This window comes from Callionymus lyra, chromosome 17 (genome assembly GCF_982586985.1).
Source record: "Callionymus lyra chromosome 17, fCalLyr1.hap1.1, whole genome shotgun sequence".
Taxonomy (NCBI): Eukaryota; Metazoa; Chordata; class Actinopteri; order Syngnathiformes; family Callionymidae; genus Callionymus; species Callionymus lyra.
Window position 1 is genome coordinate 4267591 of NC_141834.1, and position 247093 is coordinate 4514683.

At 41.8% G+C, this 247093-nt stretch overlaps 15 protein-coding genes and 1 pseudogene across 25 annotated transcripts; 10 read left to right on the plus strand and 6 right to left on the minus strand.

The window, feature by feature from the left end:
• Positions 1-17346: 17346 nt before the first annotated feature.
• On the plus strand, positions 17347-45693 carry prdm1a (PR domain containing 1a, with ZNF domain). 2 transcript variants are annotated; one of them, XM_087812936.1, is made up of 7 exons: positions 17347-17485; positions 39888-40193; positions 40624-40743; positions 40979-41231; positions 42923-43905; positions 43979-44107; positions 44238-45693. In XM_087812936.1, exons 1-7 carry the CDS (start codon positions 17483-17485, stop codon positions 44793-44795), a joined length of 2352 nt encoding a protein of 783 aa, XP_087669062.1. In that variant the 5' UTR covers positions 17347-17482; the 3' UTR covers positions 44796-45693. The 2 variants fall into 2 exon arrangements, with proteins under 2 accessions (XP_087669062.1, XP_087669061.1); XM_087812935.1 differs by lacking the exon at positions 17347-17485 and adding an exon at positions 37885-38029.
• Positions 45694-48433: 2740 nt separating this feature from the next.
• On the minus strand, positions 48434-62087 carry atg5 (ATG5 autophagy related 5 homolog (S. cerevisiae)). 2 transcript variants are annotated; one of them, XM_087812947.1, is made up of 8 exons: positions 62015-62087; positions 60878-61054; positions 60038-60165; positions 59897-59975; positions 58543-58705; positions 58128-58222; positions 52260-52377; positions 48434-49456 (listed from the first exon to the last, which is right to left on the minus strand). In XM_087812947.1, exons 2-8 carry the CDS (start codon positions 60983-60985, stop codon positions 49320-49322), a joined length of 828 nt encoding a protein of 275 aa, XP_087669073.1. In that variant the 5' UTR covers positions 60986-61054; positions 62015-62087; the 3' UTR covers positions 48434-49319. The 2 variants fall into 2 exon arrangements, with proteins under 2 accessions (XP_087669073.1, XP_087669072.1); XM_087812946.1 differs by having other exon boundaries at positions 58119-58222.
• A 2496-nt stretch (positions 62088-64583) lies between these two features.
• On the plus strand, positions 64584-67492 carry dctn3 (dynactin 3 (p22)). 2 transcript variants are annotated; one of them, XM_087812565.1, is made up of 7 exons: positions 64584-64717; positions 65203-65287; positions 65901-65987; positions 66252-66335; positions 66406-66464; positions 67121-67180; positions 67257-67492. In XM_087812565.1, exons 1-7 carry the CDS (start codon positions 64616-64618, stop codon positions 67344-67346), a joined length of 567 nt encoding a protein of 188 aa, XP_087668691.1. In that variant the 5' UTR covers positions 64584-64615; the 3' UTR covers positions 67347-67492. The 2 variants fall into 2 exon arrangements, with proteins under 2 accessions (XP_087668691.1, XP_087668693.1); XM_087812567.1 differs by having other exon boundaries at positions 67127-67180.
• Positions 67493-70104: 2612 nt separating this feature from the next.
• nt5c3a (5'-nucleotidase, cytosolic IIIA) lies at positions 70105-78639 on the plus strand. Of its 2 annotated transcripts, none has more exons than XM_087813134.1 (8): positions 70105-70280; positions 74409-74507; positions 76068-76137; positions 76209-76341; positions 76399-76488; positions 77213-77375; positions 77436-77636; positions 77704-78639. In XM_087813134.1, the coding sequence occupies exons 1-8, from the start codon at positions 70137-70139 to the stop codon at positions 77803-77805; spliced, it is 1002 nt and encodes a 333-aa protein (XP_087669260.1). In that variant the 5' UTR covers positions 70105-70136; the 3' UTR covers positions 77806-78639. The 2 variants fall into 2 exon arrangements, with proteins under 2 accessions (XP_087669260.1, XP_087669261.1); XM_087813135.1 differs by lacking the exon at positions 70105-70280 and adding an exon at positions 73737-73824.
• Positions 78640-79434: 795 nt separating this feature from the next.
• Positions 79435-96949, minus strand: atp2c1 (ATPase secretory pathway Ca2+ transporting 1). Of its 3 annotated transcripts, none has more exons than XM_087812410.1 (27): positions 96815-96949; positions 89220-89324; positions 89034-89150; positions 85831-85920; positions 85721-85756; positions 85566-85627; positions 85394-85502; positions 84924-85079; positions 84792-84860; positions 83976-84051; positions 83853-83919; positions 83645-83769; positions 83490-83587; positions 82670-82765; positions 82518-82607; positions 82341-82445; positions 82125-82281; positions 81892-82062; positions 81621-81718; positions 81493-81543; positions 81257-81423; positions 81070-81138; positions 80829-80945; positions 80515-80662; positions 80356-80451; positions 80127-80268; positions 79435-79955 (listed from the first exon to the last, which is right to left on the minus strand). In XM_087812410.1, the coding sequence occupies exons 1-27, from the start codon at positions 96836-96838 to the stop codon at positions 79834-79836; spliced, it is 2763 nt and encodes a 920-aa protein (XP_087668536.1). In that variant the 5' UTR covers positions 96839-96949; the 3' UTR covers positions 79435-79833. The 3 variants fall into 3 exon arrangements, with proteins under 3 accessions (XP_087668536.1, XP_087668537.1, XP_087668535.1); XM_087812411.1 differs by lacking the exon at positions 96815-96949 and adding an exon at positions 92345-92482; XM_087812409.1 differs by having other exon boundaries at positions 84792-85079.
• Positions 96950-98050: 1101 nt separating this feature from the next.
• pik3r4 (phosphoinositide-3-kinase, regulatory subunit 4) lies at positions 98051-108240 on the plus strand. 2 transcript variants are annotated; one of them, XM_087778779.1, is made up of 21 exons: positions 98051-98115; positions 98618-99347; positions 99402-99535; positions 99605-99812; positions 100449-100829; positions 100895-101029; positions 101545-101766; positions 101829-102002; positions 102060-102205; positions 102262-102465; positions 102740-102941; positions 103442-103533; positions 104428-104650; positions 105102-105267; positions 105339-105503; positions 105563-105774; positions 105850-105981; positions 106702-106802; positions 106866-106954; positions 107509-107629; positions 107844-108240. In XM_087778779.1, the coding sequence occupies exons 2-21, from the start codon at positions 98630-98632 to the stop codon at positions 108012-108014; spliced, it is 3996 nt and encodes a 1331-aa protein (XP_087634905.1). In that variant the 5' UTR covers positions 98051-98115; positions 98618-98629; the 3' UTR covers positions 108015-108240. The 2 variants fall into 2 exon arrangements, with proteins under 2 accessions (XP_087634905.1, XP_087634904.1); XM_087778778.1 differs by having other exon boundaries at positions 98064-98292.
• A 164-nt stretch (positions 108241-108404) lies between these two features.
• Positions 108405-138396, minus strand: col6a4a (collagen, type VI, alpha 4a). Of its 4 annotated transcripts, XM_087778774.1 has the most exons (43): positions 138308-138345; positions 136599-136657; positions 127581-127679; positions 126363-126971; positions 125357-125944; positions 124616-125227; positions 123396-124016; positions 122765-123325; positions 122134-122691; positions 121427-122005; positions 120572-121144; positions 120126-120472; positions 119969-120047; positions 119758-119903; positions 119455-119547; positions 119289-119342; positions 119122-119193; positions 119017-119043; positions 118893-118937; positions 118700-118753; positions 118378-118440; positions 117557-117622; positions 117255-117308; positions 116963-116998; positions 116814-116876; positions 116683-116745; positions 115968-116030; positions 115401-115463; positions 115203-115253; positions 115097-115132; positions 114655-114717; positions 114528-114590; positions 114422-114457; positions 114326-114362; positions 114245-114256; positions 113590-114083; positions 113430-113520; positions 112503-113153; positions 112355-112442; positions 112180-112295; positions 110792-110962; positions 108763-108810; positions 108405-108693 (listed from the first exon to the last, which is right to left on the minus strand). In XM_087778774.1, the coding sequence occupies exons 3-43, from the start codon at positions 127654-127656 to the stop codon at positions 108518-108520; spliced, it is 8298 nt and encodes a 2765-aa protein (XP_087634900.1). In that variant the 5' UTR covers positions 127657-127679; positions 136599-136657; positions 138308-138345; the 3' UTR covers positions 108405-108517. The 4 variants fall into 4 exon arrangements, with proteins under 4 accessions (XP_087634900.1, XP_087634899.1, XP_087634901.1 ...); XM_087778773.1 differs by lacking the exon at positions 136599-136657 and having other exon boundaries at positions 138308-138393; XM_087778775.1 differs by lacking the exon at positions 136599-136657 and having other exon boundaries at positions 127581-127675; positions 138308-138334.
• Positions 138397-141627: 3231 nt separating this feature from the next.
• On the plus strand, positions 141628-143491 carry rpp25l (ribonuclease P/MRP 25 subunit-like). The gene is made up of 2 exons (XM_087812830.1): positions 141628-141690; positions 142714-143491. Exon 2 carries the CDS (start codon positions 142714-142716, stop codon positions 143359-143361), a length of 648 nt encoding a protein of 215 aa, XP_087668956.1. The 5' UTR covers positions 141628-141690; the 3' UTR covers positions 143362-143491.
• A 2882-nt stretch (positions 143492-146373) lies between these two features.
• On the plus strand, positions 146374-156020 carry LOC148062154 (gamma-aminobutyric acid type B receptor subunit 2-like; annotated as a pseudogene).
• Positions 156021-161218: 5198 nt separating this feature from the next.
• On the minus strand, positions 161219-166518 carry tmem116 (transmembrane protein 116). The gene is made up of 11 exons (XM_087812782.1): positions 166489-166518; positions 166345-166391; positions 166218-166281; positions 166013-166144; positions 164724-164828; positions 164595-164644; positions 163882-163965; positions 163682-163817; positions 163135-163279; positions 162698-162777; positions 161219-162616 (listed from the first exon to the last, which is right to left on the minus strand). Exons 1-11 carry the CDS (start codon positions 166516-166518, stop codon positions 162443-162445), a joined length of 1047 nt encoding a protein of 348 aa, XP_087668908.1. The 3' UTR covers positions 161219-162442.
• Positions 166519-171559: 5041 nt separating this feature from the next.
• Positions 171560-174747, minus strand: mrps12 (mitochondrial ribosomal protein S12). Its single transcript, XM_087812708.1, has 3 exons — positions 174595-174747; positions 174292-174341; positions 171560-172048 (listed from the first exon to the last, which is right to left on the minus strand). Exons 2-3 carry the CDS (start codon positions 174335-174337, stop codon positions 171663-171665), a joined length of 432 nt encoding a protein of 143 aa, XP_087668834.1. The 5' UTR covers positions 174338-174341; positions 174595-174747; the 3' UTR covers positions 171560-171662.
• Positions 174748-177833: 3086 nt separating this feature from the next.
• LOC148062157 (ectonucleotide pyrophosphatase/phosphodiesterase family member 7) lies at positions 177834-181175 on the plus strand. Its single transcript, XM_087812760.1, has 5 exons — positions 177834-178470; positions 178545-178690; positions 179876-180499; positions 180553-180769; positions 180949-181175. Exons 1-5 carry the CDS (start codon positions 178239-178241, stop codon positions 181020-181022), a joined length of 1293 nt encoding a protein of 430 aa, XP_087668886.1. The 5' UTR covers positions 177834-178238; the 3' UTR covers positions 181023-181175.
• A 2345-nt stretch (positions 181176-183520) lies between these two features.
• Positions 183521-185628, plus strand: LOC148062158 (IgGFc-binding protein-like). The gene is made up of 3 exons (XM_087812325.1): positions 183521-183569; positions 183867-184997; positions 185228-185628. The coding sequence occupies exons 1-3, from the start codon at positions 183521-183523 to the stop codon at positions 185626-185628; spliced, it is 1581 nt and encodes a 526-aa protein (XP_087668451.1).
• Positions 185629-187248: 1620 nt separating this feature from the next.
• On the plus strand, positions 187249-189704 carry LOC148062159 (uncharacterized). The gene is made up of 3 exons (XM_087779070.1): positions 187249-187273; positions 187385-188518; positions 189301-189704. The coding sequence occupies exons 1-3, from the start codon at positions 187249-187251 to the stop codon at positions 189702-189704; spliced, it is 1563 nt and encodes a 520-aa protein (XP_087635196.1).
• A 2340-nt stretch (positions 189705-192044) lies between these two features.
• On the minus strand, positions 192045-193760 carry LOC148062160 (sialic acid-binding Ig-like lectin 15). The gene is made up of 3 exons (XM_087813164.1): positions 193648-193760; positions 192651-193040; positions 192045-192469 (listed from the first exon to the last, which is right to left on the minus strand). Exons 1-3 carry the CDS (start codon positions 193739-193741, stop codon positions 192045-192047), a joined length of 909 nt encoding a protein of 302 aa, XP_087669290.1. The 5' UTR covers positions 193742-193760.
• A 15018-nt stretch (positions 193761-208778) lies between these two features.
• cmtm7 (CKLF-like MARVEL transmembrane domain containing 7) lies at positions 208779-213027 on the plus strand. Its single transcript, XM_087812546.1, has 5 exons — positions 208779-209010; positions 210422-210598; positions 211076-211174; positions 211318-211399; positions 211461-213027. The coding sequence occupies exons 1-5, from the start codon at positions 208894-208896 to the stop codon at positions 211472-211474; spliced, it is 489 nt and encodes a 162-aa protein (XP_087668672.1). The 5' UTR covers positions 208779-208893; the 3' UTR covers positions 211475-213027.
• The last annotated feature ends 34066 nt before the right edge of the window (positions 213028-247093 follow it).

Below are 247093 nucleotides of genomic sequence, written 5' to 3' on the forward strand. Positions count from 1 at the left end.
GTCTGTGGTCTGCAGCCTCCCTCGCTGCCGTGGGGGTGCAGAGGGTCCATGTTGGTGCAGTTATTTCCTCCGGCACCCCCAATTTACTCCTCACTTCCTGCCGGCTCTTCATAACGCGCCCACCGACCCTCCGCAATATAAAAGGCTTGAGGGTTAACCACTGACGCCCACGGGCCGCCACACACGCTCACACAGCTCACTTTTGTGTACACAACATTGGTTTCTCTCGGGCGGCACGACAGACAACAAGGCGAACACACACACGTTTGGAAACGTGGACGGCGTCGTTACTCTTCACCTCCTCGCTGTTTTCTGGGAGCCATTTCCACAGCGGCTGCTTGTGTTTAGGGGGGTTTTCCCCTCAGATCTGGCAACACAGGCGGCGAGCAGAGAAAGCAGAGCGAAGTGGACGAGTGGTGGGCACAGCCTGGTCCACTTCCTGCTCTGGTGCTTGAGACACATGTGCGACTTCAGGTGTGAACGTCACGAAAAAATCAGCAGGTGAGTCCAAAAACCATGTCCAACCATATCAAGTGATAGACATCACAAAGATACCGCAAACACTGGGTCACCTTGACCCAGAGACAACACAAGGGATACCGCAAACACCGGGTCACCTTGACCCAGAGACAACACAAGGGATACCGCAAACACTGGGTCACCTTGACCCAGAGACAACACAAGGGATACCGCAAACACCGGGTCACCTTGACCCACAGACAACACAAGGGATACCGCAAACACTGGGTCACCTTGACCCAGAGACAACACAAGGGATACCGCAAACAGCGGGTCACCTTGACCCACAGACAACACAAGGGATACCGCAAACAGTGGGTCATCTTTGACCCAAAGACAACACAAGGGATACCGCAAACAGTGGGTCACCTTGACCCACAGACAACACAAGGGATACCGCAAACACTGGGTCACCTTGACCCACAGACAACACAAGGGATACCGCAAACACTGGGTCACCTTGACCCAGAGACAACACAAGGGATACCGCAAACACCGGGTCACCTTGACCCAGAGACAACACAAGGGATACAGCAAACACCGAGAAACATGTGCAACTTCAGGTGTGAAAGTCAAGAAAAATCAGCAGGTGAATCCAAAAACCATGTCCAACCATATCATGCTAAATTCTCTGAAGCGTTCATGATCATGAGTCTGAGCTGAGGAGAACTTTCACCAGACTCTGGTTTGGTTGCTGTGGTTACCAGCTCTTCAGTAATCTGGTCCACACACGTATGAATTGACACAACAACACGATCACAAGTGAGTCACATCTCGGACCTCCTTCTCCTGCACTTCTGCTTGTGCGGCCGATGAGAAGACGACAAGAGAGAAGCGGTCAGAGCTTCAAGCGAGAGCGTCATGTCACTCCGGGAGCTTCCTCATTCCTCTCACGCTAAAGACAACAACTTCCGGTGAGTTCGGCGCAGAAGCCGGTGAAGCAATTCTCTGCGGGACACTTTCGGCGAGTGTTGGCCAATCCATGGCAGCCTTCCAACTGTGTCGCGTCGCGTTTGACGTCCGCGTTGAACTTTTTCAGACGAACTCTGACGCACGAAACGAAAACCCCCAAAAATGTGTGAATGTTGGTAAATTAGGATTCACATGTATGTGCAAACACTGTTATACCTTGACCTTATCACCTTGACCCTTAAATAACAAGTGTAATCAAATGTATTTGAGGTATCCCTTGTGTTGTCTCTGGGTCCAGGCGAACGACCTCTATGACTGCACATGTATTTCTGGAAGCCAGGGAGGTCGTTCACCTTGACCCAGAAACATCACAAGGGATACCGCAAACACCGGGTCACCTTGACCCAGAGACAACACAAGGTATACGGCAAACACCAGGTCGCCTTGACCCAGAGACAACACAAGGGATACCGCAAACACCGGGTCACCTTGACCCAGAGACAACACAAGGGATACCATAAACACCGGGTCACCTTGACCCAGAGACAACACAAAAGATACCATAAACACCGGGTCACCTTGACCTAGAGACAGCACAAGGGATACTGCAAACACCGGGTCACCTTGACCCAGAGACAACACAAGGGATACCGCAAACACCGGGTCACCTTGACCCAGAGACAACACAAGGGATACTGCAAACACCGGGTCACCTTGACCCAGAGACAACACAAGGGATACCGCAAACACTGGGTCACCTTGACCCACAGACAACACAAGGGATACCGCAAACACCGGGTCACCTTGACCCAGAGACAACACAAGGGATACTGCAAACACCGGGTCACCTTGACCCAGAGACAACACAAGGGATACCGCAAACACTGGGTCACCTTGACCCACAGACAACACAAGGGATACCGCAAACACTGGGTCACCTTGACCCAGAGACAACACAAGGGATACTGCAAACACTGGGTCACCTTGACCCAGAGACAACACAAGGGATACCGCAAACACTGGGTCACCTTGACCCAAAGATGACACAAGATTTACACAAAACATAAAACAAAAAAAATTGCTGAAAATAAATTATGCCAAATGTGTCAAGTAACTTTCCACTTCAATGACCTCTTTTTATATGCCTGAACCAAAAGGAAAATGTACTTAAAAAAAAGCTTTTCTTCATTTCTGAACTGAGCTGGTCATTTGAGCATCAGTCGGAACAATAGACAAATGACAACACAACACAGGATCAAAAACCTAAAAGTTAGAACACACCAAAAATCATATTACTGCCAAGATCAAAGTTTGTAAAGAAGATGTGTGTGACTTATTACAATAGTTACGCAAGTAAACTCGTCGTGAAACTGCTGAAGAGAAGTTGCACTCGCTCAACTCGCGTGACCACGTTAGACGGCCGTAACACAACTGGTCAGACCTGCAGAAGTGCGGCTGCTGAGCTTGCCGATGTTTCTCATGAGGAGGCAGATATTCTGCAGCTCGGCCGCCAAGATGAAGTGAAAGTGATGAAAGCCAAGAAACTTTCACTGCTTTGTTGGGCAAACAGGAAGTTGACCAAAGGACAGAAACAGTCGTTCTTAACACCTTTGCTCAAAACTAACAGATGATGATTTTCATATAAAGATTGTATGCCACAGGAACACAAATGACTGCACACAATCACAGTTAAAAAGTTAGTAAATAAGTAATAGTCATTTGTTAAGCACCTTTCTAGACCAGGGTCACAAGGCGCTTGAACAATCAAAAGCACATTTAAAAATACCTACACATTTAAAAACTCTTAGTGGCAAAGACAACATTCTTATCGTCATCTGAGATCGATTTGTCATCACCTGTCCATACAAAAGCTCAACGCTAGCCGATGTCAAAATCTCCAAATTGGTCAAGACTGACCACAAGTCACATGATGGTAAAGAACGTGAAGGTTTGATTTTTTTTATTTCATATTAATAACTGAGTGGCCATTAAGAACTTTGTGTAAGTTTTAATATGTGTATCAGAAACTGCAAGTCATTTATTTTCTATTGCTTCTATTACAACTTCCTCATAGTGACGCAGAAACAAAATAATAAAAAGACTTCAAGACAAAAACATGCTGTTGTCATCAGACTTGTCTGTTACCACGGTGATGGTCTGATACTCTCTCGCTCTCTCTCTCTGGGTCACAGTTGAAAGACTGCAGGTAACATGAGTATGTAAAGACACACGCACAAACATCAAAGTGCAACAAGCTTCACTCAGCTGGAGGTTGATTTCACAGGAGATACCAGTCGCACTCACAAAGATGCTCTTCAGCAGGTGACAGCCGGGAGACATGAGTGGACAGTAGGGGGCAGCGTGGGCGCAGTGAGAACAACCCGGGGTCAGAGGTCAGGAGTATCTGTCAACCGCTGGGATATGAGCGACTGCATCATAACAGGACCAGACTTTATAGCAGCAAACCTTTGTCTGTGAGGGCCACACAACTTTGTGTTGTTTCCCAGAAAGCCACACATAAGCAAATAACACTTTGTGGGTTCCTAACAGAAAGAAGTCAGGAAATAAATAACAATATTTGTGAAAAAAGGAAAAAAAAACACCCTGTGTTCTCCAAGATATCAAATTTTACATATTTTTAACCAGAGCAAAACAATATATGTAGGCGTATTTAAGCTACTCTGAAACACAATTAAAATGGCTGCTCCTATATTTATGTCACACACAGTATATTACAAAAACAAAATCAAAATTCAAAATGGAATTCTACTCTTCCAACTCTTCCATTACATAAACGTGAGTAGTAGTAGTATCAAACTTTATCTTTTTCTTTAATGACTCTGGAAAACGCCTGCCTGTAGATGCCAGAGATCTTCCTTTTATGCATTATTACTCCCAGAAAACTCCATGAAAATGATTGCGAAACCCAACTGTGAGCTTTCCAACTGAACACATCAAGAACGTTTTTTTCATTTGTACTGGGAATGCCCTGAGCTCATCACATTTCGGAACCAATTTGTTGGACATATTAGTGATTTGATCGAAGAAAAGATGAATTTGTTTCCCAATGTATTGTTGATAGATGATGATCCTGATTTGAACCTGACACATCAACAGGCACCTGATAATGTTAGCCCTAAGATAGAAGCCACCAAACTCATTACCATTGAAACATTGCACCTATGCTCTGCTTGACATTGTGCAAATGGAAAAATCTGTTGCTCGGAAGGATTTAATCTTTCAAAAACTCAAGGAGAAAGAGCAACAAATAAGAAAATAAAAAAAGAACTAGCATGTCGAGTTTAGAAATGTACTTGCTAGTAGTCGAGTTAGCATGTGTTAGCAAAATTATACATTTTATAAATACTGAAAAATTGGTTTACCACTCAATGTTTTCTCAGAAGAATGTATACGCTTAGTGTGTTATTCACTTCTTTAATCATCATTTTGAAAAGCTTTGTCGTGTAGGAGAATAACCCAAATAAACATTGTCACTCAATTCCAAAACACATTCAAAAGTTAATATTTTTACTTGATTTTTATGGAGGAAGATTTTTTCCTTTATTATTAAAAAAAAGTGTTTTCAAAAAAAAGAAAAAAGAAATGTTATTTTAGTCAAAAAATATGTTTTCAATGAGATAAAAGTTGCTTCAATAAAAACAAAGATAGAAAAAAAAATCCTTCAATAAAAAACAATCAATCAAAAAAAAAGTTGCTTTAATAAAAGGTACTTCAATCAACAAAAAAAAAACTATGAAAACAAAAAGATAGAAAACATTTTTTGATTGAAACAAATCTACCTCCATAGATGTGTTCTGACAAAATATTAGATTTGCATTCAAAGAAAATAAACTTCACAAAAAAAAATAGTTTATTTTTGTGTTCGAGTTATATTAGTTTAATTATTCAAACACACAATTAGTAAAATGTCTCTTAGCACTTTAACAACAATTTATTTTAGAAATGGTTTTGTTATAACTATATTGTGTTGGAAAAAATGAAAAAAGGAAGAACAAAAATGGTCGTAAATTATTTTATAGTTAACTGCAGAGGTATTTTATAAGAACATATAAATTCCATCTGTATTAAGAACTTAAAAAAGTTTTTTTTTCAATATTATTAATATCATTTTATTAACAATATATCATTTTATTTATTGTTATTCCAGAACTAATAAGAGTATTGGTCGTTTTTGAATGTTTTCATAAGACCTTAATATATATTTGTCTGCATGAATATTAGATTTTTTCACATGAACGCTTTTAACCAGAGAAAAACTGAGCTATGTTTTTGGTTCAGCATAGTTGATCTTGTTCCATCTCTTGTCACTCAAGCATCGGACATGTCATGATCATGATTATGATCATGTGACCTGAAGAATGCTCTGGTGTTAAATAAGGCCTGATGAATATGTTCACATTTTGAGCGGCATTTGTGTAGTAGTTTCGACTCCAGGTTCGTCTTTTCTGTGTAGACTTTGTTCTCCCTGTGCTTTGTGTTTCATCCAGACACTCTGATTTCCTCCCACAATCCAAAAACATCTAACACATAGGGACAGAAGTCAAAACGGTCTCAGCTGGTGAGGTTTGATCACACGTAGTTAAAAGTGTTGTGTGTGTGTGTGTGTGTGAGGGAGAGACCACTCCATCATGACCGAAGACATTTATGGTTCTTTGTGTTTCCAAAAATGTCTCTGGTGTCGTCGTTCTTCTCCTCTGTGACAGTTTCTCCTCCACCTTCTCTGTGTTCTTCTTCTTCAGCTGTCGGCGTCTCATCACCGTTGCTGGACAATACGGGCTTCAGGTTGCTGTGTGTGTGAGTGTGTGTGTGCGTGTGCTGACATTCCTGCAGTGGCTGCTTGTCGGACCCTCTGCTTATTCAGGCTGCTGTTGGGACCACAAGGGGGATCATATGCTGTGTGTGTGTTTGTGTATCGGTACGTCTCTGACACACGTCTTGTACAAACACAGACGGCAGTTACAGGGTCAAAATGGTTATTTTGAAGTGAGGGTGTGTGTTTCAGGGACCCCAGGTGGGGCGGCGGGAGTGTGTGTGTGTGTGTGTGTGTGTGTGTGAGTGTCAACTCCAAATGTGACGGATCAGTTCCAGTTGTCGACTGGGAGAAGTCGAGTGAGCTGCTGCGGATTTACACGACGATTATCACCAGAATAACTGACCAGGAGAAAGTAGAGCCGCAGAAAAACACGTTAATGTTCACAGACACTACACAACTTTCACTGTCCACGCTCAACAACACCTTAGTGGGGATTTAATTTTATAAATTACAATATTTAGAGTTTTTTGCTTTTTATCCGTTTGATGATTTGACTTTTGATGGAGAACAAACAGATGATTTTAACTCTTACATTTTTATTTTCCACTCATGTACATGTTGGGAACTTTTATTCTTTTGGGAATTTCTATTATTTGACTTTTTTTAATCATTGGAAATTTTGTCAGAGAAATAAAATAAATACTTTTGTGCATTATCCTTATTACCTCTAACCCTTTTTATTAAATAACGAAAACACATTGACATAGATAAAAAACATGAATAGATGTCAGTGACATTTAAGCTTATTAGGTAAAAATAAGAGATACGTTTCCACACACACACAGGTACACACATATAGTTATAATATTAGTACTTAAAATAATAATATGTTTAAAAATATAACAGATGGGAAAATATTATTTTTTGGATCAATATTTTAGGAACATTTTTCATCAATAAAAGTGAATAAAAAACCTTATACGAGCCGATGAAAATGAGGATGAGGATGAGGATGAGGATGAAGGACCACCAGGTCAGTGGCAGCCGGCACCGTTTGTAACCACATGTCAGTGTGTGTGTGTGTGGTTGTGTTGTTGCACTCCTCAGACGTGTCGTGATCGACAGCTCTCCGTCTCCTCTTCTTCTGTGGTCTAACAAACGTTTGCCTTCGCGAGTTATTTACTGCTGCCATGACGACACAAGTGGACACACACTTCAGTCACAAAAAGATACACAATTATAAACACAAACACATTAAAAATGCAGCATCTTAATCAAACAGACACACCAATTTACACAAAGCAATGAAGACACACAAGTATCTCACACTCACAAGATACACATACACACACACACACACACACACACACACACACACACACACACACACACACACACACACACACACACACACACACACACACACACACACACACACAGTTAAACAACATTAATACAACAACACACTTCAACAGGGACACTACTTGAAGATACACACATAAATTCATGGTGAATACACAACAGACACACATGGATACACACGTTTCCTAATGTAAACACACAACAAACACGTATGACACTCAGCAAATAAGGAAAACACCATTTTTATCTACGTTGATGTAATCTGATTACTGTAATCTGATTACTTGGCGAGATAAACTCCACCCGGCTGGCGCGCACACACCCAGACAAACACAAAAGTTTGAAGGTTGTGTTGCTAAACGTGTGTGTCAGGGTGAGTCAGCGTCACGTTTCTCTCACTTCTGCTCTAAACGAACATTTTAAACGGTCTAAATGTCTATTCTGGTCCCCGGAGCCTCTTTTACATCAGCGACTGCAGCAGAAAAAACACATCGACATCAGATCTACTCCACGTCACTGACCGCGGCTTCTTCTCCACCAAAGCAAATGATCTGATCCTCAGACCGGATCGTTTTAGCTGAAAGTCCCGTGATTCTCAGCAGGTGTTTTTATGTCACGTCGACCATCCAACATGTTCACACACATACATCCAACATGTTCACAGACACATGCATGCACCCAACATGTTCTCAGACACACACATACATCCAACATGTTCACAGACACACACATGCACCCAACATGCTCTAGGACACACATACATCCAACATGTTCACAGGCACATACATACATCCAACATGTTCACAGACACACACATGCACCCAACATGCTCTAGGACACACATACATCCAACATGTTCACAGGCACATACATACATCCAACATGTTCACAGACACACACATGCACCCAACATGCTCTAGGACACACATACATCCAACATGTTCACAGGCACATACATACATCCAACATGTTCACATACATCCAACATGTTTACAGACACATACATGCACCCAACATGTTCTCAGACACACACATACATCCAACATGTTCACAGATAACCACAAACATCCAACATGTTCAAAGATAACCACAAACATCCAACATGTTCTCAGACACACACATACATCCAACATGTTCTCAGACACACACATACATCCAACATGTTCTCAGACACACACATACATCCAACATGTTCTCAGACACACACATACATCCACCTTGTTGAAAGATAACCACAAACATCCAACATGTTCTCAGACACACACATACATCCAACATGTTCTCAGACACACACATACATCCAACATGTTCTCAGACACACACATACATCCACCTTGTTGAAAGATAACCACAAACATCCAACATGTTCTCAGACACACACATACATCCACCTTGTTGAAAGATAACCACAAACATCCAACATGTTCACAGACACACACATACATCTACCATGTTCAAAGATAACCACAAACATCCAACACGTTCAAAGACACACACATACATCCAACATGTTCATATCATAGAAATGAAACGAAATACTTTCATAAAAAATTGAATAGAAAGTAATACTAAACTATACTAATAAGTAAACAACAACATTAGTCAAATAAATGAGTATTTATCGTAAAAAAAACAAAAAAAACAATAACCAAACTTTTAAATCAGATTTACTGTTTTTTTATTTATTTATCTTGAAGTAGAAAGTTTAAGAATGATGACACACACACACACACACACACACACACACACACACACACACACACACACACACACTCTTAGCCCGTCCTGCTGGGCCGTGTAGACACAACCCCACTGAGCTGGTCCGCTCTGACAATGGAGCGTCAGCAGGGAGGACACGCCAGTAATCCAAGTTAACATAAGAATGGACCCGACACACACACGCGCGCGCACACACACACACACACACAGGGACGTGCAAACACACACTCACTAATTGAGAGGTTAAGAGCACAAACACGACAAACTTCCGCACATTATCTCCATCACTTCTTCACTCTTGTTTAAATAAACCCTACATCCCTGAGTGAGTGAGTGTGTGTGTGTGTGTTCGAGTGCTTCCGTGGAGGTGATTCATAATCAGCGAGTTGATAAAAGGACTGATCCATTTAGGCTAGACAGGTGTGACCCCAGTCGCCCCCCATTCTAGGCTCTAATGGTCATCATGAGGATCTGAGTTGTAAACTCTTGTTGGAGTCAAAAACAAACGTGAAGGAAGGCAGAGCCTCAAAACCTGTCAATCAAATGTTGGAGCTTTTTGTGAACTTAATGTAAATAAATAAACATAAATGTACATATTAGGAAATTAAAATGATATTTGTGTATTAAAGAAATGTAAATATGCACACAAAACAACTTTAACAACTCATCACACACACACAAACACACACACACACCATTATCAGTTGTGTTAAGTGGGACAAAAGTCTGCCAACACCTGAGGCCAAATATAATACTAGTTTAAATCTGAACTGTGACTCACACACACACACACACACACACACACACACACACACTCTCTCACACACACAGTTCAAAGCGCGGCCCAGGGCCGCTGATGGAGGGCTGGGTAAAGAAAAAAAAATGAATGAATGAAAGGAAGGCAGCATACCTGCAGGGGTCAGGTGAGCTTTAATGGAACCTTTCCCTTTCACAGGACACACACACACGCACACACAACAAGAGATGCTTTGTGCGTTCACTGTTTTTGACTTTAATTGTTTAATTTCCCGCCATGGTCTGGCAGCGGTGACCTTTGACCCTCTGACCGTGGACACTTGTGATCTCGAGTCGACCGCTTTCTGGTTCGGGTCCCGAGGTCTCGGGACGGATCCAGGAGTCTTTCAGGAGAGAGTCCTGTCTGCACCCTCCACTCTGGGCCCCCGGGGGAGGGGCCACAGGTGATGACAAGAACGGGTCACTCCAGGTCACCCGCAGACCCACTCAATGTGGAGGGTCAAATACACACACACAACTGGCACACAAACAAGAAAAAACTTTGAAAACTGAAATCTGAACGACAAAAACATTGTTTGCGCCTCACACAAGGACATTTACACAACTGATTCACAACATGGAACCACAGCACATAAACTCTGACACAGTCATGTCAGTGTACACAACATTTTTCAGATGTAACACAAAAAACATTCACAAATACTGATGTGTACAAACCCACACTGTTCTGTACAAAGCCACACTGAACACACTATTGTGTACAAAAAAACACACTGAAAACACTGTTGTGTACAAACCAAGAATGAACACACTGTTTTTTACAAATACATATTGTTCTACAAACACACACTGAACACATCATTGTGCACAAACACACACTGAACACATCATTGTTTACAAACACACACTGAACACATCATTGTGTACAAACACACACTGAACACATCATTGTGTACAAACACACTGAACACATCATTGTGTGCAAACACACACTAAACACATCATTGTGTACAAACACACTGAACACATCATTGTGTGCAAACACACACTGAACACATCATTGTTTACAAACACACACTCAACACACAGTTGTGTACAAACAGACCCTGAACATATCATTGTGTGCAAACACACACTGAACACATCATTGTGTACAAACACACACTGAACACATCATTGTGTACAAACACACACTGAACACATCATTGTGTACAAACACACACTGAACACCTCATTGTGTACAAACAGACACTGAACACATCATTGTGTACAAACACACTAAACACATCATTGTGTACAAACACACACTAAACACATCATTGTGTACAAACACACACTGAACACATCATTGTGTACAAACACACACTGAACACATCATTGTGTACAAACACACACTGAACACATCATTGTGTGCAAACACACACTGAACACATCATCGTGTACATCAGCATATACGTCGGGGGTCGGTCAGGGGTCACACTGGATGATGATTGACAGTCTTCAGGGGAACCTTTGTTCCAGGTGACGTTCCAGAGGCCACGTCCCTCCACATAACTAAAGAGTCACATGACACCCCCTCCCGCCACAGTAAACACACTGATGAAGACCCCAGCAGAGAGGGAGGGCTTCAGAGTCATCCCCCTCATCAGGTGACTACAAACCTACCTCCTTCCCAGCTCTCCAGGTTCGTAGCCGGATGATACATGTCATGCATGCTGGACGGCGGGAGGCAACCGGAGTGCTCAGAGGTGAAGACACACTCCAGTCACCCTGGTCCTCCTCCTAGACCTCCAAGAACTGAGCACCTCCTGAAATCCTCTCATCCTTCATCTTTCTCCTCCTCAACTTCAGCTGAGGTTATTGTGGGATCATTCATGACAACACACAGCTGAGGTGTCCATCAACTCCACACACACGTACACACTCACACACAGTTTCATCTCCAGATGAGCTCGACCATCAAAAATGTTACGCAGGGGCCAGTACATGATGCTGCCTTTTTGCTGACTCAGCAGACTCCAGATATGATCCCACACGGTCGAGAACATGCTTCAGTGTTTGAGTGTGTGTGTGCATGTGTGTGCTTCAGTGTTTGGTTGTGTGTGCCCGTGTGAGTGTGTGCATGTGTGAGTGTGTGCATGTGTGAGTGTGTGTCTCTGTGTGCATGTGTGTGCTTCAGTGCTTGGGTGTGTGTGCCCTTTTGAGTGTGTGCATGTGAGAGTGTGTGTCTCTGTGTGCATGTGTGTGCTTCAGTATTTGAGTGTGTATGTGTGAGTGTGTATCTGTGTGTGCGTCCGTGTTTGAGTGTGTATATGTTATTGTGTGTGTGTGCATGTGATTGCTTCAGTGTTTTAGTGTGTATTTGTGCATGTGTGAGTGTGTTTCTGTGTGTGCATGAGTCTGTGAGTGTGTCTCTGCATGTGTGTGTGAAATTGTTTTAGTGTGGGTGCACATGTGAGTGTGTAATTATGTGTACATGTGTGTGTGTGTGTGTGCACATATGTTCTGTGTACAGTATGTGTTTGTATATATATATACAGTATATATATATATATATATATATATATATATATATATATATATATATATATATTTGTGTAATTGACATTTTTTTGTGAATATATAAATATGTACTGTATATATTTTTGCGAGTGTTTTAGTGTGTGTACATCAAATATGTGTGAGTGTGTGTATTTCTGTGCGTGTGTCTCTCTGTGATTCCGTGAGTGTGTGTTCAGTATGTGAGTGTGTTTGTGTGTGTGAGTGTGTGTCTTGGACAGGAAAGTCCACTTCCAGACAGGATCAGATTAGCAGCAGGTTTGGGTGTCTGGGGGGGACAGAAAGTTTAGGGGAGACACAGACTTGTCTGGCTAATTGTGTAATCCTGCAGATTAAATCCAGAGTCTGGACCCGAGTCAAAAACAACTGCTGGTTCTGATGCCACTGGGCCTCACAAAGTGACTTCATCATCTTCACCGTCGTCATCATCAGTGAGGATTAGATCATTCAGGGTAAACTAGAAACTCCCACAATAGCAAAATGTGCTTATTGAGGAGAAGAATCGCAGCTAAAGATTATGGGAGAAGTGTGTGTGTGTGTGCGCGTGGGTGTGTGTGTGTGTGGTTTGTTGACGCAGCAGGATTAAGGTGTGGCGCTATTGTGTGAATAAGAATGATGACAGAGAGGAGCTCAGTCATCGGAGACTCGTAGGAGAGCATTCACAGTAGTGTTGTGTCCATGACGACCCGACTGTACAAACACCTTCGTCATCCTCATCCTCACTCAGGTCTCAGGTCAGAGTTAGGATGGAGAAAGGTGGATTCACACACTGACAACACACTCACACACTAAACCGGCCTGCAGCCGTGGCCTCCTCAGGAAAGCAAATCCTTTCAAATCTGGTCCTGCAGCCACGAGTCTGGGGGCTACTGAGTGTGTGTGTGTGTGTTTCATTCAGACAGTAAAACATATGTCACACACAGGGAAGGACTATCTCTCTAATTCAGTCATGGCGCTGCAGCAACTCTCTATGGCCGGGACAATTGAACCTGCTGGTTTACAGCTCGCCAGAGGCGCGGCGGCAATATGGCGGGGAGGAGAAGAGCCGGAGACCCCCGGCAGAGACAGGACCCCTGCGAGCCCACCACCGGCAGGAGGTGCCACCTTGATGCCCTGGAGTCTACTGAGCACTTAAGAGTGTTAGTGAGGAAAGTGTCTGGTTGAGAGAGTTACACACACCTACTAGCACTTAAACACACTCACAAACAAACCTTCTAGCACACAAACGCACGCACAAACCTCAGGGATACACCAACACAACACCTACACACAAACACACAACACACCCACAGATCCACACCGGAAAAAATATACAAACACACATGAATACACACATACAAAAACACTTGAGCATAAACACATTTATACACAAAAACACATACACGCACACACATGATTACACACAAAACACGTGGATACACAGACACACACACGCATGAGTACAAACAAAACAGACAAAAAAACATGTATACACACTCACCTGTGTACACAAAGTGAAACACACAAAATCCCAAACCTATATATACACACAAATGTAGACACAAATAAAACACAAAACACACACAGACACAAATGAATAAAAAAACACACGAACACACACGTAAATACAAACACACACTCATTTATATATACATGCATACACATACACACAAAGAGACAACACACACAAACACATAAAAACACATGTACACAAATACACAGTAACCTCCACAGACACAATGTACCTCTGGAGGTGACTCTGTGTGTGTGTTGAGGTGTGTGTGTGTGCACATGTGTGTGTCTGCTGCACTCAGACATCTATTTAAAGTCTGCAGATCAAAGAGCGGAACAAAAGTGGGCGTGTCTCGCTGGCACCATCTAGTTGCCATGGTAATGACAGAGTGACGGACAGGTAAGTATCACCTGGACTGGTCCGGACGTCCCCTTCCTCCTCCGCATGACTCACTGTCGCCACAAAAACAACAAGATCAGATCAGATGTGTCGACGAGGAAGGCGGGCCGAGCTGTCAATCAACATCCTTTTAAAAATGACCTCCACCCACGTGACTGGTCAACTCAACAAGTCTTATCTACATTATCTATCTGGCGAGATCGTCTGGAACTCAACAAACTTCCTTGTCCAACTTTCTCGCGTCTCCTGCCGACGCCGCCCGTCAATCCCGCTGTGTCGCTCCGATGAAATGGCGGGCGGAGCGGCGTCATAAAAAGTTACAGTCCTGCGAGAAAGTGCAGACGAGCAGAAGGAATGTGAACGAGTTCCTCTCTGCACGAGAATCCACAAATATTTCAGAGATTTGAAACGAAAAATGAAAATCTCACCAAAAACTAACAAGCTAACAAACATTAAACAATATTTCATTGTAAAACTACCTTCAGCACAAGAGTCGAAGTTCTTCATTGACTCATCATTAATGTGGATGCTCATATGACTGGAGGATTGTGGGACATTAAGTGGAACAGGTTCCTGATTTTCAGACAGGAAGTGAGCAGACAGGAAGTGGAGGAAACTGAAGTTGGAATCAAATAGTCAAAAACATGTATGAAATAAGTGTTTACTTACACCAAATTGCTGTAGTTGAGTGTGTATTCGTTTTTTAAATGTAAATTGTGTGAGTGAGTGTGTGTGTGTTTGTGTGTGTATGTTTTTGAATGTGTATGTGCATGTCTGTTTAAATGTATGTTTTTGGGAATATTTATATGAGTGTATTTTTCTGTATATGTGTGCGTATGTTTGTCAATACGTGTGTGTAACTATGTGTATGTTTGCAAATGTGTATGTTTGTGTGTGTGTGTGTGTGTGTATGTATATGTGTGGGTATGTTTCTAAATGCGAATGTGTGGCTATTTGTGTGTGTTATCGTGGTTATGTTTGTCAAAGCAAATATATGTGTGTGTGTTTGTGTGGGAAAGTTTGGGTACGTTTTTCAATGTGAATATGTGTTTAAATGTGTGTGTACTTGTGAGTATGTTTGTGAATATGAATGTGTGTTTGTGTGAATGTGTTTGTACTTTTGTGAAAACATATGTGCGAGTTTGTGTGTTTGTGTGTGTTAGTGTGGGTACGTTTGTGAATGCACATGTGTAAGTGGGTGTAGCTCCGCCCACTCACTGATGGATGTCGTGGCTGCGTCCCTGGCGCGCCAGGCCTGCAGCAGAGGTTCTGTGCGACGAGTGTTTGGACTGGGGCCCCTCGTCCTGTAGCTACAAACACTCTGACAGCTGATTTATGGAAATGAGCCATGAAGGGAACACGGACACGTAAATCAGAGGCACTGGAGACACAAACACTCGTGCGGAGGGAAAGTGCGACGCTCCAGACACGCTTTCATCTTCTGGGACATCCACGTCCTCCAGTCCTGTCCACCACAGTCCAGAACCTGAACTGTAGTTGTAGTTGTTGTGGTGGTGGTGGTAGTGAACTAAATGTTATTAATCCAGTAATGAACTAAAAACGGTCGCGTGTGTCTCATGTTGTAATCGTCAGGTTGAGAAGACTGACCTGGATGACCGGGAGGACCGGGTCCGGAGAACCCAGTGACCCTCAGGATTAGGACTGTGGTAAGCTGGAGAAGATATGAGGACCTTTGACCTTAGGCTGCGAAGCAAACAAGAAGCGGAAATTGTCATGACGGACACTAGTACAGGCGGGGCGTCATTTTTTACACTCACCTATGGGACCTCACCTGAACCACACATGTGATAAAACATTCAGACATTTTTTCTGCATCTTCTAAAATGACTGAATGGTATATTAAATAGGTGTTTCTTCTCAGGTCTTGTTAAAGTCACTGGAAGAGAATGACCCTAAAGAGCCTCTACTGGGCCATCACACACATAAAGGTGTGTCTCGGCAGGTCTAAAGGGTCGAGGGTCCACCTTCATCATTTCCACCTGATGACATTATTGTCCCAGTCCGGAAGGGAGGGAGGGGTCAGGTGGTCGCTGATCAGGGGATGAACTCCGCGACCCCTTCATAACCTTGGATCATCCTTTGGGATTGTCGCACACAACGACTCTCGATTGACGACACACACAGACACACACCAGCTGATTGACAGTTTAAGTGTTTGAATGATGAAGTCGGCAGATTAAAGCTACAGTTGATGTGTGTGTCCTCGGGGAGTGTGTGTGTGTGCGTGTATTCGACTCACAGCAACATAAAAACACAACAACCAGCTTCATACTGGACTAAACCAGTGGTCGTCATTACAGTCCAGGGACTGGTTCCGATCCATTTGTTACTATTTAGAACAATCATTTCTGTTTTAAGGATTAGTGTTGAAAGATGTTTTATTTTCAGCATGTGACTAATGATTCTTGACCAGTGGAAATGAGGAAACACAAACTCCATATAAATAAACACAAACATGCTCTCACATTGGCACAGAGTAAAAGCTAGGAGACACACACATGCAGAACACCATTGTCAGCATATAATAAAAAACATACATAGATGCAAACACACAAATAAGGTAAGGTAAGGTAAGGTAGAACTTTATTGATATAAATAAAACATTTTTTTCCAATAGCCACATCAAATACAGCAATTTTTCACAAAAAATTAATCAAAATAAAATAAGAACAAGAACAAAGAAAAATAAAGAGAAAGAACAAGATGATACAATCTAAGTCTAAAGATAAAGATAAAGAACATAGATCAAAGAAAAATAACAAAGACAAAGGATACAAAGACTAACATAGAACAGAACATCCAGATACTTTCACTCCACTCCTGCCCCCGAAATTGTACAATTTAATAGCCCGAGGAATGAATGAGTCTTTGCACCTGGGAAGGAGCATTCGTGCACTCAATCTGCTTCTCTGCTCACTGTTGAGAGGATGACTGTCATCATCCATGAAACATCTTGCTGATTCAGCGTTATGGTGAGTATGTTTTTATGTACTTAAATGTAGTTTTGGTTATGCAATTGTACTTTATGTTTTTCTTTCTAAACGTGTGTCTGTGAATAGAGTCCTGACATTAAACCGGTCCACGGTACAAAAAGGGTTGGGGTCCCCTGAACTAAACAATATAATCTTCTGGAAGTGCTGACACGTTTCAGAAGAATGATGACGTTCAAAAACATTACTCACAACATTCACGTCAGCAAAGATGACCAAAAGAGTTGATCATTACCAAACGATGACTCATTTGAGACACGCATGTATTTGACAATATTCAATGTTTTATTGTCATAACAACGTCAATAAGTTGGATATTAATCATGACAGATTTAGATGATTGACACTAATGTTAAAAGATACAACGTCTTACGAGGGGCTACATTTCACTGTAGCTAGCAAGTATTGTGTTACATTTTTACTTCCCTTGCTAACAATATCAAACAAAAGACTCGTCAAAAGCGATTTAAAGGTCGAAAAGTGGACGCTAAAGGTCGTCTCGTATGAGCGCTTTGTCAAATCTCTTGTACGGAGGAGATAAAGTGAAGAGAAGTTACAAGCAGGAAGTGTCATCAGCTCCATTAGTTCACAACACAACTGCTGTTTATAACAAGCATGTTGAGTGTGAAGCTATTGCTATTGCTAGCATCATGATGCATCATCATAGTAGTACTATCAGATACTGGAGTACAGAAAAATGTTTGACGTCACGTGTGTGTGTAGGTGTGTGTGTGTGTGTGGTTGCCCTGGTGGTTAACCTTGGTGGGTTTCATTAGTGGTCCAAGGCCAGCAGCTCCACAATGAATTAGGAGGCCACAAATTTATCCTGGACAAGGACTTCTGTGATTAAACCTGTCGGACACACACACAGACACACACACACACACACACCCACACATACGTGATATGTCTCTATTGCGCCGCTCTTCAAACGTGTGCCACTATATAGTTTCAGTCTGATGAACTGTACAGGCTTAATGGTCCTTGAATGCATCGTGTTACATTCACTTCCCTCATTAGTCACGTGATTCTTCACGTCTGGTTTGTGAGGGAAAGAGAGATGGAGAGTGACAAAGGGAAAGTGAGGGAGTGTAAAACAAGCACACAAGGAAAGAGAGATTTCCCCAGAGGACACACACACACACACACACATACACACACACACACATTAATTAGGCTTCATTAGCAACTGTCAGACCAATCAGTGTGTTTAAGATTAAAGTTGGTGTGTGTGTCTTTGCGTGTGATTTACTGACAGGCTCAGCTGAGATTGTGTAGTGATACACACACACACACACACACAAGCACATCTGTCATCCGTTTACAGGCCTGAAGTTATCAGTTTAACAGTAATTTAACAGTGTGTGTGTGTGTGTGCCTATGCAAGACCTTCAATAGGTGACAGCTCCAACACTGATGAGGCGCACAAACACACACATACACACAGTAACACAATCACATACAAGCAGGATATCTTTTTACAAACGCACAAAGGCGGTTCATCCTCAGCACGCTCCGGGATCGATTCCACAGACAGCTGCTGCCTGGACAGGTGTGCGTGTGTGTGCGCGTGTGTGTGTCAAGTCTGCCAGAAGATGGATGAAAATCATGGCTCCAACACTCTCCCAAGGTACACACACACACACACACACCATTATATAGAGCAACTGTGTGTGTGTTGTGATGATACATTTGAGCCGTGAATTGTGTTTTATATCCTGCTCGTACTGATAAGGTTTCGGTGTGTGGTTTTTGTGTGCGCATGTGTGTGCGATTGTTTGAGAGTGAAGGTGCTTTGGTGTTAAGCAGAGATCAGGCATTTGTGTGAAAACTGATCTTCAGTGAGACTCTTTGGAGTTATTGCTTTCACTGTGTGTGTGTGTGAGTGTGTGTAGGTGTGTGTGTGTGTGTGCGTGTGTGTGCGTGTGTGAAGGGTGGAGGGCAGAAGGAGCAGCTATAATAAGCAAAAGCTACTGAACAGTCAAGCGAAAGAATTTCGGAAAAAGAACAACAATAGAACACACGCAGACACACACACACACAGAGACACACAAAAGGGGCTCTTTGACCTCTTCAGCTGCTTCCATGCTCGCTTTGGTCTTCGTGCCGTGGAACAGGTGAGCTAGCTAACGGGCAACCGTCTGAGATAACTGGAACGCCATGAATTTCACAAACGCACACACACACACACACCAACAAAGGGGGTTAAAAGCGTTCATATATACACACTCAGGCACAAGGTCAGGGCCAGGTCGGGGCCAAGCACACACACACCACTCCCTACATTCCTACATATGTCACTTGTGTAATTAAACGACTCACACCTCTTTGTCACTCTCACTGTGACATCACACTCACAAGTATCGCACATATAGGACGCTAGAGTGGTCGCCCCGCTCCGATCATGATTGTGTCGTTGTGTCTCCGTGCAACACACCTAACCCTGATTTATCCCGGTGGTGAGCTGGCGCGTTGCAGCCTACTCCCATCAGTGTGTGTATGTGCGTGATTGGTCGACATTGTACAGTGTAAAGTGCTTCTGCTCCCTTCAGGTGAACTTACACACACAACACTGACATAAACAACTCTGACACAACACACACTGACACACAACACTGATGCACACCACTAACACACAACCCTGACACACACCACTGACACACAACACTAACATAGACCTAAACGAAACAACACTGACACACACAACACTGACACACACCACTGACACACAACCGACAAACATAACATTGACATAAACAACACTGACACAACACACACTGACACACACAACACTGACTTACTCAGCAATGACACAAAACCCTGACACACACCACTGACACACAACACTAACATAGACCTCAACGAAACAACACTGACACACACAACACTGACACCTACCATTCACACACACACCACTGACACACAACCGACAAACATAACACTGACATAAACAACACTGACACACTCAAAACTGACAAACAACACTGACACACGACTAACACACAACACTGACATACAAAAGTTGAGACACACACAACACTGACACACAACCACACACACAACCTCACACACAGCAGGTGGCTGGCACCCATCCAGGCAATACTACAACTGATCTTATCAGAGGAAACTCTGTTGGCTCCAGATCAAAGTGTGTGTGTGTGTGTTTGTGTGTGTGTGTGTGTGTGTGTGTGTGTGTGTGTGTGTGTGTGTGTGTGTGTGTGTGTGTGTGTGTGTGTGTGTGTGTGTGTGTGTGTGTGTGTGTGTGTGTGTGTGTGTGTGTGTGTGTGTGTGTGTGTGTGTGTGTGTGTGTGTGTGCGTGTGTGTGTGCGTGTGTGTGTGTTCTTGTGCTTGGTCCTTGATACATATTATGTTGTGTATTTATTGTTTCATTATGACACAAAACAAACAAAACCTCAGGCCTTGATGGTCACTTGTCTGAGTCCTACGAGTCCGTCTGGTCAGTCTTTTTCGTTGGAGACATGCGTGACTCAAGCCCTGGTCGTTCAGACGTCAATGTTTTGTCGAGCAGAATAGAATTGTTCAAGAGACTTGTTTTATAGACTCATTCAAAAAGTTCGTCCAATTGTCAGTTAATACACTTGTACGACAGAATTGTTCAAGTCTTGTTTAACTGACACATTTAAAAAACAGTCCAAAAGACTTGTTTAAAATAATTTTTCAACAAACTCTTCCAAAAGACGTGTTCAACTGAAACATTCAACCACTTTGTTCAAAAGACTTCTTCAAAAAACTAATCCGAAAGACTTGTTTAACTGACACATTTAACAAACTTGTCCAAAAGACTTGTTCAAAGGAATCTTTCAACAAAATCGTCCCAAATAATTGTTCAAAAACTTGTCCAAAAGACTTGTTCAAAAGACTCTTTCAACAAGCTTTACCAAAAGACTTGTTCAAAAACCTGTCTGAAAGACTTGTTCAAAAGACTCTTTCAACAAACTCTCCCAAAAGACTTGTTCAAAAGACTGTCAACAAACTCTTCCTAAAGACTTGTTCAAAAACTTGTCCGAATTACTTGCTCAACAGACTCGTTCAATAAACTTGTCCAAAAGACTTGTTCAACAAACTCGTTGAAGACACTGTTCCCCCGTTCAGCAGAGTGAATTAACAGATTTAATTAAAATACTTTGTTGGTCGGACTGGTTCAAAAGAGAGAGAACTGTTGTGCTGATGACGATGATTGACAGAATACTGGTGTCATGTGAACACTGGTGGGCGGGGCCAGTGAAGGAATAACAGAATCATAAAGAGGAACCCACTGAGTGTGTGTCTGTGTCCGTGTGTGTGTGTTAGAAGTAAGGGTCAGGGAGGGTCTGTGTGTGTTCCACTTCTCTCTGTGTGTTCCTCTGTGTGTGTGTGAGTCAATTAGAATCAATTTGTATCATCAGCTGTCCCACCGACACAGCCCTGGCCCCCCAACATGTCGTCTGAGAGTGACACCTCGTTTGTGTGTCACTGCTGCTATGTGTGTCATTGTGTGTTCAGAGCTTGATCCAAGAGTGTGTCACAACTATGTGTCTTTACGCATGTGTGTTTTTAAGATTTCCATGCATTAACGTGTGTGTAAATGCATGTTTGTGTGTCATTGTATTCTTTCATCGTAACTTTCTCTGTGTGTCTATGTGTGTGCCAATTTGAAAGTAAGTTCATTATGCAGATCCCTGATTTTGATGTTGTGTTGTGGCTCTAAAAACATTTGTGTGTGTGTCCTGATGCAACCCTCCCACTATCAGTCCCCAGGAAGTCTCACACACACACAAGCACAGCTCTATAAAGTCATCAGTCCTGCCTCCTCACTAAATATTAACCACAGACACACACAATCCAGTGTGTAAGTCTAGTGTGTTTGTGTGTCTTCTATTAATCACCGCTGTGACAAATATGTGTACGTTTTCTGTCACTTTGCTTTGTGCGTTTTTATGCTTTGTCCTCTTTCACGTGAGCTATCGTGAGACATCCAGGAGTGTGTTTCTGTCAGTTTTGTAATTACAGGCTCATTGTGAGGACAAATTACAGGATCACACACACATGCACGCATGCACACACACACACACACATGCACACACAAACACACAGGTCTCTGTGTTTCTCTCCCTTCACCCTTTTAACCTCTCACATTTCTTAGCACACAGATAAAAAAATACACACTTCATTCACACACACAAAACATCAACACTTTCAAAATAAAAGCTGTCTTAATCAATACGAAGACAGAAACATGTGGTTAAAACCCTTGTGAACTTTTTTTTTTTCAGAATAGTGTAAAAAATGTAAAATATTTAGACCTTAAGAAAAGAGAAGATATTAAACCAAAAGAAGAACAACATTTTAAAAATTGAACGGTTTAAAAAAGAAAAATCAAAGTAAGATTTAATGAAAAATCAAAATAAAGTAGATTGGGACATAAACAATCTGATGATAGATCGCGATGGAACAAAGACATAATCTGAGGCTGAGTGTTTCTAGAGCAAGAGACAAGTGGACTGTGTCCTCTCAGAGGTCAGAGGTCAGATAGGAAGTGTCTGTGGGGAGGAGGAGGAGGAGGAAGGAAGCCCTGGAGTTGGTCTGTGCTACTGGTGTTGAGAGGCGAGTTACTGAGTAACTTTAAGTCTGAAGGTCAAAGGGCCACTTCCTCACCAGACCGATCCAAAAGTTCTACCAAACGGACTCGCTGGTTCTGAGTCCTCAAGAGTGAACGGAGAGGTCCCTGTCCGTGGAACAGCTCATTAAGTCAGTTTGAAAGGAGTCTGAGTCGACTTCATGTTCTAATGGCTACATTAAAAACATGAACAATGAGCACGAGGCTCCAGAAGGTCACATGATTGTTTCGAGTTAATAGGTAAATTTAAAGTAAAACTTTATTGATCCCTCAGCAGGTCTCCTTCGGGAAATGTTTTTTTTCCAGTAGCCACAGAAAATACAGCAATTTTTCATAAAAAATAAATCAAAATAAAACAAGAACAAGAACAAAGAGAAATAAAGAGAAGATGATACAATCTAAGTCTAAAGATAAAGATAAAGAACATAGATCAAAGAAAAATTACAACGACAAAGGATACAAAGACTAACATAGAATAGAACATCCAGATACTTTCACTCCACTCCTGCCCCCGAACTCAGAATTGTACAATTTAATAGCCCGAGGAATGAATGAGTCCTTGAGTCTATTTGTTTTGCACCTTGGAAGGAGCATATATCTTTAATACGAGTGATATGATACCAGTGATGCAGCTATTGTTTACGATATCATATCAACCAAAATGTTTATCACATGATGTCAACAACAATACTAGTCAATGTTTACTCCACCACGTCAAACCGCATTAACTAATGATGTCAACAATATTGACCACATGATACAAGCATGTTTACTTTATAGTGTCAACAACAATGTCTACTTGATAGACAGGTCAGCTCCGCTCAGACGTTGCCGCTCTTCGGCGCCTCCTCTGTACTTATGAAGTGGTGGAGTCTGTAAAAGTGCAGCAGCTTTGAAGGTTTGGACTAATAGAAGCAATTACACTCACTCTCCTCCTCCGCCCTTTTACTCACAAACACTCCGACTCCCCCTCTGATCTTCTCCTCCTCTCTCTCTCTCTCCCTCGCTCTCTGTGTTCTTCTCGGCATCTCTAATTAGCAGCATGTTCCACTCTGCAAACAGTGGTCAGGAATGTCCCGACAAGCTCGTAAAAATGACATCAAACCTCTGAGATGCCGTCGAACAGGTTTCCCGAGTCTGCGGGGCGACAGAGGGAGAAAGAGAGAGTTCATGTTCAGTTGAGGGACGCGAGAGTGACTGCACCAAATCTCATTAAATGGTTCCTATTTTTTACCTTCTCCATTTGTTCACCCATTTACACACTGGTGGGAGTAGGTGGAAAGGCAGCTCACCATTAGGAGCTAGCTGGGTTTAGTGACTCGCTCAGGGACAACAACAACACAATAATATCCGGAGTTCAATTTTAAACAAAAGATGACCATTCTAATGTCCGAGTATTTCAATCCCGTCGAACTAACTCTAAACTAATCACCAATGAGACTTTATCCATCACTGTCATTGTTCGGAAAAATTAACTACCCTAACAATACTGCCAAATACCTGTGGAGCCCCTCAACACAGAAACACAATGAGATCTAACTGGTCTACACACCCACAGCTGGCAGAGCCATCAGACCAGGATATTGGGAGAGACCCCTCAAATCACCACATTTCCCCAAATTTATGATAGCTACTTGGCTTACCGAAAAAGTACTGTATGTCTACCATAATCAACCATAGGCCAAGTATCCTAACTAGTTTAGGAATCTGAAATAAAAAAATGTCAGACGCCCCTTAGAGGGAGCCACTTATACTTCCACCTCTACTCTGAATTCCCAGGGGTTACCAGGTCGTGTAACCGTATCCTCTGCCTATCAATTCAACTTCAATTCTAATTAATGTTTTTTCTTCAAAACCTCACAACGTTTTTTCTTCAAACCTCACAACGTTTTTTCTTCAAAACTTCAACCCGGGACACGTTAATGTCATCTACAGTTAATATAACAACAAACAACAGACAATGCAATACCCCAAAAACGATAATCAGCTTATGAAAGCACTATTAAAAAATATATTCTAAATTTGTGACAGAACCAGAGACTTACGTTTATTCGTCCAGGCAACCGAAACTAAAAAATTACTAAGCTTTCCTAACTTACAATATACTTACAAATAATTCCAAAATACAAGCTACCAAAAATCTATGTAAGAAATAAGAAAAAATCTTTCTCACCTGATTCTTGAAGTAAGGTATAGTGGCGCCTGCATTCATTTATTCATCGTCAAGCACGTTTCCCAGTATGTTGGGGTATAAGCAGCTGATTCAAAAATCAAATAATTACATTATTGGTTGGTTTAATGTAAACAATCATGAAGTTTACAGGTTGTTTACTTTAGTGATATGGTCACATGATGCTAATAAACGGTATAAATATAATAATAAACATTGTTTATATGTTGACAACATGTTAATGAAACTGCCAACATGATGTAACAACAGTCAACAACAACAACAACTAGTCAACTAGTCAATCAACTAGTCAACAAAACAAGTCAACTTTAAGAGTCAGAAGAATTTTTGTTCTCCCATAAGCCAGCACACCGCTGGAGGTCGATCTGGGGTCAATATGATGAAGCAGTAAGGGTGTGTGTGTGTGTGTGCATGTGTGTGTTGATAAGCGTCGCTTCATAGGTGAAGGTAAACCAGGAGGACAAACTGCTGAGTCGACAACACATTGGAAGGGTCACATGAGTCACATGAAAGTTCAGGTGGTCACCTGGTGACACGGCCTGTTAAAAAGTGTGTTTACACCGAGATCCTAAAAGGGTTGATGTCCTGTGACCGGTGATCGTCCGGCAGGGGTCAAGGGTCGTCCAGGGGTCTGAGGTAGAAGGGGCTAAGAAGGGGTGGTGGGGGGGGGGGCAATCAACACCTTGTCCAGTATCTGATCCTCACTTTGTGTGTTTGCGTGTGCGCATGTGTGTGCGTGCATGTGTGTGTGCGAGGAGGGGCTGGATGTCATCTGTCTTCTGCTGGGACAGGCGGCACCATAGACCCCTCCACTTCCTCTAAATATTTACAGAGTGCCCACCAATCTGAAAGAGATGTGTGTGTGTGTGTGTGTACGTGTGCGTTTGAGAGTGTGTGAGTCAAAATAATATAAGCTTTAACAGAAGTTTCTACAATTAATAGGAAGTCGACTTTGACCTGTGTGTGTTTTTGAACATCATGCACACACGGACGCACACACACACACACACTCAGTGAAAGTGCTCAGTCTCTTTGAACGGTAAATGAATTAAACGTGTTCGAGCTGCTTAGAGGAAGTGGTTTCCAGACCGCCTCAGCATGTTGGATACAGCTGGGAGTGTGTGTGCGCGTATGTATGCGTGCATGTGTGTGTGTGTGTGTGTGTAAGAGAGTATGGGTGTGTGTGTGTGTTGTGGGGGGCATGTTGACCACTTGAGAGGAAACCACAGCCAGACAGAAGTGTGTGTCATCAGGATGAACATCAACTCATCCAAACATAGTGAAGCTGCTCATGTCGTCTTATTATTGATTGACCATCAGTGATGTCACTTCCTGCCCGTCGCTGACACGCCTCCATGACTAGTCCTCCTCACTAGGCAAATGAGGCAGGAGGGAATATAGACAGAGATGCTACACATAGGCAAAACTGTGCGGCTCACATTAGCTTCACGTGACAATACAAAAACTTGACAAATAAAGTTGTGTCGTGTGAACGCTGCCCCTACTGGAGCTGATTGTCTCTGCAGCTCAATTCACTCTCCATCTGTTCTTCACATTGTGTGGCTTCTACTTCCGCCGTGCTCATGAGCACAGTCTTCAGATCTTTACACGAGACAGATCAGCACGCACACACACACACACTGTGACACACGGTGGCTACACAGGGACACACTCCTTCACCTCATCAAAGTGGTGGAAGTGTGTGTGGGACGATCAGTCTGATGGAAAGGTTGGAGGCTTGGAAGTGTTTAACTGTGTGTGTGTGTGTGTGTGTGCACACTTGAACACACAAACAGCTGGGATAAATCAGTGTTTACTCTCTCTTGTTGGACTAAACTTCAACTTTCTGTCGCACACTGTGAGTGTAGAATTATTTGTTGATCATGTTTTTAAACTACAGTTCTCTTTCCTGCGATTTCATGTCAGTCGGAACACTCACAGACATTCCTGATCCAGATCGATCTGATCTTACTTAAGGTGTGACGGGTGCTGCTTAAATTGTAATCATCCTGTTTTTTTGTTTCCCAGATTGGTTAAGAAGCTCTTGATTGCTATGATCTTCTTTGGAGAGCTCTTCAAAACACTGTGGAAGAAGGATGTATTCCAGAGTCGCTCTTAGTTTAAGGAGATGTTTATTTTTAATAAGGAAATGTAAGATTGAGCTCATTCAGGAAAATACCTGAGTATTCTTCTTAGCCTAACCCTTCTTAAGACTCTTCTTATGCCCTAAAGACATTTAAAAATGTTTAATTCTTCCTCTCCAGGATGCAGTAAGTCTCTCATCATGACCATGTTTTAAAGTTATTACTTTATAAAGTTCTCCCCCGTCTGAAATCTGGAAGAACGAGAGGTTTCAAGAGTGCATCCAATTATGACTTAATAATGACTTATTAAGGTCTTCAATCCTTCTCAGGCCGGCTATAATCAAAGCCCGCTTCGTTTATACAACGAATAATCCCTTGAAGGTGGAGACTTCCGGGATTTAGGATGTGCAGTGACAAACCTCCATGCTTGACCAATCACAGCAGAGTAAGTTTGGTTATGGAAAATAAGATCTTTTTTAAACAACACAGTTGCCATTTAAAACAATAGAATCCTTAAAAACCCAGCCAATGTCATCACTGTCTGTTGTGTTCTAATTGTAATTGTTGTTGACATGACAACATTGTTGTTATTTATTATTATTTATTGACAATTCATGTTGCCATTATCGTCGTCTAGAATTTTTTGTTAGAATTGTTTTTGTCATTTTGCATGATTGTGTTGTTGTTAATTTAACTTTATTATTTAAGCACGTTGTGTAATTCTACTCGCACACAGAAAGGTCTTTTATCGTACTTCCTCTTGTTACCAAACATGGTCTCATGGCCTCAGTGAACCCACAACCGTGTGTAACCAAATGAAACACACACACTCACACATGTGTAATAAAACACAACAATTTTTCAGAAAAAGACTGAAAAGCTGTAAATCTATTTGAGGCAGGTCACCGGGTCACTGATAAGAGTGTGTGTGTGTCTGTGTGTGTGCATCATTTTACAGGTTCATAATCAGAAGGGCCTCATGTCAGATATACACCTTTCAAACACACACACACACTTTCTTGTATCTCACTAGCAGGTCACATGACTTGGTAACGCCCATTAAGGATCAGAACTCGGTGGACTTTCACCTCCCACTCAAGACCCCCGGGGTCTTCTGACCCACATAAACGCTGAGTCATGTCCAATTGAGTCGTTAATGATTAATCTGTTGATTAATCTGCAGGAGTCGCGTCACTTGACTGTTGTGTATTGATTTTTGTGTGTCCACCCGCCAGGACAGTTGAACAGACTGAGGATGAGTTCAGGTTCTGTTCCCGACAAATGTCCTGCTGTCCCCCAAACACACCATTGTATGAACCCGAGATGGTCAAACACCAGGTCCGACCTGGGACCTCCACCGAGTTATGTCACGTGACCACCAGGAATGATGCCCACAGAGATGTTGGCGGCAGCAACAGCTGCAGTTGACGAGGTCAATGAGGGATAATGAGCGGAGTCATCCTCACATCCATCATCTTCATCACCAGATCCTGCAGAAGTAGTCTCTCCGTCTCTGGAGAGGGTTTCACAGCGCCACGATGGCGGTGATGACCTCGGTCATATACGAGTGGTCATGGAGGTCTTGGTTGGACAAGCATGGGGACCTGAGTTTGACACTGAGGGGGTTGAGCTTCGTCACCTCAGATCCATTGTGGGTTTAGTTTTGGTCTAGAGGTGAAACGATGAGGACCTGGTCCAGGATCTAGCTTAGTTCACCCCTGCATAGTCCAGAACCTGGGCACAGTTTCCACCATGATTCAGGTCCGAGTCCAGAAATCAAGTCTAGGTAACAGATCAGGGTTCTTATGAGGGTTTGATGCTCAGGTCCACGTATGGTGGACGTAGTCTTGGTGGTCAGTCCAGGTCTACAGGAAGGGGGTCTCTGGTGGATGAGGGCCTCGGGGCTCGTGTGGCTCTGGGGGTCATTGAGTGATGGATGACACCGTGAATGATAAAGATGATGATGATGGCATGTGACCAGTTCAAGCTAATCAGCAGTCGGACCAGGGACCTCGCTTAACCTTCTAATGACACACACACACACTCACACACTCACACACTCACACACACACACACACACACACACACACACACACACACACACACACACACACACACACACACGCACACACAAACTCTCTCTTACACACAGACACACACAGTCAAGAAACATAATCACACAAACTGAACGTTATGACCTAGATACCGTCTTTGTTTGGCTTCATTCTGCTTCGTTTACCAGTGTGTGTGCGTGTTTGTGCGTCTGTGTGTGTTTGTGTGTCAGCGTGTATTTGTGTCAGGAATTCATAAAAGTTAAAAAGTTGTGATGACAAACTAATCACAACACAACAAAAAAAAAATCTAGCTTTGGTGTTAACATTTTTTTTTTAGTGTTTGTGTTGTTGTAGTGGTAAGTTAGTATTAGCTGAAGAAGGACTTCTGTTGTCATTAGCTAGCATAGCTAATCTAGATATAAGTGTAGCTAGCATTTGGATGTGAAGGTTAGTATGTGGCTGTTGTGTGTTTTAATTCCTTAATGACTCCGTTTTTTCTTGTTGTAAGTTCACTTTGAAGACACACTGACACACAAAACTACACAATCTTCAATTATAGTAAGTAAATCACATGAGTAATTTGCTTTCATCTATTTAACACCTTCAATATACTTTTTTAATTTTTAAAGATAAGAATTTTAAAATGAGTGTTGCTTTTTTTTGTCGTTGAAATTTAGTTTTGTGTGTGTGATATTTGTTGAAAATTACGAAAATCTTTATAAGAAACTCATTATTTTTATCCTGTTGTTGAAAATACAACATTATGTCCCTTAATTCGAATTTTAGAGTAACATTAATAATTATCTTATAACTTATAAATCCTCCCGATCATATTTTAGTTTTAGGACAATCAGAGAATAAGTGTTAACAGGTGTTATATATCGAGATACGTAAGTAATAGTTGGATAAATGTTATGAATCATTTTAAATTGCATGACCTTAACTTAAATTTATTTGTAAAAATTCATGCTTTTTTCCAATTTAGATATTTTATTTTCATACTCCAATAGTATTTACACTTGGGTGTAATTCTTCTTTTATTCTAAAAATGATTTCTGATATATTTGGTTGAGCATTTTTTAACTCAATTCCATTTACATAAAGGGGAGCCGTATATCCAGTTTTGATAGGTCGTCAAAATGACTTTTAAGGAGTTGTTATATTTCTGCAACAACACTACACAATCCTCCCTGAACCCACTGTCTAACAGCATCATCAGGAAGGGGGCGGGGCCAACATATAGAGGCCACTCCACAAAACTGCTGCCGACACAATAGTCAACTTCTTCTAGGTGAAGTCACACTTCCACTAATGGTCACACACGTTAACACACACACACTTCATAGTCGTAAGTGACCATAAATCAGTTCTGCAGAAGTCAGTAACAAATGTTAAATAATTGATGGAAACATTATGATCATTTAAAACAAATATGATTTTATTTTAACTTTTTATTTCCTGAAGTTTATCAGTTACTATTGTTTTACTGTCCACGTTGGATGACTTTCTTTCTTGTTTGTTTTTGTCGTTTTTGCATTATTCATCATTACAGATAACGATATAGAATAATACAAAAAAAAAACTCTTCACCTGGTTACAATTTTTTTTGCGTCCACGAGACATTCAATATAAGCATAAAAACATCAGACATCTAAATTCACATGAGCTGAGCAGACCATTTCATCATCGAGGTTCAAACCAAGTTACTGACCTAAAGTTGGTTTCACAACAGACACACATGTACACACGCTTGAGCAGCAAACATTTAATTGTCGCCCACAGGCCATTTGATGCCGCATCAGTGCGAAGGATCTATTGTCCACTTCCTTTGTGTGACTCACCAAATGACAGTTTGACCATCCACCAGTGTGTGTGTGTGTGCCTGTGTGTGTGTGGATTTGGGAAGTTAATCCCTGAATGGAGTGGCCATTAAGGAGAATTAAGCAGGTTACACTCAACCATGATTCCCCCCTCAAACCCGGGCATGCGTCAGGCTCCTGGAGGTGAGGGAGGGGTGAGGTAGGAGGGGGGGGTGAAGCAACTCCCATAATCCAGCCAATCCCCCCCTACTGTGTGAGCGTGTCCACACACACTCGCCCGTCCACCAACACACTTCTAACAGATGGTTGAAGCGACATGACGACACCCTGCACGTACAAACATACACACACGCAAAACTCTGTTAAGCAGACAGAAGAACATCCCATAATCACCTTTAGTGTCAGAGTTGACAATAGTGACAATCTGGTGTCTTTACAACTCTGTAAAAAAACAAAACACAAACTTTGTTCAGAAACTTTATCTTTGAGTAAAATCTTTACTAGGATCACGTTTTGCATGGTGACATGTTCTGAGAGTATTATTTTGGGGATAAATATATGTGTGAAATCATTTACAGGTGAGTTCAGTTGTGACGGAGTTGCTGTGAGTTTTACACAAGTAAACTCGAGGCTGGACACATCCTAAAACCATGAGAATAAACGAAAGCAATAAATGAAATTAAAAAACAGGTCATAAGTGACACATAGTCTCCTCTTACACTCAGGGTCATGGTTCAGGTTTTCTTCAATGACATCATCAGGTTTTCTTGTGGCTGTCAGCAGTTTCATCAGTGGTTCCTTCTCGGGCAGGAAGAGACAAAGATAGAGAGAGACATATTTTTGTCCTGCGACCATCAGAATCTATCGTCAACGTCAATCACTCACCTCTTATGTGGATGTTATACAACGCGTGGTCACATGATGCTGGTCATCTCCAACATCAAAACTGCTTTTACTGACTCAGCAGCCACGGTGTATTGTGATTTAGACAAAAGCTTCAGTCACTCACCAGGAGGCAAATCACGTCCACCTTTGGTACCTGCGGGGGTCCACGTTTGATGTGCGGCGGGTTCTCCTGGCCCGAGTTGTCGAGCGCCAACTTCCTCAACGCAACACTCACTTCCTGTTTGATGGAACTCTGCGGAGGAGTGACGACGACTTGTTTGAGTCAGGAAATTAAATCAGAGTTTCAATCTTGATTTGGTCAGAGAGTGTGTGTGTGGGGGGAGCGCTTGAAGTCACACACTCATTGAAATGTGTGTCATTGTGTCGGCATGCATGCCTGCAGGAGAGGCAGAGTCATGACAAAGAAGACCCAGAGACCTCCTGGATCTGTTAGTTTAACGGAGGGCCTCTATCATACTATCACACACACACACGTACGCATACACACACACATGAATACAGTACAGTGTGCGTTAATTGTGTTTAATTTTATGCTCTGCCTCTAGTGTAGGTGTGAGGTACTACATCCTGCAATATCCCCAATGTGAGTGTAAAAAGTGTCATCGAGGATCAGACAAAATAAATCTACTTTTAAATACATTTTTACACTATAAGTGTATCGTTCACATCCTACTGCTTTTTTTGAGACACAACATTTGATTATATTAGTCAGGTTTTAAAATCAGATGTTTCTGGGCGATGTATAAGAATCAGGGGACTTTGATTTCATCGTGTGTGTGTGTGTGTGTGTGTGTGTGTGTGTGTGTGTGTGTGTGTGTGTGTTTGCGTGCGTGAGTGTGTGTGTGTGTGTGTGTGTAGACTAACATTCACCTCAGGCAGCTCAGCAGGTGAGCGACCCCTGCAGTGGTCACAGGTTCCAAACCTAGGAGGTACACTTGAGGTTTACTAAAGACAGAAAAAAGGTTGATAGAAAGTGAGGTTGGAGATAAAGTCAAGCTTTGAACTGTTAAATCTTCTAAAATATTAGAAGATGATTATTAATGGATCTGGTTTAATTAACAATACGAACAATTTTTTTTTCTAAAATCATCAAATCAAGCTTCAGACGTGAAAAGAAAAGCAAAAATACATAATTGTTGAAGCGCAACTAATGTGAAAACTCTCCTGACTCACTCACAGGTTTCAAATATTATATAAGTCTTTCTCTCCAAGATGCAGTAAGTCCCTCACCATGATGATGTTTCGATGTTATTACTTAATAACTGGGGAGTGGTTATGATAAACAACATTTAATCTCCAGAAAAAGGAAACATTTTGAATTGGCTGGTGTCACGAACCTTTTGTAATGTAATAATCTAAAGAAAAGAGAGTTTTGTACAAACAGACACACACTGATGATACAACACTTATTTAAGACACACTTAGATGAACACACTAGTTGAATAAATTATGAGACGCATTTTAATCAAACTAAAGAAAAAAAACAACAACATGACTAATAGACAAAAACATGAAATGACATGATTAGCTCAGATCCAGGACAAATGATCTTCAGTCACTGACCACTGCGGTCTCGACGACAAGGTTCGACCGTGGTCATGTGACTCACGGCGACAATCAGGGGGGCAGGAAGAAGAGAAGACCCCAAAAGACACACACACACATATACACTCTGGTGACAGAAGGTCTGACCACATCATTCGCTGCCTACTGCTTCCTGCCAGCAGAAGAAACACACACACACACACACGTACAAACACATGTACACAGAGCAGATGTGGAGCCACAGCTGTCGGTCATTTTCAACTGGTAAAACAACTGGAGAGAGGAAGTGAGAAAGATGATGTGAACCAGGAGAAAAGTGGAGGTGAGGAGAAGTGAGCAAGAAGAGGAGAAGAATTGACTGAAGGCAAAAAAGAACAAGAGGAGAGAGGTAAGGAGAAGTGAACAAGCAGAGGGGAAGGGAAGGGAATAAGAATGAGGAGGATAGAATAATTGAACAATCATGAGAAGGAGATTGAAAAAGGAGGAGGTGAGGAGAAGGTTAGGTTTTCAAGTTCCCTTAAATGACTATTTCAACACTTACTGCACAACAACAACCAAAACAAACACTGTCAAATCAGTAAAAATATTCCAAACAAAGTAGGGGGGAAAAAAGTCATCATTTTGACAAGTTGGGTGCCTAACTCGGGAAAAAACCCCCGGAGGATCCTCAAGCAGTCACTTGGTCTTCCATCTTGTGTTCGTGCAGCCTTAAAGATCTGCAGAATTTAGCTGTAAACGCTTGTTAGTTGGCGTGGTTCACATCCTTATACTGCAGAAGGAAGAGATGTATGTCATATCCCAGCCGTCCTGCTCTCTTCAGCAGCAGTCGGGCCATGTTGAGCCAGGCTGGGCCGCATTCGCCAGTTAATCCGTGCAGGTGAGGCCTTTTCAAAAAATCCTTTTCGATGATCCCTAAGCAGACCTTAAGACTGTTTGACAATGCTCTGAGGAGTATTTTATAGTCCATGCAAAGAAGAGCCACCTGCCTTCTTCTTCAGTAAGGCCAGGTCACCCTTCTTGGGCAGCAGGGCCAGTACTGCTTGTTGACTGGAAACAGGAGGAGATCCAGTTTTAAAACGCTCCATGCAGTTAGGATCCAAGAATATTCCATAGAGTCAATAGAGTGACCATCAATCCCAGGTGCCCGACCTGATGCCAACTTATTTTACAGGAGTCGTCAACTCTTCCAGGGTCACCTCACAGTCCATTACGGCTTTATCCTCTGGCCATAGCTGAGGAAGCCCATTCAGAAGTTCCTGCCGACACTCCACTGCTCCGCCCCCGAAGAGTTTGGCGTAGATATCGACTGCATGGCTCCTTATCTCACCCAGACTGGTGGTCACCCTTCCTCCTGGAAGCTTTAGGCAGGTCATCTGCTTCATCATTTATCTCCAGGTTGGAGTAGAAGGATGTCGAGGCATCCATGTCTTTTAGTTGGGCAGAATCAGAGTCCCTGTGTAGCTCCTCTCCATGTTTTTAATGCTGACTTCAAGCTTGTAGACTGCTGCCTTGATTTTAGCAGTGCAGTGAGAGTTGTGTTATTGGCAAAAGACACAATATTGTGTCTTTACAACATCCCACCACTGCTTTTCTTTCCTTTCCATTGCTCCCAAGGAACCCAAAGCCCTGACAGACGGTGATGTCTTGCAGTAAATTGTTAAAATAAAATTAAACCTTACTCCTGGCGAGCTAACCAAATCTATGGTGACTAGTTAATGATTGGTGAAGACACCTGGGCTGATGCTACTGTGTATTAGTCTGGGAGTGAGATTCTGAGAGATGCAAAACCTGTCAAGTCTGGCTGCACAAGTCCTGTTAGTAGTAGCCCTCGCCAATGTGTATGGCACAAGCACTTAATACTCTGCCCAATACTATTTTATTGTTCTGTTCTGTATTGTATTTTGTTGGTATTTTATTTGTGTCTCCCGTATGTGTTTTGTGTAACAGGTCTCTCTTGAAAATGAGACCCTGGTTCTCATTGAGAAATGTTACCTGTAAAAATAAAGGTTAGTTAAAAAAAAAAATAGCTTGGATTGTGGATGCTTGAAGTGTCTATCATGCCTAGATGTGACAGTGTAAAGGATCTGAGATAACTGTGGATGGGGATCCTCCCTTGTCCTGTCCATGGTAAAGTTCAAAAGTACAGTTAAAATTCTCACCAATAACTAATTGGTCCTGATGGTAATTGGCCAACTCATTATTTAACACAGACAAGAAGCCTATTCTTCCTGGTCCCTAATTCGAGGCATAAACATTAATGAAACAAAACACAAAACCTTCAATTTCCGCTTTAACAATTAATATACGACCCTTTACCACTTTGGTAGAAGACAGAACTGTTTATGGCTGGGCAGCTACTCCTGCACTGAAATATGTGCTATGGCTAAGGGTATATATCTTTCAGCCTTGCATCCTAAACCAACCGATTCAAAACCACAGGCAAACTTCAAGAACCTTCGGAGCTTGGCCTCTAGAGATTCATTAGGGATGAAAGCCGAAACACCGGACACAGTGATCCGCAAGGAGGAGGAGTGGAGAAGTGAACAAGTTAGACAGAGAAGTTAACAAGGAGGAGGAGGAGGAGAGGAGAAGTGAACAAGGAGAGCAAATGAGATGTGAACAAGGAGGAGGACGAGAAGTGTCAAGATGATGAGTAGAGAAGAAGTAAACAAGAAGAGGAGAAGTAAAGAGATATGAACAAGAAGAGAAGTAAACAAGAAGAGGAGAAGTGAACAAAAAGAATAGAAGTAAACATTAAGAGGAGAAATAAACAAGAAAAGGAGAAGTGAACAAAAAGAGGAGAAGTAAACAAGAAGAGGAGGAGAAAACAAGAAAAGAAGTGTACAAGAGGAGAAGTGAGCAAAAAGAGGAGCAGTTAACAAAAAGAGGAGTAAACAAGAAGAGGAGAAGTGAACAAGAAGAGGATCACTGAACAAAAAGAGTAGAAGTAAACAAGAAGAGAAGCGAACCAGAAGAGAAGTAAAGAGACGTGAACAAGAAGAGGAAAAGTGAACAAGAGAAGTGAACAAGAAGAGAAGAAGTAAACAAAAGGAGGAGAAGTGAACAGGAAGAGGAGAAGTAAACAAAAAGAGGAGAAGTAAACAAAAGGAGAAGAAGTGAACAGGAAGAGGAGAAGTGAACAAAAAGAGGAGAAGTAAACAAGAAGATAAGTAAACAAGAGCAGTGAACAAGAAGAGGAGAAGTTAACAAGAAAAAAGAAGTGAACAAGAAGAGAAGAGAAGTAAACAACAAGAGGAGAAGTAAACAAGAAGAGAAGAAGTAAACAAGAAGAGGAGTGAAGAAATAGAGGAGAAGTAAACAAGATGAGCAGAAGTGAACAAGAAGAGGAGAAATAAACAAGAAGAGGAGAAGTGAAGAAAAAGAGCAGAAGTAAACAAAAAGAGGAGAAGTAAATCAGAAGAGATGTGTAGAAAAAGAGAAGTAAACAAAAAGAGAAGTAAATAAGAAGAGGAGAGGTGGACAAGAAGAGGATAAATATACAAGAAGAGAAGTGAATGAGAAGAAAACAAGAAGAGAAGTGGAGACATACTTTATGCAAGAAGAGGAGAAGTGAAGGAGAAGTGAACAAGAAGAAAAGAGGAGAAGTAAACCAGAAGAAGAGAAGTGGAGAAGAAGTGAACAAGAGAGCGACTTGGATGTGAATTGCTATGCAGGCAGAAACTAACGATATAAAAATAGCAGAACAGATGAATGAAAGCACTTTTGATAATTGGATGATGAAAGACTGAACAGAACCAATAATTGGATAAATAAAAGTGAACCAACAAGGACAGATTTGTGTTTGCGCGCGCGCGTGTGTGTGCGTGAGCGAGAGAAGAGTTAGAGTTAAAGAGTGAAGTCAGTTAACAAGAGAAAGTAAGAGCACAGACCAGTGCTGCCCCCTATAGGCTGCGCTTATGTACGTGTTTTCCCTCAGCTATAGAGAAACATCCTGTGACAATGACTCAATACTTCCCCCCAAACACACACACACACACACACACACACTCACGTTATCGCTCCGCTTGAGAGTGTGTTGCCTCAGGTGAAAGCTGCTTCCTTCCGAACTCAGAGCGGGGGGCGGGGCTTGTCTCAGAGGGGCGGGGTCTGAGTGCAGAGTAGTGAGACAGATGCTGGTTCAGTCAGTCAGTTGAGGCAGGGACGCTCACACACTCCGCTGCTTTTTCTCTCTCTCTCTCTCTCACACACACACACACACCTACGCTCGCGCCGTGCGGAGTACCGGACTGCACCTGTCGGACGGTTCGGACCAGACGACCCTATGTGCGGATGGGAGCAGAGCTACACGGTGAGAATAAACTTTTGATCCAATAACTATTTAAAAGTGTATCTCTTCAGAGATCATCATTTAAAGTGAAGTGTGGCCCTTCTGCGCTGAGGTTCAACTTTTCTCTCGGATCTTATTTCTCGTCCACGAGTTGTGGTGCGCGCACTAACATGTCTCTCGGAAAAAAAAGTAATTTATTGTGGATCTATTTTTCTGAAAAGTGAAAATAAAGATTGACTAAAATTTAATTATCGAAAAAATAATAATTTCGTTTCGTTTTCATTTTTGCGCTTCATGCGAACACAAATAAATACACTTTAAGTAAAAATGTTTAACGCTTTATTGACTTATAATTTGAAGATTTTAACGAACAAAATGATTCAATAATATAAAAGGATCATTTTCATCGTTAAATCAAGAGTTATTCGATTTAATAAAAACAAATTTCGTTTGTTTAAAAGCAATAAACCGCAAAACATTTCTTTAATTTGTCGCACATTTTTAAATATCGAATGATTCGGTTATAGTGTTAGAAATACTATATTAATGAGTTGAATAAATTATTCAACTTGAAGGGAAATGTTAATTTATTTATTTTAATAGAATGAATATCCAAGTATGTCGCCAGGAACATGTTCAAACAACACAAGGATCGCGAGCGTTCGGAAACAGATAATTACAAATAACTGTAAATAAATACCAAGAAGACTAGAAAATAAAAGAATCACGATGACTTATCGGTTGTTATTTTTCTAGCGTAAATCATTAATCCGTTAAAAAGAATTTAGATTAAAAGGTGTCATTTTTAACTTTCGAAAAATTGTTAACGAAAAAAACACAAATGATAACTTTTTAATTTTAACCGATTTTCTATTGAAATAAAAACATTTAAGTGAAATCTTCCAACTTCTGATTTGTTTTTTTTCGAATCTCAAGTTACTTGCTTTAGTGTGAGTGTGTGTGTGTGGGATTGTCTTGGGTGGGATTGCGTTTGAAGTTTTGTTTGTGCTGCTGTGGCCCCCAAATGGAAAAGATTTGGCGCTCCCTTCTTCCTTCCTAACTGCCCCCCCTTATACACACGCGCGCACACACACACATACACACGCAATTCCGTTGCTTCTAATTTTAGCTTGATTCTCAGACAAGTTTCCTTCCTGTGACTGAAGTAAACAACAAATATCACATCTTCATCATCTTTTTTGGGGGGTTCATGATAAGGATTTAAATAAAACATCAGCCCGATTTATGAACACAAAGGCTTTCTGCGTGTGTGTCTGTGTGTTATTTTTGACCCTGTGTGTCAGCATTGATATTAGTGTCCTTGTGTGTTGGTTTTCTTTTTGTAGAATTTTGTGAATAGTTTTTTTTTCACGTGTGTATCTGTGCTAGTGTGTGTGGTTAAACTTGTGTGTATGTAAGGTAAGGTAAGGTAAAACTTTATTGATCCCTCAGGAGGTCTCCTTCGGGAAAATTGTTTTTTTTTCCAATAGCCAGCAATTTTTCATAAACAATAAAAAATAATAAATAAAAAATAAAATAATAAGAAGAACATAAAGAGAAAGAACAAGATGACACAATCTAATTCTAAAGATAAAGACAAAGAACATAGCTCAAAGAAAAACGACAAAGACAAAGGATACAAAGACTAACATAGAACAGAACATCCAGATACTCTCACTCCACTCCTGCCCCCGAACTCAGAATTGTACAATTTAATGTGTGTGTGCTCTCACCTGTGCTGGACACGTCCTGCTCCTGACGATGACCTGGTGTTACACACATCAGTGTGTGATCATGTGTTAAGTGCGTTAGACAAGCAGAGAAAGCGCTACATAAGTAATAACTATTTACCATCTACCAATTTGTTGTGTGTTGCCAGGCGACCTCTCATACTTCGGCCATGTTGACCAGTGAGGGGGCTCACGCCATGGAGCAAGACCACCCCCACGCCAAGATGGCATCATCTGCAGCCAGTGGGCCCGGCTCCCCGGGGGCCACCGCCGCAGAGTCCGACGTGGACGTCGCCAACATGAGCGTCTGGTCGGAGACGGAATTCGAGGAGAAGTGCACGTACATCGTCAAGGACACGCCGTGCGACGCAGACATGGCGGCGCCCGGAACCACGAGAGCCGAGGCTTCGCTGCCACGGAACCTTCAGTTCAAGCCATCCGCGGACGGCAAAGAGGTGAGACCGGTGCAGGTGGCGTCACTCGCTGACCCTTACACAATCTAAGAGTTACACAAAGGAAAGCAGGACTCACAAACATTCAGATCATTTCCTGCCAAATGTTGTGAGCGACAACTTTTTCCCACACCTGTTAACACTTGACACAATTGATCCGTTTGTTTGTTATCAAACGACTGATGCACTCAGCTTCCCCTCTCATGTAGCAACAACACACACACACACACACACACACACACACACACACACACACACACACACTCAACTGTTAAGGATTTACTTCCTATAGAAACTCTGGTTTCCTCCTACTGTTTAATATTACTTGTCCGACACTTGAAATAATAAAACTGAACCTGGACAACCCCCTGGCTAGCTGGGAGAAAAGTAATGAGGGAATGTGAGTTTTAAACATGTGTGTTGTTGTGTGTAGGTCGTGGGCGTGTGCAGCAGAGAGTACATCCCCAAAGGAACTCGCTTTGGCCCCCTGGTCGGAGAAATCTACACTGCAGAAAGTGTTCCAAAGGACGCCAACCGAAAGTACTTCTGGAGGGTGAGTGGTAACACACACACACAAACACACACACACACACACACTCAGTCACACACAAAGACACTCACGCACCCTCAGAAGTTGGGATCGTTTCCTGTGATGTCACGCTCGCTTGGTGGAAGCAGGAAACTTAGGCTCAGCGTGTATGTGGGAAAGAGAGAACAGGATATGACATCACAACTATTATTAGCGTGCACATTATTATTGGCTGGCACTGACGTGAGCTCTCTTACAGATCTACGCCGACAGCGAGTTCCACCACTTTGTGGACGGCCTGGACGAAAGTCGCTCCAACTGGATGCGCTACGTGAACCCGGCGCACTCGGCGGCCAAGCAGAACCTGGCGGCGTGCCAGAACGGGATGGACATCTACTTCTACACCATCAAGGCGGTCCCGGCCGGCGCCGAGCTGCTGGTCTGGTACTGCCAGGACTTTGCCCAGCGGCTCCACTACCCGCCGTCCGGCGAGATGATGATGCAGAAACTCAGTAAGTCATGTGATGACATCATCGCTGGATGTAAATGCTAAGCCACAATAGAGGTTTAAATCCAGCCACAGGTGCACTCATCAAACACACCTCGACTTGCGCTCACGCCCTGTGACTTCCACCAGCTACACCTACTCTCTAGAAGTCCATCTTGCCTCAAACATTTTAAATTTCATTTCGACGTTAAAGGTCACTGTAGACACGTGTGTGCACTTTAGGTGTGTGACTGTGGCATTAGGGGCCTGAGCCCCCGTCAGTCTAATTACACTGTCATGTCCACACAAACAGGACGATAGCGCTGTGGAGATGAAAGCGTGTGTGCGTGTGTGTGTGTGTGTGTGTGAGAGATAATGACAGGCTGAGGTGCACAGAGGAAGGAGCTTCACTCGGAACGCTGTGAGACTTTTACCAGCAGCGACAGGACGCTCTCCGTCCCGCCAGCTCCACATCTGCAACGCATTCTCACTAATGAAGCTGCTCGGGGTCTAAGACCCGGGCCAGAGTGGACCGGAGCCGACTGCTGCGATGTCCAGCCAGAGCTGATGCTAAGGACACACTTGTTCGCACGTGACGACTTAAATGCACTTGTCTGCAGCTTCATAGCCAAACACAAATTGGGTTTTAGTCCTCAGGGACCGGTTCATCCCTGCAGGCACAGGTGGAGAAAACAAAGATCCTCCAAGACAAATGTGAATTCAGGTTGAAAGAGCAATCAGCCTCAGCGACTCCACTTGGCAGGAAGCATGCGCATGACCTGGGGCAGCCAGCTCCCCCTGCCCCCCCCCCAAATCATGCCCCCTGTTGTTTGTGTTGCTTTTAATAAGTTGTGCGCCCTGCAGGCTGCTGACCTGCCGCTGACTCGCCTGACTGCGTTCACCTGCAACACCTAAAAAAAAAAAAAAATCACATCCAGCTGGGGGCGCTGTGGAGTCTTCCATTATCTTTTATGTGTGTTGTAGTTGACTACTTGAACTTCCTGGCAGAAGGACAGCGTTGACAGATTGATATCTCCAAGATGGCTGCCGTGTTTGTTTAGAGGAGGGAGGAAGAGGACAAGGGGGGATGAGGGGGAGTAAGGGGTGACTGATAACCTCACTGTTTACTGTTCCACTGAGTCCAGACGCTGAGTGTGTGTTTGAACCGTGTGGATTAGTTTTGGTGACCACCACTGCACCCCACAACCCCCACGAAAAAACCTGGCCGTAAAAAGGTCCAGATAATAGAGAGCAGCGCTTTAACAGCTCGACTGCGCAGCTTTCATCATCCTGACACAAACGTGGGTGCCAGTGACTGAAGGGGAAGTGCTCTGGTTTAACCTTTGACCCCTTCAGTGACAGACGGTTCCGACAGTACAGGCCAGAAAGAAAGCAGAAACTTCAGGGAAAGTGTGTGTGTGTGTGTGTAGTGGGGGGTGGCAGGTAGAGGCCAACCTCTCCATCAGGAAACTCTCCGTCAGCTCTGTTGAAATAGATTTTATCTTGATTTAGTAGCACACACATACACACACACACACAGGCCCCATCACGCCTCACTTCCTGTCTGCTGTTTTAACCCCCCCCCCCCTCCTCCCGGGCCACCGTTGAATCCATCAAACCTGTTAACTTAATTGTGCCATTGTTAAAGACGCATGCAATTGAGACCATCTTTTTGTGTTTGAATGTGTTGGTCCTGACTCTGAACTCTCCCAACAGAACAATCCTTCCTGGAAGTCAAGCAGCAGCAGGTCAACGGAGACAAATCCACTGTGGACTGCATACCTCCGGCAAACCCACCCAGGAGGGAGCACAGTGTTCTCTCAATTCTTCAAGGAACCACTAAGAAGGAGCCCGCCCGCCCACACTGTGCAGACAGCCCAGATCGCCCGCTGTACCCACGTGCCCTCTACCCGGCACTAAGAAGCCAAATGCCTGAAGACTTTTTAAGCTCACATAAAACAAGCTACCCGTGCTCCCCAGGGAACCAGTCTTCAGCAACACCAAGTCCTTCTGCTCGAAGCAGCCCAGACTGCACCCCACAGGGAAGCCCCTCTGGTCCAGTGTCTTTCTACCAAACCGGACTGTCCTACCCCAGTTACTCTCCGCCTTCAGCCCCCATTTCTCCCTTCTACCCTTCCAGCAGCCCTTACTCCCGATACTTTCTGCCTCATCACTACCCCCTTCCTGGTGGGGGTGTGCCTACAGTGGGCGGGATCTTTCCCAGAATGTACCCCGTTTACAGCAGCCTTCTGCCCACTCACATGCCTCTTCTACCGAACGAAGCAGGAGGAAGGCGCTTCTTAGTACCTGAGCCCATTCACCCATCACCCTCCCACAGAGACTTCCTGTTGCCTGGACCCACCAGTGCTTTCTCAGCTGCAGCCGCTCTGAAAGAGAAGGCAGGGTCCCACCCCTCGTACCCAAGTCACCCACACAGACCAGGACACAGCACCGGGTCTCCTACTGCCGGAACAGCTCCATCTAAGGAGCGTGTTCCGACAAAGCCCACCTCAGCGATGCTGGGCAACGCCAGCGAGCATCACCATGACGAGGAGGCCATGAACCTCAGTAAAGGAAAGCGTGAACTTGGATCGGCGGGCTACAAGGCGCTTCCGTACCCACTGAAAAAGCAGAACGGCAAAATCAAATATGAGTGCAACGTCTGCAGCAAGACGTTCGGACAGCTGTCCAACCTGAAGGTGAGTTACCATGACAACAATTGGTGTCTAATGTTACAACATCCATCATGACAACCATTTTTCCTCCACACAGGTTCACCTCAGAGTCCACAGTGGTGAGAGGCCCTTTAAGTGTCAGACCTGCAACAAGGGTTTCACACAACTTGCACACCTGCAAAAACACTACCTGGTCCACACAGGCGAGAAGCCGCACGAGTGCCAGGTGAGTCCACAATGACCCCCCAGTACCTCGATCACACTAAACAGTCCAGTTTAAGACCAGGCCTCCCGGACCTGGTCTTAAACACACGCTAAAGTCTTTCCGAAGACTAACGCTATCGTGTCTTTTCCAGGTTTGCCACAAGCGCTTCAGCAGCACCAGCAACCTCAAGACTCACCTGCGCCTGCACTCTGGCGAGAAGCCTTACCACTGCAAACTCTGTCCTGCCAGGTTCACGCAGTTCGTCCACCTGAAGCTGCACAAGCGCCTTCACTCACGCGAGCGCCCCCACAAGTGTCCGCACTGCCACCGACACTACATCCACCTGTGCAGCCTGCGGCTCCACCTGAAGGGTTACTGCCTGGCCGCCGGTAAGGGCCCTGTGTCGGTCCCGGCAAAGGGGGCTCTGGACGAGGTGCAGCGCATCAACGAGGAGATCGAGCGATTCGATGTGAGCGAGCATGCTGAGCAGCTGGAGCAGCTTCAGGGCGGCGTGGAGATGGACGCCATGCTGGAGAAGCAGGTGTTGGGGATGCTGTGGCACGAGTCCGACGTCATGTCCACACATTTCCACCAGAGCAGCTACAGCTCGTTTGAGTCAGCGAACGAAGCCTCTGTGATCAAACTCCGACGCAGCCCCGCCTCACCCCTACCCACAAACATCACTGTCAAACAGGAAGTAGACGCTTGACCACTAAGACTGCGTTGCCGGGAGCAACAAGTGTAAATAATCCTCTCAACGGTCCTCTGGTGTTAAATCTTGACCGTGGAGGTCCTCGCCTATCAGGGACTGGCGTACTCAGGAAGACTTTGTCCAATAACTATTTATGGACCCTCCAGACAATCACCTGAACAATAATTTATATATAATTATTCTGTCTCCGAATGTCTTTGATCCACGAGTTGGCGACGTAATCTTAATTTATTACTGCTGAAGCAATAAGAGACGTGGTCGTGTCAAAGCGGCCACGTTTGTGTAGCGAGTGTCCGTCCCGTGACGTCTTCGGCGTCCTCTGATTCCTCCTTAAGTTAAAAAAGGGCATTTTGTTTGTGTATAGTGACAACGGTTACCTCAGCAAGTGTGTGTGCGGACGAGTGTGTGTTTACAGGCTGAAGCTTCTATTTATTTTTGCTACTTGAAGAAAAACCAAACTGAGCTGGTCAGCAGATCTTTCTGTGGCCCAAAGATTCTGCATTTTTGGTAGCACCATTAATGACACATGTAGCATGCGGGTGACCCTGGGGGTCACCTTGCAGCGGCTTATGCCAGCAACGCTAGCAACCAAAGTTCCCTCAGCTTTACCTTCGAAACTCAAGGAAGGATGTTTGTGGCAACGAGTGCATTTGGAATTCTTATTTTTGTTACTCTTGTGGTTGAGGAACCTCTAATGCCCCCTACCAGGTATTCACAAAAAACACACCAAAGCACATCAGCCGTTCTTAATGCACTGCCCCCACATCCCCCATGGTCTTCGAACTCTTCGACCAAAGCGTCTCTGTTTACATTTCTGGTTTACGAAATTTATTTATGTGCAAAAATGTCAAAATGTAAATTATGATCTTTAAAAACGTTCACTGCTTCATCTAAACTGTGGTTTCGTGTCCTTCTTTCTGCACAACTACACACACACACCTCCAAGCACTTGACTAACCTAATGTATTGCCAGTAAAGCCAAGTTTCTACATGGACTGGAGGGAATTCAAGAAACTTTAGAATCAATTTTTTGCTTTTTACTATTCTTTTTTCAGTTAATACTATTAAAGGCTTTTTCCATTTTTCTTTTTAAAATGAACACTTTGATTTTGTTTCCATGGACTCACCACCTGAGGGAAAGGAGTGATGTGAGCCGGGCAAAAGCTGACGGTGGGGAACTTGGTGATGTGATCTGAATAAAAAAACACGAACATGAACATTAGAACACATTTGACTTATGACTTATGACTAATGTTTGAAATTGTTTGACTTTCATACAATTTTTATTATAATGTTTTTAACTAATGAAACATAATTTTGCATCTCACAAACACACAAACACATAAACTTTATAAATTTGCACGGGTATAAGTCAAACAGAATTTAAATGAAACATTAAACTATAACAAATTAACTGTTTCTTTAAACTCACTTTAACCATTTAAAAAAAAAATATGCAAACTAATTACAAAATTTACCATGCATTTGCAAAATTATTCAAAATCATATTTTAACATAATTGTGTTTCAATAAATGTTTTTAATTATACATTTTATTGCTTAAAATACATTTTGAATGTAATTTGATTGGTTTGACTCAACATTTTATTGATGTTTCTTAAACAGTTTCTAAGGTTAGCTTGTTTATTTAGTGTTTGCGCGTTAAAATCATCATTTGGTGTAGGAATAAAACAGTTACAACTGTGAAAAGACATTAGTCAAGCCAAGTAGCCTGATATCAGTGAGAATGCAGGACACAGTCATGTAAGAAAGTCTTCATGTTGTTTCTAAAAATAATCCTCAGAAGACACAAAGGTGTCAGACGAATCAGGCGACGATAAAAGTTGAAGTTTTCTCTTCCGTAACACAACCCAACCAAACACACACGTCATGTCTCGACAACAAGGAGACAGTGTTATTAATAATAGTGTGTGTGAGGGAGATCAAAGCTCTCCTTCGTCTACTTCCTCCGTCCATCACCTATTAGAGGGCAAGAGACTTAATAACATGTTGTATGCGGCCTTTGTGTATCCGAGTGTGTGACTGGAGATGAGTGAACATCTCATTTCCAGTTAAGCTCTTCGCTGTAAATACCCCCCGCCTCTCAGAGTGTGTGTTTTTGTCATGTGTACAACTTTGTGTAAGTGCTTTTTCTATATGTGTGGGAGTGTTTGTGTGATGACTCGTCTTCATCACTAATCGTTCTCGTCTGTTGATTTTCTTGATCTTCGCTTTACTGTCTGATACACAACAGGAGGATGTGACCCCCAGACACACACACACACACACACACACACACACACACACACACACACACACACACATAAAAGCACAAACTCTCTCTCAGACCACAGACTTGCTCCTCCAACTCTCAAACTGGCCTGTCTGGATTTTGTCTCTGTGTGTGTGTGAGATTTCTGGGAATTCGTTAAGAATTTGCTGTCCAGTAAAATTGTCTGTTTGTGGTTGCAACGGCGACACAAACAATTAACTGGCTCATAAAAATCTTTTGATCAACAGTGTTGACCACTGAGCTCATCAGCGCTTATAAAAGTTGAACATGAATGAAAATATAATCCATCAGTCAATGAAATGCATTTTAATGTAATTTAATTCTGTGATTATTGTGTATCAAATGAAAAAGTAAATGATTTTTATTTATTGAATTATAGTCCACTGTCAATCAGTCTAGAATAGCTGACAGGTTGTTGGATAAGAAGTTGGAGGTTCAATCCTAGCTCCAAATTTGATTGTGTTGTGTCCATGAGCAAGAACGAGATTTCTCCTGATGCTGAGCTGAGCTCAAGAAAGTGCTATACAAGTAAGAACCATTTACAATTTAGCTTTACTTCTGTAAAAGTATAAGCTGCACTTAGTCTGGGTCTGGACTGATCTCAGACAGCATGTATGGGAAATCCTTCAAGATGTTGTGCGTCAGGAATGCATCATCAACACACATTCACAACCCCACATCGAGCCCTGAATCAACATCGTAAAACAGCCATCCCAGCATCGTAATGGAATGATAGTGACATCATTGTCGACATGCACTTTCAATTGTGTATGTGTGTGTGTGTCACCTGAAAGCACATGTCCACGTTAGTCTTCTCAGGGAAGTTTACAGGGTTGCTGAAGCTCTCTCAAAAGTCTTAATTGTTTCCAGGGTTTCAAAAAGTCATAAACTGAAGCAGTTTCATCCATGAATGATCATGAATCGTCTTAGAATCAAGTAGATCTACAAAGTCTTGCCTCCCAGATGCTCTTTCAGAAGTCTTGCTCTCAGATTGGAATGTGTTTGGGGTCATTCAGTTCCATCAGTATTCAGTGGACCCACAGGATCTCACCGGTGTTTTACTGGATCTTGTTAGTAGGAGGTTCTCTGACCTGTATTATGTCTCCCCAGTCATTTAAAGATCTTCGGGGCTCCAAATAATGTTTTTAGAGCCTCTTAAAAATGATATACTTGATCTCATCAGTAGTCTGTCAACAATGCTACACTGGAGCTACCAGGGAATGGTTGGTGGGATTCTCAGCTACCTCTGCAGCTCCCGAGGTCTCTCCGGGGGTCAAAAGTTGCCACCAGCACCTGAGGAAAAACCTTGATGTCTCTTGTATTATTAAGGAAGAAGTAGAATATTCAGAACTTAATCAAACAAGTTTATTTCAGTGTCAGAAAAAAATATAAAAACATGACAACCATCAAGTTTGTGTCCCTTTAAATGACCCAACACCAAACTCTGTTTGGACCAGAGTCGAACCTTGGAGTCACGCTATGGGTCAATGAACTCAGACACCTCCAGCCAATCAATCAGGTGATCAATAAAAGAGTAGAGGTATAAATTATCGTCATTTTAGGGTAGTTCACCTGGTCGGTGCTGACACATGTAAAACAACAAGTCCTTAAAAGTTGAACAAATTAAAATGACCCAATTAAACTTTAATTCATATTGGTCAAGGACAGCGGAACACACGGTTGAATCACATTTGAAACATAATTGATAAAACATTTTCATTTTACCAATGAAAGATTTTCAGATTCTTAATGGACAAACGGAAAGTTTCCCTTCAGAAAAATTGCGGTGATTTATCAAATGTTTCCTTGATTAGGTCTGTTTTGGTGCGATAGGCGAGCATTACTGCCAGAGGAACGTTCAGGTCAGCAACCTCCGATCACACAAAGTTTTAGTGGGAAACATCCAAGTCTCTGTTGGTGAACATCCCCCCCGTCCAGAGGAGTTTTTAGGATCTTTTTGTCATCAGCTTGATTAAGTTTTGTTACATTGGACATCAGCACATTTCTCGAAGTTGAACTAAAGAGTTGTCGAGAGAAACAGATGTTGTGTTCCAGACTCTCAAGTCCTGCCCACCTTCACCACGTCCACTCTAAGGCCCCGCCCATCATCCCAGACCTCAAGTTTCAGATTTCACGTTGAAAGGCAACTAGTACCTGTATCAGAGCGATGCCATTATTTCCTCAAAAACCTCCTTGTTAAGAGCCGTCCGCAAGGGAATGGGCCAAGGTTCAGTCAGTGGGCATGGGTACCACGCAGATGTGCAGGAAGTTGTCAGGATGGCTAAGGTGCTCGCTCAGCCACTGCAGGGGCGTCTCCAGCAGCGGCTCAATACCGTGGATCAGCACCTGGTTGTTCTTCGGTTCACCTGCAGCAACACAAACGTCAGTGATTATGTCCATTGGTATCATCTGAGGCTGAGCATGACCGAACTGACAGAAGGTCAGAACCAAGTTGATTTATGACTTTACTAAAAGTTAAGCAGGACGACGTTAGAGAGTTGAAAAGTGCTGACAGGAGTCTCTGACCGTAGAAACATTCGGGGACTCGCCCACAACACGTCATATCAGGAGCAGAGTTTGGGCGGAACCAACCGCCGAAACCAGCGTCTCTTCTGCATACCAGAGAAAAGTTGAACCTGATAATATTAGCGAAACACCGACGACAGATTTAAACCGCTCAACTGACAATGACTCAGAGGTAAACATTATTTATTTATTGTCCGAGTATATATTTACAGTGCACCAGACATGACCTGATAAAAAAGAAAACTAAAATTTGTATAATTTCAATTCTTGAATGTACAGACTTGTGACGGAGCCCACGACTCTAGACCCACTACTTTTGTTAAGGCATTATGTATATTCTCACATCGTAGACACCAGGTCTTTATTTAATTATTTATACATAACTATTACAGGGCATATTGTTGTTGGAAATGTTATGTTGTTGATAATTTAGACATTTTTTGATAATTGGTTGAAAATTACATTTTGGCCACTAATTGTCATATCTTTCTTGCCATGTGATGTCTATGGAACTGTGTATTTTAATTGTGTAGTATTAGTTCCCTCCCTGTGATCACCTGTGCCTCCTTATTTTCTACTCAACCTCATGTCGACTAAGGGTTAGGAATTATTTTCAGAGTAATCTGTTACATTTAGAGTTATAGGCAAAAGTGTTTGTTCATTTTAATGTAGCAACTGGAGCTCAGTTGTCTTCGTCTTTAAAGTCCACCAGTCGCTACATTTAAATGGAAATGGAAAATGATTTTGTCTAGAACTCTATAAAGAAAAGGTTTCTGTCCCAAACCCTTAGTTGACATGAAGGTGAGTAGAAAATGAGTTTTGAATTTTGGGTGAACTATCACTTTAACCAAGTCAGAACACTTTGTGTAAATGATATTCCGATTTTGCTAAGAAAAAAGCTTCTTCTTGGATGAAGTGAAACATCATCCCCGAACTCTAGTCACTCGCTTAGTTTGGAAAGCCATGATCTGGATGAATGAGAACCTACACAGACATATGCTAGTAAAAGTCTTTGTTAAGAAACATCTGCTGCACACAGCAGTGGAGATGAAGGCAGCCCTAGGAAATGGGGAGAGGAAGAGACCGGACTGTTCATCAGACATAAAACATTAGGTTTCCACATCATCACGGTGGACCAAAGTGCTTACACACACACACTGGTCTCTGACAAAATAGACTGAATCACATGTGAGGCAGACCCCTGATCAACTGCAGGTGTCGCCAGCGAGCATCAACGCCTCGGTAGCGACTACAGACAAAAACAGGCCCATGGCTCCAGATGTGCCGGAGGTGGGTGATGGTTCTCCACTATTGTGTGGGGATTTTCCTGAATTTCAGATAAACATCAGATTCTCAAAATGTTTCGTCATCGGAGTGTCTGGACCTGCCATTTTGGACAAAGACAGTCCCAGGTTCAGACCTGAACTTGAAGGGTTCCATAGTATCATAAAGATGAATGAAGATTAAGACAACACAGAGACATATAGAGCTTCAGGACCCGTTGTTATGATCAGTTGAAGATGAAGGACACAAAAAGATGTGTGAGGATCGACTGACACTGTTGAAGATTCTTGGTGATGGAGACATGAAGAACCATCAGCTCTGACTCAGAGGTGCAAATTCACTGCAGATGCCACTAACATTTTATAGACGTCTGACTCCTGGAGTCTCGGGCATCAGGGTATCACTTAGATACAGGTTTCTAAACAATACTTTTTTCGACACCAATTTTACAAGATCAATTCTAATTAAAAGAAAATAAAAATAGACAGTATAATGAGTTGAAGTTTTCAGCCTCTGTGTAATGAATACCCCAAGACTTTTTCATAAAAATGAATAATTCATAGTGCAGAAGAACAAGTGACAAATCAATCCAAGGTTCACTGCCATTGTCATCAATCACTTTTTCTTCAGAAAAATCCAGACAATCAAGTTTTGATCATGCTTTGGAACTGGGACTTGGCACCAAAAGTTGGGACCAAATTGGCATCCGGGAGCCCACCACCTTTCGCCCGTGTCAACCACCATCGTCGTTGACACTCCCCACCAGACACAACACCGGCGTTTGAAGTCCAGGATCACAGAACCTGAGCGTTTCCTCTTTCTGATACTGGAGTCCTGCCAGCCGAGTACCACGCCCCGTCCCCCCAACACACGACCCGGAGCGTCTAATCCAAACACGCCGCCATAATCCCAGCTATCACAGCACTCATCTCCCAGACGAGGAAGAGCCAGAAACCAAACAAGACGGCAGACAAAAGAGAGACTTTCTCTTGAAGAGCGAGACCAGACTTAACAACGCACATGAAAGAGACCACCGAGTCTCATCACAGGCCCCCGAGTCGCCACGTAGACCATCAAGTGTCATCTCAAACCACCAACAAACAACAGGAGGCAGCAGTGGACTTTTAGAATAAAGACAGTGCCGTAAAGAAGGAAGATGAAGGAGAGAAAAAAGAGGAGGAGAAGGGAGGGGGCAGTCTAAACACTTGGCGTCAGGGGGGGCAGGAAGTAGATAAGAGGACTCACCTGCACACCCCCCTTTTCTAAACACTCACTTTCATTGCACCTGAAGAGACACACTTGAGCAGCATTAATCTGTGCGTGTGTGTAGGTGTGTGTGAGTGGGTGTGTGTTGCCCACCATCTTTGGCTATGGCAGCAGGGTAGTTCTCCCTCAGCAGGTCTCCCAGTGTGTGTGTGTTGCCTTCAGACGAAACAGGGCGAAACAACTTCTGGATGAAGGGTGGGTCCCCAAGAGTCTGAAACACACAGCAAAAATTACAAAAACAATCAAACTCATTTTTTCAACCTGTCCAACACAAAAACATCACAGAAGTGTGTTGATGGTGCAGATGGGGGGGTGTGTGAGAGGAAAATATTGATGCAATGAAATATTTTCCTCACACACACACTAGCAATATTGTGTTCTGGGCAGATAGTAAGCTGTAGTCATTATGTCCTTCGCAGCTGAAGGAACAATTAAATCCCACGAAATCCAGGAGAGGACTGAGGATGAGAGGATACAGTTGACTTGAGTAGCTTTTAAAGTTTGTTTGTGCATATTCTAGGTTTAAATTCTATTTATCCAACCAAAAGAGTGTGGTAAAAATCAGAAGATGTACGTTATTGTTTTTACACTCCCTCTTTTTGTATTTTATTATTTCATAATCACAGCCAACATTCTTTTTATTAAAATATTTCAAAAATAGTAAGATATTATTTTGAATAGCTGTATGTTCTTTGCATAACTATAAGGCAAAAAGCAAAATCAATTTTAATATTGCTTTAGAAAAAATACTTGATATTGATGGATATGAATATCTTTATATAAAACAATTTAAATATGTTATTTCTTGTGAATTACTTTGTATAAATAACAATAATAGAGAATTACAATTTAAATCAATGAGATAATTGTTGTCTGATACACAACACAGGTGTGCGTGTGTGGATTTCCAAAGGTGTCAGAACTGGACTCCCCTTCAGTGAGAATGTCAAACTTAAATATTCAGTGGTTCTGGTTACCAAGTGACCCGAGAAGTCACAAAGACAGTGAAGGTGCAAAAGCTGGACTTGGTCCAGCTGTGTCGTCGTGGTGACAGTGACTTCGCCTCAGCACCAGGTTCTAGCCCCTTTTTAAACATCAGTGAGAAGAATTATATGTATATTATAGAGACCAAATAAACATAAAAATATTTAGTTGTACTAGTACTATACTATAACTTAGTTATAGTAGTACTATAAATCAACTGTACAAAAAGGATGATTAAAAAAAAGTTAAAACGATTAAAAACAAACAAAAAAAGGTATTTTTTGAAAAGGGAAAATGATTTAAAAGCAACTAGACTTGGCAGGAGGATGACCAAGGATGAAGTGGTAAAAAAATGTTTTATTCCCTTTTTCCAAAAACTGAAAAAGTATGGCAGGCGAGAGGATCGAGTGGTACAAACCCAACTCTCCTGACTCACTCGCATGTTTCAAATATTGAAGTCTTCCTCTCCAAAACATGGTCATGATGAGAGGCTCACTGCATCTTGAACTTATTACTTTATAAAGTTCTCCCCCGTCTGAGATATTGCAGAACGAGAGGTTACGAGAGCGGAGTCCATTATGATGTAAAAATGGCTTCTCTCCTCCAGCCAGCTGTAATCACGCCCCGCTTTGTTTATACAATGAGTCCTTTGGAGGTGGAGACTTCCTGGATTAATGACATGCACTGACTGACCTCGCTGCTGAACCAATCACAGCATTGAGGTAAAATAGATTTTATCCCAGGAAAAAGTGTTTTTAATGGGTGGCACTTGAGCAAATTTTGGTATTTTTGTATGTATTTATTTGTATTAAAAGACAGTTTGGTACAAACAGATACAAACTGATGAGTACAATATAGGTCAAGATTTAAGAGACACATTAGTCAGACTTTAATGAAGGGGAAATTTGGTCTGAATGATGGCGGGCTGGTGAGTGAGCGATGGGCAGTGGCAGAACTGCATCGACACCCAACCCGAGGTGTCAAACACCACGACACCTAATCAGCATCTAATAAAGAAGCTTTGAAAAGGAAACCGGGCAGGATTGTGTGTCCGAGCGGTAACTACACACCGCACGGCCAAGTGCCACAGGAAGGTGGCAGCGCAGGCGTGAAGGCCGCGCTCGGGTTACACAGAAATACTGAGTCATGGCAGTGAGTAGTGTAGAGAGAGTGTGCTAAGTGACAGCGACACACTGAATTATTGAAGGAACCTTCAGAACAAAGAGCAGCTCGCTGGACGCCGACGAGGAGAGCGTGACACCGCAGAGGCCGGGAAACTTTCTTTTCAGCCGCCTGACACCTGAGGTGCTGCACTGTCATTGAGGGGCCGCTCGCTCTCGGTGAGAGAAAAGAGCAGAGCAACTTAAGACGTGAGCTAATTGACGGAGGAGATTCAATCAGCTCGAGTGATAATTGACTAAAGAACGTCACTGTCACTCAGTTTCCATGAGGCTGGAGGACAGCAGCGGACGATAGGCCTTCCATTCCCAAATTAAAACACCTGAGATGGTGTGTCGTGGAAAAAACAACCACCAATAGAGACAATCTCTTACAAAAAGTCTGTTACGAAAACTGTTTATTTTCCTTTTGACAAGGTCTGCAAAATTCACTTTTTATAATTGCCGACTGTGTAGGCATTTTGTTAAACACTAGATTAGATATTGTGCTGATAAAACAATCATGAATAATTATGAATACAGGTTTTATAACAAGGTCAAACTAAATAGAAAGGAAGGAAAACACTTTGAATTCAGGTAGATTAATACAAAATAAATAAATAAATAGAAAACATTCAAAAAAATATATTATATGGTAAAGCATGATTTTAAAGAAGAAAAAAACTGGAAACAGAAAATGCAAAATATATTCACATTTGTTTAACTGAAGGTTATTATGGCAACAGAAAATAAGCGGAACAACTTTTATTTTCTGTGCTTCGGTGACGACCCAGGATGCATCACTGTCAGCCGTGGGTGCTGTGACTCTCTGTAACATTCCTGAGTTTTGTAATTGAGTGTCGTCACGCCCCCCTACTCGTCTCGCTCGGCCATTACTACATATCTGCTGGATAATAAAGTGCAACAACACCAGAGGCGAGCGTGGGCGGAGCCACCACACGGCGAGGGTAGGTGAGTCAGCAGCTAGTCACTCGCTGGGAAACGCAGCAAAGCCTGAAGAGCCTGATCTCACAAAACGGTCACAACCACGCTGAAGAAGCTTATCATTGACCAGAAACTCACAGAAACTACACACAAGGTTTTTGGCTCACACATACACACGCTGACACCACACACACACACACACACACACACACTGTAGTGTAAATAACATGTGTTTCAGCCAGACAGTATTAATAACAGCCAGCCAAATAACAGGACACGCTTCTGTCTGGCCGCCACATTTATGTCTCCGTGTGTGCATGCGTGCGTGTGTGCGTGTGCGTGTGCGTGTGTGTGTGACACTAATCAGGATCGCTTTATACATTTGTGTGAATGTTGACGTGTGTCTGTATGAGTGTGTGGCATATTTGTGTGCCAGAGTAAGTATGTATTTTTTTTAATTAGTCTGTGTGTTGGTATCTGTGCACCTGAAGATTGTGTATTCGATATTGTGTAGCAGGGATCCCCAACCTTTTTGTACAGTGGATGGGTATAATGTCAGAATTAAATTCCCGGAAAACAAATCTGACCACAATGCTGAATCAGCAAGAGCTCTTGACTGGTTATAAACAGAGGTTTGTGTATTTCATCTTTGTATATCCGATTGAATTCTGACGATGGTGTCCTGTATGTGTGTCTGAGATTTTATAGACTTTGTGCCAATGTGTGAACATGTTTTTTTTTTTGTTTTTTTTTTAAGCGTCATTTACAGTGTATGGAATAAGGACTGAAATATTTCAAAGAAATTATTTTTCCTTTTTCTAAATGAAGGACCGTTCACACAGTAATAATAAATAGAACATCATTTTAATTCTGTGCAGCCCAGTAATAAATGTCTCACAAACTGGTACCGGTCCCCGACCTGGGGGTTGGGGGCCACTGCTTTAGGGCTTCTGAATCGATCTGTGTGCGTGTGCATACTGAATATGAAGAGCAACATGAGCATCACAAAGCTTCAGACTCTCTCGTCCAACAGCAGCATACACAAGCAACAAAATACCTGCTAGATAGATATCCCATAATTCCCTATTTGAATGACCACATCACCTTCTCAAGGGGAACTTTTGAAAGCTACTAACCACTGCGGGCCAGTGGGCCCAGAAGAGCAGACATTTTGGCAACAGAAGTTAAGAAAGTTGGTCATAAATTTCCTTTTTTTTAACCGATGTTCAGGTCCCACGTCTCCATCCTGGCTAACATGGAAATGACAGCCACACTGTCTTTCTGTTACATGTGTATGTATCTATGTGGGTTAATAAAGATGTGTTGTCTGCTTCCTGGTTGCGACACGTAGGCAGAGAGAAGAGTCCGGACTCGTCCCTTAGACTCATCATGATCTGATTAAGTTCCAGTCGCTGCAAAATTTCCAGACTTTCTTTTGTTGTAAATATTTAACAGTTTGTAGTTGAAAACCGCACCGTTTCCAAAACACTGGAAAGTCTGAACGTGACAAACAAGCAGCAGCGACAAGTGCATGCCGTCTGAGCGGGCGAGTCGCTCCCGTCGCCACATTAAAGACTCCCTTTTATTGGCCAACACAAGAATGCCTTTGTTCCGGCGCCATTTGTTTACTGGCCGGGATGCAAGCGTGGAGTGAGTGACAGCTGCTGGTCACCGAGACACATCCAAGAGGTTGCATCCTCGCGGTTTTCCTGCCATAACCATCCATGGCGAGCAGTTGAACCACCAGAGAAAGTTTCCTATAATAAGATCCGTCTGATATGGAGCTGCACATTCACCAGTATGGGCGATGAGACCTTGGATACACTGACACAATACATAGACAAAAATCTAACATCAAAACACGAAGGCTCAGAGAATCAGCCAAGCCCACAACAGCAGCTCAGTATCACATGATGAAGACATCAATGACGATGACTGACTTGGGAAAACATTTATCGCCAGTAATCAGGCGTCACTGGAGGAAACAAGAGGAAGATTTGCGGATGTTTGGTTGTCAAATTCCCACCAGAAACCCCCAAACCCGAACTAGCACAGACTTGGCCTGTCTCCAGCAGCGTCTGGCTGGTGGTGTTCATGTTTTCCAGTCTAAGTTGTGCGGATTAATCATCAGCGTGTGTTTGTTTTCTTCCTCTTTGCTTGCAGCCAGAAGGGAGTTTCACCTGAGTCAGACTGAACAACCTGAAGACACTTGTCTTCCCCTGCCCCCGGACTCGCTCTTACGCCAGTCACTCAGAAGAACTGTACAACTACGGAAATACAGTTGCAATTCATTTCAATCATTTGATTAAATTAGAGTCCAAAATATTTTGTAAACATTCAAAGTTTGAAGGTGAAATCAAAGCGATCATTTTCTACTCGACTAAGGATTGGTATCATTTTCAGTGTTAAATTAAATTTTTTTTTTTTTTTAAGAATTGAGGTGAGCTAAGACACTGCAAGATATACACAAAGAGCTTCTGCTACAAAAAACAATATATACTGTATATATATATATACATACATACATACATACATACATACATACAGTATTTATTGATTAATTTTTTTAGAAGATATTGGGCCTCGATTATACTCAGCATGTGTTGCGCTTTATGAAGTTATCTCTTGAAAACATGGACATGGGGAAGACTTCAACATTTGAAACATGTGAGTAAGTCAGGAGCGTTGAGTTTTCACCTCAGTAGCCCTTTAAGAAACACTAGGGTCAAATAAGCAGCCATTTGGCGCCATCTGCTGACTAAAGCCTTTATGTCTCCCAAGATATGCTGGACAAGTTCAGTCTTCAGTCACACAATCGTTTGATTTCTACAGACCGCGGTGAATACACAACATAAAGTGAACACACCTGTGTTACATGGTATATCCTGAAGGGGATGAACCTGAAGCCACCCTCCTCAGCAGGAAACTCCATCAGCTTCCTGTTCATTGCCCAGAACTGGTCGAATTTGTCTGCACAAACACAACCACGTCAGAAAAGATTGCGTGTCTGTGGTGATCTGGACTAGAATGTTGCACTTCAGCATGAGTGAGTTTGAAGGAACCAATTTACTTTCATCATGTTAATGTGAGGAGGACAATCAGCAGAGGAGAATGTCAATGTCAACATTTCATGTGTATCATATTGAGTTTGTTGTGACATGATTCAAGGAGTGGACATTTCAATGTTTTGACATAGTGTAGATTAATTTCAAGTTGTTTTTTTTACCCAGTTTTAAATCCTTTTCCTTTGTTTTGTTTATGTGCGTGCAGGCATCACATAAGGGTCTCACCATTCTGCAGCCCCATCCAAAGCTGCTTGTGGTCTTTCTTCTGCATGTCATTGACCACCTGGCTCTTGTGTTTGAGTGCATCAGCCTCCTTGATGCTGGACATAAAGTGAGCCTCGATCACAGCATTGGAGGGACAGTGTAGTAAGTCGCGGTCGGGGAAGTTCTAAAACAATCGTGGAAACAACGGGTGAGCATAGTTGTGTTCAAAGTCAGCTTCCAGCTCTGAATCATAGTTTCCTTTAACCAACCACTGATGAGGCTGCTTTTTTAGTAAGAACGCGTGAAAAAAGGGATTTTATTTAAGTTACAAGGCTAGTCGTTCATTGTCAAAAACATGTTTGAGTTCAACTGAAAACCATAGTTAAGAATTTTTTGTTTAGTTTCAATTTAGGAATGTTTCAAGTCTTATGAAAAGAACTAATGTGTGTTCTCTCAAGTCCCGAAAACAAATATAATTGTGGTATCCCTCATGTTGCCTCTGTGTCAAAGTAAACAACCTCCCTGGCTTCCAAACAATACATAGACAGTGGTGGAGGTCATTCACCTTGACCCACAGACAACATAAGACACAATGTTTTTTCTACATGAAAACGAGTGTACACTCAAATCCAGAAAATGGTGCAAGGCACAAGAATATTCATCAGTATGAATCTGTGCATGACACAAATGCAAAGTTGTAAATTATAAACATTTCTGAAATGGATCACATTTTTTAGTGCAGGTGTAATAACATAACAATAACAGGAATAGTTACTTATGAAGACAATCAGGAACTTGCTAGAAACGTCTAACAAGAATAAAACTGCAAATCAGATACTTATAGTAGTGATGATGATGGGATATAATTTAGGGCCAATATGAGCAACAGACAAGTTAGCTTATGACATTTATAGAATAAAAGTGTTTTTTGTTAACATAAACATTCATTGTATGATGGTGCCTTTATAGAAATTGTTGTTTAGGAAGATCCAATCACATGAGGAAAACCAGCTTTTACTGCAGCTTGAACCTTTAATTTTAACTTTCTCATCTTAAATTTGATATGCCTGGCTGACGTGTTGCTGATTCCATCTCACACGATGGACTTTGATTGGCTTTTGAAGAGTAAAGTAAAAGCGTTCAGATGCTAATTATTTTGCTCATAAGATCATGAATGAAACCGATAATTCCTCCAATGTTCTCTAAATTGCGTGAAACAGCTGATAAAAACATGCAGTATAAAAAAAACAGGTTCTCAAATTCAATAAGGCTCAGATTGAGAAACCTTAATAGGTCTGTGAGTACTTGGATATCCTCGCATTGCACCTTTTTTGTGCGCACATACTCTTGGTACAAAAGACACCTGAAAACTCACCTTAAAGTGCACTGTGATGCTCCAGGGCAGGACAGTGTTAGAGGTGTGCAGGTCGAACAGAACTCCGATGGGGTAATGCCTGGAAGAAGAGGCAGTGTGTCGTAACACATCGACTCTTTCAATCATCGAACAGTGTCTCACCATTTCAGCGGCGTCCCCTCGTACTCGAACCACATCTCTCCCGCGTCTTCCGCCTTCATCACCTTCAGGAAGTGCTTCTTCACCTTGTCGGTAACCAGAGTCAGGTAGCTGACGCGGGGAAGCAGCAGCTGCAGGTAAACACAGCAGGTCAACTAAGAAGTGTGTTTAGAAAAAGACCCACAGAAGATTCTGTAACAATCATATCTTAAAAACTAAATTTCAGTGTTCATGGTTAATCATCAAATAAATAGACATCCAGAGATTACCACACAACAAGAAAACCAAAACTCAACTTGCAGGAGTGGATAAAGATTAAGATCATTCAAGTAAAAGCAGGAACAAAGACAATAAAGCAACCAGTGGATAAGAAAGAATAAATGAGAGAAGCAACATAAGAACTCCTGTGTTGTTCTCAGTATTATCTTGATATTTAAAGTATATACTTTTTTATTTATTTATTATTTATTTAAGTATTGTTTTGATTGTTAAAGCGCTTTGTGACCCTGGTCTGGAAAAGCACTATATATATATAAATATTACTTACTTACTTACTTACTTACATAAAACAAGTGAACGAGAAAATGGATGATGTGAAAAGAGTTAAGAGAAAGAAAGAAGAAGAGGAAAGAGCTAGAAAAAAAATTAAAATAAAACAGAGATACTGGAGAGTGAATGACAAGAGAAACGTAAACTTGTGACAGAATGATAAATGAATCACCGTCCACCGACCGCCTGTATTTGGACATGACAATAAAAAAAAGTATGTTTGTGTGACAGTGACTTGTGTGAGGTTGGGAGTCACTTGTTGATCCAAATCTATCCAGGAGTCACATCACTTACATAGTAGGGCTCCGCCTCCCTCTCCGTGGCTTCATCTTGGTTCATAGTAAAACATGCTGGTATGCGTCCGAACCAAACGTCCCGCAGCACGTCCTTGTCATCTGCCATGTTCCTGCTGCTGGCGGGACATTCAGAGGGAACCAGCGGAAATCTTACCGTCCAGAGTCGGACTGCCTCCTGTCAATCATGTAACGTGTCAGATATACAGTATTCAGTCACAAAAGATTTTACATTTTGACATGCGTTTATTGAACAATAACCCTATGACAATCAATTGCTTCGCAGTTCGAAATTACTTTTTGTGAAATGTTCTTTCACTTTTGTTTCTTTTTTTGTAAAAAGAAAATATAAAAAAAAAAGAAGAGAATAGTCATCTTTCAGAATTAGAATTACTGATTATTTAATATTTGTCAATATAATCAGCAACGTGTCACCTTGTCTACCTGACAGGAGACTTAAAACAGGTGTGACCAACCTGGGCAGACATCGAAGGAGTAGCCCTTTGGGCCAGTTATTATACAATAACCATCTTATTATGTTTGATTTTGTGTTTCCTTTCCTTCTGTCCCATTGGTATTCATTGGAGAATCAAAAATGCGATTAGTGTATTAGAGGAGTAAAAAGCATCACCCATAATACTGCATATTAAGTTATGTCAGAAGTGTGTACCAAAATGATGGTGGCCAATCGGGTCACATGATGCCCTTGTAGCAGCTCCTCTAGAGAAAAGGTTGGTGACCCTTTTTTAAGTTTTAAAGTTTAAGAGATGCCTCAGAGCTGAGCTGACATGCTTCCAGGAAGTCTCCAGTGAGAGGTTTCAAGAATGACACACCTGGGTCCCAAAACGTTATCAGCTCTACCCCGCCACCGAAATAAACGTACACACATAAATAGACATATATTGTTACGTCGTTTTCGATGAATAAGTTACAAATTAAAAATGAAATATAAATTGCTGACAAACTGCGCAGAAGTGACGTAAGCTTTAATGCTAAGCTAACCCTGTCAGATGTCATCGTACACCAAAACGTGGGAAATAAAACCAATATTTGTATTTTTCTCTGGCGTGTGTAATTTCAGAAGTTTAACTTTGAGTTTATAAGAGACAATATTCATAATTGAAGCAGAAAATCTTACTTATAAAGGAGGTTTCAGCTTCAGCTGGAGTGAGACGAGCTGTCTCAGGAAGCCAGTCCTTCTAGTCACAGTGCCCCCCCTAGGCGAGGCTGGAACTGCAATAACACACTTTGTCCATTCAAAACGTTTTTTGGTACCAATTCAAAATAAAAATACAAAAACCAACGAAGATATTATTCTAAAATATTTTGGAAATTAAAAATATTAAATAGAAAAAAATGTTGGATGGAATTAACTTAAAAAGCTAACCGTCTTCTATCTTTGCTGGCAGCAGCATTTTAAACTATACAAAAGTTTATTCTAAAACAGGACGTTGTCCTGCCAGAGTGCAGTCACTCCACATTGGCCAACGGGGTCGCCTTATAATTAAGAGTAGTTGACATCTAGTCTAAATGTAAATATAAATCAGTATTAGGTGATTGCTCAGTTAAAAAAAAAACCTTGTATAATAATAAAAAATAGATATATGTAGTATCTGTCATTGTAATTAATATATTAATTTAAAACATGTTGGAAATGTATAGAGACATTACCTGTCTCTGCTTTCCTCATCTTCCCACAATATCACGACAAGGATGGTATACAACTGAGCTGCACAAAGAAAGATAAACTGTCTGGCAATTTCACGAAGAGCCTTTTTTAAATGGGAAGCGAAGGCGTATGACAATGTCGAACACAATTAGAAGTCATCACAGACTCTGGTCTGGAAAAGCGCTATACAAATAAAAATTACTTACTTACTTACTTACTTACATTCAGTCCCCATCTTCAAATCTCTACTCAAAACCCACCTGTTCCCCACCGCATACCTCTCATAAATCTTCCATCTGATGCCTCCACCTTTTTTGATTATTTTGTTTTTTATCCTTCACCATCTGGTTCTTATTGTATTGTGTGTTTTTAATGTGAAGCGACATTGAGTCTCTTGAAAGGCGCTTTTAAATAAAAATCATTATTATTATTATTATTATATTATTGTTATTATTATTATTATAGGTGCTGGACAATTTTTGGTGGCAAATTAAATTGCTGAGGCTGCAAGAAAGCGGGCAATTTCTATAAGCTTGGAGGGCAGTGGGAAATACAGTTCGATGAGAAACTATTAAGTACGGAAAAACCTGGTGACAAGACATATGAAAAGTTGAATGATTATCTTCAGAGTAATCCGTTTCATTTTAAGGAAAAATTACAGAACCATATTTCACTGTTAACACACACAAAGGTCTGAAACATGGACAATGAAAATCTATTGAAACGGCATGTGGTACTTAAGACAGGGTTGAGTGTTCAGGATGGTTGTTTGCTGTGGGTTTTAATTGGGTAGTGGTTCAAAGAGATTCTGAGAAAGAACGGTATTGAACACATTGCTTAGGCTCCTTGCCATGCTTGATCAAACTTATGTGGTGAACAAGCAGTTCAGACTTTCAAGTCTATGATTAAGAAAGCAAGTGAGGGCAGTATACAAGCCTAAGTGTAAAGGATGTTTTTGAGTTACCACATAACTCTCCAGTACAATACAGGTCTTTCTTCAGCACTATATGTTGCAAGGAAGGAAACTGAGATCCATGTTGGATTGAATTCATCCTGACCTTAAAGCAAAGATGGATAAGTAAGTAAGTAAGTAAGTAATATTTATTTATATAGCGCTTTTCCAGACCAGGGTCACAAAGCGCTTAAACAAACAAAACAATACTCAAAAAAGTATATACACTTTAAAGATCAAGATAATACTGAGAACAACACAGTGGCAAGCATCTTATTGGAAGGAGTTTCCAGGAAGGAGATTGTGTAATGACAATGAACTTCAGTCGTGCTATTGTAGAATTAGTACCAGAAAATGCAAACGCTGTGACAATGACCTTCGACCTCAGATCACGACATAGTCGCCAGAGTTAATTGATCCTGTTAAAAAACGACATAAAAAACAATGTTATTATTTGAAAGATTATACATGTTAAATTGAAAGGAAAGGAAATTGGCCATTGTTTTGATATGAAAGTTTCATGTTATCTTTTGTAAGAAAACGGCTTAATGGGGGAGGAATTTTAGTAGAGTGGTTGTTCTGCGTTTGGTCAGTAGGTGGCAGTACTACCTAAATTGAATTAATTGAGTGTTAATTGTGGGTAAGGAAAGACGAAACATGTTGTTTATAGTTAATTTGAGAAAGACTATCCCGATTTCAGCTGTCTCTGAATAGTTCTTTATAAAATATAAATATATCACAATTTAGAGCTGCATACCACACCCACAATGCACTGCATTGGCGCATTAAACAAGTCCGCGTGGCAGTGATGGACCAATGTTCTGCTGTCTGTTCTCAACCAAAAATGAAACATGAATGATTTATGTAATTGTTATTATTTATTTCACTATACTTCACTATAAGTTAATAAAAAATATGTCTCTAAAGTGAGCTGTAGTGAGCCCCAAGTGCGTTATTAAACTCAACGATCTCTTCACACGTTATTTTCTGTCAATCTGTACCTGTTTTGTTAAAATTTCAAAAACCGAAAAAAATATAAAATAATGTCTTACGTTCACTGACGCAGTGCGTAACGCTGACGTCACGTCTCCACTGTTGTCTGCAGACAAGCTAGCAGGATGGAGAATAAAATGAGCTCCGATGACTTGGATATGCGTCTTCAGGCGCTGGAGAGTCGGATTTACGGGGATCGAAGAAACCACAGTGGAAAACCAGTCAAGGTTGTTTGTCGAATTTTGTTTTTTTAACGTGTATACTGTATACAGCTAGCTTCTAGCATAGTCAAGCTAACAATGCTAGCTGTCAACGCCCTTCCAAGTCGCTCAAAAATATACTTGAATGTGATCAAATTATACAACATGGGTAAAAATGTCTTTTTTACAATGTATTTTATGAACAAAATATCTTAATTTGACTTCAGTACCAGTAATCCTTATGTCGGCACTAGTCAGTAAGTAGAAAAGACAACAATGTTAAAATACAGTTTTGCCTATTGTAAATCTGCTTTTCCTGTTTTACTTTTGTCGAAAACACACTTTAAAAATTAAATTAAAACCCAAGAACAAACATCTAATTGTTCTCTGGTCAGGACTGAAGCACATGAGAAGGGAACAGAAGAGCTTCACATACGATTAGAAAGTGATACAAATATTTTTGGATTATGGGTGTGTATCTGTAGTTACTGTGTCATTTCATTCCCCGCCAGTGTGCAGAGTCACTCGCCAGAATCCAGGCTGGTCTGACCAACACGGCCAACAAGAGGGAGCGAGTCAAGATCCTGCACAAGAAAAGTCAGTCAACATAAATACATCAACAACATTAATGGCTGCTGATCACATCTTGTGTTAAAAGAACTGGACTGCAGTGTCAGACTTTCCTTTCATTGTCTTTTACTCTCAGCTAATTGGACAAACTTTGTCTCATTTATGTGTAATGTACATGTGTCAACTGATAAATGTATTGTCCTGTAACACAACTCAAAATACAAGAGAAACACCGTTTTTTCTCCTCATCTGCTTTTCGATCTTTCCCTGAATTAATTTCATATGTGTAGACTTTGTGTTTTTATAAGTGATCAGATTATATTTGAGGTATCAACTTGCTAGATAAATGAATGTGAACACTGTCATTTCAATGTGTCACGATATCAACAACATCATGTATCTGTATTTTTGATTAAATGTACTGTACTGTATTTGGCCACGATACCTTGAATTTGACACGTCTTCTCCAGTGTCGTCACACAATGAAATTTTAAAATATTATTTCATGTCAGTTCCAGGATAAAGTCTTCCCTTTAAATTTTGTGTTAAGATTTTTTCATAGTTCTGAATGAGATGTTCATAGGTGTTGAGCTTCATCTGTGTTTGGAAAAGTTCTGTTAAAGTTTTGTTCATTTTACAGTTGAGGATCTGATAAAGTACCTGGACCCACAGTTCACTGATCACATTAGCGTCCCAGACGCCATGAAGCTGGAGTTCATCCTGGCAGGTGAGATTAAGACGTTTCTATTTGTTCAGGCTTTTCCTTGATTTTCTGGAACTCCTGTTGTGTTATCAGTTTTATCTTGATCTTTAAAATATATACTTTATTGAATATTGTTTTGATTGTTTAAGCTTTGTGACCCTGGTCTGGAAAAGCGCTATACAAATAAAAATGACTTACTTACTTACTTACTGTCGTGAGTTTACCAAAAATGGTCAAACTGTTGTTGGTAAACCAAACCTCAAAGATCGAATGGTTTGTTTATGACAGAGGAGGACTTCCTGCTATCTCAAGCGACTATGCTGGAGCAGGTCAGTAACCTGCAGCCTCTCCTGGACAGCAGCTATGTCAGAGGTAAGTCCTCAAGGTCACATCAGAAAGATGAAGGAACCTTTTCAACATGTAAATCTTGCTGTCTTCTAAGATGTCCCCGAACACACCACCAAACTACAGCGACTCTCACAGATCCACATCAAGCAGCAGGTACGTTCTACTGTTTATCCTCCACCAGACTCGCTCTCCTGATGATTTAGGGTTGGGATTATTTTCACAGTCATTTCTTTTAGCAAAATTGTACTTTGTTTAATGTAGCAACTGGCGCTTACTTGTTGTTGTCCGAACAGATAACGCTCTGTGTCTTCCCAGTCCACCGTCAGACAATGGCAGCTCTAGGAGATGTAGCACGAGTAGCCTTGTAGCTTCTACTACAAACAAGCTTAACATATTGGCGTATTTAATTTTCTTCGGGACTATTTCCCAGGGCGAGACTTCAATACAAGAGGGACATTATATACAAGCAGAATGGAAGTATTTGGAGAGTTTTGGTGCGTCTGTTTGGACCACTCCATGTAAAATAATCCCAGTCCTTGCTCAACAGTATTAGTATTCATGCTAGCACATACATTTCAGATGTTCATTATAAGGAGAATAACAGCACTTTTTGAACTACTTCATACTTTTGTATTTTGACACAAAGAGTCACATGTTGACAAGAGTCAAATGATTTAGTAAAAAATTGCGGTAGAACTAGTGATATCAAAATAATGACTGGAGTTGTCTGAAGGCAGTAGAAAGGTGCAGCTAGAATCAAACATCAACTCCACGAAAGGTTCATGACTTTCTATTCTCCGTCCGTTCAGGATCAGTCGGAGTGTCAGTCTCTGCAGGTGAAGAAGGTGTTTGACGAGTACAACAAGATGGTAACTACAAGATGGTCGACTGTCTTCTATTGGAAGTGCCCTCCATGAGAGCTGCTCTGATGCGTGTTCTCCACAGATGTTCCTGCTCTCCAAGCAGTTCACTCAGTGGGAGGAGACGCTGCACAAGCTGGAGGAGGCTCAAGGCCTTAGACCCCTGGAGCAGTGACAGTCCCCATCGTCACTGAAATAAGATCTAGAGCGAATCATGAGCGAGACTACAAAGTTGACGCCTCCAGATTCAACACTTTATTTAAATATTGTCTTCTAAGTTGATGATTATACTGAAAAATTAAAGTTTTCATTTTCATCAGGGTACAGAGCCATGTTGTCATTTTACTGCCTCAGAAGGGACATTCCAGTCAGACGGCAGCACAATAAAATAAATATTTATTTTCTGTCTGCATTTAATAAGTATATCAAATTTAAATCCCTTAATGTGCTAAATCAGAGTATGCATGACTGCTCATGTGACCAATATTCTGTGAACCGTAGCCGTGTGATGTTCTGCTTTGGCAGCTTATTATGTGTAGTGTAACATCTAAATGCAAACAAACAAACAAGCAATTGTTTAAGGACAGTTTCACATGGACACAGAAACTGAATGAAATTACTGACTTCACAGGCTAGTTGCACACGTGATGATAAAGGATTAAACCTGGACATCTTGGGGCCATTTGGTTGGAAGGTAATCGGCTCAAATCTTGAACATCTGTTGTTCAAAGTAGACAGAAGGGCTCCGAAAATATTGGATGACGTTCCAATCCTAGTTTTAATCTGGATCAAACCCTGGTGTTGTTAAAAAGCTTTTCAGTAAGATCTGGATCACTTGGATTCTCTACAAGACAGGATTATCTTGATACTAACAGGGGGTAGTGTAGCATCCCCTTGAATCATGGGTGAACTATCAAACTTGTTCACAGTTCTTTATTCCTTTAACACAGTTACCTTCTTTTTAGGGCATCTAAAGTGTGTCTTAAATTGATCTTGGTCCTCTATGAGTGTGTGTCTGTTTGTACAAAACTCTCTTTTAAGTGAACTTTCCACATTAGAAAATTTGCTTAAACCCCGCCCACTGGAAAAACCTAATTTTAATGGAGACTGAATCTTGTTTACCATAATCACACCCACTCTGCTGGGATTGGTTAAACATAATGGTTTGTCAAGCAACGTCATCTATCCCAGAAGTCTCCACCTCAAAGGGACCGGTTGTATAAACATTGGGAGCGTGATTACAGCTGGCTTGAGGAGGAGTGAAGCCATTTTTACGTCATAATGGACTCTGCTCTCGTAACCTCTCGTTCGCCCACATTTCAGATGGAAGAGAACTTTATAAAGTAATAACTCGTGGTCATGATGAGGGACTTACTGCATCTTGAAAAGGAAGACAACTTTGTGAGTAGGTCAAGGAAAGTTGGGTTTTAACGTTCGTTGTCCTTTAAATTAAAATTATTTTAATTGATTTTAAACCCTAACAAAATCATCTTAGTTTACTCAATATTATCAAAAAACAATCTCCAATGGAGTGCAGCATTAATATAATATAAACATTTTTAACCATATGTTTTAATCCAACTAAACCATTTAAACCTTAACAGACCCGAACATTTAACACCTTGTTGCATTAATAAATGAATCAACTATTTAGCTAAGGCCCATCTCAATTCATTACAGGTGAACAAAACATTTGGTTAATAATAATAGGACACTAACCACAGCGCGTTTCATACATGCATATATCTAGGACAACCAAAATCGAACTGGATAATAAATATAGCTTGAAAAGATAACAAAAAGCAATATTTTTTATCTAGGTGCTAGATGTTTCCTTCTTCAGAGAAGCATCCAGCTGCAGACTGTCATTACTGATCAGAAGTACTTGAATATTCAGGTGCTAGGATAAGTGCAAAGCCTCTTTCTGAGAAAGCCTTATAAACTTGCCACAAACAGAGTGCAGTCAACCTACCCATAAAATGTGGGGAATACCAACCACACTTCCTCCGACTGAGACTTGTATAAGAAGAGTGGGCAGATGTGCAACGTGATTAGAGGGTTAAGCGCCGATCGTAGAACTTGAAGTTATGACCAGATAACACAGGGGTTCTACTTTATGATGTACTGCCCTCTAACTGAGTTTGCAAATGAACCCTGGCTGTCCATAACACAAGGTTGAAAGTGTCACTGATGACCAGCAACTCTCCGTTAGTTGTCAAGAACTTTATGTTCACTCTAGCGCAGGGACATCTCCATTAAACAGCTATAATCACGCCTCGCTTTGTTTATACAACAAGTTCCTTGGAGGTGGAGACTTCAGGTATTGATGACGCGCAGTTACAACTTCCTGCAACTACAATAAACATCCTGCAAAATAGATGGTGGAACAGGAAGTGGAGTAACATTGACTCCAGCTGTCAGTCTGGTTTCCTTCCAAATGAAGATTTGAGACTGGCTTCAATTATTACAAAAAATAAAACGCTTTATATTGTTTAGTCAAATTAGAAGACGATTAAAACTTCAATATGGAAATATATCACTTCCATCAGTATATAGAATGGTTGAATTTAGCATTTCAGATGGTGAACCATTTGCTTTTTTTATTGAAATGTTTTGTGTCATCTTGTGTTTTGAAAACAATTGAATCTAATAATGTAACAATTACAGTTACAAGTATTGTCCGACACGATAGTTAGGTTACGAATATTAACAGCAAAAAATATCCAAAATGATTTCGATCTCCGCTTTAGAGAAGACAAGTTCTTGAAGAATATATCGGAAAATTAATTTTAATACATTTTATTTTCCACAAAAAGACACAATTGGGAAATGATCGTATAGTGAGTATGAAGCAGTGACGATAGTAAGTGGTCAGAGGAGGAAGTCCTCTTCATCACAAACGATCTTTGGTCGTTCGGAGCGACTCGCGACTCTCCGGCGGGTGGAGCAGCAGCAGCAGCGGCGGATGTTCATGGACAGGGCGGCTGTGGTGAAGGTCGGAGCGGCGGCCAGTGCCGGCGTCTGTGCGATGCTGGGCGGCGCGGTTCTGGCCCAGTACGTCATCAACAAGAAGAAGCGAGCTGGGAGGAAAACCAAAATCATTGAAATGGTGAGTGACAGCGTTAAGTGTTAGCTTCTGTCAAGCTAGTGAGCGAGAGGGCAGGGCCGAAACAGGAAAGAACCACCTTACCTTCACAATAAAAGCATTCGCAACGATGAACACATTTTTTGTTTATCACCGGCGGGCAAATTATTATTGAAAGGCTAAATTCACTACACATTCATAAACGGTTATTAATTTGAAGGACAATTGAAAAAAAACGAAAAAATACCTTAAAATCTGTGTATTAGTAGACCTTTACTTTGATGTTTGTTTGTTTACTTCCGCCTGAACGGACGCGGTCGGATGACGTCAGTCTGTGAAACATGGGCGCTTGAGCTAATTCAAGCTTATATCTAAAACTATATGTTCTTATTCAAGTATAACATACGCTTCTGCACATCATGGTAACATAGCTACTGAAAAAAAAATCTACATCGTAGAGTTTGTGTAAAATCAAGAATGCACCAATATTTAATTTCTCAATATTGTAAATGCAGTAGAATGGCTGCCTTGGTGCTTATTTTGTGTGTCATCTTATTTTATTTTATTCTGTTCTGACACAAAAACACATTTCTATGTTGTGTTTAAAAAAACACTGGCAATGACAGTTAATGATTGTGAGTTATCTGACACGTTTATCGATTTTTAATTCGTAAATGCGCCACTAGAGGGCGTGATCAGAGGGCGAATCGTCACCCATGAGTCACCAGCATCGTGCTGCTGATAAATGTCAGGACACACGTTCACTAAAATGATTTTGTCTAATGTTACGTCTCACTTAAGCTTCATTATTCATTTGTCGTATTTGATCGAACCTTCCGTTCAATTCTCCAGGCCGCAAAGTTTCAGAAAATGACAAAGAGTGCGATTTGAGTGTCGATTTATACGATTTATAAGATTTCCTCACGCCCATGCTAGCTATAGCATAATAAACCTGTTGTATGACAAAGATGAGTAAAATATAACGATTCAATTATTAATTATCTAAAATTGATATGTATATTGTTATATTTTGTGGGATATTAGCCTATATCTAGAATAGATCTGATAATATGGCTATAGCAGGAAATGTTTGCAGATCTGACATATGTTTAAATATATTGACAATCATTTTCTCTAAATTTCGAGTTTCAAATGTTGTTATCATAAACCAGTCACCTTTGACATATACAGCTACAGGGGAGAACTTTAGATAGATGGATAGATAGAACTTTATTGATCCCTCAGGTTGGTTTTTCAATTAGACACAGCAATACAGCCGATTATTCATGCAAATAAAAATAAGAACAAGAACAAAGAAAAATAAAAAGAACAAGATGACACAATCTAAGTCTAAAGATAAAGAACATAGCTCAAAGACAAATAACAAAGACAAAGGATAACAAGATTAACATGGAAAAGAATGTCAAGATACTTTCCACTCCTGCCCCCAAATCGAGAAATGGATGAGTCCCTGAGTCTATTAGTTTTGCATCTGGGAAGGAGCATTCGTGCTCCATCTGCTTCTCTGCTCACTGATGACAGTGTTGAGAGGATGACTGTCATCGTCCATGATGGACAGTAGTTTGTTCAGTTATCTCCTCTCAGTAACTGTCACCAGTGAGTCCATCTTCATTCCAACCACAGAGCCAGCCTTTCTGATCAGTCTGTCGACACTCCTCTTGGACACATTCCCACCCCAACACACCACAGCATAGAACAGGACACTGGCCATCATCATAGAACTATACTGTTTAATAGTATAGTATTCGTTTTAATGGTTTAGTATTAGTATTAACTAATTAATAGTATTAACTTCAAAACATTATCATGATGAGGGACTTGCTGCATCTTCAACATTTCAAACAAGTGAGTCAGGAGTGTTGGGTTTTCACATTAGTTGCACTTTAAATTGCCTTAAAATGTCAAAAATCAGATCAAATCATGTCAAAAATCAGAATTAAACTCTTGATGACTAGACTGTAACAGTCATTACGTCCTCCTCAGCTAAAAGAAGAAAGAAATCCCGCGAGATCCCAGCAATGACTGAGGATGCTGATATTTTGACAGATTTTGGTTTCAAAACCAAGTAAAGCACAATATCACAATAAATCAAACTGTTGACCCTGTATCGTGATACGTATCATGTCAAAATCAGTAACATTTTTGTTGCCACTAATGTAAGTCAAACACAAAGGCAGCCATTTCCACAATACAAAACTTGGATGGAAAAAATGGGCATCCTTGCTCTGCTCCTGAAGGGGGCGCAGTGCATGGATACAAACAAAACACACCCGCACATAAAAAGCACATATACAGACGTTTACAACATGATGAAACACATAGGAGGGAAGGGAGGGGGGTACAGTCTCCCAGCACCACAAGTCAAGACTACAGTGTGTTGGGAAGAAGAAGGAACGACGTACACAGTCTGTGAAATTTTTCTGGGAAGGAATCCCTCGCTGATCAAATAGAACGTTGATTGAGCTTTAGGCGCAAAATGGACGTCTTTTGTCAACAGATTCTTGACAATACACACCCATGAGGACTGTCAAGAGGAACGACCTGCGGTCTTGTACTGAGAGTGGGGAAATATGTTGCAAATCCTGGGTTTGAAAAAAGTCTCCAATGCTGGTACAACTGGAGAGACAACATTTCAAGCCGATGTTGAGGAACACAAGCTGGAAGCTTCACAGGCAGAACCAGAACAACTGTTCTTGGTGAGACTAAAATATGAAATGTCTGGAGTCGACTGCATCCTCTTGTCCTCAGTCCTCACGGGATTTCATTCTTCCTTTAGCTGCGGAGGATATAAAAACTGCTGCCATCTAGTGTCCGGAAGTTTAATTGGAAAAACAAAAATGAACAAACACCATAAATATTTGTTTATTGTGAATAAAACCAAAACAAACTATTTTCTTTTACACACACTTTATTAAAATGTAAACCATAAAGGAAATATGATTAAAAATAAAATATGAAAAATAAAAAAACACCTTAACAAAACTATTCGTTGTTGTTGAATACTGATACAATTTCACGAATAAAAACATTGTAGTATTTAAGTATATAAATATTTTATTACATGCCTAGTACGACACACACATGTGGAAGAATATTAAAGTGAACGGAAAACAATTAAAACATTTCCAGAAAAACCTTGAGGACACTATGACATGGGTCATAATATTAACTGATACATAAATGATCTGTGTGCGTGTGTGTGTGTGTGTGTGTGTGTGTGTTACTCAGCTGTTGTAAAACTGTTTACTATGTGTGTATGTTGTGTGTGTGTATGTCATGTGTTTATGTGCATGTGTTTAGTCAGCACTGGTTGTGTTGGAGGTGAAAGGTCACATGAATGGACAGATTTAAATGTCAGTGACCGCATTCCATCTATTTTTGTTCTTGTTGACATGTGTCAGAGTTTACAAGTATGTGTGTGTGACTGTGGGGGGCGTGGCCTGTGTCGAGTGTTTGGGGCGACGCCTTTGTGAGAGAATAAAAGTCTTCGACTGAGAGCAAAACGCTTCCTTGCTTTTTTTTTTGTTGTTGAGCCCACGAACCGGAGGTGAGTGTGTGTGCACCTGTGTGTGTGTGTGTGTGTGTACTTCAAATGTGTGCATGCGTGTGTGTTTGTGTTAGCATATAAGTGTTGGTATGCAAGTGTATGTGGTGTGTCTTTGTGTGTGTTCTCATTTTCTCTGTGCATGTGTGTATGTGTTTGTGTGTGTGTGCATATGTCTGTTTGTGTACATGTGTGGTTGTGCCTATATGTGTGTGACTATTTTTCTGTACTAAATGATCAGTCTATTGACGGGTTTGACAGCAGCTGAGACCAACCCAGAGTTCAGGTCTTTAAAGTGTGTCAACAGGTGTCAGGTTTCTTCGTGGTCGAGCCTGTTATGCAACAGATTCTAAACCCTCAGGAGAACATGATGTTCGCACACGTCTAGATCTGCACACACACACACACACACACACACACACACACACACATACACACTCAGATACACATATGCACGCACAGTTAGGCGGTGGATCAGAATGTTCTGGGGTCACTTGTCGGCTTTGGCTGGAAAAATGTTTATGAAAACATACAGAAACTGTAGAAAGTCTCTGACTCGCCCCATCTCTGACTCTTCTCTGATCCAGATGCCACAGTTTGAGAAGTCGACGGTCCATATGAAAGACCCGGAGCGGGTGGAGCAGATCATCTGTGGCCTCATCAAAGGAGGAGCCTCCAAACTTCAGGTACCAGGTCCACGAGTTCCATGGTGGAGTCCCACACAATCTCACGCATGCGTGTCTTGGTCATTGACAGATAATCATTTTGAAATATCATTGTTACACATTTTGATTGTCTTTAAAAAAAATAGAAATCAGTGATTTAAGTGTTTTTTACCATTTAACATAGTTTAACATCATTTCATCACCACGACCTTTCTTTAAATGAAAACCATGATTTCATAATTTTAGTCTATAAAGTCTTTTTTGTTATGCAGTTATAACACACACATTAACCTGAAAACCATAAAACTGAATTGACTTATAAATATATAAATTGGTAGTAAATATCTTAACTTTTTATATTGGTTGGTTACCCCTCATGACAGTTGGTCGCCCCAAATTTCAGCAAAACTGCATCTCATTTAAAATCAGAAACCTTTATGGCCAGTTTAGTAAACACTGGGTTTTTCAGTGGTGTCGGTACAGAATAAAATAAATAAGATAACGAATAAAATAAGCAATAGGAAAACTGAAACAAGCCCCAGGGCAGCCATTCTGTTCCCAATATGACGACGAAGAAGAACATAAACAATAGTTTAAGTTCAACACATTCATTTGATTTCTTGCAGAATCCTAATAAAGGCCGAGTTATCTGTGAAGAGCAAACTTGAGCGTTTTGAACCACACTCAAGTGACACAAGTGATCATCCGTTGTCATCAATGTTGTAAAGCACATTGAGCTCCGTGAGTGGCTTTGTAAGAATTATTTTTTGATCTTTTATTTTGTTTTGGTGATGATGACGTACAAGTGACCAAATAAAAAAATTAGAGTTTCTTGTAAAATACAGTCTAAACTATGTTTTTGATTGACACAGAATTCTTATTCTGTACTGGGTCTGATTGTACAATAATATAAAACAAAGAATTGAAAATGGCTGGATTTAGGAAAAATATGGTAAAATATACTACTAAGTTATTATACTTGAACAATAACTTAGAATATATAATTAATGTTTAAAATATAGTGAATAATAACTACAAATACAGTACATTTATCTATCGCTCTTGGTCGTCCTACATGTGGGTTCACCCTGGGTAACCCAATATGACATTTTCAAGTTAAAAAAGAGAAGAAGAAAATATATATATATATATATATATATATATATATGTGTATATTCCAAGTTTCATGGAACGGAATATACTACTGACTTTCTAACGTGTCTGACTGATACAAAATCCCAAACTTGAGATGGTTTCAAAATAAAAGTACCAAAATTCTGTTTTCTTGATGGTCGCCCCTGATGATATTGATAAAATAAAACATGTCCGGACAACATCGTTTGAATTTCGTGATCGAAATATATTTCCAAAAGCTTTTGGATTTTGTCAATCAATGTAAAACATGTTATAAATTATGCCAAATAGGAGAAGGGACCAATTTTTTTTGTTTTTGTTTTTTTTAAACTAGTTGAAAAAGTCACCAAAAGTCAAGGTTGGACGTTTCATATGATGTTTTGGCACCTCAGAGGGCAGAAAATCTGAGTGTGTGTGTGTGTGTGTGTGTGTGTGTGTGACCCACAGATCATCACAGACTTCGACATGACCTTGAGCAGATTCTCCGTCAACGGCAAACGTTGTCCGACGTGTCACAGTGAGTCCTTCAGCCCAGTGCTGGTTCCGGTCCTGCCGTGGTTCTGACCCTCTTCTGGTTCTGATCCTCAGACATCATCGACAACTGCAGCCTGGTGACGGAGGAGTGTCGGCAGAAGCTGCTGCAGCTGAAGAACAAGTATTACCCCATCGAGATCGACCCGCAACTCAGCATGGAGGAGAAGTTCCCCTTCATCGTGGAATGGTGAGGCATCCGTGACCCCGCCCTGACCCGTCCTGACCTCTGTGACCCCGTGTGCAGGTACTTCAAGTCTCACTCTCTGCTGGTGGATCAGAGGCTCCAGAAGGAAAAACTCCCCCAAGTGGTGAGAGACTCTGATGCTGCACTTAGGTGAGGAGGATGATGACGATGATAAGGTGGTGATGATGATGATGATGATGATGATGGTTCGGTGATAAGGTGATGATGATGATGGGGGTGTAGGTGATGATGATAGTGATGATGATGATGATGGTTCATTGATAAGGTGATGATGATGGGGGTGTAGGTGATGATGATAGTGATGATGATGATGGTTTAAAGATGATGATGATGATGATGGTTCGTTGATAAGGTGATGATGATGATGGTTTAAAGATGATGATGATGATGGTTCGATGATAAGGTGATGATGATGATGGTTCGTTGATAAGGTGACGATGATTACAATGACAAGGTGATGATGGGGGTGTAGGTGATGATGATAGTGATGATGATGATGGGGTGTAGGTGATGATGATAGTGATGATGGTTCGTTGATAAGGTGATGATGATGATGGTTCGTTGATAAGGTGATGATGATGATGATGGTTCGTTGATAAGGTGATGATGATGATGGTTCGTTGATAAGGTGATGATGATGATGGGGGTGTAGGTAATGATGATAAGGATGATGGTTTGATGATAAGTTAATGATGATTACAATGTCAAGGTGATGATGATGATGATGATAACAATGATAGGGTGACGATGGTGATGTAGATGATTATGAAATGGCGATGAAGATAATGAAGATAATGAAGAAGAGGGTGATTCACTAATAATGAAGATGATGATGATGAAGGTCATTGTGCAGGGAGGGGTACGAGCACTTCTTTGACCGGCTGCATCAGCACAACGTTCCAGTCTTCATCTTCTCGGCCGGTCTCGGCGACGTCCTGGAGGAGATCATCAGGCAGGCGGGCGTCTACCACAGCAACGTCAAGGTCGTCTCCAACTTCATGGACTTCGACGAGAACGTAAGTCTCTTCCCCCCGGCAGCATGTGTGGCGTCTGACTGTGTGGTCCTGGTCGTCCAGGGCGTGCTGCGCGGCTTTAAGGGCGAGTTGATCCACGTGTACAACAAGCACGACGGCGCCCTGAAGAACACCGACTACTTCAGGCAGCAGAAGGAGAACTGCAACATTGTGCTGATGGGCGACTCGCTGGGCGACCTGACTATGGCGGACGGCGTCCCCAACGTGGAGAACATCCTGAAGATCGGCTTCCTCAATGACAAGGTGGGTCGCCACTGCCGCCCGCCGGCGTCATGGAGTGCACGAAGGTCTCATCTCTGATGTCCTGCAGGTGGACGAGCGGCTGGACAAGTTCCTGGAGTCGTACGACATTGTGCTGGTGAAGGACGAGACGCTCGAGGTGCCCAATGCCATCCTGCAGAAGGTCCTTTAACTCGGCCCCGGACCCGTACTTTTCTAATGACTCAACCGTTTTGTGTTCTGAGAGTGGCGAGACAATCATGTGACTCCTCACGATCTAGCCACGTTGATTGTCGACCTGCAGGTGGCGCTCAAGTTTATTCCAGTCCTGAACCTGTATGGAGAAGGCCCGCCTCCTCACCGCAGCTCAGAGACTCATCTTGCGTTTGTTACTTTCTGACCGACGACTTGCTGACTCGTCTGAAATCCTGCTGAGAATTGCTGAACGCATGCAGGTCGTTGTAACTCGACACTTTTAACACGTCACTGACGTTGATTGAGTTTTAAATGTTTCAGCTCCGTCACTCCTCAACTCTTTTAACAGGTCAAACACCCTTTTCACGACTTGTTCACTTGACTTTTGACGGCAAAATCCACCTCATGAATGGACAAGCTCTACCTCATGAACTCATGACTCCAACACTCACATGGGATGGAAACAAGTTCTTTACTTCTGGACCACTTGACAAGTCGGTGACTCGAAGTCATTAAGTTCCACCTCAATAAATTGGTGACTTGTTGTTTGACTCATTAACTAGCGTATGGTGTAGGTTTCATCTTTCACTGGTTCGTGAATCAGACTGACTTTAAATTGGCTATAAAACCTAAGACTTGTTCATCAAAAGACTAACTCAGTCAACATTTCAGCCACAACTTCTGAACAAGTTGTTGAAACTCCCATGACTTACTTGACTGGAGCTCTAACCTGTCGAATTACGAACTTGCATGTGGTTCCGCTGACTACCAGTTGATACTGTGTGATTGGAGCAAATGCTCCTTTATTTTCATAAACTTTATTTGAGTCGTTTTTTCTTTTCTTTTTTGGATTCAAGGTAAATGTTTTGATTGAAGTCAGGTGAAGCGAGCCAAGGTGTTTAACAGGAACATTTGACAAATTACTCTGAGAGTGCTGTTCTCTGCCAAAGATCTCATTTACACTCACATGATTTTATTTCTTCTATGGGACAGCCGTGCTTGCACAGCCACGTCCATCAAGTAAACCATCTGAATGTTGTCATTTTGACAGACGTTTACCCTCCTATGGCCTCCACGAGTGTCATAATGCATCGTATATAGAAATGTATGTTCTAGATTTCGTTAGTGCTACAAAAAAAATGCATTTATTACGCGATTAGTTGAACAAAAATGCGTTCATTATGAGGTTAGTCGTAAAAAATGCATTTATTACGAGGTTAGTCGTACAAAATGCATTTATTATGAGGTAAGTTGTACAAAAATGCATTTATTGCGAGATTAGTTGAACAAAAACACATTTATTATGAGGTTAGTTGTACAAAAAAGCATTTATTACGAGATTAAGATCGAAAGAAATGCATTTGAGAGATTAGTCGTACAAAAATGCATTTATTACAAAGTTAGTTGTACAAATATTAGTTTATGATGAGAAAATATGTATGTCCAACACATGATTACCTAAACAAATATATATATTTCTGATGAGAAAATAAGAATGAATTAATAGTATAGTATTGTGTCAAATCTTAGTGTGTAGAATGTATTTTGTCATTACTTTAGGTGATGATTTAATAATGTTTCTCACAGAAGTTCAAAGTAATAAAAACAAAGGTTCAGTGACAGCAGAAAAAATAATCAACGCTCTTTAATGAGACAAACAAATAATTAAAAAACAAAATATAAAACATTTAAATTAACTGATTCAACAGGAAGTTCAGTGTGTCGCCCATGTCATTTAAAACCCTGAAGAGAAATCTTCGTACGTAAAAATAGTTTATATGAAGTCAAGGTCGCTGTGGTGGTGACAGGAAACGGAGTCAGAGTCAAAACAATGACCCGGAACAACCCGGACTGGATCAGGGAACGACGAGGAGAACTTTTGCTGACGGAGGGGGCAGAGCTAGGCTGCCAGGCTCAGCAGGATACCCGGAAGCGGGTCGGTTTGCCCGGCTAGCGCCACAGTTTATAGGTCCCCTGGCTCCACCCCTTTTTTCCTACCGATTAGCCGCAGCAGTCTTGCGCTACGTCATACTTCGTGGAAACTGTCTGGCGGCGGGCTGCGGTCCTTGCCCCTCGCACGCTCCACCCACTTGATGGCCTCCGACACCACACACACCGATGACGTGAGCGCCACCAGGAACATCAGGTCTGTTGAGGAAGCACGCGTCATGAGTCCTTCATAACTGATACACAACCCTATTTATAAACAAGTCATTCAGCATATCTGAGCTACAGTGTCATGAACATTGCGTCACGTCACCAGGTGAGCATGACTGGTGGTCATGTGATTTAAGGAGATCATGTGATGTAAATTGGTACCGAAGATGCTGAGGCTCTCGGTCTGGAAAACTCTCTGCAGCGGCGGGAAGTAGATGACCAGCAGTTGACCCATAATGGACGCCAGCACGGCAAAGCAGAAGGTTCTGTTGCTGCACAGACCCATTTCATGGACCAGCCGGGTCTGAGACCAACCAGAGAGGAACACAGTTTTACTGAAAGGAACTTCAAAGCGGTCTTCTAAAATATGTTGATCTTCTCGTGGTCTTACCTGCGAGCGAGAGCTGAGAGCGTTGAACATGTCGAAGAAGACGAAGCAAGTAAAGGTCATGGTCGTGTCTCGAGGAGTTATGACGTTGTCCTGCAACTGAGGAGCAACAAATCTGTCAGTTCTAGTCCTTATCATCTTCATCATCATCATCATACTAACCTCCCTCCAGAACACAAACAGTGTTCCACAGACTATAATAAACGCCGACATCAGCACCTTGACCAGCAGACTGCGGGTGATGATGCTGTCCCTCAGGTTTCGCGGCGGCTTCCTGATCACATCCTGGTCAACAGGTTCAACTCCCAAACTGAGGACCAGAGGAAAGAAGGTCATGTTCTGAGAAACTAGTGGAGGGGTGGGGGCCCGGACCACAACACATTCCCAAGTGACATTTAGAGTCAACGACCCCGAGGTTACCCCGGACTTGCGATTGGTCGATGAGGTCACTGGAGTTTAAAGGTCACACGACATACCTCTGGGCAGGAGGTCCATCCATGATGATGTTGATCCACAGGATCTGCATGGCATTCAGAGGGTTCGGGAAGTTCATCAGCGTGGCTAGTGAGATGAGCGCGAGGGCAGCGATGCTCCTGCGAGTCAGAAGGACACTCAAGGTCAGAGACAAGCTCAAATGCTTTTAAATAAAATCGGTTCCATCCCATCAGTACAGTGGTCATAATGCCATGGCAAAATTGTTATCGTCTACAGACTCACGTGCTGAGCTGGAAGCGCACAAAGTTCTTGATGTTGTTGTAGATTCCCTTTCCCTCTTCTATGGCAGACCTGGAGACAACAAAAAATAAATCAAATCAAATTCAAATCCTTCAATGATGACTCAGCAGAGTCAGCTCATTTTTGATGACTCGGTATTTCTGTGGCGTGTGCAGGTGAGGCGACTCACATGATAGTCTGGAAGTCATCGTCCACCAAGATCATGTCGGCAGCCTCCTTACAGACGTCTGTGCCCGTCCGGCCCATGGCCACGCCGATGTCTGCGGCTTTAAGGGCGACAGCGTCGTTCACCCCGTCGCCCGTCATGGCCACCACAGCACCGATGTTCTGCAGCGCCTGCACAAACGGTCAAAGGTCAGTTTGGAATCAGACATAGGAAGTGAGTGTCTGGGGGTCATGCGACACCTTGACGATCTTGAGTTTATGTCGAGGACTCGCCCGGTAGAACACGGAGACCTGCAGAGACAAGAGTTTACTCACTCAAGGTGACGTTTCATGTGTGCGTTTGTGTTCATGCGTGTGCACACACTCACTCGAGGCACCATGCCTGACAGCTGCTGCAGGTCCATTTGATCGACTTCGTCTCCTGACAGAGATTGAGATCCTTTCGAGTAGAGTCCAAGTCGACTGGCTGCAGAGAAGGTTGTGTTACATTCGTGCTACAATGTGCCACATCTGAGCTCATTGTGTACCACATTTGTGTTACATTGGTTCCGAATTCAGCGACACAGATGTAGGCGTCTATGTTACAATAGGCCACATTCGTGCTACATCCGTGCCACAGGGTGTCATGCGTGTCCTCACCAATTGACACGGCCGTCTCTTTTGAGTCTCCCGTGATCATCTTGATTGCTACGCCTGAACCAATGAGCGTCGCCACTGCCTCCTTGACCCCAGATCTCGGCGGGTCGATGATGCCCACCAAACCAAGGAAAGTCAAATTCCCCAACTCGGCCCCCGAAGCAAAGGCCAGAACTGCAGAAGAGAGATGAACGTTGGTGATCAGGGTCGGTGGACCTGTGGGGTTCAGGTCTCACCTCGGAGTCCTGCTGTGCCCATGTAGCTGAGCTGCTGTTGGTACAGCTCCATCTGCTGGTTGTTGAGGGGAAGTGCTGCTCCTCTGCTGTTGTAGAAGCTGCAGAAGCGGATCACCTGCTCATATGCCCCTTTCATGAAGATCACGCCCTCCTTGTCCTGCACACACACAGTTTGTCCAAACCTCCACTAGAGCGAGCTGCGAGTTGTGTGTGTACCTTTTGTGTTCGGTGCACACAGCGCACAGACATCCACTTCTTCTCAGAGCTGAAAGGATTCTCCTCTGTACGCACAAACTCCTGCTGCAGACCCTCCAGACCCATCTATAAAGTACCAGGACACCGTCACTCGCACTCCGACATTTCAGTAACAACACAGCTCAGTTGTGTTTGTACCTTCATTGCGAGCGCGATAAGAGCGCCTTCTGTAGGTCGGCCCAGGAGTGTCCCGTTTCTGATGAGTGAGTCGTTGCACACACAGCCAGCCTGAACACACACACTTGTTGGTATCCACTAGTGTTTGACCTCTGACCCAGCCGTTTACTGACCTCCACGATCTTGCTGACAGAAGGGCAGGAGATGCCGTGAACTCCCTCGCCGTCAACTAGAACCTCCCCTGTCCCATTGTAGCCAACACCGGTCACCTGCGGGTCACCACAGTTGTCAGTTCACAAGTAGGGATTGGCAATGTTACTCAGTGCCAGAACAGCCCTAGTTCTTGCATAGCAATGTAATAATCAGACTCAATATACACATTGATTTGGTGACACATTTTAGTTACATTTTTCTACATGAAAAACATTGATAAACATCAAGAAAACACATACATTCAGAATGTACAGTATATATAAACTTGAGTCATAGAGTTTAAAAATATCGCCTTGGAAAAATATTTATACACAGCTCTCTTTTCTGAGTTTAAATGTACAGTACACGTCCCTCTGCTGCATTGATGTGAACATTAGCATCATTATAAAAAAATACTTAAAGGAATTTGGCAAAAACCTGGCTGCCTTCACCATCAAAGACGCAGAATCAGCAAAAGGTTTTTGAAGGTGATATTGTGCAAGGTAGTAAACACTTAAAATTTGATTTAACTGATGATGATAGGCGCCGTTGTTCATTGTTGGAGTACCTAAATGTTGTTTATGTGTAACTTACTTCAAATATGCTACTGAACAGTAGGTTTTACAGTGTTGGAAAAGTTCACTTTCTATGTGAACAAGTTTAAAGATCAGTTGATCTCAGTTGAATTATAAAATGAACTAATAAAATATGTGAACTACACACTGCCTCTTCAGGTGCTACACTATTAAATCAACTGACAAATAAATGCCTTACTATTAAGAGAATATTAAAGGATTTCACCTCAGCATGGAGTCCGTCCGACGTAAACAATTGCGTGACTGTCATCTCATTTTTGGTCAGAGTTCCGGTTTTATCCGAGCAGATGACGTTGCAGCAGCCTGAGAGAGGAAACCATAGTCAGACGCGAACGCGGAGAACGAAATACCACGACTCACTCAGAGTCTCCACAATGGGAAGCTTCTTGACGATCGCCCTCTTCTTCACCATGCGCATCACCCCGAGCGCAAGAGTTACTGTCACCACGATGGGTAGACCTTCCGGGATGGCAGCCACGGCCAAACTACCGCGAGAAATGTCAATGACACACTGAGGACTGAAACTTAACCGATGCAAAGCTGAAACACACTGAGGTTCTTCTAGTACCTGACTCCGATGGTGAACATGTCCAGGATCTTTTTCCCCTGCAGCCAGCCCACCAACATAATCACACCTGTTACAGACACACATTAGTACGTCGCCATGACGACAGTTTCACCACAAACTAACCAATGATGCCGAAAGAGTAGAGCGACAGCTGCTTCCCCAGCAGGTCCATGCTCTTCTGCAGCGGTGTCTTTGGAGCCTGGACCACAGAAGAAGTCACCTCTTCCATCAGAACATCTGACGCAGGTCTAGACACGTTCTAACTGGCCCCCAATGACTAATAGGGCTGGTTAGCGACTAAAAATGTTTGATGCTAATTTCATAAATTATTCATACTCGTCATGTGAACATTGAGTAGATTGTCCGGTCACAACTCCACTCTTAACAAAATGAAATGTATAATTTATATAATTTTTACTCCACTTTTAACTAAAGAAAATAAAACATGTTTCTAAACTTTACGTCATCAGAAATGATGCTAAATAAAACTTTTTCCTTTCATGAATCCCCAGTATATTTTTTCGTAGTAGAGACTTTTGCGTGAATATCTGCGTCTGGTTTTACATGCTCTTCATGAATGAGACCCATTAAGTTTAAGTGTTTAGCTTTGCTAAATTAAAACATCAAGTCTTATTCTTACAGAAAGAAATTATAATTCCAGTGCAAAAGAACAGTTCCAAGTGCCAGATCAATCTGATGTTAATTGTCTTTACACATTCTTTCTTTCCGAAAGATTTGAACATTATCGAGTTTTATCATGTGTAGGTACAGAAAGATCAAGCATGTATCAATACTCTGCTAACGTAGCATTTTGTTCTGTGCCACAAAAAAAACTAAATTTGATACCCAGCCCTTCTGACCAACTTAAACAGATTTCTAGACAATAGACATTAAAGACTAAAATAGTTTTATCAAGCTTAATCAAAAAAGAAAGTTCACCTCCTCTGCCTGCATCATCTTGAAGACCTCCCCAAACTCTGAGCTCTCCCCGGTTCCAATGACCATGCCCTGCAGACAGAACCAGAGACCAGTGAGTCGGATTAGACTCCACAAACTTGCGTGGCTGCGCACCTTTGCTTTGCCACAGCGGACAAGCGTCCCCATGAAGGCGACGTTACAGCGAGAGGCCATGTCTCCATTCCTGGTGGCGGGCTGGGGCAATGTGGACTTGACACTAGGCGTGGTCTCCCCGGTCAGACTGGACTCGTCCACGGTCAAGTCAGTCGCCTGTCAGGGAAAGAAAAACAGGATCAGTCATCAGCCTCATAATGAGACAGTTGCATTTTCAATTCCAATGCAAGGGTCCTCTTAGAACTGTGGCCTATGTAGAGTTTTTACTTTGCGTTTCCTTTGGGCACTTCAGTTTCCTCCAACCTTTTATACACAACATGCAGGAAATAAAGTGAGTAAATAGTGCCTACCCTTCAGTAGCTGGGAAATTGGATAAAGTTAATCATTTCTGAACTATGTCACTATGGTACCAGGAAATCTTGTGTGCGTGCATGCGTGCGTGCATGCGTGCGTGTGTGTGCGTGCGTTACCTCAAAAAGACGCAGGTCTGCAGGAACGCGCTCTCCCACTGACAAACACACAGTGTCTCCAGGAACCAGCTCTCTGGCAAACATGTTGGTCAGAACGCCATCTCTGATGCTATGAGAAGAACAGAGTCAGTTCAGTTTGTGTGTGGTGTGTGCATGTGCGTTCGTATCCCACCAATGACATTCTGGAGGTACCAGCTTCCCAAGTTCCTCCAGAGACTTCTCAGATCGGTATTCCTGCAGGTCAACAAAATCAACTCTTAATAAAACGCACAGGAATATTCACAACTACTAGAAACTTAATTGTGTTTCCATGGCAACTGAGCTCACCTGGACAAACGCAACAGTCACCACTATGATGATGGCCTGCAGGGGTGGGGGAGACAGAGAAAGTCTTTGAGAAAAGGCTGAGCGTGAATGAGTGTGTATATGTGACTGACCACAGTGATGCTGATGGCGTCATCAAACTGCTGCATGACCACACTGATGACGGCGGACGCCAGCAGTAGCAGGATAAGAGGATCTTTGAACTATGAAAGAAAAAAAAAATGGTGATCATGAGAACATCTGTGGGCGAGGAACTTCACATCATGCATCTGCGTGGACACCTGCTGTCATCCAGGGCAGAGGATCCAGAATCTTCATGACCTTTGCATTTAGAGCTGCTGGGTCAGTCCAGAATTTTGACTCCAGAAGGTCTGACTAAAATGTGTTTGTGAGATTTGGCCTCCACATACATAGCCTCCGGATTACAGTTACGATTGTGACGTTTCTGGCCGTAATGGAACCAGCGTGAGGACGGTGATCCAGCCTCAGGCACAGAGGAGTGAACACGAACATGGTTTGTTCTCTTGAAACTTGAAACTGTTGCTCGTGAGTCCGTGTCTCCCTGAAGGCCACTTCTATTATTCATCGGCTCAAATCTGGCGACAGCCTGCGAGCTCACACTTCAAAACAGTCACATGCACACTGTCACGCCAAAATGAGCTTACAAAGCTAAAACTTTACATTTGTTGATGAACATATCCCACCTGCCCTGGAGCATTACGACCTTGAGGTTCTTCTCACAACTAAACCTCATGTCTATATTTTTGTTGCCGCCTGCTTTCTCTCTATGTAATTAACTTTTCAAGCTCATCCACCTTCTCTTCATCAGATTTCTCTTCCCTCATTCATGCCATGTCAAGGGATCTTATGTACTAAGATTGTGTGGATTTCCTACTAAAAACAGGCATACCTGTACACTCAAATCAAGAAAATATCGAGATGTATTAATCTGTGCATGAAACAAATCCTTTGTACTTTTCCATTGTACATCCCAATGTTTAAAACGTTTAATTCAGCGCAGACATGCTCTGCAGAAAATGTTCATTTTTACATCAGTTTTATTCACACAAATAGTGACTTACAAAGAGAATCAGGGGTTTGTATTAACATCTTTTGATAAGGAGTTAAGAGTAAATCTGCAAATCCGATTGCGTAGTGATGATGTGACGATCGTCTGATTGTCTCTGAGCTTAGACACACATCCTATCTCCATTTATAGAATGACATTGTTTCCCATTTATATAGTCACCATGTGATGTTGCCTTTATAGAAATGTGTTTTTCAATGAGATACTCCTGATCAGGTGATGAAAACCGGCTTTTGCTGTGCTGTAATTTTAACCGTATATTGAATTTGAACTGCATGACGTGATGGCGATTCCACCGGTTATTGGTCGGCTGTGACTCTTGTATATTGACTTGAAGCATAAGACAGATTCTTTTTTGTTAGTTATATTTTAAAAACAAAAATAATAATTTGGGCAATTTCTTAAATTTTTCTAAATTGTGGTAAATCAGACCTACATTTAAACTCATGTATCTCTGTATTATAATTGCATTTATATTCATAGTCTGTATAAGTTTTTTCTAATTTATAACCATATAACTTGCCGATAGCTTGTGTATTCAGGTTTATATCTCCTTCTAATTGCACATTTAATATCTATATTCTACTTTAGTACTTCTGGATGGAGGCGAACTGCATTTCAATGGTACTTGTCACAGATCACAGTACCTGGCATCGAAATGACAATAAAGTTTAATTCTAATCTACGCTCTTCTATTCTAAATAGCTTTTAAACAAGCACTATAAAATTATCATGGACCTAATCAATCATTAGTGTGTTTTGCCTGAGAAACAAGTTTGTGTTTAATCAAAAATACTCACTCATGTACCTGAAAACAATTTTCATTATACATTTCTTAATTTTTATCAATGTTGACCGTTAGCATGTCTATGATGTGCACTTCTCAACATGACAAGTTACTGACCACATGGTACGGAGGAGCAAACACAGTATTTATGTACGACACCTTCAAACCTGGCGGGGAGTCTGCATGTTTTTCATGCTCCTTTTCATAGTTGATACATACGACCTTCGCCTTGGAAAAGTACAGTACGTGTGCACCCACACTCTTACTACACGAGTCTCCTGGTGTTTGTAGCTGCACTGGTAACTGTTTAAATATTCCTAAGCGGAAACTAAAATAATATTTTTTTTATCCGTGATGATTTTGACTGAGACAACACTCAATCCATGTTTATTTTACATCACTCCCTCTCAGTGAATATATCACTGCTGCTATGTGTGTTTTTTTGCGGTCACAAGTTTGATTTGTTTAAAATAGTTTTTTTCCTAAAGTTGTACTGCAGTCAACACACGCTATCTAACTCAAACACTAGACACTCTTTGTCTCAATCCTCCTGAAACACTCTGATGCAGCTGGTCGTTTGCGCCATCACGTCACATCAGAAGAAAGCTCTTGATTGAATCAATAGCTCAGGATATTGGGTTGAGAGGCTGGTGTGTCTCGTAACTTCTGTGCAGGAGGGTCAGGTCTGTGTGAGGTTCTACTGCAGAAGCTGTAGGTGCTGATGTTAAGACTCAGTTGGAGTAGTCCAGACCCACAAACGTTGACGTTGCTACGATGATCTAAAACATCAGATCTGTGGGCAGCAGGACGGTCAATAAGCGTGAGAGCAGCAGGGCCAACGGTGACATAACCAGCATCAGTCGATGACCCGTCCTCCTGGTGACCGTGGTGAACATTAGTCAATTCCAATCGGCAGACGCTCGGCTCAGATCACATTTGGTTTCGGGTCTTTTGACAAAAGTGTCGCAGCATACTTATCAGACACGAGATAAAAATAGTAGATTCAACCCTGGGCAGGGGGGGGGGCGGAGCATCACATCGACCCAGATGAGCAAACGAGGATAGAGATGAACTAGTTGCACGACAGAAACATTGTCACATGAAGCTTCCACTTCAAGTGGACACTGAGAGAGTGCCATGAGTAGAAGTGGCTCTTGTCATGATGTCTCTTGGATGTCTACAAAGTGACATGGAAAACTGATGGGTGTTCCCGGGGCAGAGAAATTAGCACCACTGAGACTAGTTATCAGGATCAGATCGAGGCATTCCTAATTAAAAGTTATTTTGAAATTTGAAATAAACTAAAATTGTGAGAACACAACAGGGTATGTTCTGCTGAGGGCCACATGTGGCCCCTGAGCTGCGCTTGTTTTGGTACACAGAACATGGAACGGCACATCAACTTTGTCTACAGAGGTTAGACATCAGTCAAACTGGGTCACCTGCAGGATGTACTTCTTCCAGAGCGGCTCATCTTCGCTGATGTCAAACTCATTCCAACCGTGATAGACTCTTCGCTGGACAACCTCCTCAAGGGTCAGACCCCGCTGCAGGTCAGCCTGCAGCAGCAATGAGTAGAGGGTTAAATGATGGGTAAACACCACAGAGGTGAGTGAGTAGACCAGTACCTGCAGGAGACATGCTGCTTCGTTGACGGAGAGCTCACTCGCCTTCTTAGATGTTAGTACCGGGACCATGGTATCGTCATCACTGGACGCTTTTCTCTCGGAAAGCTGCGGGGAGAACAAACACAAGGTAAGATGACCTGCTGAAGCACAGAAATTACCAGGATCGTGTTGGATTAACACTTCTGCACAAAATCCAGCAGTCTGCTGAAGGAAGAACGGCTTCCTTTTTTGGTTCACACACACAGGACCTGCAGCCAGTCACCTGACCCAATTCCTGGCATTTATCATGTCCGTTCAACATTTCCACATGTAGACTTCCTGAGAAACGGAACATGCTGGTGCAGAACACTTTACCACTGGAGCACCCGACTATCTGATAGGGTCACCTCGTGCTCAGCACTGACGCAGGTTCAGTTCTCCTGCTGAGTCAACCTTGAGCCGAGACCAGTCAGAAAGTATCTTACAAAAAGAACAGTAAGCCAAATGAAGGAAAAAAATAAAAATAAATAAATGTCGATTCTAGGTTAAGTGATAGTTCACCCAAAATCCATCTGTTATATCCCTCTTTCATGAAGCCCCGACATGAGAAATTTCAGGAAAAAAAAGGATATTTTAAGCTTGTTTGTATAGGATTCTCCTAGTGTCTCAGTTCAAGTCTTGCGCAAGCTTATTGTTTCAGTTCACAGCAATACTGGTGTCACAAGCTAAAACTAAACACTTTTAAATTAAAAGAACAGTTTCTCATGTCGGGGCTTAAATCAAAGCAGGACAATACAGACGAGCAGTAAAGAGGCACTTGATTATTTTTAATTGTTTCCTTCTGGATGAGGAGGATCGAGAAGTTCCTGGTCAAGACCGTCGTATGGATATATTCTGCCTGTGACTCCAAATAGAGATGGATTAATCTCAACATTTCTACCAACTCTTAGTCGACATGAGTGTGAGTGCGAATAGAAAATCTGTGACATTGAGTTCTGGATGAATTATCAATTGTCTTTACAGCTGCACAACGTTGTTGCCGTGTCATCAAGTCTGAAGTTCTGAACCAAGGCTCCTTTTCCCGTGACTCCACAGAACACCTACAGCTAATGTTCACTTCTGGTTGGAGTTAAAAGTTTTGTTCACAACAAGAACACAAACTGAAAGAGTCCGACGCATCTATCTAGTGTAGAACACTAGTGTTGGCTTTAAGTTTGTTCATGCCACAAATGTGTCAATTTTATCTGCACACTCACACAAGTCGCTGCTCCAGTGTTGATGCGTCTTGTCGTTCATCCTCTTTTGGTCCACACAAAGATAATCACACAGTTAGCCAAGATTAGCGTCAGAGAGGTGTCCACGTCCTACAAAACACTTTATGTCTAAAGGTTTCAAGAGTTCTGATTGGAACCCTAAACTGCTCAGAGAGCTGCAGGTGGGCAAGTTGTAGGGTCTAAGGTTAAACCCTGAGAGTATCTTGGCACTGCTGAGAGGTGATTATAGAGGATCAGTTAGAGGACCTACACCCTCTACAGGACAGGAGGGTGACTGCCGTTTTATCCAAGAAGAGAAGAAATTTCATTTCATATAATCATTTGTATCAATAGTGACGCCAACAAGACGGGACAATTAGTGTTCAATGACTTGAGAAGTTTATTTTAATCTAATGCTTCTAACATTTACAAAAGTAAATTGGATAAATAGTTATTAACAGACTTGACTTCTTACCTCTAAGACAAACCAGCTCTGGTTATACAACATTTGACAGTGAAAACAAGACAAAAAGCTTTGAGGCTCCAACAGCCTTTTGTGTAATTCTGAAGTGCTTAGTATGCTAATAATGCATTGTATTTAAACTTGCAGCTATTGTCATTTCTAAATGTCACACCCAAGGTGGATCCTGTTCGTCAGTGACTTAAACTGACATAGGAGCGACTTATGATCTAAAAATAATATCATGAATGTTGTAGCATAATGATTATAAAATACCGACACAACAGATGGATTAAGCATACGTGCCTTTGCAAACCCAACACAAGCACATCTGATCTCATGACTCATACTCTGGTTGCTACATATTTAAAAAAACATTTAAATAGAGTGGGTTGACAATGGGTTGAGCTGAACTGTAACCTCTCTACTTCTATAAAACTTTTTTTTTTTTTTTTAAATCAACCAATTCATTGGGTTTTTCATCACTCAGTTTAAGAATCTTATAAATGAGCAGATGGTCAATCATGCCAACCGTTTCTGGAACCGTTCAAAATGTGGACTTTCCAGGTAAATACTGTATAAAATGGGGAACAAAATTAAAGCAACAAACATGAGACAAGTGAGGTGCAAGTTTCATGTCTTGGGGGTGTATAACCTTATCCACCGACTAAAGAATGTGTGACTGTGTTTGCAGACCGGTTTTATTCACACCATTAACAAACACGATAATACCTACGGACAATTTCCCCATAGTTACCATAAACCTGTGTATGTTTTTGGGCTGTGGGGGGAAACCGGAGTGCCCAGGAAAAACCCATGCAACACAGGCTTCAAACTTATACACAACAAAATTCATACTCGAACAACTTATTTTCTACGACTCTTGCCAGGAAATATAAGTGAACAGAATCCTACAGTTTGTTTTTATTTATACAAATTTTAGCACAACTCCTCTGGGTGGTTATTTTTTAAACATACACTGTCTCGCTTCTCCACCAACTTACCTCAGAACTTCCTTTATTTTTTATAACTATGAACATGAAACAGCCATGATGATCCTTTGTTTATGTTTTAGACGAGTACTGAATTTCGGCCCAATAGATATTTTTTAGTTTTATTTTAAAACTAAAATATATTGAACAAATAAAAAACCTGCTGAGCTGCTGACTCATTTAAACGTGAACCACAAAAATTGACACAAAAAACACCAAATTAACTTTTGTTGTAAAATGGTTCAAAGGCAACAAAATAATTTTTTCAATATCATTTACGTGAAAAGGAGAAATAAAAAAAGTTTACATTGTCGTGAACTTCCTCGTTTCTTTATTAGTATCTAAACAACATAGTCTCACCTACTGGCAAGGCAGGTTAGTCCAGTCGTAATTAAAAACAATTTTACAGAAGTCTGTGAAAGAGCAGAAGCAAAACACTACCTCAATCTCAGCCATGTTCTCAGTCGGCAGAGCATCAACCTCCAGTTGACTCTTGATTCCTTTCCAGCCCCTTCGACACCGTCACTTAAGGGCTTGTCTACCTCAACCGCGTCGGCTATAGTGTGCAGATGTGCTAGATGTTTGTCATTTTTAGAATTTAGGCAAACAGGAGGAGCCGCAGCAGAACAGGTGTCAAACAGGCCCAACAACACAATACCAGAGGTGTGGCACAGGAGACCGGAGCAATGAACACATCTGATGCTTCACCAAGTCCATCATAGCAACAGACCACAACCAAGTACACAGGCCTTTTTCTTCACTGTTTGACCCGTTAAATCATCTGTTGTCTGGTCTAACTTCACATAGGAATAGGATAAAAGTTTACTGGCTTATAGAATAAAAGTTTATTGGGTTATTGATGACTGACCCCAAACTCATGCCAAGTCCAGTAGCACTGTGCACCCCTTCCGATTTATAACAAATCAATTTTGGTCATGTCGGCCACCATAGTTATTTGATCGCCTAACAGTTTGCTGCTCCTCTGTTTCCATTCAACTATGTAAATGTATTTTGTTCATTTGCATCAAAACTTCTGTTTTATGGTTGTTCCATTTGCACATCTATAAGAGAACAAATGTTGCCATCATCACTCATACTGTAAGTAAAACTATTTGTTGTTGGTTTGGTTAATTAATAAAGTTCTTTACAAAGGGTTGTTTCCTTAATTATGGTGTTTAAAGGTATTGAAGTGAGTATTGAAAACATTTAATGGATTTGGTATCGACAACTGAAATTTTGGCAACAGACAACTCCAGTACCAACACAAAAAACATGCGTGTGTCCATGCTGAGAGCGCCGAAGAAGAACCTCTATACATCTTTTAAAACAAAATGAAAATAAAACTCTTTTATATTTTTCCTTTACAGAATCAGTCAGATTTCACTAACCAGAAGCAAAAGAGTAACCGAAATCATTTTTTTTCCCCCCTTTGTTTTATCTTTTCTCATTACCACTGTTTAAATGCATAATAGCGATGGGTTTAACACATTTATAAAAGGAAAATGTACTTTAAGGCTGCTTATTTAAGTCTTGCTTATAAGTCTCTGGAAAAAAAAACGTTTGTATACAAAAACAAAATCTTGAATCTTAAATATTAAGTTGTGTATTTATAAGTGAAGAGCTCCGATTTTTGAAAGTGTTGGCAAAAATGTACCGCTTTTGCTAAAGAATACTGAAATGTAGGTTTCGAAAACCCTATGTGGAACGACTACACACAGTCGACAACACAATTTTTTCTATCATTCAGTAATATTGTCGCTTAATTCAGGTTTAAAGACAATAAAGCCTGAATATGAAACTTCTTCAAGGTTTGCAGCTCATTAAAGTTGATGTTTTTCATGGCAATTGTTGCTGAAGAGCTTTCTAATTCATCTACTCTGACCAGGGGGACAGAAAACACTTTTATTCCATGAATATTATATCTAAACATTTGTGTGTAGACACACACAGCATCTGTACTAGATAAAGTTACTTCAATTATTAATCCAGGCCTAAAATATAAACCGTTTCCCTGGTAACACATCTACACTAATTTACAACAGTGCGTGATCCATACAAGTAATGTTTCAAATTTAAAAAAAATTAATTAATCTTTTTACCGTAACATCTGCCCTTAAATCTACTTTGTAATGTAATGAAATGTGTTCATGCGCACAGATTCATACATCCGAATATTTCATATTTAAAGATTTTGTAGCTCTGAAGGACACAAACATTTGTGCTTCAACAAGACACCCAGATGTCGCACAATGTCATTTAGGTGTGGTGCCGTTTAGAATCAAAGATCATGCGAACACAAACCAAGTGATGACGCAACAATATGCTCCTTTATGAGACACATCAGGTTTTTCGGGATCCATTGAGTCATTTTAACTGTGATTGACAGTTCTGCTCTTGACAGCACATTTTAATATCTATACCTAAGCTGTATTTAATGAAAGATGGAACCACCTCAAAGTTCCACACTCTTCCACTATAATCTGTTAGTATGAAAGACAACAACTGGGTTGTCCAAACATTTTTCAAGAAGGCCGAAGACATGACAGGGGATGGCCGAGCATATGTGAACAGTGACAAAAAAAAGGTGGATGTCATTTAGAATTTAAAGAATGATTAAAAGGGTTTTAACACCCCAACATGCGTGAGTTTCTAAACTCCAAGTTGAAGACGGTTCAACATTCATTAGTGTCAGGGAGCCCGTGGGCGATGCTAGTCAGCACTCAAAGCAACAAAGATTAATGAAAGATATAGTTCAGTTAGTCTGGACATGGATCAGCACAGGGCCTGTAGCAGGTACACGAGAAGAGCAAACACACCAGACAGTGACCGCCACTCACACGATGGACGGATCCTTTCATTTTAATGTAGTTCACATCCTGGTTCAGCATTTTATTGCTCATCACACGACACACACTTCTCTCTGTTGTTGGATTATTTCACAGTCAGGTTGACTTGACCGGACTTTAGCCAAAACCATGACAGCAGCAAGCGGTCAGAGTAAACACACGGCTAATAAAACTATGAGCCCAGGATAGACACAGGTATTCTCTGGCTATTCTACCAACAGACACCTAAAAGACTCCTCAAATGTGTGCCAGGACCCTGGACTATATCCCCAAGTTGTTGGACAGACACCTCCAGCTTTAACAACCATCTAGTCTCCACAAGTCTTGAAGTGATAGTTCAGCCAAAACTGTACCAAATGCATCCAATTATTAGACACCCTTATGTTGACTAAGGGTTGGGAGAGTTTTAGTGATCCATGTCTTTTTAGAGAAATAAGTGGAAATTAATTTCCATAAGGCTGCCTGAAACGGAGCGCTCTATTCGTCGTCCAAAAAGACAAACCTAAAACCTCCAAATAGCTTGTCTGTAATGTCCCTCTTGAAATAAAGCACCCACACAAGAATGTTCCTAAAATATTCTATAGTCTGGATTTTAAACTTGTTTGAAGATCTCAGGCTATCAGCACAAATCAAATGCCGTGAACTGAGACACACTGCCACAAACAAGTTTGGAATATTGATTCATTTAACTTTTCCAGAACCGTTTCACAGGCTTCAAGGGAGACATTACAGAATATCAATATATTTGGATATGATTTATTGTCTCTTTGGACAAGGAAGACGAATAAAAGTGAGCACCATCATATGGAGATAAATTTCTGAATTTAACTCCAAAAAGACACAGATTGCTCCTGTAATCCCAATCCTTAGTTTACATGAAGGTGAGACGAAAACGAGGGAAATAAGAAATATTAGGTTAAATATCCCTTTGACTTAAAGTGATAGTTCAAACAAAATGCAAATTTCACTCATTTTCTTCTCATGCGTGTCTCGCTGTTTTTTTCTTTTCTTTTTTTAAGTCATCAGCTCCTTTTTGGATTCATAAGCAATCATTGATTCATTCATTCATTCATTCATTCATTCATTCATTCATTCACTTATTCATTGTCTACCGCTTTATCCCGGGTCAGGGTCGCGGGGAGACTGGAGCCTATGCCAGTATCCTAGGGCGATAGCAGGAATGTATGTCGATATTACCGTTGCGACCATCATACGGACATACATTTTACCTTTAACTAATAAACAAAAAAACACTGATTATTCTGGAAATGATCTCATCACTTAGATAACATAAGGGTGAGTGGAAAAGTTGGTTTATCACATGAGTGGCCCTTTAAGAAGGTAGATCAGCCCTGATAGTTTCCACCTGGCTGCTGGCGAATCACAAAACCAATTAGTCATCATCTCTGCAGTGGGTAGAAACAACTAGACCGGCCTGGCGACTGTTAACATGTAACAAGTTACAAATGATTTGTCATTGACAGTCACTACCTGGTCTGACGGGCCAGGGAGCTCGTCTACTGTGCTAGACCTCCATCTGTTCCGTGTTTTTTGCCTGACAAAACCTGGCTCACTGACTTTGAATAGTCAAATGATCACAGTCCATGCAAAAACCGAATCAGGTAATTGACATGACGTGGACATCAGCCATTCGCGCGTGGACGGAAGAAGATGTGGATAAAACAGCCGATGAGTTGGATCAGAAAGTTTAGTGGAAACATCTTCTCCAGCGGCTAATGTTGCCGGTTAGCCAGCTAGCTGCCTCCAAGTTCCAGAGCTTCAGTTTTTCGTCAAAGTAACCCCAGTATGGAGACTTAACAACACGGTGCTACTTCGCTAACAATTTAAAGTGAGTTGTTCCCGAACCACCGCCGGAGTCGCTGGAACAGTATCAGCTAAACCGTAACTCCGACGTCAACGGAGGCAACAACAACACGCTGCCGCCTAGCGAGCACCGCGGTCGCCTTCACGACCGTGGAAGGGTCGGGGTATTTGACCAGAACTAAAATGACATTTGGCCTTTAAATCAATAACAACGTAAAGCGCTTGTTACTAGGCGTCTCACCAGAAGCTTCCGGGGCTTTAGCATCTTCCGTGTGGTCCCACCGGAGTGTTCGAATCTGACAGTACAGAGTCCACCATGACAGCCGCCTCCGTTGCCCGGAAATAGCAGCCAACCCCTTTTCACATTAAGAGGGTGGCTGTAAATCGCTTCCGTTGTAGGTAAATTTGCTGTCCCCCCTCAATTTCTGTCCCCCCACTTCCTACGTGATGACGTCACACACGGCATATGCGCAAAAATATTTGTAATGGGTTACAAAAACGTCAACAGATCGTTTGAATTATACTTTTTATCACATACAAAACATTTATGTTGACTAAAAGCTTAATCACTTTCCGTTCTTTTTAAATAAAAAAAAGGTAGAATATTCCCCTTTCTATAACTCATTCTACCTGTCTGTAGTTCGGATCATATACACTTCAATAAATATTTAGTTTACATTTCGATTTTTTCCTGATTTAAATAATTTGTTAATGTATATAAGCCCACGTTATTGAAAAGTAATTTTATTTTTATTTAATGTGTTCCATTTTTATTATGTATGCACTACAAAAATAATCTGTGTTTTTCTAACACTTAATACACAACAATAAACATTTTCTAATTTTCATAATATTATTGTGATTTGTTCTCTTAACAAAATACGGTTGTAATATATGAGGGCTTTATGTTCTTAATTGTAACATTGAAGTGTTTTTTTGTTTTATTGTGCGTACATTATAAAAATGGAACACATTAAATAGAAATAAAATTACTCGTTCAATAAAGTGGACACATATACATTAAATTAGGAAAAAATCTAAATGAAAACTAAATAATTACTGAAGTGTTTATGATCCGAACTACAGACAGGTAGAATGAGTAATGGAAAGGGGAATATTCTAACTTTTTTTTTATTCTAAAAGCAAATTATTTCGGAAATCGAATGTTTGTATTTCATTGTACAGTTGTGTGTTATTATTAGTAAAACAGCTTCAGCCAAACAGCGGCTTCGTCACCACAGTTGTGTAGTCCGCAAACTTGATGAAGAGATTGAAGCTGGATCATGGAGTGCAGTTATGGGTCAGCTAAGTGAAGAGGAGGGGGCTCAGCACACATCCTAGCCGCTTGAAGCACGTCATGAGGATGTTTTAGAGAATCCTGATTTTTATGATTCCAAATATTCAAGTATACACAGAATAAAAAAGTAACTTGGTCGGTAGTAACACATTTGACCGATAGAGGCTCTAGTGTGACCCGGAACCATAACAACAGTGGGGTCATGCTAATCGATTAGATGTGACATGGACGTCTAGATTTTCAAGGTTCGGCGCTCATTCTCAGTTTTATTTGTAAATGTCAGTTTTTCAGAATGTGGTCACGTTCGTGCCATAGCGACGGGATGTGACAGTGTTGACGTCATTTAGCATCGTTAGCTCGGAATCAGGGCGACGTCGATTGCTGCTAGCTAACTAAAGCTAACACAACAACAGGAACAGCTGGTAAACTCTTCACATAAACCAGACACGTTTTGTTTACTGTTGTTAATCTACTGCTGTTATCTATTAATCGTAAGTTCTCTGCTATTTCGGTGTTTATCAGTCATGTAATAACTTAGTTCTTAAGAAAAGTTATATTAAAAGTTATTGATCTGGACCATTATGCTTCTGAGACACCGCCATGTTTCTATAATTTATGCTACCTTGTTTAACTTAATATTTTAATAACATTCAATATCTATGAAAATAATTACATTTAATTTGTATTTCCTATCTTAAATCCCTTCGTGACATGGATCCTAAAATTGTGTCCATGCTTGTGTTCAAGTGAGAAGAAGGGATGGGGAACCAGCTTGCCGGCATCGCCCCGGCCCAGATCCTGTCTGTAGACAGTTACTTCTCGGACATCCATGACCACGAGTACGACAAGAGTCTGGGAAGCACTCGCTTCTTCAAAGTGGCGCGGGCAAAACACAGAGAAGGTCTGGTAGTGGTTAAAGTGTTTGCCATCCAGGACCCATCACTTTCACTCACAAGCTACAAGCAGGAACTAGAGGAGTTAAAGATCCGCCTGCACTCCTGTCAAAACTGCCTCCCCTTCCAGAAAGCCTCTTTGACCGAGAAGGCTGCCATTTTGTTTCGCCAGTATGTCCGCGACAACTTGTATGACCGAATTAGCACACGGCCATTTCTAAACAATGTGGAGAAGCGTTGGCTGGCTTTTCAGATCCTTAACGCCGTGGATCAGGCACACAAGGTTGGAGTTCGTCATGGAGATATAAAGACGGAGAATGTAATGGTGACCAGTTGGAACTGGGTGCTGCTCACAGACTTCGCCAGCTTCAAACCCACGTATCTGCCCGAGGACAACCCCGCAGACTTCAACTACTTCTTTGACACGTCGAGGAGAAGGACGTGCTACATCGCCCCGGAGAGGTTCGTGGATGGCAGCATGTTTGCAACTGAGAGTGACCAGACGACTCCGCTGGTGGACCTCTCCAACAACAACCAGAGAAGCCACGGGGAGCTGAAGCAGGCCATGGACATCTTCTCTGCAGGTGAGGCAGCAGATGGAGTGTTAAGAGGAGCAGCAACTTAATTATTGTCTTCAGGCTGTGTGATAGCGGAGCTCTTCATGGAGGGAGTCCCACTCTTCGATCTATCGCAGCTATTGGCGTATCGAAAGGGTCATTTCCATACTGACCAGCTTCTCCAGAAGATTGAGGATTGCAGCATCAGGGAGCTGGTAAGTTTTATTTTTTTTTCTCTTCACATCATGCTCGGCCTGAGCATCTTTAAACATTTGTCTCCTCAGGTGGCTCAGATGGTTCAGCGTGAGCCAGAGAAGCGCCTGTCTGCAGAGGAATACTTAAAGCAGCAGCGAGGAAAATCTTTCCCAGACATCTTCTACACGTTCCTACAGCCCTACATGGCTCAGTTTGCTAAGGAAACCTTTCAGTCTGCTGATGAGCGAGTCCTCGTCATCCGCAAAGACCTGGACAACATCTTGCACAACCTGCGGGGTGAGACCTCAGAGACTCAGAAAATCTTTATCACTTTATCTTTATGCTTGTGTTGTCATAGAAAACAGTCTCAAAAGACATGTCTGTGTTTGGGTGCAAGTAAAACTGGTGGTTAAGTGCGTTAATGCACTGTCTACAACAATACTTAGGTGTTCAATTTATTTCTGCAGAAGTAGTGATATCAACAAATGAGGAAACCTTGTTCGAATTAGTTCCATGAAAAATTAGAGCTAGCTCACTGAGGGAAAATATCCAAATATAAGGAAATGTGCTACATGTTTGACTGCACTATTGGGCTTTACTTATTAATGCAAGTCATCCTTTTCCCACATTAAGATTATTAAATCTTTGACCAAGATTGATGATGATCTATTCTGTCCATTCAGTGCAAGTTGTTAGAGTAAGTAATAATAATGTACTTACCTATGCTAAGCATTTGGAGGAAGGTATTTCTTTTGGACTTGAGCATTTTGAAGTTTGCCTGTGAACAGAATTTTTTTGTCAGTTTATGGTATAACCCATAGTAAACTGTCTGTGGTTAACTGAGATGCAGGTAAAGACAATAGAATTGTTCTTTTCCAGAAAGCTGAAAAACTTTTACTGAATGATTGTTGAGCTGTCAGAGATCCTCTGCAGGTTCCTCACAGGACGTGAGCGACGGCGTCATGAACTACAGGGAGGAGCAGGGTCTGATCGTGCTGGTGTCGGTCATCACTTCCTGCCTGCAGACTCTTCACTCTTGCGACTCCAAGTTGGCAGCGCTGGAGCTTATCCTTCACCTGGCACCTCGACTTGGGGTGGACATCCTGCTGGATCGTATCTCACCATACCTGCTGCACTTTTGCAACGACTCCATGCCACGTGTGCGAGCTCAGGCTGTGCGCACGCTGGCCAAAGTGCTGGCGCTGGTAAAAGAGGTGCCACGTAATGATGTGAACATCTACCCAGAGTACATACTGCCTGGCATTGCACACCTGGCACAGGACGACGCCACCATTGTCCGTCTGGCGTACGCAGGTTAGTGGACGTCTGCTCACCTGTTTGAACCATCTTGGAGTAAGTGTTATTTCTTGGTTTACCAGAAAACATCGCACACCTGGCTGAGAGCGCACTGCGTTTCCTGGAGCTGGTTCAAGAGAATAACGTGAACACGGAGCCGGATATGAGTGGAGAGGACTCGGAGGAAACTCTGCACTCCAATGAGAACTACGACTCAGGTACACACCAATTATCTGTAAGATGAATGAAACTGATGTTATAAATGATCTGTGAATGTGTAACTGGAGCAGCACGCTGGTGTATTCCCACAGAACTATTCAAATACATTTCCAGTACAAGACAGTAACATCTTTGATGATTTCAGGTGCAAGAGATAACGGGGAAACTTAAAGGGTTTTGTACAAAACTCTCTTTTAATTGAAATATTTACACTAGCGGATGTGTTTAAGCCCCGCCCACTTAAATGTCTTATTTAATATAACCACACCCACTCTGCTGTGATTGGTCAATCATCACAGTTTGTCACCTCACGTAATCTATCCCAGAAGTCTCCACTTCCAGTGGACTTGTGTAAACAAAGTGGGGCTTGATTAGAGCTGGATGGAGGAATACTGAAGGCATTTCTTACGTCATATTCACTTGTCCCTTTTTTATTCCCCAAGATTTCAGACTGTGGAGAACTTTATAAAGTATAACTTTAAAACATTGTCATGATGAAAGTCTTACCGTGCAGAGCTTCAGGCACTGCATGAGATGGTGCAGCAGAAGGTGGTGACGCTGCTCAGTGACTCGGAGAACATCGTCAAACAGTCTCTGATGGAGAACGGCATCACCAGACTCTGCGTCTTTTTTGGCCGCCAGAAGGCCAACGACGTGTTGTTGTCTCACATGATCACCTTCCTCAACGACAAGAACGACTGGCACCTGCGAGGAGCGTTCTTCGACAGTATTGTCGGTGAGTGACGGCCGGACCGAGTGTGTAGTTGCCGTGGTCATGAACAATGTTGGTGTGAGCAGGGGTGGCGGCGTACGTGGGCTGGCAGAGCTCGTCCATCCTGAAGCCGCTGCTGCAGCAGGGACTCAGCGACACTGAGGAGTTTGTGATCTACAAGGCTCTCAATTCTCTCACCTGCATGTGTCAACTGGGCCTCCTTCAGAAGCCTCACGTCTACGAGTTTGTCTGCGACATCGGTGAGAGCTCACTTGGTTTTCTGTGTCCTTGTGTCTGACACGTGCGTCTCGCTGCAGCTCCCTTCCTCTGCCACCCCAACCTGTGGGTGCGATATGGTGCTGTGGGCTTCATCACTGTGGTGGCACAGCACCTGAACGTGGCTGATGTCTATTGCAAGCTGATGCCACACCTGAAAGGGTTTGTCATGCAGCCCGTCATCCAGGTGAGTTTCCTGTGGGGTTGGCGCCCTCTTGTGGTTGAACTTATTGGTGTCTGCAGATCGACCAGGAGCTGGTGCTGCTGAGTGTGCTCAAGGACCCGGTCAGTCGGCCCATCTTTGACTACACCCTCCGCTCAAAAGACATTAGCAGCCTTTTCCGCCACCTGCTGCTGCGGCAGAAGAAGCGCACCGCCTCTATCCCTGAGTGCCCCGCCCCAGAGGACGCCGCCATCGCTCAGCTGCTCAAGAAGCTCCTCTCCCAGGTCAGCCAGAGAGGAGCTCTTCAGACTTTATTTGGGTTCTTCTTTACCTGAACCCACCACTGACACTGTCTTACTTTCTTTTCCTTTACCTGGACTCACCACATACACTTTCCTACTGTCTTTACCTGCACCTGAACTTAACACAGTAGCTCAACAGAAGTTTTGTAAAGAGGTTGAAAACCAAACTTGTCACCTGTCTCTGGAAATATCTCCCGGCAGAACAAAATGACTCTTAAGTTTCTCCGTGTGATCCATGTGTTCATGTGTTGTCCAGGGGATGAAGGAAGACGAGGAGGACCAACTGCTGGCACTCAAAGACTTTATGCTCAAGTCCAACAAGGCTAAAGCCAACATGGGCGAGCAGATTCACCTGAGTGAGGCTGCGCAGAACGGTGTGATTGACCTTGCCACGCTCGGCATCACTGGGCGTCAGGTGGACCTTGTCAAGCCCAAGACGGAGGTGGAGGACAAGAGAGGTGCGAGTCTGAGGAGTCAACGGTTCATTCATTCATGAACCTGCTGTGCTTCAGTCTAAAACGCTATCAGTTGAAAACAGAATTGAGTTTTGTTGATGTTGAACTTCGATAATCAAATAGTTGCTGTGTTTAATAATGGTGTTGGCCCAGCTAGCCGGGGACTAGAGGGATCAGTTAGGGCAGAGAAAGACTTGCATATGTTTAACCAACACTCTAAACACATCTGAGGAGCCAACACAATCCAGATGTTATTTACTAGTTTTGGATCTATGAAATAAATCTATGATCTTCATCAACTTCATCATCAGAGGGAAGATGAAGCAGAAGTTAATTTTGGTTTGCTGAGCAGCATATGTAGGATGAAGTTCAAAGCGTGTGCTCTGCAGTTCCACAGAACTCCTCATCATTTTTGCTAAATCTGACTGATGGTGTTCCAGACGCATCTGCTTGCTCACAGGCTCGTTTCCGAGGGTTCATTTGTCTTCTTGTTTGTGTCACAGCTCGAAAACACACCAAGCAGGACTCCTCCATGAACGAGGAGTGGAAAAGCATGTTTGGATCACAGGAGCCCTCCAGTGCCCCAGTGCCCCAGGTGAGTGGTAACCAGGTCTGTGGTCGGTTAGAAACGGTGCGTCATATTCATGAAACATGAAGAAAAATATGTTTGTGTGTAAAATATGAACAGCAGGAAATTGGGATTTTGGCATTCATCAATATTTTAGCTCCATTTTATTCCAATTTTATTTGAACTGTCTGTTCCATCTTGACTATATAATCAAAGCTACATAAATTAGAACATTTTTATGGTATTAACTTGTCCCTTAAACATTTTAAGTTGAACAAAAATGCCACTTCTCTGCCTGCACTCATAAAAACTTGGACAACAAATGGAGGGCTGTGGAATATCATGTCACAGGCCGCAAATGGCCCACGGGGCCGCAAGTTTGAGACCCTTTCGCCACAATTTTCAATTTAATTAATTAACTTGGCTGAGCATCGGAAAGTCATGCGAAAGATTCTAGGTTCTAGACCGGCCTCTCTGAATTTATTTAGATATTTAGGATTACTTGATGCCTTTTATATTCATGCACGATACTAGATGGTTAGAATTTTATGTTATTAATCCTTTAACATAAATTAAATTATGTATATGTGGACAAATTGGTCTGGAACATACACTTACTTTCACTGCACATCATCTCACATATGAATGATGCATTCAATAACAATGGGATTGCTATAGTTGGCAAGAAGACATGATATTTTACTACTAAACGCGAAACACTGTGTAACTGAACCATGTGGCACCTCAATGAAAAAGGAATACACTGAGAATACATGGACTTTCTATTGCTATTTGCAAGTTGCACACATTTAATTAATTGTTCTTATATTGTCTGAATTGTTTAATCACAATATCCAACCTGACCCTCTGATTGGAGCTTTTTTCAACAAACTGAAATCCTCTCAATGCTTTGTTCCGCAGGCCGGCGATGTCGCCACGACTCATTCAAAGAAGAGCATGGCGGCGCTGGCGGGCCCACTGCCGCAGTCCGTGTCCAGCGGGCCAGCCTACCAGCGGCGCCTGAACACATGCAAAGCCGAGCTGCAGCAGCTGGTGCAGCAGAAGCGCGAGCAGTGCAGTGCAGAGCGCATGGCCAAGCAGATGATGGAAAGCGCAGAGTGGGAGAGTCGCCCGCCTCCACCTGGTAACTACCCATTCTCTATATCCACTCCTAACTAGCATGCTACGCGAATTACCTCTTGTTTATTATTAAATGGTTGAATTTAAATGTTTTGTTTAGTAATTGAATTCAATAATTAACTTTTTTTTTAATTATAATTTTTTTATTCTCAATTAAATTATATATATATATATAAATCCAAATTCAATATTTATTCATTTAAAGACTTTTTAAATTCAATATTAATGCTGGAATATGCTATAAAAGTGCCAACAGACAATACCCAATACCAAAAGAGCTACATAGAAGCTATTGATAATGCTTGTTTTGATGTCTGGGTTCTTAAAACGCTTACGTCTCGCATTCGCAATTAACATCCTCTGAAATAATGTTATACTTGTTGTGTACTTTATGTTGTATTCAAACATTGAATATTCTGGTGGCACTGATCTGCTTCCTCCTGTGTGTGTTTCAGGTTGGCACCCCAAAGGTCTGCTGGTCGCGCACCTGCATGAGCACAAAGCTGCCGTCAACAGAATCCGAGTGTCCGACGAACACGCAATCTTTGCCACCGCCTCTAACGACGGCAGCGTGAAGGTCTGGGACAGTCAGAAGATGGAGGGCAAGACCACGACCACACGGTGAGAGCGAGAAACGGACCAGGAACGTGTGCAAGTCTTTGAGGGCTGACGTGTGTTTGAGTGTCCCGCAGGTCCGTGCTGACGTACTCTCGTATAGGCGGACATGTGAAGACGCTGACCTTCTGTCAGGGCTCGCACTATCTTGCCGTCGCCTCCGACAACGGCTCCATCCAACTCCTCGCCGTTGAGGCCAACAAACCGCCCAAGTCGCCAAAAGTCCAGCCCTTCCAGTCAAGGTATTCCCCGCCCCCCCCAATCCTCCCTACATACTTACAGTCGTACTCACTCTCTTCAGGTCTCTGGACCTCCAGCAGGATGGTTCTGCTGTGGACATCCACCACTTCAACTCGGGCGCTCAGTCAGTTCTGGCCTACGCCACGGTGAATGGGTCCCTGGTCGGCTGGGACCTTAGATCCAACAGCAACGCCTGGACGCTGCAGCACGACCTTAAACTGGGGCTCATCACCTCCTTCAGCGTGGACATGCACCAGTGCTGGCTGTGTCTGGGTGAGACTGGATACCCCACTCAACACCCTCCCCCCCAGCCCTCTGACCTGTGTGTGTGTGTGTTTGTGTGTTTAGGAACCAGCAGCGGCACCATGGCCTGCTGGGACATGCGCTTTCAGCTGCCCATCTCCAACCACACACACCCCACCAGGGCGCGAGTACGACGCCTGCTCATGCACCCGCTGTACCAGTCGTCTGTCATCGCAGGTGAGTCACACACACATACCGTTTGGTTCTTTCGATGCTGAAACTGTGTTTACTTACCCAAAAAATGGGGGACATTTTTTTAGAAACAGATTGGAGCCAATTTGGGAAAACATTTCTAAAGAGTTAGAAATACATTGTACTCTCTCCAATCTAAATATCAATTAGATATGGTGAATAATTGTACCTGAGCCAACATGAGGGTCTATCAAAAAAAAATCAATTGAATATCATGATAAAACATGAAAATGAAAGTGTCTGAATGTTGTATAACATCAGGTGTGCCGAAGGTCAAGGTAAAATTGGCTAAATGAAGCTTTAATTCAATAAAATATATGATTTTTGAAATCGGCCATTTTTTTCTTTTACATGATATTAATAATAACACATTGTATTCTCTACCACCTGGACTGAGAAACATGGACTCATTTCCCTATTTTAAGTCACACCTCAAAACGTATTTATTTAAATGTGTTTATTGCACCTTATCACTGTGTTTTAATAATGTTTTAATGTGTCTTTCATTCTGTTTTTATGCTTGACTGTTTTAATTTCATGCAATTGAGTGCCGAGAAAGGCAACTCTAAATAAAATCAATTATTGTTATTATTATTATTATTATTATTATATAGCATCTTGTGAACTCTTACCCAATAGAAAACTAAACATGGGGTGTTGTGTCAGATTTCCTTAAAAGTAGCCTGTGTATGTGCACCCTCTCAGCCGTCCAGGGGAACAACGAGGTGTCAATGTGGGACATGGAGACTGGAGATCGTAAATTCACTCTGTGGGCGAGTTCTTCTCCACCTCTGTCCGAGCTACAGGTAATTTCATCCACTCCCAATGCACCACTGCCATCACTGACCTGTGTGTGTGTGTGTGTGTAGCCATCTTCTCACAGTGTCCACGGGATCTACTGCAGTCCTGCCGACGGGAATCCTCTGCTGCTGACAGCTGGATCTGACATGAGGATCAGGTGTGTTCAAATGTGTTCTTGAGCGACACCTGGTGATCGACTCATACGGGTTATTCCATCAGTAACATTGTGACTTTAATATTAAATTTTCACTCACTCATGTGGTTTTAAGGGTTAGGATACTCTTCAATAAAATGTGTGTATCTTTGAAGTTACAGGCTTATATATTTCTATATAAAGGTTGCAACCAGAGCCCACTTTTCTTCATGCAAAAAGACACACTTAAATTCAAACACATATACTGCCTGTTTTTAATGTGCACTTGTACACTTTAACAAGAGGAAGTCTTTGGAAAAAAACTGCTATAGTGTTGACTAGTTTATTTATTTTTTACAATACATTTCTCTTCTTGAGGCGTCATTACAAGAGCACATTATATGTGAGCAGTATGGAGGTATTTGGATGTTTTTGTGTGTCCCATCCCATAGTCGACATGAGGGCGAGTAGAAAATGAGTGGATTGTGGGTTAACCAACTTTCTAAAGCAGCTTTCGTGACAAACCTCGGACGTGTTAATCCGTACTAACATTAACATGTAACAAAATGATGGTTCAGGTTCTGGGACTTGGCGTACCCGGAGAGGTCGTACATTGTCGCAGGAGGCGCCAACGACTCCCTGCACTGCCCATCGGTTCTCTACAGCAGGAAAATCATTGAGGGAACAGAAGTGGTGCAGGTGAGCATGAAGGAATGGGAAGTTGTGTGTTTGGTGGTCAAGATGTTCAGAGCTAGCAGTTCTGAGTGGTACAAAACAAATGAACCGATTCACAAAACAACAATTCCAAATTCACAGAACAAGCAAACAATAAAACAAATTACAAATTCAAAACATGTACAGATGTTTACCTGACATCGTCCACACATGTCTGTAACAAACGCTGTCACTGCAGGAAATCCACAGTAAACAGAAGAGCGGCGTCGTCGAGGACTCGCCCAGACGTGGTCCCGAGTCCCTCCCTGTCGGACACCACGACATCATCACCGACATCGCCACCTTCCAGACCACACAGGGATTCATCGTGACCTCGTCCAGAGACGGAATCGTCAAAGTCTGGAAGTGAAGACGGAGCACAGCGCCTGGCCAGATGCCAACTCTTTTTAGACTAAAGCTCAGTGATTTGTATTCCATGCGCTGGACTTGAAGTAAACAATTAACGTCTCCCTGAACCTAATGTTTTATGTTTTCTGAAAAATGAAACACGACAACAATGACATCATCAATCACATGCCCGACCAAGCCCACATTTCTCTGCATGTACATATCAGAATAATAAATGATTGATCATGGTGTGTTTAGAAGTCTCAATCAACAGAATCCTGACTTGACTTCAGTCAATGACGATTGGCTTTGACGTGCTGCACTTTCGTCTCAGATTGAGCCTGAAGACTCTTATCATCCGCATGGATTGAGTGTAGAGCGGCTGTTCTGGTGAACCGGGTCAGACAAACAATGCAATTAAGAAAAACACTTTAATGGTTTTACATTCATTTCTTCAGAATTTGTGGTTTTTGTGAGTGGAAACAGCTGTGTTGAATTGTTTTTTTTCTTCTGGAGTAAACAAGTTTAGTGGCTCTTAACAAGACAAATACTTTCACACTCGTCCTGCGTGCTGAAGCGGTTGTTGTTGCCGCCGCAGCCTCCAAACCAGAAGCGAGCACACTCGCTCTGTTCCGTATCGAAGTGCCACATCATGGTGTAGTTCTGGCAGCTTCCGACGTCCTGGGGCAGGAAGCAGGCGTCTGCAAGAACAGGAAGTGTCATAGTTTGCAACACTGTGGTGGGAAAGGAGACTTGAGTTCTGTTTTTACCTTTTGTGAGCACCTTGGTAGACTCTGGCCTGAGACGGTGTTCAGAGTCTGGAAGTGTAAAGTAGTTTGGTGACGATAGCGAAGAAGATTGTATCACTAAGATCTTCTGTCGCTGAGTCAAGAGGTTCAATTCTACTTGAGTGTAGGAGGGTGTGGAGGGGAGATGCTACTGTCTCGCCTATCAAGAGATTCAAATCAGATAATTCCTTTGAATTTGTCTTTCACCAGCTTTGAGACAATTGTAGTGATTTGTCCAATATGTGTTCTACCATGATTCTGACATTCATCTTCACCCTTGCTTGCATCAACACACTTGACTTCCACGGTAGTACAGAATGATCCCAGGCTGCTGCCACCTGATTGAAAATACATTTTCCTCCATAAAACTTGAAATAAACAGGAGGGTGAACTTTTGTTCTGATTTAGGTTTCTTAAAGAAAGTTATTCTCACCTCCTATTCTATTCTATTTATACTTGAAGTTACTCTGTTATGATTTGATACTTTAAATAAAAACGAATTGCACTGCAACTAAATGCAAGAACACAATCGATTTTTAAAATAAATAATAAAACTTTTAAAAAATGCCACTCACCTACAGGATTATTTTAATAAAATATATGTGTAAATGCACAGAGGGTGATCAGCAAATATTTAATGGTTGCACATGTGTTGTGATATCCACAAATGTAGATTCAATATTCTTTCATTGCAATTTATTAACAAACTAAAATACATTGGTAAAACATAACATTCTGTGTGTTGAATTACATTTACATGTTGATCAGCAATTACAAGTCCGGCGTATATTTGAGACAATATTAGCCCAAAAGCTGAGATTTGCAAATCTCCTTGCTTGCGATCGCAGCCACTAGATGACAGGGTTGTAATAGATGTTGACGCTAAACAGCCAGCCGTGAAAACGTAGACCTGTCTGGTCAATGTATATTACAACCCTGTCATCTAGTGGCTGTTGTGTGAATCGCAAGGACATTTGTAAATCTCATTTTCTGCAGATTTTGAGCTAAGAATGTCTCAAAAAATATGCTAGACTTTAAATGGAGAATGCGTGTACTTGCTGATCCAAATGTCAAATGTGAGTTTTACTAATTTATTTTTTGTTTTGCAAATTTAAAGGTTATATTTACGAATACAAATGTATTTGTAAATACCAAAGTACAATTAACAAATTTACATTTCCTCCGTGCACATACAAATAATTATGATACAAAAATAAGCCCATAAATAAGTCCCAAACTTTCCAGGTTTTTTGTCCCATTGACGGAACCAGAGTATCTATATATACGATATCTAGTCTATGAAGCTTCTGCACATGCACAGCCTAGATACTGTAGGTTGCTTGGATCCAGTACTGACTTCCTGCACTGACAAATACGGTAATTTTGTGAATCCTGTATTGACAAGTACCATTTCGGGCCTCAAAACTATTTCAGTCCAGGCACTTCTTACTCAATGACGAACACTGCAAACGCAAACGTATTTTGAAAAGCTGAAAGTAAGCCATAGGTCCCCTTTTCCGTTTACAGGAGAGTGGTTATGGACCTGTTCATAACAAATTGTCTATTATTAAAAAAATATTATTTGTCATAAAATATTATTTATAGATTATTGATCTATAATAAGGAAAAATAATGTGGCCTGCTGTGTTCCATAGCACCAACTGCCAAGGCACTGCCCCACCTGCCCCTAATGTAGAGGAGCCAGTGTCATGATGTCTTTGTCTGGAGTTGATTGAAAACTAGTGTGTGAGGGTGAAGAGAGGGAAGTGGAGAGTAGTCAAGCAGGGATAGGAGAGGTTGAGGAGGAGGCTAGAGGTGAAGTCCTCCAACACATATTCTTCTTCTGGCTATTCCTCAACAAACTTCTACAAGACTGAGGATGTTCTCTTCCCACAGGCTCACTCAACACCCCCTGCTGTCCTTAAGGACTAGACATGCACTAGGAGGTCCTGTCTACTGGTGTAGGAAGAGTAAGTGTTGAAGTGAGTGAGCTGGGGTGTTTCAGACTTACTAGTAGCGCCACACGTCTGCAAACATTCACTTTCTGCTTCAAAGCGGTTGGCGTTGCCGCCACAGCCTCCATACCAGAAAGGAGAACATGCAGCAATGTCTTTGTCAAAGAACCACAGCTGAGTGTGGTCGCTACAGTGGACGCCAGTATCGGCGGGCAGCAGACACTGGGCTGCAAGCAGAACATCGACACACTTTTAGACAGAAGCATGACACCACCCGCAGCAACGGCTGACGCAGCTCGACGAGACTCGATACAGTGGTCACATGCTAACATGCTCCGAGGTTCATTCACGATGTTAGAGATGCAGGAGACGGACATGTGCAGAGAGAGATGAACGAAATGTGAAGCCTATTGTCGTATGATGCCGGCTTCATCCGTTGTGCTTGTCGTTCGACTGGGTATCGAACTTCAGTTCTTTGGATGCACATACATAAATGCTTCTGTAGTATCGAGTATCGAAACATGCTTTGTCTTTCGGTGCCAAGTTTCAGTACCTGGAAGTAAATAAAATGATCAAGACTTGGTAATACTGCCGGTTGTTCACTTGCAAAAAATCTATATATCATAGGGATGATTCAAGCACTAGTTATGTTCGTCTCTCACCATCCCCATGAGATATACATCGACTTAATATTCACTCGCGTCTGTGTGGTGATTCTGAGCGGGCTAAAATGCTACATTGTGCGATACAACCTGTGCAAAAACATTACAAAAACGTGGACAGATCAATTTAAGAGCAGACTGTAGCTTCGTGTTTAACTGCATGAAGACAGTCTGCAGCCGTCCTTCCATAATTCATGTCCGCCCATGATCTAAAGTATCCACCACAGAACTTCCCTTGACTAAGAGCACCAACTTTGGCACTACATCTGGATATAGGTAGATGTATTTAATGCTAATGCAACTTTATACATGCACAGTGTGCTGAATTAAACAAAAAGGCTAACTTATTAATATTTGGCTTTATTTTATCTTTATTGATCTTTATTTAATCCAGTGCAGTTCTATCAAACTTAGAAAGAGGCTGTCCCAAGAAAACAGAGACCTTTTTAATTTAAAAGCAATGAATATTATATTGTTTTTTTTGCTTTTTTTCATTTATTTTTTGACCTTGAACCTTTATTTTTTGTAAGCTTGGAATTGGAATGAGTTGGAATTTACTAGAAAAATGTTGCCAAAAAATAAGATAATAATAATAATAATAATAATAATAACAAATTATTTTTTTGGCAACATTTGTGTTATTTCTTTTTTCTTTTTGTTAGAATTCATCTTGTAAAATTGGAATCGAAAAAAGTATCGTCAGGAACCAATATCAAGGTGAGAGTATCTGTATCGAAATTGTTTAACAGATAACTAGCCCTAGCTGTATGTGTCATTCCCACCTTTCTGCTCCGTCAGTGTGTCGACGACGTTCATCTGTTCCATCTTCATTTCGGTCCTCAGCTGTTCCTGGAAGTTGTCACGAACCTGATCGGCGAACTCCACAAAACCTTCCTGCCTGGAATCACAACACTTCATTAGCTCCAGGTCATGTGGGGTTGCTGGTGAACAGTTTACCCGGTGATGAAAATTTGTCCTCCATCTTTTCCTTCCAGCCTTTCACATGACCTCTTCAGAGTGGCAGGGGGGTACGCGTTGATGCCCTCTGAAACAAATACACCAGCATGTGACTCTGTTGAGGATTTCTTGGGTGAAACAGTCTTACTGTTGAGGGTAGAAAGGAAGACCCTGAAGAAGCGCTGGGCGTAGCCCTGCTCCTCGGATTTCAGCCGACGCATGTGGATCAGATGCTGCTGCACGGGTCGACTGGCGAGCTCTTCTACCTGCGTGCGGTTGTAGCGGTCGCCAACAGTCACCACGAACATGGCCACCCCATCACACTTGGCCTTCTGGGATATGTAGTGCAGCTTTGCCTGGTCCTGGTAGGTGGTCTCAGTTCCCACCACAGTGAACAACACTCTCCTCTTACGGGGCTGAGACGCCTTGAGAAGAACCTCCTTCAGGCTGAACTCTAGGGTCTGGCCCAGTGCAGAAGAGCTGCGTAGCTGCTGCATGTTGTTGATGAGGTGTTCGCTCATCGCTACCTGGTTTCCGTGGACCTGAAAACCAAACTCTAGTTTTGTGTTTTGGCCGCCCTGCTGTACCAGTGCCACTCGAGCCTGGGGCCCAGGCTGACGAGGCTGTGGGCTCACTGCCACCTGCTCCACCACGCTGCCCAGCAGCTGCTGGACACCAGCATACTCGTCTGACTGCACCTCCCTGGAGCTGTCCACCACCAGGACTATGTCCACATCAGCCTCCTGGGGCTTAGGCGGGTCCTGGATGAAGGAACACTCCTCAGAACGTCCGCACGGGTCTGAAAGAAAATAAGCACCTCATCTGAGCTCACCACTGCTCTAAGTCATCCCAAGTGATGCAAAGGCATATTTATGCAAATACAAATGACCACCTGTTTAAACCAAGTTTACACTGACTCTTATTGTGGCATAAAGGGAATTATGTCAAGAAATCACTGGTCTCGATATTACTTACTTACTTACTTACAAACAAAGGATGAGTGTTAAACTTTGAACTTATTGACACAAGAAATTTGACTTGTAAGTATCTTTACTATCAGTAATCTGCTGCTTACCGTAACAAATGGCGCAGTTCTTCACTTTACTCAGGTCGGTTTTGACATCCTTCCCCAGCACCACGAAAATGGAGTTTCCTGTGTCATCCACCTGAGTGTGTCATCCACCTAAGTAAGTAACCACCAAACAACTGCTCGACCATTTAGGAACTGAACAAACCTCCAGTGAACGGCTGACAGCAGGCGCATTCTTCAGCGAGATGACGGCGGGGACAATGTTGAGTCCGCGGTACTCCATGGTGGCTGTGACAATGTCACTAAGGTCCTGTGCCGGACCTCCAGAGAAGAAGACGGCCACCTTCCGCATGACCATCCCTGACCGGGTGCGCTTGAAGACATTCTGGCCGACAAAGCGCATGGCTGCCCCAAGCTGGCGTTTGTTGGTGCTGCGCTCGAGAGCGATGTTCTTTACCGCCTCAATCAGCTGAGACTTGCGGCGATAATCCTGGAAGCGAATCAGGTACTTGCTGAAGGTGCTGTAAGCCACCACGGCCACACGGGCACCGGTGGGACAATTGCTCTCTGCAATGCCCACATCATCGAGCAGGGTCAGCAGAGCAGAACGTTGTCTCTCGAAGGCAGGCGGGGTCACATCCGCTGACATATCAAGGCCAAACACCAGCTCGGTGGGGAAGGACGGGCAGATGGAGCGGTCTGGAGCACAGAGGAAAAATTACGGAACAAGTGACTTGAGATGATTTAAAGAGACTGACACATAAAATGTATTGACACTATATTGGCGAAAGCACGATCTCCTCGATATGTATGGTACGGCTTGCTGAACTGTAACCTTCTCACATCTGGCGGTTACGTACCGATGGAACAGGCTGAGGAGGAGAAGAGGAGGTTAGAGGACACAAGCGGACAGGTTAATGGACAAGGCTGTGTTTGCTCACCACAGTTGTCTCTGATATAGGTGATCAGCTGACACTCCTGTGGAAACAAAAGACATTAGAAACAAGGCTGTAGAACAATGAAATGCTGAGACTGACCGTCAAGCTTTTCTTCCCTGGTGGACCTCGAGGGCCCTGACAAAGAGACAGAGGGACACTCATCAATATAGCTGCCACACAAACCCTACTGCTGTGTAGCACTCACTCTGTGTCCAGAATATCCTGGCTCTCCGATGATTCCTGACTCCCCTGTAAACCCAGAGTTGCCCTGCACAGAACAAAACCAGAGATCAGATTTGTGCCGATTATGCTGTGCCTGTCTTGAGACTCACCCCACGTCCGATGTTTCCTTTACGCCCCGGGTGACCTTTAGTACCCTGCAGCCCGCTTTCTCCCTACATGCCGGGACAATCACAAATAAATGCTTGTGTAAACTTAAATGTTATTTCAAAAGTCAAACCGTTGAAGACATCGGGAAGTTTTGATGTCAGAGTTGACCATTAGGGTGTAGGTCTTATTTTTGGGAGGCGATAAAGAATTCAAGGAAATAGAAATATATGTCATGTGACTTATCTGTTATCTGGCACCTACGTCTGAAGACAAAATGAAAATCACATGAGGAGTCATTAATCGAGAAATAGTTAGATCCTCCCAATAATATTGGCAGGTCGAATTTTGCTGAAGCTGCAGATACCATTAGCTGGGTGACAACTTCTAAACTTATCCTGTTTTGGTTTGGAAACATTTGGTCATGTTTTGCGAGCAAGAACTCACCACAAGTCCAGGGTAGCCAGGGATCCCAGGATCACCCTGAAACACAAGGAGATGTTTCTAGAGGCGACACAAGGGTTCCTGAAACTATTAAGGGAGTCTGTCTTACCTTCACACCTTTTGGTCCTTGGGGTCCATATCCGTCTTTACCATCCTGGCCCTGTAACACACACAATTCATTTACTGACCTGAAGACCACAACCAGACCTCACACAACACTTGTTTATTGGAATTAATTCTCAAGTTTATTAGAGTGAATTAGGGATATAAACAACTTCGGAACATTGCCAAGAGAAAAGTAACTCACCGGCACTCCTCGGGGACCCATTGAACCAGGAACCCCACCTTCTCCCGGCTCTCCTGGTTGACCCTGAAAGAAAAGTCGACATGAGCCAGATTAGGCCATGAATCCCTCTGATTATCGGCAGATGAGAAGAGAATCTAAATTGGGTCCTAATGAAGAAAGAGCTGAGCCTGGTCTATGGTCCAGCACTAAACGGAGTTCTTGACCAAGAGAACCTCTGCAGGGTCTCACAATAGCTTGAAGCTGGATTATCAAGAATGTTTTCAGAAAAGTGAATAATTTGATTTTGAACCAAAGATCATTCAGCAGCTTTTTCTCAGGATAGTCAGAGGTCTTATCACATAATGTATGTTGATGACACATAGTTAAAATGTTATTTACTTTAGTGTTGAGATAAACCTGAAAGAATGCTTCCAGTTTTTGTCTTGTTTTATGTTGTTTGGTTTGGACAGGAACTTTGATAGAATTATCATGACACTGGAGGTTCTGCTGAGGCTTTAGTATGTTTATGTAGTTTGTTTGTCAGATTCGAGGAACTACATGTCTTCCCTGGGCTGTAGCACATCTCACCTTCTGTCCGTTGACACCATGACGTCCTGGCAGACCTTGCTTCCCATTTACACCCGGACCACCCTGCAGAACAACCAGAGATGCTTTATATCTGCTGAGCCATGAGCCTGAGACATCAACTGTCTAGGTTGGCGTTTACGTCACTTAGGGAGATGAAAAATGTTCACAACTTTTTCACCAAGGCTTTACTTGAACATTTAACCATCCATGTCCCCTCTGTTGAACAGTTCTCCAGAGAGACGTATCAAGCAACAGCAGCCTTCAAAGATCAGGATCCATACAGATTTAAGGGGAGATTCCAGAAAGAGCATGAATATTTACATCCTGACACTGTGCAGCAGAGATAAGTTTAATCATCCTGGGAGTCAATTATTAATCACATCTGCTCAGCATCTACAGGTCTGTAGAGAAACAATTCTGAGTCTTAGGACTGACTCCTCCCTGCATCTCGTCTTGGAACAGAACAAGCAACTCTGCTGGTTTTTAATTTTCAGAGAGAAAAAATAATATTAAAGCTTGAGTCATGAACTTGTTGGACATGTTTATTTAAATAAATGTTCAATGGAGTGAGCTAGAAAACATTCAAATGTGAATTACAGATGTTAAGAACCACCTTCGACAATACCTAGGGATCTACTCTTTTGTGTTTTTTGGCTAAGAATGCTAGAAATATTATACACACATAATGGCTGAACTTTATCATTAGTGAACAAACCTGACGTCCAGGGAGACCGGCAGGGCCTCTTGGCCCGGGCGTACCTCTGGCTCCTCTATTACCCTGCACAGGTACAGAGAGCCGTCGTCAAGTACTGTGCCATGTTTCAAATTCAATTTTTAGCTGCTCACCTGTGGACCTGAAGCACCAGGAGTACCTTGGGGTCCCTGCCCGCCTGGCTTTCCTGGTAGACCCTGCATGAACACACAGAAAATAAACAATCTTTGCAGCACAAACAACCACAATTTGTGGCAGGGAAAAGCTGAATTTGTGCCAGTACTGTGTCTCCAAGCGGTCCTCGTCTTCCGTTGAGCCCCTGAAAAAAAAGTGCAACACAACAGTGAGGACACTATAGTTAATATACACAGTATACATTAGTGAAACTGTTGGTCTGATGAAAGGAACAGGATTTCAAAGTTTCTGTGTTTGAAACGACCACCCTAACAATGTGAACAAACATTGAGATTCTTCTCGATTGAGATTCTTCTCGACATTCACCCAGCATGTTGTCTTTTGTCGAATGTACTTTTTCTTGATAATCAAATTTCAAAACTCCAGGACATTTTTCTCACCGGGGCTCCTACTGTGCCGCTCTCCCCCGCCCTTCCATCACTTCCTGGTTCGCCCTGAGGAGGAAGATTACTTTGATAAATGACTTTCCACAACAGTTTGCACTGGAGTCGTCTCCCTTTCAAGATGATTATCTTATCTAGCTCAATAAATAGAAGAGCAGCAGCTAAATCATTATTCTCGTCTCCCCAACGTTGTTCTGGTCCACTCAGAGATTCTAAAGTACCAGGTCCCACCTGAAGTTTCATCATTTGATCATCATCAACATCTCAACTGATCAAGTCCAGAAAGTCTGAGCTCTTACCGGTAGACCTGGATTCCCCACCTCTCCTTTGGCTCCTGGCACAGTGTTGCCTACACCTGGTTCACCCTGTCACAGGAAAATATGATTAAAAGTTATGAAAAGTGAACCAGAACAAGAGAAGCTTCACATCATCGTCAGTCATAATCCAGTGCGTTTTGGATTCATGGTATGTAACATCATATGTAAATAGGATGTAGAAGGATCTATATTGTTCACTGATTTTTGAGAGTTTCCTTTTCTCTATGTATATTTTCTTATGAACATTTTCCCTGTTTTTTCTTCTTGAGTTTTTGTTCTTGACCCGATTTGTTGTGTGATCCTGGACGCTTGTTCATTTGAATTGCATTTTTTTGGGAACTCTTTATTGTAAATATTTATACTAGTGTATTTTACATTTTGTCTGTTGTTTAGTTTTTGCGTTCGCATTTAGGTCTGGTTCTAATCAGAACCTCACAATTTCCTCTGAAACAACATCACACCTGTCGATTTCCTGCTGGTGTTAGTTTCAGTTGAAACAGTTAACGCAAAACATCATCAGGATCAGATGTTTGTATATATTATTAAAAACATAATAACAAGTGACTGCTGGACCTCTTCTGGTGGACCTTGTGTTCACTGGACTGAAAGCCTGATAGACTGAAGAAACAAACAATGTTGTGTAATACATTTTATCTATGTAGTAACATTGACATTCACCAGAGGGTTCCCTAAAAAGGAAATAACTGAAATATCTATGATGTTGACATGTGGAGTATTTCATATTTCCATGCGAACCATGTGACTTGAGAGTTAAGTTCTGCTTATTGGTCAAAAACACTCACCGGATCACCTCTCAGTCCTCGCTGTCCTTTAAGACCGGCCTCTCCACTGATACCTGGGATTCCCTTTGAATGAGTCGCACCAGTCAATCATGCAACTATGTTTCAAAGGTCAACATTGAACAGCTGCAGTGAAATTCGAAGGGCAAGATCAACACGCACTCCAGGTCTGGACACATGAGTGTGTCATGAAACAAGAATGACAAGGCTGAGAGACAGATAGGATGGAATGCTTAAACCATCAACAGACCACTCTAGAGGCAGAGAGACAAGCAAGGATTGACACATTTAACTTGAACAGACAACAAGGAGTAAAATATTTTACAGGGTTGCCAGAATGTCCTCTCTCTCCACGACCACCGTCCTTGCCCGCTAGTCCCTTTAAACAGAGGAAATGAATCAGAACCTCAGAGCTTTACAGTAACCAAACAAAGTGTAGACCCTCGAGTCTACCCTCTTTGACCTAACTGAGGAGGTCACAAGATGGCTGTTCAAGAGGGCAACCTATTCTGTTCTACCTGCTCTCCGTTGACTCCGTCCAGCCCGTCCTCTCCGTCTTCACCCTGCAACATGAGAACATTCTCTCTGTCCTCAATCGAACCTCTCTTCTACAGCTCAACTTCATCCGTAAGGGTGACTTACCCTGTTACCTCTGAGTCCCCTGTTGCCCTGCACACAAACCACAACCCTGTTAGTCAACACCTTAAACTGTACCAGGAACACACTGTATGAGCAACTTGACTCTACCTTCATTCCTCTGACACCAGGACAACCTTGGACTCCCTGAGGTCCACTGGGTCCTGGATGCCCCCGGTCACCCTGAAAGAGAGCAGTTGATTAAAGGCAAATTCTTTGATACCAGCTGTTAATATGACCCGGTTTGTATCGTTTCCTCCAAAAGTAACAGAACTTACTGCCACGCCCTCTTCTCCTGGAAACCCTGGATGACCCTTCTGTCCTGAAGATCCCTGAAACAAAAGAACAATGATCTTGTAAAGAAAAGGTTGCTCTAGAAATCTGAGTGATGATTTTATGTTCAATTTGGAGCACTGATCTTGCCTCCACTGGTTTGTGAGTTACCTTTACGCCTGGGGGGCCACGGGACCCTCGTACACCTTCATGACCAGAACATTTGCACATGACATTGCAACACTCGCGGTCGGCCACAGAATCCTGTAAGACAAAAAACGAAATGATGGAGACGTGGCCTGGGCATGGATGCATGAATCAAGAGTACAACTGTGTCGTTTCTCCATTTGGGTCCACAATATACCATAATAACATAACTATAACAGACAAAAAAAAAAAAAATCACACAGATGAAGCACCTACATACGTTATTACTTATTTTTAATTCCTTTAATAATTTAATCTTTGACTCACAATCTGTTTGAGGATGTGGCTGCCCACACTTGGCATGTCGATGCTGAGCGGAACTTTGTATCCAAAACCACGGCCAAACTCCACCATCTGAAGCTGAGATGGGTTCTGGGCACCCTCCAAAGCAATCACAAGCAAAGCATCGACCCCTGCAACCGACAGACTGATGAATCCCTGCTGTAAGAAAACTTTGACAACATGTGTCCAACTCTACCGGCTTGTCTAAGCAGATCAGACTCGTACTCCAGTTTCATCACATCTTCGTCCAGTCCATCAGAGAAGACAACAAGAACCTGCAAGACATAGTTGAACCAACAGTCACTGCTTGATACACATTTGTCAATTTAGATGTTGGAAAAATGTTTTAGTACCTTGACCCCAGCACGTGACTGGGCCTTGAACTTCTCCCCGAAGGATTTAAGCATCGCCGTGTTGAAGTAAGTCGGCTCTCCCGGAGTGAGTCTCATGACCTTGTTCACAACAGCTTGACTATAGCCTTCGAAGTTGAAATCATCCAGCAGCTTGCCCTGGCGATCCACTACCCTGAAGGCAACGTTCGGCTTGATGGGTACTGATCCAGTGCAGCACAGGCCCGGGATCAAGGAGATATAGTGCATGATTTGTGGCAGGAAAGACCGCAGCTTCACCTGGTCGCCAAGCAAATCCCGTGAGGATCTCCTGGTGACATCAAAGCCCATAGCGATGTCAATGCTGCAGCCTACAAAGCGAAAAACCAGAGATGAAATAAAATGAAAAAATGCAACATGATCATTAAAATTTAATTTCTGTACATATTCTTAATGTTTACAAAACCAACCAGGATCTGGTGGATCTTTCTGGCAGATGGTATCGACCACTTTTTGCTTAATCTCTTTCAGAGCGTCAAAATCTTTCACAGTGAAGAGCCGTTCTGCAGATCCAGCGATCTGTTTCAGCTCCAGGGCATGAACATTGCCGATCCCGATCGAAAAGATCTCGATGCCCATTGCCTGAAGTTGTGCTGCAGCGTCCATAACATCATCCTGTGAGTCTCCATCAGTGATCAGCACCAGGTTCTGAGAGACTCCGGAGGACTGACGGCTGCCACGAGAAGCCTCAAAGTATTCCTTAATACGCCTCAGAGCATGACCGATTTTTGTGTCCCCGCCCTGCTGCGTCATGCCCTTAATGTAGGTGGAAATTTCCCCAAAACTGTGAAACTGGTTGAGATAAAACTCATGCTTGAAGAGGTTGCTGAACTGGGCAAGACCCACTCGAACAGAATCTTTGCTGAATTTGAAACTTGACACCAGCGCCTCTGTGAAGTTCTTCATGATAAGGTAGTCATCCGCGACTATGCTGGTCGACTGATCCACAAGCAGGACCAGATCTGCCTGTTGCTTCTCACAAACTGCAAAAGATATTCAAAGTTTATATTAGTTTGGTTACAATTTCACTATCTGCCAAAGAAATGGATACAGTTAATAATAAAATAGTATATTGAAAACAAAAGAAATGTGAAAAAAGAAAAAACATAACTAGATTGTCTATTCATAATTAACTGTTCTCGTAGCTCAGATGTGATTCACGATCGTTTATCTCACGTTAAGTTTTTCTTAATATAATATTTATTTAACTGTAAAGGTTCAAACCGAGTAATTGCTGACATGGGTTACCTAAGGGTGAGTCTCACCTGGCTTAGTGTTGTTGCAGAGGACCTTTGTGATATTCTTGAATAAGGTGTTCAGGCCGTCATAATTGTTAACGTAGAAAACTTTGGATGGATCCTGCCCGGACATGGTCATCAGCTGTGCTCGGTTGGCCTTATCCACACCAATACTTAAGACATTGATACTTGCATTGAGCAAGGCTTTGGCTGGCTCTTCGAGGTCGTAAGGGTCTGTAGCATCACCGTCTGTGATCACCATAAGGATCTGTGGGACACTGAAGGCCGCCCGTCCACCGTTCACCTCTTCAAATTCTTTAAGAGAGAAGGCCAGGGCCTTGCCAGTGTGTGTGTCTTTGGAGGGAGGCTTTAAATTGGAGATTGCTTTGAGAACGTCGTGTCTGGAATCGTACTTGTTGAGTGTAAAGATGGACTCGACATCGGTAGAGAAAAGGATTACGCCAAAGCGTGTGTAGGCTTGGCCCACTGTGGTCTGGTTCACAATGGAGGTCATAAAGGTCAGCATGCTCTGGAACTCTGTTTCGTCAATGGTGCCGGATCCATCCACAAGAAAGATTATGTCTGCTTTTTCAGTCTTCTTGCAGTCTGGGGACAGAAGATAACGCGATCACGTTATAATCATTCCTGAACCAGTTCACAGACATTTTAGATATTAGATATATTTGCCTAACTACAGTCTTCCACCAAATTTGGTAATTGGGGAAATTCCTCACCTCTTTCTGGTTCACAGATTTCAAGTGCAACCTGACTCTCCAGCTCCTTCAGGGCATCAAAATCTCTCTTTACGAAAACCCTTTTTGAATCACCGCTGATCTCCAGGAGTTGGGTGACATTAGCGTCCACCACACCAATGGCGTAGATGGTCACTCCCTTTGCCCTTAGAGCAGCAGCAGTGCCTTTGACCTCATCTTGTGCCTCTCCGTCAGTGATTACCACCATGCGCTGCTTCACACTCGGGCGTCCCCCTTGAGCGCCATCAAAATACTGCGAAATCACCCCTATGGCTTTACCAGTGTCTGTACCACCACCAATCTGCCTCATATTTTCGATGACTGCTGTCATTTTGTCTTTTGTGTAATGTCGATTCAGCGGGAACTCCATCTGTTGAATAGTGCTGAACTGCATAACACCCACATGGACTTTGTCCTTCCCAATGTTGGACTTGCTAACCACTGCCTTCATGAAGTTCTTCATCTTCTGGTAGTCTGGTGGATCAATACTTCCAGAGCTATCAATCAAGAAGAGCAGGTCTCCTGGCACGTCTTCGCACACTGTGAAAGGAATCAGAATAACGTTGACGTCGATCTCAGATCCCACAAGTGGTGACAGTTTTACTGGACTTACCATCTTTGGAGCAGATATCTGTAATAATTTCATCTTTAATAGGTCTCAGAGCATCAAAATTGTTGACGAAAAAGGTCCTCTTTTTGTCTCCAGAAATCTCCAGAAGCTCATCTACAACTGCATTTTTAATTCCAATTGAGTAGACAACAACCCCCTGTGACCTCAGCTTTTTAGCAGGCAGCTTCACGTCATCTGAAGATTTTCCATCAGTGATGACAATCAGGTACTCTTTCACCTGGTGTCCACGTGTTTTGGCAGCTCGGTCAAAATGTGGAGTCATAAAACCCAGGGCTTTTCCTGTATTGGTTCCACCTCCAAGTTGATGGATATCATCAATGGCCTTGGCGAGGGACTTGTGGTCTGTGTACTGAGTCAGATCGAATTCTAGGTTTGGTGAATCTGCGTATTTAGCCACACCAATTCTGACATGCTTTGGGCCTACACGAAAGATGCGCATGAACTCATTCATGAATTTTTTCATGTCTTTGAAGTCATTCGGATATATGCTTCCTGAGTGGTCGATGAGGAAGAAGATGTCAGCTTCATCAGTTTGTTCACATCCTGAAAGAGAAAAGAAATGCTTTTCACCTCTCTGCATTTAAAATAAATTCAAGAAAAGCACAACTCACACCTTTTTTTAATCCAGTTCGTCTTGTGGTGACAGATACAGCCTGTCGAACAATGTTGGTGCAGAGAGACCTCTGGAGAAGTTGCTGCAGTGACCTCAGCTTGGTGAAACTGTCCACATTAAACACGTACTCGCTTGCTGGATGGGACGCAATCTCGATCAGCTGTTCCTCGTTAGCCTCTTTGACTCCAATAGCATAGACGGTCACACCTGAACGGCGCAGACTGATGGCCTCTTTGCTAACATTGTACTGTGACTCTCCGTCTGTGATCACCATGGCAACCTGCTGCACACCCATGTACTTCCTACTTCCTCTTGCCTTGATGAAAACCTTCTCCTCGGCATACTCCAGAGCGGCTGCCGTGTTTGTGCCGCCCTCACGGTACGGCAGGATTTTTATAAACTTCAGCAGCTCACTTTTGTCTTTGAAGGTATCAAGGTAGACTGGTGCAGACGCCCTATCACTGAACATTACGATACCAACTCTGACACGGGTTGGCTTGACCTCGAGCTCACTCACAATGGAGTGCAGGAAAGAGCGGATGAGTTGAAAGTTCTGTGTCCCGATACTTCCAGACTCATCAACAATGAAGACAATATCTGCCACTTTTGCGGTTTTGCAATCTGTAGGAGAAGCAAGTAAACCAATTTAAGTCAACAATCGTCTTACCTTGTTGTGTAAAAAGGTTAGAAAGGAAAAAATATATTTAGTCTAAACACAGCTGCTAAAACCTGGACACTGACTTGACTAAGTCAGGTGAATACTTAATTAATAATAAATTAAGTCTAGTGAATGTTTGTGATTGTAAATTTCAAATAGTTTAAATATTAAATTAAACTTGTTTTTTTCCTTTTAACAGTTGACACAATCAAAAACTGTTAGTGATGTTGGATTACTGCAGGGTATTGAAAGTTCCATAGCCATGAAATCTGAGAAAACCCAAGGCCATCATCTACATACATGAGTGATAACTAGGAGATAATTCTGTGCACGCTCAAATTTTACCAAAAGATGTCTGATAATTGAGACTTTTTTTGCACAATGAGCACAACAAACAATTTCCTCAGAGTCGTGCAGGTAGTTTACTTTCAACGTGGGCCTACTCCAGGGTGAAAGTAATATCTAAACTTAAGAACAGAGGCAGGTATGGACTTCTATGTATACCTTTTAAAGCCTTAGAGCATGTTGAAATGATTTTAGAACTTTTCAGATGTTGTCTTACCTCCGGTGACCTCCAACATTTCTTCCTGTCTCTCGAACACAGCCTTTAGGCTAGGAACAGCACTGCTTACTGTCCTGTGAAACATCCGGGGCGAAGCTACAACCTTCAGCTGCTTTGTGGTGCGATCACTTACAGCTTGTTCAAGTGACACACCAGTCAAAGAAGCTGCATTTAACGATATCACGGTTACTCCCGCTGCTTTGATCAAGCGCGCCTGTTGGTAAACAGTTGTGTCATTGGAGTCCTGTCCGCTCAGAACTACCAGAAACTGTCGATAGCCCTGATCGGCCCGGCTTCCTGCTTCACTGGTGAAAAGGTTCTCATTAACATACTTAATGGCATCTCCCAGGTTTCGTGGCTCATTTGGCTGAATTTTACGTAGCCGAAACTTCTTGAATCCACCCAGTGTCTCCTCTTTGGTTTGAAATTCATTTAGTCGGAATTCTAATTTGGCATCTCTCCCGTACTGGGCCAAACCGATGCGGTGAGCAGTAATTCCCACCTTAAGTTGGCTGATCAGATGACTGATTGAAGCGTGCATCTTCTGGAAATCTCTTTGACTAATTCCACTGTCTATCAAGAAGACAATGTCTGAAAATTTCTCGGCCAAGGCTGAAAAAAAAATAAACAAAAAATATCTGTCAAATTGAGAAAAGGCAGAACGACAAGCCAACTTGAGCATGGCAATAGTAAAAACTTCTGTTTTCAACTTATTATTATGGTGAGATCTGGTGGGCTTACCTTGTCTCTGGTCCTCCATGGATACACAAATGGTTTGGAGGAGAGCATCAGTCAGCCTCTGCAGAGTCTGGAAACTGTCGATGAAGAAGCTGAAGCGACTGGACGGCTGGTTGGCAATGTCACTCAGCTGCTTCTGGTTTGCATGACCCACTCCAATGCTGAAAACAATGATGTTCTGATCTCTCATCAACTTTGACGGTACTACCACATCGTCAATGGACTCTCCGTCAGTAATGACGACAGCGATCTGAGGAACACGCTGGTTGGCTCGGCTCCCGGCTTCTTCGTTGAAGTAATTTGTCAAGGTAAAGTTGATGGCCTTGCCTGTTTCTGTTCCCCCCATGCGATATTGAAAGCTATTGATGGCATTTAGCAAAGCTGTTTTGTCCATGTGTTCCTTCAGTAGAAACTCCTGGTATGGTTCATCGCTGTACTGTGCCAAACCTACTCTGACTTTGTTTGGGCCAATGTCAAGGCCATTCACCAAGCTTCTAAGGAACCCACGGACTTCCTGAAAGTTGTTGGTTCCGATGCTGGAGGATCCGTCCACCACAAAGACAATGTCAGCCTCTGTAGCTTTGGCACAATCTGGAGGAAAGGAAACAGAAAGTCAAAACTTGGCGCTTGAAAAAGGGAAGACTGTACTTAATATGCATTACTGGTTTTAAACAGGTTGTATGAAGCAGCAAAGAAGATAAACAACGCAGGTTTTGGTGTTCTTTTGGGCAATACATAGTGATCTTTTATAACATTAGCTTGGCTTCTGACAATGATGATCACTTGAGGCAATACGACCTAAGGTCACACAAGGACGCTGTATGATGTTAGCAGATTCCGACTTACGACCTTTAGACCTGACCTCATGAGCTGCATGAAACTCTTCAGTAATCTCGGATCGGGAAAAAAAAGCTGTGACATCAACTGTACGAATTTGCTCAGAACTAAATTGAGCATTTTCAGGAGATACCAGACCGTACATTTAGACTAGTCGATTATCTTTTATTACCTTTAGTCAACTGCAGGAGTTGTCGTTTGGCTTCTTCTACAGATGTGCAGAGAGTCTGAACAACACTCTGAGAAATTCCGTGTAATGCTCCGAAGTCAGACACACTGTAGACGTGCTGACTGTATGGCTTGTTTGCGATCTCTCGTAGCTGCTCCTCATCAGCATCTTTGATGCCGATGGCATACAAGACAATTCCCTGTTGTTTAAGGGCTTGAGCTTGGGCCTCCACGTCGTCTTGAGATTTTCCATCTGTGATCACCACGGCAATCTGTGGTATGTTCTGGCTGCTACGACTCCCTGCTGATTCTACAAAGTGTGTATTGAGCATGAAGTCCAAACCCTGGCCCGTCTGGGTGCCACCGCCCATGTAAGGCAGCTTGCTGATGTACTGCAGGATGTCGGTCTTTTTACTGTAGGTGTTGAGCAGGAACTCTGTGCGTGGTGTTGTGCTGTACTGGACCAGACCAATGCGGACCTGTTCAGATCCTACGTCAAAACTGTTCACCAGCGTGTACAGGAATCTTCGGATTTGTTCGAAGTTCTCCATGCCGATACTCCAGGAGCCATCCACCATAAAGACAATGTCCGCAACCGCCTCTTGAGTACAGACTGAGAGGAAGGTGTTTAAGTCACAGGTGGTCTTTGAGACAGGAAGTTATGTTTGAGCCTAGCAGCGAGCTCAGCCATGGAGCCAGCAGAAATGGAAAGTGACTAAAAGGCAGAACGTGGAGATTGTGGTGCTCAAGCCAAAAAAACGTTCAGCAGCAGTTGGCAGCAGTGGCGAAGTGTTGCTGCACAAATGTGGTGGAAGCATGGCCTTACCTGCATAACCTCAACAGTGTTGCAAGACAGAATGCCGTGTACAGCTGGTGCAACGTTACAGTCACACAGAGCTGTGTCACACTTAAACATCAACACATTTGCCCAAAAACATATATGTGCAACAATACATGTGTGCTCGGTAACACAAGTTTTCATGCTAGTGCTGGTGTATAAGCTCAAAAACGTTTGTACTTTGTGTTTTCACAAGTTTTGTTGTGTTTGTAAACGTGTAGCTAGTATTCAGAACCATGCATTCTAGTGACTTTGTTCAATGTGTGATTTTGTTGGTTTTAACACCGTTTTAAGATACTTTTATTACCATGCTTTCAAGTGTGCGTGTGATGTTATACATGCTGGTATGCAGGAAATGAAATCACAAGGTCTAATCACACCCACCTGTCCTCTGTGCAACATTGCCATGGAAACAGGCAGCGAGGAAGAACGCAAGGAGAAGACTCCGCCTGCCCTCCATGATACTCTCGGGTTTCTGTCTTCCTGAGAACAAAGACACAGATGCAATAACCACATGTGAGTTTAGAGCCTACAGTCTCATTTTCCCACGAGGACAGAGGGACAGGCCCAATTGTTAGGGGACAACATCAAAGAGGGAACCAAAGTTTAGAAACATTTATTGAAGAAAAGTCTCAAATTTATAGACAGGCACAAGATAATCTGGCCCAAACTGAGTTTGAGGACGAATGTTAGTCCGTGATTGTTCATCATTACATTGAGAATCAATCAAAATATTCTATCAATCTGCTCAATATTTTACCCAAGAAGCCTTTTGGGAAGGGGATGACTAGCACCAAATTTGAGTACCTAGTGCATTGTTTCATCGCATCTGGCTCCACTCAGTGATTAAACTCTTTGTATCCTGTCTGGGACCTTTCCTTTTGAGTTTACCAGTGAGAGAAGTCGAGTCACAGCCCAAATCATCTTCACCTTTTTGGCCGGAGACTATTAGGTTTTCAGGTTGTGCTTCCTGAATAGTTGAAAGGTGGATGTGACGCTGCAAGTTGACTCATGGATAGGTCACCTCTCAGATCCCACCTGAATGTTGGTGGCCACCTACCAGTCACAACCGCCATAACCAGCGGCTAACCACAGGTCCTATAAGTGGTCCTATGCATGCTATCATCTCTTAATCAAGCTGCAGAGAAATAAAATGTATAATAAAGAAGGTGATTGAGTTATAATAACTTATAAAATGAAGTTGTAAATAGCAGACTGGAACGAATGTGTTTGGCTGCTAAGTTCAGCTTTACTGCTGGTCTTTCATGCCATGTAAACAACGGCATACACCCCCCGTCCAACATGTTTAAGCCTGGTTCTAATCACCTGCCACATGGCAGAGGCCCTTGGACGAGGAAATGAGGCCGAGTCTAATGTGAAGCATGTGAAGGTATTCACGGCCAAAAAGCTCCAGTGACAGGGCGGCCAGGAGGATCAACGAGTCGCTATCCTGTCGCATTTACAACGACCTCTGACTATGCTGCAGTGTTTGTTTAGTGAAAGGTTGACTTTTTCTGCTCGACTATGTTGGGCATAGTTTGAACGAGGAGACCCGAGCGTGGAGCCTCGTTGTTTGGATCTTTCTGATGAGGATATTGTCCAGGGGTCGGCTGAAGTCCAACACCCCTAAAAGTCCTTAAGTGATGAAGAAAGCTAGCGTAGGGAAATCACCCAAGAGGGGCGAGAATTAATAGTAATCTACCAGATGTTGTTAAAAGAAAGCGAAGGAGGTAATTAGACAGTCTTCATTCAGACACTGCCAAAGAGAGGCAGATGTGTATGTGTGTGTGTGTGTGTGTGTGTGTGTGTGTGTAAGAAGTCTGTTTCTAAGCTCTGGTTCTGGATAACACCTTTATAGGCAGAAAGTAAAAAATAAAAGACCATGGAGTACAAGTCACGACAATACAATGCACACGTTCATCATCATTTTGGTTGACACACAGACCAGTTCACATGTCAGGTGTGTTCAAGGACAAGCTTTAATCCAAGTCGTGTTGCTCTTCTCCAACAATAGTGTCTGATGTTTATGTTGTATGTTGGATTTTACTCTGTGCATTACATGACTGTAGTCAAGTATTCGTTCAAGTACATTTATTTTCTTGGTCATTTGCCAGCTTTGTCATCCTGAAGTATTTAGTGAAGAATCTCAATAAGCATGAGAACCCTACGCCAGGTCGTTAGGCTGGTATTTCTCAATAAAATCTTCAACGATTCAAGGAAAAACGAATGAAGCAGCTGCAGCAGATGGAACTGGAAATCAGTTGTTGAAGTAAATGTTTGCTCCTGGCCAAAACAAAGTGTTTCTTGCTCATAATAACTGTGAGAATACTGCAGGTCTGTTTAACCTTGATAAGCTTCCCATGAATTTTTCCAGTGAATTATGAAATGTTGTCGTTTGTATTAACAAGTTGATGACAAGACGTTCCAAGTCTTCCAGCTAAGTCTCAACACTTGTTTTGATGCCAGCAGAGCTGTATATACCTCAGATCAGTCCCAAAGGTAGACCAGTTTGACAAGCAGGCTTATTTAAAGTGAACTGCAGACAGAACCATCAGAACAACAGAACTTGACTATAGACCTCACTGTAGGTGTTGTTTGCCAACATATCTTCCTCCTTTAACAACCATGTGCTGAGGAGACAGACCCGCTCCAAGCAAGTTCTGCCCCCTGCCTGCTCTTGCCACAATGATCGACTGTGATGCAATTGAGCCATCTTGAGAACAGATGTTTCCCATGCTCTGATTATTAGGCTGATTGCACATGTGTGTGAACCTTCATGTTCGCCTCATCAGTCCACACTTGATCGTCTACTTGTTTAATGGATGTAAATAATGTTTCTGGACGTTGTTGAGTTCTCTTGCTTTCTGAGGCTCATGTTCAAGACAGGACATAATAAAAACCTGATTATTTATTACCACACTTTTTCATGCCAGTGGTGGGCATTTTGATGCAGCACTTTCCTCACACGAAGAAAAAGGAGAAACAAACTAAAGAAGAAACTCTCTGGATGGAGGACAATGTCTTTAGAAGCTCTCATTAAACAACTTCATTTGTGGATAGTTGAGAACACAGATTCCACTTCTGTTTGCTTTGGGGATGATATTTGAAGTTGACCATCAGGCCCTCAACTGTTTTGGCCTCAAAATCAACATTTCCAAACACTAACATAGAACTCAAACCTTCTCTCCATCCATCTCCACCAGCAGTTGCTCCTCTGACACCATATATAGACAAGGACAAATTCCTGATGTAAACCACCTGATCTCAGGCCTTGACACCAGAACACACATGCAGCACTTTGTAACGACTGCTGTTGTTTTTAAAACGCTTTATAAATAAAGTTGAGTTGAGTAATGATGGCCCTATCGCTTCTGAAAAGGTTAACTTGTGTCAGGCTCTTGTGTGACCGTTACTTGGACCGGCGATTGAACTTTCGCCGTGTGGCTGTTCCGATTTTATTTCGCAGATGTCGGGTAAATTATTTAATGATTGGATGTTTTTAAGTGTGTCTTTTTGGTGGAAGATGAGGATCACAACAACTGAGCTCCACTCGCAACATTAAAATGAACATACATTTTGCCTTTAACTCTAAAAAAGAACGGATTACTCTGAAAATAATCCCAACCTTTATTCGTTACTATCCCTTTAAGCACTTTCTTGCACAACAGCACCTTCAAATCGTTATCTATTACTTCTTTACAACTCATCTGGATTACTGTAACGCACTTTATTTTATTTCTTTTAATTTAATTATAATTTTTACTAGACTCTATTAGTTGGCCAGTCATCCCTGGCACGTCTGCATTAGTAAAAAATGCTGCTGCTTTGGGACACATAAGATCATAACTCCCACCCCAGCCTCCCTCCACTGACCGCATGTACATTTTAGAGTTCATAACATTCTTGGAAACGTTTTTTAAAATCATTACATGACAAAGCTGAAGCTCGGTGGGGGACACAGCTTTTTCGGTTACTCCCCCCCCCCGTCACTGTCCATTTTAAAAACACGTCTTAAAACCCACTTTTATTCCCTGGCTTTAAACTCAGCAAGATACTCTGCAGCTGTTTAGTGCTTTATACTTGTTTTATTGGATTGTAATCTATTGTTTTAATTTTGTGGAATAGTGTTTAAGATCTTATACAGCCCTTTGAGTCAACAAGTGCACTATAAATAAAATAGTTGAGTGAAGGCTGGCCACTCATCCCTGACCTTTATATTTGTCGTAGTCTCATTCCTAACCCGTTACTAATCATCAAAACCTTCAAATCAAAGTAGGTTCATGTTCAAGTTGATATTGTGAACTATAAAGATTTCAGTGTTTCAGATAAGATAGTGAACATAGACTATTGACTTCAACAACTATACAGAGAACTCAAATAAAAGAATAACTGAGTTGATAAAGTGCGTCTAATATAGAATCACAATCATTCTTATATTTCCTGTGATCATAAACTCAAATTTGGTTTTGCCTGCGAGCCAGACTGCTCAAAGATTGTAACGACTTATCAATCCCTTTCCTGTGAAGGTTAAGCTCTCGACCTCACATCAACAGGATCGTTATACACATCTGCTTTCTCAAGGTTCTCTAACGACCACACACTGAGGTCTGAAGTCAAACAATTACCTCAGAATGTGTCAAGTTTGTTGCTAAACTAAAAAAAAAATCTGTTTATCCAACGCACAACACTCATTGAAAGGTCAAATGACAAATCAAAGAGCTATACCGTGTGGGTCAGTAGGTGTTCCATGATATCCCTGCAGAGTAAATCCAAACTGATGAAACACTAACACATGTCACTTGTACGCAATATGTAGAGTGAACACACAAACTTTTTAGGAGTCGATCCAAACACCAAGGACGGCGGGCCCCAGAACCCCGCCTGGAGCCCCTCGATGCTTTACATTAGAAAACTCGAGTGCAGCGGGTATTCCAGCCACGCTGGTGATTTAGCACCAGTGTTTGAAATGCAGATGTTGAGCACGTCACATCTAAAGGAATTCAGTTTTTTTTACATTATAGATCATTGCTGGATCGTGGGCTGATGGAAAAAAAATGCTTCATTATATTCTCTGTTACACTAGGGCACTGAAGGGACCAACTCTGAGACTATAAAGTCATGTTTTAAGACGCGTTCCATTCCAGCTATGACGCCAACTTGAGGACATATCATTTGCCAAATCTACTGCTTCAACTGAGAAAAAACAACAGTCGTCTCACTCTGCATATGCTCTTTGAGAAACCAAGCCTGGCTTGTGTGTGTGCTGAAAGCCCACAGAGACAGTGGATTATCAACTTAAGAAAGGAATGACTGTGAGAAATAGTTTCATGGTAAATATGCCTGGACATGTCAGCCTTGTGCAGAGTGATCCACAAATAAAATCAAATTAGGTATTGCTGAAGTGCTTTTGAACAGGGAGGACATATTTACAATAACGAAGCAGTGTAGACTGTGTGGAGAACATCACTATAACTGAGCTCATCCATGGCTCGATTCTTTATTCTTGTGGTTTGGATCCTACTGCGAGAGAAAACAGTGGGAGTTCTGAAGATGGACTGTAAATGTAGCTGATGGAAATGGACCAACAACTGCATACATAGTAACAAGCTCTCACTGCCAGTGTTCTGTTGCTGTTTTTAAAACACAGACTGGATTCAGAACCGTCGGCCTGCTCTCTGTGGACCAGTCTGGTTCTGATTCCATAAAGGAAATGATTTAAGGCAACTGTTCAAAGCTGAGTCTGCAGAGAAGACCCTTTGATTCCTCCAAAGTGGGGGTGACATTGACATTGCAGACACGCCCATGACATTATCTTGAGCTTACCCAGGTCGATTTGAACACAAAAAAACAAAAAACAGAGAAAAAGCAGTAGAATATCATGTTACGTTAAACTTCTCTTGAATCATTTGTTAGATTCAAATTATTATATACGTATACGCCATACTTAAATTAATGCTAAAAGATAATCAAAATATAAAGTATAAATTACTCGCTTGATCTAAGCACGGGAACATTTGACTACACATTCACAATCAACATTCCACTCAGACTGATTCACACGGGTTCGAGGCAAGCTTGGATCAGAATTAGAGATACGACACTGGTGATTAAAAACATCGGTTTATCTGCAAATCACTCCTTAAATTGTAGATCAAAGAACGAAGCAAGACACACCTGAATGATTAGATTACAAGAAAACAAATTAGGATGTCTCTCTGCGGGTGATCGTGACACAGGGTACTTGAAAGAACGATTTGGATGGAAAGAGACAACCTCCCGGACGAGAAATTTGCCTTATATATAGCAATGTTTCTACAGCTGCTGTAGAAAATATAGCAATGTTTTTACAGCAGAATTTCCAACACATCTGGGCCAACTTAAACTTCTTTTGTGGAACAGTACTACAGAAGGATCATTAGCCAAAATGGCATCAACTACAGCGTTTTAAAAGCCTCAGTGTACCAGGGAGATTCAGTTTTGCTGACTTCAGGTCACAGAGGGACATTATTAAAGGGATAGTTCACCCAAAAATTCTACCTAGCGTGGGAATTAGTTGAGTAATCCATTCCTTTTAAGAGTGATAGGCAAACATGTAAATCCATTTTAACGTAGCGTATTGTGCTCAGTGATCATCGTCCAAAAAGACTCTTAAAGACACACAGAAGTTTAAGATTAAGAAGGTAGACTGGGACCGCGCACGATATTTACCCGGAGTGCTTCCTGTCTTTGTAGCTTGTTTGTAGCTTTAGTTTCTGCTACAAATGATCTTAAAATATAGGCTTTAAGTTTTTCTGAAAAAAAAGGCTCTTGTCGAGGCTTCAATACAAAAAGGGACATTACAGCAGTATAAAGGTATTTGGATGCTTTTTAAACAGGTTTTTTTGGACGACGCTCACTGAGCATAACTTGTTTACATTCAATGATTTGCTACATTAAAATGGACATTTTTTTCCTTTAACCCTAAAAAGGAACAGATGACCCTAAAAATAATCCAAACCCTTAGTCGACATAGTAAGTGGGTTTGTCATGTTTGATTTTTGAGTGAACTAATCCTTTAAGTTGGAAGTGACATGTGTGCCAACGTTGTATAGTTTCTAAAGCATAATTTAATTTGACAATGGAGTCCAGTGTTCTTGTAGAACAACTTGGCATGTTCAGACACGTTATTATAGTCTAGTAAGTGTTGTTAGGGACATTAGGGGGTCAATCGGAGTGTTCTGGGCTGCCGACCAAATCCTAAAAGATGACGTTTGTCGTATTCTTGAAACCTTCATTGAGAAGTCGCCTTTCATCTCTACACCTTTTACTCTTTACACTGACCGTAAGGATGCTGTAAGGGGTCTTGAGGGGTACAGCTCAGAGAGAAACATGTAAATTCCACTTTAAATCCAGATCCAGGCAATAAAATAAATTCTGGCTCGATTGTTTTCTCACAGCTGGACACCATCTCCTTAGGAACTCATTAAAATCCCCTGAACCTCTTTTAATTTTTGTTTCCATTTAGTTTTCTAAATCCCTTTTACTTTTGTCTGTCAAGCAACCATGGAACATCAGTCCAATACCAACACCTGGACTAGGTGCTTTTATCTCCGTCTATTAACATGGAACACATCTGGACCTGAAGTTTCCTTTCAGAAATCTCTTCCTTATTCATACGTGGACAGACTTTCTTTATAATTGTTCTGCTGAGATTTTAAATTATCAACACAAATCCCAGTAAAGATCCACATCAACTAATGCACATGAAAATAGACATTTTACACCAAGACAAAGACATCTATGTCTGTGATGTCACTTAAAGAAACCATGTCTTTATAATAGACAGACACGGAGTGATGTTTAAATCTGCAGAACAGATGTAATTCCACATACTTTTGTTATTAGAAACACATAGATAAGATTACCCTCAGAACCAAACGGATGTTGGATCTGGCGAGGCACAGTTTGAGTATTTTCTGCCATTCTAAGGTTTTCACAGTCTGTTCTGGTGATGTTTGGATCATCTTTGTCCAATCAGTGAGTCAGTTGTGGTTGGGAGACCAAACTTGTTGATTCAGATTAGTCAAATTTTACAATTTCCAGAAAAAGCAGGAAACTAAGTTTTGTTATTTAGTCTGCTTCTGTTCGGTAGCTAGAAAAGTGACCGAATTTTAATTTAATTATCATTTTTATTAGACTCTATTAGTATATATATATATATATATATATACTGTATAATACGAAATAAATGTGGAAATAAATATCATAATATCAAAATAAATTAAAAATTATTTTATTTTTGTTGAAGAACGGTCATATTTTACTTAAAGGCATATATTTATTATTACATTTTGACATTATTTTAGAAGTATTATATTAATGAATGTATTTATACATTTTGTCCTTTATTTATTTCAATATTTCATGCATGTTATACACGTTCCATCTTCCCAGGATTATCCGAAATAACCTATGACAAACGTACGATACTCCTCAAGGCAGGAGTAGTTCCAATGACATCATTGTTACTAATCACTGCGTCAGACTGACGTTCGACCTACAACATTTGCATAATACCAGAGAAATGTGGAAATATATATATTAAAAAAACAATGAAAGACATGAATAAATACATGTTAAAAAGGGAAACACATAAATAATTGAATGTACAAATAGATAAATGCCAAAATGTGTACATGAATAAATGTATATATACACAACCATAATAAGTTATTTATTTATCGACATCTTAATGTTTATTTACACATTTATTTATATAGTTCTTATTATCTAACTTTCCTTCATAGAAGAAAACCCTGGGAAACTTTACTAACTCTCACCATTATCAGATTTAAAACAAATAACAGACTGTCTGGCTGGAGGAAATACCTCATCACTGACCAATTAGCTACTGATGGGAGAAGGAAGTCGGACCCACAACACTGGACAGTCCACGAGTACAGACCGTTTGGACCATAGCATCGTCATGAGAGAAAGGCAGTGTTGCAGGGACTTCTTCAACAACACAACATCAATTTATGTTTCAACACTACACAATCAAACTTCAACACAACTAGTGGTTAACATCCCATGTCCAGGTCATGTCATCTGACATCAGCTTTCCCTGGAACCCACTTCAAGGTGTCTGGGGACTGACTGCTGAGGTCGTGCAAAAGCATGTGGTATTATGTCTGAACCGCAGGATCACACATCACTCCGGGACTCATGCGCTGGTTATTACAAAGACATGGTTTCTTTAATTGTCATCACAGACACAGACATCTTCATGAGGTGTGATGGGTCTGGGTTGATTGCGATGGATATCTTTACCGTGATTCGTCACAAAAAGCATGAAATAAGTCTGAACCAAACCAGTCTCAGGCGTATTCATATCATCATAGGCTCCAACCCAAAGTAAAATACCTGGCAGACACTTCACGTCCGGCTCCGAGCCACTTCAGCAGAACACTCTCCTGACAAACCTACAGTAAAAGAAGTGTTTTAAGTTAACATGAAATTGAAGGTTCATGGCATTTTGTCAAGCTGTTCATTTGATTGATGACTCAGAGAAGGTGCTTTATGGGAGGACCAGACCCTGAACTAAAACATCAGTCGAAACATGAGTCGCTGAGGCAAGATACGGCCAGTATTCCCACTGATAATGATTAATGAGTGAATTTTTTCCTGCTAGTTTAGACGACCTGCTGAAGTAAATGCGCTGATAGCGTTTATGTCAACACTGGAGAAGACACACGCACAGACTACTTCCTGTTTGGAGTGAGGAAGTGGCTGTTGTTTACCTTCACTGACTCGCTGATGAACCTGACCAAACTGCCCCGGAAACCTTGATCAGGACAACAACAAACAGTCATCATCATCAAAAGGTTGTAGGGTTGATTCCACCATTGCAGAAATAAATAAACTCGTCCGTCGAAAAATGTTTGATCCCCTAATTTGCGGCGCCATCTTGTAACAATCAGAGACATCAGATAAAAGAGACGGTTTTGGCTGCAACATTTGACCTTAATTTAAAACAAAACTTGAGACAGAGAGAAGAAATATAAACTTTCTTAAAATCTGTTAACACTTAACCAGATATCTTAACCACCACAACATTAAAACTGAGTGACTTTGATGTCATCGGTGCCAAAAAAACCTTAAAGGTTGTTTTTAATTGACATTTCGTTGAGTAGTAAGTGAAAACTCATTTCTGAATATATCCCCTACTAGAACAAAACTTGAAGTGTCGGAAGTTTTACATGACATGTTGATGTCAACTTTCATGGAGTGTGTGTATTCAAATTGTGCTTCAAAACGGAGGTTGTCACTAAGTGGAACATTCAGAACTGAACATTGCGATTTTTAAAAATAAATGTCTGTTTCTAGTTATAATGATGGTAAAAAGTGACTCTCGGTGGTCCGTGTGGACCTGAACGCACCAGGTCACTTCCAAACATATGGGCTTTTATGAGACCGTCAAAGTTGAACTAACGATATAAAGTCAGCCAGAAAACAGATGAAAGAGGCTTTCCTTAAGCAGATGTGTATATAAATACCACCAGGCTTGGGGGCCACATTTGGTCCCTTGACTGTATTTCTGTGGCCCTCATGATGTCAGTAGAGTAGATGTACAAAACTCATCATGAAGACATTTAGACAAGTTAAACCCTGTGACGTGTTAAAGTAAGTATCGAAACTATTATGAAATCTAAAAATCTAAAAATCTGAACGCATAAAATTTGAATAAAAAATACAGTAATTAAATATAATTACACTTGGTACATACATATATATGCAGTTTTCAATTGACTTGAAGAGCCACAAAGGTACCATTGCAAGGGCTGCAAATTACCTCTGGACCACACCTAACCTGCCTCAGCTGCAGACCTTGGCCACACATTCCTGCTTCCCCGCTGACCATCACCTTCAGCAGCCTCGTCACAGAGGTGAGCTTCGAAAGCACAAATGAGCCGAGCAGCATCATCTTCTCTGACAGCTTCACTGAGTGTTTGCAGCTGCTCAGGTGAGTCCCCCCCCCCCCCACACACACATACACACTCACATGCACACACACTGCAGTGCACCGGTCCAGTCAAGTCATTCAGGTGTGAATAAGATGTATAATGTCTCACCGGTGAGCAGCTCCGCGTCCTCACCCTTTGCTGCTCCGCTCTGCAGTCCTTGACCATTTAGGGAGCTGCACAGTTCTTCTTCAAGAAACTCCCCCAGAAATACCCCCACCCACTTATCCTGCTCAGACCTGCAAAGGGACCAGGGGCTCGGCTGCAGAGCTGTAAGGACAGTTCAAACCCTCATGGGAAGGACAGCGCACCGGGCTGTCTAAGGATGATAACAGATATTTTTTTCATATTTATTCATTTAGTTTATTAACATGTTAACAATCTAGAGGGAGAAAGACAGTAACAGGGTACAATAGTATTGTATTCTTCCTGTGGGGAGGTATTCATTGTGCAACAACTGGTTTTCCTCACTTTCAGGGTTAATGTGAATTATTATTGTTGTGTTACATTATATTTTTGACCTGGTTGAACCAGAGCTGCACAGCCTTCATTGTGGATTATTTGACAGAGGTTGAATGTGAGGATTTCTTGTTTCTTTATTTCGATTTTAAGTTTGAACCTGCTCTATACTACCAGTGCAGCTCTAGTAACAGATCTTAACTTATGATCTCTGTTGACCGACAGAACCAGGCCCCTCACCGCAGATACCTCCAGGCAGGTTTGAGCTTGAGTTGAGGGTTTTTTGGGGGTGGAGGTGATAAAAAGAAAGAACATTTGCTAAGAAATAACAACATGAACTATTTATATTGTTAATAAGGTGACAAGGATGTGATAAAGGCTAACTGTTTGAAGAAACAGACTTGTCTATGACACCGTGGGACCAGTCATTTCAGACTCTTTTTTCCTTATCTGATCTGTAAAGATAGAGATTTTTCTGTCGTCCATGTGAAACCACAAAGCATTTTTCAGTGTTGAAAATATCAAGTATCAAAGTAGAGTTAATCCAACAACAATAGATGTTAAATCCCCCCCCCCCCAAGTGTGAGTGTCATCTTTTCTGAGTTTAAATCCAGATGTTAAATATAGTGTTAAAATGTATGAACACTGTCCAGAGTCAATATTTGAGTATCTGCCACCCACACATCCGGAATGGACAGGCGCCATCTTCTTGATGGTTACGATAGGGTTAAGTTTCTGTTTACTCACGTTTGAAACTTTACCACTGTATAGTCGGACCATATGGTCACTTGGATAGTTTTAATATTAACTCTTAAAGTCTTAAGTTAATACTCCCTGTGCAAAAGAACTCTTGCAGTGCACATGCCAGGCCCGTGTGTGGCGCCATAATGTTCTCTCAGCAAACAGATGTTTTTTCTTTTCTAATATGGAGGTGAACGAGGAATTGTTGTTTCTTGTTTGCGTTTAATTAGTTTAGTTAACTTTTCCTGAAAATAATACTGAAGAAACAGACCTCCAGACACTCTCCTGTACAGACGCACCTCAGGGTACAGTCCAGGCTCCGTTGTTGTTCAACTTCGACATGGTGGACTTCACCCAAAACACACCAAGTTGTCACCTTCAGACGTTCTTGGATGAATTTGCGATTGTTGTCTCATCATGGACTTCTGAAGGAATCAATGTTCTTCACCGGCCTCATGAACATCCCGGGTACGAACATTGAGAGAGTGATGTCATAAAATGCCTGATTGTTCACCTGAACAAAAGACTGGACTCATTTAGGAAGCAGAGCAGACTGTTCCTGCTCAGAGAGTTAAGGTCCTTTGAGATCCAGGGAACGCTCCTGAGGTCCCTCTATGAATATTTGGTGGCATCAGCATTTTCTATGGAATAGTCTGCTGGTCAAAGAGCATCACAGCCAGGGACAGGAAAAGCGCTGTCGTCCATTATTGCAAACCTGTCTCACCCCCTCAAGACCACTTTTGTGGCACTTAATAGCACCTTCAGTTCCAAACTGATACAACTGGTTCCAACACTCCTTCCTGCCCACTGCGGGCAGGTCTTTAATGAAAGAAATGTTTTTTTGACAATTGTTTTTAATTCATTATTATTTCCCCTTTTCTGTACCTCTGTAGTGTGCCTTGGAAGTAGTAGTAGTTATTGCCTCATTAAAATGTTTATTGTTGTTGGGATATTCACAATGATTATAATGTTTTATTTATTTTCTAACCTTATTATTATTTATTGTTTTATTATTATTATCATTAATTTATTGTTTTTTATTATGAAACAAATTACATTATCTCAATGTGGGAAGAATAAAAGTATAACAATCATTCAAGAAATCACTTTGGAAATCTCGGAGCCTGTACACTCCTCTCCATCATCCCCCATTACTCCCTCTTGCTCTTTTATGTCTTGGACTCAGAATCAAATTCCTCATTTTATAAATAATGGTTGTTTTTACAGAGAATAATCTCAGAGCTTTCTTATCGCATGACCTTTATGTGAGACACACACAGAGGCACAAACAATCAGATGGAGACGACCATCTCCCCCCACATCTCCTTTATCCAATTTATATCCGATGAGGAAACATGAATCAGATTCACAGACCAGTCATCATAAGTGTGTGTTTCTAAACATGACCATGGGTGTCCACTTGGACTGCGCTGTTAGTTTGGTTCATTCAATATGAGGTTTCTAACACGTTTGCCAGGGTCTGGTTACCAGGTCTCCCTGAGCACCCACTGGCCCACTCAAACAGCTTCTGAGCTGGCCTCAGAAGGTAGCTCCTTTAGAGGCGCTCCAGTCAATGTCCAAGGATCAGATAGAAGAATGCCTTCCAGCTGGATCTCATCAGTCAGCTTCTGAGTAATATCAGTCTTCAGTTCCATAGAATCCTGACACATACTCCCAGTGGGTTATTCATGTTCCCAGAACAAGATAACCCAGGCATTCAATTCCTGAGGAAAATGCTTTCTAATAAATCAATATTTAAAGCATTTAATAACTTTTTTCCTCACCAATTGCTGATACCATTTTAGCAACTTGTCATTATAATACATTATAATAAAAATAAATATTGATCATCTAGCACAAATAAAAAAATGTAACATTCTTATTTGTTGTTGTTGTTAAAACAAAAAATGAAGATGTGAACTTGCGTTCAGGCAAACACTGTACTGTCATAAAAACACAGCATAAAGAGTTGTATTCTTCTATATAACATATTAATACGAAAAACTAATGTTACATGTGTTTTGTTGTGAATTACAACAGGATTAATTTAGAATTGTTGAGACAAAAAAGGCATTTTACAATTTAGTTACTGTCTGTCAATCAATGTTTATTTCAAGGTCTATACGTTTATAAAAAAAACATTAAGGAAAGTAGGATTTTTTCGTTGCTAATATGATCACAACAAGAACTACAAATATGTTGGACTTTTTTCGACACTTTGCGGCGGAATACGGCGACGTAAAGTGTGACGGGTAAACATGTGGAGTGATTAGAAACTACAGAAAAAAAAGACGGTAAGAGAACGAATCTTGCATTTCTAAAGTTATTTTAAACGATTAGTAGTCAAATGAATACGTCTAACTAAAATTCGACAGCGTAGATGTTGACTTGTTAGCAGCGATATTTAAACAACGAAGACCTCTTTTAAAACACACGTTTTAAAAGGGACGTTTTGAAAGCATTTATAGTAAATACAAAGCATATAAAGACTATGTATGCATTAAAATGAAAAACTATGTCAAAGTATTTTAAATTCTAATAATCAGTTTCTGTGTGAAGCTGATAGTTCTTTATTACATCTAATTTTGCAGAAAGTGTGTTTTTGGTAATAATTCGTGTATCTTTGATGCTTGGTGAAGTGTTTTAATGTAACAGGGATTTGAAGAAATACGAGATTTCTATTCTAAAGCATTAGCTTTATCTATTGGTCGTGTGGCGCCTCGTAGAGGTGGAGAGAATTCTCAGAATGTTTTTACCTCCTCTTGTAACTGGAATAACTGCGAGTTATTTAAACCAAAAATATTATTATCATTATAATATCGGTATTGTTGCAACATACTCAAAATGTAATTGAATCATTAAATGTTGTGTTGTTCGGCAAAATTAAACAATATGCTTGTATCAAGAACAACTCAAATAAAAAATCAAATAAAAACACATTCATAGACAATCCCTGCTAAAAATAAATGAGGGTTTAGCTATTAAATAAAAAAACAGATCAATCAAAAATAACTTATCAAATAAAGAACACTACTCTTTATCCTGACTCATAAAATATTGTACTGCTGAGTTTATTCATGTGAGGACGACAGAAAAAGTCTGGAGGACTTTTGTTCATGATTTTGTACATGGAACACTTATTAGTAATAACATTAGTAGTGACAGAGACTAAGTCATGCTGGGTTTATTGAATGCTGAGGAGAGGAAAGCCTGTTGTTATCCAAGAAAAAAAGGATTTTTCATTGAAGAACTAACTTCACTCGACAGACTGGAACAGAAATGAGAATTAATCTGTGTTAATGTGTTGGTTTGTGTAGATGGAGAACTATGTGAAGTCCCGGGTGGAGGAGCAGCCGTTTGTCTGTCCACTTCCTGGTGTCGTTCCAGACACTCCAGAGATCCGAGTCAAGGATGGCAGCAAGATCCGAAACCTGATGCGCTTTGCTCTAAGTCGCATGGAGAGTAAACCCAAAGCTGCTTCAGAAATTACCACCTCAGAAGGAGGCGTGGCTGAAGAGGACTCATCTGAGCACCCTCTCTGCCGGCAGGTGGTCTTCCGGGCGAGTGGAAAGGGTGTGTCCAAGGCCATAACGTGTGCCGAGATCATGAAGCGACGGATCAAAGGGCTCCACCAGGTGACCCGGCTGGAGTTCAGCACCTCGAAGGAGGTGTGGGAGCCGTTGGAGCCCGGCGCCGGCCTGGACAGCCTTACTGTCAGCAGGGACCTGCCCACAATCTGGATCCTGCTCTCAAGAGATCCTCTGGACCACAATCAGCCAGGGTACCAGGCACCGGGCGTCAACGATACCCTCTGGGCTCAGTCTGCCAACGAGGGCCCAGCAGACAAGACTGGAAGACCACGGAGGAAACGAGTCGGTGGAGCTCCAGGTGGAGGGTTGCCTGGCAGAGGGAAGGGCCCGGGGCGACCACCCGGGAGACCTCAAACCATCAAACCCTCCAGCTGATCCTGCTTTCAAAAGACTGTAAATATGTTCATGAGGTGACACTTGGAAATTTGTGTCAGGACTTTCAGCCATCGAAGCTTCGATTTACATTCACACACTTTTGATGAATAAACACTTCTGTTCTGCACGACTTAAATAGTTCTTTTGTTGATAGACATGATCTTATGGAGGTGACATGAATGTTATTTTAAATCTCAATATATTAGTATGTCATGATACTCTTATCTCACATCATTCACACCTCCTGATACTCTCAAAAATATTTGTATCTAATGGTCATGCACATTCTCTAAGTACCAGCTGCCCCATTTATGCAAGCAGACGGTCAATGGGAGTGTAATATCAGCATTAGATTTAATTCAGGAACAACTCAAGAAGGGCCTATTTCCAGCTGAACCAGGAATTGTATTTTTTAAAAGTAGAAACTTAAGCAGGATCCTTAAAGCAAAGCAACTTTGCTGTTGACGTTATTCGGAAAAGTGAAGTGATAAGCTTTATTGACGAGCCGTTAACCGGTGGTTCAGGTGGATGCATGGAAAATGTTTCACAGCTTGATCCTGGGGTTTTCTTGTGTGACGGAGGCAGTACTTCTCTACAGTTATTCTCAATCATCATTAATTCTTGCAGCTTGATCTTTTGGGGATTCTGGACACTCAATCAATAATTTGGTCATTCATTTATTATATATTAATAAACCTTTTAAATGGCAATCACGCGCACACAAGTGTAGGCAGTCAAGGAGCAGATGATGTGATAATAAAAAAAAGTTTTGTTTTTTTCTGTGCTTTTATTATTTATCTACAACTTCTGCAATGAACTTCTGGCTAGTCTCGAAGGACGACCCATTGCCAACGCAAACATTCACAAACGATAAACGACATCAACCTCTTGGCTGAACTAAACTAAGTTAATGAACATGAATTACATTTCTCGGGGGGAAAAGAAACACTCATTCTGTTGAAAACTGAGTCACTGAAGAACTTTTTGGCCACCACTACTGGAGAACATCGCTGGTCCTTTCAAGCTTATGTGTGTACTGACTCGTCGAACTAACGTGAGATGGGAAAATAATGAGAAACTAATATCACAAAATTAAAAAAAATGGGGTTGTTTACAATTTGACTTGATATTAGAAAATATATTTAGTTGTTTCATTGTGGATTCATAATTGACAATCTAATCTTCAATATATACAATTCTGATTCTGTTAAAGATATAAAAGTGTAACAGGGTGATACATTTCACCTCACTGCAGCTGGCACTGTTAGCAAGTATGATATTGATTTAAAATGTTCTTCAGATAACGCCACAGTTAAAAACACACTTCATTGTGATCTGTTAGATCTCTGAAAAAAGTTTGTACGACAAACTGACAACTACACAAGAGACTAGCAGAACAACACAACAGACTGATGAAAACACAACAGACAGCTTAATGATATAAAATAAACCTTTATAGGAAAATAATGTTATTTTTGTTGTAAAGTAAAAGTGAACGAGACTAAAGTCCCAAAAAGCCCAGATGTCATTTTGGAGTTTATTTCTGGGTCACCTTTCTGAAAATGTTTTTGTGGTATCCCTTGTGTTGTCTCTGGGTCATCGTGAAAGATGTGTTTGGTTATACAAGGGTTAAAAATATCTGACATTTTTACTGAAGGTCAAAATTTAAATTGATGTTGCACACATTTCTATACTTTACTGTATACTCTCTTTACTCTATACTGTTTACAGTAAATATGAAGTAGACATCTACGCATTCTATCCATTTCCGAAAAAGGAACTTTTTTGTAGGACAAATATGCTTGTCCTGATATATGTATCATTGAAAGAGGAATGATGACGATGACGAAGATGATGGGAGGTGTTGGGACCAGTTGCTTGATGTTTGATGGACAGTGAAATAAGATGCTCTTTCTCCTCTTACAGTGAGTGCCTCACCTGCCATTAACAGCTTGTTGTCGACAGGCATGTAAAAAAATGAAATATACATATTCAAATTTGAAACCTGACAGTGGATAATAAACTGGCATCAAAGTGAGTCGGATGAGAGCAGCCATTAGTGTTTTTTCTTTTTTTTAATCAAAGATTGAGACATATACTACTTTTGTAAGTAAGTAAGTGATAGTTATTTGTAAAGCGCCTTTGTAGACCAGGGTCACGAAGCGCTTGTCTATTATAATCGTTATATATTTTTTGTATTGTCTTTAATCATTAGGTCATTTGTTTAATATCTCGCTCATATCTATCTTGTACAGGACCAATTTATATATGTGTCAAATGTAAGTTCTCTTAGAAATAACAAAAGTTCAACAACTGAAAAAAAAACATTAAAAACTGATTTTTAAGTTCTTATACAATTCTTAGAGTAAATCACATGAATAATTTGCGTTTTTACTTTTTTTAATATTTTGTATTCTAACCCATTCTTTTAATCTTAATGTTGATAATACAACAATATTTTTTTTAATTTGAATTTTGTAGTAAGATTTAGGTTAATTTAAAAAAGATTAATATTAGTTGGATACATGTTATGAATAATTTTAAATTGCATGTCCTTAATTTTATTCAAGATGACAAATTTATTAGCCATGTTTTCTTTTAGATTTATGTATTTTATTTTCGTACTCCAATTGTATTTAAACTTGGTTGTAGTATTTATTTTATTATACAATTGATTTCTGATGTGTTTGAGCATTGTTATCTCTTATATATATTCCATTTACATAGAGGGGATCCCCCTGTTGTGTTAGGTGGACCATAAATACTTCTCCTGATCTATAATATTTTTTCAGGTATTGATTTGATAACTGTTTGAGATGCTTTGTACTTTATTGGAAATCCATTAGTCGTATAGGAATCAGTGGACGATCATAAGGTCACGTGACCCGGAGCAGTCTGCTTTGGTTCTGGTGACATGTTGAGCTGGCGCTGATCCTTTGATCCACTCTGACTCTTAACAGGATTACGTTTCTCTGCCGGAGAGCAGTGTGGAAGAGTGGACTCGCTCCCGCCATGGAGCAGAGTGGACCGCTTAGTGCTTTGTTACTGCTGCTGGTTCTGGTCAGGCCCGGGGAAGCCCACTTCAGACATCCTCTGCCGGTCCTGTGGATGATGGAGCAGAACTCCAGTGAAGACCGGGCCGCCAGACTGGCTCTAAAGGACCTGCAGGAACAACAGGCGCCGCTCGGGAACTACGAGGTCCAGATGCACCTGGTGGAGACTAAGGTCAGTGGGTCGGTTCTGTCCAGGTGCTGGACAGGCCCCATGTCAGGGAGGTGTCATTTCAGAGCTCGTTTAGCTAAACCTAACCTTAATGTCAATGTTAAAGTAAATAAAGGTAAAGTTGACAAGTGTGGAGGCTAAGTTTAATTCTGTGATTAATCAATTCAGACAAAGATTGAGGACAATACATGAAATAAACAAAACCTTAATAAATTAGGGTTGCATTGATCCAAACAGATATTGATCACACAAACCTATCAAATAAAAACAATCAAATTTAACAACACTGTATTAAACAGACAAACCTTTTAAAGGAAAAAAACAAACAATACAAAACCCAAAGGTTTAAATAAAATAAACAACTTGTAAAAAAAACAACAACAAGACAACTAATCAGACAACGTAAACTTCTTTTTGGCAGACAGACGGAAAGTTCTGTGTTTTCTGTGTGTTATTTTTTTCATTGAAGTTAAACAGTGTTCATAGTTATAGTGTTTCACTTTCAGTTTTTAAATATAAAACGTTCTTGAATGCACCAAAGCCATCACATTTTCATTGAATGCATCATTGACTGTGACAAAGAGGAGCAAAGAAAGTTAGCAGTCTTTACCTTAGAAAGTCTTATTTTGTTGCTGAACGATGCATGTGAAGTACCGAATAACAAGGCTATTAAAACATAGTAACGTTTTAAGTAGTTACAGCACTCGTTGCTGCAAAAACTAACTTAGTTACTATAAGCTGTTACTTAATAACATTACTCCTAACACTGGTGTTGATGAATAAGTGTCTGTCCTCAGTGTGACTCCGTACTCAAGTCTTTGTTCGACACCATGTGGGCGGGGCCTAAATACCTGCTGGTTCTGGGGGGCACGTGTCCAGTTGTGTCCCGCTCTCTGTCGGCTCTTCACCTGCTGCAGGTAAAATACAATGATTTTTTTTTATTTTTGTTCACAACTTCTCATGGGCTCACCACTTATAAGTTGGGCAAAATGGGTTCGGTGCTGTGTGAGTCACCTCTCTATTGAGGAAGGAGCCTGAGCTTTTGCGAGAGGTCGAGATATAGTTGGACTCACCTCTTCACACAGCGTTGGCTCTGGAACCAGTTCTCTTGAGAAGGGTTGGACACTTTTTCACTCTGGAGTTGCTACTGGGTAGAGGTGCCTAGCAGGGGTAGCGATACTGATTGCTCCAGTACCTCAGTACCTGTCTGTTGGGGTTTCCCCCGTTGCTTCAAGCGTCAGCTCAGAGTATCCACCTTTTTTGGAGGCCTTGGAAGGGGTGCTACAAAGTGCACTTCCAGGGAATTCCCTCGTCTTGCTTGGAGACTTTAAAGCCCATGTTGGCAACGACATTGAGACCTGGTTTTTCGTGGCCATAATCCTACAATTTCTCGGTGGACCCCAACGGTGAAGGATGCTTTCAAGCTGAAGAAAGAGGTCTATCGGGCCTTTTTGCCCATTGGATCTCTTGAAGCACCTGTGGATCTGGAGAAGGCATTCGACTGTGACCCTCGGGGAGTCCTGGGGGAGTGCAAGAATATGGGTTATCAGATACCCTGTTAAGAACTATCTGATCTCTGAACGAACAGAGTAAGAGCTGGGTCCGTACAGCAGTATTAAGTCTGATTCAATTCAGATGAGGGTTGGACTCCATTAGGGCAGCCTCTTGTCGATTCTGTTCATAACTTTAATGGACAGAATTTCTAGGCACTGCCAGATAGTTGAGTAGCCCTGGTTTGGTGAGCTTGGGAGTGGGTCACTGCTTTTTGCAGATGATTTGGTCCTGTTGGCCTCAACAGACTATGACCTTCAACTCTCACTGAAAAGGTTAGTAACCGAGTGTGAAGCGGCAGGGATGAGTCAAGGGTTCTCAGTCGTAAAAAGGTGGGGAGCCTTCTCCAGGTTGGGGATGAGATCCTGCCCTTAGCATGAGTTAATTTATGTTGGGGTATTTTTCATTAATAAGGGAAGAATGGGGGCTTGAGATTGACAGGCAGATGGGGGCGGCGTCAGCAGAGACTATGTCTCTAGGCTGGTGTGGGAACGCCTTGGGGTCCCCTGGGAGGGGCTAGATTATGTAGCTGGGGCGTGGAAAGTCTGGTCCCCTCTGCTGAAGCTGCTGTCCCCATGACTGGAATCCAGACAAGCGGAGGAAAACGAAACAAAACCAATTTATACACATTTAATTTCAGACTGAATATTCATGCATCCTAAGTACGGTATATAACAGTTACTATCATAACGAGCGCAGCTAAAGCATCTTGTCCCCTTAGGTCTCATTCACTCCTGGCGCCGCCTACAGGAATTCTTTCAGCACTGCACCGTCGCCTGGAGCTATCAATCTAGCAGCTGTCCAGCTGCTGCAGCACCACAACTGGACCAGAGTCGGAGTTGTGAGTCTGGGCGGAGCTGGATCAGACCAGGTGATGATGGCTGTCTGAATTTTTGGAATTTAACCATTGTGTAATCTCAGGGTCCAAGGTTACACAAGGGTTGAAGAAAGGTTTCACTGAAAAAAAAAACTTACTGACCTCAACAATTTCTACAGATTAGGAGGGACCTCATTGGACAGTTTATGGCAGTCAAAGTGGAAGTTGTTGCTCAGGAGATTTTCTCTGACGATGTCTGCAGCAGCCTCAGAAAGATGAAGGTGAGTCAGGAGTCACACTGAGTTGCCAATAATGACAATGATGACGATGATTGATTGACGATAATCATCCTTATCTTCGGCTCCGCAGGCCGCAGACGTGCGGATCTTCATTGGACTGTTGGACGAAGATTCTGCCTCTGAAGTTTTCTGCTGTGTAAGTCCCAAAACTGAACAACACACTGACAACACAACACACTGAAGACAACTCAATAAAATGATGACAATTCAACAAACTGATGACAACAGAAAAAAAAAAACACAACAAAAAGACAACTCAACAAACTGGCAACAACACAAGTAAAATGATGGCAACTCAAAAAACTGATGACAACACAACAAACTTACAACAACACCACAAACTGACGGCAAGCGAAAGCTTCAACGGTGTTCAACACTCCTTGTCTGCTTCAGGCCTACAAACTCAACCTGTTCGGGTCTCGGTACCAGTGGGTCGTAGCTGCACCTGTAGCTGGACCAGAAGCTGGTCGGCCCTCGAGGTCTCCAGGTTCTGGCTGCAGGTCTGATGATATCCAGACAGCAGCTGATGGATCCATCATACTTCGGGTCCAAGTGAACAAACCTACCACACCAAGCGAATCTGGACGGGTCAGAAATATTCTTCTGTGATTATTTCATCTCTGAGCTTCTTACCTTCTCACTTCTTGTTGTTCCTTTGTTGCCCTCAGACTCTTTACAACTTGCACACTGCCTTCAGCCAGGAGGGCTCAGACGTCAACCCTGTCTATGGCTACAGCTACGATGGCGTGTGGGTTGCTGCCAAAGCCCTGATTCAGGTGAGGGAGGCGGTGAAGCGGCGGGAGAGACAGAGCATGAAGGAGAGCGAGGACGACGTGGAGAAGCTGTTGCTGGAGGCTGTGAGGCGGACACAGTTCCAGGGGGTGACGGTGGGTCAGGCGCCTTCCACCCAAGACGCCGTGGTGACCTCAGCCTTTTCTCCTTCACAGGGTCCGGTGATGTTCAGACAAGGTCAGAGGGCCACTTCCGTCCAGCTCGTCCAGTTTCAAGGTTGGTGTTGATCAATCCGCTGTATGGTGATCAAGAACCACCAGACGCTTTTGGTCGACAGGCAGCAGGGAAGTGACAGTGGGATGGTTTAACACCGATGACCAGCTACTGCAGTTCCTTCCTCACAAACTTAGGTTTAAAGGTCAGCAGTTCTCCCTTACTCTCTCCAGTCTCTCTCCATACTTCCCATCTTCCCTTTACCTTTTCTGACTTCCCTTAATATTTTATGTCTTCCCTTCCTCTCCCTTGTATTCCCTTCATCTCTCCCTTCTTCCCTTTGTATCCTTTGCATTCCCTTCATCCCTCCTGTCTCCCTTTCATATCCTCTGTATTCCCTTCATCTCTCCCGAATTCCCGTCCTCTTCCTTGTATTCCCTTCATCTCTCCCGAATTCCCGTCCTCTTCCTTGTATTCCCTTCATCTCTCCCGTCTTTCCTTTGTATCCCTTGCATTCCCTTCATCTCTCCTGTCTTACCTTCCTCTCTCCTGTTTTATCTTCATCTCTCCCGCCTTCCGTACCTCTCCTTGTATCCCCTTCATCTCTCCCATCTTTCCTTTGTATCCCTTGCATTCCCTTCATCCCTTCTGTCTCCATTTCGTATCCTCTGTATTCCCTTCATACCTTCCGCCTTCCCTACCTCTCCCTTGTATTCCCTTCATCTCTCCCTTCTTCCCTTTGTATCCTTTGCATTCTCTTCATCCCTCCTGTCTCCATTTCATATCCTCTGTATTCCCTTCATCTCTCCCAAATTCCCATCCTCTCCCTTGTATTCCCTTCATCTCTCCCATCTTTCCTTTGTATCCCTTGCATTCCCTTCATCTCTGCCGTCTTTCCTTACTCTCTGTGTATTACCTTCATATCTCCCGTCTTCCCTTCCTATCTCCTGTGTTCCCTTCCTTTCTCCTGTGAGTCCTTAATCTCTCCCATCTTTCCTATGTATCCCCTTTATTACCATCATCTCTCCAGTCTTCCCTTCCTCTCTCCTGTGTTACCTTCCTTTCTCCCGTGTTTCTTTCATCTCTCCCATCTTTTTCTTCATCTTACCTTCATCTCATCTGTCTTCCCTTCTATCTCCTGTCTTCCCTTCATTCTTATTGTCTTTACTTAATTTCTCCCATCTTCCCTTCAACACTCCTGTCTTCATTTTTTCTTCCCTGTCCTTCTATTGTCTCTCGTGTTTTTCCTTCAACTATCCTGTCTTTCCTTCATCTCTCCTGTCTTCAATTCACCTCTTCTGTCTTTCCTTCCTCCCTCCTGTCTTCTTTTCATCTCTCCTGTCCTTCCATTGTCTCTCCTATCTTCCCTTCCTCTCTCTCTTGTTCCCTTAACCTCTCCTGTATAACTTTTGTCTCTCTCGTCTTCCTTTCATCTTTCCTGTCTCCCCTAAATCTTGCCTGCTTTTTTATATCCTCCTCACACCCGGGTTCATTGTCACCTTGAAGGTCCGGGACCGGCCAAAGACCGCACTGTGGTCCGACTGGAGAAACGAGGCGTCAGCCTGCTCCTCTACATCATTGTGTCGTCAGTTGCTGCCATCACCATGTCCATCACCCTAACCATCCTCCTCTTCATTAGCGTCAAGCACAAACTCTGGTACACACACATGCGCACACACTGACATGCAAAGGTGACAAATGCTGTGATTTTATCAGGCTAAGCAGGTGGAGCTCGAGCTGTCAGGACTGGCTGCTGCTGCTCGGCCTCCTGCTCTCCTCCTCCTCTGTTCTAGTCTCCAGACTGGACCAGGTGCCCTTGCCAGACCAGTTCTCAGACATTCTGTGTTCAGTGAGTCCACAATCCTTTTTTCTCCCACCAGACTTAAAGAGCATTTTGTTGACATCATCGCTGCGATGCTTTCAGGTGCGTCAGTGGATCCTCTCAGTGGGTCACACTGTGAGTTTCTCTGTGTTGCTGAGCAGGAGCTGGAGGTTTTCTTCTCAGACCAGTGTCACACAGCAGGCAAGTTCTGCACACTGGGCCTCATTTAGGAAATATGAGCAGAACAAATGTGTGTGTAAAAATGTGATCAGTGTGAAATTCACTGCATTTTGGCATTCGTCAAAGTTTTAGTGGCCACTACCAAAATCGACACCTGCTCCCGAACATGTGTAGATGTGTATATTCAAGCTAGTAAGAATCAAGCTTGTTACTATTGGAAATGTACATTTTAAGTCACATTACTGCTCTCTAATGTGAGCAATACGCAGGTGACCTCTTAAAACTGTGATATTTAGATAACAAAAATATAAATAAATCACACATTTAGTTAAATTAGTTGGCAATTAGCAGGTTTAAAGTGTAGATAATGTTCATAAGTGTGAATACTCTATTTAAATGGACTCAATAGATTACACTTTGTTACATTATAATTGTTGATGAATGTAGGTTAGGTAAGATTAGGTAGAACTTCATTGCTTTTCCAATTAGACACAGCAATACAGACGATTATTCATAAAAATCAGAACAAGAACAAAGAGAAAGAAAAAGAAAGTATACTTAGTATAATAAAGGAATAAAGGCTAACAATATGGTAAAATAACAAAACATGTAAACAACTGTCAAGTTTATTTACTGACAGGGAGGTATCCACAATAATGTGAGTGATGTGTGGGTGATATTTTTTATGAGATCACTCCTAATGTGGCTGATTTATTTTCTGTGCTTATGCAAATTGTTTTTATTTGCCTCCAGTTTCATGTCAAACCATTTCAGGGATATGTTTCCATGTTTGCAGAGGCCAGATTGACAAATACCAGAAAAGTTAGTCCCGTAAAAATCCTGTAAATGTTCTGTGGTTCACACACACAAGTTCCTTCTGCTCACGCTTTATGAAGGAGACCTATCGTGTGCCAGTATTATTATTAGCTTTATTACTGAGGACACCCATTATATTAAACAATACAATGCACTTGGTAAAACTCAAATGTTTCTAAACCATAAAACATAACATTGCTTTGTTTGTTGCAAGATTTACGCTAATGGCCTACCAGCTTCCACTAAAAATAAGTTTAAAATATAGGATTTTTGAGCGAGTATTGACGTTTTATCTTATGTTTCTCATTCAGGAGGGTTTAGGTGGCAGACTTTCTTATTTTTACCATGTCTCTGGGAACTGTACACAGTAGGTCTCATTTATGAAGCGTGAACAGATCTAATTTGTGCTGAACAGCTGGTGGAAATGTACAGGATTTTGGCATTAATCGATATTTTTTAGCTCTACATCTGCTCCTTGGGCATGTTTAGAGTTGGCAAATATTCAAGAATGCAACAAAATAATGTTTATCACTATTGGAAATGTCCATTTTAATTCATATTGTTCTATTGTTCTTAGTAATTCGAGTGTGAAAGACTTTTTAAAATGTTTTACTTTTCAGAGTTAGTTGAATCTTTTTTCAGAACCATTTTGCCTGAGGAGAAGAAGCTGCTTAATAATTACGCATATCTTGATATAGAATGTTGGTCACCAAAGTCCACAAACTACGCACCACCTGATATGCTTGGTTTCAAAATCATTTACGTTTATATACTTTGAAGTTGGAACATATGCATAGAAACTATAGTATGTTCAAAATAACCACTTGGATAATAATTGTACTGACCGGTGTACTGACCACTGCCTGGGTTCAAGGGCTATGTTCTGGTCCTCATGCGCTGGTTCTGGTGTGTTCTCTGGTCTTCAGCAACAGAACCTCCTGGTCCTTTTCCTGGTCCTGCTTGACGTTTTTATTTTGGCCACTTGGCTCACCCTGGACCCTCTGAAGAAGGTGGAGATGCAGCATGACGCCGAGGTTCCAACTCACACCCTTCAACCAGAACTTTATGACCACTCAACTGTTCTTTACATGAATAACTCTTTTGGAACTTTTTCAAATCCACACATGTTGGACCTCCAGGTTGACCTGGTGGATCCCGGCGTTCTGGTGCAACCAGTGACAGAACTGTGCAACTGCAACAATCTCCCAGTGTGGACCTCTGTGGTCTATTTCAGCCGAGGCCCCCTGCTGGTGAGAGCGTTACTGCGACTTTTCTCCTTGTTAAATCTGCTTTTAAGTCGACAAATCTCTGCAGGGTCTAGGCTGCTTCCTGGCCTTGAACCGCAGACCCTCATCAAAGGACCAGACCTCACTGGAGCAGACTCATGTGCACTACTGTGTGCTTGTGATGGTGGTGTTCGGTGTGATTGGCGCGTCAACGTCACTGTTCACGACACACAATCCTTCTCTTAACTTCTGCCTCTCAAGCATTCTGGTTCTCTGCTGCAACTCCATTGTCCTCGCCGGCATGTTCGGAGCCAAGGTCAGTGTGAAGGCGTGAGATATCAGGGCTGCCAACTTTCAGAAATCGAAATCAAATTGCAACACTCAACAAGAAAAATAAGCTGACTTGATTTCATCTATTTTAGTTGTAAAGTAAAAGTGATGTATTGGCCAATCAGATTTTAAATGATGTCTCAGCCCCCTGCATTCCAGAGCCAAGCTTGAGTGGTTTATATAACCGTTCCTTCGAACTATTCCACAATAATTTCTGTAATTGAAACACACACATTGGATATAGCCCTGGTAGAACCGGGCCAAAGGAACATTGGCACCAAGTCTCTCAAGGCTCGGAGACACACACCATAGTCGTCATACAATCAAATATACATCGATACAAATACATTGTTGTAACCAGTCCAAAGCTCTTGCTGATTCAGCACTTAATTGTTTTTTTGGGTAGTTCATACAATTGTACTTTTATATTTTTCTATCTTATTTTTATCTTTAATCCTGAAATTCAACAGGTCCGTGGTACACAAGAGATTGGCAACCCTATTAACTGGGTGAAATCAAATCTAAATCTATCTTCGTTCAACAACAATCAATAGATATGGCACAAAATAAAACAGTACCAAGTCTGGCCATGATAATAATACGGAAGTTGTCTACAAGCTTTTGTCTCAGTGTTGTGTGAGTAGTTGTGCTGTGATGAAAGATACGACAAGACCAGCCTTGTGTCGCTACCCATTGGCTTATATTGCTTGGCGCCTTCTGTTAATGACTAGATGTAGGTAGAGATGACCAAAGTTCATTATCATGAAAAATAAATATAGAGTTGCAAGATCACACTCAAAGCGTTTAGAGGCAATGATTATCTGAAGTCTGTGTCTCTCCTGGTTCAGCTGGTGGCTCTGTGGTGGAGCGATTGGGAGCAGCAGAAAGAGGACAAGGACGATAATCTGAACATCTTTAACTGGCAGCTGAAGAGTCGAGTGGCAACGGTGAGAGTCCTAGTTAAGGGCTGCAGACCTCCAACGTTCATGTTCCTCCCGGTTTTGTTTCAGCTGGACCTGGAGATTCAAAGCATTGTGCTGCAACTTAGCGAAGAGCAGTGGAGCTTCTCTGGAGGAGTGGACGGTAAGACTCTCTTTCTCCTCATTGTGGCGTTCCACTCTTCACTCTATTGTCCTGCAGGGGGCGTTTTCTGTGTCACTCACGTCGCTCAGATCTATGATGGGAACACCAGTCAAAGAAACATCAACTCGCCCGAACTGTGAGTGAAAAACATCTCCATAAACAACGACGTGCTGTTGCTCAAATGAAGGGCTAGCTGTGTAATGGTGTCACATCCTCTCCCAGCGTCCACCGCCGTCTCTCTGTGCAGTTACCAATCCTGCACCACTCCTACTTGCCAGGTGGCGTCAGCGCGAGCAGTTCTATCAGTTCGACAGCAGACAGGCCTTCGTTTACGACCATTTCCTGTACAGATGACAAGCTTTCTGTGATGTGACTAAAACTTCCTCTGTTTACACTGGCGATCGCCTGTCATGTGACTGCTCAACACCTTTACTCGCTCCAGGTGCTTATTTGTGCTTTGATTCATGATACTTGTCTTTTACCTGTTGGTTTTTTTAACCCAATAAACTTCTTCTCAAAGTTTTTTTCACGTTTCCCCATTTGATACTTTAGTTAAAAAATAAATTAGTATCATCATATACCTTTTATCATCAATTCAATATTTATTGGCCCCTAAAGACATATATTTGATCAAATATCATATAAATAATAAAACAATGGCCCACCTTGGCCATTGCAATAAAATGTGTCTATAGTTGCCAGTGATGGAAGGAAGCATTAAATGTATAGTTTCATAAATTCATTCATTTTCTACAGCTTATTACCTTATGTGGGTCTCGATAACACATGTTTAAAACTTTTTGTGCGGTTCTTCGGGCGAGAGGCTGAGAACACCCTAAACAGTCTGATCATAGTACATTTTCTTTCTCTTGTGAGCCTCCCTGGTATTAAATTTCGTTGGGCTGAACGCCGACATAAGTCTCGCTAAAATGCTTAGTCATACTCTGGCAGAGAACCACCACCATTACCGGAACCGAACCACTAACCCGCCAACTACTTGCACCCAAGCTTCTCAACTATGCATCAAATAAAATGGTGCTGAATGTGTGCTGGCATTATTTAAAGTGTTAAATGCAAAAGCAGGCCTACTTCACATGATTTTCCCCTGCACCATTATTATTATTATATTGGGACAGCAATATCTTAGCCAGTTGGCCAATCAAGTTCCTGTTATTTCTCTCCACCATCTCTTCGGACTTTGTATTATAGGAAATAAATGACAGAGGGTGGATTACATCTGCCTTAGACTGCCATTCTTGATCGGTGCTTAACATTGGTTGGGTAGGGCATACAGATTAACAAACTTTTCCTTGATTCTCTGAGACTCCTGTGTGGTTCTCGGTGTTATCTTGACCTTTAAAGTAAGTCAGTTTTGAATGTTTAAGGGCTTTGTGTCCTTGGTCTAGAAAAGTGCTCTTTAAATACTAAATACTTACTTACTTACTTAGTGAAATAGTCTCCTACCAAAAAGATGTACCTGTTACCCTGTGAGGTCATCAGCAGTTCAAGAATATATGCTGCCAACCGCTGCATAGGATGATCAATTTCAGAACCCCCCATGGGAGCTTTTTGTTTTGGGACAGGAGACCTGCAGATTTTAAATTCTCTAGTCTGATATATAGAGGGAATCACCACATTGACTAGTTTCTCACCTGTAGAAGACTGCCTGTTCCAGACCCGTTTAAACAACACCTTGGCCCTTGCTGACACCACGGCTGGCCTTCAGAGTCGCATTATTACGCCACAGGCATCTACCTCTCTCTCTCTGTGGCTGGGCAGCACATCTGCAGCCTAGTCATACCGGTCACTAATGGAGGAGACGTTGCATCAGCCTTAGCATGACATGAACCCTCTTTATGAACAATGGCCCTGTTATACACTGGGTCTAGCTCTAGAACCCACCTGCCCTTCCTGCTGTGTGCCAGCACAGCCGGCAACGCATCTTTGGAAACATCCATAAAGATCTTAAACTGGAAGGCAAAGTTAGGCATAGTTATCGCCAGTGAACTTGTAAAAATGTTGCTAATGGCATGCAAGAAAATCATTACCAAGAAGTGGTAGGCGAGGAAATGCCCACAATAAAAGACTGGAGGAACATTATTTTGGGAATTTACCGAATGGAATTACATACCCACAGGATAAAATCAGAGGAAGAAGGATTCCATAACAAATGGTGGAAATGGACCAGTATTTACATTTTTACGAAAAAGAAGGACTGAATGACTATTTTGAATCTGTTTGACTGTGTCGAATATTTTTTTTTTGTAGGAGATTAATCTAACCCATTCCATGTTCTGTTTATATTTTGCTTGTAGTATTTTTTTTAGTTATTTATTTATTATTATTATTATTATTTATTTATATATATATTTTTTTATCACTTCTATTTACGTTTATTGTCTTTCATTATTAATGTTTAAATTGACTGTTTCTTTGTGTTGTTTGAATATGAAAAATGAATGATAATCTAAGTTTAAAAAAATTAATAGTCACCGCTGAAGAAGTCAGGAATAAGGAAACCAAAAACAGCTGCACAGTCTGCTGTCCACTCAAATGTCCTATTTTCATATGCCAAGCGGTTCAAAGACGCTACAAACTGGGAGTTTTTCACAAACTGCCTGTGTAATGAGCAAAGGCTCACAATGCCCGGACCTCAGAGTAGTCTTTGCCAATTTCTCACGATTTCTGTGTTTTCGTGGGTCAGGGTGGAGCTAATTTTGAGAAACAACATGATCCAACAACACAACATGTGCCATGGCAAAGTGAAACTTGTTTGAATTAAGGTCCGCAGATCCGGTTTAAAACCCATCAAATGAATCATGTGATCATCGAATGTTGGGCTGTAAATCAATGTGTCGCCTAAATAGACAAGTCAAATGTGCCGAGGCGAGCCCCTGAGGACAAGCTCCATCATTATCTGAAATGTTGCAGGAGCATTCATCAAACCCAATAGTTTACCATTGATACAGACCAATAGGCCCAATAGGCTAATACACTTTTGAACTGTTTCAATGCCATTTTCTCTCCGGAGATGTACTGTAAGCAAGTTGTTTGATTGGTGGGTGTTCTGCTGTCCTTATGTGATATCTGACAAGGGGACAGTTTCTATTCTTTGCTCTAGGATTGCTAAACACATCACAGGATTTCTGAAGCAACTGTGACGGAAGTAACAGGGGACTCATTCAGGTTAACAGGGAGGTCAACAATAGACACATTTTCTGCAGCTACCTGACAGTTGAAATCTGTATGTGACACGACAGCTCCCTCTGCTGGGTAAGACGGACCTAGGCGCAGTCCAGGTCTAAGCTCCACCGGATTCCCCGTGATTTAGTACTCAAGCCACAATCACACCTTCTCCAGTCTACACATTGAAATCTATTGAAATGTATATTGAATTATTGATGATAAAAATAAAGTAAAATTAATAAGATTACCAACAACTGCTGGAAGTTTTCAGCTGAAAACATATTCAGAGGATCTGCTTTTGGTCTAATTAGACAAAATATATATATAAATAAAAAATAAATAAAAAAGGTTTTTTTTTTTTTTTATGGATCGGAGAGAAGCGTTTGCAGCAGGTAGAAACAGAAGAACAGCCAGAAAAGAAAGGTAAAGAAGACCAAAAGCTTTGGTATCTAAAGAAACCACAGTAAATGACCATATTGTAATTCATGGCCTCTCCGGTTTGAGGTTCCAGCCAAACTTTCAGTGTTCAACAGTCGGAGCAATTATGATATTTTTCCTGCAAACTAACAGGTGAAACATGCATCCACAACTAATGTATTGAGCCAGATTTTTTACAAATTTTACGATTTTTTACGAGTGATCCATGTTTTAGATCAGCTGTTAGTTGGGAAATATATTGATGACTTTAATTGGATTTTATATTGCTATACTCTATGGAGGATGCATAAGTTGGTACCTGCAGGAAGAAGAGGCCAAACTTTCACACATGTTCAAAAAAGTGCTGTCGTTAATATGGCCATAGCTAAACATAAAGTTGCCATTAGGTTGAAAAAGGTGAAAGTGGAAATTCGAGACAGACTCCTTGAAAGTAATGTCAGTACAATAATAATTGGCCGAGTGCTTGAGAGGAATAAAGTCCGGATGAAGCAACTCTACAAAGACCCTTCAGAAAATATGTGTCAAACAACTTGATTATCAAAGTATGTATATGTTCAGGTGAGACGCTTGATCAACGAGTAACCAAGTCAACATGTGTTTGTGTTTAACACCTCCAATTAACTTTGTTTCAGACGGTTATGGGGATAGAGACTCAAACAAATTCACATAACTTGGTATACAAGTATGAAGCAGGATTCAACCTAGTGAAACCACAAGAATGAAATTTCATCAGGTTACAGCAATCCTTTTGAAAAAAGAAAAATCATCAAGGAGCTAGAAGGATTTCAATCACTTTCAACAGAACCAGCTCTCATTGCTGGAATAAAATGAATGGTGGTTGCAGAGATATTTCTCCCGAAGCCTGCCAGGGATGGATTAGACACTTCCCAGAGAAGACAAAATATGTGACGCTGATGAAAACATGAGGCCAAATGCAGATGAGAGGATCTGAATATTACAGTATTCATGAGTTTTTTGTGTTTTCTTTTATCTCTTTTCTTTTATAACTATAATTTGAATTCTACCCGTGGAATTCTGAGATTCTTTATTATTCTGTTTACATAATCTTTGTTTTTTCAACGGTCTGACTCAACGGCCCCTGAATGAACCAAAATTGGAACCTCAGCCCCTTCTACCAAACTCTGATATAGAATGTACGATGATCATGTCCATGTTTAAGTCAGGTTCAATAATGCCCAGAGGAGAAACTGTAGCTGATGTCTAGGCGTCAACATCAGCTACTGACCCATCACTCGTCACAACCCTGTTAATGCGTTTGAACCTAGGACATCAAGACACTGTGCCGGATGGATACAGCAAATCCAGACGGACAACATAGAACGTTACATTTATATTGTTTTTCTATGCTAACTATTACCAAATGAATCATGGAATACAGCGCTACTCAATCAACGTGTGGATGATCCATGATCTTCTGGTCTGTGATAATTATCTATTATAATCTCCTTCACTCCCTTCCCCTCTACTCTAACTAAGTGACGTCAAAGCGTTGGTTTAGGGCAAGTGAGCGGGGGCAAATCAAACGAGTATGGATACCAGCCAAAGTGAGTGTGAACAATGGGGCGCTTGAGTGTCGGGAGAGATTATGTCATCATGTTTCAGGACACACAACTACTTACGCAATTGATGTCAAGTGAGTCTCCACGTGGCTCGAGCCAGACAGAGGAGTTTCTGCTGATACGTTAACAACTGTGATGGTGCCGGAGGTTACGCAAGTCTTGTTGTGATGAACTTTCTGCCTGTCATTGAGATAGTCACCTGCTCAGGACAGGTGACTCAGATCACGATTACAACGAAGTTGGCAACAGCTCTCTGAAGGGACAGGAAACATGAGCGTTTTCAGTGTCACGTGAAAATCATACAAACATGTTTCTTCATCATTTAAACTGATGCGTTTGAAGTCTTTTTTTTTTTTAAAACATGAGACATTTACTCCAAAGCTGTGAAGTTCAGCTGCTCGCCTTTTTTATAATTGTAAATATATAAGATTCTCAGTCATAGTCCTTTTTTTTTTTCAAACATTTTATTTACAAAAAATGCAATCTAATAAATAAATCAAGATTAGTGTACATTTTTTCTTCACATAATGTGGATAAACTGACTCCGGATGAAGTAAGTCATCAACATTTTTACTTTCTTAAACATGTGACACAGATTACGGACTCAAACCAGGTCCAAAAATAGCACAAAATCATTTTAACATTCCATGTTTACCACAATTCGTTCATATTTTGTTATATCGGCCAACATTAGGTATCCATTTTAAAGGTCAACTAATGTGTTAATTTAAGTGTGTCTTAAACTGATCTTGGACCTCTATCGTATCATCAGTATGTGTCTGTATGTACACAACTTTTTATTGAAATATTTACATTATAAAATGTGATTAAGCCCTGCCCACTACAAATGCTTTGTTTCTCTGGAGATTAAATCTTGTTAACCATAACCACACCCACTCTGCTGTGATTGGTCAAGCATCAAGATTTGTTGGCTGCAACACTCTTGTAACCTCTTTTTGGCCAAGATTACAGAAGTTATAAAGTAACGTCTTCGAAACATGGTCATGATGAGGGACTTACTGCATCTTGGAGATGAAGACTTCAACATTTGTAACATGTGAGTGAGTAAGGAAAGTTGGATTTTCACATTAGTTGACCTTTGAACAGAGTTTCAGCACCAGGCTCTTCAGCGGCTCCTTGCTGTCCACCTCCTTCTAACACTTCAGTGGTCATGTGACCGTGTTAATGATCTGATTCAGTGAGCAAACAATGGTGCACATCATTAACAAGGTCGTTGATTGACAGCTATGGGCGCAAAGGCTGTTGGGAGGCCACTCGTCTGCGTCACGCTCGTTGTTACGAATGTTTCTGTGCCATCGACCCTCTGGACCAGAGCGAGTCCCTTGAGTTCAGACACGTGAGCTGTGACCGCTCAGGAACTCCTCTCAGGGAGCCATCTGGGGTCATGTGACCTGAGGTCCACTCTGGAAAATAATGTTTTTTGTCGCTCTTGCGACTACAGGTCCGTTGTTCAGAATCAATGTGATCGATAACTAATGCAGCGACATATTTGTCATCTCCGTGACAACCATCTTCTGTGATGTTGTTTTGAAGGTCGTTTTCCTCTCAGTCCAAATGTATCTCTGTCAGCAGCTTACGCATGTCGTCCCGTAGCTCTTCCTCATCTTCTGAGCACGCAGCAGAGGTGTCTGCGTGTCACAGTCTCGGGTCAGAACCATCATGCCGACCTGTCGCAGGCGCGCATGCGTCCAGCCGTAAGCCAGACAGTTCAGGAAGCCCTGGGAGGACGCGGCCACGGCCTGCAACACAGGTCGAGTCAGAAAAACCTTTTTGAGGTCCAATCTTCTGGTTTCCTGTAATGAGGTGATGACCCCACTTACCTGCCACATGTAGAGAATTATCCCAACGTCACTCTGACCAGTAGAGGGCAGCACCTCTCGTATGACAGCCAGTGTGACAGCTGAGAGGAAACATTTTTGTTAAAATGAAAGTCACCCTAAATTCTAATTCATTTTCTACTCAACCTCATGTCGACTAAGGGTTGTCCATTTATATTTGGCAGAAATGTATGGTTTTAGTGGTAGATCCCTTGAGCACTGGAAATTGGAAATTCTGCTACAGATGTTTGTTGGGCAAAGAAAAGCTCCAGTCACTGCCGTCATATGGACTTACATTTTGGCCTACAACTCCAAAAAGAGACTGATTACTCTAAAATTTCTCTCAAACGTTAGTCGACACGAGGTTGAGTTAAAAATGAGTGAAATCTGAAATTTTGTTGCTGTCCAATCACATAGCTCAACGGGGTCAGCTGACTCACCCGGACCCCAGCAGAAGACGAAGATCGACGGGTACAGAATCATCCGCAGGTTCAAAACCCGGAGGGAGGCTCTCTGGCGGTTGCCAAGGAAACCGTTGGAGGCTAAGACTCGGCGGTAAGTGTGGCGGTTTTTTCCCATCAGCACCTGTAGCAGAGAGCAGACCCTGGTCTGTAAAAAGTGCTTTACAAATACAAATTACTTACTAACTTATATATATTATACGAAATAAATGTTAATAAACTGTATTTTGGGGGAATTTGGTCTTTTGAGAATAATAAAAAACACTCAATTTTACTGTCACTCACATATAAATGCCTATGGTTTTGTAAAAGCATCACTTATCAGTTAAATCCCCTTTTGAACATAATTCATTAAAATACCTTAAGGTATTAAGGTCAGCATATAAAGAATTTGGGAAATAGATTATTTGTTATCTAATTGCTTTTGCATTGTCTTGTGTTCTGACAGTAACGTCTGAGGACAGGATGAAAAGCGAGGAGAAGATCTACCCAAGGCTGCCCCTAGTGTCCGTGATGAGTCACGCACCATGATGCCCAGCAGCGTGACGAAGAAGGCGGCGAGTAATACGACCACACGATAGCTCAGCAACTGGTCGCACACGGTGGCGGCGTGAAGGCGCTCCGTGGTCAAGAAGACGGCACCGGTGTGCAGCAGCAGACATCTGGGGTCAGAGAGCCAGGTCACAGTCACCAGAGATCCAACCGAGGGTCACACCTGTGTCTCACCTGTACGGCTCGCTTAGGTTGCTCTGGCACTGGTGGGCGTGTCCGGTGAAGACCACTGGTGACATCATCATCACAGGAAGTATACTGGAACAGAGAGACACATTTAAACAGAAAAAAATAGAGAGTGGGGAAAAAACTAAACAAAAAAAACCTAAATATAAATAAATATGGTTGACCTTATAATAAACTTTTTTTTTAATCATTTTAAAAATACTTGCAGGGGCAATAAATAACAAAAGTGGTTAAAAGTCCTAAAAATTACTATGGCCATATTGAGAGTTGAACAAGAACTGAATAATAAATATAAATACAAATCCTTCAAGAAACATCTTAAGACGTTTCTATTTGTTCAGGCTTTTCCTTGATTTTCTGGAACTCCTGTGTTGTTCTCAGTATTATCTTGTTCTTTAAGTGTATATACTTTTTTGAGTATTGTTTTGTTTGTTTAAGCGCTTTGTGACCCTGGTCTGGAAAAGCGCTATATAAATAAATATTACTTACTTACTTACTTACTTACTTTTTACATGACCTTTGACCTCATGAGGGCCACATAAATATAGTCAAAGGGGTGTGTGTGGGCCTTTGGCCATACTTTGCTCTATGACCTCAGATTTTCTCATTTTAAGTGTTGACTTCAAATTAAAAAATGTTCTACTTTTAATAAAGTCCATCTATCTATCTATCTACATTGACGACCTCCTGCTGTGACTCACCACGACAGCAGCGCTGTGACTCGCCCGGCTGCCGACCCTCTGGTCGAGGACTGCAGCGAAAGAAAAGAAAGTCAAACAATAGAATAAACCTCAGTCAAGTCTGGGTGAAGCCGCAACAGCATGTGTCACCTGTGGGGGCGCTGTCAGAAGGCCGCAGCCCAACCTGCGATGTATCCCTCTGTAGATGTTCCACACACAGTTGAGAGTTAGGAAGAAGCAGCTCATGTAGAGGACCTGTCAGAAACAATCACAACACATAGCCATGACAATTTTGTTGTCTTTTATCCAGACCCGCAGGAGGTCCGGCCTACTAACGTCCCCACAAAAGAACTAGGTTAGGAATTTGAGTTGCTACGTCAAGCATGTATCTGCCGACCCAGTGAGCCGGGGATGGGCTTGAACCTCTGCACCGACTCAATTGGACTCCATCCGCACTCGAGCATGTGATAAATCCATCGCTTCAAAACAAGCTTCAAAGCGTGTTCAAACCGGCAACTGTCGATAGATCCTGACACATCGGCAGAGCGAGCCAGACCAGCCGAAGATCATTCAGACCTGGAGGAGCTGATCCTCATCAGTAACAACTCATCTCCATCACACTCCCACATGTGTGTGAGTCTGTAACTTCTCCAGTGTTTGTGTCTGAACCTGCTTTAGTGTGTGTGTGTACCTGCTCCAGTGTGTGTGAGTGTGTACCTGCTTCAGTGTTTGTGTGTGTGAGTGTTTACCTGCTCCAGTGTGAGTGTGTACCTGTTCCAGTGTGTGTGTGTAAGTGTGTGTACCTGCTTCAGTCTTTGTGTGTGTGAGTGTGTATCTGCTTCAGTGTTTGTGTGTGTGAGTGTTTACCTGCTCCAGTGTGAGTGTGTACCTGGTCCAGTGTGTGTGTGTGTAAGTTTGTGTACCTGCTTCAGTGTTCGTGTGTGTGAGTGTGTATCTGCTTCAGTGTTTGTGTGTGTGAGTGTTTACCTGCTCCAGTGTGAGTGTGTACCTGTTCCAGTGTGTGTGTGTAAGTGTGTGTACTTGCTTCAGTGTTTGTGTGTGTGAGTGTTTACCTGCTCCAGTGTTTGTGTGTGTGAGTGTTTACCTGCTCCAGTGTGAGTGTGTACCTGGTCCAGTGTGTGTGTGTAAGTGTGTACCTGCTTCAGTGTTTGTGTGTGTGAGTGTTTACCTGGTCCAGTGTGAGTGTGTACCTGGTCCAGTGTGTATGTGTAAGTGTGTACCTGCTTCAGTGTTTGTGTGTGTGAGTGTTTACCTGCTCCAGTGTGAGTGTGTGTGTACGTTACCCAGTGTGTGAGTGTTAACCTGCTTCAGTGTGTTTTTAAGTGTGTACCTGCTCCAGTGTGTGTGTGAGTGTGTACCTGCTGCAGTGTGTGTGTGAGTGTGTACCTGCTCCAGTGTGTGTGTGTGTGTGTGTGTACCTGCTCCAGTGTGTGCAGCTGCTGACAGTGTGTGTTGTAGCCGCTGCAGTGTGTGATCAGCAGCAGTCCTCCCAGCAGCCAGCAGAGGGAGAGCAGCATGTCGGACACACTGAGCAGCAGCAGCGGCTGCAGCTGCAGAGAAGAACCACGTTAGAAAAAGCCATAATAACGGAGGTGAGTGAAGCTTCTGCAGGTGATGACTGACCTGAGGTGACCTGCCAAGTCTATGTGACGTCACACACACGATTATGGAGGAGGAGCCTAGGAAGCTGCAGGAGAGACAACTGTTGAGGCACAAACTCACATGTGCAGGACAGAAGAAGGTGACTGACCTAAGCAGAACCATGATCAGCTGGACCGACCGGACCCCCTCGTACACCTGGAAACACTCGTGTTATTGTGTTATATTGTGTCAGAATGAATCATACACACAGTTACACAACACTAAAATGAAGAAGAAAAACTGTGTGTCTGACCTGGCTCCACTGGTCTGTGGTGTTGTTCATCTTGTCTTCTCTGACTCCAGCGCTTTAGAAGCAGACCTTATCCTCCTCTGAGACCCCGCCCCCTCTAGGGTTTCCCCTGCCCCTAGGAGGGTCCACCGGGCTCTGCAGCGCCTCTCTTTGTTGAACCGTTGAGCTGCAGTTTCACTATGAGGGAAGGAATGTCGGGTTGTGACTGAAGTCGCTTTTTAAGTGAGTGAGCGAGTATAAACAAACAAATAATCTCTTGTGGTTCTTGTAGATGGTTCAACAAGCCACTGAAGAACAAGAACCATTTTATTAAAGTCTTTGATGAAAGGATCTCTAGTCCTAAATCCACTATAGGACTAAGTGTGAGTGTGGTTTGCGCATGTATGGAGTTATTATTGTCTAATATGTACTGTACAGAGGGTGATCTGCAAATATTCAATGGTTGCACGTGTGTTGTGATATCCACAAATGTAAAATTCATATTTTTAACTTGGATTTTTGTATTTTCAAAATCATTTGTAGTAAAAATAAAAAAATAATAAAAAAAATTAATTTGCAAATTTTGAAATTCTGTGTGGGAAATTCAGTGGCAGGCCGTGCATTTCACTTGCATTTCTTTATGCACCACAGGGATCTGAACTTGTGCTGTTATAGGTCAATAAGACGTTTAGATCATCATCAAATTAACATCAGTACATTATATCAAATTTCACTCACACTACAATCTGTGTGGTTTCCATGGCCATGACACACGCTCTGCATCCCCCCCCCCCACACACACACACACTATACGCTTCAGCGTCAAACACACACACAAGCACCACTATTGATCTCATAAAGTGCAACATTATTTAGAAAAATGCATTTACTCATGTAGTTTATGGAGGAAATAAATAGATCCCGTGAAGCTCGTGAAAACTTCCTTAACAGCGTCCAGCTTTTCTTGAAATATCCTTCTTGAAAATTGCTTTGCAAGTATATCCGTGTCCAGATCAAGCTCTTCTCCCATTGTGTGTTAAAAAACTAAATTTTAATTAACCCAAATCAATGTTTCAGCTCCATGTGACTAGTCTCAGTGCTATCCAATCAGAGGACATGAACATGTCACGTGTCACATTTTCAACGAGCTCAACGCGTTCAGATTCTTCCTTTGAAGAAAGGTTGTGTACCACTACTCATTAGGAAACTCATTGTCTTGGAAATTGATGCAAGTACATGGTTGTGGCATTATACTGCCTGCTTCAGATCAGCAAAGACTTTGTTCCTCTTCCGTGAATTATCTGCTGCTGCCAGATGAGATGGTGTTATTGTGGGAAGGCTGCTAGAAGTCTGACTTGAGGCCACCAGCCAGGAGCGTACAGGCATTGGTATGTTAAGAAAGATTGTTGCTGAAACAAGGCTGACCAGGTGTTGCTCGATACTTCTGGCCAGTTTGAATCCATGGAGTCAAGGAAGATGGAGTCACGATGTATGACCACAAGTTTGTAGGCGGCATCCAGGTTTTGGTTCTGTTCATCTAAAGCATCGATCGATCTGTTTAAGATACAGGGGTCACATATACAGTGTGTGTGTTTTCATCATATGATTAACCATAATGTTTGGTCTACCTGTGAATATCACAGCGGATGACTTGACTTCTACTCATGGACAAACTCATGGTAGGTTCTAGGTGATCTCCCCTAAAGGTTTAAATCATTTGAGTTCTTATAGTTCTCCACCACCTTTGGGAGTTTTGGTGCCTCGTTGTCTGGCGATCTCAGCCTCAACAGGACATTAAGATGATGTTTTTTTTTCCGGAGGCAGACACACCCTGAAACACCTGGCCGAATCGACAGTTTGTGGAGCAGAAATGTAGCTCTCCATAACCAACCTGCTGGTCAGCTACAAGGTGTCAAAACACGTTGCCAGCTTGACTGTTACATGTGCATGTACTGGTTCATTCAGACATTTCATCGCTGTCTATAAACCGACAAGACAGTGTCTCGCGGCTCCTGCAAGCCACAAGCATGGCCAGGCAGTTGTGCACCTGGGCAAACATTCATGTCTTGTCACTCCTCACACGTCACTCTCCAAGGGAGAGCGTCAAACAAAGTTGTCAACCATGGTGATGACCCTGACGTGGGGCAGGTAGATGTGATCTGTTGCAGATTTGTTTGCAAGCAGCGGTATTGTTCCGTGTCCACAGTGTCTCTCCCTGCGTCAAACAGACTAGCGCTCACCTTCCTTTGAAAATGAGTTGTTGAAGCAGACAGACTGTCCAATTTTAGTTCTCAAAGCAGCTCACTTCTACGGTGGAGCCTCCTTTTGAGGTATTGAGTTGTGACCCAGAGCTTGGTTTTTGAGATCTTGCGCCTCTGGATGTGACCTTTATGATGTGTCTGCAGTGCTGAGTGCAGATACGGTATGGAGGTATTTGGGTATTTGGATATTTGTCTTTTTGGACGAAAAGGAAGAAGAAAATTGAGCGGAAGAATTTATGTTGCTTATAGTCTTATCAAAATAAACATGTAGTCATGCTTGCTGCGGCTCACAATGAGCTGGAAATAATGTGCCCAGTTAGAGTTTTGTTTCTCAAGAAATGACAGTTTGTGCATTAAGATACAGTACCTCACCAAGATATGGGAGCTGGTCTCCCCGCGCAGGCTATTATGCCGCGCTCACTGACTCATATAGAAAACCGTTTTTTGCTGGCTGCGTCCAGCAACAATTGAACAAACTGTTTGTATTCAAGTATGTCATCATCTGAGCTATGTAATAAAAAGCCAGCAAGGAGAGAGGAACATCAGTGGTTTGGGACGAGCTGTGAGAAGCACCTCCACTCCTTGCTGGTGGTAATTCTGGATTCTGTCTCTCTTCGCATTCCGATTGTCCAGGAGAAAATCCCTGACAGATTGTCAACTCCAAAAATAAATGGATAAATATTCTAGAAAACCCTTTGTTGACATAAGGGAGAGTACAAAATTGAAATGAGTGAAATTCCAATTTTGAGTGAACCATAACTTCAAAGTCATTTTAGCTGCTGTTATTGTGTTGAGGAGCTGAAAGGTCCGACTCATCTCCTCCTGCTTTGAAACAAAAAAAAACACTTGTGCGATTCCAGAAACTTCCCTGAGGGGATTTCAGCAGGAACGTGTGTAACCATCGGCTTCCTCTTTATTCTCGCTGACATCCCCCTGCAGCAAACACAGGATGTGACATCAAGGCAGAGCAGAAGGTGATCCATGGTCAATAGTATTTTTTGTCCCTCTACTATTTCGGTTTGGCGCTCAATGATGATGTCACATGCTGCAAACATGCTTTTTTTAGGTAGTTTTTGAGGCAGTTTTTTAGTTATCACAATTTTTTAATTAGAACACCAATTAATTGAAAATTGAATTGAGAAAGATGGTTTTATGTTAATATAATTGTTTTATGATGTACAAAGTGTGCTCAAATAGTTCAGTTAAAGCTTTGTTTACTCGTAAAAAAAAAAGCGTTTAGAAAGATGTTTGGTTCTGCAGCTTGTGGTGTCAGGAAGTGCGCAGGCCAAAATGGGACTAACCCCGACTGAAGCTTCTTGTCCACTCACAGGGTTTAGGTGTGACCTTAAGTGACATCCTCACCCTTGTAAGACCAGATAGCGTGTCTCTGACATTACATTGTAAAATCATCACCATAGCTTTGTTTTGTGTTTAAAATTATTTAAATGTCATCTTTATCCTCTGCCTTTGGTGGCTTTCCAGAAATGTTGGTGAGTTTCTGGAACTTCTCAATTTTCTCTTCTGACGGCCGGCTGTGACTCAGAAACAGGAATTGAATTGAAAATAGTCACACAGTTTTCTTATTTTCCATTTTTTCAAAGATGCCAAAAGAGCAGCTATTGGGCAACGTCTTTTGTCTGTTTTGATTTGACCCTGCTGTTGGGAAACAGGAACAGTCAAATAAAATTACATTCTTATGGCTGCGTCAGTGCTTGGTTCTGTTTCTACTCTGCAATGTCAACACACCCAAAAGAAATCAGCGATTATGTTATAACTCTTAACTGGCTAATATTATAATATATTGATGAATCAGTGGTTAATATATATTTCCCAATCTAAAGTGTTATATTTTACATTTATTTTTTAACACTTGTGTCATCTTAGGGTCAACAAATTAGATTAGATAGACTTTTTTACTCTCTCTGGAGATCTCCTGTGCAAGGGATGAGAAAGTACAAATATTAAGATGAATAACTTTGCCACTGCATATGTATTAATTGTCAATTTATTAACACATTTACAAGTATTCATACTGAAAACATCCCATTTCAATGTACGTTTCTTTACTGCGTGTTTTATTCAGACTTTTGATCTTTTTTCTTTCATTATTATTACACTTTTGTTAATGAACACTTAAAATAATTATCTTGAGGTAAATATATATTTAATTTTGCGGCCAGTTATAATTCTTGTAATAGTAGTAGTTACCAGTTTTGGGAGTAACATGTTTCTTAACATTATTTATTATTAATCACAAGAGTGACTATGTATCTTTTTGTAGTAATGAGTACTATAACTTATTTCTTTTATTTCTATATTTCACTATTTAATCCAATTGGCTAACTTGGCTGATCATTGCAATGTCATGCGAAAAGTTGTCTTTAGACAGATTTTTTTTTTTCTGCACGCTTAATTAATTTTAAGCGGATTATTTAATGTATTGCTCTTACCTTTTTCTGAATTCCTTCTGAATCACAGCATATAACCTTACACTGGCCCATACACTTTTTTGCCTTAATCCCTCACTTACAAAAAAATAGTTTTCCTAGTAACTAACTTACTATTTTTAAGTTACTCAACCAACACTGGTACAACTCTTAACAGATACAATACTTTGAATAAAAGTAGCAGCAATGGGACAAAGGGCTAATGGGTCAAGGGTCATAGGTCAGGCGAATTCCATGTTCATAAGTGACGTCAGATGAGTAAACGGTTGCTAAACAAAACCCTGCAGCTCAAGATTCTCCATCTCTTGCTTTAGCGGCGTCACGGAGGATTAAAAAAGGGACGAACATTACACAAATTTTATGTAAAACCACACTTGTGAAAATAAGTTGCAGGTGTCAAAATCTTTAATAGGTTTACACTGGTCACATGTTTCAATAACGTTTCACACTGGGCTACATGTTTACAAGTCCTCTGATGAAAACAGCAGCGTCACTGCTGCTTCTTTTTTACCACGTGTGCACAGTCGTACTTCCCTCGCACCACAGTGAGCTTGATCCCGGGCAGGTCCTTAGTCCGGCCTCCCTCGACAAGAACCACGTTATGCTCCTGCAGGTTGTGGCCCTCCCCAGGGATAAAAGCAATTGCCTCCTTCCCATTGGACAGTCGCACGCGAGCGCACTTCCTGTTAGCCGAGTTTGGCTTCTTGGGCTTCCTAATCATGGTTTTCAGGACGATGGCCTTCATCTGCGGCCTGCCAAACGTGGCCCCCAAAGTCTTTGGTGGGTATTTGGGTTTGCCCATGCGGTGCATCTGGTTGATGGTGGCCATTGTTCTGGAGAAGATGGGTCCGGTCCAGGTGTGGATGTGCTGGGAGGCTGAAGAGAAAAAACAACAATGTCTGTGGTGGTTAAGACACACAAGTAGGGATTTCTACATCTACACATGTCAAGAGTTACAGGGATATCAAATCACAAAGGTTTGGAAAAATAAATGAAGATTTACACGTTTTTTTCTTTTCTGCCCTACCAATGACTAGGGCTGGGTATCGTACTTCGGTTCTTTGGAGGCACCGATCGCAAAACTATACTTGATAGTATCGAGACATGCTTTGTCTTTCTGTGCCAAGTTCCCATACCCAGAAGCAAATAAAATGATCAGAATCAGAAACTTTTATTGCCAGTGTTGCAAAGAAAAACCTAGGCTTTACTGTGTTGTCAGTACATAACAAAAGAATGAAATAAGATAACTTTAAAAATAAGCAATAAAAAAACAGAACCAAGCAACAATCAAGTATTGTTGTGTAAATTTATTTTATGGATTCATTGTGCCAGCTACTTAACAGCCAACTTGATGTGGATCTTCTCCTCAAAGTGGCCTCTGATCCTGATGTGAGGGGATAGTGCTAGCCAGTGTCAATCCAGTGTGATACTATCAAACTTAGCAACCAGGTATCTCTTTGTTCTAACATCCACTGCCTCAAATACATTTGCCACTGTTAGTGACACTATCAGCCAGGAGCAGGCTTGTCAGTGTCCCGAAAAAAAATAACGACAGGTTCATTTTTCTAAAGAAAAACTGCACAGTTAAAAGCAGTGAATATGACATTTTCCCACACTGGTTTGAATGTATTTTTTGACCCAAAATATTCTGTAAGCTTGGAGTGAAAATATAATGGAAATTAGCTAAAATAAATATAAGAGATTTGTATTATGTGGGATGTAATTTTTTCTCTTGGTATTTCTTTTCTTATCGAAAAAAATATCATCAAGAACCAATATCGAATTGAGGTCATCGGTACAGGCAAAGTAATACTATGGGGACTCACCGAGTAATACTATAAGTAAGTAAGTAAGTAATATTTATTTATATAGCGCTAGTGACTGTATGGGTAATATCATGGGGTCTTACAAAATCATACTTGCAGAGTAATACTACAGAGACACGTGGGGTAATACTACAGTGACTCGCTGAGTAATCCTACAGTGACTTGCAGAGTAATCCTACAGTGACTCGCGGAGTAATCCTACAGTGACTCGCGGAGTAATCCTACAGTGACTCGCGGAGTAACCCTACAGTGACTTGCGGAGTAATCCTACAGTGACTCGGGGAGTAATACTACAGTGACTCCCAGAGTAATACTACAGTGACTCCCAGAGTAATCCTTCTGTGACTTGCGGAGTAATCCTACAGTGACTCGCGGAGTAATACTACAGTGACTCGTGGAGTAATACTACAGTGACTCGCACAGTAATACTACAGTGACTCGCGGAGTAATCCTACAGTGACTTGCGGAGTAATCCTACAGTGACTCGGGGAGTAATCCTACAGTGACTCGGGGAGTAATCCTACAGTGACTAGGGGTGTAATCCTACAGTGACTCGGGGAGTAATACTACAGTGACTGGCAGAGTAATCCTTCAGTGACTTGCGGAGTAATACTACAGTGACTCGCACAGTAATACTACAGTGACTCGCGGAGTAATACTACAGTGACTCGCAGAGCAATACTACAGTGACTCACATAGCAATACTACAGTGACTCACAGAGCAATACTACAGTGACTCACAGAGCAATACTACAGTGACTCACAGAGCAATACTACAGAGACTCACGGAGTAATACTACAATGACTCGCGGAGTAATGCTACAGTGACTTGCGGAGTAATATTACTATGGCTCGCAGAGTAATACTACAGTGACCGCTGAGTACTTACTATGGAGCCTTGCGGAGTAATACTAATATACAAAACATTTTACCAGTTTGAGGTCAGTAAGCAAAACTAGTATTAACACGTAAGGCCTGTAAGTAAAAACTGTTGGATTTTGAGAAAACAATATTATTTTAAGTGTACCTTATGGTCAGAAAAAAACGGTTAATAAAGTACATCTGTAATATTCATCTCTTTTGTTGGCTTTAATTATGAACCTATTTGATGTGGGACTATAAAAAAAATGCATCGAAAACTACTGGTATTTTGAAGACCTTTGGGATTGGATTGTTTGACAGCAGCCCCTAGTGGTTATATTGTGCAACTGCGTAACTCTGTTACACGAAGGTCACAACTCTAGAAGAAATAGTAAGAAACACATCTGCACACGAGAGCTTCATCCATAGTACCTGATACCAGCGACGTCAGCACCGGCCTCAGCGTCCACAGAGACATGTTTCTGAAACATAATGACGAGCACATGAAGTCAAGCAGGTTTTTTTTTTTATCATTTATACAACAATCTGCATCAACACATTCACATCAGTTCAAGCAACAACATCAAGACAAGCTGATGCCACAGTTTATGAAGAATGGAATTATACGAACATAACAATGAATTCATAGTTTGAACTTCACATTTCAAGTCTGACTGACTGGCTAACAGCTAAGCTAAAAGGACAACAGAGGTTATTTTGCAAACTTCTGCGTACCTGCTCACAACTCTGGCTCCAGCGCCTCAGTGTAGCCAACTAAAATATTTCTCGGTGAATTGTAAACAAATGTTGATCTATTTAGAAAAAAAACAACATTCTAACGATGAGTGAAGCATAAGCTGCATGGACAGAAGAACTACTTCTTCTTCTTCTTCTATTGCGTTTGCAAAACAACATGATGGTTCATTACCGCCACCAACTGGTATTGACAGAGTGATCTCCATTTTCTTTTTTTTTACCTTAACCCTTTTTAATCCAGCCCTGGGGGTTTCATGGATTTATTTATTTTTAATCTCAAGATATTTGTATATCGTTTGAGCCAGAAATAGTTTGGAGCCAGAAAAACATAATCAGGATTAAAGTAACACGAGATAGTTTTGAGATCAGGTGGAGTTGGTGGGTTTTGGCGACACTAGTGGACTAAAGCGGTAGTGTTCTTTTCTGACGGGAAACCACATTTCCCACAAGGGTTAGCGCGCAGTGTACTAAAAGCCTTGCGTGCGTGAAAGACGATAAGAGATGATATGATGAATATGTTTGTGGATGACCAATATTATATGACGATGTTGAAAATAAGAAAAGATAAGCTAACGTTTAGAGCCTTAACAATAAGAAATAAATCTTTATCTTTGATAATTTCACAATAAACACGTGTCCAAATCACAGACATATGTGGAGAATTACACATACACTAGCTACTAAAATCAAGATTAGACTGTCAATAAAAAGGAAGATAAATTCCAATATGTTTTTATTTGTTCAGGCTTTTCCTTGATTTTCTGGAACTCCTGTTGTGTTATCAGTTTTATCTTGATCTTTAAAATATATACTTTATTGAATATTGTTTTGATTGTTTAAGCGCTTTGTGACCCTGGTCTGGAAAAGCACTATACAAATAAAAATTACTTACTTACTTACTTCACAATAAAAGTTAATACATAATTTGATTATTAAACATCATTTTTTTTGTAACATAACATGTCTGTCTTTTGTTTTATGAGGAATGGACTGTCTACTTTGGTTTGTTCGGCTAGTAAATAAATACATTTGGGCAATAGGACAAACTTTTATTTATACACCCTTTTTTCACCACATTTTTCAAAGTCAGTTTGTTTCGGGGTTTGTTGTTATTTTTATTTAACTAATTGATGACCAAGTGATTTATTGAGTGACCAGAAGCTTAAGAAGATCAAGCCAGAAGAATTATTGTACCATGAACAAGAATAACTTGAAGTACTGCCTCTGTCACACAGGATACCCGCAGGATCAAGCTGTGAAACTAACATTTTCCATAAAACCTGTAGCCATGGCCTGTTAACTGTTCGTCAATAAAGTTAATCGATTCCCCGTTTTCAGAATGTCATGGACTGCAAAGTTGCTGTGCTTTAAGGATCCTAAATAGGTTTCTCAAGCTCAAAATAATAAAATTCCTAAACTGGAAATAATCTCTTCATGACTCTACTAAGTTAAAATAAATACTGATAAGACGCTACCGGTCCATAAAATTGACCTTGCATATATGAGGCAAGTGGTACTTTCACATGATTATCTTACGAATTACACAAGATAATAATAAAATACATTCAGTGTGACGTGTACTACTGAGTTGAAACGTGATTTCAAGGTTGCTTTTCTTGTTGCTTCTTTTGCAAACTTGTCAGCAGTTTAATTTCCCTTTAACTCGGAAATAGCTGGTTTTCGTAAGAATTATATGCCTAGGCCTGACATTTGAATCCTAAAGAATGTTTGTTTTATTTCTATCAAGATGTATTTTCTAATATCTGAATTAAAATTCCTTTATCTTAAAAGTGAAGAGATATAATCTGAGCATATCAAATATTTTCCAACTGGACCGCCATATATTTTCCTGTGTAAATCGTCATTTATAATTTTATAATATAGAAGTTGTGGAACTACAAATTAAATCGCAAATCTATTGTCTAAGCATTTTTAAAAACGCCTTTTGTCTACGGATACAGGAAATTGATCGAGGCGACACAAATGCTGCAGCAGGCGCTGTTTTCCCTGATGAACATCAACAAACACGATACAAATACCATTATTTTTGGTTAAATTGTGTTCAAATTTAAAAAGTGACACTGTCACTAAATCTTTAGAGGTAAATCTGGGACTCTGATGGCAATAGGATTTGAACTTCAGAAAGCAGTCTGCCGGTGTTCTGGAGATTTTCGATGGTGACAGAGAGAAAGATAACAGAGCACTTCATCTTCCTGGTAATCTTGGAGTCTGTTATCTTGGTGAGATTATACTAATATTCTGCTGATCGAGTTAAAGTCCTGACAGCAGCCTTGAACCTTGAAGCGTCCAATTGGTTTCACTTAAATAAACATGTTACATCAACGATGTCCAGCTTGATTTTGTAGACAAATCTCTGCAGGTCAGGTTGAGCTCAGAACAGTTTCCCTGCGGCTACAGGTTCCTCTTTACCAAACAATTCACCTCTTCTCGAGAATTTGAAGGAAACATACACATGGATGAAACCATGATGACCAGATTTTTGTCTTTACTGACCAAAGTTGGTTTCTCTCGGATTAGGAATCTGATTTAAAGCTGTAAACTTAGAAAAGAAGAGACATCAGATTTGATTTAGAGTCACAACGGTTTACTCAGATATTAGGAGAGTTACAAATACAGAACCTTCGCGTATGAATGGGTCACAGTTATTACATGTGTGGAGCTTGTCTGTGAAGGTCGCTGCCTGCTTTCTGCTGCAGCAAATCTGAGACTAGAGTGATTGAACCGTGTGAGAAAAAATGGTTAAATTTAAATCCAACCAAAGACAGGAGGAGAGCTCTGACAGTGAGTCAAAATGGGAATTATTGAACAAAACGGGAAAAATCAACAAAGTAATTGTGACTGGACTCAAAATCCGGGCTCCAAGTTATGTGAGAGCTGCAGCCGCATCCACCAAGCCAAGTATGTTTCCTCTTACCTAGAAACCTGATGAGAACCTGACCAAGAAAAACGCAAAAACAAGAGCAAAGGTTAACATTTAGTTTCCTGTGGTTCAACAAATTTGATAATACTCAACACACTAATTTAGAATTTTCCAATTAGTTTCTTAAAATGTGTGTTCATAAACTCCGATCATGTGACTCACAGTGGCTCCAAGTGACACCCAGATCAGAGCTCAGCAGATCACTATCAGAGTTTACTTATTAATCCTGTTGCTCTGATTAGTCAGACTCACTCTGGAGCTGACCGACGCACACTCAAGTTGACGGACCCACACCGAAAGTGACGGAGTTACACTGGAGCTGATGGATGTTCTTCGACGTTGACAAACTCCCACTGGACCAATTGGACACACACCCATGTTGACAGACTAACACTGGAGCTGACGGACGCTCATCGGAACTGAAGAACGCATATCGAGGTGGACAGACTAACACTTAGGGAGCGTAGAGACACACACAAAACTTGTCATGTACACTGGAGTTGACGGTCGAAAAGCCAAGTTGATACACTGGAGTTGCCAGACTTACACCTAAGTAAGCGGACTTACACTGGTGCTGAGGGACGCACACTAAAATTTAAAGACTTGGACCAGAGCTGACAATCTTCACAGAAAGGTCCTCACTCTCGCTGGTCTTACCTGTGACGTCCTGTTCTTTGCAGCAATGGAGCTGCTGTTGCTCTGCACTCTGCTGGTCTGCACGTCCGGTCTCCCCACTAGGAACGACCAGAGGAAAAAGCTGCTCCTTATCTCCTTTGATGGCTTTAGGTGGGACTACGACCAGGACGTAGACACGCCAAACTTTGACAAGTTAGTTCTGGATGGGGTCAAGGCCAAGTACATCACACCACCAATGCTGACCATGACTTCGCCGTCCCACTTCACCACCATAACAGGTATCTGGTCATCAAACTCCATTGAACCGTACACAAATTTGTGTGAAAACAGGCCTTCCTTTACTTTCTGCCAGGTCGGTGGGTGGAGGACCACGAGGTCGTCCACAACATGATGTTTGATGCCAAAACCAACCTAAAGCTTCCACACAAACTGACACTGAAGAAATCAAAGTGGTGGGATAACGGCCCTCTGCCGCTCTGGATCACAGCCCAGAACCAGGTGAGGATGTCGATGGGTTTAGACAGAAACCTGAGCACAGATCTTTGTATAATGATCCTGAACATAGTAGACCTTACGTATTTTTCAGACCAGAAGGTATACTGGATTATTTCAAAAGGGTATATATTTATATAGAGTGTGCAGTGGTTGAGCCAATTAACCACGGTCTGTCTTCATAGACTATGTTGACCATGGAATAGTTTGTGTCGTTTAACATCGTTATTAGAGAGTATATAGTTGAGAAGTGAAAGGTTTTTTAAGTGCAGAAAGAAAGTGTGGGAGTGAATTAGCCTCCTCTTAAGCAAAAAAAATAATTCTATTTTGAGTACTACTATCTGTTGCAGACTCCACGGTGAGGAAAATTAATTAACGTAATTAGCTGTCCTAAAAGTCGCTAGTTTGTTTGAAGTTCTGACATAGGCGGATATTTGCACAGACAACTAAATGATGACATTTTTAATTTGCAAATGGACAAAGCTGTCCTCTCCCGCAGTTTATCAAAAATAAAGAGGCGATGCCGCAGTTATGACATTGTAAATAAAATGTCAAGATGTAGTAATTAAACTTAAAGCCCTTGACTTTCAAAGCAGATTATTTATAGATATAGTTTTATTCTTTTGATACAGCATTGGTTTAGTAATGTGCTTTCATATCACTATAAAATCAACAAATCTTAGAGTTCAGTTTGATGAGGAAGATTTATTTAGACATCGGCTCTCAAGCTATCTTGTCAATTGTGTTTTTGGAGTTTTCCATTATTTTCGTAAATAACATATTCTTTTTTCTCCTTGGCAATTGGAAGGAAAAGGACAGCTGTACTCTCAGGCAACTGTCTGCGGCTGTACTGGCCAACTCCCTGAAAAGTCGCTAAATTTGGTCAACAACACTTGAATACTACGTCACATATAACATAGTAGCTGGGAGATTAGCCGCAAAAGTAGACTGGAGGAGAATTGTAGGCGCTGAGTTGTAACAGCGCCTTCAGAGTCATATAATGGCACTGTGCATATTTTTGACCGCAATGTACTACAAAAAAAACGTTTAAAGTCAATGAGAGTGTTCATTCATAAGGCACACCGGATTATAAGGGTGGCATTCTTTAAAAAATGACAGATTTTAAGTGCGCCTTAAAGTCCGAAATACATGGTAAATAAATCTAGTAACTACAGTGTCTCTTTGAACCAGGGTCTGAAGACCGCATCCTTCCATTTCCCGGGCGGAGCCGTCAACTACAGCGGGCAGGCAGTCAACCGGGCAGTGGCGGAGTCGTATGGTCAGCCGGATGACAACGAGACCGAGTGGAAGCAGAACGTGGATACGGTGATGGGCTGGTTTTCACAGGAGGACTTCGACCTGGTGACCCTCTACTATGGTGAGCCCGACAGCGTGGGCCACAGCAGTGGCCCTGACACCGACAAAAGGAAGATGATCATCCAGCAGATCGACCGTCTGATTGGCTACTTGCGGGAATCCATCACCCGCCACAGCCTGACGGACAACCTCAACGTGATCATTACATCGGATCATGGCATGACCACCGTCAAGAAGCGCCCTCTGGTGGAGGAGATCATCCTCAACAAGTACCTAGACCTCCTGAAGTTTGCCAGCTTTGAGATCCTGGATTACGGAGGGTTTGGCATCCTGACACCACGCCCAGGGATGGAGCAGCAGGTGTACGAGTCTCTCTCTCGTGCTCCAAATCTGACAGTGTACAGGAAGCATGAACTCCCAGAGAGCTTCCACCTTGCCAAGAGCCAGCGGCTGCCACCCATTGTTGTTGTGGCGGACTTGGGTTTCAACCTGAACTCAGTAAGTATTTCATCTGTCTGGTCAAGCATCATTCTGACTCTCGTCATCCACAGAGGTTCATCGTTTACGTCAACAAGGGCGACCACGGCTACCACAGCGGTGAGATGGACATGAAGACCATCTTCAGAGCCTTCGGACCCGACTTCAGGCAGAACTTTATTTCGGAGCCATTCGACAGCATCCACATTTACCCTCTCATGTGTAGACTGCTTAACATCCAGGCGGCGCCAAACAACGGGTCACTGGCGGTGACCGAGAATCTGCTTCGAGGTAGGTGACTTGTGGTGGCTCGTCAAACCAGAGGACTCATACAGAGTCAGTCAAAGATCCTGGACATGGTTAGCTGCCAGCATGTCATCAGGAGTTAGTGCAACAGTTGCTGGAGTTGACCGCTCTCTCCAGCAGGTGGTGCTATTGTAAGCAGTAATGACTTGAAATTTGTGTTGCAGGAGGATCTCAGACACATGGAGTGTCACTCTTGCTCCTGCTGTCAATGCTGCTGTACACAGTCGCCTCATTGTAACTTGACCAGAACCAGGAACCTGAGATCGAAACAACTGACTAACTGAACAGATGACCATCAATCATGATGAAAAAAATGTTTAAGAAAATTAAATACAAATGTTTGTACAAATGCATTGTAATTTCTGAACAACATTAAATTCCTAAGATCGCAGGTATGTTGACTCTTCACTCCACACAGTGGTCACAGTTTATGTTGAGCCTTGGTGGCCAGTAAGTCTGCAGCTTTACCTCCTTCTTCTCTTTGCGGTCGTCCTTCTTCTTCTTCTTGATCTCTGGGATGAGGTCATTTTCATATAGGAGTTAATAGTACAACGACAAAACTGAAAATTAAAAAATCGTGTGACTCTTAAAAATCCTTTAAACAACATCAAACTAATTATTTTGCATTAAAACACTATATCCACATAAATGCATGAGACTGGAAGAAACACATTTCAAATTTTGCTGCACTGATTGTCATACACTTTTTTGTTTTAATAAACTAAATAATAAAACACACTATAGATTAACAGTTTTCACTACAATTGATAAAGTAACACATACAACTTATAAGACACTATTAATAACCTATGGTGAGTTCAGGTGCATGTAGAGCCACTATGAAGAGTCTGTGGGGAGTTCAGGGGCATGTATTGACAGCATTAAGAACCTGTGGTGAGATCAACTACATCATATGTATAGACAGGCAGTATCTACAGTATCCAGTACAAATTATTCCTAGTGTCACAAGCTCTTCATACTGTCTATACATTTACCTGAACTCAACACAGACCTTATCTAAGATTAGAAGCTGTAACCTGAAATGTTATCCATACATAATTGCCCATAATAAGAAACAAATAGATTTTTTTTAAAAAAGAGAGAGAGGTCCTGAGAGGTCCTGGGACGTGTGGGTTACTGTGGAGCTCAGGAAGCCTGAGGAGCAAAATACAAACATCCACATGCGGGCCTGCTACGCTCTTTGAATACAAATTTATCTGTGTCTCTCCTACAAGAGTGTTCTTTCCTGGTGGCAGCAGCAGACTGGTCCACAGTTAATACAGGTAGCACATGTAGCTGTCAGTTATCAAAGTATCCAGGCTCACCCGTACATATATACACCAGCGACGCAAACACTATGACAGCCGCGTAAGGAATAAACCCATTCTCACGACACAGATTAAGCACTCAATCTCCCAACCACATTCACAAATTAATATTCCAGACAACCTATAACCTGAGTCACGTTTTGTACTCAACAAGAGTATTTGTGTTCTTTCCCTCAATTCTATAACTGAGTAGAATAACTACAAAAGTCCATCAGCATCTATCATTCACCTAAACATGCTTGTTTTACATAAACACTTTCAAGATTTATCACACTGACGGCAAAAGAAAAGAAGGACGTCGCTATCCAGCTGCTGGATGGCCACAGAGATATGTGCCAGTGTATATTTGTGTTATTTTTGTGGGTCTGTTCAAAGTAACACTCAACTTTCTCTGTTTCAAAATAATAATTGCATATATCCACATTTAAATCTCCATTCTGACTGACCAACATTGAGTGAAGCCCCGCCCCTAAGAAGTGATTTAAATATGAAAATTCAGGATTCAGGTTTCCTTAAACAGATTTTACAGTCAAAGAGACTCCAACTCAGACACCAACGACACACGTAACCATGAACGCACCGATTGTTGCCTCCAGTTTCTGGTTTTCTCTGTGGGACCAGACATGGTCTACATAAAACATGGAATCTAAATGGAAAAAGTGCTCTATAAATATTACTTACTTATTTGCTTACTTAACTGGAGCAAAAAGCACAAAGAAACATACTTATTACTAATTTAACTATTAACAGGAGTAAATTGAACTTCACTCATTTTCTACTCGACCTTATGTCAACTAAGGGTTGGGATTATTTCTTTTTTATTATATATTAAATATTAATTTATAACTTATTATTAAAATTTGAAGAAAAAAGAATCTCTTGATGCAATCTCCACATCTTCAAGCTTAATGCTTGCTGGCGTTGTTGAATGTTGAAAACATCCTACATAACAGCACTGTAACAACACTCCGCTTGTGATGCAAAAGTGGAACTTTGACTGACAAATGGCAAACCTTTTACTGATTTAGAAAAGAGAAGAAGAATCAGAGAGACAAGAAGCAGCAGACAGGTGAGATCCGGACTTACTTCTTGTTGACAATGTGCTTAGTCAACATAGGTTCGATAGTCTTGATCTACATTCATTCAACATGACTATGACTGTTGACTGTGTAAAAACAAAGACTATATATTGGTAGGTGGAGGCAGGTATGATGTGAGGGACAGACAGGTATCATGATTGTTTTTGTGTATTTCTTTTTTTTTAAACTTTTATTTGGAATATTTGACCTCTTTTGGAGATCGGTTCAAACCTGTACCGTGTTCTTTCCAACACAAAGTACTCGCAGGTTTTAGATGCTTCCTTAACCTTACGCTGTATTTGTGACACGCAGGTCTGCCACTGAGCATCATGGTTCACGTGGAGCTGCTGTTTCTGCTGGTGGCTGTGGTGGTTTCAGGTAAGAACTCAGAGTTCTGCTCTAGCCATTGCTGGATCAGACTTTTGTCAACACATTTCTGATTTTATTGTGTTACAAATAATAATTTCATTGGCCATTTAAGCATGACTGCCCTAATTATTGTGTAGAACATTTAACTTCCTTAAAAGACTGGGAACGTAATAAATGAGTAATATTTAATGTTAGTGTGTTTTTATTATCATTTTGAGAATCACTGTGGATCCAGACAATGCTCACTATCTGTAAGAACAAACCTCAGTTCTGTTCTTGTCAACTGAACTAATTTATCTCTCCCAGATTCAACAAGAAGCACAGGGCAAGACTTCCTGATTGTTTTCCCAGAAAATATCGCCTACTATTACATCGAGGACCCTGTTCTTTTCACGTACGTGACTGCTTTGCATGATGACACCAAAGTCACAGTCACACACCCCTACCAAAGTGACCAGGAGAAGACCCTGCAGTCTGGAGAGACTCAAAGATTTAATCTCGATAAGAGACTAGAGCTCCGGGAAACAATAGTCTCTGACAATGTGGTGCACGTTTCTAGCACGAAAGACATTGTCGTCCAAGCCATCAGCGGCAAGGCCCACAGCGCTCAAAGTGTTTTGGTACTTCCAACGGAGCGATTGGGAAAACGCTATGTAGTTCCACTGCTGAGTATATTCACTGGCACCAAACACCCGCTTGACAGCACCATCACAACCGAGAGAAACCCTTACCGCATCATTGTCGTTAACACTGACGAGGAAAACAATGTCACGCTTGAAGGTACTGGGCAGTTTTCTGTCCTCGCACCACACCAGAGCCTTCAGGTCCCTCTTGACCCAGAGAAAGAATTGCGGGCTGTGATAGCAGAGAAGCCTGTAGCGGTTCTGTTTATCAACACGTGTGCCATTAAGCTAGAGTGCACCTGTGGCCTGCTCTACACTGTCTTGCCGCCCGAAACAACCGACCAACAGATCTTCCTAGTACCTCCAAATTTGGCTTCAGGTGCAGAGAATGACTCCCTCCTTATTGTGACTGATGGAGAAACCACCAATATTGAAGCATACAACCCTGATTCACCTGTCATAGATGTCACTGGTGGCGCCATCTTCTACCGTCCCGGCATGCTTCTTCCTCTCATCCCTGAGAGCGAGTTTGCATCCTGCTATGTCATCCATGCTTATTCGGCGCCAAACAACTTTGCCGTTATTGTTGTACGCAACAGTCAGACTGACGGGATCCGACTCCAAAATGATATTCTTGAGAGTCCTGACTGGCAGCCCATCAATGGAACGGAGTACGTTTCCGCGAAGATTTCCTTGCAGGACACAAAGACTGTCCTTTGGCACGTCTCCTCCTCAATGGGAGTCTACCATCTGGCTGATATACTGGACACAACTCTTTTTGGAAATCAGGCTCCCGATCTGAGTAGAACTCCAGGTGAGATGATTGTTGGAAGCAGGTTTTGTCAATCTTTTGCTGTCTCGATCTTTCGAGCAGTTGTACATACATTGTAGTTCGTTATGGTCAGATGATATAATTTCATGCCAGCTCCACAGGTGAGTTGTTAAAAACCCACCACACTGACAGCCAGACAAGTTCTGGTGGACTCTTTTCAAAGTGCATTAAGGGAAACATCATGTTCTGATGTTTCCTATTCTGCTTTTCAGATTACCGCGGGTGTGCTGTGACTCCAGAGGTTTTGGAAATTGGTTCGGAGCCTGACGGCTGGAGAGAGTCTGTTGCTCACTGCAGAGAGAAAGAAATGGAGCTGGTCAGCCTCACTGATGCAGAGTTTAAGCAACACCTCCAGCAAAGAATCACTAAGGAGAAGGAAGATGGGCTGGAGCAGTTGTGGATCGGGATGAGACTCAGCTTGAGCAGCAGTATATGGTACTGGCTCAACAAGAAGCCACTCACTGAAATGGACTGGATGGACGGAGAACCAGACACTGAAGAAGGTCATTGTGTTATCATGAACGTGGAGAAAGATTTTGGCTGGAAGACAGGACATTGTTGCATGGAAGCCAACCCAGTCTGCTACAAAGATCCGGTCCTGCTGCCCATTTAGCCTCTCCGCAGCAACATCACTTTTTCCTCTGATCTGAGTAATTAAGGGATTCTATTAAGGATGTTTGAACTTTACATCATCATAACCAACTTATATTATGTTATTGAGTCTCTCTGACAGTCATGTGTGTCTTGAGACTCAGCTTTGATGTAACTGATGAACTGTTGTACTTGTATTGAAGCATAGCAAGTCATTTATAATGTTGCTGTTATTTATTATCTCTCTCTCACACACCCACACACACACACATACACACACACCTACACACACACACAATTGAACCAATAAATGTAATCCCTCGTTGGTATAAGCAATGAAAGGCAACCATTTTTAAGAATAAACAACAAGACAATTAGCTATAGAAACAAAATAAACAACTGCAATAACAAGAGAAACACAGCAAAAGCAAAAAAAAATCCAAACACCAGAAATAACCATATAAAAACAGCAAAAAGATAAACACAGAAACAACATGAACTACAGCTAGAAAAATAGCAACAAAAGTAAATAAAACAGCAGACAAACAACAGCAAAAACTTGACTATAATGGTAACTAGATCATCAAAGGCTATTGCTATGATAAAAACAAGACAAAAAACTGCAACAACATAAACAACAACAGATACAACAAAAGTAAAACAGCAATAAAAACAAAGAACTAAACAAGAGCAATAACAAGATAAAAAGGCAACAAGGCAAAAACAGAAACAACTTAAATTACTGCAGCTTGATCAACAAATACATAGCTATGAAAAAAAAAAAATCAAAAACAAAAAAACACCAAATAGTCGGTGACACTAAAAGACACTTTGACTGACAAATTTGAATTTACATATTTAAAGGAGAGTAAATGAGGACACAGGCAACTTAATGGTGAGACACAACACCACATCAACAATTGATCTACAGCGCTTACGCAAACATTGCTTCTCCTTTTTATTAGGTAATCACAGAAACTCACAGCAGGTAAGATTCTCCAATAAAAATTTCTAGTACTGTTTGTTTTAGCACTGATCAGCAACTTTATAAAAGATTCTAAAGAGACAACCATCACGCTAAACACCCAGACATAATTTCTGTCTTACTCTTATCCGAGCATGGCTACATTACAATACGGATGTCAAAACTCTGCAAGACGAATGCACACCTGAAGTCTTCCTCTACAGTAAAAAGAATACTGTTACATGCTCAAATATGTTGAGGAGGTTTTCTGTTACTTCTTCTATTATTCCTCCCAGAAACAGGAAAATTAAAGATTGGTGCCTATTTTCCAAGTAGCATAGTTCTAGTTTTCATCAATGTTATACAAAAATATAATACTGTATACTAAAAATATTGCTTGTATCATTTCAACGTTATTCCTTCTTGTTGCGTTACGGTTACATATTGAATGTGAATATTTATTTTTATGTTCAAGGATAATATATATATATATATAATATTTCACATCTGTGTTGAATCTTTCAAAAAAAAAAAAATACTGAACAAAAATGATGAAATGAAATAAAAAACTACAAGGCTACAACACAAGGGTTCTCCAGTCAATCAAACTGTCAAACTGCAGGTTCGGGACAACATCTGATCATCATGATACTAGACCTGGAATTTTTGTTGCTGGTAATGCTGTGGACCATTTCCAAGTCAAGTAAGCACACTTATTTACTTATTTGACAGAATCTTTTTGTTTACACAAAAACTTTTTTTTTTACAATGTCTTGTTGAATATTTTTCTTGATTCGTTGTTTCTCTCAATCAGGTCCTGAGACCAGCACAGGATTGGAGTTCCTTGTCGTCTTCCCAGAAGATATTGCCTACTACTATCCAGCTGTACCTCACTTTATGCTGTTCTTCACTTCCCTGCATGACGACACCGACGTTTCCCTGACAAAGGAAGGTAATCACGAAAGAACGTGGACGATGCAAAGTGGAGGAGTTGCACAATATCAGATTTATTCCCACATGGAGATTGGGAAGAGGGAGTTCTCCAACAAAGTCATCCAGATTTATAGTAATAAGCTAATTGCAGTGGAGGCATTTAGCACTAAGCAGAACCAGACGCAGAGTGCCCTGGTCCTTTCCACCAACCAGCTGGGAACAATCTACACCATTCCGTCCTTTCAAAGTCTAATAGATGATGAATTTCCGCTGCTCCTCTCTGACTCCCTCAAGAGTGAGAGAAGTCCTTTCCGCGTCATAGTTGTTAACACTGGGCAGCAAAACGAAGTCATACTTGAAGGACTCTGGAAAAGTCACACTCTGAATGCACACCAGACCCTTCAGATCTATCTGAATGCCATCGATATTCTGGTGGCAGTGAAAGCTCAACACCCGGTAGCTGTTCTGGTGGGTCACATCTGTGCCCCACTGCAATCCTGCAAGTGTGGGATGCTCTACACTGCCCTCCCACCAGATACCAACCAACTTCAGACCTTCTTCATACCCCCTGAGCTGACTCGGACACATGACATTAAGTCTACTGTCCTTCTTTCCAACAATCAATCAAGTACAATCCAGACCTACGACCCCAACTCACCTGTCTTCAAGGTCACTGGAAATGCTCTCTTCTATCATCGCAACTTCCTTCTCCCTCTTATCCCTGAAAGCAATTTTGCATCCTGTTATGCCATAAATGGTTACCCAGGTATAAAAAACTTTGCAGTCATTGTAGTTCACAAAGATCAGATTGATGGAGTGCGGCTAGGAAATGATACTCTAAAAGACCCAGCGTGGCAACCAATAAGTGGGACTGATAACTTCTCTGTTAAGATTTCTCTGGAGCAGGGAAAGAACATCCTTTGGCACATGTCTTCAAAAATGGGAGTCTATCACATGGGAGGGACTAACAATCCGCAGTTTGGTAAACCAGCACCAAAACTTAGTAGATTCCCAGGTAAGATTAATATGCATTCTGCTATCTACTCTTCTATACACTAAGACTGTGTCATTGTAGGTTTACCATGTCCACTATGTAGCCAGCCTCTCCTATAGTGAATTCACACCATACATGACGACACCTGAGTGATCGCTGTTTGTGACAAAAGAAAAAAACTGTAGATAAAATAATGCATGTTTGATTCACATTATTATAACTGCTATTACGACTGCTGTATGTGATTCTAAATTGTGTGATATAAAGTGACCATAGTTCCTTCCTGTCTGAGGTAAATGTATTAATCTTTAAATGTCCAGGGCTTTAGGTTTGTTTACCATGTACCTTTTCTTTGCATCACAGACCACTGTACTTACTATAATTTAACCTTTTTTTTCCCATACAACTGCTAGTCATAGGTAACATACATACTGTAGCTCAAATGGTAGACCAAGTCTTACAATGATTGCAGCCTTCACTGATAGGACTGCCGCTCGGTGGGTCTTATGTTAGTCTAGAGTAAATAAATTAGTTAAAGTGTATCCGTATCCAATGTGAAAGAAAAAAAAAAGAGAATTGAATTTTCTCTCTCACCTTAAAAGCTGGAATCTGGTTTTACAATTTCAATAGCTGCGATTTCCTCCAGTTCAATTATTTATTTTGTGAAGTTTCTACATTCAGAAACGACGAGCTAAACATATTTAGTCATTGAGAAATTCTCTTCTCACCTGCAGAATGATTCTTTCATCATTGATCCTTAAATGACAGAACCCTAAATAAAAATTTCTGGTTATGCTTTTCAGATTTCCGCGGGTGTGTTGTGATTCCGGAGGTTTTGGAAATTGGTTCGGTGGCTGACGGCTGGAGAGAATCTGTTGCTCAATGCAGAGGAAAAAACCTGGAGCTGGTCAGTTTCCCCAATAAAAAGTTGAAGCAACATCTCCACCAAAAAATTGCTGAGGTAAAGGACAGTGGCCTGGAGCGGGTGTGGATCGGGATGAGACTCAGCTTGAGCAGCAGTAAATGGTATTGGCTCAACAAGAAACCACTCACTGAGATGGACTGGATGGAAGGAGAACCTGGCCTAACATACGAGCATCACTGCGTTGCCATGAACGTGGAGGGAGGTTTTGGCTGGTTCACTGAACATTGCTGCATGGAAATGAAGCCAGTCTGCTATAGAGGCCCGCGTCTGCTTCCCCTGTAGACTGTCAGGGAGTGTGAATCCTCAATCATCTGTTCTCTTTTATTCTTCATGGTAACATTTCCTTCTGTACTCTTATGTCTCTCTGATATGGTTTCAAGTCTTTCGATGTTTAGAGATTGTTATCCTTAAGTCTCATCCTGCTGTCATGTCTTTGATCAGTTTGACCGCAGATACTTATAACCATTAAATGTATTTGTTTTGTAAAACAGGCCAGTGCAGACACACTTTACTGATCCTCTCAGGTGAGAAAAGAAAAAAGCAGGAGCATGTATTAAACCAGAACGCCGCACTGAATAATGAACTCAAGCCTTTTATTAGATGTTAACTTCTAAGAGTTCTTGAGAAAACTAATTTCAATCTACATACAAACAATATACAGACATCTCCATCTAAGAGCGCTGCATGGGAAGCTTTGAAAGCTTTTTTTGGAGGTCACATTATACAACATGCATCTTTTCAAAAGAAACAAAGTGCAATTAGCTTGGTGGACTTGGAAAAACAAATAAAGACAGAGGAATAAAATTGCATAACAAATATCTCAACTAAGTTCATCTGAAATATTCAGTTAAGTTTAGTTTATTTTTAGAAGGACAGTGTGCAGTTCCATTAAAAAGATGGCTGCACCAGATTTAGCCATCTGTAGTCCTCAACAAAGATGCAGACGGTTTACATAATACATCACATATGAATTCTACTCTATCCTCACCCAGAAAGCCAATACTTGAAGAGGGCGGGAAAGCAGGGAGAATGCTGGCTCGATATATAAAACAGATGGATTCAATGAGTATGATACCTGCAGTGAACAGTGAGGGGGGGCAATTACTACCAACAAAAAAAGTTGAGTTCAAAATCTTCTATTACCAATTATATAAATCTGAGCTTCTTGCAAATTGTAATGAAATAACATAATTTCTCAATAGCCTTAATATGCCCACCTTGAGAAAATCACATTGTGACTTACTAGATGTTGAAGTTATCAAAAGCTTTCCATCTGGTAAAGCCCCTGGCCTTGATGGATTTACACCAGAATTGTATAAATGCTATGCATAGGTCCTGAAGCTTTACCATTAACCTGTTGTTGCCCTAGGTCCTAGTCACAGGGTAACGTGACTTGGCCGAGTTATGGAATCAGATAACTTGGAATAAGTAACCCAAAATTAACAAACTTGCAAAGGTGAACATGGAACCCTTACTAACTCAATTTGAAGGTGATATTCCAGTGTTCTAAAAGTGAGTTGCATACCCAATTGAATGATTCTTCAAGTCCTTCTGATTAGAATCCATAATAGAAACTTTCAATTTACAATATACATTTCTCTGGAATGGTATCGACCAAGACTAAATCGAAGAAAATTACAAAGACATGTGAATCCAGGCAGACAGGGTTTACCAAATCTAGGATTGTTTTACTACAAGTTTGACCTCAAACATCTAGTCACCTCCAACCCCTTAATTACAACAATCCTACCAAAGGAGTTGACATGGAAAATGGTTTCATAACATTTCACCTTCGAACCATATTTAAACTCTTACTCATGCATCTGGATGAACCCTAAACTGTAAGTAGATTTTTTTAACTTTCTTTTAAATAGTGTAGTTAAATATAATAGGCAGAAAAGAAAATAAACAAGTTAGTGGACATGTATGAAGGGGAAACGCTTAAATCATTCAGATCCTTAGTACAACAATTTAACCTCCCACAGTAGCAGAATACGACATCTTCTCTGCTAGACCTTTGGTTCCACATCAACAATAGCGCTTCTGTCAAATCTTCTCTCCATGGTTCTGAAAGTATTCAGCTCTGGTCCTAAGGCTTTGAAATACTACTCCATTCTGCTGAAGAACTTGGTGCAAAAAAGACTCGTTGGCCTGGAAGAAAGAGTCGGATCTTAAAATGTCTGAGGCGGAGTGGAACAGTATTTTAAAGAACCTTAAATAAGTATCAATAGAGCTTAAAACAAGGCTGTTGCAATTTAAAATGATCATGATTTACTGGTCACCGTCAAGGCTATACAGAGTGGGTCTAAGAGACAGTCCCAACTGTTGGAGATTTGGAAATATCCCTGGCACAGTGGTACATATGTTGTGGTGCTGTCCTGTTGCTCAGAACATTTTGGTCATCCATTAATAATGAATATTTTGTCCACGTGTATTTATATCAGATGATCCACGTCCACTACGGGATCATACTACTACGTACAAGGATTTATTTAACTCCTATACATGCACTCAAAAAGTCTTATTAGAGGGAAAGCTTTTAAAATTGAAGTGAAACTTTAAAGGGAAAACATTTTTATTAATATGTTACCATTACCAAGAGTGTGCTTGAGGGACATAAAATCACTTCCTGAAGCACCAGACTGCCTTCAGGGCTCCAGCCTGCACCATCAAAACACTTGCACCGATCAAGAGAACAAGCTTGGAACCCAGACAAAGCGCCATCATCAGCAGGAGGGGGGTGGAGACTCCCGCTGGGGTCTGTAGGGCCTCCGGCGGCAGCACGTACAGAGTGGCCTGCTCTTTTCCCAGCGGGTTGGAGGCAGAGCAGGTGTACTGCTGACCTGGGTCAACATCTCTGAGCTCGCTGACTGTGTGATAGTGGGCCGTGGAGCCCTGAGCAAGAGGGACCACCTGGGAGCCCTCCAGGCGATCTTCTGGGCTGAGCCACTGGACGTCAGGCAGCGGCGAACCCTGGACTCGGCACAAGGCTCTGTAGCCGGTAAACTGGCTTCCCTCCACGGACAAGGCCAGAATCTTGGGAGGAGCTGCAGAACCCCAAATAGTTTTTCTCAACATTCAACTTAAAAAAAACACATTCACTAAATATTATTAACAATTTTAACCTGAAACTAAAATGAAACCACAGAAACTAAACTCAAGAGGATCAAATGAATCATTAGAGTTAAATAAAGTTTAAAAAAAAGAATCCAGCAAGTGGCTTCATACCCTCAACTCTCAGCCGGGTGCCCATCTTGTCCTCGAAGCTGACGTGGTCTCGGCCCTGCACCTCTACACGGCAGTAATAGCGTCCGTTGTCCTGCAGGTTGGTGCTGGTGATGCGCAGGGACAGGTCGTGCTCCCGCGGGTTCCCTTCCAGGCGGTACCTCTGGTCCTGCTGTGGGCTTGGCTCGCAGGCCGATGTCCCCGGGTGGCTGGTGCAGCGGTAGAGGACCATGGCATCCTGGCCGTGACCAAGACGCCACAAGACCTGCAGCGAGGAATGCTGGGAGTGCTGAGGGTGACTGAAAGTGCAGGGTAGGACCACGGGATACCCCTCGATCGCCCTCACTTCCGGCTGCACATTCATGGACCAGCCATCATCCTCTGAGCTCAGTCCTGCACACACAAAAGAGGTCTTAAGACTAGGTTGGTACACCTATAATATGTGAATCAAAATAACATTTTAACATTGAAACTCTTGTTAAAGTTAGACGGAAACAAAAGATTGGGATGAATAGAAAGAGTAAGATGAGGACACTGGGTGAGATAATGTCACAGAGGGAGGAAAAGTAAGAAAAATGCAAGACTGAAACGAGGAAACAAAGGGAGATGATGACACAGTGGGAGACAAAAACAAAGTGAGAAGAGGACATGGAGTGAAACAAAGATACTGAGTGAGCCAAAGACACAAAGCGCTCTATAAATACTAATTACTTACTTACTTACAAGTACACAGACTAAGACAAGGGCAACGTGAGACAAGAAACAGTTAAACAAGTTAAACTAGGACACAGAGACGAGGACACTGGGGGGTATGAGTACACAGGGGAAGGTAAAGACAATGTAAGATTATGTCACAGGGAGAGAAAAATTGAGATGAAAGCACAGAATTAAACAAGAACACAGGGTGAGACAAGGACGTGCAGTAAGAGGGTAAGACACAGGGATAAAGTCATGTCAAAAGAGAAGGAATGTGTGCGTTTACTGGTTTGTGTGAACTCACCAAAGCTTGTTGCCAGCAGGGTCAGGATACTCTGGACACACACAACTTTCATGGCTGCATTCTTGAGACACAGTTGTGAACAATGTGTGTTCATGAGAATGTGAATCCGATGACCTCTTTTTCCATCTGTTTGTTCCTTATTTTGTAGTTGTTTTTAAACCAGAGTGAGGCATAGGACGTCAAACATCTTCTCTGAGGTCACATGTCCGCCTTGGTAAAAAAAATTCAAAAAGGGAACTCTGTTATTTTATCTGACATGTGATCACATGTGCGTTAGTATTTCCTGTATGTGCCATTGAGGGCTGATTAAGATCTCTGAAAAAGGATGAAGCAATCTCATACTTTTTGCAGCTGCTGCTCCTCATTTCAGTCACAGGTGAGATCACAGATGTGAAGCCTCAGCAGGGAGTGTCTTCTGTCCAAGACATGTTGCTTGAGTCTGAATGTGAGCTGATCATCCTCCTCTCAGCCCAAGACCTGGACCACATTTTTATCCTAGTTTAAGATGAGATCTATCTCAGGCCAAGACTCAAGTGTCTCTGTTCACAAGTGAGAAATTGACAGAAAGATGATTAGAGTAGAGAGTTCTGATGTTCTTCTCCAGTTACTGTGTGCCCGAGCAGGTCCCGACACCAGAGAAGACGAGCTCCTCTTCTGTCAAGTGATTCACCAGAGCTGAGGGTTGTCGTCCTTCACATGGTCCACCAACTCCTAATCTGCAAGAACGGTGAAGGTTACTTAAAATGCACAAAATAAGAGTGTTTTTGCACCTGATGGGTGTCTTCTGTCACACGTTTTTAAACCTGAACATGACGATTTAATCCTCATTGAAGTCTGTTTGTACAAATCCTTGATTCTGTTGAAATTTGCTTTTCACCACCAGAAGGCTATCTCAATACTTCAGCCTTGTTTGAAATTACTGCACCGCACACCATGTTGGTGTGTCTAGACGCCAGGAGGTGCTGTTGTCCACCTTCAGTATGATGTTCTGCTGCTACTTCACTAGACTCCTCCCCTTCTACCAGTAACGGGCAGGTGAGTATATTCCTGTTTCTTTACTGCCATCCATCATTGCTTCTTTTAGAACTTCTTTACTGCTCTTAATCATCAAATGGTTTAGCAAACTTCTCAATTCTGTTCTTCAATATCAGAATGATTTTTTTATGGTGATGACACTACAAATAAAAGAAAGAATGATAAATAAGTAAAATTAAGAATTATATAAGTCTAAATGAAATAAGAGAATAATTAAATTAAATTAAGTTAAATTATGATTTAGTTAAAATTAAATTAAATTAATAGTGGAATGTTATTTATGATCCGGACAGGAGATGGGTACACAGAGTTATTGAATCTGGATGTTCTGGTCCCTATTGATCTTAGTCTAATGCCTCAGGGTAGTAGTTGGAACAGGGGGTGTCCAGGGTGAGAAGGAGCTACGATCCTGCCTTGATATCCTGGTGATGTATAATTCATGGGTCTTGGACTATCTCACTGATGTGAACAGAGAAGCAGTGAGCGGGGAGTGGGACCACTACAAGAAGGCCAGGAACACACTGAACAGAGAGATCAGAGCAGCCAAGAGGCGCTACTCTGAGCAGTTGGAGAACAAATTTGCATGCAACGACCTTGCTTCAGTGTTTAAAGGCCTCAGAGACCTGACCAACTACAGGAAGCCCAGCCCCCCGCACTAAGGCCAACAAAGACCTGGCCAACGACCTCAACAACTTCTACTGACGGTTTGGAAAGGACAATAGCACACCTCAAACAGCCCACACTACCCCACAACCATTCCCCGTCACACCTCAGACTCACCCCCATCCCAGCCCCCACCCCACTGAAACTGAAAGTAGAGGAAGTGACTAGATGGTTTCATAGACAGAAGACCAGAAAAGCACCAGTACCGGATGGTTGTCAGTCCCCTGCCTCAAAACCTGTGCTTCTGAGCTGGCTCCAGTCGTCACCAGTATCTTCAACAGCTCCCTGGAGAAGTGTGAAGTCCCCTCCACATTCAAGCTCTCCACCATATATCCTGATCCCAAGAAACCCTCCATCACTGGACTTAATGACTAAAGACTGGTGGCCAGTCTGTGACTTGTGTTGAATGACCTGAGGACAGCAACAGGACCACTGCTGGACCCCCTGCAGTTGACGCAGTCAACCTCGCACTGCACCACGTCCTGCAGCTCCCAGACAGCACAGGGAACTATGCCAGGATCCTGTTTCTGGACTTTAGCTCGGCGTTCAACACATCCTCTCTCGCAAACTCTCCCAGCTGAATGTGACCGACTTCATCTGTCAGTGGGAGAGGTCTCCTCCACCAAACTGACAATCAGCACCGGCACCCCTCTAAACACCCTGCCGTCAAACTCCTGAAGTTTGGAGACGACACAACCGTCATCGGCCTGATCCAGGACGGCAACGAGTCTGCATATTGCTCAAGACTGTGGAGGTGACATTGGACTTCAGGAGGCACCCCTCAACCCTATGTCCCCTCACCATCAACAGCAGCCCTGGATTCCTCCACTTGGCATCAAGTGGGGGGCTAAAATCACCTACATCCTGAAGAAGGCCTAGCCAAGGATGTACTTCCTGCGTCAGCTGAGGAGGCACGGCCTGTCGAAGCATCTGTTGCCTAACTTTTACAGTGCAGTCATAAAGTCGGTGCTTTCCTCCTCCATCACTGTGTGGTTTGCAGCGGCCATACAGCAAGACAGGAGGAAACTTCAGCGGACAGTGAAGACTGCAGAGCGGATCATTGGTGCCCCCCTGCCCTCCATCCAGGAACTGTACAGGTCCAGGACCAGGAAGAGAGCAGGGAACATCATCAAAGACCCGACTCACCCCTGATCCTCCCTCTTCCGCCCCCTCCCCTCAGGCAGGCGCTACAAGAACACTCCCTTCCCCTCTGCCAGCTCACTCTTGAACAGTAAATTCCCACCGTGCAATTTATACTCCATTCATTGCAATGTTTGACGTTTTGCACTTTTGCATGTTTATTACTATTATTATTATATTTTTTACATATTGTTTATCCCTATTCTAATTTTATTACCAATTCCAGGGTCGTCCACAACCACGGAAAATTCCATGTATGTATACCAATATGTACTGGCATATAAAGCAGCTCTTGAGTGTTGAATCTTACTCTCACATATATAGAGGGTGTCTGTGTGGTGCAACACAAATAGTGCAGCCAAGTTTCACAAAATTACAAGAGTGAGATTTGAGTGTCGTCATGCAGGGGACAGGAACGATCCATCCAATTTTGACCTCACCTCCGACATAAACCAGTCATGACTATACCATATGACTAAAATGGTTAAAACCTGATGATTTAAATATAAATGTCTCCAAAAGTCTAGATTCAAAAGTTTTATCTTATGTTTTTAAACCTACCATTTATATACAAATATATGAACCCTATTAATTGGGTCATAATATAGTTCTAAAATAGCATCTAATAAAAGGGATCTTCTAAAGGTATTGAGTGCAACAGGCGGAACCTTTAGCACTATCGCAGTTCTACGTCATTGGTGCTCCGCCCTCCAACGGCTTCGCTATGGGTTTACCCCGAGGCACCGCCTCGTCTCTGAGAAAGCTTAATGAACTCGCCACCCAGCAGGGGGCAGTACCTTCCTATAAAGGCAGGCAGCACCCGCCGCACTTTCTCCATTTTCAACTCAGCGAGAAAGCTCCTGGATACAGCATGGCGGACGTGAGCATGAACGTGGACGTAGATGTGTCTTTGTGTTTAACGTGTGACACCCCCCTGGGGAGGGGGGACACACACGCTCTCTGCTTCGTCTGTCTAGGCCCAGATCACGCGTTTGCGGATTGTGGGGCCTGCCGTATGCTTCCCGAGGAGGTCCGGAAGAGTAGGGGAGCATACGAGGCCCGTCGGCGCACGCCGCGTCCTCCAGCCAGGTCGTGGGCCGACTACGACGAGGAGGACGACCGGCGGTGTTATGAGGCGGATCCGAGCACCCTGTTCGGTTCCGAGCCGGGGGACGTCGAAGCGGTCGGGGGAGCCGGGCCGGTTCCTCGCTACCCGCTTGACGTCCTGCCGCGCATATTCACCGCCGCGGCGAACCGCATGGAGGTCGAGCTCCCCCCCGTACCTCCACTCGCGCCACCACCGTTTACATGCGGAGTGAAGGTCGGGCGGAACGAAGCGCGCAGGCCTGCTGTTCCGGGGGTTATTTGTCCTAAACTGGACGAAATCTGGGGCTACGCGCGGCGAGGGTCTGCCTCTCCCATGGCTTCAGGGCCTCCCGTAGGATCCTACGGACCCTATTGCCGTGTGGACGGGGTGGACTGGCGGCGCGGTGTCCCGGAGCCCTCGGATACGGTACGTGCCGCCCTCGACCCGGGGGCTCGACTGTGGCCAGGCCGCCCTGTAGCTCTGCCTAGAGCTGAAGACAGGTTGACGGCAATGTTGTTCAACCGATCCTACAAGGGGGGGACGCAGGTGGTCTCCCTCGCGAACAACATGGCTCTCCTGTGCGGTGCGCTCGACAGGCTCACCGTGGACCGAGACGACCTTGGACCTTCGGAGTTGGAGGAAGTCAAGGACTCGGTGGCTGCGCTCCTCCGGATGTCGCAGGCGTACGCGATCCTGGACAGCTGGGCCACCGGCACCTGTGGCTAGACCTGGCCACAGCGCTGCCGGAGAGAGACCGGAGGCTCCTCCTGGACGGACCAATAACGGAGGACTCCCTGTTCGGTCCGGAGCTCCGAACGTCGTGGCCCGGCAGGAGGCAGCGCAGCAGGAGTCGGCGCAGCTCCGCCATCACCTGCATGGGCGTGAGGACGAGGCGCGACGGGGGTCCGGCGCTCGGAGACGGAGAGCCCGTTCGTCGGCCCCATCAGCTGGTGCGGGGGGAAAGCGTCACCAGAGCCAGCCGCCCCAGCAGCACCAGCAGCAACGGCAACAGCCGCGGCGGGCGACGAGCGAGCGTCGCCGGGTTCCGCAGCAGGAGCCGGGGAGCCAGCAGCGGAGCCAGCAGCCGCAGCGGAGCCAGCGGAGGAGGGACCCGCAGCGGCGAGGACGCAGGGGCGTCGAGGCTTCGTCTCGGGGGAGCCCTCCTCCCCCCTACTCTTTCAAAGGGCTCTATGTAAATAAAAACAAAAGAACGTATGACGTTTCTGTGGTTCGTTCTGAGAGAGATGTTGGTAGCGTGCATGTGTTTCCGCCTGTGAGTGTGACGTATTCACAGGCGTCATTAGAAACTTTCGCCGCTAATGCTAAGCTAACATGCTCCGCCGGTCATAGACGGCGTGATTTTCCTCTCATAACACAGTCCGAAGGAGGTTTTAAACCCCTTTGTCCGGGTCATACCGAGACTGCAATAACGGAGTCTGTCCACACGAATGAGGGGCAGACTCCAACCACATGTGTTTTGTTTACAGACGAGCAGAGGTCCGCGAGACCGGCTGAATCAGCTGTGTTTACTTCCGCGTCGACCAGCGCTCGTGCCCGACAGAGCGTGACAGCTGATGAGGTGAGTGGAACTTGTCCGGACTTGTCTATGTTAACCGGAGGTTGTTCCTTCCCCCACAGCGCTGTCTACAAACACTGGCACCGTGGAGGACGTCACGTTTGGCGGCGGAGAAGCGCCATGGAACTGACGCAACCTGGTGCTTTTACGCGCGAGTTTTTTCGCCGTTCTGAGACCAGGCGAGGGCGAGGGACTTCCGTCCCGTCTGGTCGATCAACTGGAGAGGTGCGTGGCGGTCGGATCTCACGAGTGACGAACAGGTCGGGACCGCCAGCGGGGCTGGAGAATGTACGGGACCGGGTGAGTGATGCGGTGCCGACGCGCGCGACCTAACTCACTTCAGCTCCGGGTTAATTCTCCAGCGCTTTCCTCCACATCGCGGGTTTTGTCAGCTCCGGTGACACTAAGAAGTGCTCAGGGAGTTGGGAAGACTTCCGGGGGGGGAAGGGAACACGCACGACGCGCATCTGAGGTGTCTCACGCGCACTTGCGCGCTTCTCCCACAGAGCCGGCTTTTATGTATGAGAGTGGGGGTTCTAGTGAATCCAACTCGAGTACATGCTCTGTGGATTCAAGAGATAGAGACGCGGCTTGTGTGATGCCCTTTCGTCTACGGCCCGTCCTTGGGGGGCGGGCCGGAGGACTACCCAAGGTTCGCCAGGGCTGCGGTTCTGACAGAACATTATTCGGCTTGGAGTCGCCTGGTTTTACTTCTAGGACCCACTTGGCTGGGGGGAGTAATCAGGCGGGGCTATGCGCTACAGTTTCCCCGCAAACCCCCGCGTTTTTCAGGGATTCTCTGGACGCGTATGGCGGAGCAGGAGAAACTATCCTGTTTGAGAAACGAGGTGTCTACTCTGCTGCAGAAGGAGGTCGTAGAACTGGTCCCTGCAGCCGAGATGATGACAGGGTTTTACTCCCGGTACTTCCTCGTGGCGAAGAAGACCGGGGGTTGGAGGCCCATTTTGGACCTCAGCTATTTGAACAAGTTCATAGCTACCCGCCCGTTTCGCATGTTGACGGTCAAGAAACTGCTTTCAGGTGTATGTCCAGGAGATTGGATGACATCTATCGACCTGACCGACGCGTACTTTCACATACCGATAGTCAAGAGACATCGAAAGTACTTGCGTTTCGCCCTCGAGGGTCGGGTGTTTCAGTACACTCGACTTCCGTTCGGCTACTCTCTGGCACCCAGGACCTTCACCAAGTGTGTGGAAGCGGCAGTGGAGCCTTTGAGAGTGAGTGGGGTAAGGATCTTGACCTATCTGGACGACTGGTTGATCCTTGCCAGGTCAGAGGCAGAAAGTTACGCTCACACACAGAAGGTGTTGAGCCATATTGCCACCCTGGGGTTCACAGTGAACCTCAGCAAGAGCGCTCTGACTCCAGTTCAACAGTTAGTTTACCTGGGGGTACTGTTGAACTCAGAGGAAGGATACGCGCGCCTCCCGGACGTGCGTATCCAGCCCATTCAGAGATGGTTTGGTCGTCTCAAGCTAGACCTCAAGCGGGAAAGAGGTCGGAAAGTGCGCCTTCCCGCTCGGGTTTTGCAGGACATCCAGTTTTGGAACTCTCACGCCAACCTCAGGCGGAGAGTTCCATTGGGTTGCGTCCTTCGTTACACTCAAGTGTTCACAGACGCTTCCCTGACAGGTTGGGGAGGCACCTCGGGTCAGGCCTACGCCAGTGGGGTCTGGAGCAGTCCGGTGCTCAGACACATAAACTGGCTAGAGCTGAAGGCGATTCACAATGTCCTGCTTCACCTCTCTCCCCAACTGTCACAGTCCAACGTCCTAGTATTTTCAGACAGCTCCACCGCCGTGGCGTACGTAAATCGCCAAGGTGGAGTCAGATCCCCAGCCCTTCTGTGTGTGGCAAGGAAGATTTGGCTGTGGGCGGACTGTCACCTGCTTTCGCTCAGAGCCCAGCACGTCCCGGGCGAGCTGAATGCAGTAGCGGACAGACTGTCGAGGGGGGCCGTCCAGGACGAATGGGGTCTGTCCGAGGCAGTGGCAAGCGAGATCTGGTCTCGATTCGGTCACCCGGTTGCAGACCTCCTCGCCAGCAAGGAGAACTTCAAATGCCCTCTTTGGTTCTCCCTCAGGGCTTCAGACCGCCCCCCACTAGGCGTGGACGCTTTAGCCCATTCGAGGTGGCCGGTCGGTCTGCTGTTCGCTTTCCCTCCTCCACGGCTCCTTCTCCCCTTGATTCGGAGGACGAGGCGGGGGGGGCTGAGGTTAATTCTAGTGGCACCAGACTCCCCGGGGGCGCTCTGGTTCCCAGAGCTGGTGCGCATGGCAGTCGGGGCCCCGTGGGCCATCCCTTGGGGCCCCGCTGCCCTGTGTCAGGCGGGGGGGACACTGACAGCGCCCCCGGTGCTGGGCCGGCCTCTCAAGGTGTGGCTCCTGCACGGGACGAGCTGATCGGGACCTTGGACCGGGCGTTCTCCAGCATGTGGAGAACGTCCGGGCCCCATCAACACGTAGGCTTTATGCCTCAAAGTGGGGGATATTCTCCCGCTGGTGTTCAGACAGGTCCTTGGACCCCAGCTCTTGTTTGGTCTCCGCTATCCTGTCTTTCCTGCAACATTTGCTGGATAACGGACTGTGGCGACACTGAGAGTGTTCGCATCAGCCATAGCGACGAGGCATGTCGGTTTTGAGGGTGCTTCGGTTCGCGCCCACCCCTTGGTGGCGCGTTTCCTGCGGGGTGCCTGCAGGCTTCGACCTCCTGCAAGGCCTTCCAGCCCTCAGTGGGATCTCCAGTTGGTACTGGACTCTCTCACAGGCCCGACCTTCGAGCCTCTTGACCAAGTCCCACTGGATATCTTGTCTTTCAAGGTATCGCTCCTTCTGGCACTAACAACCACGAAGAGAGCAAGTGAGCTTTGTGCCCTCTCCATTAGCCCTGAGTGTCTTTCCTTTGGCGTCGAGGAGTCTTCGGTGTCTTTGCGTCCTAACCCAGCGTTCCGCCCGAAGATTCTGAGTTCCTTGTTCCGGGCGACGACCTTCACGCTGCGGGCCTTTCACCCGCCGCCTCACTCGGACCCGGGTCAGGAACGTCTCCACCTGTTGTGTCCAGTGAGGGCGTTGGCCTGTTACTTGCGGCGGGTGGCCGAGTTTAGGCGCTCTGATGCCCTTTTTGTCTGCCACGGTAGATGCCGGCGGGGAGAGGCGGTCTCCCCCCAGAGGTTCTCTCATTGGGTGAGATCGGCCATTATCCGGGCCTACCGAGCAGCGGGTGGATCCGCTCCTAGCGGTCTGAGGGCACATTCCACCCGTGGCGTGGCAGCCTCAGTGGCTCTTTTGCGGGGTGTGGCAGCAGAGGATATCTCCTCTGCTGCCTCTTGGGCGTCCACGTCTACCTTCGCTAAGGCCTATCTCCTCGACGTAACGGCGGGATCAGTAGCTCATACTGTTTTGAGCGCTGTTGTGCCCCCCTCAGGGCCCACGGCTCAAGTGGGTTTGGACCCTGGGCCGGCGGGGCCCTAGTGATGCTGCTCCAGGAGCGGCGTCCAGCTGGGGGTACATTTATCCCGTCAGGCTTCGCCTTTTGGGTAAACCCATAGCGAAGCCGTTGGAGGGCGGAGCACCAATGACGTAGAACCCCTGAGTTATCTATCATAACCTCAGGTTCTACGAGTTGGTGCGAAGCCCTCCAACCTCGTCGCCCAGCGGCCGCCCTTCTCGCTGAGTTTTCAGTTGGAGAAAGTGCGGCGGGTGCTGCCCGCCTTTATAGGAAGGTACTGCCCCCTGCTGGGTGGCGAGTTCATTTAGCTTTCTCAGAGACGAGGCGGTGCCTCGGGGTAAACCCATAGCGAAGCCGTTGGAGGGCTTCGCACCAACTCGTAGAACCTGAGGTTATGATAGATAACTCAGGGGTTTCCAGTGAAGTCGCTATTAGACGACACACTTCCGTGTTTTTGTTTTTACCTGAACACAATACACTGGTTCGTCTCTTCTTGCTGACATTGTCTTCATTTTTACTGGTTAGTAACTGTACACTTTCGCCAAAATGGAAGCCTTGTTTTTCATTTCTGTTCACAGCGTTTTTATATTCAGGATAATGCTTGTTTTTGTAACTTTTGGCGGTGGATGTAAAAGTTAAGACGCTGACTGCCCTGAGGGGTTCGCTAACGGTCTCGGTTTTTGTTTTTTTTTGACTCGATTTCCTTAATTCTAATTTTGCAAAGATAGCTCCGGTGACATCAGAAAGTTGTGTGATTATTATAACAAACGTGACGAAAGTTAGAAGGTGAACATTTTTAAGTAACCCTTGTACATTACAAAGTATTATCCATTTTCAAGTTATTTATATACTATTTAGAGATATATGAAGTTTCACAGATTGAAAATAACTACAGTACCGGTGTTACAATTTAAAGCTGAACGAAATTGCACATATTGCACTTATGAATAGAAATAATTATTTACTTTTGTATTAAGGAAATTTATACTGTGTATTTGTTTGATATGAAAAATAAAAGTTGGCTGAAACAATAAACGAGTGCATTGCTTCTTGCTCACACTTATGTTCACTTTTACAGTAGATTCTCTAGTTAACTTGTTCGCCATAACTGGACCAGTAACAAACTTTGGTTGCTTGTCCTGGATCTCTCCTCTTCAATCGTTGACATAATCATAATAATAATCATTAATATAAGTGTGAGAGTGTCCTTTACATTGAAGCCACTTCATTATTGTTATTCATTTGTTACAAATATGTTGTTAGAAAAAAAATAGATTTGAAAATAAATAAATCTCTCATACTCTTTGGAGGTTTCTGGGCGAGTTTACACATTAAATGAGTTTACTCTTTGAAATATGTATGTAATTAAGATTATAACTATTGTGTTGGGGTTTTATTGCATTAAGTCGCCCTGGAAATAGTGTTCTACAAGGACTGTTCTTGGGGGCTTCCATTTCTGCACTACATTTCTGACTGGAGACAGACGGTCCAAACCTTCTTGATTATTTCTTGCCTTCCCCTAATTCATGATAATGATTTATCTTCGTTTTTAGGTCAGTGGAGCACAGCCATCAAATACCTCTGTCAGCCTTTTTCATGATTGGTTCATCAAAGCAATTTTGTGCTGCAACGTGTCAGCTATAAATCCCTACTGATCTTGAAATTAATGTGATTAAAAGGGTGCCCAAACCTTTGCACATACCCTTTTTTTTACATTTTATTTTATCATAATAAAACTATGTGATGCTACTGTAAGAATTTTGGTCTGGAAAACACTCAAATGTCTACATCTCTGTAGGAAATCAAATCTTGTTGCTGTGATCTTCTCTTCTATAGTTAGAACAGATTATCATGAAATCTCAGAGCGGTGCCCAAACTTTTGCATACAACTGTATGTCATCAGAGAGTTTCTTTTAACCCTTTTATAAGAGGGGTTTGAGGTGGTGTTGTTTTCTCTAAATAATAATAAAATATATATATATATATATATTTAATTAAAAGTATTTTAAATTACAAAATAAAGAGGTAAACAAGATGGGAACTACCCTAAAATGATAGCTGTAAAATGGATAGCTTATCTCTGACTACATGATCAGGTATACCTGATCATGTAGTCAGAGTTATTACTGCCGAAATCAAGTCCCTGGTAGCCTGTGAAGCATACACTTGTTAATTTCTGTTACAGCTGGACGCAGGAAAACCAAGAATCCACCTGCTGCAGAACACAATCAGACAGAGGTAGTCTTTGCTCCTCAGGCTGTCGGTACGTACTTGTATACTTTGTACTAACTGAATATGCAAGTCCCATTTTAGCATTTCGACTCTCAACTATGACACATTGAAACTAAAAACGTTTAACAAAAAATATTTAACAGAGCCATTTCTACAAGAGCAAACTTTGAATGATGAAAACGGAGACAACATGGAAGACACTCTTTCCGAACCATCTGATCGGGCTTCTTCAAACTGTAGCAGAAGCTCTTCAGAGAGCTGGCGGACAACAAGAACGCATCCGGTCAATACAGCTATGGCCCAAGAAAATGCAGAAACTTGTGTCTGCTAACAGTGCTCCAAAAATCCATCTGTCGTCCGTTGCCGTGACTGTCTTCCCAGTCCCTTCCTTTGTGCCGAGTGTGGTGTCAGCAGGCACACCAGACAGGTCCTCCACAACCGAGATGCCATGATTTCTGGATTCTATCAACCAATGGCACCAACTAAGTGTGTTTATGAGAATGACATTCGTCCATGTGGTAAGTTTAATGTGTGTCATATTTATCCACATGCACATTGACCTTATTTCCTCATATGGAAAAAAAACCTACAATTTCAGTGCGATATGTACCTGTGGAGACCCCTCACCAAATCTGTCATTGTCCAACGGAGTCATTGAAGCGTACACCTGGACCACTGGTCATTCTGGTCACTATGAATGGTAAATCATTTTTAATAACTATCAATTCTCTACAAATTTCAACTACCAGCTATGACTTCATTTCCGTGTCTAAAAGAGAAGGAGCTGTCTCGTCTGCAGTTAATACAAAACTCTGCAGCGAGAATTCTGACCCGCTCTAGTAGAAGAACTCACATTTCTCCGATCCTTACAACTCTTCACTGGCTGCCAGTTTCTTTCAGGATCAACTTTAAAATTCTGGTTCTTACTTTCAGATCTATTCATGGTCAGGCTCCTCCTTACTACAGTGATCTGATCCAGCCTTGCACACAAGCTCGGGCTCTGAGGTCTGTGGATCAGAATCTACTGATGCTTCCTGAACACGGTTCCGGTGCAGAGGAGAGAAATCCTTCCAGGCTGTTGCTCCTAAGCTTTGGAACGATCTTCCTCTCTTTGTGTTTGATGGATCTACTGACTCCTTCAAGAAAACATCTTAAGACCTTTTGATTTGTGCAGGCTTTTCCCTGATTTTCTGGGACTACTTAGTTCGTCTTATGGTCCATGGTCTAGAAAGGCGCTTTACAAATAACCTTTACTTACTTTACTTTACAAATGGTACACCTGTATTACTTTGTACAAAAAAGATTTGCCAGATGGCTCTACAAAATGGATGTTTCTAATATGTGTTTTGTGTTGTTCAAGGTCGACATGAGCTCAGCATACCCGAGTTGGCATGTGATGTGTGTAAAGCCACATGGACTATGAAAGTTGAAGACCTTCTTAGGAGTGACTTCTGGCCAGCTACCCTTAACATCGCCACATTTTATTCCACTGATGTTTTTTTCTCATTTGCGGAATTGAAACTGGCTTCACCTGGACTGTCTTGTCAGGCATTTGTAAACATGCTTGATCAGCGAACTGTTTGTCTTGTTTGGCCGTGTGAGTATAACTATTATTCTTAAGACTTTTGTTGTACATGGGTGTCTTTGAGTTTCTTACATGTTTGTTTCTTTTCTTGAAAGACGGGGAAGATCACAGCTGATACCTTCCTCAAAAGTTATTTTGAATGGGAGGCTGTGCACTAATAGGGGGAAGATGTGATGTATGGAGGAGCCATTGGTTTCAAGAATGCAGCTACGTATTAATCTGGATTTTATTGTGAATTTAATTTTTTTTTTTTAAAAGATCCGATGAACATGATATTTTTTAAGATGTTTAAGGGTTTATAGCAAAGGAAAGTTACTGGTTCCGTGAACTACGTCCACAGCAAAATTAAACATGTTGTGAAAAGAAGAAAAAAAAAAATATTTTAGATATTCAACTGCATTTGATGGAGTCTACTGACCCCTTTAAGAAACATCTTAAAATCTATTTATTTGTGCAGACTTTTTCTCATTTATCTCAGGGCTGCTGTGTTTGTCACTATGTTGTCTTGACCTTCTAATGTTATTAAATTTGTATGTATTTTTAACAGTGTAATGTTTTTTTGAGTGCTTTGTGACCCTGGTCTGCGAAAGGCGTTTTACAAATAAAAATTACTTACTATTTGGGTATTTCCCACAGCAGAAGTTTCCCATAAGTCTACAGTCTTACAGTCTACGTCACAATAATAATCTGCCGCTCTTTTTTGCTTTCATTTTTTTTATTCTGTCAGTTATCTTTTTCTCTGCATGTTTAGAACAAGATATAAAATGATTGTGTGCCCTTAACAGCTAGTGAGTAAAATTATTAACAAATATAGTAGCAAATCCACTGATTCATCCTCTCTTTTATTACCTTCTACATGCCGAAATATGACACGCTTCTTTTTTCTACTTTTATTTTAATCTCCTTTTGTTTTCCAGAAACTTGTCACGTTGTTTTTATTGAATATTCCAGTTAATCCAAATTCTTTCTCATTTTACAAGACATTTTTCTGTTTCTGGTTTACTGAATTCCATTAATATAACATATCCCTTTAAACGACCGCGTTTGCTTTTTAATTCAATTTTTGGACATTTCTTGATTTTATTAACTCTCATTTTAGACATCCACTTACTGCTAGTTATGTTTGTAAGGATCGTCCAGCACTTTATACTTATTCTGCGTAACCAATTACAATTACTCTACTTAGTCAGTCATGTGCCGTCAGACTTCCTAGAGTAGTGAATAACTTAATACTACTAAACCAAAAATGATTGAATTACTTTAAAATGTGTCGTTTTGCATGCCGGTCAGTTGAAATGATCTAATTACTAAATGATTGTGTTATGACGATGGGCCTATTTTTAACCTTTTCCACATTCCATCAGCCTCAACAACTGTCACACACAGACTACATATTGTCTTCTCCTCTGTACAATAATGTGGTTTGTATCCTTTAAGCCTAAGAATGTTAACAGTCTGTAAATCATATTTTGTTCTTGAGGCTCCATAACCTGGGACTGTCTACACCTTTATAACTATGGATTAAGGACTTCCTCACAACGGAAAATAAGGAGGTAGTGATATGGACTGTGGTGTTCCAGCAACAACTTGGACGACCAAGGAGGTTATCCTGGACTACAGGAGGTGCAGTATGACTCAGCACTCCTCTCTACATACAGAGAAAAGGATATCGTCTCGATATCATGCATTTTCACAAGCTGTTTCTGACCAAAAAAGACTCTTGAATCTTGAACCTCAAAGACTCTCTGACTCTCACATGATCAACATCAGCAGCCAGAGTGAGAAAGAAGCAGCTGCTGCAGTGACAGGAGGTAGATGATGCTCACTGGTCTCACTCACTCGTCCTTCAAAATAAAGCCGCGAGAAGACTTTTAAAAATGAACACCGATAGAAAATACCCACAGCGTTCATACAAACTTCTGTTTAACTACCAAATAACTTACCAGTCATTACCAGCATTCACGGAAAATATTTTAAAAAATAAAGTTCAAATAAATTCGACTCGCAAATAAAGGAATGAAAGGATTTACACATTACAAGGATAATTTAGATAAACGAAAAAGTAGCCATCATTAAATTAAAATAAATGTCATATGTTAGACCGGGAGAAACAATTAGACTTTAAGTATTGAAAATATGACATTTAGAAGGTGTGGAGAGAAAGTCGAGTGTAAACCGCAGGACTCTTATTTTGTTGTTGTGCTCGATAACGCCGGTAAGATAAACCAAATGTACTAAATTCGCCTCACTTTGGTGAAGGAATGCGAAATCACGAATGAATCGACTCAATCTCAAGGCGACCTTTACTGTGAAAAGACAAACCTCCAGTTGTTGCGTTGATCCGGGTGACTTGACTGAAGCATCCGACCTGAGGCGACCACAAATATATCTTTCAGTTTTTAACTTTCTCAACATCTCTCGTCCTGCAGTAGTGCCAACTTTCCCCCCAGTAACGTAATGTCTCACACGGTCATCACGACCTCGACGACCACAACTAGGACATCCGGTTCGGGCGACTGCCTCAACATGGGCTACACCCGAACCATCCCGGGACTGCTCAAAATCGGACAGATGGTGAGCTCACATGTGACGCGGTTCTAGCCAGGATCGCTACGAGGTCCAAACCCAGTTGATGATCAGATTATTTATTTATTATTTTTTGGTATTTTATTTGTATTTTTTTTATAATGAGCTGAACGCCCTGCTGATGGAACAACCATAATATGTTGCTGTCTCTTTAAGCGACTGTTGTTGCTCCAGCGGGGAGGTGGTCAGTTCAGAAGCTGCAGCAGCGTGTGTGCCCCTGGTAGTTGAAAAATGGTCTGATGAAAAACTCATTTCTCACTCCTAGTGAAAGTCGTTCACTGTGGTCACTCCAAATCTCCAATATCTAGTGCTCCTGAATACATAAAGTATTATTTTCTTTTCAAAGACGATTGACGTTTAAGCCAGGGGTCCCTAAACTTTTTTCCTGTGAGGGCCACATAACTTTTCTGATGGGGGGGTGGGGGTGGGATCAGTTTGTAAACGAAAAAGTGTGACGATCGAAGGGGTTCCTGAACGTGAAAATGTATTGTTTTCCAGGAACCACACATAACCATGATTACCATCTTCGGATTATTTACATAAGAAAAGTCAGGAAATAATGAACACTATTTATTAAATAAATAATAACCAAATAACACTCTCTGAGTTCTTCACAGAAAAAAGTCCATGGAACATCAACTTTATTTTTGTGCACAATCTGAAAAAGTAAAAGTTCATCTTAGTTGTCGGAGCAGAATCTGAATTTTAGGCCCAAAAATGATGATCTATTTTAAGCCAGAACTTGTTAGAGAGCAAATAGGTGAAGGTAGGCGTATAATTTAACCACAAATACATAGTCTTGATTTTTATTGAGCTACTCTAATAATTATTTGCTCCCTAAAAATGTGTGGCTACTATATTTTTGACACTCACTGTATATGAAAATTTGAAGGGGGGGCATATCCTCGTCGTTATTTCAAAAACCCCAGATGATCCCTTGGTTGAGTAAGAGTACAGAGTGTGTTTAATTTAAGACTGAAGATCAGTGGGTTATTGATTTGACCCACCAAAACAACAAACAAGTAAGAATAGTGCCACAAACATAAACTCATATACAGTATGCACATGCTTCACATAAATATCAAAATCTATTCCCATTTTTATCTTCAGGACAGGATGTTTGGGCAGTAATGAAGATGATGATGTCCTGCTCACGCGTGACATTTTTAATATCACGCCCACATAACCGAAATACAAACATGAAACCAACGAAAAACCAGAACTCAATCAGGACATTAACTTTGCAATATGTTTACATGTTATACTCTCTTTAACATCTTTACTTTAATCGTACTTTTATAGCCTCATGAAGATTACTCAGGTGTGAATGTGTCACAATATTACGACTTAAAATGAGTTGCACACTGGTACAACTAACCTGCTATTTCTCACCCCTCAGGTGGCCCTACTCATCACCTTTCTGTGCGTTCACTGTGCACTCGGCTGGCCCAGCTGGTCGGCGTTCCAGTACCTGGAGGTCGTGGCCCTGTGGTTCTTCGTGGTGCTGCTCGTCTTCTTCCTCATGCATTTGTTCCGACTGCAGAGCAAGATGCCATGTATCAACTGGCCACTTACGGTGAGTAGTGCGCTGAGGCTTATAATTATTATATTATATAACATACAGCCAACCATGTTAAATATTTATTATTGAAAATTGTTTACATTTCTAACCAATACGAAGTCCAGGAATTGAGTGACAACCAATTGTTTCTTTAATCAAAAGTCTCACACCATTGGATGATAAGCAGCTTTGCATTTAAAGCAGCACTGGGTAGTTTTGGGTACCTTAATATTTTGGTACTTAAATAACTTGTGATGACACATCAACTTAAAACTAGTTGAATGACTCGTATACCGTGACTTGAGGTTTTTTGTGTGTTTTTTATTTTCACTGTAAAAGTTCTTGGAGATGGTGTGAACATGCTATATATCGCGCTTGTTGTGGTGACACTAACATGAAGGTAGTTGAAAGTGGAGACAGAAGATGTAACCATTTCTGAAGGTTAAGTCAAATTGTGAAGTGGATACTAATATGTGTGTCTGTGTGTGTCAGGAGTTCTTCCACTACTCTCTCGGCACCATCCTGGTCCTCATCGCATCCATCGTTGGTGCTGTGAAGGCGGCTGGCGTGTCGGCGCTGGTCGCTGCTTCGGTAAACATACTCAAAAATCAACACATATGCAAAAAAGTTGTTTTGCTTCTTTGTTTAAATTCTGCCGGTAGTTTCTGATGGAGAGACAGGAAACGTGTCTGTTGAAATGTTGATATCTTTTCGTTTTCTGGACTTTTGTTTAGGTGTTCGGGTTCATCGCCACCTTCCTAATGGCTGTCAGTCTGTGGACCACCTACAGCGTGTCCTGCGGCTCTCATCCCACCGGTCAGTCAGGTGGTCGATCACTGTCACTGTGTTCCACTGACATGGTGTTTGTGTCCTCCAGGTGCAGCCGTGTAGTCGTGACAGCTACCGATCAGAGCAGATGTCCTCTGCCGTCGCAGTGTTACTCTGTTAATTCACTCAACTCCAAAGTCTGCATGCTGTTTCTCTTACACACACACACACACACACACACTTGTTCACCTCAGTTATGACAACACCAACCAAGTAGCGTCACACTCCGTCTCCATGCTGCCGGAGGTGGAGGAGTTACTGAGCTTTTGCTTCTAATGTTCTTGTTGTCGACTGGCCATTACTCCCCCTTCAGCTTCCCATCGCTCAACATCACCCCTTACTGGGTGTGCGTTATCATCCGCTCCACACCTCCGCTGAATGATTTGCAGTCACACCGACAGACACTAGGTGGTGTGATTCTCCACCCGCTAGGCCAATGAGCCTTTATTTGAATGTTTGCACTGACAGAACCACGCCCTCTTCCTGTTTGTTGCGTCGAATGTTTACAGATCGTATGAAAACAATTTTTAACATTGAGGTGTCACAGGAGCCTAAACAATCGATTATAAAAGCACGGTTAGTCTTGCGACTGCGTCACCGTTGACATGCAACGTATTAAGCATCTGCAGAACATTCTAATGCTAATCAGATTGTTAGCATGCTAATTGGCGACTCAGGGGCTAATTGTGCAAACAAACATTGCGTCTCATACGTGTGAAAGCGTTGTTGACTTCTGTCAGGATTTTCTATTACATTTCTAAATGTACACATTACGTAAAATTATGACCACCTGCCCAATAATATCATGCATTTAGCTTCTGTAACTTGGTGGTTGTAACAGCAGTGGTTCGTAGCAGAGGACACCAGAGGGTTGCACACTGAGTTTGTCTATGCTTAGCAGTGGACTGGCAACTGCAGGCAGGTGGTCATAATGCTGTGATTGACTCCTGTTTACTCTGCTCTCGTGGTTGTTTACAATCGAGGATGTCATGCACACATGACTGTTACAACATGTACGCCAGTGATGGTGCGGATGTGTCCTCGCAGAAGACGTCCTTTGAGACACAAACCACTGTCCGCCCACACAAAGATGACCCTGCCTTGCCAGGTGCAGTCTAGTTTTTGGTGACTCCAACGTGGACCTGGACTGGTCGACGCCCAGTTCTGACGTCACCTCGAACATGAAAAGACAGGGATGCGTCTGTTTGGTGACGAGTGCCCATCATCGTGCATCCCATCAAGTCATGCATAACAAATTATTATTTTGTTGGTGTACAAAGTCTTTAACCGACAGAACCCAGGTGTTCACTCATTAGAGCTTTGAGTTGGTGCTGACTTTTGTTTAAGAGAATATTCCGGAACCGGAACATTTGATCCGACCAAAATAGCAACACGTTTCAAAAGAAAACCAGAAAAAGGTATTATATAAATTTTTTTTTCTTTGATTGAGTTCTGGTCAAACAAATGTTATTATTAATGTTCATTATAGAGTTTGTAAAAATGTTTCAGAAGAGTTTTAATATCAAAGTGTTTGTTGGCACAAGATATGTTATTTTACTTATTTAAATAAGTTATCATTTAAACTTGAAGTAAAGCTAGAGAAACTTGGTGCATATTGCAGCTTTAACTTTTTTTCCTCCAAAGTGCCTTGACGCCATACGTTAGCCATTAGCTAACTATAGCTGACGAAGGTTAAACGTCAATCTGAAGTGTTTTTGTTACAAATGTGTTCATCACCAAGTTTCACTCATGTTTGTCGGAACTTTAGTTCACATGTGATTTGGTGTAGGTCGTCAATAAAAGCGTGTAGCACAAAAGCTAGCTGTCCTTGTGTTTGTAAACATCACCAACATCAAACTAGTGAAGTGAAGTCCTAAACTGATTTTTATCACGTCAGCGATCGTTTTGTGTGGGAGTTCAGTCTAATAAAAAAAAACAGTGAGCTCTTCTGTAAGTTAAAGCTGAAGAGTTCAAGATTGTCTTTGAAACTGTCGCTACTCTTCTTTAAAATCATCTCAGTGACGTCTACATGGTGTTACATTATTCAGGAGAAGACGTCAAACAGAAGGAGGCATTTAAAGAACACTAAATACACTAAATAAAGAACTTTTAGACACATACACGTTGAAGTACAGAGAGTGTGACTGCGTTTGATGGAGTCTACTGACTCTTTCTAGAAGCATCTTAAGACCTTTTTATTTGTGCAGGCTTTTTGGGGGCTGCTGTGTTCATCTCTATGTTGCCTTGACCTTTTAAAGTATGTATTTTACCTGTGTATTGTTTAGATTTTTTAAGCGCTTTGTGACCCTGGTCTAAGAAAGGCACTTTACAAATATTACTTTCTTACTTACATACATCAGCTACACAAAGGCCCAATCCCATTAATCTCCAACTTCCTCACTCCTCAAGATCAATCCTCAAAGACAAAATTAGGATCATTTTCTGACTTAGAAATGGGACACACCTTAAAAGCAGATACGTCATCATAAAGAGTCCATTACTGTGACATAAAATGTCGGTTTGCAACAACAGAACTGACTAGAACAGAGTTGTTCTTCTAAGCGTGGTCTTTAGGCATGTTTTTTTGATTATTAGCTGCAAGATGCAGAAATGTTTATCCCTAAAGTTTTTTGACTGATGGCCATACTGGATCAAATGCTGATAGTAGAATATACACAAACAACTAAATGTCCTCAGATACTTGCAAACTCACACTCACAGACACTCCACCACCTCTCTTCCTCTTTTCTCCTCTCTGCAACGTTCCTACTATGTTTAATCACTCTTTTTTACCGTTTCCCTTTCTCTTTTCTCCTCCACTCTACCACTTGCCTCATCCCTTCTATTCTACATTCTTCATAGTTTTCACTTCCTCTTGTCTTCACTTCTCCTTTTCACCACCAGCAGCCACTGACCAATAGAGGGCGCTGTGGCCCCGCTTTCCGCCCATCTTGCCGTGTTTTTTGTAATTTCGTTACTTTATTTAATTTAATTTTTTATTCTGGTTTTAGTTTTAAAAATAATGAACATTAATGATTTCGTATGTTTGTAGAACTCTTCACAGTGAATTATATTTGCATTGATGCATTCACCTTCTGATTATAATCTTGGTTTGTGTCGTCATTCGTCATATACCTGTGGCCACTTCTTCCAGTCCATCCGTGACGTCACGTTTCTATAACTCAACCAATCACACTCAGTTGCAAAAGTAACAGACAAGTAAGTAAGTAAGTAATTTATATTTATAGAGCGCTTTTCTAGACCAGGGTCACAAGGCGCTTAAACAATAAAAACAAAAATAATCAAAAAATATATACTTAAAAGATCAAGATAACACCGAGAAAAACACAGGTGTCCCAGAAAATCAAGGAATCAGTAGATTCCATCAAGCGCAAAGAGAGAGGAAGATCATTCCAAAGCTTAGGAGCAACAGCCTGGAAGGATTTCTCTCCTCTGGTCCTGAACCGTGTGCGTGGAGCCAAGTAGATTCTGAACCACAGACCTCAGAGCCCGAGCTGGAGTGTAAGGTTGGATCAGATCAGTGATGTAAGGAGGAGCCTGACCACGAATAGATCTGAAAGTAAGAACCAGAATTTTAAAGTCGATCCTGAAAGAAACTGGCAACCAGTGAAGAGTTTTAAGTATTGGAGAAATGTTAGTTCTTCTACTTGAGCTGGTCAGAGTTTTTTATTACCTGCAGGTGAGACAGATCCTTCTTGTTAAGATATGAAAACAGAATGTTGCAATAGTCCAGAGGAGAAGACACAAACGCATGGATTACAAGCTTCAGATCATGTTCCGACAACATTTTCCTAAGTTTAGAGATTTTTCTCAGTTTAAGGAAACAGTTTCTGGTCAGTTTTCTGCAGTGTTGAACTAGAGACATATCTTTATCAAATACAACACTCAGGTTTCTCAGGCTCAGTTTGACAGACTGACCTAAGTCACCCAAGTACTGACTCAACCCTGGAACCTAACATCAAGAGCAATAACCAGAGTTTCAGTTTTGTCCACATTAAGCTGCAAAGTGTTTTCACTCAGCCATTGTTTGATTTCTCTGAATATGATGACGGGACGCCGTAAAAAACGACCCTGATAGTTGCAATGCATAACAGTGCACGTTCATTTGATATTTTCTCGTTAAACTCACTTGCTATTTTTGAACTTCCAGGACGTGGGGTTTTGCCATTTCGATACTCACCCTCTACATTTAACATTTTCAAGTTTTTTTATTATTGTATTTGCAGTGTCTTGGTGTCTCTTTGTGATAAGTAGGTAGAAAGTGTCTCTGTTGTTCTGGTGCAGAGGACAGGTTGTAAATAGCTTTCCGATTTTAAATAATTTGTTGTTTATTCATTTTATTTTTTAAGATGTATGTCAGTTGAATTAAAGCGTATCTGTACTTTATATCGGAAAAAGGAGCATATTAAACGTTCATTATTATTCGTCATACTATCTAGACCACTTTTCTTGTATAGGTAGATACATTACTTGCACAAAGAGCCCCACCAAGAATGTTTTTTCACCAGTCGTCACTGCACTCTTCTTCCTCACTTCTACTATTCATTCTTTCTATTTTTCACTTTTTCTTCTTCTCTTTGCTCTTCCTGTTCTCCTCACTCTTTCCCCCCCTTAACTAGTTTTCCTTTTCACTCCTATCCTCTCTCTTTAACACTCTTGATCTTTTTTTTCATTCCTCCTATTGAAATGGATTATTTTAAAAAACTGGACCTTTGATCTGACACTGTTAATGTGAGCATCAGATCTCTCTGGATTGTGGAGTAACCAGAGGTGGAAAGATGAAATTCCTTCACACTAATAACGAGTGGATCTGGAGTTCTCCAGTTACTGCCTGTTCATTTGCTCCACGTTGTGATTTGATCGTTTCTTTGTCATCTTCAGTGGTTGCCTAGCAACAAGAAAGAAGCTCTTTTGAAGTTGTGATGAGTCCTTCACTTCTCTCGCTTCTTCCTCACACACTCCCCCTGGTGGACAAGGTGGGATCTGTCACATGATGGCGTTAGCCTGGCTACTAACATGTTACTAACATAATGTAACATTCTCAGGGGCAGCAAGGGGACTTGAGCGACAACCACCATGCCTGGGAGTTTAATTCACATAACTTCTGCCTTCCTTTACTTCTGTTTCTCTGACCTTCAGGCAGAAACTGTTTGGAACACATGGTGTGCAAGCAAGCGGCCGCCATGGGAGCTTGGTGAAGGATCACTAGTCAAGCAACGGGAGGTTGTTACGAGGATACAGCAAAACATTTGAAATCCTGAAAATGAAACAGTTTAGAATGATGATAATAATGACTGATTCATTTCCAACTGACGATGATGATGATGAGGATGATAAATGATTCGCTTCCATCTGATGATGATCATGATGATGAATTGTTCGTCTCCATCTGATGATGATGATGATGACGATGATGATGAATGATTCGCCTCCATTTGATGATGATGATGATGATGATGAATGATGACGATTATGATGATGAATGATTCGCCTCCAGATGATGACGATGATGAATGATGATGATAATAATGACTGATTCACTTCCAACTGATGATGATAAGGATGATAAATGATTTGCCTCCATCTGATGATGATGACAATGAAGATGATGATTATGATGAATGATTTACCTCCATCTGATGATGATCATGATGATGAATGATGATGATGATGAATGATGATGATGATGATTATGATGATGATGATGATGGTGATGATCATGTTGATGATGATGATCATTGTTAAGATATCTTTGTATCTTTGTATCTACGTATCAATGTATATGTATGTATGTAATCCATGTATATCTATGCTTCTCCCGCTTTCCATTTCGGGACATGCATGTAATATGTGAACTATGATGATATGTGATGTTGATGATCTAAGCCACAGGTGTCAAACTGGTCCAGAAAAGGGCCGAGACGGTGCAGGTTTTGGATCCAACCAGTCAAGCACATATAGTTGAAGCAATCAGGCGTCTGAAGACAGTAATCAATTAATTGTCAGTCAGGTGTTGCTTGTTTAAGCTGACACCTGATTGGTTAACTCATGTGTGCTTGACTGGTTGGAACAAAAACCTACACCAGCCTGGCCCTTTTCTGGACCAGTTTGAAACCCCTGAAAACTGTCAAACCTTCCAAAATAAAAAATTCATTCATTCATTCATGCGGATGATGATGATGAGGAATGAATGAGTCCCTGAGTCTATTAGTGTTGCATCTGGGAAGGAGCATTCGGGCACTCATTCTGCTTCTCTGCTCACTGATGACAGTCAGTGATCTCCTCTCAGCAACTGTCACCAGTGAGTCCAGCTTCATTCCAACCACAGAGCCAGCCTTTCTGATCAACCTGTCCAATCTGTTGACACTCCTCTTGGACACATTCCCACCCCAACACACCACAGCATAGAACACTGGCCACCACAGACTGGTAGAACATGCAGAGGAGCCACACACCGAGGTATATAAGATAAGATAAGATAAACGTTATTGATCCCTCCTGAGATCTCCTTCGGGAGATTGTTTTGTACTAGTTGTTGATGGATGATTCACTACTATCTGATGATGATGATGATAATGAATGATTCACCTCCATCTGATGATGATGATGTTGATGAATGATTCACTTCTATCTGATGATGATGATGATGATGATGATGAATGATTCACTTCTATCTGATGATGATGATGATGATGAATGATTCACTTCTATCTGATGATGATGATGATGAATGATTCACTTCTATCTGATGATGAATGATTCACTTCTATCTGATGATGATGATGATGATGATGATGATGAATGATTCATTTCTATCTGATGATGATGATGATGATGATGATGAATGATTCACTTCTATCTGATGATGATGATGATGATGATGATGAATGATTCACTTCTATCTGATGATGATGATGATAATGAATGATTCACCTCCATCTGATGATGATGATGTTGATGAATGATTCACTTCTATCTGATGATGATGATGATGATGATGATGAATGATTCACTTCTATCTGATGATGATGATGATGATGAATGATTCACTTCTATCTGATGATGATGATGATGAATGATTCACTTCTATCTGATGATGAATGATTCACTTCTATCTGATGATGATGATGATGATGATGATGATGAATGATTCATTTCTATCTGATGATGATGATGATGATGATGATGAATGATTCACTTCTATCTGATGATGATGATGATGATGATGATGAATGATTCACTTCTATTTGATGATGATGATGATGATGATGATGATGATGATGAATGATTCACTTATATCTGATGATGAATGATTCACCTCCGTCTGATGATGATGATGATGATGATGATGATGATGATGATGATGATGATGATGATGATAAATGATTCACCTCAGTTGAAGATGTTTAAAAAAACAAAAAAAAAAGCCAAAACAAACAACTAATAATGAAACAGAATCCAAACAAAATAACTGGAAATCAAACACACACAGATACATACACAGACACACATAGAATGTTCTCGTGTCAAAGAGCTGCATGACTGTTACTCAAGTCTGGAGTAAGACAGCCAAAGCACTCAAGTGAGGTTGTGTGTTAAATTCCTGTATGTTTGTGTGTGTGTAGGTCAGTCTGTGTATTATGTGCGTATTTGTCAATGTATGCTTGTCCCGGTGTGAGTTTGGGTCTGTGTGTGTGTGTCTGAGTGTGAATGAGAGAGAGGGAACCACATGAAAGTTCTGTTGGTTGCCATGGTTACTGCTGAAATATCATTATGCTGATGAGTCTATGTGGGCTCTGAGGGACTGTGTGGAGCTGCAGGTTCTGACTGACGGTGAGCAGATATAATTGTGTTATCTTGGATCACAGAGTCGGAGCCATGAGTTGCAGCGATTCAAATGATGCGCCGGTGCTGCTCATCAGACTGGATGTTCTATGTTCATCGATCGCAGCACTGTTTGTTGGATCATGGATCATCAGCTGGATGTGGAGAGATGAACAACTCACTTTACAGTTTCTACTTTATGAAAGCTTCAGTTTCACATCACATGATCTCAATCGTCATTGTTGTTCACCATCATGTCTGTGACTTTGTTCTTTTATTGTGTAGTGTGGTGTAGTATCGTGTTGTCTTCTATAGTGTTTTGTTGAGCTACTGTTTGTAGTGTTGTGTAGCCTTGTGTAGCGTTTTGTTGCGTTGTATTTTTTTTGTGTGTTCTGTAGTGGTTTGTTATAAAGTTTTGTGTTGTAGTATATGTGTTGTTTTGTATGGTGTTGAGCTATGTAGTGTTGTGTTGGGTAGTGTTTTGTTGCGTTGTATTTTTTTGTGTTTTGTGTAGTGGTTTGTTATAAAGTTTTGTGTTGTAGCATATGTGTTGTTTTGTATGGTGTTGAGCTATGTAGGGTTGTGTAGTGTTGTGTTGTGTAGTGTTTTGTTGCGTTGTATTTTTTTGTGTGTTGTGTAGTGGTTTGTTATAAAGTTTTGTGTTGTAGCATATGTGTTGTTTTGTATGTTGTTTAGCTACGTGGTGTTGTTTAGTGTTGTGTTGTGTAGTGTTTTGTCGTGAGGTGTTGTGTAGAGGTATGTGTGCCTACACAGTAAAGTGGTGTGATCAGGAGAACTGGAGGGAGCGAACAAAGAAAATATAGATTCACAAAAAAAAACATTGAATTTAAAGTCGGAGAGGAAACTGGGCCAATTCTTTCCCCAAGGCAACCACAATTTTTTTTTCTACTCTGAGTGTTTCCACCGTTTGAAGAACTAAAAGCACAACACACACAAACAGGTCGACTAACTGCTGCAGCTCCACAAATCCTTGAGTGTTAAGTTAATTCAGCATGCAGTTGTACTTGTAACACCTGGTGATGCAACACAACCACAGTTGATGCAGCACAACACCTCATTATGTAACGCAACAACAGCTGATGTAACACAACATATGGTGAGGTAACACAACCACAGTTGATGCAGTACAACACCTCATTACGTAACGCAACCACAGCTGATGTAACACAACACCTCATGTAACGCAACAACAGCTGATGTAACACAACATATGGTAAGGTAACACCATATACAGGTAACCTGGTAATGTTGCACAACATCCCACAATGTAACACAACAGCTGGTGCTTGTTTGTTGTGGTGTGGAGGTTACTGCGGTCAAGTGTTTTATGCTCACATTTAACTCAGATAAGTAAATATACCGAATTCCCAAAAGACAATTAAGGCCTCTTTGAAAAATACAATTATTGTACAATAATTTTCTTATTATGACTTGTGCCAAACAAGCCTTAACACTTAAGAAAAAGAAAACGAGAGGTACTGTATTGTTTTATATTTTATTTTTACTCATTCTTTGCAGAAAAGTTCTCACCTTCACAGCTGCTCTGTGCTTGAAAGTGGCGATAAGGACTCTCAGAGAGTGTTTCGAAATGAACCATCGAACGTGTGGGAAATATAATGGTCTGTGATAGGAAAGCACATGCTGCACAAAAGGAGAAGAAAAGAAAACCACCCGGACAGGTTAAAAAAAAAAAAAAGGACTTTTGTTTACGCTATTAAAGTATTACAAGTCTTGTGGACTTCAACAACATCAAACACATTTTAAAAGTTATTTTTGTCTCAAATTAATGTGATGGGAATGGTGTTAGCATTAGCATTGATTAGCATGAGTTTCATCTTGTGGATTTAATGTTCACATGTATGAGTTTATATTTGCTCTCTAATGAGCTTACTTTCATTCTCACACAGAGCAGGAGCGTCTCATTAGTGCACACACACACACACACACACACTGAGACGAACACACACACACTTAGGCTTATTAGAGACTTAAAGCTCATTAGCAGTCATGCATTTCCCTTACATCTCAGTGTTGTTCCCGGACACATTGTTTGAACAAAGTCTTTAGATGTGTTTTCAAATCAACAAGGACAACATCAACACACAAATAATCTGAGCTAATAGAGAAATAGCGCGTTGACGTCCTGTCAGAGTCGGACAACTGCTGGACGTGACTCTTCTGTCCTACGCTCTTCCACTCACAGAATCTTCTGACCGTCATCTTACAGTGTCCACTCTCAACACATGGACGGGCAAAGACAGGCCGCTCACAATAAGCAGAAACTGAAGAATGATGTTTTTCTGGCAGTTCTAGCTGCAGATTGATGCCACCAGACCAGAAGAGAGGCATAATAGAGCACACAGGCGTTTTGTTTATGCAGCAACACCAGATGACTTTACTGTTAATCCTGCTGGCTATTTCCAAAACACCCGAGAGGAGGAAACTTTGCAGTATTTAGTGGGAAAAGAAAAAATGCAGCATAATAATTGAAAGGGTTTGGGAAAAATGACCAAGCCAGTGCTACAGACACCATCTTGTGCTGCAGTGAGACTCCAACACTCACTTGTTAAGTCCCGTTTGTGGTCAACTCTAACTGACACAGCTCTGCATTGGCAAGCACCTGGCACTGTCCTGCAATTCAACATCCCTACAACACATACCATACGCCAACATGTTCTTTAACATCATGAACCAAGGCATACGAGTTCCAGCTTTCACTCGGTGAGGAACCCTAACACAAGCTAGTGTACTCTTCACGACTATACAGTTTTGTACATGATAACGATGGTATTAAAATGGTGATAAAATTATTTTAACATAGTCTTTTCATCACAAGACATTTTATCTACGATATCACCTGAGGAGGCCAAAAGTAATTGTTCACATTAAATGCTCTCATTATTTATATTTATTTAGTACATCTGTCTTCCAAATTGCAGAAATTCTGAAAAGTCAGTGTTCAGCAGCCCTCCTTTTTTATAAACTGAAAGTTAAGACTCCGTCCTCGGTATCCTGTTCTTCAATATGGCCTCGGCACAATCCATCTGCTGCAACAGCTCAGGAGACAACAAACCACCACCAGGGTCATCATGGCATCCTCTGTCTGTGGATCTTTCCTGCTCCTGCAGGAGTGTTGTCAACCTAAAGCACAGCCAACATACAGTATCAACCTCCAAAAATATTATATATATATATATATATATATATATACTTAAATTTATATGCAATTTTTTTTTTCTGGCTGCTTCCACAGTATTTATTTTTCAAAAAATGTCTGGTACAAGTTTGTGCAAGGAGAGATTTGCATAAACTTGGGCTCTGTCCTCATGTTGTCAACTTCCATAAGGATCCTCTCATTTCTCCATGCAGATGCCATCATTCAGAGGTCTCGTTTTAGCGTTTGTCAACGTCCACGTCTTGGTGAAAAAGCGCTGCATGAAAAATAACGTTGATTATATGACCTGAATAATATTGAGGACATAAAAGCGATTTTATGAATAAATACATACTTAAAAATGTAATAATAGCATTACATTTTTATTCACAAGGCCAAATCCTGTGTACTTGGAGTCAGATGGGGAGTCAGAACCCAGTACTGCAAAGAGATGATTTGCCACAAGCTATTCATTTTCCAGGTACAGTGGTGACACTGTCAGTAGTGACCTTAACTTCTACACTTACTTTGAAGTATTAACCCATATTTTTCTACCTACTTTCTCCTACCTACTTACCTCCGTTCCAACCCCTGAGAACATGTAAACAATTACTATAATTTAAAAGCATTCACAGTTTTTATGTCTTTTTTAGCCTCGAGAAACTGCTCAGCACTTTGGCCAGCATTATAATGGTTAGTGAACCACTTCACTTCCTACGTGAATTGCTGTAGTTAAAACATTTCGTTCTTGCATTTTAGACTTAAGTGGAAGCTGCTTGGCCGAGACAGTCCAACTGAGTAATGATGGTAGAAAGACAAACTTTGTGACATTTGGAGATGTCTTGTCTAGAGTTGTTGTGGTTATAAAGGTTCATTATATTTTGTTATTTTTCAATAAATGATTTAAGTCTTATAAAAAAAATGGTAATAATGTATTCCAAGAGTTTACTTGTAATTTCTTCCTGTGTTTTTAAGGTTCAGCTCGTGAAACATTGCAGTACAGGGACACAGTCTGGCTCTGCTGTGCACCTGATAGGAGATTGCTAGTCTAAGAAAGGAAAAGAGCTAAGAGGGCAAATTATTGTGAAAAACATTAAGATTTTAGAATGTGTTAATATAGTAATTTAAAATTATTTGTCCAAATACTTAATAAATAACTAAACGAATAATGGACTTTTCATTTTGTCATTATACCATGCAGTAAAACAGATGTTATGTTTGTGTGTATTTTGGTGTAATATGTTAGGATTGCTCCAAACTTGTCTGTTAGGCAGAAGGTAGAGAGATCACTTAGTCATTGACTAACTGGCTTGCTGCTCCTGTAACTATAACTTGAATAGTGTAAAAAATATTTTTTAATAAGGAATATTAAAAGCATACAGAGGATGGATCAAAATGTTTAAATGGCCTTTACATGTTGTGTTAGAATTGGTTATGAATCCAATGTTGTTTCAATGTTGATAATAACATAGTTAAAAAAAACATTGATTCAATGTCAGAATTGATTGAAAATCTAACATTGTTTCAATATTGATCACAGCGAGCACTTTCAATGTACGTTTCAATATCAGATATCAATGTTGAAAGTAACCATTGGCCCGACAATATATCAACTTTGATTCAATGTAATTTTGCTATCTGGGTAATAACCTGTGTGATTTTCAACATTTGGAATTGAATGATTGTGAAAGTCACAACTCTGGGAAGTTTTAACTTCTTATGATTCAACATCATTCGTAACTCGTTTGCGAGTTCAGGAACTTCGTCAGATGCCTCAAGAGCTCCACCTGGAGTCCAGCAGGGAAGTGAGAATCACGTGTGTTCGAAATCGTTCTGGGACAAATATTTCAATTTGAAGTTCTGCAGCCTTGGTTGCCATGGTGATAAACCTGCAGCTGAAGAGCAATAATCCAGCGTCGGTGAAGAGAAGTAGTCGAGAATCACTGATTATTCTCTTTCATCTGCGAGAGATTCTCATCTACAGCAGCCATTGATCTTCCAAAAGGACGACGAGCTTCTTCTTCTTCTGTGAGACAACATGTGTGTGTAGAGAACCACAATGAACTATGTGAATGTCAGTTTCATTCTTGATCAGCTCACACTACTGACTCCTTCAAGAAACGTCTTAAGACCTTTTCATTTCTGCAGGCTTTCCCTTGATTTTCTGGAGCTCCTGTGTTGTTCTCAGTGTTATCTTGACCTTTAAAGTATATATTTTATTGAGTATTGTTTTGATTGTTTAAGCGCTTTGTGAGCCTGGTCTGGAAAACCGCTCTATAAATATAAATTACTTACTTACTTACACTGGGGAGCATCCCTAGAACAATGCTAATTCCAGAGCAAACATGGAAAAAGCGAAATGCTCTACCTGTGTTTTGGCGTCAGAGTGATCAGTGATCAAAACTGTTTAAAATAAATATATTTACAAAGTGATCAAATTTACAGACATTATAATAAAGGAAAACATATCACAAAGACAAAAACACATGTGTGTGTCCACCAAACCAGGAAATAAAACAAAGGAAAGAACAGGAAACTAAAATAAAAACACAGGTTGTATAACACAGTTAGAGCTATGAATGTACTGTAGAAAGATACAGGTAAAGCAATAATAGGAGAATGATACAGGCAGAGCATTAAAGTGGGAATGATACAGGCAGAGCATTAAAGTGGGAATGATACAGGTAGAGCATTACAGTGGGAATGATACAGGTAGAGCATTAAAGAGAGAATGATACAGGTAGAGCATTAAAGTGGGAATGATACAGGTAGAGAAATAAAGTGGGAATGATACAGGTAGAGCGATAATGGGAGAATGATACAGGTAGAGCATTACAGTGGGAATGATACAGGTAGAGCATTAAAGAGAGAATGATACAGGTAGAGAAATAAAGTGGAAATGATACAGGTAGAGCAATAATGGGAGAATGATACAGGTAGAGCATTACAGTGGGAATAATACAGGTAGAGCATTAAAGAGAGAATGATACAGGTATAGCATTACAGTGGGAATGATACAGGTAGAGAAATAAAGTGGGAATGATACAGGTAGAGCATTAAAGAGAGAATGATACAGGTAGAGAAATAAAGTGGGAATGATACAGGTAGAGCGATAATGGGAGAATGATACAGGTAGAGCATTACAGTGGGAATGATACAGGTAGAGCATTAAAGAGAGAATGATACAGGTAGAGCATTAAAGTGGGAATGATACAGGTAGAGCAATAATGGGAGAATGATACAGGTAGAGCATTAAAGTGGGAATGATACAGGTAGAGAAATAAAGTGGGAATGATACAGGTAGAGCGATAATGGGAGAATGATACAGGTAGAGCATTAAAGAGAGAATGATACAGGTAGAGAAATAAAGTGGGAATGATACAGGTAGAGCGATAATGGGAGAATGATACAGGTAGAGCATTAAAGTGGGAATGATACAGGTAGAGAAATAAAGTGGGAATGATACAGGTAGAGCGATAATGGGAGAATGATACAGGTAGAGCATTAAAGAGAGAATGATACAGGTAGAGAAATAAAGTGGGAATGATACAGGTAGAGCATTACAGTGGGAATGATACAGGTAGAGCATTAAAGAGAGAATGATACAGGTAGAGCATTAAAGAGAGAATGATACAGGTAGAGCATTAAAGTGGGAATGATACAGGTAGAGAAATAAAGTGGGAATGATACAGGTAGAGCGATAATGGGAGAATGATACAGGTAGAGCATTACAGTGGGAATGATACAGGTAGATCATTAAAGAGAGAATGATACAGGTAGAGAAATAAAGTGGAAATGATACAGGTAGAGCAATAATGGGAGAATGATACAGGTAGAGCATTACAGTGGGAATAATACAGGTAGAGCATTAAAGAGAGAATTATACAGGTAGAGAAATAAAGTGGAAATGATACAGGTAGAGCGAGAATGGGAGAATGATACAGGTAGAGCATTACAGTGGGAATGATACAGGTAGAGAAATAAAGTGGGAATGATACAGGTAGAGCATTAAAGAGAGAATGATACAGGTAGAGAAATAAAGTGGGAATGATACAGGTAGAGCGATAATGGGAGAATGATACAGGTAGAGCATTACAGTGGGAATGATACAGGTAGAGCATTAAAGAGAGAATGATACAGGTAGAGCATTAAAGTGGGAATGATACAGGTAGAGAAATAAAGTGGGAATGATACAGATAGAGCAATAATGGGAGAATGATACAGGTAGAGCATTAAAGTGGGAATGATACAGGTAGAGAAATAAAGTGGGAATGATACAGGTAGAGCGATAATGGGAGAATGATACAGGTAGAGCATTAAAGAGAGAATGATACAGGTAGAGAAATAAAGTGGGAATGATACAGGTAGAGCGATAATGGGAGAATGATACAGGTAGAGCATTAAAGTGGGAATGATACAGGTAGAGAAATAAAGTGGGAATGATACAGGTAGAGCGATAATGGGAGAATGATATAGGCAGAGCATTAAAGAGAGAATGATACAGGTAGAGAAATAAAGTGGGAATGATACAGGTAGAGCATTAAAGAGAGAATGATACAGGTAGAAAAATAAAGTGGGACTGATACAGGTAGAGCGATAATGGGAGAATGATACAGGTATAGCAATAATGGGAGAATGATACAGGTAGAGAAATAAAGTGGGAATGATACAGGTAGATCAATAATGGGAGAATGATACAGGTAGAGCAATACAGGGGGAATAATACAGGTAGAGTAATAATGGTTGAATGATACAGGTAGAGCAATACTGGGAGAATGATACAGTTAGAGCAATAAAGGGGGAATAATACAGGTAGAGTAATAATGGTTGAATGATACAGGTAGAGCAATAATGGGAGAATGATACAGTTAGAGCAATAATGGGAGAATGATACAGGTAGAGCAATAAAGGGGGAATAATACAGGTAGAGTAATAATGGTTGAATGATACAGGTAGAGCAATAATGGGAGAATGATACAGGTAGAGCAATAAAGTGGGAATGATACAGGTAGAGCAATAATGGGAGAATGATACAGGTAGAGCAATAAAGGGAGAATGATACAGGTAGAGCAATAAAGTGGGAATGATACAGGTAGAGCAATAAAGTGGGAAAGATACAGGTAGAGCCATAATGGGAGAATGATACAGGTAGAGCAATAATAGGGGAATGATACAGGTAGAGCAATAATGGGAGAATGATACAGGTAGAGCAATAAAGGGGGAATGATACAGGTAGAGCAATAATAGGGGAATGATACAGGTAGAGCAATAATAGGGGAATGATACAGGTAGAGCAATAATAGGGGAATGATACAGGTAGAGCAATAATAGGGGAATGATACAGGTAGAGCAATAATGGGAGAATGATACAGGTAGAGCAATAAAGGGGGAATAATACAGGTAGAGTAATAATGGTGGAATGATACAGGTAGAGCAATAATAGGGGAATGATACAGGTAGAGCAATAATGGGAGAATGATACAGGTAGAGCAATAATGGGAGAATGATACAGGTAGAGCATTAACTTGGGAATGATACAGGTAGAGAAATAAAGTGGGAATGATATATGTAGAGCATTAAAGTGGGAATGATACAGGTAGAGCATTAAAGAGAGAATGATACAGGTAGAGAAATAAAGTGGGAATGATACAGGTAGAGTAATAATGGTGGAATGATACAGGTAGAGAAATAAAGTGGGAATGATACAGGTAGAGCATTAAAGTGGGAATGATACAGGTAGATCAATAATGGGAGAATGATACAGGTAGAGTAATAATGGTGGAATGATACAGGTAGAGCAATAATGGGAGAATGATACAGGTAGAGTAATAATGGTGGAATGATACAGGTAGAGCAATAATGGGAGAATGATACAGGTAGAGTAATAATGGTGGAATGATACAGGTAGAGCAATAATGGGAGAATGATACAGGTAGAGAAATAAAGTGGGAATGATACATGTAGAGCAATAAAGTGGGAATGATACAGGTAGAGCAATAATAGGGGAATGATACAGGTAGAGCATTAAAGTGGGAATGATACAGGTAGAGCATTAATGAGAGAATGATACAGATAGAGAAATAAAGTGGGAATGATACAGGTAGAGCGATAATGGGAGAATGATACAGGTAGAGCAATAATGGGAGAATGATACAGGTAGAGCAATAATGGGGGAATGATACAGGTAGAGCAATAATGGGGGAATGATACAGGTAGAGTAATAATGGTGGAATGATACAGGTAGAGCAATAATGGGAGAATGATACAGGTAGAGTAATAATGGTGGAATGATACAGGTAGAGCAATAAAGGGGGAATGATACAGGTAGAGCAATAATAGGGGAATGATACAGGTAGAGCAATAATAGGGGAATGATACAGGTAGAGCAATAATGGGAGAATGATACAGGTAGAGCATTAAAGTGGGAATGATACAGGTAGAGCATTAAAGAGAGAATGATACAGATAGAGAAATAAAGTGGGAATGATGCAGGTAGAGCATTAAAGTGGAAATGATACAGGTAGATCAATAATGGGAGAATGATACGGGTAGAGTAATAATGGTGGAATGATACAGGTAAAGCAATAATGGGAGAATGATACAGGTAGAGAAATAAAGTGGGAATGATACAGGTAGAGCAATAAAGGGAGAATGATACAGGTAGAGCAATAAAGGGGGAATGATACAGGTAGAGCAATAATAGGGGAATCATACAGGTAGAGCAATAATGGGAGACTGATACAGGTAGAGCAATAAAGGGGGAATGATACAGGTAGAGCAATAATAGGGGAATGATACAGGTAGAGCAATAATGGGAGAATGATACAGGTAGAGCAATAATAGGGGAATGATACAGGTAGAGCAATAATAGGGGAATGATACAGGTAGAGCAATAATGGGAGAATGATACAGGTAGAGCAATAAAGGGGGAATGATACAGGTAGAGTATTAAAGTGGGAATGATACAGGTAGAGCATTAAAGTGGGAATGATACAGGTAGAGAAATAAAGTGGGAATGACACAGGTAGAGCATTAAAGTGGGAATGATACAGGTAGATCAATAATGGGAGAATGATACAGGTAGAGCAATAAAGGGGGAATGATACAGGTAGAGCATTAAAGTGGGAATGATACAGGTAGAGCATTAAAGAGAGAATGATACAGATAGAGAAATAAAGTGGGAATGATACAGGTAGAGCATTAAAGTGGGAATGATACAGGTAGATCAATAATGGGAGAATGATACAGGTAGAGCAATAACGGGGGAATAATACAGGTAGAGCATTAAAGAGAGAATGATACAGATAGAGAAATATAGTGGGAATGATACAGGTAGAGCATTAAAGTGGGAATGATACAGGTAGATCAATAATGGGAGAATGATACAGGTAGAGCAATAAAGGGGGAATAATACAGGTAGAGTAATAATGGTGGAATGATACAGGTAGAGCAATAATGGGAGAATGATACAGGTAGAGCAATAAAGGGGGAATGATACAGGTAGAAAAATAAAGTGGGAATGATACAGGTAGAGCAATGAAGGGAGAATGATACAGGTAGAGCGATAATGGGGGAATTATACAGGTAGAGAAATAAAGGGCGAATGATACAGGTAGAGAAATAAAGGGAGAATGATACAGGTAGAGCAATAAAGGGAGAATGATACAGGTAGAAAAATAAAGTGGGAATGATACAGGTAGAGCAATGAAGGGAGAATGATACAGGTAGAGCGATAATGGGGGAATTATACAGGTAGAGAAATAAAGGGCGAATGATACAGGTAGAGCAATAATGGGGGAATGATACAGGTAGAGAAATAATGGGGGAATGATACAGGTAGAGCAATAAAGGGGGAATGATACACGTAGAGCAATAATGGGGGAATGATACAGGTAGAGCATTAAAGTGGGAATGATACAGGTAGAGAAATAATGGGGGAATTATACAGGTAGAGAAATAAAGGGCGAAGGATACAGGTAGAGCAATAAAGGGGGAATGATACAGGTAGAGCAATAATGGGGGAATGATACAGGTAGAGAAATAATGGGGGAATGATACAGGTAGAGAAATAAAGGGCGAAGGATACAGGTAGAGCAATAAAGGGGGAATGATACAGGTAGAGCGATAATGGGGGAATTATACAGGTCGAGAAATAAAGGGCGAATGATACAGGTAGAGCAATAATGGGGGAATGATACAGGTAGAGCAATAATGGGGGATGATACAGGTAGAGAAATAATGGGGGAATGATACAGGTAGAGAAATAAAGGGCGAAGGATACAGGTAGAGCAATAAAGGGGGAATGATACAGGTAGAGCAATAATGGGGGATGATACAGGTAGAGCAATAATGGGGGATGATACAGGTAGAGGGACAAAGGTAGAATGATACAGGTAGAGCAACACAGGGAGAATAATGCACGTTAAGTGATACAGATAGAGTAAACAGTTAGAATGATACAGGTAGAGTAACACAGCTCTACCTCTGTCACTCTTCCTACTTTGCTCTACTTTGTCACTGTTTGTGATTCTGATGTGTCACAAAATTATGTCACTCTAGAACAAGGGTCACCAACGTGGTCCCTGCGGGCAGCTCACAGTTGCAAAACCATGTTCTAAAACAACTTTTTGTAGTAATTGTGTATTTGTGTATTAGTGTGTATATTCCATTCAGCAGCAACCTCTGACTGTTCAGAGATTATCTTCATCGACTGGTCTGTGTCTGATAGCTGCAGTGATTAAGTGTCCAGCTAGAGGACGTTGAGAACTCAGTTAATAAAGCATATCAGTGGGATCTTGACACCTTCCAGTCGCGTTGCTGGAGTGACCACAGGAGACACACACGCCAATTATCAGAGGGAAGTTTCCAACAGATTAAAGAGCATTTTTGTGTTTGCATGAGTTCTTGGGGCGAGCAGGAGTCCACTTAGAGCTTCTGTAAGGATTAAAGTTTGAGTGGAATCCAATTAACACGATGATGATGATGATGATGATGATGATGATGATGATGATGATGATGATGATGATGATGATGATGTTAGTAAGTAAGTAATGGATATTGCTAAAGCGTCTTTCTAGATCCGGGTCACAAAGGGCTTTAACAATCAAAAACAATACACAGTTAAAACTATATACTATAGAAGGCCAAGTGATGATGATGATGATGATGATGATGATGATGATGATGATGATGATGATGATGATGATGGAAATGGGGATGATAAGAGTAAAAATGATGATCATCACGGAAATGATGATAAACTCGAGGTTTCTGCCTTCTAAAAGGAAGTTTTTCCTCGCCATAGCTCACTGCACAGTGTTTCGCTTCTTGCTCTTTGTTGAATCGCTGGGATCTGTTTTTCCTTAATCAACTATAGTCTTACTTCAACTGTGTAGTGTCTTGAGATAACTTTGTTATGATAAGACACTTTAAATAAAATTGAATTGAATTGAATTGAATTAAACTCTCTGGTCCTAGCCCACAATCACAGCGTTGCTCTCATCTGCACATATCCTTCTCTTTTTGTCTTTGAGGGTGCAGCATTAATCACTCGCCCAGACTGGAGCTGGGGTGACACTGTGTTCGAGCAGTATTGAACGAAACACTAGGAAGATCCGTTAGTACCCATATATCAAATCACCTGTCTCCTTTTCTGGAGATCAGTCTGTTGCTCTGTCCAGTCACTTGCTGTCTGGTAGGATCACAGCCAAGCTGATGGGCATGTTAAAGTCACCAAAATCAATAAATGACTAAAACATCTTCTTGAGACCCCAATTATGAGTCTAAAACACGTTAACATTTTATTTTTGTTACATTTCTCCCATTTTGAATCATCATCACACCTCCTGCAGTCAATGCTTAGTTAGCTCACAGCTATTACTAAGTAGGCTCAAAGTCATTGCTAAGTTCGCTCGTGCTATTGCCTCAGTAATTCCACCATGTGTATGGCAACTAATCAAGGATACATTTTGATCACTATATAGTGATTCACAAATGAGACAACTTTATTACAAAAAAAACACTATACAGTTTTATAAACTTATTAAACGAATACCTTGTTTTATATAAAGGATTAACTCTTGTGCAAGAGTCTTAAACAACATTTTTAAAAGCTATTTAAATAAATGATTAACTAATAACTGAGTAATTCTCTTTTAATGAAAAAATGAAGTGCAGTATAGCTATCCATCCTCCATATACAGTACTTTTATATATATTATATACCATAATGTTTCTATCATTCTCTAGCTCTACTGGCTCCACCTCCACTTCCGGAGCTGCTGCTAGATCCAGAATCTCCTCTACAACCATATCAACAAATCCATATATCTCTTCATGATCCTCCCTGGACTGTGCTGTCCTACTCTATACTCTCCTCTCACTTTATTCTTTTTCTCCCTTTTCTCACCCCCAACCCTCTCAACCGTTCACAGCACGAGGCCTTGAACACTGTCTGGTTCTGCTAAAAGTTTCTGCCTTTTAAAAGGAATTTCTTCCTCGCCAGTGTCACACTGTGGACCACATGGTAAGTGTCCAGCTATGTTCAGCAAAAGTCCCGCTGGCCAGATTTCGCCCCGAAAGAAGAAGGAACGACGCATGTGATGAGTCATAGGGGAACGAGTCTGTGAACTTCCTCCCGCGTCTTAGTCTCGAACTGCTGTGTACCACCAGGAAGGATTTCAGAGTCCAGTGGGTGATAAGGCCCTGAAATCCTCTCTGATTTAGCCATACATCCAAATGACAGAAACCTGGATCAGTATGAGGAGAAAGTACCATGGAGCAGCTACAGGATAAAGTAATCAGAACATCTGAGAAGTTAGAACTGGTGTGAACAGGGTTCATAAGCCAAACTCACAATGCCCCCATTCATGCTTCATCCCCTCTAGTACTCGGAGTTATTTCATTCGGGGTTCCCTAAAACAGGCAAATCCAAGTACATCAGAAACTGTACATAAGAAAGCTAGTAAATTAAAAACCCTAAAAGACAACCGGAACAGAGTGAAGCTTGACAACAGCAGGGGGAGGAAATTGGGCTGTTGGAAAAAAAGATGTTATTTTGAAAGTACATACAGAAGATGTCACTTACCATCTTACAGTCAAACACACTTCCTGAGTTAACGCTGAGGCAGATATGTGGATAGATTGGAGAAGCAGGTCAGAGAGACAAACTGTCCTATATAAGTCTCATTAACAAGAAACAGTTTGCGCAGCATAAAGTGCACTCTGAAACTGAGATTATTGAGGCAGTCATCCGTGCTGTAAAGGCCAGCCATGATTTGAGAGAGAGTCTCAAATTAAATAGGGAATTGAATATACCCACACACCGTCTTGAGAGGTAACTTCAAAGGGTCAGGTCTGATGAATATCTCACAGTACCCTAAATAATCTGCAGCCATTTCAGGGCTGTTGAACTTTAACAGATATTATTGTGTAAATCAAGTGATGAGGATGAAGGTGAGCAATTTAGAAAACAGTTGGTGATTTCAGAGATTTCTTGAGGCTCAACCAACAAAAGAAAGATCAGCACCACTAAGGGAACCTTCCGCCTAACACTCCCATGAACTCCACATGGAGCCACCAAGAGACAATTGACTTTCTCCTTGATAGATTGTGCCATCCATGCTAGGGTACCCAGATCTCACACAATCCTTCATCCTGCTCTCTGTAATGCATCCCAGGAAGGATCAGGAGAAGTACTTCATTAGAGGGAAAATGTGAAAATGAAAGTAAAGGGATTTGGGTCCAGAACAATGACTCCACCTGAAAAATACTATAGCATGTACCCTGGGAAGATATTAGCGCTAAAACAGGCCATATGTGAGCGCATTTGTTTAATACCCCTCACTTGCTATTATACACAAATAACACTTACCATCTTTCAACAATAATGCTCCACGACACAGGCGTGTTGTTCAACTGACTTCTATTTTTCTATAAAATACGGACATTGTGCCGACAGCCTCTCTTTTATGCCACTGGACATAAATTAACCCACGGAATAATGTACTGAGGAAATAAACCTCATCCGTGATTAGTGCATCCGTTCAGGGAGCTATAGTGCAGAAAGATGCTTCACCAGCTTACACAACAACAGCTCATATAGACATTCGGAACTTAGTGAGTTATGCATATGAACCACTGACATCAGAGAGGATTTAGAGAGCCAAGATAGAGAATCATAATTGGCTGAGTTCTGCAGTACAAATAGAACCTCAAACGCCCTTTCAGAAAGTATTGTAAGGCTAAACCTGCAGATGTAAGAAACTTACCAAGACAGTGGCAAAAAATGTACATTAATAACGTGATTTTCTATTAAGAAAGTAGGAAATAAATGTCGGCTGATGTTTGTAAAAATGTAAGTTTATAAATTTAAAATATTTTTTACATCAAAGGGTTAGCTCACCTAAAATTAAAATTTAATTTCACTGATTTCTTTGGTAAACTATCACTTAAAACATGTAGCATTATAATGTCAAAGAACAACGTTGTTGTAGGAAATTAGTTTTTTTTTTTCTGCACTAATGGCAGCAAACAATGCAATACACAATACAAGGAAATAAGAATTTAAAACAAAGTCAATAAAAATAAAAATGACAGCGGTGGCCCTTTGTCTAGGAGAAACACAGTTTTTCAGCAGCTTTAGCAGCAGGACGATCAAAAGACGCTGTGGAAGGAAGTAAGAGTCCTGCGTGAACAGATGCAGTTTCTTCAATACAGACACAAGCAATGAATCATGGGAAAATGAGACAGCTTCAGCCCTTCATCCAGCTACAGGAAACAATTCAAAACTAAAGATGCTTTTAGACAAACACACACACACACACACACACACACACACACACACACGTCCAATTAAGAGAGACACAGAGTAGACAGCTGGAAACACACACCTGTAGACTCTCACAAACACACAGACACACACTCACGAACATAGGCACACACTCAGAAAGACACAGACACACACTCAGAGCCCCTCACAGACACACACTCAGAAAGACACAGACTTAGCTCATTAAAGCTGCAGAAGTCTGCTCACACTCAGAGCCGACTCAGAGTCAATCTGATGAAGTATAGATCGACAGAGAATTGTGGGTCTGGCAATCTTCTTTGTGTATGCTGTGTGTGTGCCTTTGTAGGTTAGTGTGTGTGTTACAAGGATAAAGAGGAGAAGAAGAGGAGGATGAGAGCAGTAAGAGTAAGAAGATAAGGATGAAGAGTAGGAAGAGAGAGAGGAAGAAGATAAATCGGAGGAAGAGTTGTAAGAGGAAGAAGAGAAAGATGAAGTGGAGGAGCTGGAAGAGGACATTTAGAGGAAGTGTAGGATAATTTAAAGGAAGAGGAGGATGAGAAAGAGGAGGATAAGGCGGGTATAGATTTTGACGGTGTGACAGACCACTCAAGACGAACAACGTTAAACAGTGGAACTTCAGACCAGCTACAAACACGATGAGATTCGGATCATCAGCAAAATTCAAATCAGAAGAATATTTTCTTCTCAATTTTAGAAAGTTTGTCGCCTTTCATCTGCAAGCTTGCTGTGAGAAGTCACTTAGAGGAAAAACATGAACGAGTGCATCAAAATGTCAACACGAGTGGGATCTGAAGACGCTGCTGCTCATCATCATCACTTTCGTGTTTCCTGAAGAATCATATTTTAAAGTTAGATGAAAACAGAAGACATGAGTGTGGAGACCTAGAAATCACAGTATTCACCTTTGACCTGAGAGAGCTTGACAATTGGAGGTCTACTTGTCTGACTTTTTCTGCAGCAGCTTATCGTCTCGTTAATTATGGCCTCTGACTTCCTGTGGCTCAAAATAGAGCTGAGTTTGACCTCTCCGACGCCATTTTAAATAACTACGTCGCTTTAACGACCCTTGCTCTGGAATCAGCAGCGCTTGAGCTGATCTGAAAACTAGTCAAGCAATAAACGTTGAGAACAATGAGGATCTGACAGCTGCAAACCAAAATAACATGCATTATTAATGAATTAATCAGTGGTTAGTGATAACTTAGCTGGTTAAAAAACAGTACATGGAATTATAGAAATGTTGGCCATGAGGCTGTTGGGCTAAGACAGAACGATCATACATTCATGGATGTTACCACTTGTTGCTTCACAGGGACTACATAGTTTAGGTGAGTTTGTTTCACAGTGTTACATTGTCTCTGTTTTCAAGGATACTAGACGCTCAACTACAAAATAGTCAAACTTAGGACCAAATATGGTCCTCCAGACATTTTATATGGGCCACCAGATTGATGTCCAAAAATGTAAGTACATTAATGTTCATGGTTAAATGTACACCATTGATGATGTTAGTGTAAAAGATAAGATACTTCTAATAAGACTTGAACTGACGTTGAAAGAAAGGATATCATGAAGATGGATCGAGCCTTCAAGAGTAATTATACAGTATAACTTCTGAATTGTAGTCCTGACAGTTTTGGCACGGCAGGAGTGTCAGAGGACCCGGAAGCAAAAATAGTAATACAAACAAAAGTATATCCAAAAGTCTATTGAACAATTTCCTTAAAGGGTTAATCCAAACGAGCTCCAACTTGGGCAAAAACAAAACCCAAACAATCACAGGAACATGGGAAAGGCTGGAACAGGACTCAGACCAGCAAACTTCTCAGGGGACACAAGCAGCTGGTGATCTCTGCTTTGGAGCTATTTAAGAAACATACATACATAGAACATACAGAGGCCGATTGGGAACCTCGGTAAATTGTCCGTAGGTATTAGTGTGTGTGTGGATTGTTGTATGTCCTGGTGAGCCTGTGCCTGTTTCCCCTCTGTTTACTCTTCTGATAGTTGCCTAGGGTGGTTCTGGACTGGGGGCAATTGGAGCAATCCCCACTTCTCCACAATAACTCCAGTTCTGCTCCTAGTCGGCACCAGCACGTTTAGGATCTACAAGTTAAACTTTGGCTTCACTTTCCGCTACCTGCTTACAGTCATGTTTGTAGATCAATTATCAATCAATATTGTTCGTCAGCGCTTTTCGTTAATGAGTTCTTGATATTAATTTCCCTTCTCTTGCGTTTGCTCTCAGTGGACCTTGCACCTTTGCTGCTTCCCACTCTTCAACACCCACACACCCTTTTCATTTTTTTCTTGGACTTTGAGAAAAAGACTCTTTTGCAACTTGTTGTTGAAGAATTATTCTTATTGTTGGACTTTGCCCTCTTGTGGACACATTCCTTCACTGTAACTTGTGTTCATTAAATTGTCATTCATCTATTTTTGTAAACTCTGTGTCGTGTTGTTTATTTTTTTCCGCTGATGGGTCACTTTTAAAGAATCCCGACAGTCAAGTAATAGTTAGCTATGACTGTTTTTTTTTTATATCATTTTATCAGATAGAAAAGAACGAGAAAAACAAAAGCAAAAACTGTTAACATGTTTGATGACACAAATATGTTAAACAAAAAAAAAAAAATCAAAGACAAATTAAGTAAACAACAACAAAATAAAGAATAAAAAAAAATATCAGACGCGACAGAACTTTTCACCTCCTCCGAAATCACACCGGCAACAGCACGATGTCATTGTGACTTTAACACGTGTGTGTTGACATGCATCGCAGCGACTTCACGTCCTCTCAGTTATCCTCGTCTGGCGGTCATGTGAAATAGGTTGTGAGATTTTTCTCTGACTCCAAAAATAACCTCCCCGTTTTGTGGTGGACCCACAAGCCCCATTTTTCATGTAACCCACTTAGTCACTCAATACTGGGGACACAGACTGAATGTCTGTCAGGTGACTCGATAAAAGACAACAAGTTAAATCTTCCCTCAGGAAAGGAAACTGACGTGTGAAACATCGGGGACAGCGTTATTGGATCGGCAGCTGGTAAGACAGCCCAGAAGTAACAGGTAGGTCTTCATGTTAGAACAATAGTCCTAAAAGGTGTTTGATAAAACCGTTTTTGTCCTCCGGGACCTTCTTGCTCTCACTGGCTGAGAACTTTCACAGTCGTACCTGAATGAGTTGAGGCCCATGTCTAAAATTGTAATGCCTGTTCAAACTTTTGTATTTGTGCATATATGTGTTTAAATGGCACCTAATGTGAAAATCCAACTTTCCAGGCGTATTCACATGTTCAAAATGCAGTAGGTCATTCATCATGACGTTGCTCCGTTTTGAAGTTATTACTTGATAAAGTTCTCTCCCGTTTGAAATCTCACCAAACAAAATTACGGTTTAAATTATACGTTCTGATGTCACTCTGGTAAAAAGTCCTCCCCTAGAAGCGCGTGGTTTCTTGGAAGAGACTTCTTCTCAGGCAAAACAGCGCATTTAAGTGGGCGGGGCTTAAGCTTATTTTCTAATGTAAGTATCTTTATTAAATGAGAGTTTTTTGCAAAAAGAAACATACTGATGAGTTCAATAGAGGTCCTAGATCAATTTAAGAGACACTTAAATGAGCACATTAGGTGCCCTTTAACTTGTAGTGGTCAATGTTATGGGGACCACTATGTCCCAGTGGTTAGCACAATTGCCTCACAGTAAAAAGGTTGCCGGTTCGCTTCAGGGTCCCGAGAACTTCATTGGAAAATTGGGGAAATTGTCAGTAGGTATGATGTGGTTGTAGGGTATATGTCTGTGAAACATTGGCGTCCTTTTCAGGGTGTCCCCTGCCTCTCACCTGAAGAAACTGGGATAGGCTACAGCCTCCCGCAACCCCATTAAGGGACTAAGTGGCAGGAAATAAATGGATGGTCAATGTTACCAGCTGTAATTAACCTTCTTCTTGGCACCCTTCCTCCGCTCTGTGGATCCGGTAGTGGAATTCACTTGTAGTGAGGGAGCATGTTTATTTTGGATGGGTGTTCAAAATGTTACGGCTATTTTAGGTTTGCTCATTACTTCTACTACACTTCTTTAATCCTCCTTTGCGAGGGAGCGTTTCTGAGAGTGAGCCGGGGTTGCCTTTAGTTGCATAAGCGCTTCTTGACTCAGAGAATCTGTTCGCAACAAATTGGATTGCGAGCACGAGCCAGCGAGAGAAAAGTGGCTTGGAGATGATCTTCAATATTTTTTAAAGTGTTTTCCATCTGCGAGGCCCCAGGGCCGCCAACTCTCCATCACTCACACTTCCTGTCAGAATCTCACGCCCCCACACACTCGGGTCTCCGGTTCACAGTCCTCCATATGGCCCCTTGGATCCACACTGCCATCCATTCATTTCTTAGACCGGAATAAAAAATAAAAAAAAGACTGAAACGGGTCACTTTAGTTAAGCCCAGGATGGAACGCCATTAAAACTTGATGTCTTGTTGAGGCCAATAACCTCGTTGACGACAGCTTCCGCTGTGACTAAAATAAATCCATAATTCAGAGCGTGCGTTCATTTGATATCGGCAGCCGTATTCATATGAGCTGTGAATTAATGATGAGCGGGAGAGACCGCTTGGTTGTTCTTTGTCAGCTGCTGCTACGTTTTTGTTGAATATGATAATGAGTTTTCTCGGCGGACACCGACTTGTCACTCAGAAACACTCTCATGCTCGTCCAGCTCATCGGACCTCTGGAGAGAGCGAGGCCGAGGAGGAGGAAGTCGCTGATGACCTCATGAAGTGAACCTCCTGGAGAACATGGAATACTCCACCTATAGTAGAAGTAGTTCCAAGGTCGACGGGGGTCTACAGTTCTACAGATCCGGGTCGACACAATAATATATAGTCGTCATCGCTGAGGTGGAAAAGTCAGATGTAAATGAGTCCGACAGGTGTTATCATCTTCCAGTCATATCCTCATTGACGGAGACGTTTCCAGACTTCAGCGGCGGAGCAGGAAGTGAGTCTGCCCCTCGTTAACCTCCTCGTTAGCAGCGCCGCGCTCGTCCCTCAGGTGATTACAGGCTGTCGTTAATTAAGAGCGTTTTAATGCGAGAGACAAGTCTGACGAGAACGTTCTGCAGACTCACGGCTCAACTCTGACGTCCGTCATCACCTGTGGCGACATGCACTTCACGTCCACGTTTTAAAGATTGACCGTTCAAGTCCTGGAGTCATGTTCTTCGTCAACGTGAGTTCACCCTTTGATGATTTGATTAAAACGGTTGCTGAGAGGTGCAAATGAATGAAATAAACAAATCCATGAAACAAACTACTCAATCACTAAAACAAACGAGAAAAAAAATCAATCGCTAAAAAGAAAAAATGAATTTATCAAAGGGAATTGGTAGTGAAATCTCTTTTGGTGTCTGAAGAATTAAACAAAATTCATCTCCTCAGAACAATATGGAAAAGATTACAAATATTGCCATGATTACAGTAAGTAAACACTTATGCTTGCAGCACTTATTTCTACCTAACTTATTACTTTATGATGTCTGAATATATTCCTCTCTTCATATATCCAAAACATGTGTATAATGCTTTATTCCATTCAACTGGAAACAAGTCATAATCAAAGTTTTGAGTCATCTTTAAAGGGGGTTGAAAAATCTCTCTATATATACGAAAATATACTGATATATTGAATTGTTATTATTATTTGAGAAACCATAAATTAGTTCGGGATTCCTCATCTTCAAGAAATCTGATCTGACTTTTTTTTTCAATTTTAATTAGCATACCTTCACCATTTACAAACAGATAAGAAATAAAATAACAATCATCCTGTGGTGAGGTATCCATTGTCCAATAACAGTTTTTCATAAATAACTAATTTAAGCTTGGTTGTTGTTGTGGTTCATTAAATATTGGACCTGATAGGACCAGAGCTGCACAGCCTACATTTATCTGTGTAAAAGTGAGTAATGTTTGTATTATTTACAAAGACTTTATCTGTGGATTCATGGTTTATTATTTAGATGGATAGTTCAACTTTATTGATCCCTCGGAAATAGTTTTTCCAGCATACAGCAACACAGACGATAGCAACACACAATCTAAAGATAAAGAACAAAGATCAAAGAAAAATAACAAAGAAAAGGATACAAAGATTACAAGAGCACCAATTACGATAACAACATCACTGTGGCAAGGAAAGACTGCCTCTTGGAGGCAGAAACCTTGAAAGAACCAGGCTCTAGGCAGGCAGTCTCCTTCCCAACTGATCAGGCCGATTGCAAATTAATATAATACACAGGTAAACAGACTCAAGGGGGGAGAATATACAGAGAAGAGTAAGGGGGAGAGAAGGTGTGTGTGTGTTTGTGCAAGCACAGCAGGTTTGCGAGGGTCTTATTTTTGCCAATGGCAAATTCACTTTCAGGGACAGCAATTTCCAGCCAATCACACAGATCCACAATATGCGTTCTTGGTAATGTGCACCGTGCTTGTATCACTTCCATTTGCAATTTCTCTAATTTCGTGGAGAGGAGAGAATTAAAAGAATTAGAGGACCAAGGTATGGCAGACCTTCTTTGTTTGATGGACAAAAAAAGATACATTTAAATAAGGAAAAAAATGAAACTGAGTTGTACAAACAATTAAGAAACGCCTCAAACTTTTGTTATCAAACGTGACCTCCAACCATATCTTGAGTTGTCGAGTGTTTCAGATGAAATGCTACTTGAAAAACTGAACGTGTCAAGTGCCTCTGAGACTGAGTGACAAAAAAAATGTAGAATGATGGTGGCACAACGTTCTGTAGTCGTTCATTCCGCGCAATCCAGTGACCATCCAGCTGAGAAAATTACAGTTCAACAGAACACAGGTAAGATGCAGTCAAATGTTTTGTCAGAACTAAAAGAGATGCAATCGATTATGGACCTCCTCAATGACTTAAAAGCAGAGGTCTCCCCAAATTAAAGAGTTCATCCAGAAGCCTCAAGGGCACAACGTTCTGAGCTAATACAAGGTTTAGATTGTAATGTTGCTCAACCAACAGCAGTCTTTACTTCATCACAGATACTGTCACAGGGACAATGGTCCATGCCGGATTATAACAACCCGTTTGCCAACCAGTGCTCATATCCAGCACCATTACCTTGGCGCAAAAGACAATGTTTGGCTTGCTAGCAGAGTAATAATTAAAACTGTGAACACTGTTTTGGACGTGGCAGCAGTGAACATTTCTGGGATGAGGGTAACAAGACTGCTCAGGGGTGGTCCTTTAAACGTAAACTCATTATACAACTCAGACAATATGGATTATGTAAAACAGCACTTTACTGATCAAAACTCTGCCAGGCTGAAGACTGGGCTTCTCATAAAAACTGCTGTACACTGACATCCATGTACAGTGACCCATCAAGCCAAACGACCAAAGCAAAAGATAAAAGTGGCACCATTAATTGGAAAGAAATACTTAATTGATTGTTACATGCAAGGAAACATGACCAGGGGGTTATGGGACTCTGGGTCTCAAGTGACAATTATAGATGAAAAGTGGAAGAAAGACAATATGCCAAATGTGAAGCTCAGAGATATCAGTGAGATACTGGAGACACCCAATACTTTGGACATTACTGCTTCCAACGGAGAAAATATGCCATATGTAGGTCAAGGTCAAAGCCTTGTTCCCATTCTTGTCATGACAGGGGCAAGTCTTGCCCGACCCATCATTGGATCCAATGTAATCAAACTCATTGTTGACACTGAATTAAAACAGCCCAATTCTACTGAAAAGCAACAATTTATCCAAAGTGTTATAGCAGCTTTCCCTGGTGCTGACACAAGTACAATCCAAGCCTGTGAAGTGAGTACCAAGCCAACATGGGATTACACAGTCAAGAAAAACAAAATGTCCTGAACACACTTCGGTCAAAGTGGAATGCCGTGTGCAAACGTTCCCTTTTCAAATGGACACAACCCTCATATTTGAACCCAATGTCAATCCACAGTGGGATCGGGTTTCAGAGTTTTGTGACACTCTTAGTCAACTAAAAAAGTTAATTACTGTTGATGTGTAGAACCCAACAGATCAATAAATTCAGTGGAAAGTGGAAAGACCGCAATAGGAGCAGTACAACTAATTCCAAGCCATCTATCCTGGCTCAGTCTTTGCACAACCTTGCTCTACCCTATTAGTTTCAGTCAATCACGTGGAAGCGGAGGAAAACCCGAGTTTTGGACCCTCCAGTCGATATGAGTCACTTGCTGGAGCCAGAAAGAGAAAAAGCTCAAAGAATGTTGAGAGAAGAAGCAGCTTTCTTCTCTCGGTGAGAAAATAACATTTGATGTATTGACACACTTCAATACTCCATTTCACTTAAGGATACTGAACCTGTTGCAAAGACATACTTGTCCGTCCCTAAGCCGCTGTACAGAGTGATGAAAGAATACTTGCATGACCTGATTGCAGAATGTTGGATAAGAAAATCAATCTCACCTTATGACTTCCCTGTAGTCTGTGTCTGCAAAAAGTGTAGTGGTTTGCGATTGTGCATCGACTCTTGTGAACTAAACAAAAAAATGTCCCTGATTGCCAGCCTATTCGAAGAGTCCAAGACATCATCGATGGTCTGGGAGGCAATTCTAGGTTTTCCCTATTAGATTAAGGCAAGGGCTTTATCGCTGACCAGAGAAGGCCCCTGACTGCTTTTGTGACCCCATGGGGTTTATACGAGTGGATTAGGATACCATTCGGCTTGATGAATGCGCCTTTCAACGATGCATGGAGAACTACTTAGAGGGTCTTGGGGACGAAATATGTGTCCAATACCTTGATGACACCATAATTTTCAGTAAGTCTTTCTCAACTCATGTGGAAGATGTCAGGACAGTGCTAAGGCAGCTAAGACAAAATGGCATCAAGTTGAAACTCAGCAAATGTGAATTGTTTAAGCAGCAGAACTCAGAATTGTTATGGGTCTTCTAAGTTATTATAGGCAATACATCATGAATTTTTCCCGTGTTGCAAGTCCCTTGTACAATCTTCTCAAAGTGTCTCCTAAACTGCAACCACCTGGAAATTAAAAAAAAGGGCAAACAAAGACCAGAACAATGAAAGTAAATTACAAAGGGGTCCCATCCAATCAGTCGATAATATGGCCTGAAAAACACCAAGTGCTGCTGGAAAGATTGATAGACTGCTTGGTAGAACCACCCATCCTTGCCTTCCCAGAGCACCAAGCCCTTCACTTTGCATACAGATGCTTCTAATCAAGTTGTTGGTGCTGTGTTATATCAAGAACAGGCTGGAAAGATGGAAGTCATCGCATATGCATCACAAACTCTCACTGGCTCAGAAAGAAATCGACATTTGCATTCAGGGAAATTAAAGTTCCTCGCTCTAAAGGGGGCTGTCTGCGAGAAATTCAGAGATTACCTGAATGGCTCGTCGTGTACAATATACACAGACAGCAATCCGTTAACATATGTGATGTCAAAAGCAAAACTGAATGCTACTGGATGTACTGGATGTACAGATATGTGCCAACAAAGATCTCTTGTCATTATTCTTATTTTTTCCTTGCAGATTAGAAATATTGTTTGACAATTGATTGAGTTGTTTTAGAGATTGTGAGTTTTCATTTGTGTCAGTGATTGTGAGTGTTTTCTTCCATGAATTGGTATATTGGTTTGCAACTATTAGCCACTGTAGCATTATACTTCATCAATCATTTAGTAAATGGTCAGTTGAGGAGTCCCTTATCTTGACAAGACTTTACAGGGGCTCACGTCAGCGCTGCTGTCTGCTTTTAAGGCAGCCGATTGTGAACTAACTACAACTTGGTTTACAAGGTCTTGCGATTTGGAGTGTCGCAGCTTCCATGGCTTGTTGAAGAGTCTCAACTGAAGAGATATACATTGCTGCCCCCTGACTTTGCCAAACCTTTTTTTCTAGACATGACTGCAGGGTCTCCTTTTACATGTTGCTTAAAGTGAAGGGCTCTGGCGGCTGCTTTGCATGTTGTAACCCACAGCAACAGCCTGCAGAGGGCAGAGCATGAATGAAGTAGAAACACAAGGTTATCTTTATAACCATTGTTCTAAGAATAAATGTGTGTGCCTCCCTGAGTTTGATGCATTGAAGCAACTCTACCTGCATGTACCATATTTTCCGGACTATATTAAGCTTTGGTCAATACAATTTATATGAAGCCCACTGTCAATGAACAGGACTAGCGAAACAACAAAGTCAGATAAGTCAATCTATATCCAGATTTTTCCCAATAACCCTCAACATGACATTTTTCAGTTGTTACACGTGAAATACAGAACAATAGGCATCCAACCTACATACTAATCTGCTCATTTTCATTTCACCATCACGTCCCATACAGCACCATCTTTTGGCCATTATTTTGTTTCCCGGGGCATATTGGCACCTCAGACATTTGTATAAAAGCCCAGACGGTAGAAGGTAGTAAATCATTTTTTTCTTCATCATCCAATCCGCACTGAACAGAACTGCAGGCGTTAGTGTTTTATTTACACAAGGTTTTCCAAAAAAGCGCAGGTATGAAAGACAAGTTAAATAACTTTTACATTTCACAACCAATGAGTCTGTGTTTTTTACTGTCTTTGATTTATTCACAGTAGCTTCAAGACCCAGATGTTGATTGGAAGATTGCAGATGGCGATGATTTAGAAAAATATGAGTGCCCCCTGAAAGAGAATTGATCCTTCTGACCCAAACTTGACTGAATTGCTATACATTGTCTGCCATGAACATGTAAAGTGACTGTAGGAACAAACGTAATTATATTAATTTAAAACTAAAAAATGTTCATAAGAGAGAAAGCATGTCAAACTTTTTTCAAAGATTCTTTTTTATTATTATTAAAAAAAAACTCAACTGAAGAAAGCATGCACAGAAACAATTAGTAAAAAAGAAAATATTCATGTATAAATACCTGAATTAAGAAATACACAAAAGTAAAATACTAATGAGGTGTATGTAGAGATTTTTAACAGCGTCTAAATGTGTAGCCATCAATGATTGCCTCAGGAAGTACATTTGAACTCGGCATATGTACTGTTCGATGTTTTCCAAATAATAAACCGTGTAACAGAAGTAACAGGCTTTTAAGGCAGGTAATAGGGACAGGATGAGAACTGTTTTAACACGACCTGAAGAGGACTTCGACCTGATCCTTAACGCATCCAAGGCGATGATCGTTAACTTTTGCAGGAGTCCCTTACATTAGCCGGTCGCAGTAAATAGACAGGTCATCGATGTGGTCCAGTCATACAAGTACCTGGGAGTCCACCTGGATCACAAACTGGACTGGTCAACTTTGGCAAATGAAGAGCAGACGCTTCTTCCTGAGGAGGCGGAGTCTTTTGATGTGAGCAGTCAAATGTTGCACCTTTTCTATCAGTTTGTTGTAGGTAGTGCCATGTTCTTTGGGGTTGTGTGTTGGGGCAGAGGCATGACCTCGAGAGGCAGTAACTGGCTGGACAGGCAGATCAGGAAATGTGTGCCTGTGATGGGGAAAAGTGTGGACTCTGCGGGAACAGTTCTGGAGATAAAGATGAAGGCTCTTATGCAGGGCATTCAGAGTTACCCTTGACAGCCTCTGGAAGACACTATGGCAGCTCAGAAGAGTAGCTGCAGCAACAGGCTCCTTTTCCGTTCTGTGCAGAACAGAATTCTTTAAGACATCCTTTGTTCCTTCTGCCATAAGGTGCACAAAGAACACTCCCTCATGCTTAAGATGCACTTTTTCTTTTTGTTGGCAACTTTTGAATTATACATTTATCTTTTAATATATTTCTATTTATTTATTGTATTTTTGTATTTATTTGTTGTG

Bases quoted from the DNA above. Each gene is read 5' to 3' on its own strand.
- tmem116 (XM_087812782.1), bottom strand. From the start codon at position 166,518: ATGAACAACACCACAGACCAGTGGAGCCAG. The intron at 166,145-166,217 runs GTCAGTCATCAC...TCTTCTCTGCAG, and splicing joins GACTTGGCAGGTCACCTCAG to CTGCAGCCGCTGCTGCTGCT. The intron at 164,645-164,723 runs GTGACACATGCT...CTTTCGCTGCAG, and splicing joins TTCTGACAGCGCCCCCACAG to TCCTCGACCAGAGGGTCGGC.
- mrps12 (XM_087812708.1), bottom strand. From the start codon at position 174,337: ATGTCTCTGTGGACGCTGAGGCCGGTGCTGACGTCGCTGGTATCAG. The intron at 172,049-174,291 runs GTACTATGGATG...TTTTCTCTTCAG, and splicing joins GCTGACGTCGCTGGTATCAG to CCTCCCAGCACATCCACACC.
- LOC148062158 (XM_087812325.1), top strand. From the start codon at position 183,521: ATGGTTCACGTGGAGCTGCTGTTTCTGCTGGTGGCTGTGGTGGTTTCA. The intron at 183,570-183,866 runs GTAAGAACTCAG...TATCTCTCCCAG, and splicing joins GGTGGCTGTGGTGGTTTCAG to ATTCAACAAGAAGCACAGGG. The intron at 184,998-185,227 runs GTGAGATGATTG...TCTGCTTTTCAG, and splicing joins CGATCTGAGTAGAACTCCAG to ATTACCGCGGGTGTGCTGTG.
- atp2c1 (XM_087812409.1), bottom strand. From the start codon at position 96,838: ATGCTAAAGCCCCGGAAGCTTCTG. The intron at 82,766-83,489 runs GTGAAATCCTTT...GGTGACCCGCAG, and splicing joins CGGACGGACTCCATGCTGAG to GTGACCGGTGTTGGCTACAA. The intron at 82,282-82,340 runs GTACACACACAA...GTGTGTGTGCAG, and splicing joins GTGTGCACCGAACACAAAAG to GACAAGGAGGGCGTGATCTT.
- nt5c3a (XM_087813134.1), top strand. From the start codon at position 70,137: ATGTTCATGGACAGGGCGGCTGTGGTGAAGGTCGGAGCGGCGGCCAGT. The intron at 76,138-76,208 runs GTGAGTCCTTCA...TCTGATCCTCAG, and splicing joins ACGTTGTCCGACGTGTCACA to ACATCATCGACAACTGCAGC. The intron at 77,637-77,703 runs GTGGGTCGCCAC...GATGTCCTGCAG, and splicing joins TCGGCTTCCTCAATGACAAG to GTGGACGAGCGGCTGGACAA.
- col6a4a (XM_087778773.1), bottom strand. From the start codon at position 127,656: ATGGAGGGCAGGCGGAGTCTTCTCCTTGCGTTCTTCCTCGCTGCCTGT. The intron at 114,363-114,421 runs GTCAGTCTCAGC...TTGTTTCCACAG, and splicing joins CAGGGAAGAAAAGCTTGACG to GAGTGTCAGCTGATCACCTA. The intron at 108,694-108,762 runs GTAAAAACAGAA...CTGTTCTTGCAG, and splicing joins TACCAAGGTGCTCACAAAAG to ACGCCTGCTTCCTGCCCCAG.
- atg5 (XM_087812946.1), bottom strand. From the start codon at position 60,985: ATGGCAGATGACAAGGACGTGCTGCGGGACGTTTGGTTCGGACGCATA. The intron at 60,166-60,877 runs GTAAGTGATGTG...GTTTACCTGCAG, and splicing joins GGGAGGCGGAGCCCTACTAT to CTGCTGCTTCCCCGCGTCAG. The intron at 52,378-58,118 runs GTGTGTTCACTT...TGTGTGTTTCAG, and splicing joins GGATATACCATGTAACACAG to ACTCTTGGGGACCCACCCTT.
- LOC148062159 (XM_087779070.1), top strand. From the start codon at position 187,249: ATGCTGTGGACCATTTCCAAGTCAA. The intron at 187,274-187,384 runs GTAAGCACACTT...TCTCTCAATCAG, and splicing joins GTGGACCATTTCCAAGTCAA to GTCCTGAGACCAGCACAGGA. The intron at 188,519-189,300 runs GTAAGATTAATA...TATGCTTTTCAG, and splicing joins AAAACTTAGTAGATTCCCAG to ATTTCCGCGGGTGTGTTGTG.
- dctn3 (XM_087812565.1), top strand. From the start codon at position 64,616: ATGGAGAATAAAATGAGCTCCGATGACTTGGATATGCGTCTTCAGGCG. The intron at 65,288-65,900 runs GTCAGTCAACAT...TTCATTTTACAG, and splicing joins CAAGATCCTGCACAAGAAAA to TTGAGGATCTGATAAAGTAC. The intron at 65,988-66,251 runs GTGAGATTAAGA...TGTTTATGACAG, and splicing joins GCTGGAGTTCATCCTGGCAG to AGGAGGACTTCCTGCTATCT.
- prdm1a (XM_087812935.1), top strand. From the start codon at position 38,003: ATGTGCGGATGGGAGCAGAGCTACACG. The intron at 38,030-39,887 runs GTGAGAATAAAC...GTGTGTTGCCAG, and splicing joins GATGGGAGCAGAGCTACACG to GCGACCTCTCATACTTCGGC. The intron at 43,906-43,978 runs GTGAGTTACCAT...TCCTCCACACAG, and splicing joins GACAGCTGTCCAACCTGAAG to GTTCACCTCAGAGTCCACAG.
- cmtm7 (XM_087812546.1), top strand. From the start codon at position 208,894: ATGTCTCACACGGTCATCACGACCTCGACGACCACAACTAGGACATCC. The intron at 209,011-210,421 runs GTGAGCTCACAT...CTCACCCCTCAG, and splicing joins TGCTCAAAATCGGACAGATG to GTGGCCCTACTCATCACCTT. The intron at 211,175-211,317 runs GTAAACATACTC...ACTTTTGTTTAG, and splicing joins CGGCGCTGGTCGCTGCTTCG to GTGTTCGGGTTCATCGCCAC.
- LOC148062160 (XM_087813164.1), bottom strand. From the start codon at position 193,741: ATGAACACACATTGTTCACAACTGTGTCTCAAGAATGCAGCCATGAAA. The intron at 193,041-193,647 runs GTGAGTTCACAC...TTGTGTGTGCAG, and splicing joins CCTGCTGGCAACAAGCTTTG to GACTGAGCTCAGAGGATGAT. The intron at 192,470-192,650 runs GTATGAAGCCAC...GGGGTTCTGCAG, and splicing joins CACCCGGCTGAGAGTTGAGG to CTCCTCCCAAGATTCTGGCC.
- pik3r4 (XM_087778779.1), top strand. From the start codon at position 98,630: ATGGGGAACCAGCTTGCCGGCATCGCCCCGGCCCAGATCCTGTCTGTA. The intron at 99,813-100,448 runs GTGAGACCTCAG...GATCCTCTGCAG, and splicing joins CATCTTGCACAACCTGCGGG to GTTCCTCACAGGACGTGAGC. The intron at 102,942-103,441 runs GTGCGAGTCTGA...TTTGTGTCACAG, and splicing joins GGAGGTGGAGGACAAGAGAG to CTCGAAAACACACCAAGCAG.
- LOC148062157 (XM_087812760.1), top strand. From the start codon at position 178,239: ATGGAGCTGCTGTTGCTCTGCACTCTGCTGGTCTGCACGTCCGGTCTC. The intron at 178,471-178,544 runs GTATCTGGTCAT...ACTTTCTGCCAG, and splicing joins CCACTTCACCACCATAACAG to GTCGGTGGGTGGAGGACCAC. The intron at 178,691-179,875 runs GTGAGGATGTCG...TCTTTGAACCAG, and splicing joins GGATCACAGCCCAGAACCAG to GGTCTGAAGACCGCATCCTT.
- rpp25l (XM_087812830.1), top strand. From the start codon at position 142,714: ATGGAGAACTATGTGAAGTCCCGGGTGGAGGAGCAGCCGTTTGTCTGT.